At 37.8% G+C, this 234,845-nt stretch overlaps 1 protein-coding gene across 1 annotated transcript; it reads left to right on the top strand.

Annotated features, from left to right (window-relative positions):
• Positions 1-17,348: 17,348 nt before the first annotated feature.
• LOC308268826 (phospholipid-transporting ATPase ABCA3-like) lies at positions 17,349-214,197 on the top strand (the record flags this gene model as incomplete). Its single annotated transcript, XM_080703930.1, has 30 exons — positions 17,349-17,408; positions 17,754-18,006; positions 25,482-25,609; positions 28,130-28,271; positions 43,526-43,785; positions 46,204-46,320; positions 47,390-47,507; positions 55,357-55,530; positions 60,382-60,563; positions 69,016-69,156; positions 76,873-76,990; positions 91,350-91,504; positions 99,152-99,307; positions 99,632-99,842; positions 103,664-103,814; positions 113,096-113,194; positions 135,457-135,628; positions 136,551-136,848; positions 144,353-144,599; positions 144,727-144,931; positions 156,682-156,901; positions 170,409-170,570; positions 198,033-198,220; positions 201,592-201,717; positions 201,947-202,141; positions 208,280-208,467; positions 208,922-209,092; positions 209,479-209,669; positions 213,338-213,411; positions 214,078-214,197. The coding sequence occupies 30 exons, from the start codon at positions 17,349-17,351 to the stop codon at positions 214,195-214,197; spliced, it is 5,022 nt and encodes a 1,673-aa protein (XP_080560056.1).
• Positions 214,198-234,845: the final 20,648 nt, after the last annotated feature.

The raw sequence follows: 234,845 nt of genomic DNA, 5'->3' as shown, positions 1-234,845 counted from the left end.
AGTGTGTGGGTCCTCAGAGTCCGCCCTCCTCCTGCCTGGGCCTCTGCACACGAGAGCCACACCACACACCCTCCACCCTCCCCTCGTAAAAACAGAGCCACCTTTGGACCACACCCTCGTTTGGCTGTGGGTGAGGGAGCAAAGGCCTCGCCTGCGCAGCGGCTCCGCCTCTTTCGCCTGGAGGAGTCGACCTCTGTCTCTGCTGCGGATGGACATGGCCGGGCCCACCCCACCCCGCAGGGCGGCCAGCCCACGAACCACGTGTGCACTTGGGTGTGAGAGGGCTAGGACGGTGCGTGCCCAGTCTCAACTTCAAGGAATTTAATTAGCATGGGTTGGTTTGGGTCAGTTTTAGAAGATAGGAGGAAAAAGGAGGAAACCTCCATTTTAGTAGAAAAACAAGTTACTGTTTTCCCCATAACTAGGTATTTCTCAATAAATAACTCAGCCCTTAGACTTTTTCCACCAGGGAGCTGGAAAAATATAGCCATTCTCTGGACTTACACTCTTTTTTAAAATTGATTATCACTTATTTTTTGTGGTTCTGGAGTTTGAAACCAGGGGCATTCTACTTTGGGGCTACACCTCCAGCTCTATTTTATTTTTGAAACAAGATCTCACTAAGTTGCTGAGAGCCTTCCCAAAGAGTTGAGGCTGGCCTAGAACCTGCAATCCTCCTGTTTCAGCCTCCCAAATACTGGGATTATAAGCATATGCCACATTCCCAGCTTGGACTTGAACTTTTATGCCATCCTGCCTTCTCATTTTGTCTTCTCTGCCCATTGAAACCTTATCCTTGTGTTCTTGATTGGACACAGCCAGTTCTGATAAGGCTCACTAATATTTTTTGTGTACTTTAATCTATTTTCTTTCCCCACATTCCATTTGTGGCTTAGATATTTTAAGAACCAGGTGTGATTCTCGTTCAGTATTTCCTTATGTGTATATACCACTTTATCCATCAGTTGATGGCAACTTTGCTTTAATGGAAGAACTTGGAGAACATTATATTGAGATTAGCCAGTCACAGAAAGTGAAGGGTCATATGTTTTTTCTAATATGTGGAAGCTAGGGACTAATGGGGATACCAGAATGACTCCAGATAATGGAGGAGAGCCCTCAGTGGAGCTAGGGAGGTGGTCTAAGGAAGTGGAGGGTGAAGAGTGGGGATCAATGAAGACATTACTACCTACCTTGGCTTTGGTATATATGTGAAAATACCGATGTCATTCTCAGTACTCTATGGGGAAGGAAGAGACGGGAAGCCAGGGTGAGGCACCAGGTACTCTGTGCTTGTATGTCACTGTCAACCTGATTTACAATATGATGTGAGATTATACTGTACCAGTAAAGGCATGTAAAAATAAATTGATGATTATTAAGACTGGCAATATAATTAAAATAGTCACCTCTTAGAAAATTAAGCTTGTTGTTGGGGCAAACCTCGATACTTTTCTATCACCAAACTTCTTTGGCCTTTTTGGCCGCTACTGGGTAAGAGATGGCATGCTACTGGCAGAATTCTGTTCTTTGCCTTCTGAAACCACACACGGCTATTACAGTTATTGATTGAAAAAATTATGCTTTATTATTGCAAAGACATGTGATTTAAATAATAAAACAAGGAAATGATTACCATTAGAGTGTGAAAGAAGACATTTCTAAAAATTTGAAGCCATTTTTAAACTCCCTTTTAATCTGCAGGTATTTTGATATTTGAAATAATAATTTCCTTGTTTTGAGTGTACTTCCTATATTATATTCTTAATATATGCTGACATTTTGCTGATTTAACACTAGGTAAATTGGAACTTAATGAATGTGTTCTAGGACTTGCTTTTATTGGTCAGTATTATGTTAGGATATGAACTTCCATTGTGGGTAATTGCAGTTACTACTCATTGATTTGCAATATTCTGTTGTATTAATACACCAAAATTTCCTTTTTTATTTACTTTGAGATTGTTAGTTTTATTAAAATATTATGTAAATATATTCATGTCCATTTTTCTAGTTGCAGATGTATATGCATTCTACTTGGGTACATATGTCATTATGGAACCAGTATGAACATCATTCTGTGAAATAATGAGCATTAAATCCTAATGCCGGGAGGCATCCATAATATGTAATGGTTTAATGTCTCTCCTAAGCATCACTGGCAAACTTGAAAGAAATAACCACTCAGATAATTTTCCTTGTTTTGTGGTTCAGATGAGGAACTCTAGTTGAGACAGGTTCCTAGATAATATGTATTTTCAGTTTGGTGGATAATGCAGAACTCTTTTTCCAAGAGGTTGTGCCAATTTATACTTCCACAGCAGTGTTTGAGTTCCCTGTGCTCTACACACTTGTGAGCACTTAAAATATCTTTTAATGGCTCTTAGGTTTGATATCCCTATATATTCTTCTCAGCTTCTGTAGCATCTGTATTGATGACTCCTCTTATTTTGGTAGTCTATGCCTTTGTCTTTTTTCAGTGTTGTAGTCATCATGTTTTAAAATACCAACTTTTTGACTTTGTTGATTTACTGTGTTGTTTCACAGCCTGACATTTTGTTATGAAAAAATGTGCATAAGTTGAATACAGTAAACACCCATAAATTCCCACCTAAATTATTTTATATCTCAATTTCTCTGTCCTTTTATCTATCCAACAGTTTTTCTGAGCATTACACAATTGTGAAGTGTTATATAAACACTGTTCCAAACATATTATCAATTTAATTTATATTGTTCTTATAGATTTTTAAATTTATGCTTTTGTCTTTATTATTGCTGTATTTATTATTTGGCCTTCTCTGCTTTAAATTTTAGTCTTTTTCTAACTTTTTTTTTCTTGCAGTACTAGAGATGGAACCCAGGGGCAATCTACCTCTGAGCTACACACTCAGCCCTATTTTTTTATTCTTTATTTTTTATTTTATTTTATTTTATTTTTTGCATGTCTGGGGATGGAACCCAGGGGCATTTGACCTCTGAGCTATGCCCCTTGCCCTATTTCTATTTTTTATTGTGAAACAGGATCTCACAAAGTTGTGGAGGCCTCACTGAGGCTGTCCGTGAACCGTGATCCTCTGGTCTCAGCCTCCTGAATGCTTATTCTTTATTTTGAAACAGGGTCTCACTAAGTTGCGGAGGGCCTCACTAAGTAGCTGAGGCTGTCCAAGAACCTCGATCTTCCTGTCTCAGCCTCCCAAGTACTAGGATTACAAGGATGCGGCTTTTTCTAACTTCTTAAGATGAATACTTGCCTCACTGGTTTTCATTTTTTACTTTTGTCCTCTTTCCATTTAGAGTTATAAGTACCTGAAAAGTATAGTGTTGCCAGTATTATGTTGTTCAAAACAATTTCCAATTTCCATTATGATTTTTTGAATCTGTAGGTTATGTAGAACATATGAACAAATTAATTTTTCCAAATTGAATTTTAATTTATTTCTAGACTAATGGCTGGTAGACAAAGAGCATACTTTGTGCAATTTCAGTCCTTTGAAGCATGTTATTTGCTTTATGGTATAGTATTTTAGCAAAGATTTCATTGGTCCTTAAAAAAAGTTAGTATTCTATAGTTTTTATATAATATCCCATATTATATGCAGTAAGAAAGCTTTGGCAATCATAGTGTTCAGATATTCTATAGCTTAATTGATTATCAATTAATTTTGTTACATTAAAAGTAGGTTAAGAAAAAAATGAAAAAAAAAGTAGGTAAGAGCCAGGCCTGGTAGCACATGCCTTTAATCCCAGTACTTGAGGAAGATAACAGGTTTGAGGACAGCCTCAGTTAGTAGTGAGACTCTAATCAAACTAGCAAGACCCTGTTTTAAAATAAAAATAAAATATGTCTAGGGGTATAGCTCAGAGGTAGAGTTTCCCAGATTCAATCCCCAGAGGTAGAGTTCCCCAGATTCAATCCCCAGGAATACACACATTCAAAGAAAGTAAATTAGGATATCATTATTTAGAAAGTAAATTAGGATATCTTTATTTCTATCATTACACTTTTCTTCTTGTATATCTGCCAATATTTGCTTGATTTATTTTGAAAACATAATGTGATCTTTGTTTTAAGAGTTTATCTTACCAGAGAGCATATCATTAGGTTCTCTAGTCTGTTCAGATTTTTAATAATGTTCTCTGGCAATTTCTTCATATTAGCGCATTTAAACCATTCTGAATCTGTATATAATTTGTGACATAGGCAGTATTTGGATTTAAACTTTCCACCCTATGATGTATTTCTCATTTGTATTTTTCTCCTCTGTCATTTATTTTGACTAAGTCATCTTGATTATTTCTTTTACTATGTTTAGTATTTTGGTCTTTTTGCTTATAGTTGAGTAATTTCTCAAAAGAGTATAACATGTACTTCTACCAAAATTTATTTATTTATTTTTTGGTGGTACTGGGGTTCCTGGAAGCCCTTCTGCCTCTGGGCTACACTCCCAGATCTATTTTATACTTTTTTTTTGAAACAGGGTCTCTTAAGCCAGCACGGCTGACTTTGAACCTGTGCAGTCCTCCTGTCTCTGCCTCCCAATCCTCCTGTCTCCGCCTCCCAAGCGCGGGAATTACAAGCATGCGTCATCACACCCGGCCCAAAATTTAATATTAATTGGAACTTTTATAGGGATCATAGACAATGGAAAGTCCTTAGAATATATACTCCACTTATTCATATTCTAAGTTGTTTGCTAATATTGTATTATATTTTTAGACATAAAATTTACTCCATCTAGGCACTAATATTATTTTGTAATATAAGTGATCATTTAGATATGTACCTATTTTTTTTCTCTTAATTTTTAGGGGTTATCTCTTATACTTTTCTCCTGCATATACTCATCCTTTGGCTTTTGTTTAATTCTAATTTCCAATGAAAATTTCTCAATTTGTATGTTTTATTTTTGCCTTCATTTCACCTTACAAAATATACTTTGTTGGTATAAAATTGTAGGTTGTGGCCGGGCATGGTGGCGCACGCTTGTAATCCCCGCGCTTGGGAGGCAGAGACAGGAGGATCGCGCAGGTTCGAAGCCAGCCGTGCGTGCTGGCTTAAGAGACCCTGTTTCCAAATAAAAATGTAAAAATAGGTCTGGGAGTGTAGCCCCGAGGTAGAAGGGCTTCTTGTAGGTTGATAGTTTTTCTGCCCTTTGAATATAGCTGTCAAATCTTTGTTGATTTCCTTTTTTTCAAAGAAGACAAATCATTGTCTTATTGAAAATCATTTGTCTTCTTTGGTCACTTTTAAAGGTTTTTTTGTATAAGGGGGAGAGTGTTTTCAGCAGTTTTATTATCAAATGTTTAAGTGACTAATTTTTTAAATTTATCTTGCTGAGAGACCTCATATGGCTTCTTCAGTTTGTGATTTTACATCTTACATTAAAGAAATTTTCTATTTCCTCTTCATTTGTTACTTCTGATTCTTTCTATATTTTTCTTGGTATTCCAGTTATCTATTTGTTAAATTTTATGACTATGTCTTGCATGGTGGCCCAGATGTAAAAAAGTCCCTGGGTTTCACCCCCAGTACCACACAAAAAAATTTTTATGACTATCTCTATGTCACTAATTTCTGTTCAAATTTTCTATTTGCTTATATATGTAATTTCTTTTTATTTTTCTCAGTTTTTTTATAGTTTTATTGTTGCATTGCAATTATATATCATACTGAGGTATCAAGTGATAAGAATATACATGCACATAACAATGTGTTTCTCTCTGTATCCACCCCATTCCTCCCTTTCCCATACATATCATTGAAGTTGGTATTGATAATTTCATATATATATATATATATAATTATTTAATCTGTGCTTCCTAAGGTATTTTATTCTAAACAATATTCCACACTTTTTATTTCTTCTTTGGTGTATTCTTCAGTTATCCATTTAGGTGAAATTTATTCAATTATGATATTTTTCCATTTTAGAATTTCTGTTTGACTCTTCACATTTGTGATGCCATTGTCAAATTATTAATTCTCCCTTTTCTTTTAGAACATAGCACTTCTAATTTCTTGAAAGTTTCTTGGCTGATAATTTTAACTTATGCAGTATTGTAAATGCTTCCATTATTTGTTGCTTTTTTAGTTTTTACTCCATGTAATATCATTTCCTTGTGTCTGTTTATTTTGTGTTATGTGTACTGCATTTGAAAAATTATTTTTAGGAATAATTTTTACCTAGGATGATTTCTAATTCCTCAGGAATTTGTTTTATTTGTTTACTTGCATCACCTGGCATTCCAGTCCAGACTCAGGGATTAAGATGATTTGGAGCCTGTTACAGTCCCTGAAATGGCTCATCTATAGTAGTCTACTCTAACTCCTTGCAGTTCCAAATAAGAGGATTTGACTGTCTTCCCTCAATCCAGGTCTGTGGCTTTTAACTCAAGTTACATGAAGTTATTAAAAGGACTACATGGTCTTCTGGTCTGTCAGCTTTCTCTTCAGGAATTGGCAGTGCTCAATGGAAGAGAACTCTCCAAATGTTGGAATTGCCTCTTCATATTTTAATTATCTAGGTATACTCATCAGGGATATCAGTTTGAATAACTTATTCTTTCTAGAGATGGATATATCTTATTATATTTTTCTGGTTATGTTTGCCTTTGTATTTATAATATTTATTTACATTTATCCTTTTTTATTCTTTTTATTTTTTAAATTTTTTATTGGTGCATTATATTCATACATTATATTATTGGGGTAAAGAACTTGTGTGTACATACATGTACACATCACTGATTTAACCCCTACCCAATTCCTACCCCATTCCCTCCCCATCCCTCCTTCACTTGCTTGGCTTAGTGGTTGACTCCGATATGTTTAAATACCTTGTATGTTTTAGAGATTTTCCTCTTCATCCCTCCTTCCTCCCCCTTTAGGTTGCCCTGTTGGCTTCCCTATAGGATTTCCTTTCAAGAGTTCCTCCTATGACCCATTTCTCCCTAACTCTCACATATTAGGGAAAGCATTTGATTTCTTATTCTTGTGACTGACTAATCTCACTTAGCATAACGTCCTTGAGTCCCATCCATTTCCCTGAAAATGATGTCATTGAGTTCTTTTTTAATGGCTGAGTAAAATTCCATTCTGTACATATCCCACAGTTTTGTCATCCATTCATCTGTTGATGGACATCTTAGCTGGTTCCACATCTTAGCTGGTTCCATAGTTTGGCTATGGCAAATTGTGCAGCTATGAACATAGATACACATGCATTAGTTTGGTAGTTTGGTTTCCTATCTTTTCGGTAGATACCCAGAAGTGGTATTGCTGTATCAAATGGTAGATTTGTTCCCATTCTTCTGAGGATTCTCCATACTGTTTTCCAAAGTGGTTGCACTAATTTGCAATCCCACCAAAAATGTCTTAGAGTTCCCACTTCCCCACATCCTCACCAGCATCTGTTGTTGTTTGTGTTTTGAATGATTGCCATTTTAGTTGGAGTTGGGTGAAATCTCAGGGTAGTTTTGATTTGCATCTCTCTGATTGCCAGTGATGTTGAGCATTTTTTCATGCATTTATTGGCCTTTTGATTTTCTTCTTTTGTGAAGTGTCTATTTAGTTCATTTGCCCATTTTGTTATTGGATGCTTTGTTTTCTTAGTGTTGAGTTTCTTGAGTTCTCTGTATATTCTAGATATTAGTCCTCTCTCGGAGGGGTAGGTGGCAAAAATCTTTTCCCATTTTGTTGGCTCTCAGTTGAGGTTCTTGACACTTTCCTTTGCTGAACAGAAGCTCTTCAGTTTCATGCAATCCCATGTGTTGATTCGCCTTTTAATTTGTTGTGCCTTTGGGGTCTTGTTGAGAAAGTGTTTATCTGTGCCTATGTGTTGCAGTGTTGGACCTATGCCCTCTTCAAGGAGCTTCAAGGTCTCTGGTTTGATTTCCAAGTCTTTGATCCATCTTGAATTGACTTTTGTACAGGGTGAGAAAGTGGGATTAATTTCCAGTTTTCTGCATATGGTTAACCAGTTTTGCCAACACCATTTGTTGAAGAGGCTATCTTTTTTCCAGTGGCCCCTTTGTCAAAAATCAATTGACTGAAAGTGTGTGGACTTGTTTCTGGGTCTTCTATTCTGCTCCATTGGTCTATGTATCTTTTTTTTGCCAGTCCATTGCTGTTTTTATTACAATGGCTTTGTAGTATAGTTTAAAGTCAGGTATTGTGATTCCTCCTTCATGGTTTTTGTTGCTGAGAACTACCTTGGCTTTCCTGGGCTTTTTGTTATTCCAGATAAATTTAAGGACTGATTTTTCTATGTCTGTGAGGAATGATCTTGGTAGTTTAATGGGCATTGCATTAAATCTATAGATCACTTTTGGAAGGATGGCCATTTTAATGATATTTATTCTGCCAATCCATGAACATGGAAGATCCTTCCATCTTCTAAGATCTTCTTCGATTTCTTTTTTCAGTGTTTTATAATTTTCTTTGTAGAGATTTTTACCTGCTTGGTCAAGTTAATTCCTAAGATTTTATTTTTTGTGGGAGATCCTGAATGGAAGTGTCTTCTGAATTTCTTTTTCAGTGGATTTATGGTTGGTGTACAGGAAAGCTTCTAATTTTTTAAGATTGATTTTGTATCCAGATACTTTGCTGAATTTGTTGATCAGTTCTATAAGCCTTTTGGTTGAGTTTGTTGGGTTTTCTAAATATAGTATCATGTCATCTACAAATAGTGAAAGTTTGAGTTCTTCTTTTCCTATTTGTATGCCTTTGATTTCCTTTTCTTGCCTTATTGCTCTGGCTAGGGTCTCTAGTACTATACTGAAGAGAAGTGGTGATAATGGATATCCTTGTCTCGTTCCTGTTTTTAGGGGAAATCTTGAAGTTTTTCCCCATTTAATATGATGTTGGCAGTGGGCTTATTGTACTTTGCCTTAATAATGTTGAGATATTTTCCTTCTATTCCATTTCTCTGTAGTTTTTTTTTTTTTTACCATAAATGGATATTGAATTTTATCAAATGCTTTTTCAGCATTTTTTGAAATGATCATGTGGTTTTTGTCCTTCGTTCTGTTTATATGATGAATTACTTGGACTGATTTTTGTATGTTGAACCAGCCTTGCATCCCTGGGATGAACCCTACCTGGTCATGGTATATGATTTTCTTGATGTGGTTTTAAATGTGTGTTGCTAGTATTTTGTTTAATAGTTTTGCATCCAAGTTCATCAAAGATATAGGCCTGAAATTTTCCTTCCTTGAACTGTCTTTATTCAGTTTGGGTATTAGTGTGATGTTGGCTTCATAGAATGTATTTGGGAGATTCCCAGTTTTACCTATTTCGTGAAATAGTTTGAGGAGTATTGGGGTTAGCTCTTCTATAATGGTTTTATAGAATTCACTTGGGAAACCATCTGGTCCTGAGCTTTTCTTTGATGGTAAGCTCTTTATTGCTGTTTCAATCTCTTTGATTGTTATTGGTTGGTTTAAGTGTTCTATATCTTCTTGACTCAGTTTAGGAAGGTTGTATTTATCTAGGAAGTTGTCAATTTACTCCAGATTTTCCATTTTGTTGGAATATAGTTTTTCAAAGTAGTTTCTGATAATCCTCTGGATTTCTACACTGTCAGTAGTAATGTCTCCTTTTCCATCCCTTATCTTCATAATTTGGGTTGATTCTCTCTTTTTTTTTAGTTAGGTTGGCTAGTGGTTTATCTATCTTGTTAATTTTTTCAAGAAACCAGCTTTTGGTTTTGTTGATTTTCTGTACTGTTTTTTTTTTCTTCTCTGTTTTGTTAATTTCTGCTCTAATTTTAATAATTTCCCATCTTCTGCTGGCTTAGGGGTTCAATTGTTCCTGCTTTTCACAGGCTTTGAGGTGTGTTGTTAGGTTATTTATTTGAATATTTTCTGTTTTTCTTATGTGAGCACTCAGTGCTATAAATTTTCCTCTTAATACTGCCTTCAAAGTGTCCCAGAGATTTTGACATGTTTTTTCTTTATTTTCATTTGTTTCTAGAAATTTCTTTATTTCACCTCTTACATCATCTATGACCCATTCTTCATTCAGAAGTGTGGTGTTCAGTCTCCACATGTTTTTGTTGTTTTTCTGGGTCTTCTTATAGTTGATTTCTAGTTTCATTCCATTATGGTCTGAAATGACCCAGGGAAGTATGTAACATTTTTTCAATTTGCTAGTGTTCATTTTGTGTCCCAGGATGTGATCTATTTTGGAGAAGGTTCCGTGAGCAGCTGAGAAAAATGTAAAGTCCGCTGTAGTTGGGTGAAATATTCTATATGTGTCCAGGAGGTCCATTTGATTAATGGTGTTCTTTAGTTCTGAGGCATCTTTACTGACCTTTTGTCTGGAAGATTGGTCTAATGTTGTGAGAGGTGTGTTGGAGTTTCCCAGTATTATTGTATTGGGATTTATGTGTGACTTCATGTCACAAAGAGTTTGATTTATGAAAGTAGCTGCACCTATGTTTGGGTTATAGATGTTGATTATTGTTATTTCCTTTTGCTGGATTATTCCTTTTACCAGTAAAATATGACCTTCTTTGTCTCTTCTAATAAGTTTGGGTTTGAAGTCTAACTTGTCTGATATCTGAAAAAACTGTTGAATTCTGCCCAACTTTTCCACAGCTGCTCACCTCAGCTCGCTGTCCACCCCTCCTCTCTGGAGCCTGGTGCCTTGTTGAGTGCACTGACCTGGCGCTGTCTGGTGAACTCGCTGCTGCTGCCGGCAGTATGGCACCTCTGCCGCGTCGCCTTGGCGGTGAGGCCAGTGTATGTCCTCTCTGGTTTTGAGTTCAGTTCTGAGTCCTCCTCCTCTCTGGAGCCTGGTGCTGCGAGGGAAGATGGTGCCCGCACGGCTCCGGCCACACCGTGGCTCTGGTCACATCACTGTGGGCTGTTTTTTTTTTCTGGTGTCTGGTTGTTCTTCTAGCCCTCTTTTTCTCTGTCCCTTGTATTTACAGTTTTTATTTCTCTGCTGATGGTGTTTTTATTTCTCTGGCTATGAAAGGCACTGATTTTGTGGTAATAGAGATCGATTGTTAGCGGGACTCGTAAACACCACTTTTCTTCGTCGCCTTCTTCCCATTTATCCTTTTTTTGATGAAGTCACCAGAAGCTTGCCTGTTTTAGTGCTTTTTAAACAACTATAATTTATTACTCTATAATTTATTTCTATTTCATTTGTTTATGCATTTAGCTTTATTTTTAGTGATCTCTAACTCTGGTTTGGTTCATCCTATCATTCTTTTTCTAATGCTTTAAGATGAATATTAATGCCATTTAAACATCTTTTGCTTTTTCATATAAGTACTTAAAAATATTGTCCCATCTATAACTAATACAAGTTGTTTTCCTCCCAAGGTTGAGGGTCAAACCCAGGGCCTCATACATGCTAGACAGCTGCTCTACCACTGAGCTACACCCACATCACCATAGTGTTTTATGTAGTAATTTTTATTGTCAAATGGTTCTGAGTATTTTAAATTCCCTATAATTTTTCCTTTGACACATGAATTACAAGTGTTTCTTTTTAAATTTCAAAACCTATAAGAACCATAAGCTTATATTTATATACTACTAATACAATTATGATAAAATGTTCAATAACAGATATCTGGAACATACTCATCTTGTGTTAACTGTAACTTCACATCTCCCCATTGAATAATTTTTCATAGTACTCTCCCCTACACCCTGGAAATAACATCTATTCACTTGATTATTTTAGATTCCTATATAATAGGAACCATGCACTATTTGTCTTTCTATGACTGTTGATGTGTAGAAATATGACTGATTTTTCCAAGTTGATTTTGTATCTTTACTGCATTTCTTCATTAGTTCTAAGAGTATTTTTTCCAACATTTAGTATTTTCTACATATGGTAATATGACCTGAAAATTTTACTTCTTCCTCATGCTTTGGATGCTTATTTTTACTTTTTTTGTCTAATTTCTTTAGCTAGGAGTTCCAGTACTGTGTTGAATACAAGTAGCAAGAGTGTTCATCCTTGCCACTATAGGTTTTAGAGGAGAGACTTTTCAGTGTTTCACTAGTATATTAGCTATAGGCTTTTCAGATATTACCATTATTGTATTAAGGTTAATTTTTTTTACCTGATTTGTTGAGATTTTTTTATGAAATAGTATTGAATTTTTACATCTGTGAACGTGATTGTGTTATTTTTACCCTTGTTTTGTTAAAGTGGTGTATCACATTTATTGAATTACCTATGTTAAACTTTCTTTTTTGAGAAGGGATCAAGATGGTGGCAGTGGTGACAGCCAGTATTTGGGAGAGGCAGACAAATCCAATACAGTCCACCTTGAATTTAAAAAAAAATCTCCCAGAAAGTAGACTGTTTCTGTTGCACATGCTTAGGAATTCTGGACAACATACTATGTAAGAAAAATGTTTGGGGTGTGTCGGAGGGAGCCCCGCATGGCCGGACACTGAGTATCCCTGGGGAACTCAACGCTCATGGGCGCCGGACTCCTTTACACCACGCTGGGGGCTATGGTGAGCTTAAAGCAGCAGATCCCGCTCTCTGTGGTAAAGCTGTGGGCCTCCGCTTTCAGTGGGGAGATAAAATCCATTGCTGCTAGGTATTTGGGATCCCCGCTTCTGCAAAAGACATGTACTGTTTTCTTCCATTAAAAAAAAGAAAAAACATTGGAAAAAATTTGAAGAAAAAATAGGATCCACTGTAATCACCCTGCCCATGGCGATGGGGACTGGAGCCTGCCCCACATCGAGGCTGGGACTAGGGCCTGCCCCACAGCAAGACCGGGACCGCCCCACATCGAGGCTGGGACTAGGGCCTGCCCCACAGCAAGACCGGGACCAGGGCCTGCACCACAGTGAGTCCAGGACTGGGGCCTGACCCATAGCCAGGCTGGGACCACAACCAGCTCCACAGTGGGGCCAGGACTGGATTTTGCCCCACAGCGAGGCCAGGACCAGAGTCTGCTCCAGAACGTGGCAGGACCAGAGCCTGCTCCACAGTGAGGCTGAGACCGGAGCATGTTCTACAACGAGGCTGGGACCAAAGCCTGCTCCACAGCGAGACCAGGACCAGAGCCTGCCCCACAGTGAGACTGGGACCAGAGCCTGCTCCAGAGCAAGGCCAGGACTGGAGCCAGCTACACAGTGAGGCCGGGATCAGGGTCTGTTCCATAGCAAAGGGTCAGTGGGTCCCTGCAGCCATGTAGTCAGGAAGCACTTGAAGCTGCCGCTGCTTCACCTCATCTCACAGCAGATTCTCAGATCCAAATAAAAAAAGTTGGTTGTGAGTGGACCATCTCATCAAAGTTACTCACCTTCTGGCTTTCAGGATTTCAGTAAGTGGAAATCAGTGGGGAAAATAAAAGAAGGACTTCTAAAGAAGAAACTGTAATTGATCAGATGTGGAGAAGTAGAAACTCTAATACATTACTGATGGGCTTGAAAATTAGTGCAGCCATTTTGGAAAGCAGTATGGAAAAACCTCAGAAGAATGTAAGCAAACTTACTATATGATCCAGCAATACCACTTCTGAGTATCTACCCAAAAGAATGAAAACCAAACTACTACCAAACTAATGCATGAGTAGCTATGTTCATAGCTACAAAATTCACCATTGCCAAACTATGGAACCAGCCAAGATGTCCTTGAACAGATGAGTGGATTACAGAAAAAATGGGATATATACACAATGGAATTTTACACAGCCATAAATGAGAACAAAATTATGGCATTTACAGGGAAATGTCACAAAAAATAAGAAATTGGATGCTTTCCCTAATACGTGAAAGCTAGGGAGAATGGGTAACAGGAGGAACTCTAGATGGAGATCCTATAGAGGAGCAATTAAGGTGACCTATCTGAGGGGATGGGAGGGGTAAGAGGGAAATTCTTTAAAGCACATGATACACTTAAACATCAAAGTCAATCACTAAACCAAGTATGGGAAGGAGGGAAGGGGAGGGAATGGGACAGGGATCAGGTAAGGGCTAATTGGGTAATGTGTGCATGTATATCTCCACAAGTTTTTTTTTTTTTTTTTTTTTTGTGGTACTGGGGTTCCTGGAAGCTCTTCTACCTCTGGACTACACTCCCAGACCTTTTTTTATATTTTTATTTGGAAACAGGGTCTCTTAAGCCTTCACGGCTGGCTTTGAACCAGCGCGATCCTCTTGTCTCCACCTCCCAAAAGCGGGGATTACAAGCGGGCATCGCCCGGCTGCCTTAGCTTTTAATTTAGAGTTAAATTGATTTATATTCAATTGATTGGGGAGGGGGGATGGCCAGGTAAGGCTTATAGGTGGTAAGGGAGCCTTCTACAGTTTGGCAGGACTGGCCAGTCGAGGCTGCAGTTGGCAAGCCCAGTAGAGGGTCTCTGCCATGAGACAGTACCATCTGGTCTGGTTATGCAGTCAGGGAAGGCCACTGGTGGAGCTGCCATTAGGCAAGTCTGCTGAGGGATCTCTGTAGTCAGTGATACACTTAGAGGGCTCTGTGGTAAGGCAGTGCTGGAGCAAAGCCACTAATGGGATTATAGTCAAGAAAGGCCACTTATGCGTCTTTGCAGTTGGACAAGTCCACTGGTGGAGTGGTGAGGGAGGGGGCTCTGTGTTCTTTATTGTTAATCTGTATTTGTTGATACATCATTGTTTTATTGCCTTTATCTTCCTGAACATATTTTAAGACAGTTGATTTAAAGTCTTTTTTAAGTCTCTTATTGTGTATTAGTTTTCAAGGGCTGCTATATAATAATTCAGACTGGATGGCTTCAAAACAAAAGTCAATTTTCTAACAATCCTGAAGTTCAAGATGAAATTGTTGGTAGTTGGCCTGTTTGGTTTGCATGTGGCTACCTTTTGTGTCTTCACATCTTTAACTGAATGTGTGTCCCTGGTGGGGTTTTATTTTTTGTTTTGTTTTGTGGGACTAGAGATTGAATCCAAGGGCATTATACCTCAGAGCTGCAATCCCAGTCCTTTTATTTTTTTATTTTGAAACAGGATCTCTCTAGGTTGCTGAGAGTTTGGTTACATTGCTGAGGCTGGCCTTGAACCTGTGATTTTCCTATCTCAGCCTCCCTAGTTTTGAGATTACAGGTATGCATCAACATGTTCTGCTCCTGATGTCTTTTTTTTTTTGTGCATATCTAAATCTTCTGTTTTTAGAGCTGAGTGTGGTGGCACACACTTGTAATCCCAGTGCTTGGAAGATTGAGATAGGAGGATCGCACAGGTTCAAAGTCAGCCAAAGCTACTAAGTGAGGCTCTCAGCAACTTAGTGGGACCCTGTTTCCAAATAAAGTATAAAATAGAGCCAGGCGTGATGGTGCATGCTTGTAATCCCTGCACTTGGGAGGCTGAGATAGGAGGTTTGAAGCCAGCCTTAGCTACTTAGTGGGGCTCTCAGCAACTTAGTGAGACCCTATTTCCAAATAAAATATAAAATAGGTCTGGGAGTACAGCCCAGAGGTAGAAAGCCCCTGGGTTCCACCCCCAGTACCACCAAAAAATAAATAATAAAATTTTATGTTTTTATAAGGCCATCAATCAGACTGATTAATTTTTATCCTAATAACCTCATTTTAACTTAATCTCCTTTTTAAAGGCCCTATCTAAATAAAGTCACATTCTGAGCTACTAAGGAGGTTAAGGCTTAAATATATTAATCAATTTTATAGGTACACATTCAGCCCATAATACTTGTGATTATCCATAATTTTGATCCTGAACTATTTCCCATGGTTTGTTATAACAACCTTTGACTTTAACCCATAAGTCAAAGGTCATGCTCACGCCCAATTAGAGTTTTATCCTTTCTAATGTGACTTGGGGTGTTGTTACCACAATTTATGGAGTTTACTTCTTTTATTCTATATGCATTCTGGGCCTAGTATATTAAAAATCCCACTCATATATCTCCTGAAAGAGTCAAGCACTCAGTTTTCTAGATAACCAGGGCAGAGTAGCACATAGTATAGACTTTATGTGTGTGTGGTACCAGGGATTGAATCCAGGGGCATTCTACCTCAAAGCTACCCCCGGGGACTATTTTATTTTTTGAAACAGGGTCTCACTAAGTTGCAGAGAGCCTTGCTAAATTGTCGAGGTTGGCCTCAGACCTACAATCCTCATATTGCAGCCTCCTAAAGTACTGGGATTATAGGTGCATGCCACCACACCCAGCTCCTCAATCCTATTTTTTTTTTTTCATTTTGAAACATGGTCTTGATACATTGTTGGGGCTATCATAACACATGTGATTCTTCTGTCTCACCCTCCCCAAAACAGGTGTTTGCCACCATACCCAGCTGCATCATAGACCATATTTAGTAAGAGATTCTGCTTAAGCTCCATGAACCATTAAGGCTTTCCACCTTTTGCCTTTGTGATCGCTATCTGTGGTTTGGAGAATGATTTTACACCCCTCCAACCCTGTCTTGTTCTGATTGCTCTGTAGCATATACCACCAACTCTCTGGGCCACATAGGGAGTATATGATCACAGGAAGATTACTTTCCTTGCTTCTCTGGGGAGCGGGAGAGTGTTATTTGTTTGATTTTTGTTGGTCCTTTGCTGCTCACTCTTGCTATGAGGCGTCCACGAACCGCGATCCTCCAGTCTCAAGCCTCCCAACTGCTGGGATTACAAGTGTGCGCCACCATGCCTAGCTTTCTCCATTGGTTTTTGACAACTTATTTAGGTATTAATTTCTCTATGCTCAGTTCCAAATAAAATCTAGCCCTGCCAGGCAGAGCTGTAGCAATCTTTATCCTTATATCCTGCTTCTGCCTGTAGATAGAGCCTCAGTGCCAGTGCACTAGAGCTAGAGGTGAAGAGAACAGCACACTGCTCACAGAGTGACTATGCCTCCTCTGAAAAGAGACAATGGGACTCAGCATCCCCTTCTTCTTTTTGGCTTGCCCCTCAGTGTGTATCAGCCACTCTGCCTGCAAGACCCCACTATTCTTGGGCTATAGAATCTGAATTAGACTTCTTCTGTATGAATGGGGCAAGAGTGGAGTAAGGAATCCCCAGATTTCTCATCTTCATTTGTCTAAAATGCAGCTTTAGTGTTATGCTGTCATTACCTGGAGAAATGGAATGGTTCTTATTAACATTTCTCTATTTCCTGGCTTATACACATCAAAACTCCATTAGATATTAAGTAAGTTAATAGAAAAAAGGGAACAACACGGATTGATTTGTATCAAATACACGATCTTTCTTAACATCAATTTTAGGTTAATTAAGGAAAAAGTAGAATAAAGGTATAATCCTATTATTTGTCATTCACATTATTAGATAACTTAATATTTAAAAAAAGTTTTTCTCCATACTTAGAGTTGAATATATACACTCTTCATAGAAGAATGGATTTGTTGACATTCAATCAATTTACAGTACTCCTCTGGAAAAATTTTACATTAAAGGTAGGTGAAGGCATCTAAGGGAATGTCCATAAATGCCAGTTTGTTGAGTGTGTGTGTGTGTGTGTGTGTGTGTGTGTGTGTGTGTGTAAACAAGTACATGCATGTACTTTTGAAAAGCCAGCTCTAAAGTTGTGGGTAGCACTTCAAAATCTATAAAAGTAATGAATCGATAGTATAGTATAGCCTGTAAAGAAAGTGGAGGGAAGGGAAAGGACAGTAAGTGACAGTCTGGGAAGAACTGGCTCTATTCTAGAGTGAAACCAAAAGAAGTTTAATATAATAAAATTTTCATGTGAACTGAATGTGTATTCCTAATCTAATTAATATCTGTTTTTCTTCTTCTAGAGGAGAAATCCAATTAATTTATTATCAGAAGTCTTCGCATCTTTGGCATTTGCAGTATTGCTATTATTATTTCATGCAGCTACAGATACAGAGATTGTTGGGCCTTACAATTTCATTTCTCATCCCATCAGTACTCTGCCTTCTTTCCTCAAAAATGCCAGTGAGTGGGAATTGGTTTACATACCTTCTCATATTGATGTGGTAAAAGAAATCACTGAGAACGTGAAGAGGAATCTTAACATCAGTATAACAGGTTAGACATTAAGGTTCTGCAAGGCATTACTGTTTTTGGAGGAGCAAAAGAATGTTTAAAAATAATAAAATCTGAGGAGTTACATTTCTCAATTTAAGATTAGAATATGACTATAATAATGAAGGCAGTATGGTATTGTTGGAGGGACAGACAACACAGATCAATGAAAGAGAAAAGAGGACTCAGAAGTAAACCTACACTACATTAATATGTTAGAACACTTTCAAACTCTTATGTTAAAGATATACTTCAATGAAACTATAACCTTTTCAACAAATGATGCTGGAACAATTGGATACAAGTAGCTAAAACAATGAAGGCTCATACCTTATGCAAAAACTAACTCTAAATGGTTGATGTAAGCATAAATGGTAAAAACCCTTATAAAGGAGCGTAGGAGAAAATATAACTTAGCTGAAGAATCTTTAGACATGACACCAAAATCATGATCTATAAAAGAAAAATATGGGTACCTTGAATGGACTTCTGTTATATAATACTATTAGTGGTTGCTCTTGAGGTTAAAACATTCATACATAATTTTTTACAGTCTATTGAAAACTAATAGTTTATTAATTTGTTATAATGTCAAACACTTACCAGTCCATTGGTCCCTTTACATTTCCTCTCTTTATGTTGTGTAGCTGCCATTTATACATAAATCAAAAATTGCACCAGAAAATATTGTCTTTTACATATATATATTTGAAAGGCCTTAAGAGAAAAGATTTTACCCAGGTATTTACCAAAGCTTTTGCTCTGCCTTCATTCCTCAAATTCCAGGATTTCTTCTGGTGTAATTTTTCTTTTCTCTGAGAAATGTAACAATTTTTCTGAGCAAGTCTATTAACAATTAACTATCTTTGTTTGCTTATGTCTGAGAATATTTATTCAACTTCATTCTTGAAGAATACTTGACTAAGTGTAGTTATTACTACAACATTACTACAACATGTAACATGATAGTCATTTTTCTCAACATTTAAAAGATCCATTTTCTTATAACTTCTTTGGTTTCCAAAAATAAATATGCAATTATTCAAATCCTGTTTCTGTATAGGTAGTATGTCATTTTTTTCTGGCTTCTTTCAAGATTTTTTCTTTTTGTAGTTTCAGAAGTTTCATTATGATATATCTAAATCTGGATTTTTGTTCTGTTTGAGGTTCACTGAACATTTTGAATATTCAAGTTTTCGTCTTTAGTAAAGTTTGGGGAATTTTCGAAATTATTTTTTAAAATTGTTTTTCAGTATTGTCTCCTTTTTTCTCTTCTGGAACTATTATGATACAAATGCTTGACGTTTTGCTTTATTCCACAGGTCCTTGAAATGCTGTTCAACTTTGTGTATGTGTGTTCTCTCTTTTTTGTCTTCAATGAGTCCTCCTTCTGTTATCTTGATGCTGCTCTTGTGCCATCAAATGAGTTTTTCTTTTTTTTTCTAAAATACAGTTTTGAGCTTTCCACACCTTATATTTATTTTCCTTTGAAACAACTTTTTTGAGATACAGTATACATACCACATATATGAAATATTCATTTTAAGTATACAGTTATACAATTCAGTGGCTTTTAGTTTATTCAGAATTATACATGTACTACCACAATCAATTTAGAGCATTTTTACAATCCTCCATTATCCATGAATTCTCAATCTTCCATTTCTACTACCATTAGGAAACCATTAATATATTCTTAATAGAATTCTCTATTGTAAATGTTTATATAAATAGAATTATGCAATACTTGGGCTTTTTTTCATTTAACATGTTTTCAAGATTCATCCATGTTGTAGCATATATAATCCCTTATTTTTGGGGGGTGTGGTACTAAAGGTGGAACCCAGGGGCTTTCTACCTCCAGGCTATACTCCCAGGCCTATTTTTAAAATTTTTTTATTGGTGCATTATATTCATACATCATATTGGGGTAAAAAAAAAAAAACCTGTGTGTACATACATATACACATCACTGATTTAACCCCTACCCAATTCTCACCCCATTCCCTGCCCATTCCTCCCTCCCTTGCTTGATTTGTGGTTGACTTTGATATGTTTAAGTACATTGTGTGTTTTAGAGATTTTCCTTCTTCTCCCCTCTTTTCTCCTCCTTTAGGATGTCTTGTTTGCTCCTCTAAAGGATTTCCTTTTTCATCTAGAGTTCTTCCTATGACCCATTTCTCCTTAGCTTTCACATATTAGGGAAAGCATCTGATTTCTTATTCTTGTGACTGACTAATCTCACTTAGCATAATGTCCTCCAGTTCCATTCATTTCCCTGAAAATGATGTAATTGAGTTTTTTTTGATGGCTGAGTAAAATTTCATTGTATACATATCCCACAGTTTTGTAATCCATTCATCTGTTGATGGACATCTTGGCTGGTTCCATAGTTTGGCTATGGTGAATTGTGCAGCTATGAACATAGATACACATGCATTAGTTTGGTAGTTTGGTTTCCTATCTTTTGGGTAGATACCCAGAAGTGGTATTGCTGGATCAAATGGTAGATTTGTTCCCATTCTTCTGAGGATTCTCCATAATGTTTTCCAGAGTGGTTGCAATATTTGCAATCCCACCAAAAATGTCTTAGAGTTCCCACTTCCCCACATCCTCGCCAGCATCTGTTGTTGTTTGTGTTTTGAATGATTGCCATTCTAGTTGGAGTTAGGTGAAATCTCAGTGCGGTTTTGATTTGCATCTCTCTGATTGCCAGTGATGTTGAGCATTTTTTCATGCATTTATTGGCCATTTGAATTTCTTCTTTCGTGAAGTGTCTATTTTATTTGCTTGCCCATTTTTTGATTGGATGCTTTGTTTTCTTAGTGTTGAATTTCTTGAGTTCTCTGTATATTCTAGATATTAGTCTCTATCGGTGTTGTAGGTGGCAAAAAATCTTCTCCCATTCTGTTGGCTCTTGGTTGAGGTTCTTGACATTTTCTTTTGCTGAACAGAAGCTCTTCAGTTTCATGCAACCCCACATATTGATTAGCCTTTTAATTTGTTGTGCCTTTGGGGTCTTGTTGAGAAAGTGTTTATCTGTGCCTATGTGTTGCAGTGTTGGACCTATGCCCTCTTCAAGGAGCTTCAAGGTCTCTGGTTTGATTTCCAAGTCTTTGATCCATCTTGAATTGACTTTTGTACAGGGTGAAAGTAGGATTAATTTCCAATTTTCTGCATATGGTTAACCAGTTTTGCCAACACCATTTATTGAACAGGCTATCTTTTTTCTAGTGTATGTTTTTGTCCCCTTTGTCAAAAATCAATTGGCTGAAAAGTGTGTGGACTTGTTTCTGGGTGTTCTATTCTGCTCCATTGGTCTATGTATCTGTGTTTTTGTTTGTTTGTTTGTTTGTTTGTTTGTTTTTTGCCAGAACCATGCTTTTTTTTATTACAATGGCTTTGTAGTATAGTTTAAAGTCAGGTATTATGATTCCTCCTGCATGGTTTTTGTTGCTGAGAACTACTTTGGCTATTCTGGGCTTTTTGTTATTTCAAATAAATTTAAGGACTGAATTTTCTATGTCTGTGAGCAATGATCTTGGTAGTTTAATGGGCATTGTGTTAAATCTGTAGATCACTTTTGGAAGGATGGCCATTTTAATGATATTTATTCTGCCAATCCATGAACATGGAAGATCCTTCCATCTTCTAAGATCTTCTTTTATTTCTTTTTTCAGTGTTTTATAATTTTCTTTTTAGAGATCTTTTACCTCCTTGGTCAAGTTTATTCCCAAATATTTTGGTTTTTTTTTTGTGGAAGATCCTGAGTTAGAAGTCTTTTCTGAATTTCTTTTTCAGTGGATTTATGGTTGATGTACAGGAAAGCTTCTGATTTTTAAAGATTGATTTGTATCCAGATACTTTGTTGAATGAATTTGTTGATCAGTTCTATAAGCCTTTTGGTTGAGTTTGTTGGGTTTTCTAAATATAGTACCATGTCATCTGCAAATAGTGAAAGTTTGAGTTCTTCTTTTCCTATTTGTACTCCTTTGATTTCCTTTTCTTGCCTTATTGCTCTGGCTAGAGTCTCCAATACTATATTGAAGAGAAGTGGTGATAATGGACATTCTTGTCTCATTCTTGTTTTTAGGGGGAATTCTTGAATTTTTTCCCATTTAATATGATGTTGATTCTCTCTTTTTTTAGTTAGGTTGGCTAGTGGTTTATCTATCTTGTTAATTTATTTCAAGAAACCAGCTTTTGGTTTTGTTGATTTTCTGTACTCTTTTTTTATTCTCTATTTTGTTAATTTCTGCTCTAATTTTAGTAATTTCCTGCCTTCTACTGGCTTTGGGGTTAGATTGTTCCTGTTTTTCAAGGGCTTTGAGGTGTGTCATTAGGTTATTTATTTAAAGATTTTCTCTTTTCTTATGTGAGCACTCAGTACTATAAATATTTCTCTTAATACTACCTTCAAAGTATCCCAGAGGTTTGGATATGTTGTATCTTTATTTTTATTCATTTCTAGAAATTTCTTGATTTCATCTCTTACATCTTCTATAACCCATTCTTCATTCAGAATTGTGATGTTCAGTCTCCACATGTTTATGTTGTTTTTCTGGGTCTCCTTATAGTTAATTTCTAGTTTCATTCCATTATGGTCTGAAATGACCCAGGGAAGTATGTAACATTTTTAAATTTGTCAGTGGTCATTTTGTGTCCCAGGATGTGATCTATTTTGGAGAAGGTTCCATGAGCAGCTGAGAAAAATTTAAAGTCCGCTGTAGTTGGGTGAAATATTCTATATGTGTCCAATAGATCCATTTTATTAATGGTGTTCTTTAGTTCTGAGGCATCTTTACTGAACATTTGTCTGGAATATTGGTCTAATGTTGTGAGAGGTGTGTTGGAGTCTCCCAGTATTATTGTATTGGGATTTATGTGTGACTTCATGTCACAAAGAGTTTGATTTATGAAAGTAGCTGTACCTATGTTTGGGGTATAGATGTTGATTATTGTTATTTCCTTTTGCTAGATTATTCCTTTCACCAGTAAAATATGACCTTCTTTGTCTCTTCTATTAAGTTTAGGTTTGAATCTAACTTGTCTGATATCATAGTTGCTACTCCTGCTTGTCTTCGAGTTCCATTAGCATGGATTACCTTGATCCAACCCTTTACCTTGAGTTGTTCTTATCTTTATTGTAAGGTGTGTTTCTTGTAAGCAGCAGATGGATGGATTCTGATTTTTAATCCATTTTGCCACTTTATGTCTTTTTATTGGGGAGTTGGGGCCATTTACATTCAGTGTGATTATTGAGAGATCATTTTAATTCCTAACATGTTAAGATCTTATTTCTGTTAGCTCTCTTAAAATGGGCCCATATTTCTTCAATGTCAAATTCCTGCTGCTGGATTTTTTTTCTAAATTAGAGATGATGCGTTCATTTTTGGAGTGATCATCTTCCAGGAACAAGATTCTATTCTCCATGTGGTCTAATCTGTTGTTTATACTTTGAATTGAGGCCTTTACTTCAATGATTGTATCCTTTATCTTTTTTTTTTTAACTCTCTCTAAATTCTTTTCCAAAGTCCTCTATTATTTCTACAGTTATTTTCCTGATTTTATCTTCTAGAGATCTCTGAATTTCTGTGTTATCAGGTTCTGATGTTGTGGGGTTGTAGGCATTCATTGCTCCATTGTTATTCCTCTTTCCTATGATTTCAGAAGTTTGTGCCTTCTCTGGGTTCTTCCCTGGGTCACTACGACTTTACTTAGGGTGCTCTGGATTTTGAGTCTGTGGTAATTTCAGTCACCACTACTCCTTTACTGGGTTGTGTTGCAAAGTCTCAGACCCAGGGAGTTAATCAAGGCTGCGTGAGACAATGGGGGTGTCAGGTAGGGTGTTTTCCCATGGGGAGTTGCGACTAGGGTGGGTATCTCTGCCACCGCTACTCCTTCACTGGGTTGGACTGCAAAATCTTAGACCCAGGGAGATTATCAAAGCTGCTCAAGTCCCTGGGGGTGCAGTACTGTGATTTCTTCTATAGGGCCCGCAGTTCAACTTACGGTTGGTTGTTGAGTGCCCTGATCTGGAGTTGTCACAGACTCGGTGAACTCGCTGCTGCCGCTGCTGGCAAGTTCACGCCCTCGGTTGTGAGGCTGGCATACTTCTTTTTTGTTTTTGAGCTCCACTGTTGAATACCTAGAGGGTGTTCTGAGCCTAACCCCTGGGAGCTTTAGACGCTCCTTGTGCCAAAAAATCTGCTGAATTATACCCAGTTGTTCTGCAGCTGCTTATCTCAGCTCCCTGTCCACCCCTCCTCTCTGGAGCCTGGTGAGTTGTTGAGTGTGGTGGTCTGAAGCCTTCGTGGGCCTGGTGAACTTGCCGCTGCCGCCGGCAGTATGGCACTGGTGCTGCACCCTCAGCTGTGAGGCCGGCGTATCCCCTCTCTGGTTTTGACCTCCGTTCTGAGTCCCCTTTCTCTCTGGAGCCTGGTTCTGTGAGGGAAAATGATCCAGCACGGCTCTGCCACGGCAATGCGGGCTGGTTTCTTTTCTGGTGTCTGGTTGTTTTTCTAGCATTCTTTTTCTCTGTCCCTTGTATTTACAGTTTTTATTTCTCTGCTGATAGTGTTTTCTAGCTATGAAAAGTGCTGATTTTGTGGTAATAGAGATCAATTTTTAGCGGGACTCGTAAACGTCGCTTTTCTAGGTCGCCATCTTCCCAGAAGACCCTATTTTTTATATTTTATTTGGAAATGGAGTCTCACTAAGTTGCTGAGAGCCTCACTAAGTAGCTGAGGCTGGCTTTGAACCTGTGTGATTCTCCTGTCTCCATCTCCCAAGGGCAGGGGTTACAAGCATATACCACCATGTCTGGCATCCCTTATTTTTATTGCTAAGTATTATCATATTGTATGCATGTGCTGTATTGAATTGATATATTTATCATCTCATCAGTTGATGTCTACTGTGAGTTATTTCCACCTTTTGGCTGTTGTAAATAATACCCACTGTGAAAATTTGTTTACAAATTTTGTGTAGACATATGTTTTCATTTCTCTTGGGTGTAAGAGTGGAATAAGTAGGATACATGGTGACTGTTTAACTTTTTAAGTGACCATTGAACAGTTATTTAAAGTTTCTGTACCTTTTATACTTCTTTCAGCGTTGCTTAAAGATTCCAATTTCTCTGTATTTTCACCAATAATTGTTATCATCTGCCTTTTTTTTATTATAGGCATTTCTGTGGTTGTCTTGTGATTTTGATTTGCATTTCACTGATGACTAATGACTTACTTTATATATGTTTTATAATAATTACTTTAACTTATAGTAAAATTTTATAAGACCTAAAATTGTTTGCAATCTAAGTATCAATTTGGAAGTCTTGATGCCAATATTTGAGAAACAGTGCTTTGAAAATTATAATACTTTTCAAGGCTTTGTCTGTATTAAGTAGTATCCCACCTCTCAAATAGAAAGCATTATCAGATATTTTTATTTAAGTAGACAATTTTGTTTTTCTATAGTTAAAGGTTTTTCTTCAGAAACTGAGTTTGAGAAGTATGTTATGTATAACTCTGAGTCTCAAAAAGTGTTTGCTGCCATTGTTTTTGACTATGACTTCAAACACAGGAATGATGCTTTGCCACTTCAGGTAAGAAGATTTTATTTAAAGTTCTCCAAATAAATAATGTTCCCCTAATTGTATTCTTAGGATTTTAATGAATTGTGTATTATTATCCCTATTTTATAAATGAAGAAATTTATTTTGCCAATACATACTATTATATTCAATACAGCAAGAACACAAATTAAGAAATGAGTAACTTTAATACCTATGCTCTTAACCATCCATTATGACAGGAAAATATCTTTCACATATAAGATCTTAGATACATGGGAATCTCTGAATACTTAATGTAGTGCTTCTAGTTCTAAAAGGGAGGTAAAACAAATAAGCTTCAAAACATATGCCTCTTCACCAGCAGACAACTGATTCTAGTAAATCCTCTTTGATTGAATGAAAGGAAGAATTTAATTCCTTTTATAAATGTCTAGATAAAACTCTAAAGTTTGTCCACATGGATTCAGTATTAGGATATTAGGATTGAGGAGAATCTGATTAAAACCCATAGGATGGAAAGAAACAACCAATGTTCTGAACTTGGCGACTTGATAGCATATTTTATAGACATCCTATTCTATTAGAGATGGTAATAAATTGTCGATCTATAATATCGAGACATGGAGTAAAATACTATTTTATATTTTAATAGGAGACAAGATTAAGAAAAACTTAAGATAACACATTTTTTTTCTGTCTCATCCATTCATGACTCCATTCTTCTGTGCCAGCTTTCTTCCATTTACTAACTTAAAATTATCGAAATGCTGATGCAGATTTAGATATATTTTTAGTATATATTGGCTGAAAGTATCTTCAGTGCCAATTTTTATTATTATTCTGATTACTGGTAAACTGTGTTTATTTTTTTCAAATATTTGGACTATATTTCTGACATTAAAATTCCCCAGATTTCTTTTCCCTTAAGTGCTTAATCTGTTTTGATGGCATTATCTTCCAGATTTTTCTTTTTTTTTTCTTTTTTCTTTTGTTACTGGAGATTCAACCCAGGGATATTCTACCTCTAAGCTACATCCCAAGCCCATTTTAATTGTTATTTTATTTTGAAACAGTGTCTTGCTAAGAGCCTCACTAAGTTGCTAAGGCTCACTGAACCTATGATCCTCCAGTTTCATCCTGCCATGTACTAGGATTACTGATGTGCACCACCACACCTAAATCAGTAGATTTGTGGTTGGTGTATAGAAAAGGTATTGATTGTTGTAAGATTATTTTGCCAGAGGGTAAGTATCAGAAAAAAAAGAGACAATGGAATTGTTTGACATCTTCATTGTGATAATGGATACAGAAGACTACATATAAAATGTCTTATATAATTTTTATAAAGTTGTATAAAATCTAATACACAACTCTGAATAAGATTTTTGAATTGTATCAATATCATGCTGGTTGTGAAATTATGCTATAATTCTATAAAATGGTACTATTCAGGGAAGAATGGTCAGAGTTTACCCAGGATCTTTTTATGATTTCTCCTAATACATTTCAATCCATAATTATCTTAATGAAAATTTTTACTCAAAAATACACTTTAGAAATGACTTGTAATGCATATATCTGATAATGTAATGGTATCCATATTTTAAAGGTCTTATAACTGAATAAGAAGATAATCATTTTGATATTAGGCAGAAAATTAAATAGGATAGTTCTGCATAGCAGATGCATGAATGGCCAATAAAGACATGAAAACGTATGAAACACCATCAGACGTGGGGAAAATGCATATGAGGGGCACTGGAAATGAAACCCAGGGCATTTATACCTCTGAGCTACATCCCAGCCCTATTGTATTCTTTCATTTTGAAACAGGGTCTAAGAAAGTTGTGGAGGGCCTCACTAAGTTGCTGAGTCTGTCCACAAAACTGATCTTCCTGTCTCAGCCTCCCACATACTGGGATTATAAGTGTGTGCCATCATGCCTGGGCAAAATATGCAAGTTCTAACTACAGTGAAATACTACTACCCACCAAACAGAAGATCTAAATTTATAGTCTGACAAATACCAAATGTTGCTAAGGATGTGGAATTCATACATTGTTATTAGGAATATAAGATATTCCCATCAAGTGTTAAAAATGAATGATATTTAGACTGATTCTTCACTGGAGTTGTGCTATTTTTCATCCCACAAGAATCATATTAATGTGCCTATTGGTCTATATCTTTTCTAAGTTTGTATTGCTAAGCTTTTGAAGGTAAGAAGGATATTAAATATCTGCATTTTTAATTTACATTGTATGACATTGAGAATCTTTTTATATACATATATACATACATATATACATACACACACATATGAGCCATGTTTATAGCTCATGGATTATCATTTCGAGTTGGGTTCAAATGTAGATGTTATTGGAGATTATGTATTTTGCTGTTTCCAAGCATTCAGAATTACTTTGACATCGAATGAGTTTCATCCTTCAAATAACATGGCTTCCCATTTGACCTAAACTTTCCTTTGTTTTTAACATTTCATTTTTAGTTTTGTTTTAAACATAGCTTATTTTCCATTGCTACTTCTAGGTAAAATATCATCTGCGTTTCAGTAAAGTACAGAGAACCATCTGGTGGCCAGAAGGGATAGGCTGGAAAACAACTTTCCTTTTTCCTAATCATCCTCCTGTAGGACCCAGAAACCCAAAATATTCTGATGGAGGAAGTCCTGGTAGGCAGATTCCTTAAACATACATATTGATTATCATAGTGGCATACTAGTGTGTGTGTGTGTAGTGTGTGTGTGTGTGTGTGTGTGTGTGTGTGTGTGTAGTGTGCACAGTACACACACACACTTATACTTAAATATATATGTTTATTTGATGGAAGAGGAAAATGTTTATTCTTAATTTTTGGTAACTTTAAAACTGCCAAAAGTGTGTTTTTTGGTCTGTATATTTGGTAAACTCACATATAAATCTCATGCTTAAAATTCATACATATAGTATTATCATAGCTGCATACTAGTGTGTGTGCACACTTCACACACACAGACACACACTTATATTTAAATATATGTTTATTTAATGTAAGAGAGGGTTTATTATTAATTTGCAGTAATTTTAAAATTGTCAAAAGTATTTTTTTTAGTCTATATATTTGGTAAGCTAGTGCTACAGATCTTATACTTTGCCCACTTTCAATTCAATATCTTTTTTTTTTTTTTTTGGTACTGGATATGGAACCCAGAAGCCTTTTACCTCCGGGGTACACTCCCAGACCTATTTTATATTTTATTTGGAAACAGGGTCTCCCAAGCCAGCTGAGGCTGGCTTCGAACCTGTGTCACCACACTCAGCTCAATTCAATATCTTTTACAGCCAGGTATGGTGGTTTACACATTTTGCTGCAAGTGATGCTATTTCATTTTTTTGTGGATGATGAATATTCCATTGCACATTGCTATCACATTTTCTTTATTCATTCATGTCTATGATTACCAGGGTAGATTTTATATCTTAGCTATTGTAAATAGTGCCACAGCAAATATGGACATGCAGTTATCTCATTGGTATGCTTATTTCATTTCTTTTGACTACATAAAAAGAAGTGAAATAGCTGGATTTTATAATAACTAATTTTATCTTTTTGAGAAACTTTCACACTGTTCTCCATAATGGTTGTTCTAACTTAAATTTCTACCATAAGTGTGTAAGAGTTTCTTTTTCTTCACATCCTTGCCAGCATTTATTTTTTCTGTAATAGCCTTTTTTTTTTTTTTTTTTTTTTGGTATTACTAGGGTTTCTGGAAACGCTTTGACTTCCAGGCTACACTCCCAGACCTATTTTATATTCTTTTATTTTTAAAAACAGGGTCTCTTAAGCCAGCGTGTCTGGCTTCAAACCTGTGCTATCCTCCTGTCTCCGCCTCCCAAGCGTGGGGAACACAAGCATGTGCCACCATGCCCAGCTTGTAATAATAATGAAATGATACTGTATTTTTTACTTAAATTTCCCTAATAACTAATGATTTTGAACATATTTTCATATAATTTTATATATTTGTTAACCATTTGCATTTCTATTGAGAAATTGCTATTCAAATAATTTGCCCATTCTAAATTGGATTATTTTTGTTACAAAGTTTCCTTTAGTTCCAAATATATATAATTTTATATATATATATATATTTTTTTATGGTTAAATCAGAAGGGACTTCCTTACCATGCTAGCTCAGGTTAACTGGGCCTGTTTTGATAGGTTGCTGTGAATCTTCTGTTTTATTTTATTTTTATTATTTTATTATATTTTTTATTGGTGTACTTTATTCATACATCATAGTGGGATAAAAAAAATCTTTTGTAGACATACATGCACACATCGCCCAGTTAGCCCCTACCCAATCCCCACCCCGTTCCCTCCCCATCCCTCCTTCCCATGCTTGGTTTAGTGGTTGACATCTAGTATTTATCCAAAATTAAAAATGATAATCTCACATAACAGTTTCATTTGTCTGATACCAAGCTTTTGATGACTTAAAGATAACATTTCAATTTTTCTTTTTGCTTTCTTACCAGAGAATATTTTTTCTTTTTTTTTTTACGTGAAACTATCATATATTTATTTATTTATTTTTCAGAAAAAAATCTGTCCTAATATGGAATATGGACTCTAGATACCCAAAATGATCTCTAAAAAGAACAAAGCTAGAAGATGTGTATTTTCTGATTTCAAACCATATAAGGCTACAATAATTGAAACAGTGGCCAGGCGTGGTGGCGCACGCTTGTAATCCCAGCATTCGGGAGGCTGAGACCTGGAGGATCATGGTTTGCGGACAGCCTCAGCTACTTAGTGAGGCCCTCTGCAACTCAGTGAGACCCAGTTTCAAAATAAAGAATAAAAAATAGGGCAGGGGGTGCAGCTCGGAGGTCAAATGCCCCTGGGTTCCATCCAGAGACCTGCAAAAAATAAAAAATAAAAAAAGAAAGAAACAGTGTAGTACTTTTCTAAAAGCAGATATATAAACCATTGGAGTTAAATAAAAGCCTAGAGATAAATTCTTCCATATATTGTCAAGTTATTTTTGACAAGGTTTCCATGAACATTTGGTGGAAGAAATAATAATCTTTTAACTAAATATTGTTAAAAAAAATAATAATTACATGAAAAAGAATAAAACTGGACCCTTACCTAACCCCATATACAAATATTAACTCAAAATAGATAAAAGATCTAAATATAAATCTTAAGACTATAAACTTTTAGAAAAAAATCTGGGTCATAAAACCTCACAACATTGAAATTGGCAGTGATTTCTTGAATATGATTTCAATGGCACAGGCAACAGAAGGGGAAACAAACTCCCTAAAAAATAAAAAAAATGTATATCCAAAGACAATGTAAACAGAGTTAAAAGTTACTGATAGAATGGGATAAAATATTTCCAAATGCTATATCTGAAGGTATATTAATATTCCAACTAGAAATCCTAAAAATAGCAACAATAAAAGCAAACAATACAATTTAGAGATAGGTAAAAGACGAACATAAATAGTGAATCTCCACAGAAAACCAATCTTAGTTGCCTGTTGGATGGAAAATTTGTTTTTCTGGTTCTGGTGTGTGTTACCTATTTCTTCTTTGTAGTTAATCTCTTTGAGTATTTTTGACTATTTTCTCTAGTGCTGGTTTTGAAGACATAAATTCCTTCCGTTTCTGTTTGTCATGGAAGCTTCTTATTTCCCCATCTAATTTGATAGAAAGTTTTGCTGGGTAGGAAATTTTTGGCTGGAAGTTGTTTTCTTTCAGAGTTTGGAATATGTTACTCCAAGCCCTTCTGGCTCTCATGACTTGGTTTGGGAAGTCTGGAGTGATTCTAATTGGTTTGCCTCTGAATGTCACTTGGCCCTTTGTTTTTATTGCCTTTAAGATTCTCTGCTTGGCTTCCACATTGGTCATTTTGACAATTATGTGGCGTGGGGATCCTCTTCTCTGATCCTGTCTAAAGGGAGTTCTATACGTTTCCTGAACCTGTGTATCGACCTCTTGCTCTATGTTTGGAAATTTTTCTGCTATTACTTCCTTGAAGATATTGTTGATCCCTTTGGTTTCACCTTCTTTTCCCTCCTCTATTCCAATTATTCTTAAGTTAGCTCTCTTAAAATGAGCCCATATTTCTTCAATGATTCCTGCCGGCGGATTTTTTTTCAAATTTAGAAACTATGTGTTCATTTTTGGAATGATCATCTTCTAGGAGCGAGATTCTATTCTCCATGTGGTCTAATCAGTTATTTGTACTTTTAATTGAGGCCTTTACTTCATTAATTGCATCCTTTTTCTTTTTTTGGCTCTCTCTGAATTCTTTTCAAAACACCTCTATTATTTCTACAGTTATTTTCCTGATTTGATCTTCTAGAAATCTCTGAATTTCTGTTTTATCAGGTTCTGATGTTGTGGGGTTGTGGGCATTCACTGCTCCATTGTTATTCCTCTTTCCCATGATTTCGGAAGTTTGTACCTTCTCTGGGTTCTTCCCTTGGGTCACTATGATTTCACTTAAGGTGCTCTGGATCTCGAGTCTGTGGTATCTCAGTCCCCACTACTCCTTTACTGGGTTGTATCACAAAGTCTCAGACCCAGGGAGTCGATTGAGGCTGCTTTAGACCATGGGGGGGGTGCCAGGTTGGGCGTTCTCCTTGGTGTGATATCTCTGCCACTGCCTCTCCCCCACTGGGTCAAATCCCTGGGAATGCAGTACTCGGATTTCTCCTCTAGGGGCCACAATTTGACTCACTGTTTCTTGAGTGCTCTGATGGAGCTGTAGTGGACTCTGAATTCGCTGCTGCTGCCACCAGTGGCAATATGGAGCTGCTGCCACGCCCTCGGCTGTGAGATTGGTGTATTTCTTCTCTGGTTTTGAGCTCTGCTCTGAGTCCCTGCAGGGTGTGCTGAGCCCAGCCACTGGGAGCTTTAGATACTCCCTGCACCGAAAAATCTGCCGAATTTTGCCCAGCTGTTCCACAGCAGCTCACCTCGGCTCGCTGTCCACCACTCCTCTCTGGAGCGTGGTGGGCTGTTGAGTGCGTTGGTCTGGTGCCGTCCGGTGAGCTCTCTGCTGCCACCAGCAGTAAGGTGCTGCTGCCGCGTCCTCGGGCGTGAAGCCGGCGTATCTCCTCTGTGGCTCTGAGCTCCGTTCTGAGTACCCTTCTCTCTGTGGCCTGGTTCTGCAAGGGAAGATGGCGCCTGCGCCGTTCCGTGCCGCCGCATTGCGGTCTGGTTTCTTTCTGGTGTCTCGTTTTTCCAGCCCTCTTTTTCTCTGTCCCTTGTAATTACATTTTTTGTTTCTCTGCTGATGGTGTTTTCTGGCTATGAAAGGCGCTGATTTTGTGGTAATAGAGATTGGTTGTTAGCGGGGCTTGTAAGCTCTGCTTTTCTCTGTCGCCATCTTCCTGGAAGTCTATATTTGTTATATGAATAGTTAGTTAATATTTTCTCCCATTCAGTAGGTTGTATCATCAGTCTGTTGATTATTTCCTTTGCTATGTAGAAGCTTTTTAGCTTGATATTAACCCATTTGTCATCTTTTTGCTTTGTTTCCTGTGTCATTGGTATCATATTTTAAAAAATCACAAGCCAGGTGTGGTGGTGCACACTTGTAATCCCATTCTCCTGAGAGGCTGAGACAGGAGGATCACGGTTCTTGAACAGCCTCAGATACTTAGTGAGGTCCTTTGCAACTCAGTGAGACCCTGTTTCACTTAGGTAGTTCTGAGGTAGAATGCCCCTGGGTTCCATCCCCAATACCCCAAATAAAATATCACTATGTATACCAATGTCTTTTTTTATTTATATGTGGAACATATTGAAAATCGTATACATTTAGACTCTGCTTGGTGCCCTCCCCGCCCCCACCCCTGTTCCCCTTCCGCCCTCCCAATAATGAGTGTTCAGGTTAACTATGATATATTCATACTTTTATACATATTCAAATGTAGCTTCTCTATTAATCAAACTCAGCCTTCTTCCTCTACTCTCCTTCCATAATATCTTTGCTGAAATTTCCCCTCCATTACCTGGAGTCCCTCTGGTATCCCCAGTGCTCCCTAGTTTGGGCATATTAGAGAAAACATATGTCCCTTCTCTTTCTGTGCTTAACTGATGTCACTTAACATAATTTTCTCCAGATATTTCCATTTTCTTGCAAATGGCATGATTTTGTTCTTCTTTATAGCTGAGTAGAATTCCATTGTGTGTATTTCCCATAATTTTGTTATCCATTCTTCTGTTGATGGAGACCTAGATTGGTTTCATTATTGGGCTATTACAAATTGTGCTGCTATGGACATAGGTATGCATATGTTGCTGTAGTTCTCTGATTTCAACCCCTTTGGAAAAATATCCAGGAGTGGTAGAGCTGGATCATATGGTGGATCCATTCCCAGTTTTTTAAGGATTCTCCACACTGATCTCCATAGTGGATGAACTAGTTTCCACTCCCATCAACAGTGTAAAAGAGTTCCTCTTTCCCCATATCCTCACCAGCATTTGTTGTCATTGGATTTCTTTATGCTTGCCACTCTGATTGGGGTTAGATGGAATCTCAGTGTAGTTTTGATTTGCATCTCCCTGAGGACTAGTGATGTTGAACATCTTTTCATGTATCTATTGGCCATTTGTATCTTTTTTGTGTGTGTGAAGTGTCTAGTCAGTTCATTTGCCTATTTCTTGATTGGATTATTTGTTTTGCTAGTGTAGAGTCTTTTGAGCTCTTTGTATATTCTGGATATTATCCCTCTACCAGAGTGATGGCTGGTAAAGATCTTCTCCCATTCTGTAGGGTTCCTCTTTAGGATCTTTATGGTTTCCTTAGATGAGAAAAACTTTTTAGTTTGATGCCGTACCACTTCTTAATTCTTGCTTTACTTTCCTGTGCTTTGGAGGTCTAGTTCGGAAAGTTACTGCCTGTGCCTATAATTTGGAGTGTTGAGTGTATGCCCTCCTCTAATAACTTCACAGTCTGTAGTCTAATTTCTTGGTCTTTGATCCATCTTGAGTTGATTCCTGTGCAAGGTGAGAGGTAAGGATTTAGTTTCATCTTTCTACAAATGAATAGCCAGTTCTCTCAGCACCATTTGTTGAAAAGGCTGTCTTCTCTAGCATATGAGTTTGGCCACTTTGTCAAAGATCTATAGACTATAGGTGTATGTGTGTGTTTCTGTATCTTCTATTCTGTTTATCTGGTCAGTATACCTGTTCTGTGCCAATGCTATGCTGTTTTCACTACTATTGCTCTATAGTATAATTTGAAGTCTGGGATTGTGATGCTTCCTGCATGGTTCTTATTGCTGAGAATTGCTTTGGGTATTCTGGGTCGGTCTTTATTTCTCCATATAAAATTCATGACTGATTTTTCTAGGTCTAAGAAGAATGTCGTTTGTATTTTGATAGAAATTGCATTGAATCTATAGATAACTTTTGGCAGAATGGCTATTTTGAGGATATTTATTCTGCCTATACATGAGCATGAGAGATCTATTCATCTTCCAAGGTCTTCTGCAATTTCTTTCTAATGTTTTATAGTTTTCAATGTAGAGGTCTTTTATAACTTTGGTTAGGTTTATTTCTAGGTATTTTATTGGTTTTGAGGTTATAATGAATGGAATTGTTTTCTTTCTTTCATTGTGGATTCATTGTAGGCATAAAGAAAAGCAACTGATTTCTTTAGGTTGATTTTGTATCCTGCAGCTGGTTAATCAGCTCCAGTCATCTTTTGGTTGAGTTATTTGGGTCTTCTAGATAAAGGATCATGTCATCTGCAAATAAGGATAGTTTTAATTCCTCTCTTCCTATTTGAATTCCTTTGATTTCCTTCTCTTGTCTTATTGATGTGGCAAGAGCCTTGAGGACTATATTGAAAAGGAGTGGTGATAGTGGGCATCCTTTTCTTATTTCTGATTTTAGAGGAAATTCTTGCAGTTTTTCCCCATTCCATATGGTATTAGTTTTGTGTTTATTCTATATTGCCTTAATGATGTTGAAATATGTTCCTTCTTTTCCAGTTTTCTGCATTGTTTTTAACATAAATGAGTGTTGGATTTTATCGAATGATTTTTCATCATCTATTGATATGATCATTTGGTTTTTGTTTTCAGTTCTATTTATGTGGTGAATAACATATATTGATTTGCATATGTTGAACCAGCCTTGCTTTTCTGGGATGAAACCAACTTGGTCGTGGTATACAATTCTCTTGATAGGGTTTTGAATGTGTATAGCTAGTATTTTGTTTAGAATTTTTGCACCTATGTTCATTAAGGATATTGGTCTGTAATTTTCCTTTCTTGAGGTATCTTTATTTGGTTTGGGGATTAATGTGATATTGGCCTCGTAGAAGGTATTTGGGAGAATTCCATCTCTTTCAATTTCCCAAAACAAGTTGTGAAGTATTGGTATTAGTTCTTCACTGAAGGTTTTGTAGAATTCTGCAGTAAACCCATCAGGGCCTGGGCTTTTGTTTGATGGCAGAATTTTTATTGTTGTTTCTATTTCTTTGCTTGCTATTGTTTGGTTTAGGCTTGCTATGTCCTCTTGGTTCATATTAGGTTAAGTTATATGTGCTTAGAAATCTTCAATTTCTTCCTGGAGGATGGTGACTGAGAAAAGCAGCATTTACAAGTCCTGCTAACACTCGATCTCTATTGCCACAAAATTAGTGCATTTCATAGCCAGAAATCACTATCAGCAGAGAAATAAAAACTATAAATACCAGGGACAAAGGAAAAGAAGACTGGAAAAACAACCAGAGACCAGAAAAAAAAAAAAAACAGCCCACATTGTGGCGGCGGACATTGCACCGGCGACATCTTGCCTCACAGCACCAGGCTCCAAAGAGGAAAGGTAAACAAGGAGCTGAAGTGAGCAGCTGTGGATCATTCAGGTGTAATTCAGCAGTTCTTTCAGCACAAAGAATATCTAAAACTTCCAGTGGCCAAATTCATGATGCCCTCCAGGGATTCAAAACAGAGCTCAAACCCAGAAAAGAAATACTCCAGCCTCACGTCCGAGAGCATGGCAGCAGTGCCATATTGACAGCAGTAGCGGCAAGTTCACCACGTTTGCGACAGCTCCAAATCAGCATGCACAACCGTAAGTGAAATTGCAGCCCCTAAAGGAGAAATGACAGCGGTGCAACCCCAGGGACTTGCGCAGCTTTGATAATTTCCCTGGGTCTGAGATTTTGCAGTCCAACCCAGTGAAGGAGTAATGGTGGCTCAGATAACACACCCTAGTCGCAGGTCCCCATGGGAAAACGCCCAGCTCGGCACCTCCAGCGTCTCGCGTAGCCTCAATTAACTCCCTAGGTATGAGACTTTGTGATACAACCCAGTAAACAAGTAGTTGTGGATGAGATTACCACAAACTCTAGAGATCCAGAGGACCATAAGTGAAGTCATGGTGACCTAGAGAAGAACCCAGAGAAGGCACAAACTTCTGAAATCATGGGAAGGAGAAACAACAATGTAGCAATGAATACCCACAACCCCACAATATCAGAACCTGATCACACAGAAATGCAGAGATCTCCAAAAGATCAAATCAGGAAATACAGAAGTTTCTAAAAGAATTTAGAGAGGGTATAAAAGAAATAAAGGATGCAATCATTGAAGTAAAGGCATCAATTCAAACGATAAACAATCGATTAGACAATATGGATATGATGTTCACTCCCAAAGTGAACAAATAGTTTATAACTTAGAAAAAAACAATTCGACAGCAGGAATTAGACATTGAAGAAATATGGGCCCATTTTAAGAGAGCTAACCTAAGAATAATTGGAATAGTGGACAGAAAAGAAGGTGAAACCAAATGGATCAATAATCTCTTCAAGGAAGTAACAGCAGATTAATAGCAAATTTCCAAACATAGAGCAAGAGGTCAATACACAGGTCTGGGAAACTTAAAGAACTCCCTTAACACAAGATCAGAGAAAAGGTTCCCCACACCACATAGTAGTCAAAATGGCCAATGTAGAAGCCAACGAGAGAATCTTAAAGGCAACAAAAACAAAATGCCAAGTGACATTCAGAGGCAAACCAATTAGAATCACTCCAGACTTGCCAAATCAAGTAATGAAAGCCAGAAGGGTCTTCCGGGAAGATGGCGATGGAGAAAAGCGGGGCTTATGAGTCCTGCTAACAATCTCTAGTACCACAAAATCAGCACCTTTCATAGCCAGAAAACACCATCAGCAGAGAAAAACTATAAATATAAGGGACAGAGAAAAAGAGGGCTTGAAAAACAGGACACCAGAAAGAAACCAGCCCGCAGTGCTGCGGCTGGAGCCACGGTGTGGAGCTGCATGGATGCCATCTTCCCTCGCAGCACCAGGCTCCAGAGAGGAGGGGGACTCAGAATGGAGCTCAGTACCTGAGAGGAGATAACACCAGTCTCCCGGCCGAGGACGTGGCAGCAGCGCCTTACTGCCTGGTGGCAGCGGCGAGTTCACCAGATGGCTCCAGACCAACACATTCAACAACCCGCTAGGCTCCATAGAGGAGGGGAGGACAGCGAGCTGAGCACACCCTACAAGGACTCAGAGCAGAGCTCAAAACCAGAGAAGAAATACTCCAGCCTCACGGCCGAGGTCATGACAGTGGTGCCAATATTCACAGCAGCAGCAGCAGCGAATTCCCTGAGTCCACTACTGCTCCATCAGTGCACTCAACAAACGTGAGTCAAATTGCGGCCCCTAGAGGAGAAATCCCAGTACTGCATCCCCAAGGACTTGTACAGATAGTCTCCCTAGGTTTACATTTTTCTCAGCTGCTCACGGAACCTTCTCCAAAATAGATCACATCCTGGGACACAAAATGACCACTGGCAAATTTTAAAAATGTTACATACTTCCCTGTGTCATTTCAGATCAAATGGAATGAAACTAGAAATCAACTATAAGAAGACCAAGAGAAACAATAGAAACATGTGGAGACTGAACACCACACTTCTGAATGAAGAATGGGTATTAGAAGATGTAAGAGGTGAAATCAAGAAATTTCTAGAAACAAATGAAAATAAAGATACAACATATCAAAACCTCTGGGACACTTTGAAGGCAGTATTAAGAGGAAAAATTATAGCACTGACTGCTCACATAAGAAAAACAGAAAATCTTCAAATAAATAACCTAATGACACACCTCAAAGCCCTTGAAAAGCAGGAAAAATTGAACCCCAAAGCCAGCAGTAGACAGGAAATTATTAAAATTAGAGCAGAAATTAATGAAATAGAGAATAAAAAAAATACAGAATATCAACAAAACCAAAATCTGATTTCTTGAAAAAATTAATAAGATTGATAAACCACTAGCCAACCTAACTAAAAAAAAATCAACCCAAATTATGACAATAAGGGATGAAAAAGGAGAAATTACTACTGACAGTGTAGAAAACCAGAGGATTATCAGAAACTACTTTGAAAAACTATACTCCAACAAAATGGAAAATCTGGAGTAAATCGAAAACTTCTTAGATAAATACAACCTTCCTAACTGTGTCAAGAAGATATAGAATACTTCAACCAATAACAATCAAAGATTGAAACAGCCATAAAGAACTTATTATCAAAGAAAAGCCCAGGACCAAATGGTTTCCCAAGTGAATTGTATAAAACCTTTATAGAAGACCTAACCCCAATACTATTCAAACTATTTCATGAAATAGAAAAAACCAGGACTCTCCCAAATACATTCTATGAAGCCAACATCACACTAATACCCAAACCAAATAAAGACAGTTCAAGGAAAAAAAAACAGGCCTATATCTCTGATGAACTTGGATGCAAAACTATTAAACAAAATACTAGCAACACGCATTCAAAACCACATCAAGAAAATCATACACCATGACCAGGTAGGGTTCATCCCAGGGATACAAGGCTGGTTCAATATATGAAAATCAATTCATGTAATTCATCATCTAAACAGAATCAGAGACAAAAATTACAGATCATTTCAAAAAATGCTGAAAAAGCATTTGATAAAATTCAACATCTATTTATGATAAAAAAAAAACACTACAGAGAATTGGAATAGAAGGGACATATCTCAACATTATTAAGGCAATCCACAATAAGCCCACCGCCAACATCATATTAAATAGGGAAAAACTTCAAGAATTCCCCCTAAAAACAAGAATGAGACAAGGATGTCCACTATCACCACTTCTCTTCAATATAGTACTAGAGACTCTAGCCAGAGCAATAAGGCAAGAAAAAGAAATCAAAGGAGTACAAATAGGAAAAAAAGAACTCAAACTTTCTCTATTTGCAGATGACATGATACTATATTTAGAAAACCCAACAAACTCAACCAAAAGGCTTATAGAACTGATGAACAAATTCAGCAAAGTATCTGGATACAAAATCAATCTTAAAAATCAGAAGCTTTTCTGTACACCAACCATAAATCCACTGAAAAAGAAATTCTGAAAACACTTCCACTCACGATCTTCCACACAAAAAAAAAATAGTTAGAAATAAACTTGACCAAGGAGGTAAAAGATCTCTACAAAGAAAATTATAAAACACTGAAAAAAATCTAAGATCTTAGAAGATGAAAGGATCTTCCATTTTCATCGATTGGCAGAATAAATATCATTAAAATGGCCATCCTACCAAAAGTGATCTAGAGATTTAACACAATGCCCATTAAACTATCAAGATCATTCCTCAAAGACATAGAAAAATCAGTCCTTAAATTTATCTGGAATAACAAAAAGCCCAGAATAGCCAAGGTAGTTCTCAGTAACAAAAACCATGCAGGAGGAATCTCAATACCTGATTTTAAACTATACTACAAAGCCATTGTAATAAAAATAGCATGGTACTGGCAAAAAAACAGATACATAGACCAATGGAGCAGAAGACCCAGAAACATTCCACACACTTTCAGCCAATTGATTTTTGACAAAGGGGCCAAAAACATACACTGAAAAAAAGATAGCCTCTTCAACAAATGGTATTGACAAAACTGGTTAACCATATGCAGAAAATTGGAAATTAATCCCACTTTCTCACCCTGTACAAAAGTCAACTGGAGATGCATCAAAGACTTGGAAATCAAACCAGAGACCTTGAAGCTCCTTGAAGAGGGCATAGGTCCAACACTGCAACACATAGGCACAGATTTGAACCCAGGGACATTTTACCTCCAAGCTACATGTCCAGTCCTATTTTTTATTCTTTATTTTTGGAATAGGTTTTCACTAAGTTGTAGAGTATCTTACTAAGTAGCTGAGGCTGACCATCAACCTGTGATTCTCCTCAGTCTTCCAAGTACTGGGATTACAAGCATGCACCACCACACCTGGCTGAAACAAGTATTTAAACTGAATCTACAAGAATGCATATGGATTAGTTAGAGTTTGGAGTGGGAAGGATTATTCCATGTACTATGATGTTTCAGTGAGCATTCTCACTGATGTAATCCAAAACAGTTGACCACACAACTTACAAAAATGAAGTTTTATTTATCCATAGATATAGAGATTCTAGGGCTCAATTCATCAGGCTGTTTATAGCAGTGGAGCTCAGGGAACAGTACTGAGAGGCAGAGGGAGAAGAGAGCAAGGGCTCTGCTTTCACATCATTGAGACAAAACAAGAGAGCAAGCAAGAGGAGGGGCCATATATAAGGCCCAAAACCACACTCCCAGGAAACCCTGCTCACCAACCAAGCACCACGGCTAATCTGGCTGCCTTATTTCCTTGAGTCCTATGGGGACATTCTAAATCAAAACCATAACAAGGAACAAACTCATGGTTCAATGCAGAACAGAGTATAACATTCAGGAAACTTTTATTTATTATTTTTTCAAAGCTAGATAAAATGTACATATAGGAAGCTACTACACATGAGTTTGGAAGGTGAATAGATCATTAGAGGCATACTGTGCAAAACTACAAAATTTCTCTTGGAATTTATAAGATACAGAAGCATAGCCATATTTAGCATAAATAGTAAGAACTATGTATATGTATATGTATATACTTAAACATATAAAAATATATAGTAGTCATTATATGTATATAACACTCTTTTTAAGTTTACTTTTGGACTTTGGGCAGCATACTACTTGAGAAATTGTTATCACCCTTAGGTTCCCTTAATATAACACTAATTCGTGGGAGAAATGTTAGAGAAGAGCGGATGAAAGATCGAGTGCTAAGTAACATTGAAATTAAAGCCGGGTGTGGTGGCGCACACTTGTAATCCTCACACTTGGGAGGCAGAGACAGGAGGATCGCACTCGTTCGGAGCCAGCCTCTCTGGTTTAAGAGACCCTGTTTTCAAATAAAAATATATAAAATAGCTGGGAGTATAGCCCGGAGGTAGAAGGGCTTCCAGGAACCCCAGTACCACCACCAAAATAAAAGATATTAAAGATGAAATCAGGCATGGTGCACTTTTATTAATCCCAGTACTTGGGAGGCTGAGACATGAGGATCACAGGTTTGAGGACAGCCTCAGCAAGTAATGAGACTCTCATCAACCTGGTGAAACCCTGTTTTAAAATTAAAACAGATCTGGGGGTATAATTCAGAGGTTGAATGTCTCTGGGTTTCATCCTCAGTAACACGAAAGAATAATAATGATAGTCATTTTATTTTTATTAGAATAAAAATACGATAGTGTGGGAGAATAGAGTGCCCCTGAGTTCAATCTCAGAGAGAGAGGGATTAAAGAGGAGTAAGCAAAGAAGACAGGGTATTAAGACTGAAGTAGCCAAAAAGTAGGCAGAAAACATATTTTTAACAAATACCAAAAACTAGAAATCCATACTTTATCTTTAAAAATAAACCTTTTAAATATTTTAATACTCTAAACACCTTAAACCAGCAATCTGTCAATAGATCAGAGTTTCAAATAATATAGCATATACCTTGAAGATTCATATTAATTAAAGGCTTATATATTCTAGATATATTATTGGTACTATATATTAAAAGTATTTTTCCATCTTCTGATTTTTATCTATGCTGTACTTTATTGAACATAATTTTTTTCTATTTCTTTTTTTTGTTGTTTGTTTGTTTGTTTGTAATAGAGATTGACCCCAGGGCATTCTACCTCTGAACAATACCCACAGCCTTATTTTTTATTTTAAAACAGGGTCTCACTAAATTGCTGAAGATTGCCTCAAACCTGTGATCCTCCTATCTCATCCTACCAAGTACTAGGATTACAGGCATGTGCCACTGCTCCTGGTGCAAAATCTTTAGTTTCTGATAAGCTTTAGTTTTGCTATTTTATGGTCTCTGCTTCTGAGGTTTCATTTCTGTTGTTTTTTTTAAATCTCTTAGTTATCTCTCCAATATTTATTAAATCTTCATTTTGTAAAAAGAAATTGCATTTAGCATGCCCTATCCCTTTTATATATATATATATATGTGTGTGTGTGTGTGTGTGTGTGTGTGTGTGTGTATATGTATATATGTATACATATATATACATATATATACACATATATACATATATACATACACACACACACACACACACACACACACACACACATATATATATATATTGTTGTTTTGTTTTATGGAACCCAGGGGCATTCTACCGCTGAGCTACATACTAGCCCTAATTTTTACTCTTTTTATTTTTTGAAACAGTGTCTCACTGTTTTGCAAAGGGTTTCACTAAGTAGCTGAGGCTGTCCATGAACCGCGATCCTTCAGTCTCAGCCTCCCAAATGCTGGGATTACAAGCATGCGCCACCACGCCGGGCTTCATTTATATTTTAATTTGGGGATGATGTAAATCAGATTTGCTGAAGAAGTATTTCTTTTATACCAAATCTGTGATAGGTTATCAGAATAATTGAAATGGGAATAAATTTATCTTCTGAAGATGACAAGGTATGACTCATTTGAAACTGCTCCTTACTCTGTTTTACTTGACAGCGGTTGTTTTATCATGCAGGGTACATCAAGGAAGGCTTCCTCGCTGTACAGCATGCTCTGGATAAGGCCATCATGCTGTATCATCAGAGCAGTGCTGGAGAGAAGCTATTTGATGGGATTACCATCTTTGTACAGAGATTTCCATATCCAGCTTATCCTCACCATGGATTACTTTGGGTTGCCACTGGCTTCTTACCTTTGATATTCATACTCATGCTTTCTCCAACTGTGCTTTCCATCATGCAATTCATTGTATGGGAAAAGGAATACAGATTGAAGGTAATCCTGCTTATTTTCTGATAAGATTTCTATAAAAAAATTCAGCTTGTGAAGATCTTTTGTATGGAGAGTTGGATTGTATGTATTCAGCATTGGTGGATAGTTGTTACATCCCAGAAGCAGCAAATCCAAATACATAACAGAAGAGTAAATATTGATGATACTTACCAATTCTTTCTTCCTTCTTTCCTTCCATTCTTTCTTCTTTCTTTTTTTGTTTGTGGCACTGGGGTTGAACCCAGGAGCATTCTGCCTCCAGCCCTATCTATTTTATATCTTGAAAAAGTCTGAGTTTCACAGGGCCTGACCAAGTTGCTGAAGCTGGCCGTGAACCTGTGGTCTTCTTGTCTCAGCCCCCCAAATAGTGGATTTGTAAGTATGTGCCTCCATGCCCAACAACTTACCAGTTTTTTTAAAATGAAGAGTTTCTGAGACCAGCTGTCTCTGAGGTGCAATGCAAAGGAAAACCCCAGGTTACTAAGGAAGACAAAAAAGATCATTAAAGGAACTTGAAGTCTCTTATGCCTAGAGCAACAATATGCTTCAAATATAACCCATCTCCTAGCTAAATTAATATACATTCCCACACTATTGGCATGTGTATCTACTGCCCTACCTACACAATATGACTTGAGTTTCAACAAAAAGTTGTCAGGTACACCAATAAGCAAGAAAAAAATCACAGATCAAAGAGACAAATCAGTGATTGGAACTAGACTCAGTTAAGACATGGATATTGGAAATATGAGACAAAATTCAAAATAACCTTGATTAATATTTTAAAGACTATGAAGGGAAAGGCAGAAATCTTCAGAATCCCTAAGACGTGCCTTATTTTCTAATATTCACTAGAACAACTCATGTAGTTATACCCACAGCCAGGACTGTACACCCAGTATTGTTGTAAGGCTACATAGCTGGTCCCTATGGAGAAAACATACAAGCAAATCCTGGAGGAGTCCATTTGCAAGCTTCTTCGTGTAACTGTGCAAAAGGTCACACAGAGTGCACTCCTGCCAGAGCAGTGAAAATCCAGGTACCTGTTCATGATGTTCTGTCTATAAAAGTCCTGTAGAGATTTAGTACCTAAGATTTCAGCTGGGACTTGGCCAGGTTAATATCGTTTGTCTAACATGTACCAAAATTTTAAACTCCTAGAAAGTAGATATTGGGTGTAAACCATATCATTTGCACAAACAGTATAGGCATATCAGAAAATATATCACTGTACGGAACAGGTGAGTAGCTGAGTTCCTGGGTACCAGCCAAGGGCTATCCTTACAAACATGTCTTTCTGTTAATAGCAATCTCAGGCCTTGTATGTTAACTCTTGTCTGCCCAACAGATAACATGAACGATCAGAGGGGCTATGCAGAGAGAGCACTATAAGAATTGAATTGGTGGAAATAAAAACCACACTAACAGATAAATACTTTTTATAGGCTTATCAGTATACTTCACTCAGATTGAAGGAATTAAGGAATTGAATACAAGACATTTGAAATTACACAAATTGAAATGCAAAGAGAAAGTAAAATGTAACAGTCCAGAAGAAGGCATCAAAAGGGTCAACGTAAAATGGGATAACATACATAATTAAGATCTCAAAAAGGAAATGAGAAAATGTAGAAAAAATATTTAAAAATTAATGGCAGAGCCGGGCGTGGTGGCGCACGCTTGTAATCCCCGCGCTTGGGAGGCAGAGACAGGAGGATTGCACAGGTTCGAAGCCAGCCGTGCTGGCATAAGAGACCCTGTTTCAAAAATATAAAATAGGTCTGGGAGTGTAGCCCGGAGGAAGGAGGGCTTCCAGGAACCCCAGTACCACCAAAAAAAAAAAATTAATGGCAGAGAATTTTCTGAAATCAATTACATTTATCAAACCACTGTCTGGGAAGCTCAGATAATACAAAGCAGGATAAATACAACAAACACATGTGGGTGTACACACACTCTTACATCTATGACCTGGTCATGTTATATTCAAATGCTATAAAAACCAAAATAGAAAATCTTAAAGCAGCCAGATATGGGAGAAAAAGACATTATCATAGACATTTTTCTCTAATATTCTTGGAAGTAGAGTATAATAGAAAAGAGGTATTTCTCTCAGTGCTTTAAAGTTTCATTTTAAAAACAAAGTTTAATTTGCAATGTTTTTCATTTTGTTACAGTACCAATTTTAGAATTGAAAAAAAGATATTTGAACTTAGGAGAAATACATTTTAATGCCAGTTCTAACCTTACATTGCATAATTTTGATTAATGTACTTGAATGTATGATCTTTGATTTTTCTCATTCTTAAAATGTTAGCCATTTAAGTGACTTTTATGGGAACTAAATTAGTAAAAGGTATATAAAATGCTATAAATTGCAAGCACATATAATATTTGATATATGTCTTGACTTTCCTACAGGAATACCAGCTCATAATGGGACTTAGAAACTGGATCATCTGGGCTGCCTATTTTTTCACATTCTTCCCATTATATATCATTATTATAACTATGATATGTATATTATTCTTTGCCAAGGCAAGTATAGTTGCATGTTGTCTAATAGAAATATAATGAGTTACATGTATAATATTAAATTTCCAGTAGTTACTAAATTTTTTAAACAGAAACAGGTGGAACTATTTCAAAAATATATTTAATTCAATATTTATAAAATACTCTTTCAAAATATTACCATTTCTAAAATTAATGATCTATTTTATTTTTATGGCTTCTTATTTTCCCTTTACTAGCACAGACTAATTATGGAGAGTAGCAGGTTTCATTGTGGCATAGTCACACTTGTATAAAAATATAATTTGATCAGTATCCTTCTCCAATGCCTAGTGATATATTTTTCATTCTTTTCCCACTATGTCTTGAAAATTCAAGGTATGTTTTGTATATACTGCAAATATGAATTCTAACATTACATTTTTATTAGAAATAATCTATATTTGATATTACTTTTGTTTTTTAATTAAGTCTTATTTTGGGGGTGTGGAGGTTACTGGGGATTGAACTCTAGGGCTTTCTACCTCTGAACTATACCTCCAGCTCTATTTCATTTTTGTTTTGAAACAGGTCTTGCTAAATTACTGAGGGTCTCACTAAGTTTTTAAGGCTGACCTCAAACCTATAAACCTCATGTCTCAGCCTCCCAAGCACTGGGATTACAGGCATGCAGCACCAAGTTCAGCTTAAATTTAAATTAATTTTTTAAATTTTCATTCAAGTGCTTTGCAATTACACATGATCAATTGCTACTGTAATAGACAACTTAGATCCAGTTGATTGCAGTTTGCTGCACTATCCTATGAGAGGAAAGAGTAATCGTGCCCTGAAGTAATTGATCTCAGTTTTGTAGAAGTATAAAATAACATTTCTATTGATTATACTATGGAAACTCAGATGCTGCTGAGTCAGTATTTTCACCATTGTGCAAGAAATGGGTTATTTCACTTCCTATCTCATGGAGTTTCAATAATTGAGTGAGCTGATCTGTTTCATTAGGGGCGTAACTTTCTTCTCATTCCATATGTTTATGTGATAGTAGTTATCATGTACATAATCTTTTTAATTGTATTCCATAATTTTTTAATTGTAGATTTTGGATGAGCCAATACTGCGTTACAGTGACTGTAGTTTCCTCTTTGTCTTTCTTATGTGTTATGCCATCGCTTCAATATTTTTTGGTTTTATGGTTAGCACATTCTTCAGTAAAGGTAAGTCCTAAGCATCTCCCATAACACAGTTTATGTTTTAATCTGCCAAAATATATTTAGATTTTCTTCTAGCCATTTCATTTACATTCTAACATGAGATGATTGTGTATGAAGTGATTTGACTGGATATGGAGAGAACATTGGAAATTAATATGGCCTGTGCATATATGAATATATCACTATGAGTCTCTCTATCATGCACAGGGAGGGAGATGGGAAGGGATATACATGGAAGGAAACAGACCAAATAATAGTATACATGTATATGAATGTATCACTATGAACTCCTTATCATGTACAGTTACAACTTACCAGTAAAAATTATATATATATATATATATATATATATATATATATATATGATATACATTTCTGACAAGTTGAAAGTAAACAATGCTTCTTACATAAGTTGACAAATCACTTCTGGAAGCAAGTCAAGGTATATAATTCATTAATTTATTCAACATGTGGCAAGACTATATTGTATACATAAGGGAAAATTGAAATTAATTCCTTGTGAAAGCTCACACAAGAATAGTATGTGTAACACATAATCCCTAATTGGTCTACTTTATAGAACTGTTCAATAACTCACATAAAAGCAAGAAAATAAAATCCAGATAATTAAGAGAATATGTGTATAATGGCAGATTTTTTTTAATTTTTATTGGTGTATTGTAGTCATACATCTTAATGCAGTACAAAATGGTAGAGGCATACATGCGAACATCACTCATTTAGCCCTTACCCAGTTCCCACCCCACTCCCTCCCTCCACCCTTCTTCCCATGTTTGGCTTAGTAAATAACTTTGATATGTTTAATGTACACCATGTACATTAGGGAATTCCCCCCCCCCACCTTCAGGGCACCTTATTTGCTCATCTATAGTGTCTCCTTCTTCATCTAGAGTTCCTCCTATGACCTGTTTTCTCACTTGCTTCTGTATAATGGCATATTTAAGCTGAATATATCAGTAGTTACTCTAAGTGTAAATCATCTCACTAGACCATTAACATGACAGAAATCTACTTTTTTGTCTATCATTGTATCCAAAACATTAAAGATAAAATAGAAAATTATTTATCATACTAAGAATCAGTAAAATCTCAACAAAAATGAAAAATGGCATTCAACTAATTGAAGCAGATAATGTGATTACTTGACAAGGAATTATCAAGCAATCTTGCATTGTCTTAACACAACTGAAAAATCTCAGCAAAAAAAAAATAAGTTATTTTAAAAGAACCAAATATAAATTACAAGCCTGAAAAACACAAAAAAGAAAAAAATTAAGTGACTATAAAAGGTTAGAGTAGATAAAATTGAGGAAAGATCAGTAGAATTTATAGAATATAATACATTGAGAAAAAATGAATTTTAGCCGGGCGTGGTGGCGCACGCTTGTAATCCCCGTGCTTGGGAGGCAGAGACAGGAGGATCGCAAAGGTTTGAAGCCAGCTGTGCGAGCTGGCTTAGGAGACCCTGTTTCCAAATAAAAATGTAAAAATAGGTCTGGGAGTGTAGCCCGGAGGTAGAAGGGCTTCCAGGAACCCCAGTACCACCAAAAAAAAAAAAAAAAAAAAGAAAAAGAAAAAAAATGAATTTTGAGTCTTAAGGACCAGGGTCAATATATATAACATTTATACCTTTGGATTCCAAGAAAGATAGTAGAAAAAGTGAGACTTAAAAAATTTCAAAGAAGACTTCCGGGAGAATGGCGACCAAAGAAAGCAGCAGTTTACGAGCCCTGCTAAAATTCGATCTTTATTGCCACAAAAGCAGAGCTTTTCATAGCCAGAAAACACCATCAGCAGAGAAATAAAAAATGTAAACACAAGGGACAGAGAAGAAAAAGACTAGAAGAACAACAGAGACCAGAAATCAAGCTTGCAATGAAGCAGTGGGGCCCGCACCGTCACCATCTTCCCTCACAGCACCAGGATCCAGAGAGGAAAGGTAAACGAGCTGAAGTGAGCAGCTGCGGATCATTCGGGTGTAATTCAGCAGTTCTTTCTGCGCAAAGAATGTCTAAAACTCCCAGTGGTCAAGCTCATCACGCCTTCCAGGGACTCAGAACAGAGCTCAAAATGAGAAAAGAAATACGCCAATCTCACAGCCAAGGGTGTGGCAGCGGCACCATATTGCCAACAGTGCCAGCCTCACAGCCGAGGGCGTGGCAGCGATGCCATATTGCCAGCAGTGCCAGCCTCACCACTGAGGGCAAGGCAGTGGCACCATATTGCCAGTAGCTCTAGCCTCACAGCCAAGGGCATGGTAGCGGCACCATATTGCCAGCAGCAACAACGAGTTCACCTCGCCCTCGACAGCTCCTGATCAACACAAACAATAACCATGAGTGAAATTGTGGCCCCTAAAGGAGAAATCCCTGTACTGCACGCCCAGGGACATTGATAATCTCCCTGGGTCTGAGATTTTGCAGTCCAACCCAGTGAAGGAGTAGCGGTGGCAGAGATACCACATCTTAGTCACAGCTCCCTGTGGGAAAACGACCAGCCCGGCATCCCCCATGGTCTCGCAGAGCCTCAATCCAGCCCGGCACCCCCATGGTCTCACGGAGCCTCAATTAACTCCCTGGGTCTGAGACTTTGTGATACAACCCAGTAAAGGAGTAGTGGCAGCTGAGATTACCACAGACTCGAGATACAGAGCATCCTAAGTGAAGTCGTAGTGATCCAGGGAAGGCACAAACTTCTGAAATCATGGGAAAGAGGAACAACAATAGAGTAATGAATGCCCACAACCCCATATTATCAGAACCTGATAACACAGAGATTCAGAGATCTTCAGAAGATCAAATCAGGAAAATAACTGTAGAAATAATACAGGACCTTCGAAAAGAATTTAGAGAGAGTCTAAAAGACATAAAGGATGCAATTATTGAGGTAAAGGCCTCAATTCAAAGTATAAACAATCGATTAGACCACGTGGAGAATAGAATCTCGCTCCTAGAAGATGATCACTCCAAAAACGAATGCATAATTTATAACAGAAAAAAATCCGACAGTAGGAATCTGACATTGAAGAAATATAGGCCCATTTTAAGAGAGCTAACCTAAGAATAATCAGAATAGAGGAGGAAAAAGAAGGTGAAACCAAATGGATCAATAATCTCTACAAAGAAATAATAGAAAAATTTCCAAACATAGAGCAAGAGGTCGATACACAGGTCCAGGAAACTTATAGAACTCCTTTTAGACAGGATCAGAGAAGAGGTCCCTATGCCACATAATTGTCAAAATGACCAATGTGGAAGCCAAGGAGAGACTCTTAAAGGCAACAAAAACAAAAGGACAAGTGACATTCAGAGGCAAACCAATTAAAATCACTCCAGACTTCCCAAACCAAGTCATGAGAGCCAGAAGGGCTTGGAGTAACATATTCCAAATTCTGAAAGAAAACAACTTCCAGCCAAAAATTTCCTACCCAGCAAAACTTTCTATCAAATTAGATGGGGAAATAAGAAGCTTCCATGACAAACAGAAACGGAAGGAATTTATGTCTTCAAAACCAGCACTAGAGAAAATACTCAAAGAGATTAACTACAAAGAAGAAATAGGTAATACACACCAGAACCAGAAAAATAAGATTTTCCATCCAGCAGACAACTAAGCAAAAAAGAATATATTCATGTGTGTATTGGTTAAAATCTTTGGAGATTCAAGCCGGGCGTGGTGGCGCACGCTTGTAATCCCCACGCTTGGGAGGCGGAGACAGGAGGATCGCGCAGGTTCGAAGCCAGCCATGCTGGCTTAAGAGACCCTGTTTCAAAAATATAAGAAAAAATAGGTCTTGGAGTGTAGCCCGAAGGTAGAAGGGCTTCCAGGAACCCCAGTACCAAAAAAATAAAAATAAAAAAATAAAATAAAATCTTTGGAGATTCATTATTCATTTTAGTCTTTTACCTATTTCTATATTGTATTGTTTACTTTTATTGTTGCAAATTTTTTAGGATTTCTATTTGGAATATTAATATACCTTCAGATATAGCATTTGGAAATATTTTATCCCATTCTATCAGTAACTTTTAACTCTGTTTACATTGTCTTTGGATGTACAGTTTTTTTTATTTCTCAGGAAGTTTGTTTATTCTGTTGTTGCCTGTGCCTTTGAAATCATATCCAAGAAATCACTGCCAATTTCAATGTTGTGAAGTGTTATGACCCAGATTTTCTTCTAAAAGTTTATAATCTTAAGATTTACATTTAGGTCTTTTATCTATTTTGAGTTGATATTTGTATATGGTATTAGGTAAGGGTCCAACTTTATTCTTTTTCATGTAATTATTATTTTTCAACAATATTTAGTGAAAGGATCATTATTTTTTTCGCCAAATGTTCTTGGAAACCTTGTCAAAAATAACTTGACAATATATGGAAGAATTTATTCCTAGGCTTTTTATTTTACTCCACTGGTTTGTATATCTGCCTTTATAGCAGTACTACACTGTTTCAATTAATGTAGCTTTATAAGGTTTGAAATCAGAAAATGTACATCTTCTAGCTTTGTTCTTTTTCGAGATTGTTTTGGGTATTTAGAGTTCATATTTTATGTTAGGATAGATTTATACAACCCTTAACTTTCTGAGACTGGATGATCTCACTTTGCAGAATATTATCTAGTTCCATTTATTTTCCTGCAGAGGACATAATTTTGTTCTTTGGGACTGAGTATAATTCCATTGTCTGTCTTTATCATTTCATCTGTTGACAGGCACCTGAGTTGGTACCATAATTTGGATATTGAGAATTGTGCTGCTATAAACATGGATATACATATATTGCTAGTATTCTAACTCTAGTTCTTTTGCAAAACTACCACTGAGTGGTACAGATGGGTTACATGGTGTTCCATTCCTAGTTTTTTGAGGAACATCCAACTGATTTCATAGTGTTTGGACTTATTTAAAATTCCACCTAAAGTGTATAAGAGTTTGTATTTCCTCTCATCCTCGCCAGTATCTGTTGTGAGAGACCTTTTTAGTTAGCTACTTTTTCTTTACTATGCCCCAGGCTAAAGGTATATTTCAGAGTTTGAACACCCATTTGTGGATTGCAGTGCTATTACCAATTTCTAGCACTACTTTTATAGGAAATAATAATCACCAGAAACTGACCACTTCAAAGCAAATCATATAGTAATAAGCCATAAAAACTTAGTAAAAAAGAAAAAGTTCTCTACTATTCCAGTAGTCCAAGTGTAAAAGGAAATAATATTCTATTACAGGGTGAATAATTAGGTATTAGGCTGAAAATTAGGTATTAAGTTAAAATTGTTATTAAACTATATAAGGCATGGAAATAAGATTAGTCAAAGGAGACAGAAATAGATAATGCAATAAAAAATGGAGAGACAACATAGGAGAGAGTGTAAAAATGAACAAGAAGATAAATCCAGTTAACACATTAAAGCTTCATCTTTTTATGTGGTACTGGGGATGGAACCCAGGGACATTCTACCTCTGAGCTACACCCTCAGCCCTATTTTTTATTCTTTATTTTGAAAACGGTTTCACTGAGTTGCAAAGGGCCTCAATAAGTAGCTGAGGCTGTCTGCGAACCACGATCCCACTGACTCAGCCTCCCAGATTCTGGGATTACAAGCATGTGCCACCAATCCCAGATACATTAAAGCTTTTAAAATAGATATATGAAATTGTAGGCCGGGCGTGGTGGTGCATGTTTGTAGTCCCCATGCTTGAGAGGCGGAGACAGGAGGATGGCACAGGTTCGAAACCAGCCATGCTAGCTTAAGAGACCCTGTTTCCAAATTAAAAAAAAAAAACATATAAAATAGGTCTGGGAGTGTAGCCTGAAGATAGAAGGGTTTCCAGGGACCCCAGTACCACCAAAAATAAAAAGAAAAAAGAAATTGTATTAAGGTGTTCAGTATCAAATAATGGGGAAACACACAAATCAACAAAGATAATCTCAGTGAAATAAAAATAATTTAATTCTTTATGAGCTCTTTGAGATGGAGTGATTTTATTTATGTATTTATCTTCATTTGATGCATTATAATTTAATGTCATATTGGAGTACAGAGTGTCAGAAAAATACATGCGCACAACTCTTGGTGCCTTCCCCACTTGGTCCCTCCCCTCCCCCGGGAAGGTCTTTTATTGGAATTGGTAGTTTTGTATACATGCATAGCATTATTTCAACTATTACATTCTTTTTAACTTTGTCTCCCTTCCCTAATCCCCCTTAGTCAGTCCCCTGGAGTCTCTACTCGTCTATCTGATGTTGCCCTTATTTCTGATTATCTCTCTAGCTTCTACATATAAAACATATTGTCTACTTATTTTCTGAGGTTGGCTGTACTCTGTATGATATTCTCAAGTATGAGATGGAATGATTTATTAGGCCTCCAGACTTGGATTCCTTCAGGTCTGCATTGTAAATGCCCATGCCTCCATGGCTTGTCTTCTAAGTTTTTCTAGGTGTGAGGCAACTACATCTGCTGCCTCTCTGCTGTGTTGGAAGCTGTATATTTAGTTTTATCCCCATCTAGTTCCGCTTTCTGCTTCAAAACCTACATAGAACATAGGTCAAGGTATATATCTCTATAGCCTTTATTCCACCAACCTCTGGAGGCTCCAGCCATGCATTGGTAGGTCCAGGCAGAGGAAATGTCCCCTAATTGTCTGTGACCTAGTGGTCAAGTCTCTCCATGGTTGATATTGCGGCCTTATGTGCCCCACTGTAGAAATGCTTCACACACCCAAAGCAATCAAAGCAAGTAGGAGCTTACTCACATGGACTTTCGAGTCTATAGGACACAGTAGCCCACTGCAGTGGCAGAGTGGTGTCCCAGTGGGAAAGGTTGGAGGTGTCCCACAGTTTTGGGCAGGTGAAGCTGCAGCCCACCTCTGGTTCTTGGGCAGAGATGAACACTGTAAAGTATGTGCAGTGGTCAGCTGCTTCTGAGGGGTGTGGCATGCCCAGCTGACATGACAGGCCACATCTGGACTGTGTAGCAGCCACTGGCCACTGAGGTGACCATAGAGGTGTGCATTCTGACCGTGTCTCCTCTGTACTCCGCTGCACCCCACTTCCATGGCAGGATGGGGTGGAGAGGTGTCCACAGCCTTCAGCTTGCAGTGATCCCACTACACAGGTGACTCAGAGCCCTCTTCAAAGGAATTTTCTATGACAATATTTGCTGTTATCTCAAGGCAAGATGAAACTGTAGAGATAGAATTCTTTCCAGAGCTGCAGGCTTAGGCATGGTCTCTGTAAAGTGGCTTCCTGCTGCAGTTTTCCTCCAGCAAATTGATAGGCCAGGCACTTCTTGTTCACCAAAGTTTTGCAGCTTCTTTTCCAGCTTAACTCAGTTTGACTTTTTTTTCCCTTCAGCTGTTTGTGAAGTAAGCTTATCAGCTTTATCTCTTCTTTCTCCCTGTTACTCTACTTCTACCACCGATGCCACAGCCCACACCTGCCCTGGAGCCATGCTACCAGTTAGGGATGAACAAACTCCAGTTTCCTGTTCCAAATCTAGAATGTCAGAGCCCCTCTAAGTCGCTGGCTGTGCAGTGTTTGCCTCGGTGGATTCTCCCTGTCTTCCACCTCTCCAGTTAGCTATTCTCTCACTGCCTTGACTCCAGGCTGTGAAGAAAGTAAGATTTTTCTGCTTCCCTCCACTCTCCCAGCTTACTAATCTCAAAACATACTTACTGAGTACACACTATGGAGTATAGGCACTAGTGATACAAATTCCTTTCTCAGAGATTGCAGCTTAATATCTTATTGACATATAAAGTTAGTTGTAATTTGTTATTTTTCAGATTGTGTTAAACTGACTTGATAATGTCCTCTTTTCTTGCAGCCCATTTGGCTGCTTCTGCTGGAAACCTTGTGTTTTTTGCCAGTTTCTTTCCATTCAACTTCATTGCTCAACATTATGGGAGGATACCACTCACTAACAAGGTGGCTGCATGTCTCAGCTCAAATGTAGCTTTGGCTCTGGGGATTAATCTTCTGATCAAATTGGAACTAAAAGGTGAGTGTCAGAATTACAACTTTAAGCTTCCTGATTCTGTTCTTAGAAAGGTGACTTGGGGCAGTGTGTATGGGGGGGATGTAAAAGGTAAGAAAATGTTATGTTAATTTTTCCCAGCTTTATTTATTATAAATGCAATCATGTGAACTGTGAAAAAATCAGAAGTGTATAAAGTCAAAATATCCCCATCTCTCCACAATAAAACCTATGAAGACTCTCAGAATCATTTTAGAGCTGGGCATAGTGGAGCACATTTGTAATCCTAGGAGGAGGCTGAGACAAAAGGATTGCAGGTTCAAAGCCAGCCTCAGCAACTTAGTGAGACCCTATTTCCAAATAAGAAATAAAATCAGGCTGGGGGTGTGGCTCAGAGGTAGAATGCCCCTGGATTTAATCCCCACTCCTGAAAAAAAAAATCATTTTAGCAATTCTTTCTACACTTTGCTTTATTCCCTTAATAATATATCTTGGACCTCTTCTCATATAAAGATATGCTTCTTTTTTTTACAGAGTTGTTTTGAATATTTCACTAAAAGCGTATTAAAATAACAAATCAATGTAATTAATGAACTAGTTCACTGCCCATGTGTGTAGGTGTTTCCCAGTTTTTTTGTATTAACTATAAGAAAACCCATGCATGGATGTCCTGTTAGATACCATATAAATGTAGTTGTGTGCATATACTATTATCTGTATTAGTATATGAATTAGTTGGAAAATACTTAGTTATAAAAGTGTTAAGATAAGCTGGGTGCAGTGGCCCACACCTATAATCCCAGCTACTTGGGAGACTGAGGTGGGAGGATCACTCTAGCCTAGGAGTTTTAGACATACCTGGACAACATAGAAAGGCCCTGTCTCAAAAAAAAAAAAAAAAAAGAAAGAAAGAAAAGAAAAAAACGAAAAGAAGCTAAACTATCAAAATGCTCTTGTGCCAGGTGTGGTGTATCATGTCTCTAATATCACTACTTGGCAATTTATCAAGACCCTATCTCAAAATTTTAAAAAATGACTAGGGGTATATTTCAGAGGTAGAATGTCCCTGGGTTCAATCCTCAGTACAAAAAAAAAAAAGGTTGTCCCAGAAGTTATTTATGGCTTAATTTTTATTCATATTTACAGTGACTTAAAAAGAGTATGCCATTTTATTCTCTCACCAACAGTACATGAGTTATTCTATATCTTTTCAAATAATGCATTACTCTAATATCTCACAAAAAGCAAGTTTAGCTTCTTTTTTTCTACAAGGAATATTCCTCCAAACTATTTACTGTTGGGGTAAAGAAACTAAATGTAATATAAATTTGATCCAGTAGTTTATTTAGATTCTTTTGAATAAGTCAGTCTTTCAGACACCTCACTTCTTTTTTTTTTTTCAAGATTAAATGGGGGAGGTTGAGAATTTATGAGATCTCTTATGGCAGGAGGAAATGAGGCCTTAAATGTATATGGTATCCTCTGGATATTTTGCCTGTGTAGCAGAGTATCTAGCTATTGAGCTGCTATAATGGACCCTACTAACTGAAACGTGACCTGGTTATGTATGATCCAGTGACACAACATATTGATACCTCATCTTTTGGACACCATATTCATGATCACTTTCCAAAGCCTATTCTATCCATTACTCTGCTATCCACTGGCCTCTCTGTGCTTTTTTTGGCCTTCACAAACACTTGTAAATTTCTATAACTTCTAAACACCACTTTCAAAATACTTGAAGAAGGCATAGGTCTAACACTGCAACACACAGGCACAGATAAAAACTTTCCCAACAAGACCCCAAAGGCACAAGAAACTAAAAGGCAAATCAGAAAAGCTTCTGTTCAGCAAAGGAAACTATCAAGAACCTCAGTCAAGACGACTGCTCTACATTTAAATATCTAAATAAACTAATGTAAAATTTATTAAAGACAAAAAAAATCCAATTAAAAATGGGCAAGTATACTAAAAAATTTAATATTTGATCCAGCAATACCACTTCTGGGTATCTACCCAAAAGAAATGAAACCAAACTACCAAACCAATGCATGCGTATCTATGTTTATAGCTACACAATTCATCATTGCCAAACTATGGAACCAGCCAAAATGCCCATCAACAGATGAATGGATTACAAAACTGTGGGATATGTACACAATGGAATTTTACTCAGCCATAAAAATACAATTACATCATTCTCAGGGAAATGGATGGAACTGGAAGACATTATGCTAAGTGAGATTAGTCAGTCACACACAAAAAATAAGAAATCAGATACTTTCCCTAATATGTGAAAGTTAAGGAGAAATGGGTCATAGAAGGAACTCTAGATGAAAAGGATCCTATAGAGGAGCAAATAAGACAACCTAACTGAAGGTATGGGAGGGGGGAAAGAAGGAAACTCTCTAAAGCACAGGATGTACATAAACAAACATATAGATGTCAACTACTAAGCCAAGCAAGTGGAAGGAGGTATGAGGAGGGAATGGGATGGGGGTTGGGTAGGGGCTAACTGGGTGATGCGTGCATGTATGTCTACACAAGTTTTTTTTTATCCAAAGATGATGTATGAGTACAATGCAACAATAAAAAATAAAGTATATGTTTTCTTAAATTATATATATATATATATATATATATATATATATATATATATATATATATATATATATATATATGGAGCAAAGAGGAGTACTACTTGAGTTCTATTTATCCCACTTGATCAATACTAAGGCCACTACCATAGTGCCGGCTATTTCTAATTGATCCCACCTGAACCTTTCCCTAGAATATTCCGAAGACAGGGAAACCTAAGACCCATATGCTTGTTCTCTCCAATTTATTTTCCCTTTTTTTATTTGGGGAAGAGAGAAGTTTGTAAAACTCTATGAAAAATCTTATGGGGATTTAGTGGGAATTTTTGTCTGTTTATTAAGGGTATTTAATTTTTTATCTGTGAATAAAAATCTCCCAATGAGTACTGAAATAAATCTCACATTTGAGAGTTATTTATGAATATTTGTATAGGTCTTACTTTTTACATGAAGCATTAAAATCCACACTAATGTATCTAGATGTGACATTTCCATTGGTTTATTCTGGAACAGGTCATATACTATTTTCTAGTTAACTTATTTTTATCATGTTTGCTTTACATTATTTAGTTACTACTTGTTTTCTATATTACAAATTTTATCTTTCAGGAACTCCTGTTGTGTTTAGGGTGGAAGAACTTCTCAAGTTAGAAAAGACTTCCTGAAGTGTGTATTCTGCCCCTTTTTTCTTTTCCTAATTTACTGTTCATTGACTATCAAGATTTTTCATTTTGATTTTTTTTTTTTTTTTTTTTTGCGGGTCAGAGGATGAAACCCAGGGGCCTCCAAGCTACCCCCCCCCAGCCCTATTTTTTATTCTTTATTTTGAAACAGGGTCTCACTGAATTGCAAAGGGCCTCACTAAGTAGCTGAGGCTGTCCACAAACCCTGATCCTCCTATCTCAGCCTCCCAAATGCTGGGATTACAAGCATGTACCACCACACCCCAGTCTTGATAATCTTTTTAAATTGTGCTAAATACTTTTTTCTCAGATTATGATCTTTTAGCTTTGAGAGACCTTAGTGCTCATGAATGGTCTTCTCAAAGTGATTATCTATAGAAAAGAGACAAAATTGAAAGGTGGATGAGTTTCATGGGCCACTATCATTTTTATGTCTTGTCTCTTTGAACTAGGAGTTTACTGCAAGCCCTAATGCTTTTCCTGTTGTGCTACCCTCTGTAGATAGAAGAGGAAGAAAAGGCTTACTTATCTTCTTTTGTAACTTTCTTTTTTTTCTTTCCATCAGTGCTATAAAGCAAAATTATTTTTTCTCTTCTCAGCAGTCAGCATCCATCTCTAGTGCTTTTAATTTTTTTGTGTGTGTGGTACTGGGGATGCAACCCAGGGGCATTCTACTTCCGGGCTAAACCCCCCCCCCAACCCTATTTTTTAGTCTTTATTTTGAAACCGGGTCTCACTGAGTTGGAAAGGACCTCACTAAGTAGCTGGGGCTGTTCGCAAACTGCGATCCTCCTGTTTCAGCCCCCCAAATGCTATGATTACAATGTGTGCACCTGTTGGGGCCCAATCGGCTAGACTGGGATGGGGCGGTGGCTCAAGATGGCGCCTAGGCATGTTGCCAAGTCATGAGGCTCACGAGGCTGGTGGTGCCCTGAGCCTGCACAGTGAGCCCTATTAGGCGCCCTACGGATGATCAGTGATGCAGCGCCTCGTGCATCACCAGCCCGCCTATGAGAGGGTTAGAAATATGCATGCCCTAGCTGTGGGAAGCTTGGGGTTGGTGGACTGATGAGGGAGGGGTTATGAGACTGATATATATTTGCCTGCTGTGCGCATTAAAGGGGAAGCATTGAAGGGGAAGCATTAAAGAGGAAGCATCATCAACAGATTCGGCATTTGTGTCTTCTTTCCTGGGGCTCTGCAGGACGGAGCCTTAGGGACGCAACATGCACCACCACTCCTGGCTTAAATATTTTTCAAAATTTGTATATTCTCATGATTATTTCAATGGTAATTTAGTCTAAGAAGAGTAGAGAAATAGAATCTAATAGATCTTCATTTTCCCTCATCCTTTTTTTCTTATTTTTGTTTCATTTATTTGTTTTAATCATTTCTATTTAATTTTGGAAGTTTTGAAGGAAAGAAGGAATATTATTATTATATATTTTATTATTTTCCTAATGAACTAAATACTAAACATTATTAGCAGATAGAAAATTCACAATGGCAAAATTTAGAGTAGCAAACTTTCTTCTTTGTTATTTTCAAACGCAGAGCTTTTATCTATGAATAATATCTCCTTTTTATTTCAGAGATTGGGGCTAAGTGGCATAACATTTGGACACCAGCCACTCTTGAGGATAACCTCATCTTTGGCTACATGATGGAAATGCTTTTACTAGATGCTTTCTTATATGGCCTTGTTACCTGGTATATGGAAACTGTTTTTCCTGGACAGGATGGCGTGCCCCAACCATGGTTCTTTTTCCTTATGGTGAGTTTTGATGTTGCTGGGGTGTTGCAAAAGGCCATACTCCTTATGGACCTATTTAGTAATATCCATAATCAAATTACAAGGTCAAGTGCAGGATCATTCTCATCTAAATACCATCCATATTGAATTGCTAGCCATGTCTTGCATATGAAGATGCCCAATATTTAAAGATATGAATCCCTTACATTAGAATTGTGAGTACTGTAACCATCCTGCAGCCAATTGATACAAGTGGATTAGTAAACCTAAAAGTCTGCAAAAGGAGTTCACATCTAAATTCCTGTGTGATGGTATCTTAGAGCTTAGGGAGGAGAAGATTGAGTACTTTCCATATTTGAGATTTTACTACTTACTTCATTCCAATGGTTTTACCATTTTCCTAAGGGTAGGAAAGCACCTGTATCTTACCCTTCTCACTTCCTTACTATTACTAGGTAATTTATGGTACAAAGAAGATATAATGACTAAGTGTGATAAAAATAAATGGGTTGTGATTTTGTTTTTCAAGAATTTTTGTCCTTATATCTTGAACACTCCACTTTAAAATTGTAGATAATTTTGCTGCAAAATATAATTCTTGAAAATATACTTTTAACTTTCTCCATCTCACTAAGTAAACCAAGCCAAATATTTTCAAGTTCTTAGAAAACTCCCTTCATTTTTTTCACACTCAAAAATTTTTAGTTGGGAAGGAAGATGGTGACCGAGTAAAGCAGCTTCTATCAGCACTGCTGACACTCGATTTCCATAGTGGCAAAAATAACACCTTACAGAGTCAGAAAATACTATCAATAGAGAAATAAAAGCTATAAATACAAGAGACAGAAAAAAAAAGACTAGAACAACCAGAGAAGCATAAATGAAAGTAGCCCACTATGGCAGTGGCCTTTGTGCAAATGCCACAATGCCTCACAGAACCAAACTCCAGGGAGGATAAGAAAAGGAGCTGACGTGACCAGTTGCAGTCTGGGCAGATGTAATTCAGCAGTTATTTCAGCGCGAAGACAAGCTGAAAATTTCAGTGGCCAAGCCTATCATGGTCTCCAAGGATTCAGAGCAGAGCTCAAACCAGAGAGGAGATACACCAGCCTCACTGCTGAGGGCGTGGCAGTGACACAATATTGTCAGCAAGCCGGTGAGTTAACCAAGCCCATGAAAGCTTCAGTGGAAGCACCAGCCAAGTGCCACTACAATTGTAAGTGAAATGGGAGCCCCTATAGGAGAAATCCCAGCATTGTACCTTCAGGGACTCAACCAGCTTTGATAAACTCTCTGGGTCTGAGTTCTACCCATTCAATGCAGAGCAGGAATAGGGGTGGCAGAAATTACTACACCCTAATCGTAGTTCCCTGAAGGAACCCTCAAGCCCAGCAGCCTCAGAGTCTGGCACAGCTGCGACAAACTCCCTGGGTCTGAGACTTGGCAATACAATGCAAGGAAGGAGTGGTGGCAGCAGAGATTACCACACCCCCCATAGAGATCCAGAGCACAATAAATAAAGTCCTGAAAAACTGGAGAAGAATCCAGAGAAGGTGAGAGTGGGATCTGCTATTGATCATATCAGAAGCCCAGACAGACTCAGGCTCAGACCAGTGGAAAGTATCTGGGGAATCTTATGCTTAACTCTAAACCCAGTGAATAGGATTGCTGGAAACATCACAGGCATCCCAGTTGTGGGGAACAGGGAAAAGTTAGAATAGCCCAGCTCTAGCTGTGTAGAACTGAGACCCCTGTATTGAGTTTGGTCTCAGAGGCATATGCTGCCAACAGAGACAGGGAGAGACCTAGACTCTTAAGTCTGTGGAAAGTGTGGAGGGTGACCTTCACTCAATATTAATTCCAACCCCATTGATATTGTCCATCTGCATAGACTGAGAAGACTCAGAGAACCATACTCACAGAGGGAAAGGTCACTGTAGCTATCAGTATCTACATAGAGAGAGACTGCTGAATTTGTTTGTAGTTTTTCATCAATTCATTGGTGAGATTGTTTGGGTTTTTTTCATTTTGTGTGTGTGTGTGTTTATACATAATTGGTTTTTTGGGGTTTTTTTTGCTTTTTTTGAGAGGGATTTGAGGGTTTTTTATTTTGTTTTGTTTTTATGATTTTTATTTTGCTTTGTTTTTGTCATGTTTTAACCCTCATACCAAATCCTTTCCCAAGCTTCTTCCCTTGTACAAATCTACTCTCTCCTCTCTATCTTTCTTCTATCTTTTCTCTTCTTTTTATCCACTCCCTAATCTTGTATTGAATCCAATTCGTATCACTATACCAGAAACTATACATTGGTTACCAGAATTCTACATTGATACTATTTCTAATCTCTAGTATATACTACTTTAAAAAGCTCATATACTCATACTATTCGACCCTATCTGACCTTACCCTATTCTTCCATTTACTCCCATTCTTCCCTCCTTACTCAACCTTCACTTTTGATCACAACTTGCCCTTGAATATACCAGCTGACACCTAGAGACTGAAAGAAATCTACCATAAGCAACAGGTACAAACTTTGGAAATCATGGGAAAGAGTAACAACAGAGCAATGAGCTCCAACAACTTCACAATAACAGAACCTGATTACACAGAAATGCAGAAATTTCCAGAAGATCAAATCAGGAACGTAACTGTAGAAATAATTCAGAATTTTAGAAAAGAATTTAGAGAGAGTCTGAAAGAAATAAAGGATACATCATTGAAGTAAAGGCATCAATTGAAACTATAAACAGTTGATTAGACCATATGGAGAATAGAATCTTATTCCTTAGAATATGATCATTCCAAAAATGAACACATGGTTTATAACAGAGAAAAAAACAATTCATCAACAGTAATTGGATATTGAAGAAATATGGCCTTTCTTAAGAGAGCTAACCTAAGAATTATCGGCATAGAGGAGGGAAAAGAAGATGAAACCAAAGGGACAGCAATCTCTTCAAAGTAATAGCAAAAAATTTTCCAAACATAGTCAATACACAGGTTCAGGAAACATATAGAACTCCCTTTAGACAAGATCCAAGAAAAGGTTTCCCATGCCACATAATAAGGTTCCCATGCCACAAAATGACCAATGTAGAAGCCAAAGAGAGAATCTTAAAGGCAACAAAAATAAAAGGACAAGTGACATTCAGAGGCAAACCAATTAGAATCACTCCAGACTTCCCAAACCAAGTCATGAAAGCCAGAAGGGCATGGAGTAACATATTCCAAACTCTGAAATAAAACAACTTCCAGCCAAAAATTTCCTACCCAGCAAAACTATCTTTAAAATTAGATGGGGAAATAAGAAGCTTCCATGACAAACAGAAGCTGAAGGAATTTGTCTTTAAAACCAATTCTAGAGAAAATACTCAAAGAGATTAACTACAAAGAAGAAATAAGTAATACACACCAGAACCAGAGAAGCAAGAACTTCCATCCAGAAGATAACTAAGTAAAAAATAACAAACATTTCAAACAGAAAATCTTAACATGTTAGGAATTAAAAATCATCTCTCAATAATCACACTGAATATAAATGGCCTTAATTCTCCAATAAAAAGACATAAATTGGCAAAACGGATTAAAAAAAAACAGAACCCATCTATCTGCTGCTTGCAAGAAATACACCTTACAAGTAAAGATAGAAACAAACTTAAGGTAAAGGGCTGGAGCAAGGTCGTCCATGTCAATGGAACTCAAAGGCAAGCAGAAGTAGCAACTATGATATCAGACAAGTTAGTCTTCAAGCCCAAGCTTATTAGAAGAGACAAAATCATTTTTTACTGGTAAAAAGAACAATACAAGAGGAAATAACAATAATCAACATTTATGCTCCAAACATAGGTGCAACTAGAGAACTCAAGAAACTCAACACTAAAAAAATCATCCAATCAAAAAATGGGCAAGTGAACTAAATAGACACTTCATGAAAGAAGAAATTCAAATGGCCAATAAATGCATGAAAAAATGCTCAACATCACTGGCAACCAGAGAGATGCAAATCCAACCCACACTGAAATTTTACCTAACTCCAACTAGAATGGCAATCATTCAAAACACAAACAACAACAGATGCTGACGAGGATGTGGGGAAGTGGGAACTCTAAGATATTGTTGGTGGGATTGCAAATTATTGCAGCCACTCTGGAAAACAGTATGGAGAATCCTCAGAAGAATGGGAACAAATCAATCCATTCAATCCAGCAATAACATTTCTGGGTATCTACCCAAAAGAAAGGAAACCGAACTATCAAACTAATGCATGTGTATCTATGTTCATAGCTGCACAATTCACCATAGCCAAACGATGGAACCAGCCAAGTTGTCCATCAACAGATGAATGGATTACAAAACTGTGGGATATGTACACAATGGAATTTTACTCAGCCATTAAAAAGCATACAATTGCGGTATTTTCAGGGAAATGGATGGATCTTGAGGACATTATGCTAAGAGAGATTAGTCACAAAAAGTAAGGAATCAGATGCCATCCCTAATATGTGAAAGCTAGGGTGAATGTGGTCATAGGAGGAACTCGAGGTGAAAAAGGAGATCCTATAGAGGAGCAAATAAGGCAGCCTAACTGTGGGGATGGGAGACGGGGAGAGGGAAATGCTTTAAAGCGCATGATGTACTTATTCATATCTAAGTCAACCACTAAACCAAGCATGGGAGGGAGGGATGGGAAGGGAGGGAGGTGGGGACTGGGTAAGGCCTGGCTCAGTGATGTGTGCATGTATGTCTACACAAGTTTTTTACCCCATTATGATGTATAAATACAATGTACTAATAAATTTAAATTTAAAAAATTTTAGTTGGGGTGAAATTCAAACAACATAAAGCTAACCATTATAAAGTGAATGAAATCAATGGTAGTTAGTCCATTCAGTGTGCAGTATTCATCTCTAGTCCCATATATTTTCATTTCCCCAATATAAAACCCTGACCAATGAAACCTCCCCACCCCATTTTTTCTATTTCAAACCACTGGTAACAACTAATTTTCTTTCTTTCTTATGAACTTAACCTATTTAAGATATTTCATGTAAATACAATCATATAATAATTGACCATTTGTGTCTTCTTTTATTTGGTATCTTTTTAGGTTTATCCATAGTGTAGTTTGCACCAGTATTTTTTTCTCCATTGGAGGAGATTACATTTTTATCTTTTGTCTGTTGCAAATAGTGCTGTTATGAATATTTTTATACAAGTATTTGTCTGTTTTCAGTTCTTTTTATTAGATAGCAAGTTCTTATAGAAATTCTTCTAGTTCTTATGGAAATTCTGTGTTAAATCTTTTGAAGAATTCTCAGACTATATCATTTTGTCTTCCATATGAGGTGCCAGATTCCAGTTTTTTACATCTTCATTAGCACTTTTTCTTTTTTCTTCATTATAGTTATGTTTGTGGGTATAAAGTAGTATCTAGTTGTGGTATTTAATTGATATCCATTATAACTAATCATGTTGTAATCGTTTTATATGCTTTTGGCCATTCATATACCTTATTTAAAGAAACATCTTTTCAAATCCTAGGCCTATTAAGTTTATTTGATATATCCTGTATTCTAGGCTCCTAATAGATACACAATTTTCAAGTATTCTCCCTCATTCTATAGGTTATTTTTTCAACATTCATAGTATCTTTTAGCATATAAAATTCTTAATTTTTATGAAATCAGTTTATATATTTTTGTTGCATATATATGCAAATAGATATGCAGTATATATGTTGTATATATATTATATATATATATTATATATATTTTTGTTGCATATATATATACATATATATATATATGTATATATATATATATATATATATATATAAATCCAATATCATTTCTAAGAAACAGTTGTGAATTCCAGGGTCATGAAAATTAACTCTCCTGTGTTATTCTAAGAGTTTGATAATTTTAGCTCTTGTATTTAGATTATTGATTCATTTTGATATGTGGTATAAGGTCGCTGTTCACCTTTATTCTTTCATACATATATATGGATGATGTCCCAGCACCACTCTTTGAAAAGACTCTTCATTCTCCTATTGGATGATTTTGTCACCTTTGACAATCACCTGGGCAGATGTATGGGTTTATTTCTTAACCCTCAATTTTATTCCATTATCCTTATTCTGGTATGACACTATCTTGTTTGCTATAGTCATATATTAAGTTTTGATATCTGAGTCATCCAGCTTTGTTCTTTAGTTTCAAACTACTTTGGTTATAAAGGGATCTTTGTACTTTGATATAAGTTGAGGATCTGCTTTTCAATTTTTGTAAAAATGACCATTGAATATTGATAGGGATTTCACTGTGGTTACTGGCTTAAGTATTATTGTCATATTATATATATTAAATCTTCAAATCCATTAATTTTATTTATTTTGGTCTTTAAGTTCTTTTACAAAGGTTTTAAGGTTTAACTTTAATCTCAAGTATATTATTCTTATTGTATGTTATTTCAAAAATAGAATTGCTAATTTTTTTCTGGATAGTTCATTGCTGGCAAAAATAAACACAACTGATTTTTATATGTTGATCTTACATACTACATCTTTACTAAATGTATTAGCTCCAGTGGTGTGGTATATGGGTATGTGGGAGGGTAGATGGACTCTGGATTCTTTTTTGGTTTGTGTGTGTGTGTGTGTGTGTGTGTGTGTTACCAGGGAGTGAACACAGGGATATTTTACCTCTGAGCTACAACCCCAGCCCTTTTTTATTTTTGAAACAGGGTCTTGTTAAGTTGCTAAGGGTCTCCCTAAGTTGCCGAAGCTAGCCTCAAATCTGTTCTCCCCTTATCTCTGCCTCACAAGTACTGATATTTCAGGCATGTGCCACCATGCCTGGCTAGATTTTTTTTTCAATGGTAGGATCATATCAGCTTTAAATATAGATAGTTTTGCCTCCTTTTTTTCAGTTCACATGCCTTTCTTTTTATTTTTTCTTTACTCGTTACTCTGATTAAAACTTGTACAATGGTGAAAGCAGATATCCTTGTCTTTGTCCTGATTTGGGGGGGAAGTCTTTTATTCTCACATCATTTAGTATTATGTTAGCTAAGAATATTTTTTAATTTTTCATAAATGTCCTTGATCATTATTTTCTTCTCAACATTTGATATTGTTTGCTTTTTTTCATTCCCCATTATCTTTTATCTTTTATTTCTTGTGCTTTTATTGGTGCATTATAGTTTCACACTATAATGTAAATCATGTTGACAATGGCATACATGAACATGCTCTTGGTTGACCCCCATTCTCATTCCCCTCCATCCCAATACAGAGTACCCAGATTGATGCTGGTATATATTCACATGTATACACATAGTCTGTGGTAGTATTTCTATTAATGAACCTAAGTCTTCCTCCACCTCTGCCCTTAGATCTCCTCCTGGCTTCGCTGAGGCTTCTCCTCATCATTTGGAGTTTCTCTTGTATCCCAATTACTCCCTGTCCTGCACATATTAAAGAAAACATACGACACTTCACTCTCTGTGATTGGCTAATCTCACTTAACAGAATGTTCTCTAGGTTCTTTCATTTTTTTTGCAAATTGTTATATTATTTTTCTTTATTGCTGAGTAGAATTCCATTGTATTTCCCATGATTTTGTAATCTATTCATCTGTTAATGGGCACCTAGGTTGGGTCCATAGTTTGGCTATTGCAAATTGTGCTGCTATGAACATGGGTATGCATATATTGCTGTAGTTCTTTGGTGCCTTTAATCATTTAAGAAAGTTCTCTTGTATTTCTAATTTTCTGACTATATTTTATTATGAATCAATTGAAATAATCATATGTCATTTTTCCTTTTGTTCTGTTATTGTGGTTTATTACATTGATTCATTTATATAGTCTTGCATCCCTGGAACACATACAACTTTGTAATGAAGTATAATTGTTTTAATTATTTAGATTATTTAAAATATCCTACTGGATTCAGTTTGTAGTACTTGTTTGAAGATTTTTCTACATCTATATTCATTAGAGATCTTAAAAAATCTCTTTCTATAGTTTTCCTTCCCCCTGGTGTCTCTGTCTTGATTTGATGTTAGGATTATGCTGATCTCATCATAGAATGAAAATTGCTCACCAATAATTCACCAATAAAACCTCAAGTTGTGTGTTTTTGTGTGTGTGTGTGCGGTACTGGGGTTCCTGGAAACCCTTCTACCTCTGGGCTACACTTTCAGATCTATTTTTTAATATATATTTTTATTTGGAAACAGTCTCTTAAGCCAGCGAGGCTGGCTTGGAACCTGTGAGATCCTCCTGTCTCTGCCTCCCAAGGGCAGGGATTACAAGCGTGCGCCACCATGCCCAGCCAAGTCGTGTATTTTATAGGAAAGTTATTGATCATTGATTAAATCACTTTACCTGTTATAGGTCTGTTCAGATAGAGTGCTTTGTTTCTTAATGTTTATTTTGGTAATTACATCTTGGCTTTCTTTGTAGCGCTCATATTGGTTTGGCAAACCAAAAAATGGGAAGAAAAAGGAAGAAATCAAAGTCCAAGAGCAAACTCAAAACAGCGATTTTGACTCTGAAACTACTACTAATTTGGTGCCAGGTATCCAGATCAAACATTTGCATAAGGTAATGTTTCAAAAATCTCTTTTTTCCACAGGAATTGAAAGCCATATAGTGATCACTGGAATTGTTTATAACTGGTCATTCCAAGAAAACAAAAGAGATTCTTAATTTGAGCCCTAATTGATAATAGTTCTGATCTAAGAGAGAGAGCTTGGTTGGAACTGTGATTAATAAGCACATGTAAATATATAAGTTTATCATTATAAATACTGTCTTATTTGCATCACCATTATGCATTTATTTCTCTCTCTGATGGGCTTGGTAGCAAGTGATATTTTATTTTGTAATTTACATAAATAAAATAAATGATGCAATAGTGGCATTTAGGTGTGTGTGGGGAGTGTCACACTACTGACCTTCTGGTGGTTGACTCATCTTTTCTGTCCTAAGTAGACTCTATTTCCTCTTCATTTTCAAATATTTTCATTGGATATAGAATTTTAGGTTAAAGATGTTGCTCCACTGTCTTTTCATATACATTATTTCTGATGAAGAATCTTCTTTAGTCCTTATCTTTTTTCCCTACATATAATGTCATTTTTTCTGGCATCTTTCAAAATATTCATCACTGGTTCTTTTCAGTTTTATTATAATTTTTCCTTGGAGGAAGTTTGGACCTCTTAAATCTGTACTTTTAGGGATACTAGGATGTGGTGGGTTATTCTCTATTCCATTAAATATTCTTGGTCTTTAATTTTAGAAACAATTAGATTACTTGGAAATAGTTTAATTCTTTCATGTCAGCTTTACTTAATCTATGGCTAATTATTCCTTATATTTGAGGCAAGATCCTTCTTTATAATCTACCCAGTGCCCTATTAATCTTGAAATTTTCCAGCCTGATGAGCATAATAAGCACCTTTCCTAATCCACTGGCAGCATTAAGGACTATTCCCTCTAATCCTCCAGTGGTTCTTTCTCCAGCCTCTGGATGACTAGTTCTTACGTGAATGCTTTACAGGGAGACCTGATCTACATCTTCAGTGTTCATTTTCTATGTATACAATCTTGTTGTCTTCAGTATTGGGTCCTGTGATCTCTAGTTTCTTCAGCCTCACTGGAATCTCTGCTTCATCTCTTGAACTCAGACAGCTGATATATTCTGCCTGATTTGCTCCTGTGTCATGGCTTTGAAACTCTGTTTAGGTAGGATGCTAGGGAAATCGTGAGACTTTTTTTTTCATCTCTTTGGAATCACTATTCTTTGTTGCCTGGTGGCCATTAAAAAAAAATTGTTTTACATGTAACACCATCACATGTTTCATTTTAGGCCCTTCATTTCATTCATTATATCAATCATAATCTACAATCACTTTTATGTATTTTTATATTTTGTCTCATTTTCCTTTACAAAGACTTCAGTAAAGCAGGGACTATGTATGACCATTACTAGGTATAACATTATTAGATAGAAAAATGTCTGACATATAGTGAGCATTCAAAAAAATCTTATAGAACCACCACCTCTCCTGGCCCATGTTAATTAGTTCCATTGGTAACTTATTGCGATGGAAAGGTGTAGGATTATATTTGGGTTTCTGGTTTGTTTGCACATCTAGATAAATTTGTGAGTTAGTATAGATGAGGAGCATATTTTCAGAGGATAATTATGAGTTTAGATATATTGAAGAATAGTTTAATGTAGACATTTTAAATTTTTAAATATAATGAATTTGAGATGTTGTTAAGTGTTTAAATATAAGTATTTATAGATGGAGAACCTTAGCTTAAGAGAGAGAAACTGAAACAAATTATAACATGGCATTTGTATAGTATGTATGTTGAATATAGTATGGTATATAGTTGAGTTAATGGGAGAAAATTAGCTTGCCTAGGTCATTGGTTTTCAACTGTGATGATGTTCTCCCATAGGACATTTAACAAAATCTAGAGATATTTTGGTTGTCACAACAAGGGGGAGGAGCAAGGTGTGAAAAGGAATACTACTGTAATTTGGGAAGTAGAGACAAATACTGTAGAATATCCTACAAGGTGCAGGAGAGACCTCCACAACAACAAAAAATTCTTTAGTTCAAAATGTCAATAGAGGGACTTCTGGGAAGATGGCGACGGAGCAAAACGGGGCTGACGAGCCCCACTAACAACCAATCTCTATTACCACAAAATCAGCGCCTTTCATAGCCAGAAAACACCATCAGCAGAGAAACAAAAAATGTAATTTTAAAGGACAGAGAAAAGAGGGCTGGAAAAATGAGACATCAGAAACCAGATCGCAGTGCTGCAGCCAGAGCCATGGCATGAAGCGGCGGGCGCCATTTTGCCTTGCAGCACCAGGCTCCAGAGAGGAAGGGAACTCATAACGGAGCCCAGAAACCAGAGAGGAGATACGTCGGCCTCACGCTCAAGAACGCGGCAGCAGCACTTTACTGCTGGCGGCAGCGGCGAGTTCACCGGACGGCACCAGACCAACGCACTCAACAGCCCACCAAACTCCAGAGAGGAGCGGCGGACAGAGAGCCAAGGTGAGCCGCTGCAGAACAGCTGGGCGGGATTCGGCAGATTTCTCAGCACAGGGAACAGCTAAAGCTCACAGGGGCTGGGCTCAGCGCACCCTGCAGGGACTCAGAGTGGAGTTCAAAAACAGAAAAGAAATACGCCAGCCTCACGGCCGAGGGCGTGGCAGCGGCGCCATATTGCTACCGGCGGCAGCAGCAGCAAATTCACCGAGTCCATGACAGCTCCATCTGCGCACTCAACAGTGAGTCAAATTGCGGCCCCTAGAGGAGAAATCCCAGTACTGTACTCCCATGGACTTGACCCAGTGGGGGAGTGGTGGTGTCAGAGATATCACACCATAGGAGAACGCCCAACCTGGCACACCCCATGGTCTGAAGCAGCCTCGATTGACTCCCTGGGTCTGAGACTCTGCGATACAACCAAGTAAAGGAGTAGTGGGGACTGAGATACCACAGACTCGAGATCACAGCACCTTAAGTGAAGTCGTAGTGACCTAGGGAAGAACCCAGAGAAGGCACAAACTTCCGAAATCATGGGAAAGAGGAATAACAATGGAGCAATGAATGCCCACAACCCCACAACATCAGAACCCGATAAAACAGAAATTCAGAGATTTATAGAAGATCAAATCAGGAAAATAACTGTAGAAATAATAGAGGTGTTTTAAAAAGAATTCAGAGAGAGCCAAAAAGAGATAAAGGATGCAATTAATGAAGTAAAGGCCTCAATTCAAAGTACAAACAACAGATTAGACCACCTGGAGAATAGGATCTCGCTCCTAGAAGATGATCATTCAAAAAATGAACGCATAGTTTCTAATTTAGAAAAAAAAATCCGAGAGCAGGAATCTGACTTTGAAGAAATATGGGCCCATTTTAAGAGAGCTAACCTAAGAATAATTGGAATAGAGGAGAGAAAAGAAGGTGAAACCAAAGGGATTAACAATCTTTTCAAGGAAATAATAGCCGAAAATTTTCCAAACATAGAGCAAGAGCTCGATACACAGGTCCAGGAAACTTATAGAACTCCTGTTAGAGAGGATCAGAGAAGAGGATCCCCATGCCACATAATTGCCAAAATGACCACTGTGGAAGCCAAGCAGAGAATCCTAAAGGCAACAAAAACAAAGGGCCAAGTGACATTCAGAGGCAAACCAATTAGAATCACTCCAGACTTCCCAAACCAAGTCATGAGAGCCAGAAGGACTTGGAGTAACATATTCCAAACTCTGAAAGAAAACAACTTCCAGCCAAAAATTTCCTACCCAGCAAAACTTTCTATCAAATTAGATGGGGAAATAAGAAGCTTCCATGACAAACAGAAACTGAAGGAATTTATGTCTTCAAAACCAGTGCTAGAGAAAATACTCAAAGAGATTAACTACAAAGAAGAAATAGGTAACACACACCAGAACCCGAGAAATAAGATTTTCCATTCAACAGACAACTAATATTGGTTATCTTTGGAGATTCATTATTTATGTTAGCCTTTTACCTATCTCTAAATTGTATTGTTTGCTTTTATTGTTGCTATTTTTAGGATTTCTAGTTGGAATATTAATATACCTTCAGATATAGCATGTGGAAATATTTTATCCCATTCTATCAGTAACTCTTAACTCTGTTTACATTGTCTTTGGATATACAATTTTTTTTATTTTTTAGGGAGTTTGTATACTCTTCTGTTGCCTGTGCCATTGAAATCATATCCAAGAAATCACTGCCAATTTCAGTGTTGTGAGGTTTTATGACCCAGATTTTCTTCTAAAAGTTTATAGTCTTAAGATTTATATTTAGGTCTTTTATCTATTTTGAGTTAATATTTGTGTATGGTGTTAGGTAAGGGTCCAATTTTATTCTTTTTCATGTAATTATTATTTTTCAACAATATTTAGTTAAAAGATTATTATTTCCTCCACCAAATGTTTATGGAAACCTTGTCAAAAATAACTTGACAATATATGGAAGAATTTATCTCTAAGCTTTTATTTAACTCCAATGGTTTATATATCTGCCTTTATAACAGTACTACACTGTTTCAATTATTGTAGCTTTATATGGTTTGAAATCAGAAAATATACATCTTCTAGCTTTGTTCTTCTTCGAGATTGTTTTGGGTATCTAGAGTCCATATTCCATATCAGGATAGATTTTTTTCTGAAAAATAAATAAATAAATGTATGATAGCTTCACCTAAAAAAAAAGAAAAAAATATTCTCTGGTAAGAAAGCAAAAAGAAATATTGAACTGTTATCTTTTAGTCATCAAAAGCTTGGTATCAGACAAATGAAACTCTTTTGTGAGATTATCATCATTAATATTGGATAAATTGCTATAAAACTAGATGTCAACCACTAAGCCAAGCATGGGAAGGAGGGATGGGGAGGGAATGGGGTGGGGATCGGGTAGGGGCTAACTGGGCAATATGTGCATGTATGTCTACAAAAGTTTGTATCTCACTATGATGTATGAATACAGTGCACCAATAAAAAATAAATTAATTAATTAATTTAAAAAATGTTGGAGAGGATGTGGTGAAATAGGAACTCTTCTAGAAATCTCTGATTTTCTGTTTTATCAGGTTCTGATGTTGTGGGGTTGTGGGCATTCATTGCTCCAGTGTTATCCCTCTTTCCCATGATTTAGGAAGTTTGTGCCTTCTCTGGGTTCTTCCCTTGGGTCACTATGACTTCACTTAAGGTGCTCTGGATCTCAAGTCTGTAGTATCTCAGACCCCACTACTCCTTTACTGGGTTGTATCACAGAGTCTCCGACCCAGAGAGTCGATAGAGGCTGCTTTAGACTATAGGGGGTGCCAGGTTGCACGTTCTCCTATGGTGTGATATCTCTGCCACCGCCACTCCCCCACTGGGTCAAGTCCCAGGAAGTACAGTACTGGGATTTCTCCTCTGTGGCCTGCAATTTGACTCACTGTTCTTGAGTTCGCAGATGTAGCTGTACTGGACTCGGTGAATTCTCTGCTGCTGCCTCTGCTGCTGATGGCAATATGGCGCCGCTGCTACGCCCTCGGCCGTGAGGCTGGCTTATTTCTTCTTGGTTTTGAATTCCACTCTGAGTCCTTGCAGCGTGTGCTGAGATCAGCCACTGGGAGCTTTAGATGTTCCCGGTGCTGAAAAATCCCGCCTGGCTGTTCCACAGCAGCTCACCTCGGCTTGCTATAGCCATCTGATGAATTCGCCGCTGCCGCCAGCAGTATGGCGCTGCTGCCGCGTCCTCAGGCGTGAGGCTGGTGTATCTCCTCTGTGGCTCTGAGCCCTGTTCTCAGTCCGCTTTCTCTCTGGAGCCTGGTGATTTTTTTGTTTCTCTAGTGATGGTGTTTTCTGGCTATGAAAGGCGCTGATTTTGTGGTACTGGAGATTGGTTGTTAGTGGGGCTCTTAAGCCTCGCTTTTCTCGGTCGCCATCTTCCCGGAAGTCTCCTCTTCAACATTTATTGTTGTTTGACTTTATGATAATTGCCTGTCTGTTTGAGGTTAGATGTATTCTCACCATAGTTTTGATTTGCATCTCCCTGATTGCTATTGATGCTGAACATTTTTTCATGCATTTATTGGCCATTTGTATTTCTATTTTTGTGAAGAGTCTTATTTTAAAAATAAATCCCATTTTCATTGGTTTTTGTTAGTGTCTTTTAAGTTCTTTGTGTATTCTAGATATTAGTCCTCTATCATAGGGATGGCTTGCAAAGATCTTCTCCCATTCTGTAGTTTTCTCTTTAGATTCTTGATGGTTTCCTTTGATGAACAGAAACTTTTTAGTTTAATGCCATCCCATTTATTAATTTTTGATTTAATTCCCTGAGCCTTGGGGGGTCTTATTAAGAAAGTATCTACCAGTGTCTATATGTTGGAGTGTTGGACCTATGCCCTCCTCTAGGAACTTTAAAATCTCTAGTCTAATTTTCAGATCTTTGATCCATCTTGAGTTGACTCTTGTGCAGGGTGAGAGGGAGGGATCTAATTCCATTTTTCTACAAATTAATTTTCTCTATATCTTCTATATTTTTAACTTTTAAGAAACCTGAAAACTACTTTCCATAATGACTACACCACTATACATTCTGACTTCTAATTTCTCCACAATCTTGCCAACATTGGTTGGTTAGTTTTTGTTTTGTTGATATTAGCCATTCTAACAGTTATGAAGTTATATCTCCTCATGGCTTTGATTTGAACTGTTCTGGTGATTAGTGATTTTGACTAGGTTTTTAATATAACTGATTGCCATTTTGGTTTCTTCTTTAGAAAAACATCTATTTTGATCCTTTCCCCATGGACTGGTGTGCTCGCTCTCTCTCTTCTCTCTTCTCTCTTCTTTCTTCCCTCTTCCCTCTTCCCTCTTCCCTCTTCCCTCTTCTCTCTTCTCTCTTCTCTCTCTCTCTGTGTTTGTCTGTCTCTTGATGTCTCTTTCTGTGTGTGTGTGTGTGTGTGTGTGTGTGTGTGTGTGTGTGTGTGAGTGATATGAGTATAGAATGCCCAGGGGCATTCTACTCCAAGCTACACCACCACCCTTATTTATTTATTTATTTATTTATTTATTTATTTATTTATTTATTCATGGACTTACTGAAAGAGTTTTCCTGAGTCGCTGAGCATCTAAGTTGGGGAAGATGGTCTCAAACCTATGATCCTCCTGTTTTAGCCTCTCAAGTACTGGGAACCTGGGGATTGAACCTGGGACATTCTACCTTTGAGCTATATCCCATCCCTATTTTATTATTTTGAAACAGAGTCTCACTAAATTGCTGAGGGCCTTACCATGTACTGAAGCTGGCCTTGAGCCTATAATCCTCCTTTCTCAGCCTCTTAAGTACTAAGATTACAGTTGTGTGTGCCATCACACCTGGCTTGTACAAAAGTTTTTTAATTTGATGCAGTCCCCGTGCATCTGGTTTTGCTTTTGTCATCTATACTTTCAGAGTTACTAAAAAAAAATTCCTGATTTGAATCTCAAGGAAGCTTTCTCTTATGTTTTTCCCCTAGGATTTTATTGTTTCAGGACTTAAATTTAAATTTGAGGTGATTTCTGTATGTATTGTAAAGAAGGGTCTAATTTCACTCTTCTAAAATTAATGCACTTAAAAATATTGTTCCTTGTCTATAGCATCATTCCTTATTGGCTAAATGAGTTTAGTGATAAAATGTATTTACTTGAAGGATGGTGGTTGTGTTTAGCTTTTATAAGTGATTGTTATATTGCCACATTTTTGTTTCATCTAACAGGAATTCAGTGGCAAAGCAGCAGTAAACAATTTGTCTTTGGATATATATGAGGGACAGATCACTGTTCTTCTGGGACATAATGGGGCAGGAAAGACCACAACTTTGTCTATTCTTACAGGTTTGTATTCATCTCTATCCAGAGCAAAGGTTCAGTTCCTTCTAAGAATGAATAACATTAAGTTTGCTATTGAATTATTTCTCTTGATCCTACCAAGAAATATGAAAATAGACAAGCATAAAGATGAGAAAAGTTGTGCTAATACAGGCAGGAAGAGCAAGTGTGTTGTATTTTGGTTTTTTGGCAATACTGGGGATGGAACTCAGGGGCATTGTATCTCCAAGATACACCCACATCCCTATTTTTTTTTATTCTTTTTAGTTTTTTTAAACAGGGTCTTATTGAGTAGCAAAGGTCCTCACTAAGTAGCTAAGGCTTTCTGTGAACCGCGATCCTCCTGTCTCTGCCTCCCAAATGCTGGGATTACAAGTGTGCGCCACCACACCCAGCCTCAAGAAGAACAAGTTTAATTAGCCCATGTAAGCCTGTCTCACAAAGCAAGTTAGTTCACAACCTAGAGGCCTTTGACTTCTTCCTTGGGGAACAAGGAAGAAGCGAGTATGGGAAGAAGGGAGGAGAGAGTGCAGGGTATACCAGGCCAGCCAGCCTCCTGGACTTTGTGTTTCTCAAGACTGAAAGAATGGTAGAGCTGGGGTATCTGGGATAGGTAGGAACAAAAGATAAGGGGCAGGTGTCCTCCTACTCTGATATACTGAGAAAGGGCACAAAACCAAGGGTTTTTCTCTAGGAAGGAAGAAAAGAAAATGGAATGTTGTGAGAAATCGCTCAGTGCACCATCTGAAGGTGCATCTATCTTGACTGATACTGAGTGCTGAAAGGATAACTAAGTCCAGACACCTGGAACAGCTAGGAATAAAAGAGAAGGAGTAAGGATCCTCCTACAGTGACACTGCTCTGCAAGATAGAGGAAAAGTGAAGACCTTTTCACATTAGAGAAAGGGGATATTAGTGACGTGCACTTTATTCCCAAATTTTTAGTATGTCCCCCAAAGATCCAGTTTCTATCTCACCTCATGTTTCACACTGAAAGACTAATAGAGCCTGGTACAGCTAGGAACAAGGGAAAATCTGTAGGTATCTTTTTAACTGCCAAAACTATTCTGAAAGATTGAAAAAAGGTGCATAACTGAGACCCTTCCCCCACAAGGGAAGGAAAAAAGTGAATGGAGTTTTGTCCACAGCCTTACAACCAAGGGCCAGTTTTCATCTCTTCTCATAGAAAATGTTAAAGAACTGGCAAAGCCAAGGTGTCTGAGATAGCTAGGAACAGATCAAAAAGGGAAATCATCCTCCTATAGCCTGCATTGCTCCTTGAGATTCAGAAAATGTATGGTTTTATCAGATCTGTAGACAGTAATAAAACCATACACATGACAAGAAGAATCTGGGGCTGGAGGGAGGCAGGGTAGTTCAGTGATAAAGTGCTTGCCTAGTATGCATTTATCTAGGTTTGATCCCCAGCACAACCAAAAAATAAATAAAGGTGAAGAATCAAGGAAAAATGATGCAATCAAAGGAAGAAAATAAATTTTCAGTAACCAAATTAAAGTAAATGGAGATTTACTAATTGCTTGACTAAAACAATCAAATTAATTAAAGAAGCTGAGTGAGTTACAGGAGAACACTGATAGAGATAACTAAATGAAATCATATAAATAATATATGAACAAAGTGAGTATATCCACAAAGAGATATACATGGAACCAAAAATGTCTATACCAAGGCACATAATCAAACTGAAAAAAATCAAAGATAAAGAGAAAAATCTGAAAGCAACAGGAGAAAAATGACCACATTATAAAGGAACTGGAGGATATTATGCTAAGTGAGATTAGTCAATCACAAAAAATAAGAAATTGGATGCTTTCCCCAATATGTGAAAGCTAGGGAAATTGGTCATAGAAGGAACTCTAGATAAAGAAGGCAATCTATAGATGAGCAAATAAGGCGACCTGAGGGGATGGGAGGGGAGAAGAAGGAAATCCTTTAATGTACATGATCTAATTTAAGAAACATAGCAAAGTCAGTCACTAAGCCAAGCATGAGAAGGAGGAAGGGGAAGGAATGGGGTGGGAATTGGGTAAGGAATAATTGGGTGATGTGTGCATGTATGTCTCCACCATCTTGTATCTCATTAAGATGTATGACTATAGTGCACCAATAAAAATTTTTTAATAAAAGGATACCTCCCACATACCATAAGACTGCTAGCATATTTCTCAGTAGAAACCTTGCAGGCCAAGAGAGAGTATGATGGCTTAATCAAAGAAATGAAAGGAAAAATTTGCCAACCAATATTACTATAAGCAACAAACTTGTCCTGCAAAAATGAAAATGAAGATTTTCCTAGAACATATATGATGGAGTTTATTATTACTAAACTTGCCTTAAAAGCAATGCTAGAGAGAATTCTTTGTGTTTAAACAAAGGATACTAAATAGAAACATAAAAGCACACGGACATATAAAAATTACTGATTAAGGTAAATATATAAATAATTAGATTATTCTAAGCTTGTAATAATAGTACACAAGTACCTATTTTAACATAAAAAACATAAAGACAAAAGTATTACAAATAATTATAAATACAATCATTGCTTGAATGAGACAATATAAAAAAGATATAAAATGTGACATTAACAACATGAAGTATGAGAGGGGAGTACATGTATAAGGCTTGTTTTTTTTTAATTTGAGCAAGAATAGGCTGTTAGCTTAAAATAGAATAGCTATGGAATAATTAATGTAAGTCCTGTGGCAATCACAAAAAACATTTACACAAAAGATGAAGAATAAAGGAATAAAGAGTAAATAAATACTAAATAGAGAATAAAGGAAAAAAGTATAAAAAATAAAACAACATTATAATTATCACCAAATAACGATGGAATACAGCAAAAAAGGGACAATCTACAAAACATAAAACAGTTAATTAAATGACTATGTTAACTTCTTACCTATCAATACTTAATCTAATTGTAAATGGATATTTTTTATTTTTTTATTATTGTTATTATTTTGTAATCATACATCACTTTGGAATACAAGACTTGAGAGGATATACAAGCACATATCATCCAGTAAGCCCTCATCCAATCCCCATCCCATTCCCTCCCCCTCCCTCGATCCCATGCTTAATTAGTGATTATCTTTGACATATTTGTTTACGCACCTCATGAGTTTTAAAGAGATTCCATCCTCCCCCATTCCCTCCCCTCTGATTGGTCACCTTAATTGCTTCTCAATAGGGCCTTTTCTACTATTCAACCTCCTCCTGTTACCCCTTTCCTCCTAGTTCTTGCTAATTAGGGGAAGCATCTGCATTTTATTTTCTGCGATTTTTCTCTGTGCATGCCGCATTGCAAGTTCTGATCCCACTCTTGACGGCCCCAGTAGTGGCCTGGCCACCCATGGGACTCTAATCCCGACCTCGCTGGCTCCAGCACCGAACTAACCCCTCAGCTGGCTCTGCTCCTAGCCTCACTGACCCTGACACTGGCCTAACCCCTCGGCAGGCTCCTATCCTGGTCTCGCAAGTCCCAGCTCCATCTTGCCTCATGGCAGTTTCCAATCCCGGCCTCGCTGGCCCCGGCACCAGCCTTACCCCTCAGCAGAGTCAGATCCTGGCCTTGGAGGTCCCAGCATTGGTCTTGCCTCATGGCAGTCTTCGATCCCGACCTTGCTGGCCCCAGCACCGGCCTAACCCCTTGGCTGGCACCAATCCCTGCCTCAGAGGCCTCAGTAGTGGCCTTGCCTCACGGCAGGCTCTGTACCCGGCCTCGTTGGCCCCAGCACTGACCTCACCCCTTGGCAGGCTCTGATCCTGGCCTCAGAGGCCCCAGCACTGGCCATACTCAAGGCAGGCTCTGATCCCGGCCTTGCTGGCCCCGGCACTGACCTAACTCCTTGGCAGGCTCCTATCCAGGCCTCAGAGGCCCCAGCACCAGTCTTGCCCCACAGCAGGCTCTGATCCTGGCCTCGATGGTCCTGGCACTGGCCTAACCCCTCGGCAGGCTCAGATCCTGGCCTTGGAGGCCTCAGCACCGGCCTTGCCTCATGGCTGGCCCCGTTCCCAGTCTCATTGACCCTGGTACCAACCTAACCCCTTGGCAGGCTCTGATTCCAGCCTCGGAGGCCCCAGCATCGGCCTTGCCTCACAGCAGGCTCCAATCCTGACCTTGTTGGCCCCAGCACTGGCCCCACCAGCACTCGCCCACCCACCCGTTGTCGGGGCCATGCGGCCCGGACCTCGGGGTCCTTCCGGGTGTGGGAGTCGCCAAAGGGTGCCCTACCCGCGCCCGCCCACCTGCCTGGGGTCGGAGCCTTGCAGCCTGTACCTCCGAGTCCTTCCAGGTGGGGAGGGGGTCGTCTAAGGGTGCCCTGCCCATGGCTGGGGCCTTGCGGCCCAGACCTCAGGGTCCATCTGGGTGTGAGGGGGTCCCCTAAGGGTGCCCCGCCATCATCCACCCACCCGCCCAGGGTTGGGGCCTTGCAGCCCGGACCTCAGGGTCTTTCTGGGTGGGGAGGGGGTCGCCTCTGTAAATGGATATTTTAAAAGATACAATCATATGCCATCTACAAGAGACTTGTCCTAGATTTATGGACATGCATGGGCTAAAGGGAAGAAATAGAAACAGATATTCAATGCAAATGACAAAACAAGAATCTATACTTTTATCGCACAAAATAGAATTTATTCAAAAGTTATCACAAAAGATATAAAAGGATATTATATATTGATAAAGGTCATTTTATTAATATTCTACAATTACATGTGCATTCAACATATAAGAACACTAATTAAGTAAAGCAAATATTAGCAGAACTAAAGGGGCAAATACACACCAATATAAAAATAGTAGAAGACTTCAAAATTCCACTTTCAAAAGTGAAAGATTAAATAGAAATTCAATAATATCTTGTGTTAAACAATACCATAGACCATATGGATATAAAAGACATATTCAAAACATTTTGTTGAACAGCATTATGATATGCATTCTTCTTAAGCGCACACAGAACCTTCTCCGGGATAAGCAACATTGGGCCATAACAAAGTCTTAACATATTCAGGAAGACTGAAATGATTTCACATATTTTAACAACAGTGGTATGGAACTAAAAATCAAAGTCAACAAGAGGAAACTTCACAAAACTGACATACTCTTCAGCAATCAATGGGCCAAAGAGGAAATCAAAAGACAAAAAAAAAGTGAGAAAAAAATAAAACACATCACAAAATATGAGATACAGTAAAAATAGTAATAAGAGAAAAATTCTAGTGATGAATATGTACATTAAGAAATAAGAAATAAAGCTGGGCATAGTGCACATGCTTGTAATCCCAGCATTCAGAAGGCTGAGACAGGAGGATTGCGGTTCACAGACAGCCCCAGCTACTCAGTGAGGCCCTCCACAATTCAGACCCTGTTTCAAAATAGAGAATAAAAAAATAGGGCAGGGGGTGTAGCTCAGAGGTCAAATGTTCCTGGGTTCCATCCCCAGATCTGCAAAAAAATAAAAAGTAAGAAATATTTCAAACAACCTAACCTTACACCTCAAGAAAATTCCCTTTCAGAAAAGAACTAAGCCAAAGTAACCAGAAAGAAGAAAATGATGTGTATCAGAGCAGAAATAGAGAATGAAAAAACTATAGAAAATATTAATGAAACTAAAAGTTAAGGTTTTTTAGAAAATATAAACACATTGACAAGCCTTTAGCTAGACTTACTAAGAAGAATCAAGTAAAATTAGAAAAGAAGCAAGAAGCATTACAAACTGATGCCCCATCAATATGATTATAAAAGAATACCAAGTATCTATCTGCCACAATTGGATAGCGTAAAAGAGATGAATAAATTCCATCGACAGATGAGTAAGTAAAAATATGGTGTGGGTGTGAAATATTACTTAGCAATTAAAAAGGAGAAAATTCCACCATTTGTTACACAAATCAGCCCAGAAGACAGTATGCTCAGTGAATAACCCAGCCCCAGGACCACAGACCACCTGAACTAAGCCGCTTGTAGAGTGCAAATTAGAATGCCTGTTCCCCACAGACGGGATTGTCTTTCCATTTTCAGAGTATAAAGTTTTTGTTAGACAAGATGAAAGTTCTAGAGATGTGCTGTATAAAACATAGGACCATAAATTCATTCTATACTCTTGTGAATTTTTAAAAATGTTAAAAGGATATATCTCGTGTTAAGTGTCATTACAGAGTAACACATAAGCAAATTTAAATGTATTTTTACAAAAGTTTATTGGTGCATTGTAGTCCCGCATCATACTGTGGTTAGTTCAGTGTGATGGTGACACACATGTGCATAGCCCCGGGTGAGCTTACCCTGGCTCCCTCCCCATGTCCTCCCCTTCCCCGTACATAATACTGAGACTGGCTCTGGTATTCACGCATATGTACTCAGTGCCAGTGGAAGTGCTTCCTGTGTTCATTCTCCCTCCACTACCGCCGCTTGGACCACCTTTCCCCACTCCACTGCGTTTCCATTATCTAAAGGTCCTCTTGTATCCCGATTACTTCCTAGATTATTACATAGGAGAGAAAACACATACCCCTTTACTTTTTGTGACTTGCCAATCTCATTTAACAATGTTCTCCAGGTCCTTCCATTTTCCTGTAAATTTCATAATTTTGTTCTTCTTTATTGCTAAGTATAATTCCATTGTGTGGGTATTCCATAGTTTCTTTAATGCCTTTACCTGTGGATGGACACCTTGGTTAGCTCCATAATCTGGCTATTATGAGTTGTGGTGCTATAAACATGGGTAAACATGTATCAAAATTCAGTCCCTTTGAAAAAATACTCTGGAGTGGTATAACTGTATCATATGGTAGTCTGAGAACTCTCCACACTTATTTTCATAGCGTTGCACTCATTTGCAATCCCATCAACAGTGTAAAAGAATTCCTATTTCCCCACATGATTGTCAGCATTTATTGTTGTTTGACTTCTTGTTGATTTGCTAATGATGTTGAGCATTTTTTCATGTATCTATCGACCATTTGTATCTTTTCTTTAGTAAAGTGTCTTATTTAGTCCAATTACGCATTTCTTGAATTGGGTTATTTCAGGTTTTTTAGTGATAAATTTCTTAAGTTCTTTGTATAGTCTAGATATTAATCTTCCATCAGAGGAGTAGCTGGCAAAGATCTCCCATTCTGTCAGCTCTCTATTAAGGTTTCTTTTACTGCATAAAACCTCTTTAATGTAATCCCACATTTTAATTCCTTATGATCTGGGAGATTTGTTGAGGAAGTTTCTACCTATAATTATAAGTTGGAGTGTTGAACCTATGCCCCTCTCTAGTAATTTCAAAGTCTCTGGCGTAATGTTCAGGTCTTTTATCCATCTTGAGTTCACTCTTGTGCAGGGTGAGAGGATTGCATTTAATTTCATTTTTTTTTCTACAAATGGATAACCATTTTCCCTAACACCATTTGTTCAAAAGGCTATATTTTCTCCAACTTATGTTTTTTTGGCACTTTGGTTGAAAATCAATTGGCTATAAGTTTATGGATTTGTTTCTATATTTTCTATTCTATTCTGTTGTTCTATTTATCTCTTTTGTGCCAGTACCATGATGTTTTTATTATCATAGCTCTATAGTATAATTTGAAGTCAGGTATTGTGATACCTCCTGCATGATTCTTACTGCTTAGAATTGCTTTGGATATTTTGGGGTTTTTTTGTTTTTTATATGAAAATTAGGGATGAATTTTCTAGCTTTGTGAAGAATAACATTGGTGTTTTATTAGGGATTGCACAGAATCTATAGATCACTTTTAGTAAAGCAGCCAGTTTGATAATATTTGTTCTGCCTAAGAGTGTGGGAGATCTTACCACCTTCTAGGGTCCTCTTCAATTTCATTCTTTAGTGTTTTATAGTTTTATAGTTTTTATTGTAGAGGTCTTTATCTCCTTGGTAAGATTTATTCCCAAGTATTTTATTGTTTTTGAGGTTATTGTGAATGGATTGTTTTCCAGATTTCTTATTCAGTGGATTCATGGTTGACATATAGAAAGGCTACTGATTTTTGTAGATTGATTTTTGAATCCTGCTAGTTCTGCTACTTAGCTGAATTTTTTTTTTTTTTTTGCAGGTCTAGTAATAGAACCAAGGGGCATTCGACCTCTGAATTACACTCCCTGCCCTATTTTTTATTCTTTATTTTGAAACAGGATCTCACTAAGTTGTGGAGGACCTCACTAAGTAGCTGAGGCTATACATGAACCACAATCCTTCTGTCTCAGCTTCCCAAATGCTGGGATTACAAGCATGCACCACCATGCCTGGCTTATTGCTGAATTTCTTAATCAACTCTAGAAGCTTTTTGGCTGAGTATTTTTGAGTCTTCTAAATATCATATCATGTCATCTGAAAATAGAGAAAATTTCAGTTATTCTTGTTCTATTTGTATTTCTTTGGTTGCCTTATCACTCTGGCCAGAATCTCCATGAGATTCTCTGATAGTAGAGATTCTTGTCTTGTTCCTTGTTTTAAAGAAAATTCTGACAGTTTTTCTCTACTCAATATGATGCTGGCTATGGGTTTATTGTATATTGCCTTTATAATGTTTAAGTAAGTGCCTTCTGTTCTGGTTTTCTTCAGGGTTTTTTTTTTTTTCCTCACAGAATGGGTGTTCTGTCAAATGTGTTTTCAGCATCTAATGAGATGGTCATGTGATTTTGGTTCTTAGATTTATTTATGTGTTGAATTACATGTATTTATTTGTATATGTTGAACCAGTTTTGCATCCCCGGAATGAAAACAGCTTGGTCATGGTGTACAATATTCTTGATATGGTTTTGAATGCATATCACTAGTATTTTGTTTAGAATTTTTTAAATATATTTTTATTGGTGCATTGTAGTCAAACATCTCAATGGAATACAAGACTTGTGAGGATATACAAGCACACATCACCCAATTAGCCCTTATTCAATCCCCATCCCATCCCCTCCCTTTCCCTTGTTCCCATGCTTGATTTAGTGATTGACTTTGATCATTGTTTAAGTTTATCATGTGCTTTAACGAGATTCCATCTTCCCCCCTCCCATCCCCTCAGATAGGCCACCTTAATTGTTCCTCTATAGGGACCCTTCTTCACTAGAGTTCCTTGTATTACTCATTTCTCCCTATTTTTTGCATATTAGGGAAAGCATCTGATTTTTTATTTTTTGTGATATTTCTTTGTGGATGCCACACTGTAGGCTCTGGTCCCGGCCTCAAAGGCCCTGGCACCAGCCTTCCCGCACAGCAGGCTCCGATCCTGGCCTTGTAGGCCCTGGCACCAGCCTTGCCACCTGGCATGCTCTGATCCTGGCCTCAAAAGCCCCAGCACCAGCCTCGCCGCATGGCAGGCTCTGATCCAGGCCTCACTTTCCCCAACACCAGTCTCGCTGCATGGCAGGCTCCAATTTCAGCCTCACAGGCCCCAGCACTGGCTTCTCCTCATGGCAAGCTCCAATCCCAGCCTTGAAGGCCCCGGCACTGGCCTCGCCTCATGGCAGACTTTTATCCCGGCCTTGCAGGCCCCGGCACCGGCCTTGTTGAACAGCAGGCTCCAATCCCTGCCTGGCAGACCCTGGCATCGGCCTTGCCACAGAGCAGGCTCTGATCCCAGCCTCAGAGGTCCTGGCACCAGCCTCGCCTCATAGCAGGCACCAATCCTGGCCTCACAGGCCCCAGCATTGGCCTCACTGCCTGGCAGGCTTCGATCCTGACCTTGCAGGCCCCAGCACCAGCCTCGCCTCACAGCAGGCTCTGATCCCAGCCTTGCAGGCCCCAGCACCAGCCTCACCACCCAGTAGTCTCCTATCCCAGCCTTGCAGGCCCTGACACCAGCCTTGCTGTGCAGCAGGTTCTGGTCTCCGTCACTGTGAGCAGGTCATCTATAGATGTACCCATTTTTCTTTCATTTTTTTTAATAGGAGAAACCAGAACGTGTCATTTACAAAAGGTAGAAGCCCAAATACCTAATGGCAATGAATTTTGTCTCCCCTCTGAAGGCATAGCTTCACTATAGAGAGTGGGCTTTGCTGCTCCAAGTGCACCCCAGCCTCTAGCACTGCTCAGAGAAGTGTTGCAGCCATAAGGGCCGATCTCTTATGGAACACACTGTGTGGCAGCCCAACCTGGCTATGTGGGGTTCCCTTTAATATGCCCCAAACACTTTTCCCACTTAGCATGTTGTACAGAATTCCCAAGCATGTGAGGAGGAGCAGTTTACTTTCAGGGAGATTTCCTCAAAAGATCAACGTGGATTGGGCTGGATCTGTCTGCCCCTCCAAACACTGATCGCCGCCACCACTGCCACTGCTGCCACTGCCACCACCACCACCGCCATCTCGGTTCTCTCCTGAACAGCTTTCCCACACAGCATGTTGTCCAGAATTCCCAAGCATGTGCAGCAATAGCAGTCTACCTTTGGGGAGATTTCTTCAAAAGTTCAAGGTGGATTGGATCACATCTCTGCCCCTTCCAAATACTGGCCACCACTGCCACTGCCATCTCAGTTCTCTCCCAAACACCTTTCCCACACAGCATGTTGTCCAGAATTCCTGAGCATGTGTGGTAGTAGCAGTCTACTGTTGGGGAGATTTCTTCAAAAGTTCAAGGTGGATTGGGTAGGATTTGTCTGTATCTCCCAAATACTGGCTGCTGCTGCTGCCACTGCCGCCACCATCTTGGCCCTTCTTTAATATTTTTTAATAAAACAGTATGTGTCTTTTGCAGAGGTTGTGAGCTCAAGCACTCAGCAGCAATGGATTTTATCTCCTCTCCAAGAGTGGAGGCCCACAGCCTCACCACATAGAGTAGGATCTGCTGTTCTGAGTACACCATGGCCTCCAGCATGGCAAAGAGGAGCACAGAGGCCAGACGTACTATGTCGCTTGGGACACACAGCTGGACATCCCACCCAACACTGCTGGGCTCCCTCTAAAACGCCTGGAACATTTTTCTTACAGAGTATATTGTTAAGAATTCCCAAGCATGCGTGGCTGAAGTGGTCTATTCTCTAATCTCTTCTAAGATGTTCTTCCAAAAAATCGTTTTTCTTGCATGGTGGGTGCCTCACTGTCATCTTGCCTCTAATTTCGCCATTATCCACTCTCTTTCCCATATTCTAGATAGGAAGTCACAACTTGAAATGTCTCTGTCTGTTGTTCCAATCAGATATTAAACCAAAATCTGTTGTCCAGGGCTTCTCAGAGGAATGCATGTCCTATGCAGCTACCCCAGTAGCCACTGTGACCATGGCCGCCTCCATCTTAAACATTATTCTTGTTTAGAATTTTTCCATCTATGATCATCAAGAATATTAATCTGAGCCGGGCGTGGTGGCGCACGCTTGTAATCCCCGCGCTTGGGAGGCTGAGACAGGAGGATTGCACAGGTTTGAAGCCAGCCTTAGCAACTTAGTGAGGCTCTCAGCAACTTTGTGAGACCCTGTTTCCAAATAAAGTATAAAAAAATAGGTCTGGTAGTATAGCCCGGAGGTAGAAAGCCTCTGGGTTCCACCCCAGTACCACTAAAAAAAAAAAAAAAGAATATTAATCTGTAATTTTTGTTTAATTTTAATATTAAGGTAATATTCGCTTCACAGAAGAATGGAAGAATTCCATTTCTTTCTATTTCATGGAATAATTTTTGATGGAAGGGTTTTATTGCTGTTTCTATCTTTTACTTGCTATTGGTTCATGCTAACGCATCTCATGCATACCTTGAGCCAAAGTTTGGTCAGGGGGCCACAAGAGCCTAAGCCCCCCATGAAGCATGAATAGTATCTCCTTCAAAAAATGATTTTAAGATCATTTGGATTAATATGTATAATTGGAATTTTATGTATAAGCATTATAACTAAATTTGATGGGCAACGACATGTGAGAGACTGAGTCAGCAAGGATCTTTTTTCCCAAGGATAAAGTTTGAGCCAAAGATTTACTTCTAACTGACCTTAGTTTGGGCCAATTTATAAGATTAAGTTCAAGCTGGCCTTGTGATGAGACAAAGCATACTTTCTATGATTTATTAAATGTCTAGCACCCTGCCCTGAAGTCTGTTAAAGACTTTTTCTGTCCTTGAAGTTTTTGCCAACTCTGCCAAGAAAAGAAAGTATAAAGATTGTAACAAATCCTGAATAAAGTTGGAGAAGCTGCCATCTGGTCTCGTGTGTCAGAGTATTCTCTCACTAACACAGGACTCCCGACTCCTGCTAGGGCTGGACCCCGGCGGGTTCATTCAGGTTTTTTATATCCTCTTGATTAAATTTAAGTAGGTTGTATGTGCCTGGAAATCTGTCCATTTTTTCTATCCTTTTCTATTTATTGGAGTATATATTTTCAAAATGGTTTCTGATGATCCTCTTGATTTCCCCACTGTCTTCAACGATGTCTCATTTTTAATTTCTTATGTTAGTAATTTGGGCCAATTTATTTTGGTTAGATTGGCTAATGATTTATCAATCTTATTTATTTTTTCAAAAAAAGTTATTTGCTTCTCCACCTTCAGAGAATTCCAATTTAGGTGAAACAAAGAAAAGACTTTTATTCAGTCCTTCAGGAAACCTAGTCAGGTAAAAATAAATTAACACTAATTCCATAGAACAAGGACGACCATGCTCCTTCCAGAACCTGGGAATCATCATCAATAATAAAAACTGCTCTCTTCAAGACCACTACTAAGCCAGGGAGGTGGGTGAGACTAGAATGAATTTAAATGCCATTGAACACTTTCATAATATTTTAGTCACCATTTTCTTGATTCAGTGATTCAGTGTATATTTGGTTGCTCTAAATCTTTTATTTCCCAGAATTTTTTTTTTTTTCAGTACCGGGGATGGAATCCAGGGGCATTCTACCTCCAAGCTACACCCTCAGCCCTATTTTTATTCTGTATTTTGAAACAGGGTCTCACTGAGTTGCAAAGGTTCTCACTAAGTAGCTGAGGCTGTCCGCAAACCGTGATCCTCCTGTCTCAGCCTCCCAAATGCTGGGATTACAAGCGTACTCTACCAAGCCTAGCTCCCAGAATTCTTAACATAGCTTTATATGTATGAGGTTTAGATTTTTATTTTTATGTGGAGGAATAGGTGCTTAGACTTCCTCCAGCTGTAATTTTTACTCTTAAAAAAAGCAATAATTTGCATAATGATATGGGAATGAAAGAACCTAATAAAAACAAAATTCTAAATTCTGTTTATCTTTTATGCAGGATCATTATTGTTATGTTCTCTTATTGTTAATTAAGTTTTAATAAAATATTTTGTTAATGTTATTTCTGTATAACAAAACATTATGAACTCAGTTTTTTCAGATGATAATTTCATGCTAAAATTTCCTTATTTCATGTAGTCCATGTACTTATAGCCATGTGGTATTCTTAACATCTATTTAATATTACTTTTAACATTTGTTATATTAGTAGAACCAGCGCGATCCTCCTGTCTCTGCCTCCCAAGCGCAGGGATTACAAGCGTGCACCACCACACCACCCGGTTTGGATGTGCTTTTCAAATATATATATATATATATATATATATATAATTTTTTCTTGTGGTACTGGGGTTCCTGGAAACCCTTCTACTTCTGGGCTACACTCCCAGACCTATTTTTATACTTTTTTATTTGGAAACAGGGTCTCCTAAGCCAGCGCGTGCAGCTGGCTTCGAACCTGCGCCATCCTCCTGTCTCCGCCTCCCAAGCATGGGGATTACAAGCATGCGCCACCACATACGGCTTCAAATATATATTTTAAGAAAACTTTAAATATAATAATTGAGTAAAAGGACAGTCCTTCCTTCCCTCTCTCCCCCTCTTCCTTCCTTGCGATTGAACCCAAGGGCATTCCACCTCCAAGTTACATCCTCAACCCTTTTTACTTTCTGTTTTGAAACACAGTAATTTGCAGAGAGTCTTACTAAATTGCTGAGCTGGCCTCAACCTTGCAATCTTCCTGACTCAGCCTTCAAATACTGAAAATACAGGTGTTCTTCACCATGCTTGGCCACCTTTTTTTCTATAGAATCTACACAGCCTTTAATATGGTTCATAAATATAGTATCTATCTGATTACAGTGCTGATATATTGGAATGTAGCAACAGTTTTAATTTTTTTCTTACCAACTTCATACCCACTGTAGATATTAGTATATAGAAATAAGAAAGAAAAGGGAAACAGGGAAAATTAAAATAGATAATTTCATCACCTATTTATAACTTAATTTTTCTGAACTATTTGGCACCAGGAGATAGTACTAATTCTTTTGAGTAAATCACAAATAGGCTATGCATTTGGAAGCACTAATTTGAAATGTGTTGATCATATTCTCTCACCAAATCTTAGCTTCTTCCATGTGTTCTGCATAATTTCAGGTCGTTATGCTCCTACCAGAGGAGAGGCCCAAATTAATGGACTCGACATTTCAGATAACATGATTGAGATTCGAAAAAACTTGGGCTTCTGCCCACAACATGACTTGTTATTTAATGATTTGACACTATCAGAACACCTTTATTTTTACTCCATGGTGAGTCCAAGATATGTTTTATAAAATTATATAGTAAATTTGACTTTTCTTTTGATATACAGATCTGTTAATTTAATTAAATGTTACATAAAATATAAAAATTGCATATAATATTGTACTTTTTGGTGTTTTCATGCAAATGTTGTTTTTTGTTTTGGGTTTTTTTTGTTTTTTTTTTTGGTGGTGGTACTGGGATTCCTGGAAGCCCTTCTACCTCCGGGCTACACTCCCAGACTTATTTTATTTTTGGAAACAGGGTCTCTTAAGCCAACGTGGCTGGCTTTGAACCTGCGCTATCCTCCTGTCTCTGCCTCCCAAGCACGGGGATTACAAGCGTGTGCCACCACGCCCGACATTATAATAATCTTTAAATTAGGTTAAACAAATTATTTCTTTCTAGTGAAAACTTCCGTAATCTTTCTAGCTTTGTGTGTATATATATATATATATATATATATATATATATATATATATATATATTACATTGTCATTATCTATAGTCACTCTACTGTGCAATAGTATAACAGAACTTACTGTTTCTACCTAGCTATAACTTAGTACCTATTTATTAACCCTTCTCCACTCCTCCCAGATTCTGGTAGCCACTGTGTGTGTGTGTGTGTGTGTGTGTGTGTGTGTGTGTGTGTGTATCTTACTAAAGTATGAACACAGGAGCATTCTACTTTGAGCCATCCTTTTTTTTTTTTTTTTTTTTTGGTGGTACTGGGGTTCCTGGAAGCCTATCTATCTCCGGGCTACACTCCCAGACCTATTTTATTTTTGGAAACAGGGTCTCCTAAGCCAGTGCGGCTGGCTTCGAACCTGCGCGATCCTCCTGTCTCTGCCTCCCAAGCACAGGGATTACAAGCGTGCGCTACCACGCCCGGCCAGCAAATCAGAATTTTAACAGTAGAAATGATACTGGGTTTCCAAAAAGAATTTTGAGAGTCTGAAAGAAATAAAGGATAATTGAGTTATGCATGCATGTATGCCTGTACCATCTCATACTCCATTAAGATGCACAACTACAGTGCACCAATAATTTTTTTTGGTGGTACTGGAGTTCTTAGAAACCCTTCTACCTCCGGGCTACACTCCCAGGCCTATGTTATATTCTTATTTGGAAACAGGGTCTTTTAAGCCAGAGAGGCTGGCTTCGAACCTGCGCGATCCTTCTGTCTCTGCCTCCCAAGCGCGGGGATTACAAGCATGTGCCACCACGCCCGGCCTGAGCCATCCTTTTTTTTAAAACAGGGTCTAGCTCAGTTGCTGAGGCTGTCCTCAAACCTGTGATCCTCCTGTCTTAGTCTCCCAAATGCTGGGATTACAAGTTTGCTCCAATATACCTAGTACTTTTTACTCTTGACTTCTGTGAATAAACTCTTTTGATTCCACACAGAATATCACATAGTATTTGTCTTTCTATGTGTAGCTTACTTTACATAATGATATCTAGTTCCATCCATGTTGTTGCACATGAAATGATTCTATTTTTTGATGGTTGAATAGTATTCCATTGTGTATGTGTGCCACTTTTTATTCCTTCATTAGCTGATGGACACATTGTTATCATTTCTTGGTGGTTTAAAATAATGCTTCAATAATCCTGGGAGTGTATATGTCAAATATATTTTAACATATTTATGGGTTAGTATTTTACATTTGGGTCTACAAAAATGCATCAATTTAAAGACATTTGGGTTGTTTCTAGTTTGGGGTGATTATGAACAAAACTGCTCTGAATTTCACATATAGTTTTTTATGAGAAGTACAAGTGTTTTATTTTTTTCTCTCATGGTAGGTTTACTCAATAATACAATGTTATAGTTAGGTATAAAATGTCCCTGAAGAGTTCATTTATTAATATTCAAGGCTGATATAATTGATTGATGAAGGTTGTAATCCCAGAAGTGGATAAGTCCACTGTAGTGGATTTACTAGGGTGGTACCTACAAGGCAGGCTGGTGGGGCATGGCTGGAGGAGGTGGCCCCAGGTACAGCCTTAGAGACGATATAGCTCCTCCCCCTTCTTGCTCCCTTGCTTCTGGCCTCTGTGATGTGAAGAGCACAGCCCATGGGCTCTCACTGGCTCTAGTTCCCACTGCCATGCCCTGAGGTCTGCAGTCCTCGGCCTCACGTGGAGTTAACCCAAAACCATAAGAAAATCATATTTCCTCTAAGTTATATAATTAATCTTTAGATTATGGCTGCAACAATGCTTATGGATACATACAAAAAGTATTTTTTAACTTTGTAAGAAACTTCCAAACGCTTTTCCAGAATGGCTGTACAGTTTTCATACCCAACCCCCAGAAGTGTATGGGAATTCCAGTTTTTCTACATTCTTGACAGAATTTAGTATTGTCAGTAATTTAAAACAATAGATATGAGGTGGTATCTAATTATAAGTTTAATATGATTTACCAGGTCAAAAGTGAATGTACTTATTTGCCATTCATCTAGCCTCTATTATACAATGTTTATTCAAGCTCTTCATTTTTTTAATTTTGAAAATAGATTTATTCTACTATGATATCTGATTTATAATTTTAGTAAAGATTTTGTAGGAAACAATTAACCATTACAATTTCAAATTTATGATTTGTTATTTTTGAACTTTCAGTATTTCTCCAGAAGAAGGCCTATGTCATTCTGGTTCTTCATCCATTGAATAAATATGTCCACCTGAATATTTGAGAACATTTTCTTTGCAACCACTTTTCTGACATTTCATGATAATATACTCATATATGAGTTGTTTGTGTGAAAAATTTTTGTATGTAGAACTGGGGATAGAACCCCCAGAGGAATTCTACCTCTGGGTTACAAAGCATCCCTTTTTAATTTTTTCTTGGTAAATTGTAGTTATACATTATAGGTTCAAAGTGAGAAATACATATATGCATTCAGTATTCATTGTTACCCTTTGGTTCTTAACCCCACTTTTATTCCTCCCCACAGATTGTCTTTACATAAATTCAAGTAACCTCATGTATGAACAAAGGATTACTTGAGTAGTTAGAATCATCAGTTCTCCCATTTCTCTTCCCTCTTCCTCTCTCTTTCTCTGGCTTTCCCCACATTTCTCTAGTGTCTCCCCTCATTCATCTCAAGTTTTTTTATTCCCCAGTTTCTCTCTAGCTTCCACATATAAATGGAAACATTATGGCCTTTTCCTTTCTGTAACTAGCTAATCTCACATCATAATAGTCTCTAGATTCATCCATTTTCCTCCAAATGAGATAATTTTGTTCTTCTTTATGCCTAAGTAAAATTCACTAAGCATAATACTCTCCACTTCCATCCATTTTCCTGTAATGATATAATTTTTATGACTGAGTAGAATTTTATTATATGTATATACCATCATTTCATAATTCATTTGTCTGCTGATGGATACCTAGGCTGGTTTCATAGTTTGGCTACCATGAATTCAGCTGCTGTAAACATGGGAATGCATGTGTCTTTACAGTAATATGATTTCAGTGCTTTTAAAAAGATCCCAAAGAATAGTATGGCTGAGTCATAAGGTGGTTCCATTCCCAGTCTTTTAAGGAGCCTCTATACTGATATCCATAGTAGCTGTACTAATTTTCAATCCCAGCAGTGTTACACATTTTTTAATTGTGGGTTTTATTTATTTATTTATTTATTTATTTATTTATTTTTTGGTGGTACTGGGGATGGAACCCTTCTACCTCTGGGCTACACTTCCCATGATTTTGGAAGTTTGTGCCTTCTCTGGGTTGTTCCCTTGGGTCACTACGACTTCACTTAAGGTGCTCTGGATCTCGAGTCTGTGGTATCTCAGTCACCACTACTCCTTTGCTGGGTTGTATCGAAAAGTCTCAAACCCAGAGAGTCAATCGAGGCTGCTTTAGACCATGGGGGATGCCAGTTTGGGCGTTCTCCCATGGGGTGTTGTGATTATTGTGTGATATCTCTGTCACCGCCACTCTCCCACTTGGTTGGACTGCAAAAATCTCCGACCCAGTGAGACTATCAGCACAAATCCCTGGGAGTGCAGTACTGGGATTTCTCCTCTAGGGGCCGCAATTTAACTCACGGTTGTTGAATACACTGATGGAGCTGTTGTGGACTCGGTGAATTCGCTGCTGCCACCTCTGGCAATATAGTACTGCTGCCACGCCCTCAGCCATGAGGCTTGTGTATTTCTTCTCTGGTTTTGAGCTCTGCTCTGAGTCCCTGCAGGGTGTGCTGATCCCGGCCCCTGGGAGCTTTAGATGCTCCCTGCGCCGAAAGAACTGCCAAATTCTGCCCAGCTCTTCCTTAGCCACTCACCTTGGCTCACTGTCTGCCCCTCCTCTCTAGACCCTGGTGGGCTATTGAGTGCACTGCTCTGGAGCCGTCCGGTGAACTCGACTCTGCCACCGGCAGTAAGATGCTGCTGCCGCGTCCTCAGGCATGAGGCCGGAATATCTGCTCTCTGATTCTGAGCTCTGTTTTGAGTCTCCCTCCTTTCTGGAGCCTGGTGCTGTGAGGAAAGATGGCGCCCGCGCGTCTCCATGCCGCGGCTCTGGCCGCAGCACTGCGGGCTGGTTTCTTTCTGGTGTCTCGTTTTTCCAGCCCTCTTTTTCTTTGTTCCTTGTATTTACAGTTTTTGTTTCTCTGCTGATGGTGTTTTCTGGCTATGAAAGGTGCTGATTTTGAGGAAGTGGAGATCAATTGTTAGCGGGCTCGTAAGCGCCGCTTCTCTGTTGCCATCTTCCCGGAAGTCCAGCAATTTTTTTAAGATCACTACTTTCCTTATGAATTCTTTCAGGTTTTGTTACCCTGGAGGAAGTTTTAATTTGCCCTCAAGGATGTTTTTGTTTGACATATGTATACATCAGCATTCTTATAGCCTAAACACCTGACATAACCTAGAAGAAATTTTTTTTTTATAGTGTAAGGTTTAGACTCTGTGAGACTGGCAACTAGGGATCTCTGGACATGGTAGCTGTAGGCAGTGAGAGGGAGAGCACAGGGGCTGTGCTCCTCACATAATGGAGGCTGGAAACAAAAGAAAGGGAATGTGGGGAAGAGACACCATGTGTAGCCCCCAAGTCCAACTCCCCAGGGACACACTTCTTTAGTCATACTTTACAAACCTAGGCCACTACCCAAATAGATACATTGCAATGGATTTAACCATTGCTATTATTACAACTCTCATGATTCAACTATATCAACCCTGAATATTAATAAATTTTATGGGGCATTTTATATCTAGTTAAAACAGCATAAAAAATGTAGGTTGACTGTTGTCTTCCTCTGTGCTTGAAAATTATTATTTCACTGCTTTATGGGTATTACGGCTTCCAAAGCACTGTTTTCCAGTAGGTAATTTCTCATTTGTATCTTAATAATACCCAATTTTTTGTCTATTTTTCAGCACTTTATGATTTTTCTGAGTGTGAATTTATTTGGGTTCTTCTTGGAAGGGTTTTATTTAGGTTTTCGGGTCTTCAGGCTTATGTTTATAACATCCGAGTTTTCAGTCATTATTTCTTCGAACATTATTTCAGCAATTGTAATGGTTTGGAAATAGAATGTTCTTCTATCTCTCACAGAAATAAAGTTGGAATGGTGAAAGAGGGGCTTTGTTAAAATTTCATAAATCCATTGCCATGGGCCTATCTGGAGAGGTGCCTGGGTAGTCGGCTGTGGCTGGTGAAGGTGGGTCTCTGGGACTGTGGTTTCTCTCCCCTCACTTGCTCTCTTATTTATGGCCTCCATGATGTGAACGTGAACCCTCATTTTCTCCATCTCTCCACTTCGTACCACCATGCCCTGAGATCCATGGTCCCTGGCCTCACAAGGATGAAACCCTGAAATCCTCAACAAAATCTTCCTTCCTCTAAGCTACATGGTCAGATCTTTGAATTTGAGAAGTGAGAGTGCTAAGGCAGCCTTGCACTCACTCACTCATTCTTCTGTGTCCCAGAACTTTAATAACAAGAATGTTATGTTAGATTGTGTTGTCCTCAAAGCCCCCTGAGCTTCATCTATTTTTTAAAATAATTTTTCTCTGTTTTTCAGGTTAGTTTCTGTTGATGTATCTTCAAGTTTACTTATCCTTTTCTGTATCATTTCTATTTTATTATGGAATATATTAAATGGCCTCTTTATTTTGGTTATTGAATTTTTACTTTGAGTTTTTTGTTTTCAATTTCAAATATTGTTTCTTCATTATACATATGATATTTTGATAATATTTATATGTTAATATTTGTTTACAGATGCTTATTTGAGTGTTTTTGTAGTAATTCTATACTCAAGTCTTTGACAGATAATTCCAGTGTTTGTGCCATCTTTTCATTTTGTCTGTTGATTGTTTTTCCTATGTGAGTTGTGATTTTTATAATTATATCCAAGTAATTGTTGTTTTTATCCTAGATATTTTGAACAGTATATCATGAGAGTCCACAATCTTATTTATATTCTATCTGTGGGCTATAATTATAATGTAATTAAAAGCCAGAAATCCACTTTTATTATTTGCCTCATTCCATTTGCAAAAAATATAGGATGTAGTAAAAAGCAATGGAGTTTGGCCTTGCCCTCTTGGAGATACAGCTCCACTGAACTGACAGGAAGTTTCTCATTTAAGAGTTTGGCCCTTCAAGGTCTCCCTTCTTATCTGCTCTTGCTCCTATCCATGCCATAAGTCTCCCATGTGCCATGGTATAAATGGACAGAGAATAAAGACTGCCTCTTTACTCTTTCTCCTCTTATGAGGTTGTATTTTCTATTTCTCAAGCCAGAGTAGAGGGTTTCTCTTCCATTTCATTCTATTTGAACTTCAGTGCTCACTTAACAAGCTTTGGATTCCTTAGAGTTCAAGCTAAGTTATACACAAGGGGGAAAGTGGCAAACTCACCACTGATTCAGTGTTCTTTATGATCCAACTGATAAAATTTACTTTTCATTATTATCCAGGCTTAATCATTGAGTTCAGTTGGAGATTAAGATATATGTGTGTGTTTATTCCATTATATTTGGAATCCAAAGATGTTTCCTTTCCTACTTTTGTTGATGAGCTTTAACTTCAGATATCTTTATACGTTCATAATTGGGGGGCAGGGAATTGAACCAAGGGTCTCACACATACTAAGCACATGTTCTATAACTGAGCTACATCCCCTGAAATGTCTTGTTTTCCAAACTTTATTTTAGACATAAACATAGGCAAAGGGAAAGAAGACACTATTTTCTATTGATGTAAGAAAAAACTGGAGCCAGATATGGTGATACATTCATATAATCCCAGCTACACAGGAGGCTATGTCAGGAAAATTATGATTTCAGGATTAGCTCTGGCAGCATAGCAACTCTGCATTTTAAAAAATGAATGAATTGTTGGGAAGGGAGGAAGTAGAAGTGGGTTGGGAAGAGGGTACCAAGCACAGTCTGAATATATGCCATTTTCAGTATGCTCCACATAACAAATAAATAAATAAATAAATAAATAAATAAATATAAAAATGAATGAATGAAGAATTAATGAAAAATAAACTGGTGTAAAATGTTCCTAGTTGCAAGAAACTTCTATATCTATATAGGTTCCTAAGTAAAGTTAATGATCTGAGAATTTGCTGAAGATAAAATTGAATATACCATGTAAATTCTGGCTCTTTTTTCTAGATAAAAGGAATACCTCAAAAGACACATCCTTCGGAAACTGACCATATGCTGTCTATTTTTGACATGGTAGAAAATCGACATGCATTTATAAAGTCACTGAGTGAAGGAGTAAAACGCAAACTCTCCATTGTTACAGCACTTTTAGGGGGCTCCAAGGTATCAAGGAAGAGGAAAGGGAGGGGCCATGAGTGCACAGGATGGAAAGTGAAGGGGTCTAAATATGGTATCCTGCCAGCTGGAATAGAAAATTCAGCTGAGTAAAACCTAAGAGTTTATATGAATCTAAAAGGAAGTGATAATTGGAAGGGATTCATATCTTTGGCCTGTTATAACATGTTTCGAATTATTTTTACTTTGCTGGTTTTACCTGTATTTTATTCTAGATTTTGTATTTTAGCTTAAATATGCTTCCTTAAATAATTTCCTAAGTAACATAGCACCAATTACCAATGGTTACGGAATTGTTCTTCTGGCTTTTAGGTAGTAATACTTGATGAACCATCATCTGGCATGGACCCAGTCTCAAGGAGGACCACCTGGGATCTCCTTCAGCAGTATAAACACAGTCGTACCATCTTACTGACCACCCAGTACATGGATGAAGCTGACATCCTGGGTGACCACATTGCCATCATGGTCATGGGCACCTTGCAGTGCCATGGCTCTTCAGTCTTCCTGAAGCAGATATATGGTCTCTCTTTATTTGATCACTCTTAGAATATTGATGGCTTGATAATCTTTTATATATTTTATTATGTTTTGTCTGTATACCCAAAACTTCAATGACCTCTTTCTGTCCTATAGATTAGGACTCAACTATTTTTTGTTTTTTTTTATTGTTTATTGTTTTTGTTTTTATTTTTGGTACTAGGGATTGAATCTAGGGGTGTTCTAACTCTGAGCTACACCTCCGGGGCTGCCTGTTTGTTTGTTTGTTTGTTTGTTTGTTTGTTTGTTTGTTTTGAAATAGGGGCTCACTAAGTTGCTGAGGCTCGCTGTGAACCTACAGTCCTCCTGTCTCAGTGTCCCAAGTACAAGAATTACAAGGATGTAGCACCACACCTGGCCTATAATTGTTTTTTAATGTCCTTTGCAAACTGAGTATTATTTATATATACTTATCACTAGCTCTTTAACACATACCTTGAGACTCAGTATATATTTGTATCAACCTACAAGGATATGTTTAGTTCCATCTTGTACCTATTACTGATGGTTTTCTTTGTCTCTGGAAGAAAGGAGTACCTTCAAATAGATTTATTTGTTTATTTGATTGATTGAGGAGAGGAAGTAGGAAAACTAGATATTTATGTTTATAGTTTCTCAATTGCAAACTAGTATCAAATCCCCAATATGAGGAAATAAACTGTTGATTGTGGTAATTGACAGTAAGAATGTACCTGGGATAAAGTCATCCTTGACTTTGATAAGTATACAACTTTGATAGAAGATAAAATTGAAATTTAAGCAGTAAATTATTGAGGGCTACAGTTAGAGTAATAAGATTCCAAAAGTAGTGAGTATAAATATAAGTAGAGATAAGGATAAATTGTTTCAGTCATTTATTTGCTCATTATTCAAGGGTCATCCAACTCACAGTTATCTCTTTTATACTGCTTACCATGGATCTACTTTTAATATCCTATATAAAATTCAAAACAGCAATCCCACTTTTTTAGCATGCAAAACTGGGGCCCAGATATACCAAGAAACCTTTCTAAAGCCAATTTAGATACCCATTTGTTCAAAATTTATCATCACCTTACAGGTTTACACAACTGTCTTTTAGAGGTTCTATGTCCAAAACTGGAATTATACCATCTGAATTGGTATATGAATGGGTTGTGAGCCACATTATTTAATAGCTATGCAGCCAGGCGTGGTGGTGAATGCTTGTAATCCCAGCATTTGGGAGGCTGAGACTGGAGGATCATGTTTCGCAGACAGCCTCAGCTACTTAGTGAGGCCCTCTGCAACTTAGTGAGACCCTGTCTTAAAATAAAGAATAAAAAATAGGGCACAGGGTGTATCCCGGAGGTCAAATACCCCTGGGTTCCATCCCCAGACCCACAAAAACAAATAGTTATGCTATTTAAAAATAGATCATTTTTAGCCAGATATGGGAGTACACACCTTTAATTTCAGTACTTGAAAAGCTAAGACAGGAGGATTGCAGGTTTGTGCCCAGCCTCAGCAACTTAGCAAGGCCCTCTACAACTTAGTAAGACTCTGTTTCAAAGTAAAAAAAATAATCCCCAGTACCACACATACACACAAAAGAATCATTTATAGTAATTTCAAGTAGCTCTTACTAATCTTTCTAATTATTAGTAAAATGTTATATAGTATGTAACTACATATTTAAAGTGGTAACATACTTTGGGATATTTAGATTCCTTCTGATAAATGCTAAATTTGAAATCTACTTAAACTGGATTTCTTACGTTTTAATTAAAAGCCTAGGATTTAGATTTGCCTCTTCGATGGAATAGAAAATTATATGTTGGTAGCAACATTCAGGTCTCCCTAGCTACCTCACCTCCCTGGAAGAGGAGGCATTTCCTGTTGATTGGAGCTTTGGAGGGGAAAGGCAGTTGAGAAGCATATTATGTTGTGATTTCAGAAAAGTTAAAAATAATTAGTAGATCAATTTTTAAGTAAACCACAGTAGTTTGGGTTTCCATAGCTAATAAATAATATATCACTTCATTTTCTGATGTCATATGCCTCCTTTATAAAATTAAATGCTAGTATCTGCCATACTATATACTAAGTAGATAAAACAGATTATCAGCTGAGAGATCCACGCTTAAAACCTATTAACTGCTTTTTAAAAAATCTTAATAAAAAACATAAATCCAAACACAGTTATATTCACAATGCAGATGCATATATTTAAAAGCAATGATGGTCCTTCAACTCTAGAGGGGAAAAATTACTCCATATGCAAAGTACTAAGTATAATAGTTCTCTGACTTCTTTAAGATCTTTAATCAAAAATCATCTTCTCCTCCAGGCATAGTGGCGCACGTTTGTAATCCCTGCGCTTGGGAGGCGGAGACAGGAGGATCACGCAGGTTCAAAGCCAGCCACACTGGTTTAAGAGACCCTGATTCCAATTTTTTTTTTTAAGTATAAAATAGGCCTGAGAGTGTATCCCGGAGGTAGAAGGGTTTCCAGGAACCCCAGTACCACCAAAAACAAAACAAAACAAAATATCATCTTCTCAGTTGGGCACAGTGGTGCATGCCTGCAATCCCAGTATTTGAAAAGCCTAAGACAAAGAGGATCACAAGTTCAAGGCCAGAGTATGGGAACTCAGTGAGACACAGTTTCAAATTTAAAAAAATAAATAAAAATAAAAAAGGGATAGGGGTATAGCTCAGAGGTAGAGTGTCCTTGGTTCAATCCTCAGTACCACAAAAAAAAATTATTCTTGTCAAACATGCCATGGATCTCTGTCTAAAACTCAACAAGTCTTCTGCTTTATTTTTTCTGGCATACTATATGTTTTAACTTATTCCTTTTGATTATTACCTATCCTGCTTTAATTAGAAAGTGAGCTCTGATGAGGGCACAGATTTTTATCTGATGTGTTCACTACTCTATCCCCAGGGGCTAGATTAGTGCCTTATACATAGTGGATAAACCAATAATAAATGCAATTAAAAAATAAGGAGCCAGCCAAGCATAGTGGAGTATGCTTGTAATCCCAGTTTTTAGGAGGCTGACACTAGAGAATTTCCAGTTCAAGGTCAGCCTCAGCAATGTAGTGAGAATCTCAGAATGTAGTGAGACCCTGTTCAAAACAAAAGCATTAAAAGAGCTAAGTATGGTGTGCACGCTTGTAATTCCAGCATTCGGGAGGCTGACACCAGAGGATTGCAGTTCATAGACAGCCTCAGCTACTTAGTGACCGCCTCTGCAACTCACTGAGACCCTGTTTCAAAAATAAAAAGACAAAAAATAAAATAAAAAATAGGGCTGGGACTGTAGCTCAGAGGTACACTGCCCCTAGGTCCCATCCCCAGTACCAAAAATAAATAAATAAATTTTAAAAAGAGCTAAGGGTGTAGCTCAGAGGGAGAATACCCCTAGGCTCACTCAATCTCTCTTCCCTTCTCTTCTTTCTCTCTCTCTCTCTCTCTCTCTCTCACACACACACACACACACACACACACACACACACACACACAATAAAGTAGCCAGATAACAGGCCTTTCTTCATATATCACTTGTATCTGTTTAAAAATACTAAATCATTATGGTTCACTAAAAAAAATCATTGAAATTATAGAGGAAGCTATTATTTATTCAATATCTTATTTCTTAGAACAGCATTTGGAGGCTTTATATGTGGGCATCTTTATAGTCATTACCAAATGTCTTGTGACATACCATATCTTCTTTCTTGTAGACTTATATAACCTGATCCTGAAAGAAATTTGGTCATTCAAGTGTGTTAAAAATTACAGAACCTCTCCATTTGATCATGTAAATGGTTTATCTCAGGTGCCGGATATCACATAGTCATGGAGAGGAGCTCAAATTGTGATGTTGAAAAAGTCTTGGCAATGATTCAGTCTCACGTTCCAGGTGCCATGTTGGAGAATAATATTGGAGGTGAATTGTCATTTATCCTACCCAAAAAGTACACACAAAGGTATGGATCCAGACAGTTCTAGATGGATGGTTTTTGAGTGACCAGAAATCTATTTTAATTTTTTAGGCTTGGCAAGCTTAATGAGTAGTATTTTTCTAACAAATGAATCTCCAGTCATAGCTGCTATTTGCTAGGTGGTGTTAGGAAGATCATAGTTTAAGATTTCTCTCACTAAACAGAGTATCACCTCATAGATAGAATCTTCAAGGCTTATTTGATATTTTTTCTTGCTGTTTGCTTTTGAGGGGAGAGATTTGTAATCTAGCAGCTATAGCTTTCTGATATTAATAAGAATACTAATTATTAATAAGAATACTAATGGCAGGATGTTTCCAGTATATAAATTTTCTGCATGGAGAGTAGTATCTATGGAAATAAAAAGTAGCATGAATGACAACTATGAAAGCAGATATGATACAGATGGAATAGGTAAGGTAGTGTGACCACAAACAACCATAATTCTATGTGGGATTACCAACCTAGCTAAGAGAAATGAAAACTAAGAGTGTCATCATTGACTTTCTGAGAGTGTGCAATTTTGTGTTCTTACCTGAAATTATTACTACCTAGATATCCTATAGGTGTAAGGTGGCTTTCATACATAGGGATATTTTTAAGCTAATCATTGAAAAAAGGAGAAAAAACATAGCCAGAGTAAAATGGCCATAACCCATTTAGATCATAGAATAGTTCATTATGGTAGAAAAAGAATGAAATGACAAGAATTTCTTGGTCATTCCCAAGACTTTGATAGCTAAGATTAATTTCAAATTTACTTTGTGCCAGCACAATTGTGAATGCTTTACATGTGTGTATTTACAAAAAAAAAAAAAAAAAAAACAAAGTGGAAGGGACTTAAAAATAGCACACAGCTTCACATACCTGTATTCTTATCCACAAAATGTGGCTAACAAAAATGAACTTAAGGTATTTTTGCAGTTGTTTTGGTTTTTGTTTTGATTTTCTTTTTTCATAGTGGGAATTTAACCCAGGAACATCTATCTTACTTCTGAGATATACCTCCAGCCTTATTTATTTATTTACTTACTTATTTATTTATTTTTGTACTGTGGTCTGAACCCAGGGACATTCTACCTCTGAACTACATCCCCAGCCCTATTTTATTTTATTTTTTATTTTGAAAAAGAGTCTCACTAAGTTAATGAGAATATCATTAAGTTGCTGATGCTGGCCTCAAACATAGGATCCTCAGGTCTTAGACTACCAAGTACTGGGATTACAGGCATGCCACTATGACCATAAATTTAATATTTTTATTGGTACACTATAGTCAGTACATCTTATAGTACAAGATGATAGAGGCATACATGCACACATTATTCATCTAGCGCTTCTCCAATTCCCCCCATTCTCTCCCTCCTCCCTCCTTTTCATATTTTGCTTAGTAACTGACTGATATGTTTATGAATGCACATCAAATATATGTTAGGAAATTTCCCTCTTCCCCCTTCTTAGCACTCCCAGCTGGCTTCCTTCCTTGCTCATCTAGAGTTCCTACTATGACCCTTATTCTCCCTAGCTTCTGCATATTAGAGAGTATCCAATTTCTTACTTTTTGTGACTGACTAATCTCATTTAGCATAATGTTTTTAAACAATGTTGTTTCTGACTCTTTGAAAAAATTAATACATTCAAAAAACAAAAGACTGATCAGGGGGAAAAAAGACAAATTACTAAAACTAACTCAAAAAGAAATGCTTAACTTGGAAGTTCTTTCTTTTTTTAATTTTTATTGGTACATTATATTCATACATCATATTGGGGTAAAAAACTTGTGTGGACATGCATGCACACATCACCCATTTAGCCGCTACCCAATTGCCACCCCATTCCCTCCCTGTCCCTCCTTCCCTTGCTTGGCTTAGTAATTGACTTCAATATGTTTAAGTACATTGTGTGTGTGTGTTTTTTTTTGTTTGTTTGTTTGTTTTGGGTTTTTTTTGGTACTGGGGTTCCTAGAAGCCCTTCTACCTCTGGGCTACACTCCCAGACCTATTTTATATTTTTATTTGGAAACAGGGTCTCTTAAACCAGTGCAGCTGGCTTCGATCCTCCTGTCTCTGCCTCCCAAGCACGGAGATTACAGGCGTGTGCCACCAAGCCCTGCTCGTTGTTTGTGTTTTGAATGATTGCCATTCTAGTTTGAGTTAGGTGAAATCTCAGGGTAGTTTTTATTTGCATCTCTCTGATTGCCAATGATATTGAACACTTTTCATGCATTTATTTGCCATTTGAATTTCTTCTTTCATGAAGTTCGCTTGCCATTTTTTGATTGGATGATTTGATTTTTTAGTGTTGAGTTTCTTAAGTTCTCTGTATATTCTAGATATTAGTCCTCAATCGGTGGTGTAGGTGGCAAAAATCTTCTCCCATTCTGTTGACTCTCAGTTGAGGTTCTTGACACTTTCCTTTGCAGAACAGAAGCTCCTCAGTTTCATGCAATCCCATGTATTGATTGACCTTTTAATTTGTTGTGCCTTTGTGGTCTTGTTGAGAAAGTGATTATTTGTACCTATGTGTTGCAGTGTTGGACCTATGCCCTCTTCAAGGAGCTTCAATGTCTCTGGTTTGATTTCCAAATCTTTGATCCATCTTGAGTTGACTTTTGTGCAGACTGAGAAAGTGGGATTAATTTCCAGTTTTCTGCATATGGTTAACCAGTTTTGGCAACACCATTTGTTGAAGAGGCTATTTTTTTTCCAGTGTATGTTTTTGGCACCTTTGTCAAAAATCAATTGGCTGAAAGTGTGTGAACTTGTTTCTGGGTCTTCTATTCTGCTCCATTGGTCTATGTATCTGGTTTGGTTTTTTTGGTTTGTTTTTTTTTTTTTGCCAGTACCATACTGTTTTTATTACAATGGCTTTGTAGTATAGTTTAAAATCAGGTATTATGATTCCTTCTGCATGGTTTATGTTGCTGAGAACTACTTTGGCTATTCTGGGATTTTTGTTATTCCAGATAAATTTAAGGACTGATTTTTCTATGTCTGTGAAGAATAATCTTGGTAGTTTAATGGGCATTGTGTTAAAACTATAGATAACTTTTGGAAGGATAGCCATTTTAATGATATTTATTCTGCCTATCCATGAGCAGGGAAGATCTGTTTGTCATGGAAGCTTCTTATTTCTCCATCTAATTTGATAGAAAGTTTTCCTGGGTAGGAAATTTTTGGCTGGAAGTTGTTTTCTTTCAGAGTTTGGAATATGTTACTCCAAGCCCTTCTGGCTCTCATGACTTGGTTTGGGAAGTCTGGAGTGATTCTAGTTGGTTTGCCTCTGAATGTCACTTGGCCCTTTGTTTTTGTTGCCTTTAAGATTCTCTGCTTGGCTTCCACATTGGTCATTTTGACAATTATATGGCATGGGGATCCTCTTCTCAGATCCTGTCTAAAGGGAGTTCTATAAGTTTCCTGGACCTGTGTATCAAGCTCTTGCTCTATGTTTGGAAAATTTTCTGCTATTACTTCCTTGAAGAGATTGTTGATCCCTTTGGTTTCACTTTCTTTTCCCTCCTCTATTCCAATTATTCTTAGGTTAGCTCTCTTAAAATGGGCCCATATTTCTTCAATATCAGATTCCTGTTGTTGGATATTTTTTCCTAGATTAGAAACTATGCGTTCATTTTTGGAATGATCATCTTCTAAGAGCGAGATTCTGTTCTCCATGTGGTCTAATCAGTTGTTTGTGCTTTGAATTGAGGCCTTTACTTCATTAATTGCATCCTTTATCTCTTTTTGGCTCTCTCTGAGTTCTTTTCGAAGCACCTCTATTATTTCTACAGTTATTTTCCTGATTTGATCTTCTAGAAATCTCTGATTTTCTGTTTTATCGGGTTCTGATGTTGTGGGGTTGTGTGCATTCATTGCTCCAGTATTATTCCTCTTTTCCATGATTTCGGATGTTTGTGCCTTCTCTGGGTTCTTCCCTTGGGTCACTATGACTTCACTTAAGGTGTTCTGGATCTCGAGTCAGTAGTATCTCGGACCCCACTACTCCTTTACTGGGTTGTATCACAGAGTCTCCGACCCAGAGAGTCAATAGAGGCTGCTTTAGACTGTGGGGGGTGCCAGGTTGCAAGTTCTCCTATGGTGTGATATCTCTGCAACCGCCCCTCCCCCACTGGGTCAAGTCCCAGGGAGTACAGTACTGGGATTTCTCCTCTGTGGCCCGCAATTTGACTCACTGTTCTTGAGTACGCAGATGTAGCTGTACTGGATTCGGTGAATTCTCTGCTGCTGCCGCTGGTGGCAATATGGCGCCGCTGCTACGCCCTTGGCCGTCAGGCTGGCGTATTTCTTCTTGGTTTTGATTTCCACTCTGAATCCCTGCAGCGTGTGCTGAGCTCAGCCACTGGGAGCTTTAGATTTTACCTGAGGCGAGAAATCCCGCCTGGCTGTTCCGAAGGTGCTCACCTCGGCTTGCTGTAGCCGTCCGGTGAAGTTGCTGCTGCCGCCGGCAGTATGGCGCTGCTGCCGCGGCCTCGGGAGTGAGGCCGGTGTATCTTCTCTGTGGCTCTGAGCTCTGTTCTCAGTCCGCTTTCTCTCTGGAGCCTGGTGACTTTTTTGTTTCTCTGGTGATGGTGTTTTCTGGCTATGAAAGGCGCTGATTTTGTGGTAATGGAGATTAGTTGTTAGCGGGGCTCTTAAGCCCCGCTTTTCTCGGTCGCCATCTTCCCGGAAGTCCTCCTTTTCTTGCCTTATTGCTCTGGCTAGAGTCTCTAGTACTATATTGAAGAGAAGTGGTGATAATGGACATCCTTGTCTCGTTCCGGTTTTTAGGGGGAAATCTTGAAGTGTTTCATTATTTAAAATGATGTTGGAGGTGGGCTTATTGTAGATTGCCTTTATGATATTGAGATATGTTCCTTCTGTTTCTATTCTCTGCAGTGTTTTTATCATAAATGGATATTGGAATTTATCAAATGCTCTTTCAGCATTTATTGAAATGATCATGTGATCATGTGATTTTTATCTTTGATTCTGTTTATATGATGAATTACATGGATTGGTTTTCATAAGTTGAACCAGCCTTGCATCCCTGGGATGAACCCTACTGGTCATGGTGTATTATTTTCTTGATGTGGTTTTGAATGCATGTTGCTAGTATTTGTTTAATAGTTTTGCATCCAAGTTCATCAGAGATATAGGCCTGTAGTTTTCTTTCCTTGAACTGTCTTTATTTGGTTTGAGTATTAGTGTGATGTTGGCTTCATAAAATGTATTTGGCAGAGTCCCACTTTTTTCTATTTCATGAAATAGTTTGAGGAATATTGGGGTTAGCTCTTCTATAAAGGTTTTATAGAAGGCACTTGGAAAACCATCTGGTCATGGGCTTTTCTCTTCTTTTCTTTTTTGTTGTTGAAGATTTAAAGAAGTTTATTAAAAGGTAGAAATACAGAGGATAGGTACAGCTCCATACCAGACTGGCATGGAGGGGTGACTCGAATGAATACACCCCTGGGCTTTTTTTTGATGGTAAGCTCTTTATTGCTGTTTCAATATCTTTGATTGTTATTGGCTGGCTTAAGTGTTCTATATCTTCTTGACTCAGTTTAGGAAGGTTGTATTTATCTGGAAAGTTGTCAATTTCCTCCAGATTTTCCATTTTGTTGGAGTATAGTTTTTCAAAATAGTTTTTGATAATCCTTTGGATTTCTACACTGTCAATAGTAATGTCTCCTTTTTCATCTTTTATTTTCATGATTTGGGTTGATTCTCTTTTTTTTTTTAGTTAGATTGGCTAGTGGTTTATCTATCTTATTAATTTTTTGAGAAGCCAGCTTTTGGTTTTGTTGATTTTCTGTATTGTTTTTTTTTATTCTCTATTTTGTTAATTTCTGCTCTAATTTTAATAATTTCCTGTCTTCTACTGGCTTTGGGGTTAGATTGTTCCTGCTTTTCAAGGGCTTTGAGGTGCGTCATTAGGTTATTTATTTGAAGATTTTCTGTTTTTCTTATGTGAGCACTAAGTGCTATAAATTTTTCTCTTAATACTGCCTTCAAAGTGTTCCAGAGGTTTTGATATGTAGTATCTTTATTTTCATTTGTTTCTAGAAATTTCTTGATTTCACCTCTTACATCTTCTATGACCCATTCTTCATTCAGAAGTGTGGTGTTCAGTTTCCACATGTTTATGTTGTCAGTCTCCACATGTTTATGTTGTTTCTCTGGGTCTTCTTATAGTTGATTTCTAGTTTCATTCCATTATGGTTTGAAATGACACAGGGAAGTATGTAGCAATTTTTAAATTTGCTAGTGCTCATTTTGTGTCCTAGGATGTGATCAATTTTGAAGAAGGTTCCGTAAGCAGCTGAAAAAAATGAAAACTCTGCTGTAGTTGGTTTAAATACTCTATATGTGTCCAACATGTTCATTAGATTAGTGGTATGCTTTAGTTCTGAGGCATCTTTACTGACCTTTTGTCTGGAAGTTTGGTCTAATGTTGTGAGAGATGTGTTGAAGTCTCCCAGTATTATTGTATTGGGATTTATGTGTGACTTCATGTCACAAAGAGTTTGATTTATAAAAGTAGCTACACCTATGTTTGGGGCATAGATGTTGATTATTGTTATTTCCTCTTGCTGGATTATTCCTTTTACCAGTAAAATATGACCTTCTTTGTCTCTTCTAATAAGTTTGGGTTTGAAGTCTAACTTGTCTGATATCATAGTTTTGCTACTCTTTCTTGTCTTCGAGTTCCATTAGCATGGATTACCTTGCTCCAGCCCTTTACCTTGAATTTATTACTATCTTTACTTGTAAGGTGTGTTTCTTGTAAGCAGCAAATGGATGGATTCTAGTTTTTAATCCATTTTGCCACTTTATGTCTTTTTATTGGGGAGTTGAAGCCATTTACATTCAGTATGATTATTGAGAGACAACTTTTAATTCCTAAAATGTTACGATTTTATTTCTGTTTCAAATACTGTTTATTCTTCTTTGCTTAGTTGTCTGCTGAATGGAAAGTCTTGTTTTTCTGGTTCTTGCATATATTACCTACTTCTTCTTTGTAGTTAATCTCTTTGAGTATTTCCTCTAGCGCTGGTTTCGAAGTCATAAATTCCTTTAATTTCTCTTTGTCATGGAAGCTTTTTATTTCCCCCATGTAATTTGAAAGATAGTTTTGCTGGGTAGGAAATTTTTGGCTGGAAGTTGTTTTCTTTCAGAGTTTGGAATATGTTACTCCAAGCCCTCTGGCTTTCATGACGGTTTGGGAAGTCTGGAGTGATTCTAATTGGTTTGCCTCTGAATGTCACTTGGTCTTTTGTTTTTGTTGCCTTTAGGATTCTCTCCTTGGCTTCCACATTGGTCATTTTGACAATTATGTGGCATGGGGAACCTCTTCTCTTATCTTGTCTAAAAGGAGTTCTATAAGTTTCCTAGACCTGTGTATCAACCTCTTGCTCTGTTTGGAAAATTTTCTGCTATTACTTCCTTGAAGTGACTATTGATCTCTTTGGTTTCACCTTCTTTTCCCTTCTCTATTCTGTTAATTCTTAGGCTAGCTCTCTTAAGATAGGCCCATATTTCTTCAATGTCAAATTCCTACTGTCGGATTTTTTTCTAAGATACAGATTATGCTTTTGTTTTTGAAGTGATCATCTTCTAGGAGCGAAATTCTATTCTCCATGTGATAATTAATTATTTATACTTTGAATTGATGACTACTTCTGTAGAAGTCAACTAGTTAAACACATCTCCTACTTTGCAGTACTGGGGATGGAACCCAGGGGCATTCTACCTCTGAGTGACATCCCCAGACCTATTTTTTATTTCTTATTTTTGAAACGGATCTCACTGAATCGTGAAGGGCCTCACTAAGTAGCTGAGGCTGTCTGCGAAGCACGATCCTCCAGTCGCAGCCTCCCTAATGCTTGGATTATAAGCATGCACCACCATACCCATATAAATAAAATAACTTGTTGAGTAGCTATAGTTCGTAAAGTATATAGAAAATAAACATTTTATTAGAACAAAATAATTTTGTCAAATATCAAGTTATAGCAGGAATAAATTTGCAAAGGCAAATTCTTCTTTTTTCCATTTGTTTCATGATAAGCATTACACTAAAGAACAATCTACTAAATGTTTTCTCTACTGATGACTGAAAATTTTTGTAAAACAAAACTAAAATTCATCTAACAAAGCCAGTGATGGTGGTGCATACTTGTAATCCCAGTACTTGGGAGGCTGAGACAGGAGAATTGCAGGTTTGCAGCCAGCCTCAGCTACTTAGTGAGGTCCTCCACAACTTAGTGATACCTGGTTTGAAATAAAGAATAAAAAAATAGGGCTGAGGGTGTAGCTCATTGGATTTAATCCCCAGTACTGCAAAAAAATTCATCTAAAAAATAATTCAAAATTGATCAAAGAATTTTAGTAGAAATTTCTCCAGAGAAAATATTCAGATGGTCAGTAAGCACGTGGAAAGATGTTCAACATCATGAGTCATTAAGGAAATGCAAATTAAAGCACAAAATATTAGCACATTCTGGTGAGGATATAGAGAACCTGGAATCCTTGTACACTGCAAGAGAAAATGTAAAATGGGGCATTTGATGTGGAAAACTAGTACTGCAGTTCCTTAAACACAGAATTCCACTTCTAGGTACATACTAAAAAGAGTTGACAACAGAAACTTGAAAAGATAGTTGCACACAATTGTGCATTATTCACAATACCCTAAAAATAAAAATAACTCACATATCTACTGATGAATGAATGTATAAACAACATGTGATATATCTTATACAAGGAATATTATTCAATCTTAAAAAGAAAGGAAATCCTAAATCAGGCTACAACATGAAAAAACCTAGAAAAAGTATGCTAAGTGAAATAAGCTAGACACAAAATATAATATATTATGTTTGCATCAAATAGGCAAATACATAGAAACAGAAGTAAGGTTAGGATGGATGGAGGAATGGGAATTTATTTTTTAATGTGTATGGAGATTCAGTTTGAGATGATGTTATAAAGAAAAGTTCCAAAAATGATGATGGTGATAGTTGTACAACGCTGTGAATATACTTACTGGCTTTTGAATTGTATACTTAACATTATTTAAAATAAAAATTTTTGATGTTATATGTTGTACCACAATAAAAGTATTTTAAGAAAATAATAGGAAGATGATTGGGAATATTAAAAGGGAAAATGTAAATACTTTTTTTTAATTCTGTTTACTGGAAAAATTTTAAACTTAAAATAAAAATCATCTAGACTAGCACTAGCTCTCTTTTCCTTTTCTCCTTCCAGTTTTGAAGCTCTGTTTGATGAGTTGCAAAATAATCAGAAAGAGCTGGGCATTGCCAACTTTGGTGTTTCAATCACTACTATGGAAGAAGTGTTCATTAAGTAAGTAATATGACCATAATTATAAACTTCTATCCCTGAAATCCTATATCAATTTAAGAGCAAACCCACCCTATTTGCAGTTGTGGTGATCATGATGTTACTGAGTTTTCAAATACATTGTTTTATTCTAATATCCTTCTATATTTTCAACTGAGAAATAATATAAATATTTTAAACCTGAGCCTTGAAACATATGTCTTTCTGTGGTCAAGGGAAAAAAAGAGAATAGCTATGTCATTGTATAAAACATTTTATTCTAAAGAGAGTGTATACAAGCAATGACTTTAAATTTTTGATCTATGCAGGCAGCCCTGCCCACTCCCGGGAAGGCCTGGAGCCAGGGTGGGGGCAGCCTGGCCCACTCCCCGGAAGGCCAGGTGCCAGGCTGGGGGCGGGCAGCCTGGTCAGGTCCTGGGAAGGCTCGGTGCTGGGCAGGGGGGGGCAGGTGGCTCAACCCACTTCCTGGAAAGCCTGGTGCCAGGTAGGGGGCACAGCCACGCATACTGAGGAACTCAGCTCTGCTGTGCTGAACCAAGACATGGTGCGCTTAGAACAGCAGATCCTGCTCTGCGCGGTGAGGCTGTGGGATTCCGCTCTTGGAAGGGAGAAAAAATTAATTGCTACCAAGTGCCTGATCCTACAACCTCTTCAAACCACACATACCGTCTTCTCTTATTCAAAGAAAAAGAAAAGAAAAAACATTGGAGAGGGGTCAAGATGGCCACGATGGCATCCAGGATTCTGGAGATACAGACAGAACATATCCAACTGACCTGGAACTTTTGGAAAAATTCCCCGCGAAGGGGACTGCTTCTTCCGTACATGCTTAAGAATCATGGACATCATCTGTAAAGAGGGAGCTCAGCAGAGACCTAGGAAGAAGGCGGTGTTGGCAGCAGAGGATGCGGTGGCAGTGGAGGCTTGTATTTGGGAGAGACAGAGATCTGATTCAACCCACCCTGATCTTCTGAAGAAATTGCCCCAAAGGTGGAATGCTACCGTCGCGCATGCTCTGGAATACTGGACAACATGTAGTGTGGGAAAAGAGTTTGGGAAAGAATTGAGATGGTGGAGGCAGCAGCCAGTACTTAGGAGGGGCAGAGATCTGATGCAACACACCTGGATCTTTTGAAGAAGTAGCCCCAGAGGTAGAATGCTACCACCGTGCATGCCTGGGAACTTGGGACAACATGCTGTGTGAAGAGGGTGCTCGGATCGACACCTGCCAAGGGGTGAGGCAGGTGCCAGGGACAGTGAGGCCAGGATCAGGCCTACCGTGAGGCAAGGCCAGAGCTGGGGCCTCCAAGGTCGGGATCAGAACCTGCCAAGGGGTGAGGCCAGTGCCAGGGCCTCTGAGGCCAGGATTAGAGTCTGCCATGAGGCAAGGCTGGTGCTGGCGCCTCCAAGGCCAGGATCAGAGCCTGCCAAGGGGTGAGGCTGGTGCCAGGGCCTCCGAGGCCAGGATTGGAGTCTGCCATGATTCTAGGCCAGTACTGGGGCCTCTGAGGCCAGGATTGGAGCCTGCGGAGGGATTAGGCTGGAGCTGGAACCAGCGTGGCTGGGATTGGAGTCTGCCATGAGGCAAGCCAGTGTTGGGGCCTCCGAGGCCGGGATTGGAGCCTGCCAAAGGGTGAGGCCAGTGCTGGGGCCAGTGAGGCCAGGATCAGAACCCGCCATGAGGCAAGGCCAGTGTGGGGGCCTCCAAGGCTGGGGTTAGAGTTTGCCAAAAGGATAGGCTAGTGCCAGGGCCTCCAAGGTCAGGATAGGAGCCTGCTGTGAGGCAAGGCCATTGCTGGGGCCTCCGAGGCTGGAACTGGAGCCTGCTGAGGGGTTAGGCCGGTGGCAAGGCCAGCACGGTCGGGATCAGAGCCTGCTGTGAGCAAGGCCAGTGCTGGGGCCAGTGAGGCCAGGATCAGAGCCTGCTGTGAGGCAAGGTCAGTGCTGGGGCCTCTCAGGCTGGAATCGGAGCCTACCAAGGGGTTAGGCCTGTTCTGGGACCAGTGAGGCTGGGATCAAAGCTGCCATGAGTCTAGGCCGGTGCTGGGGCCTCCGAGGCCCGGATCAGAGCCTGCCGAGGGGTCAGGCCAGTGCTGGAACCAGCAAGACCCGGATCGGAGCCTGCCATGAGGCAAAGCTGGTGCTGGTCCCTCCAAGGCTGGAATCAAAGCCTGCTGAGTGGTTAGGCCGGTGCCGGGGCCAGCAAGGCCAGGATTGGAGCTGGAGCTTGGCATGAGGCAAGGCTGGGGCTGGAGCCTCTGAGGCCAGAATCGGAGGTGTTAGGCCTGTGCTGTGACCATCAAGGCAAGGATCGGAGCCTGCCATGAGGCAAGGCCAGTGTTGGGGCCTCTGAGGGCCAGGATCAGAGCCTGCCGAGGGGAGAGGCCGGTGCCGGGGCCAATGAGGCCAGGATCAGAGCCCGCCATGAGGCTACCACAAGATGGCCCTTGCCAGATGCTGTCCTCTCAATATTGTACTTTCCATCCTCTAAAAACTGATAAATAAGCCAGGCATGGTGGCACATGCTGTAATCCCAGCACTTGAGAGACTGAGACAGGAGGATCGCATAGGTTCAAAGCCAGCCTCAGCTACTTAGTGAGGCTCTCAGCAATTTAGAGACCCTATTTCCAAATAAAATATAAAATAGGTCTGGAAATATACCCTGGAGGTAGAAAGCCTCTGGGTTCCTCCCCAGTACCACCAAAAACAAAAAAATAGTAAAAACTGATAAATAAATTTCTGTTCATCACAAATTAGCCAGTCTCAAATATTTTGTCACAGCACAAAATTGACTAGGCCATTTGTAATAAGAAATGGTCTTTTGGGGCTAGGATGTAGCTTAGTGGCAAAGTGCTTGCTTTGCAAACACAACACCTTGAGTTCCATCCCCAGTGCCAAAAAGACCCAAAATTAGGCTCCTACTCTCCATGAACTGGAAGATAAGTAACTCTGTCACAGTGATGGGAACAAAATATCACTAGTTTAGATGACATGTTCTATAGCCCAAAACTTTGAGGTTCAAGGAAAGTAATGCTAAGGTGAACTTTTATAGCTATAAATTTTTACATTAAAAATAATAAAGTTCTAGCTGAGCATGGTGGTGCATGTTTGTAATCCTTGTGCTTGGGAGGCAGAGACAGGAGGATCGTGCAGGTTTGAAGCCAGCCTCACTGGCTTAAGAGACCCTGTTTCCAAATAAAAATATAAAATGTCTGGGAGTATAGCCCGGAGGTAGAAGGGTTTCTAAGAACTCCAGTACCACCAAAAATAAATTATTGGTGCACTGTAGTTGTGCATCTTAATGGAGTACGAGATGGTACAGGCATACATGCATGCATAACTCAATTATCTTTTCCCAAATACATTCCCATTTCTTCACCCCTCCTCCTTCTCATGTTTGGCTTAGTGACTGACTTGATATGTTTGTGAATGTATATCATGTATATTAGGGAATTTCCTTCTCCCCTCCCACGACTCTCAGTTAGGTCCCCTTATTTACTCATCTATAGTTTCTCCTTCCTCATCTAAGGTTCCTCCTATGATCTTTATTATCCCTAGCTTCTGCATATTAGGGGAAGCATCCAATTTTTTACTTTTTGTGACTGACTAATCTCACTTAGCATAATGTTCTCTTCCATCCATTTCCCTGCAAATTATGTAATTTTGTTTTTCTTTATGGCAGAGTAAAATCCCATTGTGTACATATCCCATAGTTTTGAAATCCATTCATCTGTTGATGGATATCTTGGATGGTTCCATAGCAAGGCTGGCTTTGAACTTGCGTGATCCTCCTGTCTCCGCCTTCCAAGTGCGGAGATTACAAGCGTGCGCCACCATGCTTGGCAATAAAAAATTTTTAAAGAGAAATGAAAGTGGGGATATTATTACAAATCTTACAGAAATCAAGAGGATTATAAAATATTAAACAAATTGGGTAACTCTAGATTAAATGGGCAAATTTTTGGAAACAAAACCTACCAAGACTAAATCAAGAAGAAAAAGAAAATTTTTTCAAACACCCAAAAAACCAGCAATAAAAGAAAACTATCTCAACATAACAAAAGTCATATGTCAAAATTTCAGCCGGGTGTTGTGGTACACACTAATAATCCCAGCATTTGGGAGGCCGAGACAGGAGGATCGTGATTCACGGACAGCCTCAGCTACTTAGTGAGACCCTTTGTAACTCAGTGAGACCCGGATTCAAAATAAAGAATAAAAGCCAGGCGTGGTGGCGCACGCTTGTAATCCTAGCATTCGGGAGGCTGAGACTGGAGGATCACGGTTCCTGGACAGCCTCAGCAACTTAGTGAGGCCCTCTGCAACTCAGTGAAACCCAGTTTCAAAATAAAGAAGAAAGAAAGAAAGAAAGAAAGAAAGAAAGAAAGAAAGAAAGAAAGAAAGAAAGAAAGAAAGAAAGAAAAATAGATTAAAATATAGGGCTGGGGGTGTAACTTGGAGGTAGAATGCCCCTGAGTCCCATCCCCAGTTCAAAGGTATTCGAACTCTAACCTAGTCCCCCAGTTCTTTTTATTTTTTGTATTGAAACAGGTTCTAGCTAGGTTTTTGAGAATCTGTCTGCATTGCTCAGGCTGTCCTCAAACCTGTGATCTTCCGGTCTCAGCTTCCCAAGTACTGGGATTATAGGTGTATACCATGATGCCTGGCAGTGAAAGACTTTTTGAAGATCCATAACAATGCAAGATGTCCACTTTCACCTCTTGTCCTCAACAAAATACTAAAATTTGTAGACAGAACATTTATGCAAGAAAAATTCTAAAATCCATATTGTAAAGGGAGAAATAAACTCTATTCACAGATGCTATGGTATTGTATGTAAAATCCCTACAGATTTTTACACCAAAAAGTAAAACCACAAATCTACTAATACTAATTAATGAACTTGATAAAGTAGCAAAATAGAGTCAATAGCAGTGAAAGTAAGCTGCATTTCTGTTTGCATGAATATTTGTATCACTTTGAACCTCACTGTGATAATTACAGTGCACCAATGAAAGTATATTATGTAGAAAACAACAAACCAAAAAGGAGGTTATAAAAACAATTTCACTTACAATAGCATCATAAAAAATAATATACTTAGGAATTATCCATAGCGGTGAAAGATTTATACAATAAAAACTATAAAACTTTGCTGAAAAAAAGTTTAAAAACTTAAATAAGTGGAAAGATATCCCATGTTATCCCATGTTCATGGATTGGAAAACCTAATATTCTTAAGATGCCAATAGTGCCCAAGACTAGCTATGAAATCAGTGAAATCCCTAACAAAATCCTAATGATCTTTTAGCAGAATTAGAAAAATTTATTCCAAAACTCATACAGAACCCAAAGGGCACCCAAATAGCCAAAGCAATCTTGTAAAAAGAATAAGAAAATCTGGAGGACTCACACATTGAGTTTGAAACTATAAGACCATAGCAATCAAAATAATATAAAGTCATTATAAAGACAGACATGTCTTTAGATCAATGGACTAAATAGATCTAAATGGATAAATAGAAAGCCTAGAAATTTCACATGTATGATCAAATTATTTAATGAGGAAAAGACACTGTTATCAACAAATAGCTCTGAAGAAACTGGATATCCACATGCCAAACAATGAAGTTGGACCATTACCTAGTACTATATACATATAAATTAATGTCACATGGATTGAGAAACCTAAGTGTAAACCTAAAAGCATCAAACTCTTAGGAGAAAAGATTGAACAAAAACTTTATAACATAGGATTGTAATTGTTTCTTTAATATGACACTCAAATCAAGTCAACAAAATAATAGACAAATTTGACTAAATTAAAATTAACACAATTTTACATCCAAGGACACTATGAACAAAGTGAAAGTCAACCCATAGATAGTAAAAGCTATTTTCAAGTTATATATTTTAGTAAATTTATGTTTAGAATATATAAACAATTCATAAAACTCAACAACAAAAAGCAACCTAGGAAAAATTGAACAAAACCCTTGAATGTGCATTACTTCAAAGAATATATAAGTAGCCAATAAACACATGGAAAAAATGCTTAACATCACTAATTGTTAGAGAAATGCAAATCAAAACCATAATATGATATTTCCTTACCTACTATTTTTTGTTTATTGACATAAAAAAGGGACAATCAAAACATGGTACATACATACAATATTACTCAGCATGTAAAATGGAGGAAATTTTGAAAGATGTTACAATAGGGATGAACCTTAAAGAAATTATGCTAAGTGAAATATGACACATAATAAATTCTAGGTGACTTAAGTTAATATGAATTACTTAGGGTAGCAAATTCATAGAAACATAAAGAATGGTGGTTACTAGGAGCTAGTAGAAGAGGGGGAATGGAGGTTATTGTTTAATGGCTACAGAATTTCAGTTTTTTAAGATGAAAATATTTCTAGAGAGCAATAGTAATGATCACTTCATGACAGTAGGAACGTACTTATACCACTGAACTGTATACCTAAATGGTTAATATGGTAAATTTGATATTATGTGTACTTTACCACAATTTTGAAAATTTAAAAATGTATGTAAAATTAAAATTTTAAAACAAAAGGAAGGCAAAACAGATATTAGAGGCATAGTATTGTAAGGCCTTTGTATTATCTTAGACTGAGGCAAATGATTCATTTATGTTAGGCTACAGCAAGCCAGGGATATATTATTTTTAGTGTCTTTATGTTCTTATTAACAAACATTTATTTTATGCTCAAGATACTAAGAATTTAGTACTTAGAAAAATGTAAGAGGACTTCGGGAAGATGGCAACCAAGGGAAGCAGCACATATCAGTCCTGCTGACACTTCAATCTTTGTTGCTGACAAACAGCTTTCTAGCAAAAGAAAGAAAGCACCATAATTTTAAAAAGAGTATAAGTGAAAGGCAGCAAGGAAATAAGCTAGAAAGCTGATCAGAGAGCAGAAAAGGACCCCGCTCACCTCCAATAAATGTGACCACTTGCATCACAGCTGTACCATCTTGCCTCACTGTGCCCAACTGCCAGCAACTCACAGGGAACAAAACAACTTGAAGTAAGCAGCTGCAGCTCATCAGAACTATAATCTCTCAATTCCTCCTGCACAAACACCAGCTACAACTTGCAGGCAGTGGAAGCTGAGCTCACCACACCTTCCAGAGATCCAACAAAGTACTCAACAACAACATAAGTGAACCTGCTGTTCCCACAAGAGGACTCCCAGCACTGTGCCCACAGAGACTCGTACAGCCAGGATAAACTTGCTATGTCTGAGACTTTGCGGTTCAGTCCAGTTAAGGAGGGGGTAGAGTCTGCTTTTGGACATAGCAGAGGCTCAGAGTGACTCAGGCTATGCATCAGTGGAAAGTGTGGGGGGAGAGCTACATTTAAAGCTAGATCCAACCAGTAGGATCTATGAGATTACCACAGATCAACCAATCATGAAGAACAGGGAGAAGTCGGACCAACCCAGCCCTAGCTGTGGAGAACAGAGACTCTTACATATACACTGGGTTTGGGCTCAGAGGCACCCACTGCCTATTCAGGCACAGAGAGAATGAGGTTCTACATCAGTGGAAAGTGTGGAGGGAGACTTACACTTAATACTAGATCCAGCCCCATTGATACTGGCCATCTGCATAGACTGAGAGAGACTCAGAGAAACAGACTAGCACCAGGAAAGGTGCCAGTGACACTCGGTGTGCACAGAGAGACTACAGAGACCAAGTCCGCTAAGTATTCACATATTTGTAGGGTTTCATTATTTTGTTGTTTTGTTTTTTGTTTTATTGTGTGTGTATGCTTGTTTGTTTGCTTTTTTTCTTACCCCTTTCACAAGCCTCTTTCCTTGTATATACCTACTCACTTCTCTCCCTCTCTTTTGTTTTCTCTCTTCTTCTTTGTCTTGTATTAAATCCACATCATATTACTATACTAAATATTCTACCTTGGTTACTAGAATCTTACTACATAGGCACTATCTATACTCTCTACTATATACTACATTACCAAATTTATACTCTCATACTATTCAATCCTATCTGTGGCTTTACCCTATCCTTTCATTTATGGTTTCACTTTCCTTCTCACTCAGCCTTCACCATTGAATACAACACAACTTTCCCTTGAATATACTAGGTGACACCTAGAGACTGAGAGAAATCTATCAAAAGCAACAGATACAAACTTATGAAATCAGGAGAAGGAGGAATAACAAGGAAGCAATGAGCTACCACAACCCCATAATAACAGAATCTAACGACATACAATTGCAGATATCTCCACAACAAATCATAATTTTTTTTTTTTTTGGTGGTACTGGGGTTCCTAGAAGCCCATCTATCTCCAGGCTACACTCCCAGACCTATTTTATTTTTGGAAACAGGGTCTCCTAAGCCAGTGCGGCTGGCTTCGAACCTGCGCGATCCTCCTGTCTCTGCCTCCCAAGCGCGGGGATTACAAGCGTGCGCCACCACGCCCGGCCAGCAAATCAGAATTTTAACAGTAGAAATGATACTGGGTTTCCAAAAAGAATTTTGAGAGTCTGAAAGAAATAAAGGATGCAATCGTTCAAGTGAAGGCTTTGATACAAATTTAAACAATAGATTAGATCATATGGAGAATAGAATCTCGCTCATAGAAGATGATCACTCCAAAAATGAGCACACCGTACAAGTCAAGATAGTTAACAAACTAAAGATAAAGATCTGGAGCAAGGTAGTCCATGCCAATGGAATTCTAAGACAAGCAGAACTAACAACTGTGATATCAGACAAGTTAGACTTCAAGCCCAAGCTTATCAGAAGAGACAAAGGTCATTTTTACTGGAAAAAGGAACAATCCAGCAAAAGGGAATGATAGTCAACCTTTATGCCCCAAACATAGGTGCAGCCAAGTTCATAAAACAAACTTTGTGACATTAAGTCAAACATAAATCCCAATACAATAATGCTGGGAGACTTCAACTCCCCTCTCACACTGCTAGACTGATCTTCTAGGAAAAAAAATCATAAAGATGCATCAGACCTAAAGAATACCATAAACCAAACTGACCTATTAGATACATATAGAATATTTCACCCAAATAAATACAGCAGAGTTTACATTTTTCTCATCTGCTCACAGAACCCTCTCCAAAATAAATCATATCCTGGGCCACAAAGTGAGCACTGGAAAATTCAAAAAATATAGTTGGGTGTGGTGGTACACGCTTGTAATCCCAGCATTTGGGAGGCTGAGACCTGGAGTATCGTGGTTCACAGACAGCCTTGACTACTTAGTGAGGCACTCTGCAACTCAGTAAGACCTGGTTTCAAAATAAAGAATAAAAAATAGTGCAGGGGTGTAGCTCGGAGGTCAAATACCCCTAGGTTCCATCCCCAGACCCACAAAAAAAAAATGACATACTTCCCTGTATCTCTTCAGAGCATAATGGAATGAAACTAGAAATCAACTATAAGAACACCCAGAGAAACCACATAAGCATGTGGAGAATGAATGCCACACTACTGAATGAAGAATGGGTCATAGAAGAAGTAAAGGGTGAAATCAAGAAATTTCTAGAAACAAATGAAAACAGAGATACAATACATCAAAACCTCTGGAACATCTTGAAGTCAGTATTAAGAGGAAAATTTGTAGCACTGAGTGCCTACATAAGAACAGAAAATCACCAAATGAATAACCTAATGACATACTTCAAAGCCCTTGAAAAATAGGAACAGTTTAACCATAAAGCAAAGAATACAGGGAGTTATTGAAATAAGAGCAGAAATCAAAGAAATAGAGAGTAAAACAATACAGTATATCAACAGAACAAACAATGCTTTCTCAAAAAAATTACCAAGATAGAGAAAACCCTAGCCAACTAAACCAAAAAAAGAATCAACCCAAATTACAAAGATAAGAGATGAAAAAGATATTACCACCATCAGCATAGAAATCCAGAAGATTATCAGAAATTGTTCTGAAAAACTGTACTCCAACAAAATGTAAAATCTGGAATAAATTGACAACTTTCTAGATAAATACAACCTTCCTAAACTGAGTCAAGAAGATATAGAAATTTTAAACCAAACAATAGCAGTAAAAGAATTTGAATAGCAATAAAGAGCCTGCTGTCAAAGAAAAGCCCAGAAGCAGATGGTTTCTCATGTGAATTTTATAAAACCCTTATAGAAGAGTTAATTCCAATACTCCTCTATCTATTTTGTGAAGTAAAAAGAAAGGGGACTTTCCCAAATATATTCTATGAAACCAACATCACATTAATACCAAAATCAAATAAAGACAGCTCTAGGAAAGAAAACTACAGGCCTACATTATTGATGAGCTTAGATGCAAAACTGATAAAAATACTAGCAACACCCATTCAAAACCACATCCAGAAAATCATAAACCATAACCAAGTAAGGTTCATCTCAGGAATGCAAGGCTAGTTCAACATACAAAAATCAATCCATGTAATTCATAAATGGAACCAAAGATTAAAATCACATGATCATTTCAATAGATGCTGAAAAAGCATTTGACAAAATCCAAAATTCACTCATGCTAAAAGCACTTCAGAAAATCAAAATAGAAGGAACATACCTCAACATCATAAAGGCAATGTACAATAGGGCCACAGCCAACATCATATTAAATGGGGAAAAACTGCAAGAATTCCCCCTAGAAACAGGAACAAGACAAGGATGTCCATGATCACCACCTCTTTTCAATATAGTACTTGAGACTCTAGCCAGAGCAATATGCAAGAAAAGAAAATCAAAGGAATACAAATAGGAAAAGAAGAACTCAAACTTTCACTATTTGACATGATACTAAGAAGACCCAACAAACTCAACCAAAAGACTTGTAGAGCTAATCAACAATTTTAGCAAAGTATCTGGATACAAAAATCAATCTTAAAAAATCTGAAGCTTGAGCCGGGCGTGGTGGTGCACGCTTGTAATCCCCGTGCTTGGGAGGCAGAGACAGGAGGATCACACAGGTTCAAAGCCAGCCATGCGCGCTGGCTTAGGAGACCCTGTTTCCAAATTTAAAAAATGTAAAAATAGGTCTGGGAGTGTAGCCAGGAGGTAGAAGGGCTTCCAGGAACCCCAGTACCACCAAAAAAAAAAAAATCTGAAGCTTTTCTGTATACCAACCATAAATTTACTGAAAAAGAAATCCAGAAAACACTTTCAATCAGGATATCCCACAAAAAAATAAAATACTTAGGAATAAACTTAACCAAAGAGGTAAAAGACCTCTACAAAGAAAATTATAAAGCATTGAAAAAACAGAAATCAAAGAAGACCTTAGAAGTGGAAAGATCTTCCATGTTCTTGCATAGGCACAATAAATATCATCAGAATGACAATGCTTCCAAAAGTGATCTACAGATTCAAAGCAATACCCATTAAATTTTATTTCTCACAGACATGGAAAAATCAGTTTAACTCATTTGGAACATAAAAAAAACAGAATAGTCAAAGTAGTTCTCAGCAACAAAAACCATGCAGGAGGAATCACAATACCTGACTTTATACTACAAATCCATTTTAATAAAAACAGCCTGGTATTGGCACAAAAACAAATAGGTAAACCAATGGAGCAGAATAGAAGACTCAGAAACAAATCTGCACATTTAAAGCCAATTGATTTTTATCCAAGGGGCCAAAAATATGCACTGGGAAAAAGATAGCCTATTCAAAAAATGGTGTTGACAAAACTGGTTAACCATATGCACAAAAATGGAAATAAACCCCACTTTCTCACCCTGCTCAGGAGTCAAATCAAGATGGATCAAAGACTTGGAAATTAGATCAGAAGCTCCTTGAAGAAAGCATAAGTCCAACAACACAACTCATAGGCACCAGTAAAAATCTTTCTCAACGGACCCCAAAGGCACAAGAAACTAAAAGGCAGATCAATACATAGGTTGCATTAAACTGAAGAGCTTCTGAAAAACAAAGGAAACTATCAAGAACCTCAATAGAGAGCCAACATAATGGGAGAAGATTTTTGCCTCTGATAGAGGACTAATGTGTAGAATATACTCAGAAACTCAGCACTAAGAAAACAACTCAATCAAAAAAAGAGGCAAGTGAACTAAATACCTCACAAAAGAAGAAATTTAAGTAACCAATAAATGTTTGGAAAAAATATTAACATTATTAACAATCAGGGAGATGCAAATTAAAACTACCCTGAAATTTCACCTAACTCCAACTAGAATGGCAGTCATTAAAAAAACAACAAATGCTGGCAAGGATGTGGGAAAGTCAGAACTCTGGAGAAGTCAGAACTCTAATACATTGTTGGTGCAATTGAAAATCAGTGTAACCACTCTGAAAAACAGTATGGAGGATCCTCAGAAAAAAATGGGAATGAACTTACCACATGACCCAGCAATACCACTTCTGTGAATCTACCCAAAAGAATGGAAACAAATTTACCAAACTAATGCATGTGTATCTGTTTTCATAGCTGCACAATTCACCATTACAAACCATGAAACCAGCCAAGATGTCCATCAACAGATGAATGGTATGTACACAATAGAATTATACTCAGCCATAAAGAACAAAATTATGTCATTTCCAGGAAAATGGGTGGAACTGTAGAACATTATGTTAAGTGAAATTAGTCACAAAATGTAAGAAATCAGATGCTCTTTCTAATATGCGGAAGCTAGGAGAAAATGGATCTTAGGAGAAATCTAGATGAAGGAGAGCCTATAGATGAGCAAATAAGGTGACCTAACTGAGGGAGATGTGAGGAAATTCACTAATGGACAAGATGTATATTCACAAACATATCAAAGTCCATCACTAAGCCAAATAGGAGGGAGGGGGATGAGACAGGGTATGCCTCTACCATCTTGTACTTCAAGATGTATGACTACATTACACCAATAAAAAAATAATAAATAATAAAATAGATACTTTTAAATAAAAAAGTAAAAAGTTAATTCTAATAATACAAGGGTTTGGGGTCACCTCAACTTGTGTATTATTGCTCACTAATGGAAAAATATATGCAGATGTTCATAAAAATCAGAGTAGTAACTTTATTTCTTCATTTTATTTCAGTGTTTATGTTTTAAATATAATCACATAAAAAACATTTGAAAAGTACAAAATATTAGAAAGTTAATCAGTTCTATTCTTTCCATACAAACAGTCATTTATTGAGATAAGCAATACTAATGTTGCAGCTAAGACTACAAATTATATTAGAGTTTAAAAATAGTCTTGGTCAAGAGATTTCACATGATACAATGAAGCAGTGCAAATATTGTATGACTAAAAAAGGATTTCAATCAAGTTTGTGTAATATACAGCCATGAAAAAAGCATTTCTGAACACAGTGATTTATCTAGCTCTCCAGGGTTATGCCATTCATTTTTGGTTACAAGGATTCACTCTTGGTTGCCCTTTGGTTAACTCTTAAATGTGGTTCACTCTTACCTATTTAATTTGAAGAGTAAAAATAAATTTGAAGACAGCAACTTGATAAAAGCCTATCCTTTAATATATAATGAACACTACCTGATTCTCAATAACTATTACTAACACTTTATAGAGAAAATAAAACATTTAATATATCTGAAACTTTTTAGTAAGTTATTTATTCAGCCTTAGTCCATAAGCAGATGACAAGGAAAGCCCAGGTTTGATCTACCCATACCTGCCTTTGCCCACATGACTTCCAGGGTAACAGGAAAGGATAACGACCACTTCTGGCCAAGAGATGGCTTCAGTGAGTACTAAATGCCAGTGCTTTGGATGCCAAGGTACATTTACCAAAAATATTATAAAAACATAAAAATAAAAGCTGTGATCAAATAAATCAAACTTCATCTATTGTCCCTAGAGCATGTCTTCACTATATAACTTACTTGCTTTATAGGGATGTACCTAATGTGAACTAAACTGTTTACTTTAGACTTATAGCAACTCAAATGTCTGTAAAAACAGTAAGTGGCATCAGTGATTCCTGGCAATCCGTCTGTCCATCAGTGGTAAGAAAGTAAACAATGCTCATATTAAGCTATATCCCATTCTACATCATACAGTACACATAGGAAAGAAATGCTGGCCCAAAAAATCACCCAACAGACCTTTCTACATCCACTTGAGACAGCCTTCAGGTGTAGAGAACACAAAGATCATTGTATTCCAAAATGTGTTCTACATATTAAGAATCTGATCCCCAATTAAAATATTTCCTAAAGGTAAGCGACAATTTCCTAGAAAAATGTTTAACAAACCCCAAATATACCATATACCATCTCAAGTAATAAGCAATAGAGTGTGGCATCTGTAAGCTGGGATCAAAGAACTAAAAGAAAGACCCAAACTACTATTAACCATGAGGAAAAAATGGCAAGTGCTTACATGAAGCCAATGGTAAAAAGTAAAAAGTAACTCACTTCCAAAATGGAAGATTATCTTCCAAGACCTCAATGCTGAGTAAGTGGCAGGCAACATGCAGGAAATGATGCAGGTGTGGAGAGAAAAACTGCATCAACAAACAGGTGGATTTTCTGGGAAAAGACTCACAATATCCATATTAAGTAGCTACAGATGAGTTATTTTTGCTGTAAAGGCTGATCAAGGAAGATACCCTGGGTTTGGCAAATCTCTTTTAGGACCAGTGATACTGTATCTTCACACTCCCAGTAGCATAGATGGCTTTTTAAAGCAAATAAATATTCAATAAAACTTTCAATGGGCTTCTTCTGTAGCACATAGTCAATGCGTTGGCCTCCATTCGGTATTCCTACATTGATAGGTGGGTCTTCTTCCTTAACTGCCACAAATATTTCTTCTGTGTTAATATCCCTGGACTTCTCTGAACTTGACCCAGGTTCTGCTTCTGTTTCTTCTGCAGTTTCTGAAGCTTGTAAGGCAGGATATGGCACTCTGGTGAAGGACTTCCAGGCCATCCACTGTGAACCTAGAAAGTTGTTCTTAAGGTCCATACTCATTTTGGTCAAGCCCTCTCTTAGCTCTAAATACATCTGCTTCCTGCCTTTATGATGTGGGATCAACATTGGTTCAAATTCCACTTCTGGGACTATCATTGGTTCAATCCTATAGACCACAGGATCAAAAGGATGATAAATATTGAAGAAACTTTTGCATGTTAGAAATTTGTAATTGGGATCAATTCTGTTTTAGTCCTCAGACAGTAAGGAACATTCCAATGGGAGATACAAAGGTAAAATATATTTCTGGTCTGGAGATAAGCCAGAAGTATTTTACAGAACTGTCTAATGCCAACATTTAGATGAGCATCATTACTTCAGAATTCAGATTCTTTGGGGATGTTCACTCTTGAAGCCGATGGTGTGGTTGGAATACCAATACCCACTAAATTTTTTTCTGATACTGCAGTAGTTTAATATCTTCTTTCTTGGTCCTAAGGGAATTCACATTTCCTGAAGACCTCTGTCTGTACACAAAGCCAGAGGTTTCTCATGTACTTTTTCCTTCTCAAAGACATTTAAGATTCAGTGAGTTGAAGTTTCTTCAAATATTTCTCTAGTGTTGGTTTATCTTCTTAATCCATAGCAGTATTTACTCATTTCACTGTCAATATCCCCCAAAGCGGCTTCCTGATTTGTTAGGATACCAAACAGTATAAGCAAACCTATGGCCAGCAATGGATATACCCTCTTTGAAATCAGAGTTCCTCTGCAGAAAAGTGTATATATTTGGTTCATTTCAGAAGCTACTATGCCCACAATAGTCTGACAGTAGGTGGGGCAATTGTAGAAGAAGACATCCACAATTATGCCATAGGTGAAGTGCCTGAGGCAGTTAATGCTGGGTAGTGTTATTCACTGTGCAGACCTACATCCATACCAGTAGAATGCAAAGGACTGTGCCAGTTGACTGGAAGAATTTCTACTCTCCCAATCTGTAATCTCAATTTTCTTAAGCTTTTTAAAAATGTGTCTGTAGCAAGTTCAAGAAAACACTACAAAAACCATTGACACTGTACAGTGCTTCTAAAATGAAGATCACAAGCTGATCCAATCCCATGGACTACAAAAACCAAGTGATCTAAATCCCATGGACTACAAAAATCAAATGATCTATTTGTAAGGGCTCCCTGCAGTTAATTTCAACAGAGATGTTCTCAACTCCTTTCTCCACTGTTCTTGGCCAACCTTGCTCTGTAGGTGTGGAACCCTTCATCAGACCCTGCTACTGACTGGTACTACACCATGAGCTTTGGATTGAGTATGTAATAATTTCTCTATTAGGAGACTCCAGTTTCTTTTTTAATTCATCCAGAGTTACAGCAAGCTTGTAAGTTTCGTCTAAAACTTGGCTGAAGCTCTCCAAGTAAGGAACATATTTATGGTCTTTGTCTCCCTTGTAAAACCAGGTACATCACAGTACTTCTGATGCTAGTTCATCCCAGTATACAGCATACCACATCCTCTCCCTCAAATGAACATCATACCTACCCCCATCAGTGGGGATGATTTTCCTATTACAATCTTTTCCAGCACCATACATCTCTTCCAGATGCTGTGAATCCTCAGAATTGAAAGGAATCTGTCTCCTTAGAATCTAATATTTTACAATAGAACCAATGTAGAGTAACTAGTTCATACAAACTGCCAGCATCCGTGTCTATTAGTTCAAAGGAACTGCATGAGTTTGGTGATGAAGATGAATCTGAGACTACTGCCCCTGGTGTGATTCCACTGATGAGATTTTGCTCTCTGCCTCCCTCCCCCGCACTGCACCGCCAGAGGAGCACACTTCTTATAGCAAGACCCTCTCAGCCTTGGGCAGGCAAAGCCTGCAGCCCGCGGGACTCCCAGAACCCAGGCTCCACTGTGTGCCCAGCTGGCGACTAGATGGCCAGGAGGCAGTGCATCGAGGCCAGGGGCAGCTAGAGTAGTAACTTTAGAGGAAAATTAACCAAAAAGTATATACTGAAAATTGTATCACTATTGGTAATTAAGTCCTTTTTCTATTATTTTTATGATATGGTTGATTTTGCCATGAAAATAGCAATAGTATTTTAAGTCAGAAATGGAAGAGTATCTTCACCTGCTAACATGGCAGAAAACAAAAAGTCAGAAATCTTAGAACTACAATTTGTAAGTGCTCTTAGAAATTCTATTTTCTCCAAAATGGATAATGTGAAGCAGTATTGGCTATAAGAAACTAAAATTCAAATATAAGGGTATGTGTTTTATCCTACTTATAGGGTAACCACTTGAATCTATAATTCACAAGCTAACAGAAAATTTTAATAAATTTTGTGATTAAAAACCAAGAAAAAATAAAAGGAGGTAGGAACAGAGAAAGAAAATGTAAAAATACATGAGTTGAAACTAAATAAGATGTTAGATTTAACCCAAATATGTTATTAATTGCACTAGTCATGTATTATTTTAGTTGATAAACTGTATATGTTATGATGGATATATACATAAACATATAATATTGCCTTACTGTTTTTTGTTTATTGACATAAAAATGGGCAATCAAATCATGGTACATACATACAATTTTATTCATCATGTAAAATGAAAGACATTTTGAAAGATGTTTCAATAGGCTTGTGTAAGTACATTTTATATTTGCATACTGACAAAATCACCTATTGGTGTATTTCTCAGAGTGCATACCTGTTAAGCAATGTATATGTACATGTAAATGTATATGTAAATGTACATGTGAGTGTATATATACATGTAATTACACTAAATACAATTCAAATGCCACATTTAAGACTGTGTATTTGTATATTTATGTCTGTATGTGTATGTTTGTGAAAAATACATCATGAAAGTTATCACTAGGGGCTGGGCGTGGTGACACATGCTTGTAATCCCAGCATTAAGGAGGTGGAGATCTGAGGATCCCCTTCGTGGACAGCCTCAGCTACTTAGCGAGGTTCTTTGCAACTCAGTGAGACCCTGTATCAAAATATAAAGAATAGCCGGGCGTGGTGGTGCATGTATATGTGTATGTATGTATATATATATATATATATCTCACTAGGTACTTGGGGTATTTTTTTCTTTAAACTTATATTTTCTAACATTTTCCTAATGAAACTTGTTACTAATAAATAAAATATAAAGAAAAATTTCTGAAATATGATAGAGAAAAACAATACCTGATAATTATGTTTAAAGCACAATAGTCCGGGCCCCAGGCCGAACTGCAAGTAGCATGCCAGACCCCTGGAGAAACCGGGCCCAGTAAGACGCTGGGTTCTGGGCGGGGGTCACGCGCGGGGCACGCCAGATGGGGCCCGGGTCGCGGGAATCTGGGCCCCAGGCCGAACTGTGCGTAGCATGCCAGACCCCTGGAGAAACCGGGCCCAGTAAGACGCTGGGTTCTGGGCGGGGGTCGCACGCAGGGCATGCCAGCTGGGACCCGGGTCACGGGACTCTGGGCCCTGGCCGAACTGCGAGTAGCACACCAGACCCCTGGAGAAACCGGGCCCAGAACAGAAAAAGATAAATATCGGAGAGGAGGTAAGAAAGCCGTTATGGATGCCAGGACACTGGAGATGCAGACAAAACTTATCTAAATGCACTGGAACTTATGGAAAAATTCGCCGTGAAAGAGGACTGCTATTTCTCTATATTGTTAAGAATCTCAGACATCACCTGTAAGGAGAGAGTTTAGCGGAGACCAAGGAGAAATGCGGTGTTGAAAGAGTTCTCTGCGATGGTGGTGGAGACTTGTATTCAGGAGAAGCAGAAACCGGATCTTACCAACTTTATTTTTTTGGAGAAATTACACCAAATGTCAAATGCTACCATCACGCATGCTTAGGAACACTGGACAACATTCAGAGTGGAAAAAGAGCCTGGGAAGGATTTGAAACGGTGGAGGCAGTGGCAATGCCAGTGGCCAATACTCAGGGGAGGCAGAGATCTGATACATTACACCTGGAACCTTTGAAATAATAACCACAGAGACAGTGATCGGAACCTGCTGAGGGGTTAGGCGGGCGCCGGGGCCAGTGGCCGACATCGGAGCTTGCTGTGAGGCAAGGCCACTTCTGAGGCCTCCGTGGCCGGGATTGGAACCTGCCGAGGGGTTAGACCGATGCTGGGGCCAGCGAGGCCAGCATCGGAGCCTGCCATGAGGCAAGGCCTGTGCTGGGGCCTCCGAGGTCGGGTCCGGAACCTGCTGAGGGGTTAGGCCAGTGCTGGGGCAAGTGAGGCCGGCATCGGAGCCTGCCATGAGGCAAGGCCGGTACTGGGGCCTCCGAGGCCAGGATAATAGCCTGCCGAGGGGTTAGGCCAGTGCTGGGGTCAGCGAGGCCAGCATCGAAGCCTGCCGTGAGGCAAGGCCGGTGCTGGGGCCTCCGAGGACGGGACCGGAGCCTGCTGAGGGGTTAGGCCGGTGCTGGGGCCAGCGAGGCCGGCATCGGAGCCTGCTGTGAGGCAAGGCCAATACTGGGGCCTCCTAGGCCAGGATAAGAGCCTGCTGAGGGGTTAGGCCGGTTCTGGAGCCAGCGAGGCCGGCATCGGAGCCTGCCATGAGGCAAGGCCGGTGCTGGGGCCTCCGAGGCCGGGATTGGAGCCTGCCGAGGGGTGAGGCCGATGCTGGGACCAGCGTGGCCGGCATCGGAGCCTGCCGTGAGGCAAGGCCGGTGCTGGGGCCTCCGAGGCCAGGATAAGAGCCTGCCGAGGGGTTAGGCCGGTGCTGGGGCCAGCGAGGCTGGCATCGGAGCCTGCCTTGAGGCAAGGCCGGTACTGGGGCCTCCGAGGCCAGGATAAGAGCCTGCCGAGGGGTTAGCCCGGTGCTGGGGCCAGCGAGGCCGGCATCGGGGCCTGCCATAAGGCAAGGTCGGTGCTGGGGCCTCCGAGGCCGGCATCAGCCTGCCTTGAGGCAAGGCTGGGGCATCCCAGTACTGGGGCCTCCGAGGCCAGGATAAGAGCCTGCCGAGGGGTTAGGCCGGTGCTGGGGCCAGTGAGGCCGGCATCAGAGCCTGCTGTGAGGCAAGGCCGATACTGGGGCCTCCTAGGCCAGGATAAGAGCCTGCTGAGGGGTTAGGCCGGTTCTGGAGCCAGCGAGGCCGGCACCGGAGCCTGCCATGAGGCAAGGCCAGTACTGGGACCTCCGAGGCCGGGATTGGAGCCTGCCAAGGGGTGAGGCCGATGCTGGGGCCAGCGAGGCCGGCATTGGAGCCTGCTGTGAGGCAAGGCCCGTGCTGAGGCCTCCGAGGCCAGGATAAGAGCCTGCCGAGGGGTTAGGCCGGTGCTGGGGCCAGCAAGGCTGGCACCGGAGCCTGCCATGAGGCAAGGCCGGTACTGGGGCCTCCAAGGCCGGGATTGGAGCCTGCCGAGGGGTGAGGCAGATGCTGAGGCCAGCGAGGCCGGCATTGGAGCCTGCCATGAGGCAAGGCCGGTACTGGGACCTCCGAGGCCGGGATAAGAGCCTGTCGAGGGGTTAGGCGGGTGCTGGGGCCAGCGAGGCCGGCATCGAAGCCTGCCGTGAGGCAAGGCCAGTACTGGGGCCTCCGAGGCCAGGATAACAACCTGCCAAAAGGCTAGACCGGTGCTGGGGCCAGCAAGGCCAGCATCAGAGCCTGCCGTGAGGCGAGGCCAGCATCGGAGCCTGCCATGAGACATGGCCAGTGCTGGGGCCTCCTAACCCGGGAACGGAACCTGCCGAGGGGTTAGGCCGGTGCTGGGGCCAACGAGGCCGGTATTGGAGCCTGCCGTGAGGCTAGACCAGTGCTGGGGCTTCCGAGGCCGGGATTGGAATCCTGCCAAGGGGTTAGGCCGGTGCAGGGGCCAATGGCCAGCATCGGAGCCTGGCGTGAGGCAAGTTCACTCCTGCGGCCTCCAAGGCCGGGACCAAAGCCAGCTTAGGGGTTAGACCGGTGCAGGGGCCAGCGAGACCAGAACTGGGGCCTCCCATGAGGCAAGGCTGCTGCTTGAGCCAGCGAGGTCTGGATCAGTCCACTGAGTAGCCAGGCCACTACTGGGACCATCAAGAGTGGGATCGGTACTTGCAACGCAGCATGCACAGAGAAATATTGCAGAAAATATAAATCAGACGCTTCTCTTAATCAGCAATAACTAGGAGGAAAGGGGCAACAGGAAGAGGTTGAGCTATAGAAAGGGCCCTATAGTGAAGCAACTAATGTGACCAATCAGAGGGTATGTAATACTGGAGGACGGAGCCTCTTTAAAACGCAGGAGGTACATAAACAAATGTATCAAAGTAAATCACCAAAGAAGCGTGGGATGGAGGGAGGGGGAGGGAATGGGATGGGGGCTGGAGGAGGGCTAATTGGATGATGTGTGCTTGTATACCTCTCAAGTCTTGTACTCCAATGTGATTGATATATGACTACAATGCACCAATTTAAAAAATAAATTAATTTTTAAAAAAAGCACAATAGTCCACAATCCTTTTCATTTCAAATGAGAACATACTGCATGGACATTTTGAATCAGGTTTTAAATCTGTATTTTTTTATTTTATTAGTCCATTGTAATTGTCAATCATGTGAAGTTCAGAGTGATAGAGGCATACATGCACACAGCACTCAGTGAGCCCTTCCTTAGTTCCTACCATACCCCTGTCCCCTCCACACCTCCCCATGCCCAACATTTTGGTTATATATATTTGTGTGTATCATATTCACTGATGTGTTTCTGTATTTGATATATGGTTTTAAAGGGTACCTAAGCCATTGATTGACTCATTATTTGTAAATATCAGAAGTCATAATTAATGTAGTTGTATTTCAAATACTAGGTACTGAAAAGATTTTAATAGCCAGATGGTTTCAAAAGCAGTAAACCTCTTCAAATAATATATTTTACACCCAATGGTATAATCTGTACTGTGTCTCAAATACTGTGGCATTTTTTTCTTCTATTATTCTATTTAGCATTTGCCTCTTTGGATTATAATTACTCATTTATATCTCTTCATTCTTCTCAAGTATTCACACCCAAAGCCCCAGCTTCAGACATAGATAGTACTGCAAAATATAAAGACTTTTTATTAATTTTTTCAAAATCCTTACTACCTAATGTATCATTTGTATAAACCAAAGAACATAGTGAGTCATGGAGAGACATTATCTTTGATTAAAGGTAAGTCATTTAACTTGAATAAGTTCAGCTTAATGAAACACACACAATATATTCTAATTAAATTTCATGTTGCCTCAGAATGTCAGAAATTTTGGCATCATTTGGCAGCAGTCCTCTGATTGGTTTGTGTTCTTTTTGTGTATGTGTATTTATACATAGGGTTAATAAGCTGGCATCTATCCAAAAAAGGATTCAAGCTTTCCATCCTTCTTACCTGAAGAGACAAGGCATAAGACAAGACAAGCAGAAGAATATGTTCATAAACAGAAAATATAATACACCAAGTTATTCCCATTTTAAGGAACTTGCTGCCATTAAATTTAATACTGGGGTAAGCATATTCACTAAAGACATAAATCTAGTATGTTTGGTTTGGGTATTTTCATATAGTTTACTATCTGAACTTTAAAAATGTTTGGTGTTTAACCAGTCCATACTATATCCTCATTAATTTCCTGATGTAAAAAAAAGATACAGCTACTACTCTTAATGTTAATTCTCAAAATCACTTTTGGAAGTTCTCATTACTGACTTTTCCTTTGTTCAATTCTGACAAGACCCAATAGTGATGATTACTATATTCTGAAGATATCTGTTCCTCTAATTAAGGTCATTTTTTGTCTATGAACTAGTATATACATACTGCAACTCGGAAAATATAATCATTTTATGGGGAATTTTTCTTATAAGATGGAAAAGATAGAAAACTTATGGTTTAATATTAAGTAAACGATAGCTACAACTTTGGTTTTCTGATCAGAAATATAATACCAGGTTCATAAAATTGTAGTAATATTTTCAGTATCATTAGATAAGAAATCAGGTTTTAATCATTTTTATTTAATACTTTTATACAAATAATCTTAGCCCGATGTGGTGGCACATGCTTGTAATCCCAGCACTTGGGAGGCTGAGACTGGAGGATCGTGGTTCGGGGACAGCCTCAGCTACTTAATGAGGCACTCTGCAACTTAGTGAGACCCTGTTTCAAAATAAAAAGAATAAAAAATAGAGCAGGGGGTGTAGCTCGGAGGTCAAATGCCCCTGGGTTTGATCCCCAGACCCGCAAAAAAAAAAAAAAAAAAAAAAAAAAATTTATTTTGTTCTCTTAAATGTAATTCAAAACATGCATTTGTGTTATATGCATATATTTACTATCATAAAATTTTGAGGCATTTAAATTAATGAATTTCAACATGAATATTCTACTTGGGACACTAATCATTGTAACACTCTTTTTCTCCTCTTTTTAGTTTTCACTTCACTGCCAGCAATTTTGTTCCATGTTTATAAAAAGGGCGCTATTCAGTTGGCGTAACTGGAAGTTGATATTGCTACAGATAATAGTAATTTTTGTTGTCACTACACATCTCTTAATAACTCTGAAAATTAGTGATGATGATATGCCTGCAAGAGAAATAGATTTGAGTCAGTATGGTCGAACCATTGTGCCTTACTCAATTTCAGGGTATTCTGATATGGCTCTCAATCTCATAAAGAACCTTGGGATTTTTCTAAAGCCTAAGAATCAAGAACTACGGGAAATAAAAGGTAAGACACATAAGAAAAGAGACTGCTGCTATATGAAGACCTATTTGTGCCACTTCAAAGAAAGGACTCAACTATAGTATTAAGCTACTTATTTTTTTCTTTTCTAACATATTACCTGTATCATAGAGGCAGCTAATTCAACAACAAAATGTACACTTCAGAACAACTAGGCACAAAAGTTAATTAATGAAAGCATTTTAGCTGTGGGTGATCTTTCAACTAATTGCATAACCTCTGAAAATGAAAATACCATATATTTGTGCAAGTTAGCATTCAAATTTTTATTCTGACCAGTATATAAATATATATATCTTGGATCTCTCACAGGATAGAATGTTGGTTCCAATATCTGAAAGGTCTCCTTTAGTTTATTGGCCATTCTGAAAACAGGTGTCTGAATATTTGATAGCTTGATTTTTTTGAAGGTAGTGTAGAGAACTGTATATATTTTTGTTGAATACATACTTTTAGTAAGAACCATCAGAATATGTTTTCAGCATTATATTTATTAATGCTGAAAACATTTTATATAGTTTATTAACTTTGTAGTGTCACAAATTATCCTGAAATCTACTGGAGAGAGGATGTAAGCTTTTCACAAGATGTAATTAACCTATTTTCTCATAAAAGCAACAAAAATATTTGCAAAATGATGTTTTGAGGCAGTTCCTCAAAGACTAGAATGGAACCACCATATGACCCTGATATACCACTCTTCAGGACCTTTCCAAAAGAAAGTCAGAATACTATAGAGGTGAATGTATATGTGTGTTTATAGCAGCACAATTCACAATAGCCAAATTATGGAACCACGGTGTCCGTCAACAGGTGACTGGAAAACAAAAAATGTATTTATACAGAATGGAATTTTACTCAGCCATAAAGAAGAACCAAATTGTTTAATCTGCAGAAAAATGAATGGCACTAGAAAATATTATGGTGTGAGATGATCCGGCTTCAGAAAGTCAAGGGTAATATGCTTTCTCTTACATATGGAAGCTAACGAGAAAGCAGGAAAGTAAAGGGACTTCAGATAAATAAGGAGGAAGACCAGTAGAATACTAGATGGAGTGTAGAGAAGGGAAAAAAGAGAATTGAGGATGGGAACAATCCAAATAATGTTATGTCCATATATGAAGATATCACTACCAGTCTCACAGGAGGGGGAGTAGGGTGGAATGCAGAAGAAAATAATACCAAGTGGTGTGTGCGCATATGTTTGTATCATTTAGAATCTCAGTATGCTGTATAATTACAATGTGCCAATGAAAGTATCAATTTTAAAATGAAATCCCTTATAAATCTGCATATTTTAATTAAAAATAAATCAATTTATAACACTGAACATTAACCAGATGTGCAAAACAAACTTAAATGTGTTGATTCAATTAAAAACTCTTGAGCCTCTATAAGGTTTGTAGCATCTCCCTCCTCCCCTGCTAAATGGTAGCCTTAAAAGTTAGCAAAAAAAAGTTAGCAGAAAGGATAGACCTCTTAAGAGCTCTGTTAAAAATCTTACTCCCTAGAGCACTGTCAAATATCAAGCTCCTGAAAAACACCATTCCTACTCCATTGTTATTATTGGGTTTAATCAGAGCTATGGTGGAAGAGGAGGAGCTACTGTATCCCCGGAGAACTACTAAAATTGGTAGCAGTGGGTAAAGCTTTTATTTCAGTTAGGCCAAATAAATGTCTGGCTAAAAGTAAATAGCTAGGGAACTAGATACCACAATGAACTTTGTAATGTTTTGACATAGTAGGAATTCTCTGAAGTTTTGAATAGTAGTGTACATTGCCAAAAAAAAAAAAGACCTAGGAAAGGAGAAAGTGCTAGTCACTTTCTAAAGTACTAAAGACCTGTACAAGCAAAAAGTGAAAGTTGAAGCTAACCTGTAAAGTTCCCAAAGTTTAAAGGTTTTTCCATCATACACAGATCTATTTGGCAAATAATGGTAGACTTAATAACTCCAGGCACTAAGGGAAATTATTTTACTGATCACTAGATTTTATATATCTAGGGTTGAGCCCTGGGATCCAGGTAAAAAAACAAAAACCAGAATATTTTTCTTAAGTCTACCAGAAAAATAAGCAACTACACACTGTAGAGAATATAATATCTATATAATGGATTCACATAAGTTATGAAAATAATAACTAGCAACATGTTTTAAAAGAATAGTAAACCTGAAGTGTAGAAGAATTAGTATGCCAGAATTGTTATAATACGTATCCTAAATGTCCAGTTTTCAACAACAACAAAAAGAGAAAGTAAGGAGTTATGGACTAAATTATGATATTTCATATATAAATTCATATATTAAAATACTCTCGGTATCTTAAAATGTGACAATTTGGAAATACATTTATTTTGAAAAGTAATTAAATTTAAAATGAGGTAATTAAGAGGTAGAGCCACCACCCTGAAGAGCCATCAGTAGGAGACTGGAGGACAGAGTATTGAGACAAAGAAAATTATTCTTGAACCTTAAAATCCAGTGGAAACCAGGTTCAATAATGCATGCCTGTAATCCAAATGCTTGGGAAGCTAATGCAGGAGAACTGTGTGTTCAAGACCAACATATGGCACCTCAGCTATACCCTGCTTCAAAATTTTACAAGGGATAGGAGATAGCTCAGTGGTAGAAAATTTTGAGTTCTAGCCCCAGTAACACACACACACACACACACACACACACACACACACTGGAATTTTGCATTAGATTTTAGACTTATTTGGGATGACACATCACCCCTTTCTTCTTTCAGACAATTTTCTATATAATTTGAAATGTCTATCTTATGCCAGAATATAGACTTCTCTTGCTTAAACCACTCAGTTTGTGGTACTTCCTCATAGCAGCCCTAGAAAACAAACAGTGAAATAGAACAATGTACCTTCTACATCAAGTCAGTTCATCAAGAAGTCAAACAATAAATGCTGGTGAGTTTGTAGAAAAATAGGAACTCTTCTTCACTGTCAGTGGGATTGTAAATTAGTGTAGCTGCTATGGAGATCAGTATGGAGATTCCTTAGAAAACTGAGATTGAATCCACCATATGATCCAGCTATACCACTCCTGGATATGTTTTGTTTTTTGGGGTTGTTTCTTTTTTTTTTTTTTTTTGGTGGTACTGGGGTGCCTGGAAGCCCTTCTACTTCCGGGTTACACTCCCAGACCTATTTTATATTTTTATTTGGAAACAAAGTCTCTGAAGCCAGCATGGCTGACTTCGAACCTGCGCAATCCTCCTGTCTCTGCCTCCCAAGTGCGGGGATTACAAGCGTGCACCACCACACCCGGCTCCTGGGTATGTTTTCAAATAAATTGAAATCAGAATATTATAGCAATACATGCGTATCCATGTTTATAGCAGCACAATTCACAATAGCCAAATTATAGAACCAACCCAGGTATACATCCACAAATATATGGATTACAAATTGTGGAATATACATATAATGTATTATACTCAGCAATAAAGAACAAAATTATGTCATTTGCACTAAAATGGATGGACCTAGACAACTTTATGTTGAGATTAGCTAGTCAAAGAAAGTAAAGGATGATAAGTTTTTTTTATATGCATAAGGTAGGAAGTAATTGGGATATAAGACGACTTTAGGTAGTGGACCTTAGATAGTATATCCTACTTGGAGTTAAACTCTTTGGATGTGACGATAAATGTTCTTCACCAAATTTGGGGGGTTTTCAGCCATTATTTCTTCAAATATTTTCTGCCCCTTTATCATTCTTTTCCAAGCATGCAGTAGGAGAAACACCAGTGGCACTCAGTGCCTGCACTGACACAGAGAGACACCAGCTCAGGGTCCTAATTACTGCAGAAGACCCAAAATTGGAGCTGCAAACTGACATCACTACTATAGGTTACTGAGCAAATAAGAATGCTTGGAACATGCTTGTGAACCTACTATAGTGAGTAGATATTAATTAAATGGCTGAAAGTAGCAGACCCAGTAGGACTGCAGAGGCTAAGTCTGCATTGTACTTGTATATTTGCAGGGTTATTTTTTTCCTTGGTTGGTTGTTTTCTTCTTTCTTTCTTTTTTTTTTTTTTTTTTTTTGGTGGTACTGGGGTTCCTGGAAACCCTTCTACCTCCGGGCTACACTCCCAGGCCTATGTTATATTCTTATTTGGAAACAGGGTCTCTTAAGCCAGAGAGGCTGGCTTCGAACCTGCGTGATCCTCCTGTCTCTGCCTCCCAAGCGTGGGGATTGCAAGTATGTGCCACCATGCCCAGCTGTTTTCTTATTTTCTATGTTTGTTTGCTTTTTCCCAATTTTATTTTATAAGTTTCCTCCCTCTTCCCTATATACTCTCTTCCTTCCAACCTTTTGTTTCTTTCTCTTTTACTAAATCTAGTTCATATCACTATGCCTAAATACACTGACTACCAGAATCCTCCTATATATTCACCACCTCTTATCTCTACCATATATTACCTTACTACATTTAAACTCCATTCTACTTGATTATATCTTCTACACTATTTCTGCACCCATCACTCTGGCTCTTCCCCCCTCACCCAACTTTCACCATTGAATACAACACAACTTCCTTGTATATACCAGCTGACACCTCTAAATCTCTACTGCTGAGATTGGACCAGAGTAGTGAACTGCCAGAAAATACTACCAGACACTAAGTAAAAACTAACCACAGCTGACAAAAGGAAACACCCAAAAGCTTGCACATTGAGATTTAAAAATACACAGGTCACAAACTGCTCTCCACACACCTCTGAATCAACTTCCTATAACATAGGTGACAGGACACCAGACCTTAACACTTGAAACCCATCAGTGCCAACATTGCAGTGGGCAGACAAACCCCAGAATAACAACAACCCACTATGGGTGATCTACAGGTAGAGCAGCAATGGAGTGATAGTAGGCACAGTTTTCAAGGTTAGTATCAAAGGGTGATAAGTGCACAACAGAGAACAGAGAATAACCATATAGTAGAGACTATTCAGTTGTAAGGCATACTTGGTAATAAGTATCTTCATAATAAGATACTATTAAGAAAGAGAAAATAGACACAAGAAACCTACAGACTGTGAGAAAGCTATTATCAGCAACAAAGATGTAAACTTAAGAAACCAGAAATCATGAGAAGGAAGAATAGCAAGGAAACAATAAGCTACCATAACTCCATAATAACAGAACCCGCCAACATAGAATTGCAGAGATTTCCTAAAGGCAATTCAGAACTTTAATAGTAGAAACTATATAGGACTTCTGAAAAAAAAATTCAGAGTCTGAAAGAAGTGAGGCACAAATAAAGAACCTGAGACCCTGAATAGGAACCAAAAAGAAGGCTTGAAGTAAGTGAAGGATACAATCATTGAGGTAAAAGACTCAATACAAACTATTAATAGTAGGCTAGACCACATAGAAAATAAAATCTCACACTAGGCATGGTGGTGTACACTTGTAATCCCCACGCTTGGGAGGTGGAGACAGGAGGATTGTGCAGGTTTGAAGCCAGTCTCTCTGGCTTAAGAGACCCTATTTCCAAATAAAATATAAAAATAGGTCTGGGAGTGTAGCCCAGAGGTAGAAGGGTTTCCAGGAACCCCAGTAACCACCAAAACAAAAAGAAAGAAAAGAAAGTCTTACTCTTAGAGGATGAGCACTCCAAAATATAATTTAGAAAAAATAATTTGACAGCATAAATTGGAAATTGAAGAGATCTGAGCCAACAATAAAAGAACCAACCTAAGAATAAGGAATGGAGGAGGAAATAGAAGTTGAAACCAAAGGGATCAACACTCTTCTCAAAGAAGTAATATCAGAAAAATTTCCAAACAAAAAGAGGTTGACACATAGGTACAGGAAACAGAACCCCTTTAGACAAAATCAAACAAAAGGTTCACCACACCACATAATAGTCAAACTGACTAAAGTAGAGACCAAGGAAAGAAAATTAAAGGCAATGAAAGTAAAAGAGCAAGTGACATTCAGAGGCAAAATAATTAGAAGTACTTCAAGCTTCCTAAAACAAGTCATGAAAACTAGGAGGGCCTGGAGCAACATACTCTAAACTCTAAAAGAAGACTACTTGTAGCCAAAAATGTCCTACCCAACAAAAATATATCCCAAATTTGACAGGGAATTAAAAATCTTTCACAACAAACAGAACCTGAAAGAATTTATGTCTCCTAAACCAGTGCTAGAGAAAACATCCAAAGAGATAAATTACAAAGAAGAAATAACTAATAAATGCCAGAATCAGAGAAAATCCCATCAAAAAACAGCTAAACCAAGAAAAGTAAAAACTACTTCAACAAATCAAATAAGAATTAAATATTTAAGATAAATTTAAGAAGAGAAGAAAAAGACTTGCATACTGAGAAACATTGCTAAGAGAAATTAAAATTATTCTGTTATGGAAAGTATCCCATATCATGTATTATGAAGACTATTGTTAAGATAGCAGTTCTGTATTTGAATGTACAAATTCATCTGTATGTTCAATACAGTTTTTTCCAAAATTGCACCAGGCTCTTTTCAGAAATTAACAGGCTAATTTTAAAATTTGTATAGAAGCCGGGCGTGGTGGTGCACGTGCACGCTTGTAATCCCCTCACTTGGGAGGTGGAGACAGGAGGATCACGCAGGTTCAAAGCCAGCCATGCTGGCTTAAGAGACCCTGTTTTTAAATTTTAAAAAGTACAAAAATAGGTCTGGGAGTGTAGCCCAGTGGTAAAAGGGTTTCCAGGAACCCCAGTACCACCAATATTAAATAAATAAATAAAATTTGTATAGAAAATGCAAATTACATATAATGCTCAGGATAATTTTTTAAATAACATGTTTATTTTAGACAAGAAAAATAACATATTCTTAATTTACTAATTGGGATACTATAGTCAGATTATTTTAAGAATTAATAAATTATTTTTTTCTGTGTGTGTGTGTGTGTGTGTGTGTGTGTGTGTGTGTGTGTGTGTGTTACTGGGGATGAAACCCTTCTACCTCTGGGCTACACTCCCAGACCTATTTTATATTTTTATTTGGAAACAGAGTCTCTGAAGCCAGCAAGGCTGGCTTCGAACCTGCACGATCTTCCTGTCTCCACCTCCCAAGTGTGGGAATTACAAGTGTGCGCCACCACGCCCGGCTCTTTTTGGATTTTTTTAATTTTTTATTGTAGTCATATATCTTAATGGGGTGCAAGATGGTGAAGGCATACTTGCACACATCACCCAATTAGTCCTTACCCAATTTCCTCCCCATTGCCATTCTCTAATGTACATGATGTACATTAACAGACATATCAATGTCAATCACTAAGCCAATCATGAGAAGTAGAATTAGTAATTCTTGAGGAGAAAGGTTAAGATTTGAAACAGACATTGTAAGAAAGTGGGAAGGGAAATGATAAGTGGCAAGAAAATTTGTATTTGATCCTTCCTTCCCAATATAAATACTAGGTAATATATCACATGTTGACTTATTAATGAATTTCTTTCTTCTAGGTAATTTGACAAACTATATATTCGAAAATAAAGAGTGTCGTGACTTCTGCATTATTGCACTTTCAATTAAGGTTGAGAAAAACAAAACAATATTTACTATTCTGTTCAACAATGAGGCATATCATTCGGCTGCAGCAACCCTGGCAGTGTTAGACAATATTCTTTTTATGTCACTCTCTGGCCCCAGTGCTTCCATTATAGTCTCCAACAAGCCGCAACCTTTACCTGTTTATGGTTCTAACACAGTGTATGTATGATTTTTCTTTTACTCAAATTGAGCTTTAATATATCCCCTTACTATCTGGCCATATACATTTGAAAAGATCTTTAATCAACATTTTCTACATTTATATCATCTGTTATTTATTCCCTAGGCCTACAAATGGATTGCAAATAGTACAATGTTTGGCTTTTGGAATTTCTATTGTTGTCAGCAACTTTTGTCTCCAGACAGTGTCTGAAAGAATCACTAAGGCAAAGCGTATCCAGTTTCTAAGTGGGGTCTATATACTTACTTACTGGCTTTCTGCTTTACTGTGGGATCTCATCTTCTTCTCCATTTCCTGCTGCTTACTACTGGTGAGTGTTTGCTGATACTGCATGAAGAGTCATTTTCATTCCATATAAATTTCTTCTCAAATAATTGCATCCAAAACTAAAACTTGTCAAGTAATTTGATATATTAGATCACCATGCCAAAAAAAAGATACTGTAGAAAATTCATTAGAGAAATGTTCTCTTTCTTTCTTTCTTTCTTTCTTTCTTTCTTTCTTTCTTGTGGATTTGGGGATAGAAACCAGGGGCATTCAACCTCTGAGCTACACCCCCTGCCCTATTTTTTATTCTTTATTTTGAAACCGGGTCTCACTGAGTTGCAGAGGGCCTCACTAAGTAGCTGAGGCTGTCCACAAACCTCAATCCTCCAGTCTCCGCCTGCTGAATGCTGGGATTACAAGCGTGCGTCACCACGCCCAGCTTCCATATTCTTTCAACTGGAGAAAAGATTTTTTTCCTTGAAAGGACTTTCTTGAATTGGCTTTCCATGCATTTGCTCACCATTATGCCCTGGCTAAAGTCAGCCCTAAAAGTAAAAAGGCTACCTGTAACTTCTCCTTCACCGATTACATAGCTAGTCCACTAATGCTGAGCCATCTGGTAACATGGGACTGTAGTGCGCAATTTATGCTCAAGACCTAAGTATGGTTTCCTGATGATGCTCACCCCCCCACACACTTTCACACCTCACATACAAGACGGCCAAGAAATCAAAGCAGTAATAGTTTTGACTCCTCAATCATGTTTGGACACTAAGTTCTAGAGAGAGTAGCTATATAAGAATGTATAGCATCTTTGAGTGTAATTATTTTTATTAATAAATTGTAGCAATTTTTTTCTTTTAAATTTTTTTATTGGTGCATTATATTCAAACATCATATTGGGGTAAAAAAAAAAAACTTGTGTGTACAAACATGTACTCATCGCTGATTTCACCCCTACCCAATTCCCATCCCATTCCCTCCCTGTCCCTCCCTCTGTTGCTTGGCTTAGTGATTGACTTTGATATGTTTAAGTACATTGTGTGTTTTAGAGATTTTCCTCTTTCCCCCTTCTTTCTCCTCCTTTAGGTTGTCTTGTTTGCTCCTCTATAGGATTTCCTCTTACAAGAGTTCCTCCTATGACCCATTTCTCCCTAACTCTCACATATTAGGGAAAGCATCTGATTTCTTATTTTTTGTGACTGACTAATCTCACTTAGCATAATGTCCTCCAGTTCCATCCATTTCCCTGAAAATGATGTAATTGAGTCTTTTTTTTTTTTTGATGGCTGAGTAAAATTCCATTGTGTACATATCCTACACTTTTGTAATCCATTCATTTGTTGATGGACATCTTGGCTGGTTCCATAGTTTGGCTATGGTGAATTGTGCAGCTATGAACATAGATACACATGCATTAGTTTGGTAGTTTGGCTTCCTATCTTTTGGGTAGATACCCAACAGTGGTATTGCTGGATCAAATGGTAGATTTGTTCCCATTCTTCTGAGGATTCTCCATACTGTTTTCCAAAGTGGTTGCACTAATTTGCAATCCCACCAACAATGTCTTAGAGTTCCCACTTCACATCCTCACCAGCATCTGTTGTTTGTGTTTTGAATGATTGCCGTTCTAGTTGGAGTTAGGTGAAATCTCAGGGTAGTTTTCATTTGCATCTCTCTGATTGCCAGTGATGTTGAGCATTTTTTCATGCATTTATTGGCCATTTGAATTTCTTCTTTTGTGAAGTATCTATTTAGTTCATTTGCCCATTTTGTTATTGGATGCTTTGTTTTCTTAGTGTTGAATTTCTTGAGTTCTCCGTATATTCTGGATATTAGTCCTCTATCAGTGGTGTAGGTGGCAAAAATCTTCTCCCATTCTGTTGGCTCTAAACTGAGGTTCTTGATAGCTTCCTTTGCTGAACAGAAGCTCTTCAGTTTCATGCAATCCCATGTATTGATTCGCCTTTTAATTTGTTGTGCCTTTGGGGTCTTGTTGAGAAATGTTTATCTGTGCCTATGTGTTGTAGTGTTGGACCTGTGCCCTCTTCAAGGAGCTTCAAGGTCTCTGGTTTAATTTTCAAGTCTTTGATCCATTGTGAGTTGACTTTTGTACAGGGTGAAAAAGTGGGATTAATTTCCAATTTTCTGCATATGGTTAACCAGTTTTGCCATTTTTTGAAGAGGCTATCTTTTTTCCAGTGTATGTTTTTGGCCCCTTTGTCAAAAATCAACTGGCTGAAAGTGTGTGGACTTGTTCCTGGGTTTTCTATTCTGCTCCATTGGTCTATATATCTGTTCTTTTGCCAGTATCATGCTGTTTTTATTACAATGGCTTTGTAGTATAGTTTAAAGTCAGGTATTGTGATTCCTCCTGCATGGTTTTTGTTGCTGAGAACTACCTTGGCTATTCTGGACGTTTTGTTATTCCAGATAAATTTAAGGACTGATTTTTCTATGTCTGTGAGGAATGATGTTGGTAGTGTAATGGGCATTGCATTAAATCTGTAGATCACTTTTGGTAGGATGGCCATTTTAATGATATTTATTCTGCCAATTCATGAACATGGAAGATCTTTCTATCTTCTAAGATCTTCTTTGATTTCTTTTTCAGTGTTTTATAATTTTCTTTGTAGAGATCTTTTACCTCCCTGGTCAAGTTTATTCCTAGGTATTTTAGTTTCTTGTGGGAGATCGTGAGTGGAAGTGTTTTCTGAATTTCTTTTTCATTGGATTTATGGTTGGTGTACAGGAAAGCTTCTGATTTTTTAAGATTGATTTTGTATCCAGATACTTTGCTGAATTTGTTCATCAGTTCTATAAGCCTTTTGGTTGAGTTTGTTGAGTTTTCTAAATATAGTATCATGTCATCTACAAATAGTGAAACTTGAGTTCTTCTTTGCCTTTTGTACTCCTTTGATTTCCTTTTCTTGCCTTATTGCTCTGGCTAGAGTCTCCAGTACTATATTGAAGAGAAGTGGTGATAGTAGACATCCTTGTCTCATTCCAGTTTTTAGAGGGAATTCTTGAAGTTTTTCCCCATTTAATATGATGTTGGCAGTGGGCTTATTGTAGATTGCCTTAATAATGTTGAGATATGTTCCTTGTATTCCAATTCTCTGCAGTATTTTTATCATAAATTGATGTTGAATTTTATCAAATGCTTTTTCAGCATCTATTGAGATGATCATGTGGTTTTTGTCTTTGATTCTGTTTATATGATGAATTATATGGATTGAATTTTGTATATTGAACCAGGCTTGCATCCCTGGGATGAACCCTGCCTGGTCATGGTGTATGGTTTTCTTGATGTGGTTTTGAATGCGTGTTGCTAGTATTTTGTTTAATAGTTTTGCATCCAAGTTCATCAGAGATATAAGCCTGAAGTTTTCCTTCCTTGAACTGTCTTTATTGGGTTTGGGTATTAGTGTGATGTTGGCTTCATAGAATGTATTTGGGAGAGTCCCGATTTTTTCTATTTCCCAAAATAGTTTGAGTAGTATTGGGGTTAGCTCTTCTATAAAGGTTTTATAGAATCCACTTGGGAAACCATCTGGTCCTGGGCTTTTCTTTGATGGCAATCTCTTTATTGCTGTTTCAATCTCTTTGATTGTTATTGTTTGCTTTAAGTGTTCTATATCTTCTTGATTCAGTTTAGGAAGGTTGTATTTATCTAGGAAGTTGTCAATTTACTCCAGATTTTCCATTTTGTTGGAGTATAGTTTTTCAAAGTAGTTTCTGATAATCCTCTGGATTTCTATGCTGTCGGTAGTAATGTCTCCTTTTTCATCCCTTATCTTCATAATTTGGGTTGATTCTCTCTTTTTTTAAGTTAGGTTGGCTAGTGGTTTATCAATCTTGTTAATTTTTTCAAGAAACCAGCTTTTGGTTTTGTTGATTTTCTGTATTGTTTTTTTATTCTCTATTTTGTTAATTTCTGCTCTAATTTTAATAATTTCCCATCTTCTACTGGCTTTGGGTTTCAATTGTTCCTGCTTTTCAATGGCTTTGAGGTGTGTCGTTAGGCTATTTATTTGAACATTTTCTGTTATTTTTATGTGGGCACTCAGTACTATAAATTTTCCTCTTAATACTGCCTTCAAAGTGTCCCAGAGGTTTTGATATGTTGTATCTTTATTTTCATTTGTTTCTAGCAATTTCTAGTTTCACCTCTTACATCTTCTATGACCCATTCTTCATTCAGAAGTGTGGTGTTCAGTCTCCACATGTTTATGTTGTTTCTCTGGGTCTTCTTATAGTTGACTTCTAGTTTCATTCAATTATGGTCTGAAATGACACAGGGAAGTATGTAACATTTTTTAAATTTGCTAGTGCTCATTTTGTGTCCCAGGATGTGATCTATTTTGGAGAAGGTTCCGTGAGCAGCTGAGAAAAATGTAAACTCTGCTGTAGTTGGGTGATATATTCTATATGTGTCCAACAGGTCCATTTGGTTAATGGTGTTCTTTAGTTCTGAGGCATGTTTACTGACCCTTTGTCTGGAAGATCAGTCTAGTATTGTGAGAGGTGTGTTGAAGTCTCCCAGTATCATTGTGTTGGGATTTATGTGTGACTTCATGTTACAAAGAGTTTGATTTATGAAAGTAGCTGTCCCTATGTTTGGGGCATAGATGTTGATTATTGTTATTTCCTCTTGCTGGACTATTCCTTTTACCAGTAAAATGTGACCTTCTTTGTCTTTTCTAATAAGTTTGGGTTTGAAGTCTAACTTGTCTGATATCATAGTTGCTACTCCTGCTTGTCTTCGAGTACCATTAGCATGGATTACCTTGCTCCAGCCCTTTACCTTGAGTTTGTTCCTATCTTTACTTGTAACGTGTGTTTCTTGTAAGCAGCAGATGGATGGATTCTGGCTTTTAATCCATTTTGCCACTTTATGTCTTTTTATTGGGGAGTTGAGGCCATTTACATTCAGTGTGATTATAGAGAGATAATTTTTAATTCCCAACATGTTAAGATCTTATTTCTGTGGGAGATACTGTTTATTTTTCTTTGCTTAGTTGTCTGCTGGATGGGAATTCTTGTTTCTTTGGTTCTGGCATGTATTACTCATTTCCTCTTTGCAGTTAATCTCCTTGAATATTTTCTCTAGCGCTGGTTTTGAAGACATAAATTTCTTCAGTTTCTGTTTGTCATGGAAGCTTCTTATTTCCCCATCTAATTTGATGGATAGTTTTGCTGGGTAGGAAATTTTCTTTCAGAGTTTGGAATATGTTACTCCATGCCCTTCTGGCTTTCATGACTTGGTTTGGGAAGTCTGGAGTGATTCTAATTGGTTTGCCTCTGAATGTCACGTGGCCTTTTGTTTTTGTTGCCTTTAAGATTCTCTCCTTGGCTTCCACGTTGGTCATTTTGACAATTATGTGGCGTGGAGATCCTCTTCTCTGATCCTGTCTAAAGGGAGTTCTATAAGTTTCCTGGACCTGTGTATCGACCTCTTGCTCTATGTTTGGAAAATTTTCTGCTATTACTTCCTTGAAGAGATTATTGATCTCTTTGGTTTCACCTTCTTTTCCCTCCTCTATTCCAATTATTCTTAGGTTAGCTCTCTTAAAATGGGCCCATATTTCTTCAATGTCAGATTCCTGCTGGCGGATTTTTTATTCTAAATTAGAAACTATGCGTTCATTTTTGGAGTGATCATCTTCAAGAAGTGAGATTCTATTCTCCATGTGGACTAATCTGTTGTTTATACTTTGAATTGAGGCCTTTATTTCAATGATTGCATCCTTCATCTCTTTTTGACTCTCTGAATTCTTTTCGAAAGTCCTCTATTATTTCTAAAGTTATTGTCCTGATTTGATCTTCTAGAGATCTCTGGATTTCTGTGTTATCAGATTCTGATGTTGTGGGGTTGTGGGCATTCATTGCTCCATTGTTATTTCTCTTTCCCATGATTTTGGAAGTTTGTGCCTTCTCTGGGTTCTTCCCTGGGTCACTATGAGTTCACTTAAGATGCTCTGGATCTCGAGTCTGTGGTATCTCAGTCACCACTACTCCTTTACTGGGTTGTATCACAAAGTCTCAGACCCAGGGAGTCAATCAAGGCTGCTTAGACCATGGGGAGTGCCAAGTTGTGCATTCTCCAACAGGGAGTTTTGACTATGGTGTGATATCTCTGCCACCGCCACTCCCCCACTGGGTTGCACTGCTAAAATCTCTGACCCAGGGAGACTATCTGCGCAAGTCCCTGGGAGTGCAGTACTGGGATTTCTCCCCTAGGGGCCACAATTTGACTCACAGTTGTTGAGTGCCTTGATGGAGCTGTAGTGAATTTGGTGAATTTGCAGCTGCCGCCACTGGCAATATGACACCACTGTCATGCCCTCGGCCGTAATGTTGGCGTATTTCTTCTCTGGTTTTGAGCTCCGCTCTGAGTCCCTGCCAGGTGTGCTGTGCCCGGCCCTTGAGAGCTTTAGATTCCCTGTGCTGAAAAAAATGCTGACGGCTGCCTGGCTGTTCAGACCTGCTCACCTCAGCTCGCTGTCTACCCCTCCTCTCTGGCGCCTGGTGGCTGGTTGAGTGCGTTGGTCTAGAGTCGTCTGGTGAACTCGCTGCTGCCGCCAGCAGTAAGGCACTGCTGCTGTGTCCTAGGCCGCGAGGCCGGCATACCTCCTCTCTGGATTTGAGCTCCATTCTGAGTCTCCCTCCTCTCTGGAGCCTGTTGCTGTGTAGCAATTTTTTTATGGTACTGGGGTTCTTGGAAGCCCTTCTACCTCCGGGCCACACTCCCAGACCTATTTTATACTTTTTATTTAGAAACAGGGTCTCTAAGCCAGCGCGGCTGGCTTTGAACCTGCGCGATCCTCCTGTCTCTGCCTCCCAAGTGCCGGGATTATAAGCGTGTGCCCCACACCCGGCTTGTAGCAATTTTTAAAAATTTGCATGCACCTTGAAAGTGAGAAAAATTCAAAATACATATAGTTTAGAAGGGTAAATGCTTGAGTAGAAGAGGTACAATGCCTTTACACAGGAAATATAGAGGATATAAATAAATAAATAATAGTTTACTATTGCAGTGGACAAAAAATGGAATAGCATATGGATTGCCTTTCTAAAAAGATACTATCGATTTTAAATTATATTATGAAACAATAAACTTAATTTTAAAATAAAAAAGGTAAGCTTTTAGTTAGTTTGGCACTCAAAACCATAAGCAAACTTGTGAAAACTGCCCAGGAATCCTAGAACTGGTTCTAAGGAGCAGTCTGGATCCCACCAGCTAGAGACTAGCATCTGGGAATAAATGTGTGTATGGAAAATGAGGAACAAATGTATGTATAGAGGTCCCAATGTAGGGAAAACAGAGAAGCACTTCCTTAATCTTACAGTGTATAAGACCAGCTGGCATTTTCAATTTCAATCTCTGTTGCACAGCTCACCAGTAAACCACCATAACATTAGAAGACTACTATCCTTTGTGAGGGGCACTATTAACATATTTCACTGTAGGAAGTGAGAAGGCGAATTCAGGCATGGTCCCTAGCTTTACTCTGTGCCCTCTGTGAAGTGCAGTATTAGAATCAATTTGAAAACACCTTAATCTTTTCATCTTCATGCTAAGGTTTCATTCTGCCTATGCATTTTTAAACATTGCTGATACATCTAGCTGTCATTTCCTAGTTAGCAGACTAAAAAGCAAGATGGACATAGGTTGGTCCTATAATTTGATTATTGTGAATCATGCTGCTATTAACATGAATATGTATTCACCACTATAATATTCTACCTTTAGTCCCTTTGGAAAGATACCCAGGAGTAGTATGGCTTGATCAAATGGTAGATACATTCTTAGTTTTCTGAGGAATCTTCATACCAAGCTCCACAGTGGCTATTCTAATTTGCAGTTCCACCACTTGTGTAGAAGAGTTTCTATTTTCCCACATCCTTGCCAGCATTTATTGTTGTTTGACTTCTTGATGATTACTCTTCTAATTGGTGTTAGATGGAATCTCAATGAAGTTTTGATTTGGAGCTCCCTGATTGCTAATGACATTGAACATTTTTAATGTATTTTTTGCCATTTGTAGTTCTTTTGTGAAGTGTCTATTTAGTTCAATTGCCCACTTCTTGACTGGCTTATTTTTTTAGTGTTACATCTTTTAATTTTTTGAACATTTTATATATTAGTCATCTATCAGAGGAGCAGCTAGCAAAGACCTTCTATTCTGTGAGCTTTCTTTTTAGACTCTTGATGGTTTCCTTTTATTTTAATGTCATTTTTATTTATTATTTTACAGAAACCTTTATTTTAATGTCATTTTATTTATTATTTTTTAATTTCCTAAGCTTTAGAAATCTTATTAAGGAAGTATCTACCCATGCCTATATGTTGGAATTTTGGACCTATGCCCCTCTCTAGTAATTTCAAAGTTGCTATTCTAATTTCCATGTCTTTGATCCATCTTGAGTTCACTCTTGTGTAGAGTAAGAGGTTGATATTTAATTGCATTTTTTCTACAAATGGATAACCACATTTTTCAACACCATTTGTTGAAAAAAACTGTCTTTTCTCCAACGTATGTATTTAACATTTTTGTTGAAAGCCAATTGGATATAAATGTATGGATTTCTTTCTGTATCTTCTATTCCGTTCCATTTGTCTATATCTTTTTTTGTGTCAATACCCTAGCTCCATAGTATAATTTAAAGTCAGGAATTATAATACCTTCTGCATTGTTTTTATTGTCAAGAATCATTTTGGCCAGCCAGGTGTGATGGTGCATGCTTGTAATTTCAGTACTTGGGAGGCTGAGAAAGGAGGATCACACAAGTTTGAAGCCAGCCTTAGCTACTTAGGCCCTCAGCAACTTAGTGAGACCCTGTTTCCAAATAAAATGCAAAATAGGTATATCCTGAAGGTAGAAACCCTCTAGGTTCCATCTCTAACACCACAAAAAGAAAAAGAAAAAAAAGAATCATTTTGACTATTCTGGGTCTTTTTTCCACATGAATTTTCTAGCCCTGTGAAGAATGACATTGTTATTTTTATAAGGATTGTATTGGTTCTGTAGGTCACTTTTGATAGAATGGCCATTTTGATATACTTATCTATCCAAAGCATGGTAGATCTTTCCATCTTCTAATATTTTCAGTTTCTTTCTTTAGTATTTTATAATTTTCATTGTAGAAGTCTTATACCTCCTTGGTTAGATTTATTCCTAGTTATTTTATTGGTTTGTTATTGGGAATGTAATTATTTTCTGGATTTATTTTTCAATGGATTTATGGTTGGTCTATAGAAAAACTACTGGTTTTTGTAGATTGATTTGGTTTCACACTACTTTGCTGAATTTTTAATCAAAACTTGAAATCTTTGGTTGAGTTTTCGTGGCTTCTAAGTCTAGGATCATTTATGGAATATAAATGCAATAGAATTCTACTTAGCAATTAAGAACAAACTTATGTTGTTGGCAAGAAAATGAATGGACCTGGAGAATATTATAGTATTGAGTCACAGAAAAAAGTTCATGTTTTCTCTCACATGCAGAAGCTAGGGAGAAATTGGAATACAAGAGGAAGCTTAGGCAATGGAGGGGAAATCCCAGTGGAGTGAGGGAAGGTGTAGGAAAAGAATAGGTGGGAGGGGGACAGATAATGACTGGATAAAACAATTCCATTGATGTTATATACATTACATAAAATTACCAATGCCAATCGCAATATCACATATGGTAAAGGGAAGTGGGGGGGGGGATCCAGGGGTAAGTTCACCAAGTGCTAGTGCATGTATGTCCCTATCACTCTGAACTATATTAGGATGTAATTCCATAAGCACCAATAAAAATATGTAAAAAAATCAAGAAGCAAGATAGATAAGAGCCTGCATTATTAAGAATTATACCATATTGCCACTTATGGCTAATGAGAAAAGTTACCTGATCTTTATTTTATGTTACAACATTCAAATAAATGAAGTGATTTTATCATATTTATAAACAAGGAAACTAAGGCTAAGAGATGTAACTTACTTACCCAAGTTCACCCAGAGTCAGAACCTGATTGGAGTTACTCCAAAACCCATTGTCATTTATAAAAAGTCATCCTTGACATGTACTTTCAACTTATTTCTGCTCTCATACTTGTATTTTCCTCTAAAAATCTTACCCTGACTTTCACATCAACCTCTCCATCCTTTTGGTGTAATCATGTTCTTGTTCTTTCTCTTCCAGTCACTCCCTCATTTCTTCCCACTTCCCACTTTATTTTCCCCTTAATGATTTTCCAACTGGAGTTCTACATATGGGTTCTTGGATTTCTTAATTATCTGACTTTGCTATCCTCTTGTTTAGATAAGACACTCCCTCCCCCCAATATAGCTCTATCAAATGCCACTATTTGGACTTATTCTTGGATCTCAAAGAGAAAGCAAGAGTCCATCATTTTGCCAAGCAACCAGGTTTCCTTTTTACCCTTTCTTTAGGTGTCAAATTCACAAAGGATGTAATTTTAGGTTCATGTATCAGAAACAAGGATTAAGCTAAGTATACTGCTAGCTCCAACCCCTGATAAACTTACCTACCCCAATACTTTTTTTTCCTGCCACTCCAAAATATTTTAGCAGGAATTGGTCAATCATCTGCCTCTATAAGTGAGTCTATAAATAAAGACTTGGGAAAATGAAACAAGTAACTTTTCTCATAAAAAATGATCCCAGTATGATGAGTGACAAGGTTTCTCCCTTGTTCAGTCTATATACTTATCTTCATGATTCCTGGATATTCTATAAAACACATCTGAAAGATCCATCTAGAATTAATTTATTTATTCAGTAAACATTGAATTCTTGCTATTCTGTATTTTAGCCATTATGATTATACCTTGAGGAGAATGGACAAGGTCTTCATTTTCTATAAGTTTAAATTCTAGAGAATGTTAAAATTACTGGCCTCACCTACGGGTTAGATAACTAAATATTGATTTGAAGATATGCCTCAAAATAACCTATTTTCATCATTGTACAGTTCTAAAAAGTCTTTAGAAAACTTCTTCAGGCATATTATGCTCAGTTACAACTTACTTCATTAGACTCACTGCTATTTTCTCATTTATGAACTTACTTTGAGTAAAGAAAAAAGTAATGATTCTATTTTTCCTTAATAGTTAATCCATTGTTCTAATATCTTTTTAAAATAATGAGTATTTCCAGATTTGAAACACTACTTACTTGTATATTAACAATATACATTAAACATATTTTATATTGCTTATTCAGCCTTATTGATATATTTTCAATATGCCAGTTTATGCCAATCTGTTTTAATAATCATAATTTTATTATGTATTTGTTTTTAATAGGTTGACATCCTCCACTCTTTCATTAATATTCTGGAGAATTTTCCATTTATCATAATATTTTTCAATTGTTTACATACAAACTTTTAGGACAGTTTATTTTCTTTCAAAATATCAAGGTGATGCATCAACCATAGGGAAATTCTTTAGAGAAATGGTGTACTCTCAAAGTCATTTTTTTGTTCTAGAGTTTGGCTTAATCACTGAGGAAAAATTCTAAAAGTAAAATTTTTCCAAAGAAAAAATATAGAAAGGGAAAATATACTCATTATGCTCATAGGAATATTCTCTCTTGAAGTAGTCAGTTCAGATTCATATTCTAATGCTTTTCAAAACTGGGGAAAATGAATAGTATTGAATAGTCCTATGGTCTAATAAAGGCAGTAAAATGTAAAATGTCTGTTTTCTAAATGTTCTTCCCTGACTTACTGCACTATATTATTTACCTTGCTTTTTCCTCTATACTCTGTGACCCAGGGAGTATTCAAATACTGTGAAGTGGATGCCTTTGTTGTGAATTACAACTCTCTGGATACAATGTTGATCTTTATGCTGTATGGCTGGTGTGTTGTTCCTCTCATGTATCTTGGAAGCTTCCTGTTTTCTAGTAAGACTAATGCCTATATCAAGCTCACTTTATTTAACTACTTTTCAACTATTTGCAGTATCATCATTTACACCATACTACAATATTTTGGTAAGGACTTTATGAAACTTTACCCTTCCCCAGGAAATATATTAAATAAATGAAGATAAAATAACTTGAGAATAAAATACTAATTGCTTATTACTTAATTTCTAGGAATATAAAAACCTATGCTTTGTGTAATTCAGCAAATATTTATTGAATTTGTAGGTCAGAGATAGAGGGAGAAAGGAAAAAGTACAAGGAAATAGTGAGAGAGAGGGAGAGCAAGAGGAGAAGAATGGAGGGAGTAAGAGAGAGATGAAAGAAATAAAGCAACAGAAAGAAAGGAAAGAAAGGAAGGAAGGAAGGAAGGAAGGAAGGAAGGAAGGCCTGCATATAAAAAGGGAGGAAAATTCACGTTCAAAACCACATCACGAGCCAGGCGTGGTGGCGCATGCTTGTAATCCCAGCACTTGGGAGGCTGAGACAGGAGGATCACACAGTTTCAAAGTCAGCCTCAGCTACTTAGTGAGGCTTTCAGCAACTTATTGAGACCCTGTTTCCAAATAAAGTATAAAATAGGTCTGGGAGTACAGCCCAGAGGTAGAAAAGTTCCTGGATTCCACCCCTAGTACCACACACAAAACCCACAAAAATCATATACCATGACCAGGTAAGGTTTATCCCAGGGATGCAAGGCTGGTTCAACATACAAAAATCAGTTCAGGATAATTCATCACATAAACAGAACCAAACACAAAAATTGCATGATTATTTCAATAGATCTTGATAAAAGCATTTGATAAAATTTAGCATCTATTCATGCAAAAAGCACTGCAGAGAATCAAGATAGAAGAAACATACCACAACATCATAAAGGAAATATGCAATAGGCCCATAGCCAACATCATATTAAATGGGGAAAAACTGCAAGAATTTCCCCTAAAAACAGGAACAAACAAGGGTATCCATCACTACTTCTTTTCAATACTACTTGAGACCCTAGCCAGAGGAATAAGGCAAGAGAAGACTCTAGCCAATAGAATAAGGCAAGAGAAGATCAAAGAAGTACAAATGGGAAAAGAAGAACCAAAACTATTCCTTTTTGCAGATAACATATTATACTTAGAAGACCCAAAAAATTTAACCAAAAGGCTTATAGAACTTATCAAAAATTTCAGAAAAGTGTCTGAATGCAAAACCAATTTTAATAATCAGAAGCATTCCTGTATGCCAACCTTAAATTCACTGGAAAAAATCCAGAAAACATTTCCATGGAGGGTATTTTACAAAAATAATAAAACACTTAAGAATAAATCTAACCTAGGAGATAAAAGACTTCTACAAGAAAAATTATAACACACTGAAAAAAATGGAAGACTTTAGGAAATGGGAAGATCTTGCATATTCTTGGATAGGTAGAATAAATATCAAAAGGGCCATTCTTGCAAAAGTTATCTACAGATTCAATATAATACCCATTAAATTACCAAGATCATCACACATATACATAGAAAAATTAGTTTTTATATTTATTTGGAAAAAGATATCCAGAATAGCCAAAGTAGTTCTCAGCAAGAAGAACCATGCAAGAGGCATCACAATGCCTGACTTCAATCTATACTACAAAATCATAGTAATAAAAACATGATATTGGCACAAAAACAGACACATATACCAATGGAACAAAATAGACTCAGGAAAAAAATACACACAGCCAATTGACTTTTTCAAAGAAGCCAAAAAATACTGGAAAAAAAGACACTCTTCAACAAATGGTATTGTCAAAACTAGTTAACCATATGCAGAAAAAAAATGAACATATACCCCATTTTCTCACCCTGCACAAGAGTCAATTCAGGATGCACCTAAAAAAAATCAGAACAGAGATCTTGAAGCTCCTTGAGGAGAACATAGGTCCAACACTTCAACACATAAGCACAGGTTAAAAAAAATTCTCAGCAAGACCCCAACAGTACAGGAAATTTAAAGGTGGATTCATACATGGGATTGCGCTTCTGTACAACAAAGGAAATTAAAAAAACATCAATGGAGAGCCAACAGAATGAAAGAAAATTTTTGCCAACTACTCCTCTGATAGAGGTCTAATATCTAGAATATACAGAAAGCTCAAGAAACTCACCACTAAGAAAACAAATAACCCATTCAAAAAAAAGGGTAAGTGAACTAAATAGACATTTCATTTAAAAAAAAAAGATTCAAGAGACCAGTAAATGTATAAAAAAAAAAAAGTTCAACATCATTAGCAATCAGATGCAAATTAAAACTACCCTGATAGAGAGATTCACGATGGCGACTATGGGACACAGCACTTCTCAGTGGCTAAAATAAATAAAGTTCAACTAAGAAGAAGGCAGCAGTTTAACCAACAAAATAAATATATCTCAGGAACCAAAACAGATCCAGGAACCTCTGCAGAAGGAATCTAGAAACCCTGAACTGCAAGATCCACTGCAAAAAATTAAAATAATTAAAAAAAAAAAGTTCGAGCATCAGATCTGCTGCAGACACAGCTGCAGCCGGCACCAGCATGGGTTGCTGGCCCAAACCGCAATCCCTGGACCTGACTGACACCACCGTGGCAAAATAACCCAAGAGTTTGAAAACAGACATAGAGCTCCAACATCTTAAGCAGCAAGCAGCGCCCAAGCCAGAAGCCTGTGTGCTCACCAACAACAGGACCACAGCGGCACAGCGAGTCCTCCAGACACCTGAATCAAGGAAGCCAGGTATCTGAGTGTGTCCAGAGAAGCTGCAGGTCTTAGCGTGCACCCCAGGTCTGGCACTAACCCTGGGCGCCTGTCCTCCACTCCAGGACCCAACACTATCCTCGTGTGCCCTGCCCATGCCCCAGGACCTGCGCTAGTTGTCTGAGCCGATGGCATCCCTAGCCTGGGAGCTAACCTTGTGGGCCCTGCCCACTCCCCAGAATGGTGATAGCTGTGTGTGCCCCACCTGTGCCCTGAGACTGAGAGGTAGCCTTGGACCCAGGTCCAGCACAAGCTGTGTATGCCTGCCCCACACCCTGGGACCTAGCGATACCCTTGTGCACTCTGCCTGAGCCAGAGACCAGTGCTAGACTCTGCGCTCTGCCTGCACCACCGGACCCAGCGTTAGCTGTCTGCACTCACCTCCTGCCCCAAGACCCACCGCTGGCTATCTTCACCCGCCCCGCACCCCAAGACTCAGTGCTAGCCTAGAGTGCCCAGCCCGTGCCCTGGGTCTGGCTCTAGCCCTGTACACCCTGCCCAAGCCCTGGACCAGGCACTAGGCCTCTGTGCCCACCCGCGCCCAGATCCAGTGATAGCTGTGCATCCAGCCAGTGCCCTGGGATCTGGCAGAGCTCTGGTGGTAATTGTGTGCACCCTGGGACCCTACAGCAACCTTTTGCCCAGGGTGCATCTTGGGACCCCACAGGCTAACCCAGTTAGAATTTCCAGAGACACCGGGCATGGTAGCGCATGCTTGTAATCCCGGCACTTGGGAGGCTGAGAGGCTGAGACAGGAAGATCGCGCAGGTTCGAAGCCAGCCTCAGCTACTTAGTGAGGCTCTCGGCAACTTAGTGAGACCCTGTTTCCAAATAAAATATAAAATGGGTCTGGGAGTATATCCTGGAAGTAGAAAGCCTCTGGGTTCCACCCCCAGTACCACCAAAAGAAGAAGAAGAAGGAGAAGGAGAAGGAGAAGGAGAAGGAGAAGAAGAAGAAGAAGAAGAAGAAGAAGAAGAAGAAGAAGAAGAAGAAGAAGAATTTCCAGAGATACAGGAAAAGTCCTCAAATTGTAATACTTGCACAGGGCCTCGGGGAAATTCCAAGACTACTTTGGACATCCTCCACCCCTGCTGTAGGGAAGCACAGGCCTGAGTCTAGGGTGGAGAGTGAAGAGGCGCTGACTACAGGATGGAAATACACAGAACCCGGGAATTGTACAGAATTTAACAGTGACACCAGATGCCCAGACACCTAAACCCAAAGCTATCAAAGGCAAGAAAGTTGTCCAAACACCCAGAGAGTGGTGTTTAAGAAGCTTACAATAGAGTACAGAACAAATTAAGAGACATTGGATTATACTCTGAAAGCTACCACAGCAATCAGACATTCAAATATTATATGGACCCGACCCCATATTTGTAAATTAGTAGGACTGGTTTTTGTTGTTGGTGGTGGTGGTGGTGTGGTTGTTTTGCTTTTTTTTCCCCTTCTTTTACTTTGGAGATATATATATATATATACACACACACACATATATGTTTGATGGTTTGCTTTGTTTTCTGGTCTCATACAGTCACTAGTTCTTTTTATTTTATTTTATTCTTGTCCTTTTTTCTCTTTCTTACTTGTTTTTTTTTCTTCTTTTGGTTGTTTTTCCCCTTTGATTATATAATAGTTAGCTTTTGTATATTGTGTGGATACTTTATTTGTGTTTATTTGCTCCTCCCCCAACACCTCTTACAAACTTCCCTACTCTAACCTATCTATTCTCTTCCCTCAAAACTTTTTCCCATACTATATCTCCTTATTTAATATTCAAAGTATTTCATATCTCCATACTTATACTCTACTAACTACAAGAGTCCTTATCTTTAACTCTTTCTCATTCTCAACAAGATATTACCATATCATACTTAAATTCTTACTCAACCTAAACACATCCTCTACCTAACCTGACTCCTGTACCCATCACCCTGGCTCCTCCCCCATCACCCAACCCTCAATATTGGAAAAAGCACTGCTGACCTGCTGATACCCCTAATACTAAGATTGGATTAGACATAATACTCACCAACGATGGGTAGACATCAGAAAAACAGGACTGAGAATGTTGAAAATACGAGAACCAGGAATAAGGAAGAGACAACAGAAATCACAAATACTGACCTACAAGAAATGCAAGAAGGGGAGTTCAGAATCTTGATCTACAATATGATGAAAGGCTTTAAAACAAGTCTACAGGAAATAAAAGAGGAAATAGAAACACTAAGAAAATCAGAAAGAGGTCTGGAATAAAATGAGTCAATAAATGAAATGAAGACAGCAATAGAAAGAAATTCTGGAAGAGTAGATGAAATGGAAAGTAGTATATCACTGTTAGAAGACAGTTCATTCAAAACCAAAAATATAGTCAAGAGCATACAGAAGTCATTACAGCAACAAAACCTAAAAATTCAACAACTATGGGATAATATGAAGTGTCCCAGCTTACGGATAAAAGGCATTGAAGAAGGGACAGAGGTACAGACCAAGAGCATCCATAATTTCAGAGAATTTTCCAAACATGGAAAGAGACTTGGATCTTCACGTTCAGAAGACATATAGAACACCACTAAGACAAGATCAAAGAAGAACATCCTCACACCCTATAATAATCAAAATGATCAACATAGATGTCAATGAAAGAATATTAAAAGCAGTGAGAACAAAAGGACAGGTGACATATAGATACAAAACAATAAGAATCATCCCAGACTATACATCTCAAGTCATGAATGCCAGGAGAGACTGGTATAATGTGATCCAGACCTGGAATAAAACAACTTCCAACTAAAATTACTATATCCAGAAAAACTATTATTCAAAATTGATGGATAAACAAAAGTGTTTAAAGATAAGCAGAGCTTCAAAAAAATCATGAATTCTAAGCCAACACTAAAGAAAATACTTAAAGAAATAAACCATAAAGAAGAAAAAAGAAGCAGACTCCAGAACCAAAGAACAGATGAAGTTGATCAGCAGGGCATCTAAGTAAAGAAGAAATAATATTCTATCCAACAGAAGACAGAATACAAAATGACAGGAAACAAACACCATATTTCAATAATAACACTGAACATCAAAGGACTTAACTCTCCAATCAAAAGACACAGACTGGCAATGTGGATTAAAAAATATAATCCAAATATATGCTGTTTGCAAGAAACTCACAGCAAAAGATATTCACAGACTGAAAGTGAAAGGATGGAAAAAGATATATCATGCCAATAAGAAGGCAGGAGTAGCAACACTGATATCCAAAAAACACACTTTACACTAAAACTCATCAAAAGAGACAAATAAGGGCACTTCCTTTTATTAAAAGGATCAATCCACCAAGAAGAAATAATGATAGTAAATGTTTATGCCCCAAATGTGGGTGCAGGCACACTTGTAAAACAAACCCTCTTGGACATCAGATCTCAAATAGACCCAAATACAATAATAGTGAGAGACTTCAATACACCTCTCACACCACTGGATAGACCTTCAAGGCAAAAGATAAAGACTCTTAGAACTATACACCAAATGGACTTAATAGACATATACAGAATATTTCAACCAGGAACAGCAGAAAACACATTTTTCTCAGCACCCCATGGAACCTGCTCAAAAAAAAAGATCACATCCTGGGCCACAAAGTAAGCACCAGCAAATTTAAAAGATGTAATATAATTCCCTTCATCTTTTCAGACCATAATGGAATGAAAGTAGAAATCAACAACAGGAAACCCAAAATAAACTATTTAAATACGTGGAGATTGAATGATACACTATTGAACGACAAGTGGGAAAGATCAGAAATTAATGGAGAAATAAATTTCTGGAATTAAATGAAAATAGAGACACAACTTACCAAAATCTATGGGACACTTTGAAGGCAGTGTTGAGAGGAAAGTTCATAGCATTGAGTGCCCACATAAGAACAGAAAGTCACCAAGCAAACAACCTAATGACACAACTCAAAGACCTAGAAAGACTGCAACAGTCTAATAATCCCAAAGCCAGAAGAAGGCAGGAAACTCTTAAAATCAGAGCGGAAATAAATGAAATAGAGAACAAAAAATTCAAAGAATCAACAAAACAACAAGCTGGTTCTCTGAGAAAATTAATAGGATTGACAAACCTCAGGCCAACCTAATCAAAAGAAAGAATCAACTCGAATTATTAAAATCAGGAATGAAAAAGGAGACATCACCACAGATGGAGGGGAAATTCAAAAGATTATCAGAAACTATTTTGATAATTTATACTCCAACAGACTGGAAAAAATGGAAGAAATTGGTAGATTTCTAAACACAAATAACCTACCTAAACTGAACCAAGAGGACATAGCAAGCCTAAACCAACCAATAGCAAACAAAGAAATAGAAACAGCAATCAAAATTCTGCCATTAAAAGAAAAGCCCAGACCCTGATGGGTTTCCAGCTGAACTCTACAAACTTTCAGGGAAGAACTAATACCAATACTTCACAACTTGTTTCGGGAAATTGAAAGAGATGGAATTCTCCCTAATTCCTTCTATGAGGTCAGTATCACATTAATCCCCAAACCAAATAAAGATACTTCAGGAAAGGAAAATTACAGGCCAATATCCTTAATGAACATAGATGCAAAAGTTCTAAACAAAATACTAGCTATACACATTCAAATCATATCAAGAGAATTGTACACCATGACCAAATTGGTTTCATCCCAGAAAATCAAGGCTGGTTCAACATATGCAAATCAATACATGTTATTCACCACATAAATAGGACTAGGAACAAAAACCACATCATCATATCAATAGATGCTGAAAAAGCATTCAATAAAATCCAATGTCCATTTATGTTAAAAACACTGCAGAAATTGGAATAAAAGAAATATATTTCAACATCATTAAGGCTATATACAATAAACCCAAAGCCAGCATCATATTGAATGGAAAAAAACTGCAAGAATTCCCTTTAAAATCAGGAACAAGGCAAAGATGCCCATTATCACCACTCCTTTTCAATATAGTCCTTGAGACTTTTACCACAGCAATAAGACAAGAGAAGAAAATTAAAGGAATTCAAATAGGAAGAGAGGAATTAAAACTATCCTTATTTGCAGATGATATGATTCTTTAGAGGATCCAATGAACTCAACCAAAAGACTTCTGGAGCTTATTAACCAATTCAGCAAAGTTGCAAGATACAAAATCAACCTAAAGAAATCAGTTGCTTTTCTTTTTTTTAGCAATTTTTTAATTGAACATAAATAGTATACATTTAAACTATATTTGGTGCCCTTTCCCCCCGCCCCCATTTTCCCTTCCCCCCTCCCACCAATGGTTGTCTAGGTTAACCATGTCTTATTCATAATTTTACACATGTTCAGATGTAGACCCTCATTAATCAAGATCAGCCTTCCTCCTCTCTTATCTTTCCATTCAAACTTTGCTGGTATTTCCCCTCCATTATCTGGAGTCCCACTGGTATCCTTTGTGTTTCCTAGTTTGGGCTTATTAGAGGAAACATATGTACCTTCTTCTTTTGTGCTTGGCTGATCTCACTTAACATAATGTTCTCCAGGGCTTTCCATCTTCTTGCAAATGATATAATTTTGTTCTTCTTTATGGCTGAATAGAATTCCATTGTGTGTATTTCCCACAGTTTTGCTATCCATTCATCTGTTGATGGTGATCTGGGTTGGTTCCATATTTTGGCTATTACAAATTGTGCTGCTATGAACATAGGTATGCATATGTTGCTGTATTTCTCTGAATTCAACCCCTTTGGAAAGATACCCAGGAGTGGTATAGCTGGATCATATGGTGGATCTATTCCCACCTTTCTTAGGAATCTCCACACCGATCTCCATAGTGGCTGAACTAGTTTGCATTCCCACCAACAGTGTAAAAGAGTTCCTCTTTCCCCACATCCTCGCCAGCATTTGTTGTTGTTTGATTTCTTTATGCTTGCCACTCTGACTGGGGTTAGATGGAATCTCAGTGTAGTTTTGATTTGCATCTCCCTGATGGCCAATGATGAAGAACATCTTTTCATGGATCTATTGGCCCTTTGTATCTCTTCTTTTGTGAAGTGTCTATTTAGTTCATTTGCCCATTTCTTGATTGGGTTGTTTGTTTTGCTAGTGTAGAGTCTTTTGAGCTCTTTGTATATTCTGGATATTAGCCCCCTATCTGAATGGTGGCTGGTAAAGATCCTTTCCCATTCTGTTGGCTTCCTCTTTAGGTTATTGATAGTTTCCTTTGATGAGAAGAAACTTTTTAGTTTGATATTATCCCACTTGTTTATTCTTGCTTTAATTTCCTGAGCTTTGGGGGTTTTGTTGAGAAAGTTACTGCCTGTGCCAATATGTTGTAGTGTTGAACCTATGCTCTCCTCTACTAACTTCACAGTCTCAGGTCTAATTTCTAAGTCTTTGATCCATCTTGAGTTGATTCCTGTGTTTGGTGAGATATAGGGGTTTAGATTCATCTTTTTACAAATGGTTAGCCAGTTCTCCCAGCACCACTTGTTGAAAAGGCTGTCTTTTCTCCAGCATATGTGTTTGGCCCCTTTGTCAAAGATTAATTGACTAAAGATGTGTGGGTTTGTTTCTGTATCTTCTATTCTAATTCACTGGTCAGTATATCTGTTATTGTGCCAGTACCATGCTGTTTTTACTACTATTGCTCTATAGTATAGTATGAAGTCTGGGATTGTAATGCCTCCTGCATGTTTCGTATTGTTGAGAATTGCTTTGGCTATTCTAGGTCTTTTCTTTCTCCATATGAAGTTCATGATTGATTTTTCTAGGTCTCTGAAGAATGTCACTGGTATTTTAATGGGAATTGCATTGAACCTATAGATCAGTTTTGGCAGAATGGCCATTTTGATGATATTTATTCTGCCTATCCATGCGCACAGGAGATCTTTCCATCTTCCAAGGTCTTCTTCAATTTCTTTCTTTAATGTTTTATAGTTTTTGTTGTAGAGGTCTTTTACATCTTAGGTTAGGTTTATTACTAGGTATTTTATTGGTTTTGAGGTTATAGTGAATGGAATTTTTGTTTGTTTGTTTGTTTGTTTCTTTCTTTCTTTCTTTCTTTCTTTCATTGTGGATTCGTTGTTGGCATAAAGAAAAGCCACTGAAGAAATCAGTTGCTTTTCTTTATGCCAGCAATGAATCCACAATGAAATAAATAAAGAAAACTATTCCATTTACTATAACCTCTAAACCAGTAAAATACCTAGGAATAAACCTAACCAGAAATGGAAAAGACCTCTAAAGAGAAAACTACAAAACATTAAAGAAAGAAATTGAAGAAGACCTTGGAAGATGGAAAGATCTCCCTTGCTCCTGGATAGGCAGAATAAATATCATCAAAATGGCCATTCTGCCAAAAGTGATCTATAGATTCAATGCAATTCCTATTAAAATATTAATAGCATTTCTCACAGAACTGGAAAAATCAGTTTTGAATTTTGTGTGGAGAAATAAAAGACCCAGAATAGCCAAAGCAACTCTCAGCAACAAGAACCAGGCAGGAGACATCAAAATACCAGACTTCAAATTATACTATAAAGCAATAGTAATAAAGACAGCATGGTATTGGCACAACAATAGGCAGACTGACCAGTGGAACAGAATAGAAGATACAAAAACAAACCCACACATCTATAGTCAACTGATCTTTGACAAAGGGGCCAAACTTATATGCTGGAGAAAAGACAGCCTTTTCAACAAATGATGCTGGGAGAACTGGCTATCCATTTGTAGAAAGTTGGATCTGAATCCTTACTTCTCATCATGCACAGGAATCAACTCAAGATGAATCAAAGACTTAGAAATTAGACCAGAGACTGTGAAGTTATTATAGAAAGGCATAGGGGCAACACTCCAACTTATAGTCATAGGCAGTAACTTTGTCAATAAGACTTCCAAAGCACAGGAAATTAAAGCAAGAGTTAAGTGGGATTTCATCAAACTAAAAAGTTTCTTCTCATCAAAGGAAACCATTAAGAAGCTAAAGAGGAAGCCTACAGAATGGAAGAAGATCTTTACCAACCACCACTCTGATAGAGGGCTAATATCCAGAATATACAAAGAGCTCAAAAGACTCTATACTAGCAAAACAAACAACTCAATCAAGAAATGGGCAACTGAACTAAATAGACACTTCACAAAAGAAGAGATACAAATGACCAATATATACATGAAAAGATGTTCGACATCACTAGCCATCAGGGAGATGCAAATCAAAACTATGCTGAGCCGGGCGTGGTGGCGCACGCTTGTAATCCCCACGCTTGGGAGGCGGAGACAGGAGGATCATGCAGGTTCAAAGCCAGCCACGCGCGCTGGCTTAGGAGACCCTGTTTCCAAAATGAAAATGTAAAAATAGGTCTGGGAGTGTAGCCCAGAGGTAGAAGGTCTTCCAGGAACCCCAGTACCACCAAAAAAAAAAAAAAAACTATACTGAGATTCCATCTAACTCCAATCAGAGTGGCAAGCATAAAGAAATCAAACAACAAATGCTGGTGAGGATGTAGGGAAAGAGGAACTCTTTTACATTGCTGGTGGGAGTGCAAAGTAATTCAGATGTTCTGGAGATGAGTGTAGATATTCCTTAGAAAACTGGGAATAGATCCACCATTTGATCCAGCTATACTACTCCTGGGTATCTTTCCAAAGGCCTTGAAATCAGAGAACTGCATTAACATATGCATATCCATGTTTATAGCAGCACAGTTTGTAATAGCCAAAATATGGAATCAACCTAGGTGTCCATCAACAGATGAATGGATTGCAAAATTATGGGAAATACACACAATGTAATTCTATTCAGTTATAAGGAAGAATAAAATAATAGCATTTGCAAGAAAATGGAAGGAACTGGAAAATATTATGTTAAGTGAGATTAGTTAAGCACAGAAAGAGAAGGGACATATGTTTTCTCTAATATGCCCAAACTAGGGAGTAGTGGTAATACCAGAGGGACTCCAGATGATGATGAAGGGGAAATCTCAGCAAAGCTAGAATGGAAGGATAGGAGAGGAAGAAAGCTGAGGTTGTTCAATGGAGGGTCTACATCTGAATATGTGTAATAGTATAAATATAACATGGTTAACCTGGACACTCTTTATTGGGAGGTGGAAAGGGAAATGGGGAGGGAAGAGGGCACGAAGCACAGTCTAAATGTACACCATTTTCAATATGTTACACTTATAAATAAAATAAAATATGGGAAAAAATCAAGTTATACAGTTTTTAAAAACCACAAAATGGAATTATCAGAAATAAGCCAAATCTCATTTGTATCTTTGTGCAAAGATAATCATAATGCAATTAGGAACATATAAAAACCTGGAAAGGCTATCACTATTTTTTGTTTAGATATCATTAGTTTAGTAATATTACATTTTGTAATTTAGAAGTCCTATGAATTTTGAGAATACAAATAACTAAAATATTATTGTCAATGTACAGCAGGAAACACAAGAAATTATCATGTTTACATTTTTACAAGATGTAAAGTTTTCCTCTTTAGTTTTGTTTTTGTAAAATTTTGCCAAAGGCAGATCAGTATCTTAAGAAAACCAAATTGTTTCAAACATAGAATTGATGCATTTAATAAAAAAAATAACCCATTAAACATGTAGTTTTACAGCCCTGGGTATGTGTGCATAGATACATACATACATACATACATACATACATACATACATCAGATTCTGGGGACCTTGTTTTAATCCTGGCTTTTGTCATAATATACAATTAAAGGGCATTTTAAAAAGCAAAATTTTAAAAAAACTACCCTGAGATTTCACCTAATCCCAGTTAGAATAACAATCATTAAAAACACAACAACAAATACTGGCAAGTGTGTAGAGAAGTAGGAATTCTAATACATTATTGGCAGAATTAAAAATTAGTGCAACCACTTTGGAAAACAGTATGGAGAATCCTCAGAAGAATGAAAATGAGCCTATCATATGATCCAGCAATACCATTTCTGGGTATCTACCCAAAAGAATAGAAAATAAACTACCAAACTAATACATGCATATCTATGTTTATAGACACACAATTCACCATTGCCAAACTATGGAACCAGCCAAGATATCCATCAACAGATGAATGGATTACAAAACTATGGGATATGTACACAATAGAATTTTACTTAGCCATAAGGAAGAAAATTATGTCATTTCCAGGGAAATGGATGGAACTGGAGAACATTGTATTAAATGAGATTATTCAGTCACAAGAAGTAAAAAATTGGATGCTCTCCTTAATATGTGGAAATGAGGAAGAAAATGGGTCAAAGGAGTAGCTCTAGACAAATAAGGAGAAACCTTAGATGAGCAAATAAGGCAACTTAACTAGGAGTGATGGAAGGGGAAAGAAGGAAATTTCTTAATGTATAATCAATGTGTAAGCCAAACATGAGAAGGAGAGAAGGAGGAGGGAATGGGGTGGGAACTGGGGAAGGATTAAGTGAGTGATATGTGCACTTATACCTCTACCATCTTGTGCCCCATTAAGATGTATAACTACAAAACACCAATAAAAATAAATAAATAAATAAATAAATGTTAAAAAGAGGGAGGAAAATACATTCCAGAAAAGCACCATTACCAAAAGTCTTCTCTTAATTCTATACCCTAAAATATCAGGAGGGCAAAATTAACAACTAATAATTAGTACTTTCTCAAAAAATCATCTCTTGTTTGATAAATAAAATGATTTAATCATGTTGGGGGAATTTTATTATTAGAAAATTTATTACTTATGATTGAAGCTAATCTATCATACTTTTCATTACAGAGAAAGAACTGATTCCCTTCAAAAACCTGATATATAATGTGTTAATGATACTTCCTAGTTACAACTTTGCAATGAGTATCAGCAGATATTTTGATGACTATGAGGTGAAAAAACTTTGTGCCAAGCAATTTCAAAGCATCTACCTGGATTGCAGTAAACCATGTGAGTTATCTGAGGCATCTCAGGTCTCTAAAAACACCCTATTTCTTTTCAGCCTTCTACACTTAAACTCAGATATGGAAGATAAGCAAAACCTGTGCTTACTCGCATGAGATTGTCAGGTTTGCTTTTTGAGATTTTTTTTAATTTTTATTGGTACACTGTATTCATACATCATAATGGTATAAAATACTTGTGTAGACATACATGCACACATTGCCCAGTTAGCCCCTACCCCACACCATTCCCTCCCCCTCCCTCCTTCCCATGCTTGGCTTAGTGGTTGACATCTAATATTATAGCAATTTATCCAAAATTAACAATGATAATCTCACATACAGATTCATGTGTCTTGATATCAAGCTTTTGATCACTTAGAGATAACATTTCAATATTTCTTTTTGCCTTCTTTCTTACCAGAGGATATTTTTTTCTTTTATTTTAAGGTGAAACTATCATACATTTTTTTCCAGAAAAAATCTATCCTAACATGAAATATGAACTATAAATACCCAAAACAATCTCGAAAAAGAACAATGCTAGAAGATGTACATTTTCTGACTTCAAACCTTATAAAGCTACATTAATTGAAACAGTGTAGTACTGCTGTAAAGGCAGATATATAAACCAGTGGAGTAAAATAAAAGCCTGGAAATAAATTCTTTCATGTATGGTCAAGTTATTTTTGACAAAGTTTCCAAGAACATTTAGTGAAGGAAATAATGATCCTTTCACTAAATGTTGTTGAAAAATAATAATTACATGAAAAAGAATAAAGTTGGACCCTTACCTAACACCATATACAAATATTAACTCAAAATAGATAAAAGACCTAATTGTAAATCTTAAGACTACAAACTTTTAGAAGAAAATCTGGGTCATAACACTTCACAACATTGAAATTGGCAGTGATTTCTTGGATATGATTTCAAAGGCACAGGCAACAATGGAATAAACAAACTTTCTAAAAAATAAAAAAAAATTGTACATCCAAACACAATGTAAACAGAGTTAAAAGTTACTGATAGAATGGGGTAAAATATTTCCAAATGCTATATCTGAAGGTATATTAATATTCCAAATAGAAATCCTAAAATTTTGCAACAATAAAAGCAAACAATACAATTTAGAAATAGGTAAAAGACTAAATAATCTCCAAAGATTTTAACCAATACACACATGAATATATTTTTCTTTGCTTGGTTGTCTGCCGTATGGAAAATCTTGTTTCTCTGGTATTACCTATTTCTTCTTTGTAGTTAATCTCTTTGAGTATTTTCTCTAACGCTGGTTTTGAAGACAAATTCCTTCAGTTTCTGTTTGTCACAGAAACTTATTTCCCCATCTAATTTGATAGATAGTTGTGCTGGGTAGGATTGTTTTGGCTGGAATTGTTTTCTTTCAGAGCTTGGAATATGTTACTCCAAGCCCTTCTGGCTCTCATGACTTGGTTTGGGAAGTCTGGAGTGATTCTAATTGGTTTGCCTCTGAATGTCACTTGTCCTTTTGTTTTTGTTGCCTTTAAGATTCTCTGCTTGGCCTCCACATTGGTCATTTTTACAATTATGGTGGCGTGGGGAACCTCTTCTCTGATCCTGTCTAAAGGGAGTTCTATAAGTTTCCTGGACCTGTGTATCGACCTCTGGCCCTGTTTGGAAAATTTTCTGCTATTACTTCCTTGAAGAGATTGTTGATCCCTTTGGTTTCACCTTCTTTTCCCTCCTCTATTCCAATTATTCTTAGGTTAGGTCTCTTAAAATGGGCCCATATTTCTTCAATGTCAGATTTCTGCTGTCTGATTTTTTTTCTAAGTTATAAATTATGCATTCGTTTTGGAGTGATCCTCTTCTAGGAGCGAGATTCTATTCTCTATGTGGTATAAATGATTGTTTTTACTTTGAATTGAGACCTTTACCTCAATGATTGCATCCTTTATGTCTTTTAGATTCTCTCTAAATTCTTTTAGAAAGTCCTGTGTTATTTCTACAGTTATATTCCTGATTTGATCTTCTGGAGATCTCTGAATGTCTGTGTTATCAAGATCTGATAATATAGGGATGTGGGCATTCATTGCTCTATTGTTGTTCCTCTTTCCCATGATTTCAGAAGTTTCTGCCTTCCCTGGATCACTATGACTTCACTTAGGGTGCTCTGTATCTTGAGTCTGTGGTAATCTCAGCTGCCACTACTCCTTTACTGGGTTGTATCGCAAAGTCTCAGACCCAGGGAGTAAATCAAGGCTGTGTGAGACCATGGGGGATGCCGGGCTGGGCATTTTCCCATAGGCAGCTGTGACTAAGGTGTGTTATCTCTGCCACCACTACTACTTCACTGGGTTGGACTGCAAAATCTCAGACCCAGGGAGATTATCAAAGTCCCTGGGTGTGCAGTACAGGGATTTCTCCTTTAGGAGCCGCAATTTCACTCACAGTTATTTGCGTATTGATCAGGAGCTGTCGAGGGTGCAGTGAACTTGCTGTCGCTGCTGGCAATATGGTGCCACTGCCATGCCCTCGGCTGTGAGGCTGGCGTATTTCTTTTCTGGTTTTGAGCTCTGTTCTGAGTCCCTGGAAGGTGTTATGAGCTTGACCACTGGGAGTTTTAGATGATCTTTGCGCTGAAAGAACTGCTGTATTACACCCGAATGATCCGCAGCTGCTCACTTCAGCTCCTTGTTTACCTTTCCTCTCTGGATCCTGGTGCTGTGAGGGAAGATGGTGCTGGCGTGCCCCTGCTGCTGCATTGTAGGCTTGATTTCTTCTCTCTGGTTGTTCTTCTAGTCTTTTTTTTTTCTGTCCCTTATGTTTACATTTTTTATTTCTCTGCTGATGGCGTTTTCTGCCTAGGAAAAGCGCTAATTTTGTGGCAATAGAGATCGAGTTTTAGCAGGGCTTGTAAACACTGCTTTTCTTGGTCGCCATCTTCCCGGAAGTTGCTTTTTAAGAATTTTTAACCAAAATTATTTTCATAGACCAGGGATGGAAATGATGCCTCAAAAGAAATATCAAGAAGAATTTCATGATGGTACCACAAGATTTGCAATGATTTTCTACTCTTCAGTCACCTACTATGTGGAACTACTTTACACAAATTATTTTGAATCCTTAGAGCACCTCTACAAGTTAGTTATTACTATTATTATATTATAAATATTGAAACTGAACTCCTTACTTAAAAGAAAAATTAAGTAAGTTCCCTGAGTTGATAAGACTCAAGTGCCTCACAAAGATAATCACAGCCAAATCAAAGGGGAAATAAATGCATTCTACTAAACTTTTTTATAATTTTAGTCTGATTTTATATTTTGAATTGATTCTAAATATTGAGAAAAACATACTGAGGTTATTGTTTTTGCATGAGTAAGAATGCATGTGTCTTTCTTTCTGGAAGCAAATGATGTATGTGGAACCACATAGAATAAAATGAAATTGTATTTCATTATATGAGTGAGGGTTGAAATAGTTACAAAGGATTATATTTTATAATAATCCCTGCATTTAAAAAATTACATCACATTTTAGTTTACCTATTTGAAGCATATATTTCTTTCTACTTTTAAAAATATCTGAGTTATTATTTGCATATCAGTTACCAGTTTTTAATTCTATTTAGTATTTTTATTTTATTGGTGCATTGTAATCATACACAGAGGTATACATGCACACAGCACTCATCTAGCCCTCCCCCAGGTCCTGTCCTGTTCCCTCCTTCTTCCTTCTTTCCTCCCTGCCTTCCTTCCCATGCTTAGTATATTGATTGACTTTGATAAGTTTGTATGTACATCATATTCATTGAGGTGTTTCCCTCTCCCCACATCACCCTCACTTATGTCACCTTCTTCACTCATCTGAGGTTTCTCTGCCTTCGTCTGTAGACCCTTCAAAGTCCTGTTAGCTTCTGCATATTAGGGAGAACATATAATTTTTAGTTTTTTGTGACTGACTAATCTCACTTAGCACAATGTTCTCCAATTCCATCCATTTCCCTAAAATGGCATAACTTTGTTCTTCTTTATGGCTGAGTAAAATTTCATTGTGTACATATGCCATAGTTTTATAATCTATTCATCTCTTGATGAACATCTTGGTTGGTATAATTTGGTAATTGTGAATTTTGCCTCTATAAATATAGATATGCATTCATTACTCTGATAGTTTGGTTCCCAATTCAGAAGATATATAGCTGGGTCATATGATAGGTTTGTTTCCATTCTTCTAAGAATCATCTACATGGTTTCCAAAGTAGTTGCACTAATTTGCAATCCCACCAATAATGTATTCGAGTTTCCACTTCTCCACACCCTTGCCAGAATTTGTTGTTATTTGTGTTTTTAATGATTGCCACTCTAATTGGAGTTAAGTGAAATTCCAGGGTAATTTTGATTTACATTTCTCTGGTTACTAATGATGATGAACATTTTTTCATACATTTATTGGCCATTTGTAATTCTTTTTTTTTAAGGAGGAAGATGTGTGTAATTGTTTCCTCTACTACCTAATTTCTTTTGTTTTGTTTTGTTTTTTAATTTTTTATTGGTGCACTGTATTCATACATCATAGTGGGATACAAAAAAACTTTTGTAGACATACATGCACACATCGCTGAGTCAGCCCCCACCCGATCCCCACCCTATTCCCTCCCCATCCCTCCTTCCCATGCTTGCCTTAGTGGTTGACATCTAGTATTATAACAATTTATCCAAAATTAAAAATGATAATCTCACATAACAGTTTCATTTGTCTGATACCAAACTTTTGAAAACTTAAAGATAACATTTCAATATTCCTTTTTGCTTTCTTTCTTACCAGAGAATATTTTTTTTCTTTTTTTAGGTGAAACTATCATATATTTATATATTTATTTTTCAGAAAAAAAATCTATCCTAATTTGGAATATGGACTCTAGATACCCAAAACGATCTCGAAAAAGAACAAAGCTAGAAGATATATATTTTTTTATTTCAAACCATATGAAGCTGCAATAATTGAAACAGTGTAGTACTGTTATAAAGGCAGATATATAAACCATTGGAGTTAAATAAAAGCCTAGAGCTAAATTCTTCCCTATATTGTCAAGTTATTTTTGACAAGGTTTCCACAAACATTTGGTGGAAGAAATAATAATCTTTTAACTAAATATTGTTGAAAAATAATAATTACATGAAAAAGAATAAAATTGGACCCTTACCTAATCCCATATACAAATATAAACTCAAAATAGATAAAAGACCTAAATATAAATCTTAGACTATAAACTTTTAGAAGAAAATCTGGGTCATTAAACCTCACAACACTGAATTTGGCAGTGATTTCTTGGATATGATTTCAATGGCACAGGCAACAGAAGGGTATACAAACTCCCTAAAAAATAAAAAAAAATTATATATCCAAAGACAATGTGAACAGAGTTAAAAGTTACTGATAGAATGGGATAAAATATTTCCAAATGCTATATCTGAAGGTATATTAATATTCCAACTAGAAATTCTAAAAATTAACAATAAAAGCAAACAATACAATTTAGAGATAGGTAAAAGACTAACATAAATAATCTCCACAGATAACTAATCTTAGTTGTCTGTTGGATGGAAAATCTTGTTTCTCTGGTTCTGGTGTGTGTTACCTATTTCTTCTTTGTAGTTAATCTCTTTGAGTATTTTCTCTAGCGCTGGATTTGAAGACATACATTCCTTCAGTTTCTGTTTGTTGTGGAAGCTTCTTATTTCTCCATCTAATTTGATAGAAAGTTTTGCTGGGTAGGAAATTTTTGGCTGGAAGTTGTTTTCTTTCAGAGTTTGGAATATGTTACTCCAAGCCCTTCTGGCTCTCATGACTTGGTTTGGGAAGTCTGGAGTGATTCTAATTGGTTTGCCTCTGAATGTCACGTGGCCTTTTGTTTTTGTTGCCTTTAGGATTCTCTCCTTGGCTTCCACATTGGTCATTTTGACAATTATGTGGCATGGGGATCCTCTTCTCAGATCCTGTCTAAAGGGAGTTCTATAAGTTTCCTGGACCTTTGTATCGACTTCTTGCTCTATGTTTGGAAAATTTTCTGCTATTACTTCCTTGAAGAGATTGTTGATCCCTTTGGTTTCACCTTCTTTTTCCCTCCTCTATTCCAATTATTCTTAGGTTAGGTCTCTTAAAATGGGCCCATATTTCTTCAATGTCAGATTCCTGCTATAGGATATTTTTTTCTAGATTAGAATCTATGTGTTCATTTTTGGATTGATCATCTTCTAAGAGTGAGATTCTATTCTCCATGTGGTCTAATCTGTTGTTTGTACTTTGAATTGAGGCCTTTACTTCATTAATTGCATCCTTTATCTCTTTTTGGCTCTCTCTGAATTCTTTTCAAAACACCTCTATTATTTCTACAGTTATTTTCCTGATTTGATCTTCTAGAAATCTCTGAATTTCTGTTTTATCGGATTCTGATGTTGTGGGGTTGTGGGCATTCATTGCTCCATTGTTATTCCTCTTTCCCATGATTTCAGAAGTTTGTGCCTTCTCTGGGTTCTTCCCTTGGGTCACTATGATTTCACTTAAGGTGCTCTGGATCTCGAGTCTGTGGTATCTCAGACCCCACTACTCCTTTACTGGGTTGTATCGCAGAGTCTCAGACCCAGGGAGTTGATAGAGGCTGCTTTAGACTATGGGGAGTGCCAGGTTGGGCGTTCTCCTATGGTGTGATATCTCTGCCACCACCACTCCACCACTGGGTCAAGTCCCTGGGAGTCAATACTGGGATTTCTCCTCTGGGGCCCACAATTTGACTCACTGTTGTTGAGTATGCAGATGGAGCTGTAGTGGACTCGGTGAATTTACTGCTGCTGCTGCCGGTGGCAATATGGCGCCGCTGCCACACCCTCGGCTGTGAGGCTGGCGTATTTGTTCTCTGGTTTTGAGCTCCACTCTGAGTCCCTACAGTGTGTGCTGAGCCCAGCCACTGGGAGCTTTAGATGCTCCCTGCGCTGAAAAATCTGCCGAATCCCGCCCTGCTGTTCCGCAATGGCTCACCTCGGCTCGCTGTCCGCCACTCCTCTCTGGAGCCTGGTGGGCTGTTGAGTGCATTGGTCTGGTGCCATCCGGTGAGCTTGCCACTGCCGCCGGCAGTAATGCACTGCTGCCGTGTCCTCGGGCGTGAGGCCAGCGTATCTCCTCTGTGGCTCTGAGCTCCGTTCTGAGTCCCCCTCCTCTCTGGGGCTGGTGCTGCAAGGAAAGATGGCACCCGCCACTCCATACCGCAGCTTCGGCCACAGCACTGCAGTCTGGTTTCTTTCTCGTGTCCCGTTTTGCCAGCCCTCTTTTTCTCTGTTCCTTGTAGTTACATTTTTTTGTTTCTCTGGTGATGGTGTTTTCTGGCTATGAAAGGCGCTGATTTTGTGGTAATAAGTGGTTTTTAGCAGGGCTCTTAAGCCCCGCTTTTCCCAGTCGCCATCTTCCCGGAAGTCCACTTGTAATTCTTCTTTTGTGAAGTGTCTATTTAGTTTGCATACCCATTTTTATTGGGTTATTTGTTTTCTTTTTTTTCAAGAGCTTAGGTAATTTCTTTTTTTGTATTTTAATTTTTTATTGGTGCATTATATTCATACATCATATTGTGGTAAAAAAAAAAAAAAAACTTGTGTGTGCATAAATGTACACATCACTGATTTAACCCCTACCCAATTCCCACCCCATTCCCTCGCCGTCCCTCCCTCCCTTGCTTGGCTTAGTGGTTGACTTCGATATGTTTAAGTACATTGTGTGTTTTAGAGATTTTCCTCTCCCCTCCCCCTTTCTCCTCCTTTAGGTTGTCTTGTTTGCTCCTCTATAGGATTTCCTTTTTCATCTAGAGTTCCTCCTATGACCCATTTCTCCCTAGCTCTCACATATTAGGGAAAGCATCTGATTTCTTATTTTTTGTGACTGACTAATCTCACTTAGCATAATGTCCTCCAGTTCCATCCATTTCCCTGAAAATGATATAATTGATTTTTTTAATGTCTGAATAAGATTCCATCGTGTACATATCCCACAGTTTTGTAATCCATTCACCTATTGATGGACATCTTGGCTGGTTCCATAGTTTGGCGGGTTATTTGTTTTCTTAGCAGTGAGTTTCTTGGGTTTTCTGTATACTCTAGATATTAGTCCTCTATCAGAGAAGTCGTTGGCAAAAAAATTCTTCCATTTTTTTTTACTCTCTTTTGAGTTTTTTATAGTTTCCTTTGCTGCACAGAAGTTCCTCAGTTTAATGTGATCCCATGTATTGCTCCTCCTTTTAATTTCTTGTGCCTTTGGCGTTTTGTTGAAGAAGTTTTTACCCATGCCAATGTGTTGGAGTGTTGGTTTTATGCCTCTTCAAGTAGCATTTCTAGGTCTTTGATCCACCTTGAATTGATTCTTGTGCAAGGTGAAAGGTGGTGCTTATTTACATAGTTAACCAGTTTTGCCAACATCATTTGTTGAAGCTACCTTTTTTCAGTGTATGTTTTTGGCCCCTCTGTTAAAAACCAGTTGGCTGTAAATGTGTGGATTTTTTTTTCTGAGTTTTCTATTCTGCTCCATTGGTCTGTGTGTCTGCTTTTGTGATAATACCATGCTGTTTTTATTACTATGGCTTTGTAGTATAGTTTGAAATCAGGTATTATTATGCCTTCTGTATGGTTCTTGTTGTTGATAACTACTTTGGCTATTCTGGATGTTGTTGTAGTTGTTGTTGTTGTTGTTGTTGTTGTTGTTGTTGTTTCAAATAAATTTAAGAACTAATTTTTCTATGTCTGCCAAAAATGGCCTTGGTATTTTAGTGAATATGACATTGAATCTGTAGATCATTTTTAGAAGAATAGCCATTTTGACTATATTTATTCTGCCTATCCAAGAACAGAGGAAAGGAGGTCATTCCATCTTCTAAGATCTTCAATTTTTTTTTTGAGGTACTGGGGTTACAATCCAGAGGCTTTCTACCTCCAGGTTATACTCCCAGACCTATTTTATACTTTATTTGAAAACAGGGTCTCACTAAGTTGCTGAGAGCCTCATTAAGTAGCTGAGGCAGGCTTTGAACCTGTCTCAGCCTCCCACATGCAGGGATTACAAGCGAGCTCCACCACATCCAGCTCAATTTCTTTTTTCAACATTTTATAATTTTCCTTGTAGAGTTCTTTTACCTCCCTGATTAGGTTTATTACTAAGTATTTTATTGTTTGGGGGAATATTGTGAATAAAAATGTTTTCTGTATTTCTTTCTGTGGATTTATAGGCATACAGGAAAGCTTCTGAGTTTTTAAGGTTGATTTTTGTCCAGACACTTTGCTGAATTTGATCAGTTCTAAAAGCCTTTTGGCTGAGTTTATTGGGTCTTCGAATTGTATGTCATCTGCAAATAGAGATAGTTTCAATTCTATTTTTTTCTATTTGTATTTCTTTGGTTTTCTTCTCTTGCCTTATTCCTCTGGCTAGAGTCTCAAGTACTATATTGAAAAGGAGTAGTGATAGTGGACATCCTTATCTTGTTCCTTTTTTTAAGAGGAACTCTCATAGTTTTCCCTTTCACTATGATGTTGGCTGTGGGCCTGTTGTATATTGTCTTTATGATGTTGAGGTATGTTTCTTTTATTCCATTTCTCAGCAGTGTTCTTAGCATGAATAGGCATTGGATTTTGTCAAATACTTTTTCAGCAGAATTGAAGTGATCATGTGATTTTTTTTTTTTTTTTTTTTTTTGCAGTTCTGGGTATGGAACCCAGGGGCATTCTACCTCTGAGCTCCACCTCCAGCCCTATTTTTTATTCTTTATTTTGTTTTTTTTTTCTTTTTCTTTTTTTTTTATTGGTGCACTGTATTTATATATCATAGTAGGATACATACTTTTGTAGACATACATGCACACTTTCCCCAGTCAGCCCCCACCCAATCCCCACCCCATTCTCTCCCTATCCCTCCCTCCCATGCTTGGCTTAGTAGTTGACATCTAGTATTATGGCAATTTATCTAAAATTAAAAATGATAATCTCACATAATAGTTTCATTTGTCTGATACCAAGCTTTTGATGACTTAAAGATAACATTTCAATATTTCTTTTTGCTTTCTTTCTTACCAGAGAATATTTTTTTCTATTTTTTAGGTGAAACTATCATATATTTATATATTTATTTTTCAGAAAAAAATCTATCCTAATATGGAATATGGAGTCTAGGTACCCAAAACGATCTTGAAAAAGAACAAAGCTAGAAGATATATATTTTCTGATTTCAACCCATATAAAGCTACAATAATTGAAACAGTGTAGTACTATTCTAAAGGCAGATATATAAACCATTGGAGTTAAATAAAAGCCTAGAGCTAAATTCTTCCCTATATTGTCAAGTTATTTTTGACAAGGTTTCCACGAACATTTGGTGGTGGAAATGATAATCTTTTAACTAAATATTGTTAAAAAATAATAATTACATGGAAAAGAATAAAATTGGACCCTTACCTAATCCCATATACAAATATTAACTCAAAATAGATAATGGACCTAAATATAAATCTTAAGACTATAAACTTTTAGGAGAAAATCTGGGTCATTAAACCTCACAACATTGAAATTGGCAGTGATTTCTTGGTTATGATTTCAATGGCACAGGCAACAGAGGAGTATACAGACTCCCTAAAAAATAAAAAAAAATTGTATATCCAAAGACAATGTAAACAGAGTTAACAGTTACTAATAGAATGGGATAAAATATTTCCAATTGCTATATCTGAAAGTATATTAATATTCCAACTAGAAATCCTAAAAATTAACAACAATAAAGGCAAACAATACCATTTAGAGATAGGTAAAAGACTAACATAAATAATGAATCTCCAAAGATAACCAATCTTAATTGTCTGTTGGATGGAAACTCTTGTTTCTCTGGTTCTGGTGTGTGTTACCTATTTCTTCTTTGTAGTTAATCTCTTTGAGTATTTTCTCTAGTGCTGGTTTTGAAGACATAAATTCCTTCAGTTTCTGTTTGTCATGGAAGCTTCTTATTTTTCCATCTAATTTGATAGAAAGTTTTGCCGGGTAGGAAATTTTTGGCTGAACGTTGTTTTCTTTCAGAGTTTGGAATATGTTACTCCAAGCCCTTCTGGCTCTCATGACTTGGTTTGGGAAGTCTGGAGTGATTCTAATTGGCTTGCCTCTGAATGTCACTTGGCCCTTTGTTTTTGTTGCCTTTAAGATTCTCTGCTTGGCTTCCACATTGGTCATTTTGACAATTATGTGGCGTGGGGATCATCTTCTCCGATCCTGTCTAAAGGGAGTTCTATAAGTTTCCTGGACCTTTGTATCAACCTCTTGCTCTATGTTTGGAAAATTTTCTGCTATTACTTCTTTGAAGAGATTGTTGATCCCTTTGGTTTCACTTTCTTTTCCCTCCTCTATTCCAATTATTCTTAGGTTAGCTCTCCTAAAATGGGCCCATATTTCTTCAATATCAGATTCCTGTTGTCGGATATTTTTTTCTAGATTAGAAACTATGTGTTCATTTTTGGATTGCTCATCTTCTAAGAGCGAGATTCTGTTCTCTATGTGTTCTAATCGGTTGTTTGTGCTTTGAATTGAGGCCTTTACTTCATTAATTGCATCCTTTATCTCTTTTTGGCTCTCTCTGAGTTCTTTTCGAAGCACCTCTATTATTTCTACAGTTATTTTCCTGATTTGATCTTCTAGAAATCTCTGATTTTCTGTTTTATCGGGTTCTGATGTTGTGGGGTTGTGGGCATTAATTGCTCCAGTATTATTCCTCTTTCCCATGATTTCGGATGTTTGTGCCTTCTCTGGGTTCTTCCCTTGGGTCACTATGACTTCCCTTAAGGTGTTCTGGATCTCAAGTCAGTAGTATCTCGGACCCCACTACTCCTTTACTGGGTTGTATCACAGAGTCTCCGACCCAGAGAGTCGATAGAGGCTGCTTTAGACTGTGGGGGGTGCCAGGTTGCACGCTATCCTATGGTGTGATATCTCTGCCACCGCCCCTCCCACACTGGGTCAAGTCCCAGGGAGTACAGTACTGGGATTTCTCCTCTGTGGCCCGCAATTTGACTCACTGTTCTTGAGTACGCAGATGTAGCTGTACTGGCCTCGCTGAATTCGCTGCTGCCGCCGCCGGTGACAATATGACGCCGCTGCTACGCCCTCGGCTATGGGGCTGGCGTTTTTCTTCTTGTTTTTGATTTCTACTCTGAATCCCTGCAGCGTGTGCTGAGCTCGGCCACTGGGAGCTTTAGATGCTCTCTGCGCGGAGAAATCTCGCCTAGCTGTTCCGCAGTGGCTCACCTCGGCTTGCTGTAGCCGTCCCGTGAATTCGCCGGTGCCGCCGGCAGTATGGCGCTGCTGCCGCATCTGCCGCGTCCTCGGGCGCAAGGCCGGTTATCTCTTCTGTGGCTCTGTTCTCAGTCCGCTTTCTCTCTGGAGCCTGGTGATTTTTTGTTTCACTGGTGATGGTGTTTTCTGGCTATGAAAGGCGCTGATTTTGTGGTAATGGAGATTTGTTGTTAGCGGGGCTCTTAAGCCCCACTTTTCTCGGTCGCCATCTTTATTCTTTTCTGATCATGTGATTTTTGTCTTTGATTCTGTTTATGTGGTGAATTGCATGTTTCTCATATGTTGAGCCAGGATTTTGCATTCCTTGGATGATCCTGACTTGCTCATGGTGTATAATTTTCTTGATGCAGTTTGAATGCATGTTGCTAGCATTTTGTACCTAAGTTCATCAATGATATTGACCTGTAATTTTTTTCTTGGTCTGTTTTTATTTGGTTTTGGTATTAATGTGATGTTTGCTTTATAGAATGTATTTAGGAGAGTCTTGTTTCTTTCTATTTCATGGAATCAATTGAGAAGTATTAGGATTATCTCTTCTATAAAGGTTGTGTACAATTTGCCTGGGAAACCATCTGTGCTTGGGATTTTCTTTGATGGAAGGGTTTTTTTTTTATTATTGCTGCTTTAGTCTTTGATTGATATTCATTGTTTTAAATTTTCTATATCTTCTTGATTCAATTTAGGAAGGTTGATTTGTCTAGAAATTTCTCTATTTCTTCAAGGCTTTCCATTTTGTTCGAGTATAGTTTTTCAAAGTACTTTCTGAAAGCTGGGTGTGGTGGCACACGTTTGTAATCTTAGCATTTGGGAGGCAGAGACCAGAGGATCGCGGTTTGCAAACAGCCTCAGCTACTTACTCAGGCCCTCTGCAACTCAGTGAGACCCGGTTTCAAAACAAAGAATAAAAACATAGGGCTGGGGGTGTAGCTCGGAGGTTGAATACCCCTGTGTTCCATCCCCAGACCCGCAAAAAAAAAAAAAGTACTTTCTGAAAATATTCTTAATTTTCACATTGTCTATGGTAATATACTTTTTTATTTTTATTTTAGTAATTTTGATTGATTCTTTCTTTTGATTAGGTTGGCTAGTGGTTTATTGATCCTGTTTATTTTTTCAATGAACCAGCTTTGGATTTTGTTGATTTTTTTACTTGTTTTAATTCTCTATTTCATTGATTTCTCTTATTTTAATGATTTCCTGTATTCTACTGGCTTTGAGGCTAAACTATTTCTATTTTTAAGGGCTTTGAGGTGTGACATTAAGTTATTTTTTCTTTTTTAATTTTTATTGGCACAGTATAGTCATAAATCTTAAGGGGACACAAGATGGTAGAGTCACACATGCATGCATCACTTATTTAGCCCCTCCGCATTTTTCACCTCATTTCCTTCCCCCTCCCTCCTTCTCATGTTTGGCTTAGTGATTGACTTTGATATGTTTATTAATGTACTTCATATACATCTAGGGCATAATGTTATTTACTGGTGATTTTCTGTTCTTCTTATGTGACCACTCAGTGCTATGAACTTTTACCTTAATATGTCATCAAAGTTTCCCAGAGATTTTGATATGTTGTATCTCTACTTTTGTTTGTTTCCAGGAATTTCTTAATTTCTCCCTTTACATTTTTATGGCTCATTCTTCATTCAGCAGTGTGGTGTTCAGTTTCCATGTCTTTATGTGGTTATTCTTGGTCTTCTTATGGTTGATTTCTAGTTACATTTTATTATGATCCAAAAAGAGGCAGAGGGGTTATGTTGCATTTTTTGTGTGTGTGGTACTGGGGTTCCTGGAAGCCCTTCTACCTCCAGGATACACTCCCAGACCTATTTTATATTTTTGAAACAGGGTCTCTTACACCAGCGCGGCTAGCTTCGAACCTGTGTGATGCTCCTGTCTCTGCCTCCCAAGCATGGGAATTACAAGTGTGCTCCACCACGCCCGGCTAGGTTGCATATTTTAAACTTGCTAATGCTTTCTTTGTGGCCCAGGATATGGTTTGTATTGGTAAAGGTTCTGTGAGAAGCTGAAAAGAATGTGAACTCAGCTGTAGTTGGATCAAATATTCTGTATGTGTTTAGTAGGCCCATTTGGTTTATGGTATTCCTTAGGTCTGAGACATCTTTACTGACCTTTTGTCTAAAAGAATAATCTAATGGTGTGAGATAAGTGTTGACTCTCCCAATATGATCATATTGGGATCTATGTGTAACTTAATGTCACTAAGAGGTGTTGTTGTTGTTGTTGTTGTTGTTGTTGTTGTTGTTGTTGTTTTTATGAAAAGTGGCTGCACCTATGTTTGGGGATAAATTTTTACTACCATTATATCCTCTGGTTGAATTTTCCTTTTACAAGTAAGAAATGACCTTCTTTGTCTCTTCTGATAAATTTAGGCTTGAAATCTATTTCATGTGATATCAGAGTTGCTACTCATGCTTGTCTTCAAGTTCCATTAGTGTGAATTACCTTGCTCCAGCCTGTCACCTTTAGTTTTTATTTTAACTTGTAAAGTGTGTTTCTAGCAGACAGCATATAGATAGATTATGATTTTAAATCTATTTTTCACCTTATGGCTTCTTATTTGGGAACTGAGACCACTGATATTTAGTATGATTATTGACAGATAATTTTTAATTCCTAAATTTTGAGTTTTAACTTCTGTTTGAGGTATTTTTTTCTTTGCTTAGTTTGTTTGATAGAAATTATTATTTCTCTGGTTCTGACATTTATTCATTATTTCTTCTTTGTAATTTATCTCTTTGGATGTTTTCCCCAGTGCTGGTTTGGAAGACACAAATTCTTTCAAGTTCTATTTTCCATGGAATATTTTTATTTCCCTGTCAAATTTGAAAGATATCTTTGCTGGGTAGAGTAGTCTTGACTGGAAGTTGTTTTCTTTCAGAGTTTGGAATATTTTGCTCCAGGTCCTCCTGGCTTTAATGATTTTATTTAAGAAGTCTGAAGTAATTTTTATTGCTTTGACTCTGAATATCACTTGGTCTTTTGCTATCATTGCCTTTAAAATTCTCCCATTGGCCTCTACTTTAGTCAACTTGATTATGTGCATGGTGAACCTTTTTTCTGACCTTGTATAATGGGAGTTCTATGTTTCCTGTACCTGTGTGTTGACCTTGTTTTCTATGTTTGGAAATTTTTCTGATATTATTTCTCTGAAAGATTTTGGCTTGGTTTGGGCTTCTATTCCCATTATTATGCCTATTATTCTTGGGCTTTCTCTTATTATATAATGACCACCAAAGAAGAACACTTCTAATAGAAAATCTTTATTAGCCAGCCGGCAACTACACTGCAAGATGTTTAGTCCTGTGTGCAGCCCTGAGTCATTTCTCAGGGCTCCTTTTATACCAAAAAACCACAAGATCAAGAGTGAAGAGTTTAGGTTTTCAAAAATGTAAAGAATCTCCAAAAGTTTCTTTCAGCAGGTGTTCAAGTCAAGCGGAAATTACAGAAGCAAGGAACATTGTACAGTTAGCTCAGCAACCCATGTTGATCCCTTCTGTTACTCACCTCTTGATTATTTTAAGGATATAAAATCCCTAATGGCCTTTGTTTTTCTGCAGGTGCAAGCTAAGCAGGAGTTACAAAAGCCAAACTGGTACTTGGTGACACTTTTCTCAGACTGATGAACATTAGCTGGTTGTCTTGAGGTCATTTAGGGTAACATCATGGCATTACTGAAGCTGAGACCTAGACTCACTTTATCACATTCTTTTAATGTTGGCCCAGAAATCTTCAGTGTCCAACTCATGCTGTTGAATTGTTTTTTTCTAAATTATATATATACTATGTGTTCACTTTTGGAGTGGCCATCTTATAAGTGTGATATTCTATTTTCCATGTGGTCTAGTCTACTGTTGATGGGTTGTATTGATGTATTCACTTCATTTATTGTATCCTTCACTTATTTACTAGCTTCTTTTTTACTCCTGTTCAGAGTATCAGATTCTTTGTTAATTTGCTCCTTTATTTCTTTGAGGTTCTCTCTGAACTTTTTTTGGAAAGCCTGTATAATTCTAATATTAAAATTCTGACTTACCATTCTGAAATTTCTGCAATTCTGTGTTGGCAAGTTCTGTTATTGTGGATTGGTGAGGACTCATTGTTTCCTTGTTGTTTTTCTTTCTAATGATTTCAGGTTTGTTAAGTTTATATCTTTTTTTCCTTTTGATAGCTCTCTCTGTTCTATAGATTTCTTATGTTCAATTTCCTGTTATAGTATCTTATTCTAGAGGTAGATATTATTTTCCGTATGCCTTAAAAGTGAACAGCTTCTACTGTATGGGTATTCTCAACTTTCTATTGTATATTAATCACCCTTTAATACTTATTTTAAAGTCTGTATCCCTCCAGGGTCACTTTAATTTTGTTCTGCCTATAGGTAGTCAGTACTGGGTTGCAGTTACTCCAGGCTTCTTAATTTCACTCTCTGTTCCTTGTTGTTTGCATATAGAAATACAAATAAATTTTGAATTTTGCAATGTTTTATATCTTGTGAATTTATTTAACTAATTTATTATTTTAAGTAGGTTTTTTGTGATCCTTTAAGATTTTATACTATGTTTTTTCCTAATGCAGTTTTACTTCTTCCTTTCAAAACCAAAATTCCTTCCTTTTTTCCTTATTTCTTTTCTTTTTTCCCTTCATTTTACTTACTAGAACTCTAGTTTTTTGTACAATAGTGAAGAGAGCAAACATCTTTGCCTTATGCCCAGTCTGAGTAGTAAGTCAATCCAGTCATTGTCCAATAAATATGATTTTTAGCTGTTGTGTTTCCATGAATGAGAAAGTCTTGTATTTTTAGTTTGTTAAGGGCTTTTATCATGAATTAAATAAGATGGTTTTTTGAGTCTTTGAGAAGATCTTGGGGGTTTTATTTGTCTTTTGTTCTCTTAATACTGTATTAAGCACAACTGGTTTCTTGGTGCTAAATCACACTGCTTAAGAGAATCTGATGTTAATCTGAATATTACTCCTTTGCAGGTACCTATATATTTCTCTGAAAAACTTTTTAAAAAATTATTTTTCTCAGTATTTTAAAATTTAACCATAAGTTACTCAGTCATAAATTGTTGCCTTAATTCTGGTTAGCATTTGATAACAATTTCAACCCAAAGACTCCTGTTCTCTCTTGGATCTAATTTCACTTACTATCACTTCCCCTCAATCTTTTCTGTTCTCTCTCACTGCTTAGCTGCTTTACTGATAAAATATTGAGGAAGACAAACAAGTTCTTCTTTTCATTAAAATAATATTCCAAGGGTTAAAGTAACAAATGTAATTATTATAGATAGCAATAAGACAATAAAGAAAACAAGGGTAAATAAAAGAATAATTTAGGCCACATGAGATATGATAATTAAGGAAAGCATTTCTATCTGGACATGGTGATACATATCTGTAATCCTAGTAGCTGGGAAGCTGAGACAGGAGAATCACAGGTTTGAGATTAGCCTCAGCAACTTAGTGAAGCCCTCAGAAACTTAGTGATACCACATTTCAAAAAAATAAAAATAAAAAGGGCTGGAAGAGTAGTTTGAAGGTAGAATGCGACTAGGTTCTATCCTTTTTGTATGTGGGAGTATCCTCAATACCCCCACATACAAAAAAAAAGGAAAGAATTTCTGCAGGGTTAATTGAATCTGGTGACTAAAAGAATTAGGTTGAAGTAGCCAGTGTAGGAGCTGAAGAAATAAATTTTTCTATGTTAATAAAGGAAGTATTATAGAATTATAGTAATTCTTTATTCACTGATCTTTTCTTCAACCCACAGAATATTATAATAGTTTATTTTTGCTTTAAAAATTATTTATTCTAATTTACTAGTTGATATAAAGCTGTGTTTTTCTTGTTCTCTTATATAGCCATAAATTATATCAGCTTTCTCATTCCAAATATAATATATTGGGGGGAGGGGTTCTCCTTTTTTACATTTGCTTACTAGACACTTACCTAAATAGTTGTCCTTTCACATGGGTTCACCCAACCATGGGTTCTATATGAGATCAACTAAACATGGATGGAAAGTATTCAGAAAAAAAGTTTTATCTGTACTGAACATATACATATAGATTTTTTCTTGTCATTCTTTAAACAATGCAGGATAACTATTTAATAATATTTACATCATATTAGGTATTATAAGTAATCTGGACAGGGGAGGATTATGTAAATTACATGCAAATAGCATAGCATTTTTTATATAGAAGTTGAGCATCCACAAGATCCTGGGGCCAACTGCCCATAGATTATGAGGGTCAGCTGTACGTTTCAAGGAATCAGCCTTTAGTTTTATGCTCCTTTTTAATCTCAGAATTTTTTTCAATCTAAGCTATTATTTAACCAAAACAAAGTTTAACCAACTTTTCCCTTAGAATAAAATCTTACAACAATAACTAATTCAGTTTTAAGTTTATATATAATCTAATATTTTAATTTTAAATTTAAGTTTTAAATTTCTTATTTTGCTAATTTCATACTCATAAAATTTCTTTCCTTTTTTTGCTTTATTTAATCTTATTGCACTATGGCCATTGTTTTAGTCAGCATTCTCACTGGCATGCCTCAAATTCCCTGACACATACACAAACATAGAGGAAGGACATTTTATTTGCTTAGGATTCTAACGTTTTCAGTTTATTCATATTCCAATTGCCAAGCAGGAGTCAGAGCTCTCAGTCTTTAGGGCATGGTGATGGGAGCATACAGAGAGCAAAAGGCCTAAGAGAAAAGGTCAGAGCCAGAAGCTGTAGCTCAGTGGGAACAGTACACACAGACAAACACCCCCCCCCCCACACACACACACACACACACACACTCTTATAATGTACCCAGCCACACCCCCAGGGACCCATCTCCCACAGTGGCTGCCTCCAGAGCATGAGGTCCAGGGTTATTTTACTTTCAACACGTAGCCATGGTATTTGCAATTAAAAACTATGCATAAGCAAATGGCTAAGTTTCTCCTTATGGCTATAAATGTGGTTCTCTCTTACTGTTTTAATGTGTACTTTTACAGAAAGACAGTACAGTAAGAATACATGGGCGGGTATGGAGGGAAACACACCAGGTGCTGTGTGCATGTATTAATGTGTCACTTTGAATCTCATTGGGATGTATAATTACAATGCACCAATAAAAGTATATTGAAAAAATGAAGGCTAGCCGGGCGTGGTGGCACACACTTGTAATCCCAGCATTTGGGAGGCTGAGACCGGAGGATAGTGGTTTGTGGACAGCCTCAGCTACTTAGTGAGGCCCTTCGCAACTCAGTGAGACCCGGTTTCAAAGAAATAAAGTATAAAAAGAATAGGGCAGGGGGTGTAACTCGGATGGAACCCTGGGTTCCATTCCCAGACAGAAGGAGAAGGAGAAGGAGAAGGAGAAGGAGAAGAAGAAGAAGAAGAAGAAGAAGAAGAAGAAGAAGAAGAAGAAGAAGAAGAAGAAGAAGAAGAAGACTTGGAATTTAAATCTTAACTCTAAAATTAGTTTCACAATTTAGTAATCCCCTTATTTGTAGTGCTTGATGTGTTTTTTGTAGTTTTAGTTTATGAAATATTGCTTTGTGTAGTTTGGTTTTGTTTTTATCTAAATACAAGTTGAGTGTCCCTTATTTGAAATGCTTGGGACCAGAAGTGTTTCATATTTTGAATTTTCTTCAGCTTTTGGAATATTTGCATATACATAATGAGATATCTTGAGGATGAATCCCAAGTCTAAACACAAAATTGGTTTTACATAAACCTCATGATGATAGCCTGAAGGTAATTTTTTACAGTACCTTTTTACATCTCTGTTTGACTACAGCCCATCACATGAAGTCACTTTGGCATCATGTTACCATTCTAAAGGTTCTGGATTTTAAAGAATTTTTTATTTTGAATTTTTGAATTAGGGAAGCTCAACCTATACTTTTCATGAACATATTGAGATTATCATGTGGCTTCCCCATTAATATATCAATGAAGTTAAATTACATTAGTATTTTAAGTACTAAAATATCTTTACATTCCTGGCATAAGCCCATCTGGCTATCTGTATATCTATGTATTTGATTTGTTAATATTTTAATGAGATTTTTAGGTCCATATTTATAATATTGTACTGTTATTTCCTGTCTCATAGTCCCCATATTTTGCATTATATATTATGTGTATACTAGCAACAAAGAATATACTGTGGTGTGCTCTCTCATTTTTTATTCAGTGAAATACTTAATATATATCCATTTGCTGAATATTTAGCAGAATTTACATTTAAAGGGACCTAATGCTTCCTGGGTTTATGCTTTCTAAAATATTGATTTAATTCCTTAATATTTGAAAATATATCCCTTTAATTTCCTTCTCTGGCTTATTGTTTTCTTTCATAATTTAGAAACCAGAGAGAAAATAGGAAACATAAGGGTTTTTAAATATGTGAAAGAAATATGAGTAGAATAGCGAAAGAAAATTTAGGAAAGGAGTTAAGGAGGACAAAAGAGTACTGAAGAAAGAAACAGTTCAAATAACACGATGGCAATATATGATGGTATTACTACCAATTTCACTAATAGGTACAGGGAGTGAGGAGGGGAGAAGGATGAAGGTAGGATGCAGAAGGAAATACACCAAGAGCTGTGTGCATGAATGTTTTATGACATTAAAACTCACTCTGATGTATAATTGCAATGCAGTAATGAAAATATTGAAAGATAAAATATTTGAAAATATATTTATAGAGGTCGAGATTTATAAGATATTGTGGTCCTTGTAGAGAAGTAGAAATAAATGGACAGTGAGGCAGAATGAAGAGCCTAGAAACATGCCAAAGCTTGTATGAAACTTTCAAATAGAAAGGAGATAACATTGTGTATCATTGGGTAAAGAATACACTGTTCAATAAATGTAAATAACAGGTTTCCATAAAAAGAAATAAAGTACCAAACACAAGAAATTCCACGAGTTGATAAATAAGGGCAATAGAATGAAAATTAAATCGTAGAAAAGAGAAGAGAAGAAAATAAATTAGACTAATTTTCTAACCACTAGATACAAAGTATTTCTTAAACACAACACTGAACCTTGAAAAAAATATAAATAATTTGACTACATTAAAATTTAAACTGTTTATTAAAAGACACCCTAAAGAAAGCAAAGTTTAACCTGGCAGCAGATATTTAACAATATACATAAGTTCATATGTGTGACAAACATTACTATGTAGAACATGAAGAATTATGAAAAATCAATCATGCAATTAAAAAAAATAAAGGGGAAAAGACATGAGGGGAAATATCTTTTTTTATTTTTTATTGGCACATTATATTCATACATCATATTGGGGTAAAAAAAACTTGTGTGTACAGACATGCACACATCACTGATTTAACCCCTACCCAATTCCCACCTCATTCCCTCCCTTCCTTGCTCGGCTTACTGGTTGACTTTGATATGTTTAAGTACATTGTGTGTTTTAGAGATTTACCTCTTCCCCCCTCCTTTCTCCCCCTTTAGGTTGCCCTGTTGGCTCCTCCATAGGATTTTCTTTTTCATCTAGGTTCCTCCTATGACCCAGTTCTCTCTAACTCTCACATATTAGGGAAAGCATCTGATTTCTTATTTTTTGTGACTGACTAATCTCACTTAGCATAATGTCCTCCAGTTCCATCCATTTCCCTGAAAATGATGTAATTGATTTTTTTTTAATGGCTGAGTAAAATTCCATTGTGTACATATCCCACAGTTTTGTAATCCATTCATCTGTTGATGGACATCTTGGCTATGGTGAATTGTGCAGCTATGAACATAGACACACATGCATTACTTTGGTAGTTTGGTTTCTTTTCTTTTGGGTAGATACCCAGAAGTGGTGTTGCTGGATCAAATGGTAGATTTGTTCCCATTCTTCTGAGGATTCTCCTTACTGTTTTCCAAAGTGGTTGCACTAATTTGCAATCCCACCAACAATGTCTTAGAGTTCCCACTTCTCCACATCCTTGCCAGCATCTATTGTTGTTTGTATTTTGAATGATTGCCATTCTAGTTGGAGTTAGGTGAAATCTCAGGGTAGTTTTCATTTGCATCTCTCTGATTGCCAGTGATGTTGAGCATTTTTCATGCATTTATTGGCCATTTGAATTTCTTCTTTTGTGAAGTGTCTATTAAGTTCACTTGCCCATTTTGTTATTGGATGCTTTGTTTTCTTAGTGTTGAGTTTCTTGAGTTCTCTGTATATTCTGGAAATTAGTCCTCTATCGGAGGGGTAGGTGGCAAAAATCTTCTCCCATTCTGTTGGCTCTCGATTGAGGTTCTTGACAGTTTCCTTTGCTGAACAGAAGCTCTTCAGTTTCATGCAATCCCATGTATTGATTCACCTTTTAATTTGTTGTGCCCTTGGGGTCTTGTTGAGAAAGTATTTATCTGTGCCTATGTGTTGCAGTGTTGGACCTATGCCCTCTTCAAGGAGCTTCAAGGTCTCTGGTTTGATTTCCAAGTCTTTGATCCATCTTGAGTTGACTTTTGTACAGGGTGAAAAAGTGGGATTAATTTCCAATTTTCTGCATATGGTTAACCAGTTTTGCCAACACCATTTGCTGAAGAGGCTATCTTTTTTCCAGTGTATGTTTTTGGCCCCTTTGTCAAAAATCAATTGGCTGAAAGTGTGTGGACTTGTTTCTAGGTCTTCTATTCTATTCCATTGGTCTATGTTTCTTTCTTTTTTTTTTTTTTGCCAGTACCATGCTGTTTTTATTACAATGGCTTTGTATTATAGTTTAAAGTCAGGTATTGTGCCGGGCGTGGTGGTGCACGCTTGTAATCCCCGCACTTGGGAGGCGGAGACAGGAGGATCGCGCAGGTTCGAAGCCAGCCGAGCTGGCGTAAGAGACCCTGTTTCAAAAATATAAAAAATAGGTCTGGGAGTGTAGCCCGGAGGTAGAAGGGCTTCCAGGAACCCCAGTACCACCAAAAAATAAAAAATAAAAAAATAAAAAATAAATAAAAAAATAAAGTCAGGTATTGTGATTCCTCCAGCATGGTTTTTGTTACTGAGAACTACTGTGGCTATTCTGGGCTTTTTGTTATTCCAGATAAATTTAAGGACTGATTTTTCTATGTCTGTGAGGAATGATCTTGGTAGTTTAATGGGCATTGTGTTGAAACTATAGATCACTTTTGGAAGAATGGCCATTTTAATATTTATTCTGCCAATCCATGAACATGGAAGATCCTTCCATTTTCTAAGATCTTCTTCGATTTCTTTTTTTCAGTGTTTTATAATTTTCTTTTTTTTTTAATTTTTATTGGTGCATTGTAGTCATACAATTTAATGGTGTACAAGATGGTAGAGGCATACATTTAACCTTCCCCAATTCCCACTCCATTCCCTCCCCCTCCCTTCTTCTCATGTTTGGCTTATTGATTGACTTTGATATATTTTTTTTCTATTTTCTTTTTTTTTATTGGTGCACTGTATTCATACATCATAGTAGGATACATACTTTTGTAGACATACATGCACACTTTTCCCAGTCAGCCCCCACCCAATCCCCACCACATTCTCTCCCTATCCCTCCCTCCCATGCTTGGCGTGGGGATCCTCTTCTCAGATCCTGTCTAAAGGGAGTTCTATAAGTTTCCTGGACCTGTGTATCGACCTCTTGCTCTATGTCTGGAAAATTTTCTGCTATTACTTCCTTGAAGAGATTGTTGATCCCTTTGGTTTCACTTTCTTTTCCCTCCTCTATTCCAATTATTCTTAGGTTAGCTCTCTTAAAATGGGCCCATATTTCTTCCATATCAGATTCCTGCTGTCGGATATTTTTTCCTAGATTAGAAACTATGCGTTCATTTTTGGAATGATCATTTTCTAAGAGCGAGATTCTGTTCTGCATGTGGTCTAATCGGTTGTTTGTGCTTTGAATTGAGGCCTTTACTTCATTAATTGCATCCTTTATCTCTTTTTGGCTCTCTCTGAGTTCTTTTTGAAGCACCTCTATTATTTCTACAGTTATTTTCCTGATTTGATCTTCTAGAAATCTCTGATTTTCAGTTTTATCGGGTTCTGATGTTGTGGGGTTGTGGGCATTTATTGCTCCAGTATTATTCCTCTTTCCCATGATTTCGGATGTTTGTGCCTTCTCTGGGTTCTTCCCTTGGGTCACTATGACTTCACTTAAGGTGTTCTGGATCTCGAGTCAGTAGTATCTCAGACCCCACTACTCCTTTACTGGGTTTTATCATAGAGTCTCCGACCCAGAGAGTCGATAGAGGCTGCTTTAGACTGTGGGGGGTGCCAGGTTGCACATTCTCCTATGGTGTGATATCTCTGCCACTGCCCCTCCTCCACTGGGTCAAGTCCCAGGGAGTACAGTACTGGGATTTCTCCTCTGTGGCCCGCAATTTGACTCACTGTTCTTGAGTATGCAGATGTAGCTGTACTGGCCTCGCTGAATTCAGTGCTGCTGCTGCCGGTGGCAATATGGCACCGCTGCTACGCCCTCGGCTGTGGGGCTGGTGTTTTTCTTCTTGGTTTTGAATTCCACTCTGAGTCCTTGCAGCGTGTGCTGAGCTCGGCCACTGGGAGCTTTAGATGCTCTCTGCGCGGAGAAATCCCGCCTGGCTGTTCCGCAGTGGCTCACCTCGGCTTGCTGTAGCTGTCCCGTGAATTCGCCGGTGCCGCCGGCAGTATGGCGCTGCTGCTGCATCTGCCGCTTCCTCGGGCGTGAGGCCGGTTATCTCTTCTGTGGCTCTGTTCTCAGTCCGCTTTCTCTCTGGAGCCTGGTGATTTTTTGTTTCACTGGTGATGGTGTTTTCTGGCTATGAAAGGCGCTTATTTTGTGGTAATGGAGATTTGTTAGCGGGGCTCTTAAGCCCCGCTTTTCTCGGTTGCCATCTTCCCGGAAGTCTCATAATTTTCTTTGTAGAGATCTTTTACCTCCTTGGTCAAATTTATTCCTAAGTATTTTATTTTTTGTGGGAGATCCTGAGTGGAAGCATTTTCTGAATTTCTTTTTCAGTGGATTTATAGTTGGTGTACAGGAAAGCTTCTGAATTTTTAAGGTTGATTTTGTATCCAGATACTTTGCTGAATTTGTTGATCAGTTCTGTAAGCCTTTTGGTTGAGTTTGTTGGGTTTTCTAAATATAGTATCATGTCATCTGCAAATAGTGAAAGTTTGAGTTCTTCTTTTCCTATATGTACTTCTTTGATTTCCTTTTCTTGCCTTATTGTTCTGGCTAGAGTCTCTAGTACTATATTGAAGAGAAGTGGTGATAGTGGACATCCTTGTCTCGTTCCTGTTTTTAGGGGGAATTCTTGAAGTTTTTCCCCATTTTATATGATGTTGGCAGTGGGCTTATTGTAGATTGTCTTAATAACATTGAGATATGTTCCTTCTATTCCAATTCTCTGCAGTATTTTTATCATAAATGGATGTTGAATTTTATAAATGCTTTTTCAGCATCTATTGAAATGATCATATGATTTTTGTCTTTGATTCTGTTTATATGATGAATTACATGAATTGATTTTCATATATTGAACCAGCCTTGTATCCCTGAGATGAACCCTACCTGGTCATGGTGTATGATTTTCTTGATGTGGATTTGAATGCGTGTTGCTAGTATTTTGTTTAATAGTTTTGCATCCAAGTTCATCAAAGATATAGGCCTGTAGTTTTCCTTCCTTGAACTGTCTTTATTCGGTTTGGGTATTAGTGTGATGTTGGCTTCATAGAATGTATTTGGGAGAGTCCCAGTTTTACCTATTTTGCGAAATAGTTTGAGGAGTATTGGGGTTAGCTCTTCTATAATGGTTTTATAGAATTCACTTGGGAAACCATCTGGTCCTGAGCTTTTCTTTGATGGTAAGCTCTTTATTGCTGTTTCAATCTCTTTGATTGTTATTGGTTGGTTTAAGTGTTCTATATCTTCTTGATTCAGTTTAGGAAGGTTGTATTTATCTAGGAAGTTGTCAATTTACTCCAGATTTTCCATTTTGTTGGAGTATAGTTTTTCAAAGTAGTTTCTGATAATCCTCTGGATTTCTACACTGTCAGTAGTAATTTCTCCTTTTCCATCCCTTATCCTCATAATTTCTTAGGAGAGGGAGGAAGATATTTCAATCATCTAATTTAGGTAAATACAAAAAAAGACAAATGCCTATGACCTGTATGGAGATTTGATAAACTTCATAATTATTCAAGGAAATACTCATTCAGACAATGTAATATTATTTAATATGCATATATAATTATGGGAATAGCAAGTGTTAAGACATAGAAAAATGTAAATACTCATACCCTGGGAATGGATGTCATTTACTAATTCCACTCTGGAAAATAATTTGGCATTAACAAAGTTTGACATGCACATACATCATAATGAGATCCACACTGATAGTCCTGTATACACATAACATCATCTGGTCTCTTCCTTTTCCAAGCCTCCTTTTTCCTTCCCCTCCTCCTCCTCCAGGTGCTGTCCACTACTCTACTTGTCTCATTTCTTCCAGGTCCCTTTTCTTTCCTATTTCCCTCTAGCTACCACAAATGAGAGGAAACATGTGGCCCTTGATTTTCTGAAGCTGGCTGATCTCTGGTTGGTTTCGTTTATTTTTCTGCAAATGACATAATTTTTTTATGGCTCAATAAAATTCCATTGTGTGCATATACCACATTTTCTTTATCCATTCATCTGTTGATAGACATCTAGGTTGGTTCTGTAATTTGGCTATTTTGAATTGTGGATATGCATATATCCATGTAAACATTTTAAAATATTCATCCTGAAAGTCTTCAAGAATATTCTGCATGGCCTACAGTAGTGGTTATACATACCATGAATTATCTTTATTTTGTATGCTTTATTTACTACATACTCAAAGGCTCAGCCTTTGAAATTTGTTTAAAATGTGGTAAGATTTTGTCCAATCAAAAGCTGGCTAAAATAACTACAGGGAAAATAAATGAAGAACTTTTATAGAAACCAAATGTCAGAGAACTGCTGTGTTCTATACTTTTCCAAATCTCACTTATAATTTATTTTGATTCTGTATTTCTTCCACCTGTCATATTTAGACTTTTGTCAGTTTTTAAAGTAAGTCTATCTTTTTTATCATCCTCAGTTATTCAGAACAATGTTTATAGTTTCGGAGAACGAGGGATTGCAAAATTTTTGATTGCACTGGCTGCCATGGGCTTAATTTTTCTCCTCTTGCTTTTGTTTCTGGAGACTACATTCTGGAGCCTGAAAAACTTTGTCTTTCATAACATTGTTTTTAATTTCTACAATAAATTTATAAAAGGCAAAACGGTAAGTAATGTGGACTATTAATACAATTTAAAGATTATCTCACATTAGGCTAAGAATGTGTGAATATATGTATGCCTACCTACATTACTTGATAAAGAAAACATCTTTCAATTTTAATCAGATACATGTGGGCTGAGTGTAATAGCACAGACCTGTAATATCAGTACTTGGGAAGCTGAGACAGGAGGATTACAAATTCAAGGATGGCCTCAGCAATGTAGGGAGGTTTTCATCAACATATACATATATACATATATTGGATTAAGTGTTTATAATACATGGGGCCCATTTGAAGTATAAACCTTTTATCTTAATTTGAGCTTTAAATTACTAAACTTTAGATCCTTGATTTCAAGGAAATAAGCCACTCATCATGGATTAAGTATGATAGAAATCATTGTCTTGTTCATGCACTGTCTCTCATATGTATTTGGCTGAAATTATGGACCTTATTTATTTAAAAATATATAAGATTGTTGGGCTTTATGATCTTTACCGGTCAAATTGTTATTACTTTAGATAGTACTCTTAATTTCATATAATCTCAGGGTCTTGACTAGGATTTTTAAATTGTGTTACTGACCCATTCATTCAGTAATTAAATCTCCACTGGCCTATGCTTACACACCTCTTGAGGCATTACTATTCAGTACATCTGTCTCTTTGTAACTTCTCATTCATCCCAGTTCTATCTCTAGATGATATACCAGGATGGTTCTTGATCTTAGCTATAACTTCCGTTAGTGTGAATGGCCCTAATATTTCAGAAGTTAGCATTCTTGAAACCATAATGACCACCCCCTCTGCCACATGGAATTCTAGTTAATATGAATAGCATTTATCCAGAGTTTTAGTTGTCTGTTATGTGCTATTTAATTATGCCTAGAATTACAAAACTGCCCAAAAGTCCTCTAATTTTATGAAAGTCTATACAGAATTAATACAATTAGAAATGTCTAGTCCAAACCATGCAAACAAAAAGAAATACAATTTTTTACACAACACAGAAAAGATTTTTCCTAGTGTTTAAGACTGAAAGGGGGAATTATCTTCAGAATTTCTACCCTAAATTTTCTTAGGTCATAGGATAATAACCCCTGAACCAAGTCACAGTTCTTCCAGGATGAAAAAAGGAGTATAATGAGTATACAAAAGGATTTTGTGATTTTATTATGAGAATATTGGGCTTATAAATTCTTCCTGTGTTTGTCACTGCTCCTTTATTCTTAAAGAACAGGGCCATACCAAAGAATACTGTGTGTGTGTGTGTGTGTGTGTGTGTGTGTGTGTGTGAGAGAGAGAGAGAGAGAGAGAGAGAGAGAGAGAGAGAGAGAGAGTGTTTGAGATTGAGATTAGGTCAAGACCTCAAGTTTTATGTAGTATTCTAATGAAATTAGAATAACCTTGATATCCTAATAAATTTGAAATATTTCCTAGGATCTTTAGGCCCAAACTTCAGTCTCAGGTTTTTTTTATTTTGTTTTGTTTTCATTTTTTGTGGTACCAGGGATGGAACCCAAGGGCATTCTACCTCTGAGCTACACCTTCAGCCCTATTTTTTATTCTTTATTTTAAAACAGGGTCTAACTGAGTTGCAAAGGGCCTCACTAAGTAGCTGAGGCTGGCTACAAACAGGGATCCTCCTGTCTCAGCCTCCCAAATGCTGGGATTACAAGTATGCGGCACCACACCTGGCTTAGTTCCAGCTTTTATGAGGAAAACTGCAAAATGAAAAATATGCCACACTCATCAATGAAAAGGATAATTGATGAACACAAAAGTTAAATATATTGAGGACCTTTACTCCAATTTAAAAAATCTATAAAAATAGATGAATTTCTAGACACATATGACCTAATCAAATTAAACCAAGAGGGTATAGAACATCTAAATAGACCAATAACAAGTTATGAGATAGGATCAGTAATAAAAAGCCTTTCAACACAAAAAAGCCCAGTACCAGGTGGATTTTCACCTGAGTTCCACCAGATCTCTAAAGAAGAACTAATATAATTACTCCTCAAATTATTTCATAAAACAGAAAAGAGTGGAACATTTCCAAATTCATTCTGAAGGCAGTATCACACTGATACCAAAATCTAATAAGGACACATCAGGAATACTAAGACTAATCTCACTGATACACGGATACAAAAATGCTTAATATTAGAAACTCATATTGAGTAACACAGTAAAAATTTTATACATCATGATCAAGTTGGCTTTATTTCAAGAATGCGAGCCTGTATCAATCAATATACACAAATCAATAAATGTCATTCACCACATAAATAGAATTAAGGACAAATAGCACATGATCTCAAAAGATGCAGAAAAAGCCTTCAATAAAACATAGCACCCATTCATTATAAAAATCTTGAAGAAATTAAAAATAGAAGGAATATGCCTCCATAAAATAAAGACTAAATACAACAAGCCCCAAATGAACATCTTAATTGGATGAGGGAAAGCTCAAAAGCATTTATTGTCAAATCAGAAAGAAAATGAGGATGCATCACCACTTCCTATTTAATATAATACTTGAAATTTTAGCTGGATCAATTAGTCAATAGAAGGAAAACAATGTGATACATAGAGAAAAGGAAGAAATCTAATTATCACTGTTTGCATATAATGTGGTTCTGTAATTAGATGATCCAAAAATCTTCACCAGAAGACTTCTAGAGCTAATAAACAAATTCAGCAAAGTAACAGGATACAAAATCAACATACAAAAATAAATAGCTCCAGTCCTCCACCAATATTGTTAAAAGAATACTTAATGCAAAAAATTGGCAATTCAAACCACTACATTTTGCTCAAACAGTACAAATTACTGTTCACGGAATATGGCATATTGTATCATTCTTATATGTCTTTCACTGAATTCCCACTGGTTATTGTTTATGATTTATATGTGGCTTTTCTACACACTTCCCCTACCTTCATTTTCTCAATAAACCTCTGTTTATTCTTCAAACTCAGACCAAACTTCACCTAGAGATAAGCATTTCTTTGAAAAAGAATTTAATCTCTCCTCAGAATCTTCATTGTCTCTTGAATATATATTTGTTACAAATCACACTAGCCACTCAATGTGGATTCTGTTTTCCATGAACTGTTCATTGAAAGAACATACCATTTACTCATAGCTGTAGAAACTCCTTGATGACAGACATTTCCAAAATAAAATAAGCCAAGTATATATTTGTGAACAAGACATCAGAAAATTGGTAGGAAGACTCTTCAAAAGTACTTATTTTCTGACACCTTTGAGATAGTACTGTCAAATTAGCTTTCCAGAAGATGCTCAGTTTAAACCAGTTATCTAAAGAGTATCCACATATGTGATCCTTGTCTTGAAAATATAGGCTACAGTATCCAACCAAGTAATCAAGGAACATGAGGATGAAGACATAAAAGCTGAAAAAAGGAGAGTCCAGACACTGCTTCACAAGTTACACAATAACCCAGTGCTTCTGAGTGAAGTTACAAAGGTAAACTCATTTGATGGCCAGCACCATCCTGAGATTTTACACATTTTCCCTGCCAAGAATTTGCCAGTTGTAGTTATTTGGGATCTATGTATACTCTTGTAAAATAGAGGGCTTAAAGGGACAGATCTCTTATGAAACTGTCCACAGATAGCAATCTGTAGGAGCCTGAGGTTATGGTTGTGTTTGCCCCTTAATAAGTGCCACAGTACATTGTGGGTTTTTTCCTCAGATTTATTATGGGTGTCCAGCTGTACAGGCTGTACGAAATATCTCCCTTGTGGTCAAAAGGTCAGAGTGCTTTGGATTGCTTGGATTGAATGGAGCTGGAAAGACAACTACATTCAAAATGTTGACCGGAGAAGAGCACATCACTTCTGGAGCTGTGTTAGTTGATGGCAATAGCATCATTGAAAATATCAGAAAGGTATTTCTCATCTTGGTCACTGATTGGTACCCCAAGAGAGGGAGGAAAATAGGCAAGTAGTTAGGAAACACTGAAGGGAAGCAGAGGGAAGGGAAACTGAAAGGGAATATAAATTTACTTTTCTCAAAAGTAACAGACTCCAGTGACACTGAAGGATTGAGTTTGAGGAAAGGCAAGTAGTCTTTCCACTGGAATCAAAGTAAAAGTGTCTGTAACTAGGTCAAACAAAAGAAGAACAGTAATTGCATTTAACCTGCTGACACCAAGTTTGAAATAAAACTGTGATTAGATAAAGTAGTTATCAAACATAGTAGAAAAGCATAATTGACAGTATCAGCCTTCATGTAGATGTGGGTTATTAAGAAAACTAAAAATACAAAGACATAACCTAGGTTTTTATCTTGATTTGGTGAGTGAGTGATAAATAGTAATAGATAATGAGAATGTTTCGAGGAGGATTGAGTTTAAGGTGTCTGTGAAATATCCAAATGTGACAATATCCAACAGACAGCTAGTTGGAACATGTGATAGCAAATTAATATGAATTTCAAATTCATTAAAGTACATGTATAATTTAAACTATAAAAGCAGATTAGATTATACTAAGAGATGTTATGGGCATAGATGAATATATCACTTTGAACCTCATTACAGCATATAATTACATTGTACCAATAAAATTATTTCTAAAAAGAAATCAATAAAAAATGTAGATGAGATTACCAGTCAGGGTTCTGTATAATGTTTTGAACAAAGATAGGGACATAATGCTAGAATTACCAACATTTCTAAGGTATAGACAGGAAGAATGGCTGGGGAAGAATAGTGAGTTAGGAGGAAAATCTGTATAAAGTGTAATCTCTCAAGCTAGGTGAGGTAAGAAATTTCAAGAAAAAAAATAATCAAAGGTCCTAGGCATATAAGCCTCAAAAGTGTCCACTAGATGTTGCTGAAACCTGGATGCAGTGAAACAACAAATGAGGGTGGGAAAATAATAAACATGCATCAAATTTGAAGAAAGGCAGTTATAAAACAAAAGGGAGAATAAAAAATTATACTTAAAGGTAAATAAGAAAAGTGTAAGAAAATAACAAAGATGGAGTTGTAATTTTATTAACTAGACATATTTACATAAATGGAAAAGGACAGTAAAAATAATTAAAAACATACACAACATGAGACATCTGAAAAAGAAGGTTTTCATTCACTTGAGGCATAAATCAAAACAATAAGAAAGTGTATACAAGTAACAAGTCTTAGTCCTCTCTACCTGTCTTTGCCTGATTCTTTCCTAAGCTTATACGCACAAAAAAAGGTAACCACTTCATCATTCTAAAATTTTTATGTATATACTGTAAAGATTTATTTTTTCACCTTGTTATATACAAGATAGTATACTATATATAATCTTCTTTATAGTTTATGAGAATTATATATATTCTACCTAGAATAAAATATGTGTCCAACATTTTCTTGTTAAAAAAATCATGTTGAGACATTAGACATTTATTTTTTATTTTTGAGTATTTTAAAGAAAAATGATTACTAAATTTTTTTCAAAGGCTTTTTTTTACTACCTGTGGGAAATATACTATTTTCTTCTTGTATCAACTAATATGATGAATTTATATAATTATCATTTATGTAATGATAATTACATTTATGTAATTACATAAATTATGATTTATGTAATATGATGAATTTATGTAATTCATGAATTAGGGTACAGTATTAACCCATCTGTACATCTGGAATAAACTCTACTTATGCATAGGCACTCTATTTTCAGAAGGCTGCTGTACTTCTATACAGTTGTTGTTTTTTTTGTTTTGTTTTGTTTTTGTTGTTTGTTTGGTGGAACTGGGGTTCCTGGAAGCCCTTCTACCTCCGGGCTACACTCCCAGACCTATTTTTTATATTTTTATTTGGAAACAGGGTCTCTTAAGCCAGCGCAGCTGGCTTCGAACCTGCGCAATCCTCCTGTCTCCGCCTCCCAAGCGTGAGGATTACAAGCGTGCGCCACCACGCCCGGCATATGCAGTTGTTGCTTTAACATCCAGAATTTTATTTTGTTGTTTTCTATCAGCTCACTTTTCATGTTTTTCCTTTAAACACAAACATTAAAATAGCAATAAATCTTGGCCAAAATAAATGAGAATTCCCATTTCCCAAGTTTCCAATGTCCATATCCAAGCATATGATCATATATTACCTGCTCTAAAATTTTAACCTTGACAAAAAGAAAGATGAGCTGTGTCTGTTCTTTTCTCTTTTGGGGAAATCATTGCTGTTAAGTCCAGAAATGTAGAATGTTATGAATTGCTGCAGATTGTTTAAGACCTCATTAGGCCAGTTCCTCAAAAATATTTAACAATAATAAATATTTATTATTTTTATACCTTTGTGGGTACATTGCAAGTATGCATCATTAGTGAGGATCAAAGTGATATCAACATATCACACGGCACTCGGTGTGTTTCCCTCCAGATCCCACCTCACTGCCCATTCCTCTCTGCCCACATTAATGAGTTGGTACTGATACCTTCATAGATGGATAGAGCATTATGTGAACTGTTTCCTTCATCCGTTCTTTTTTTTTTCCTCCCGACCTCCCTCTCCCTATCTTGCTCATTATTCTACTGATCTCTCCCTTCAATTTAGATAATTTTGTTTCCCATTTTTCCCTCTAGCTTCCACATATGAGAAAAAACATTAGACCCTCAACTTTCTGAGACTGGCTGATCTTACTTAGCATAATATTCTCTAGTTCCATCCATTTTTCTGCAAATGACACAATTTTGTTGTCTATGGCTGGATAAAATTCCATTGAGTATGTATACTGCATTTTCGTATGGAGGAACACTGAAATTGATTCCATAATTTGGCTATTGTAAATTGTGCTGCTATAAACATGTATATGCATTTATCACTATAGTATTCTAACTAATTCTTTTGGAACAATGCCAAGGAGTGGTATAACTGGATATGGTGGTTCCATTCCTTCTTAATGTTTTACAAATCTTCATTCTTATCTCCAAAGTGACTATACTAATTTCCAGTCCCACCGAGTGTATAAGAGTTCCTCTTTACTTACATCCTTGCCAGCATTTATAACTGTTTGTATTCTTAATGGTTGCCATTTTAACTGAAGTTAGATGGAATCTCAGTGTAGTTTTGTTTTGCATTTCTCTCATTGCTAATGCTGTTATATATAACATTTTTATATATTTATTGGCCATTTGTATGTCTTATTTTGATGTCTCTATTCCATTCAGTTGCCCATTTTTATTGAGTTATTTGCATTTTTGTTAACTTTTTGAGTTCTTCATATATTCTAGACAGTAGTACTCTATCAAAGGAGTAGCTGGAAATTTTTTTCTCATTTTCTTAGTGTTATATATCCTAGATATTAGTCCTGTATCAGAGGAGAGCTGGCAAAGATTTTCTCCCATTTTGTAGATTTTCTCTTCAGACACTTGATGATTTCCTTTGTAATCCCTTCTCCCTGCTTCTCCTCACCCTCTCTTCATCAAGCAACCATTGATGTATTTTCTGCCACTATGCATTAATTTGTATTTTACAGAGTTTTATATAAATATAATCACTTAACACACACTTCTTATATGGCTTCCTTCACTCATAATAATTATTTCAAGATTCATCAGCTTGTTACATGTATTCAGTTTTTCATATTGCTGAGTTATGTTGCACTGTATGGATATATTAAAATTTGTTTCCAGCTTGGATGATATTACAAAGAAAACTGTCCTCATTCCTAGTGGTATATCTGGTAGAAATTAGTCTCTACACTTTAAAGATGTTACTATATTTTCTGGTCTTCAAAGTTAGAAGTTAGCAGAAATTTGAAATTTTTGTCTCCATACATGTAGTAGTTTTTTGGTCTTTAGATGCAAAGATTTTTCTCTTTTTTTGGTTTGCAGAAGTATGATCATAAAGTTTGTTGGTTTTGTTTGTTTTTGTGTTTGTTTTTGCAAGACTGGGGATGGAATTCAGGGGCATTTTATCTCTGAGCTACACAACCAGCCCTATTTTTTTAACTCTCTCTTTTTTTTTGTGGTGGTGGTACTGGGGTTCCTGGAAACCCTTCTACCTCTGGGCTACACTCTCAGACCTATTTTATATTTTTATTTGTAAACAGGGTCTTTTAAGCCAGCACGACTGGCTTTGAACCTGCGCGATCCTCCTGTCTCCGCCTCCCAAACGCAGGGATTACAAGCATGTGCCACTACACCCGGCTAACTCGTAACAGGGTCTCACTGAGTTGCAAAGAACCTCACTAAGTAGCTGTGGTTGTCCACAAACCATGATCTTCCTGTCTCAGCCTCCCAAATGCTGGAATTACAAGCATGTGCCACCATGCCCAGCTACCATGAAGTTTTTAAGTGTGATTTTCTTATTTATTATCCTTATTGGGATTCACTGAACTTTTAAATCTATACATCTGTTTTACACCAAATGAGGAAAATATTAAGCAAACATGTTTACATTTTTCAATTTTTTCTTTGCTCTCTTTCTGGGAGTCCATTTTTATATATGTTAATTTTTAGACTCACAGAGAGGAACTATGGCCCCTTCGTTTCTCTGTATATTTTAATGTGTGTGTGTCTGAACACCTACACATTCACTGCTTTTTTTTCCTTCAAGTTTATATTCTCATTCTTTGACCTCCAATATGATGTTAATACTATCTGTGAATTTTTCATTTCAGATATTATCATTTTTAGTTCAGGAATTTCCATTTGGTTCTTTTTGTTTGTTTTATGGTCCTAGGGATCAAACCCAAGGCTTAGTGGGTGCTAGGCAACAAGAATTCTACCACAGAGCTACACCCCAGCCACTCTATTTGTTTTTTTATTATAGTTTCTATTTCTGTAGTGTTTCCTATTTTTCATAACAAGCATCTTATCTATTTCTCTTCTTTTTTTAAAGTTTTTTATCGGTGCATTGTAGTCATACATCTTAATGAAGTACAAGATGGTGAAGGCATACATGCACACATCACTCAATTAGCCCTTCCCCAATTCCCACCTCATTCCCTCCCCATTCCTCCTTCTCATGTTTGGCCTAGTGATTGGCTTTGGTCATGTTTGTGAATGTACATCATGTACATTAAGGAATTTTCCTTTTCCCCTTCATATCCTCCTCAGGTCACCTTATTTGCTCATCTATGGTTTCTCCTTCTACGTCTAGAGTTCCTCCTACGACCCTTTTCCTCCCTAGCTTCCACGTATCAGGTAGAGCACCCAATTTCTCATTTTTTGTCTCTGACTATTCTCACTTAGCATAATGTTCTCCAGTTCCATCCATTTCCCTGTAGATGACATAATTTTGTTATTTTTTATGGCTGAGTAAAATTAGATAGTGTACATATCTCATAATTTGAGCATAATTTTAAGAGTTTCTTTAAATTCACATCTGCTTATTTTAACCTGGTCATTTCAAGATTAGTTTCCATTATTGTGTTTTATCTGAAGCATAGGCAGTGTTTGCCTATTTTATTGGGCAATTATTTTTAATTGTATCCTGAACACAGTGAATAATGTATTATAGAGTTTTGATTCTGATGTAGTCCTTCAAAGAGTTTTTCAGTGTTTCAGTAGGCATTTAAGATGGCTGAACTCACACTATAAAGTATTCCATGTTAGTAATGAGCTGATATCTCAACTTAATTCTTTCAGCATTAACTTGCCTAAATATATATAAACAATATAGCTCTCTATATATATACTTTCCACGTAATATGTATATGTATATATGACATAATTAGTATCTTGAGTTAGTCTGATAGAAGTTACTTGCCCATTATTAGAAGTAGAATTCTATGTAACCTATATATAACTTTATTGTATAGGAATAGCTGTTTCCTAATAATATTTAAAAGGGCAGCTTCCTCAAACAAACATCTATTGGAGGCACATAATAGTGTTAAAATTTCAGTTAGAGATGTTAATATTACATTTTACTTCACTAGGTTTCAACTGTAAAGATTCTCTAGATTGGGAAGTAAGTTATTCTTGGTCAGAGCTCTGTGAGTTAGAAAATCTCACATCTTGTAATTCACCCATGTGAACTATGTGTGCAGTGGAATAGTTGACATAGTTCTATTGCTTGATTCAGGTCAGGTCAAGAATTGGCTATTGTCCTCAATCTGAATCCGTGCTGAACCACATGACAGGTCGAGAATTGCTCATCATGTATGCCAGGCTGTGGGGGGTCCCAGAGCCAGATATTTACAAGTATGTGGAAGTATTTTTATGTTCAGTGCATCTGGAACCCCTTGCTGATCAGTTTGTTTCCACATACAGGTGAGATATTATGCAACTGTATTAAGCTACCTATCCTATGTTTCTACTTTGTAGAATAAATGCCTTCAAAGTCAACTTAAGTCCCTCTGGTATACATAGATAATGCCTGAAAAATAATCTAATGTTCTGTTGGGACTCATATATCAGGAATACAACAGATCCCACTTGTATGAGGTTAATCCTTTTGCACATATGAACTATATTTTTAAAGAAGGGGAAGAGCTCCTTTATTCCTATCTCTCTAAAACAAAAATACTTCCAACAATGATGCTGAAACAAATTACAACAAGTATAATTCCATTCAAATGATAACTACACTTGAACTTGAACCTGCTACTTCAATAGTCATACTTAATCAGCATTCTGAATGTATGAGCTGTCCTATGAATTAATGGCATGTATACTGTTCTTTTTCTTCATTCTCCATATTATGTCTCATTCTCTTGCCCTGAAGTGAAGGAAACAAACATAGGCTGAGTACTGCTATTGCCCTAATGGGAAAGCCCTCAGTTATTTTATTGGATGAGCCATCCACTGGCATGGACCCAGTAACCCGACGTCGGCTCTGGAACACGGTTACATCGATTTGTAAGACTGGTAAAGCTATCATCATAACTTCCCACAGGTATGAACCAATGAAAGGATTGTTTGCAATTTAGAAGGGTTTACAGTGGGTATAAAATAAAATTAGTTTGAGCCAGGGCTGTGGGTCACTGAATTTATTGAAGCATCTGAGCTGCACAGGAGGGATTGTCTGAAGCTACTAAGGAGTCAGCTAAGAATTCTGAGTTGATTTCTGAAATAAAGAATTAGGAGAAGATAAAAATTAGGAAACTATTTCTGTTGTGGATTTAAGCACTACCTAATTTCAATTTTATAATGTCCTCTTCTCAAATATGTCCTACTTGTGATCATCTGCAATACTAACCCTTCTAATCCTGGCTCTATTTGAAATACATCATTTGTCTTCTGAAGGGGGTCTCTTCAACAATATCCCCTTTGTCATCCTAGCATGGAAGAATGTGAGGCCCTCTGTACTAGGCTGGCCATCATGGTAAAGGGGAAATTTACATGCTTAGGCAGCCCTCAGCACATCAGGAACAAGTTTGGGAATGTACACACTCTGACAGCAAAGATTAATATTGCTAAAAATGAAGATAAAGTGGAAAGGTTTAAGAAATTCATTAAAACAACTTTTCCAGGTAACTTAGATAGGTCTGACTCATAATAATTGTGTTAAGTTACATTTGTTGTTCTGATTCGTGTCCTCAATAATTGTTTACATTGAATTATTTAACATTTATATTAAACTCCTTTAAATTGATTTTTATGAACTTATTTCTTTTTTTGTTTTTTTGTTGGTCTGGGGATGGAACCCAGGGGCATTCTACCTCCAAGCTACACCCCCTGCCCTATTTTTTACTTATTTTTATTTTTTATTTTTTATTTTGGTGGTACTGGGGTTCCTGGAAGCCCTTCTATCTCCGGGCTAAACTCCCAGACCTATTTTTACATTTTTTTTAATTTGGAAACAGGGTCTCCTAAGCCAGCGCGGCTGGCTTCGAACCTGCGCGATCCTCCTGTCTCTGCCTCCCAAGCGGGGGGATTACAAGCGTGCGCCACCACGCCTGGCCCTTATTTTTATTTTGAAACAAGCTCTTACTAAGTTGTGGAGGGCCTCACTTAGTAGCTGAGGCTGTCCACAAACCGTGATCCTCCGGTCTCAGCCTCCAAAATGCTGGGATTACAAGCGTGCACCACCGCACCTAATCATATTAAGAAGTTTTCACAGCTGGGTGTGATGGCACACACTTGTAACCCCAGTACTTGGAAGGCTAAGACAGGAGGATTGCAGCTTCATGGCCAACCTCAGCTACTTAGGCCCTCCACAACTTAGTGAGACCCTGATTCAGAATAAAGAATAAAAAATAGGGCTGTGGGTATAGCTCAGAGGTAGAGTGCTCTTGGGTTCAGTCCCCAGTGCCACACACACACAAAAAAAGTTTTCACAAGATATCAGAGGTTCTCACCAGTTCCTTAAAGGAACCAACCATTATTGATCTAGAGTCACTGAAAGTAAGTCTCTAGTATGTATCCATGATCATTCACTCAGATTCCCCTCTGTGTTAGTAAGCTCTCAGTTACTGTGACAAAATACCTGAGATAAACAACTTATGAAGAGGAATGATGTACTTAGCTCATGGCTCATGGTTTCAGAGGTCCTGATCACTTGGTCCTGTTGCCTTTGAGTCTATGCCAAGGCAGTATATATTGTGGTGAGGAGTGTGTGTCAAATGAAGTGAATTGATCACATTAAGAAGTTTTCACAGCCAGGAATGATAGCACACACGTGTAACCTTAATAGTAGTTCACTTTATAGTGGCAAGGAAACAGAGAAAGAGAGGGGAGCTTGGATTCTAATATCCCCTCTAAAGGTTTTTTGCCCCCAATAACCTAATTTTCATCCACTAGGCCCCACCTCCTAAATGTTCCACCATCGCTCAACAGTAGTACAGACTAGAGGCCATGACTTTAGTATATAGGCCTTTGGGAGACACTTCCAAACAACAGAACCCTCATTTTGAGCATATATATTTTGCCTCTTTCTGATCTATACATAAGGAAAGTCTTATTCAATGCAAACAAAAAAATGTAAGCTATTCTTATTTCAATGAAATAATCTGGATATGGGGCACATCAAAAGTCAACCATTCTGGGTTTGTGTGCTAACTTTATTTAGTCCCTCTTTGTGTACATGGTACAATAGAAAGATTCTATTTCTTTAAATTTCCACTACTTTATTTTAAATATTAAACAGATATAGTAAGCCTTTTAATAACTTTGGCTTGATTAGTATCTTAGTCCATTTTGGGTTACTAAAACAACATACCTGACACTAGGTAATTTATCAGGGAAAGAAGTTGATTTTGGCTCATTCGTCAGGAGGCTAAGATGTTCAAGAACATAATGCTGGTATCTCTTCAGCATTTAGCCCTCCTTCCTGCATCATACATGAAAGAAGTCATCATTTGTTGAAATAGAGGAAGCCTTAGCATTCAGATCTCTTTCCCTCTCTTATAAAGCCATTGATGCCATCATGGAAGCCTTAATTACCTCATCTAATGCTTTCCCCCTGAATTCTCTTTCACCTCAAGGCCCAGAGCAGTGGACTGAATGAAACCATAAGCCAAAATTAATCTTCCCTCCTTTGAGTTATTGTTCTTGTCTAGTGTTTAGGTCACAGTGACAGAAAGCTAACACACTATTTTATCACACAAACCTCTCCATAGGACTGCTTAAGGGTCCTCACAGTATGGTGATGAGCTTTCCTCACATCAAATTATCCTAAAAGATAGAAAGATGGAAAACACTTATCTTTTATGAACTAACTTAAGAAATCACACACAATTAATTCTTCAGCAACCTGTTTCTGACATAGATCAATCCCATTAATTGTAACAGAAAGCTAGACAGTGGCATGACTATCCAGAGCCAAGAGGTCGTTTGGGGCTATCTGGGAGGCTGGATATCATACCACATGAACACCAAAAGTAAAAATGTAATCATCTACTGGAAAATTGAGTAATTAAAATAAAGTACAGCTATAGATGACTATATAGACATATGGGATGAGCCAGGAGAAGAAAATACATGCTGTATGATTGCATTTATGTAAAGTACAGAGATTCTAAATCAAACTGTTCCACACTTAAGAATAATACTAAACAGTAGCAGAGAGATGCTTACCATAAAAGCCAGGAGAGTGGTTGTCTTTAAAGAGGAGAAAATAAGTCTGGTAGCAATTCCGAGGTCACATCCACAGTGTTGTGTGGAACTGACGTTCCGTTTAACTTTATTATTATATCACTAAGTTATATGTGTGTTTGATATATTTTACAAAAAAGTATACATTTCAAAATTATTCAGAGAGCTATGTATGGACTCATTGCAAAAACATGACTATTACTGACATACAGTTCATTTCTTTAAAGTATTTTAAGCTTTATTAATTCCATTTGTAGTAAACTCCAAGTGTGTGATAATAAATGTGACTATTACTACTCTATTTTCCCAATCTGTAATATTTAATTTCTTCAGAAAATGTTTTCTCATTTATATTATATATACACAAATTTTATCTTTCCTACTGAGTAGAAAATTTGCCTACTCATGATAATATTAGAGATTCTACCCTACACACACACACACACACACACACACACACACACACACACACCTAGAAGAAGAAACCACATCTAAACTTTATTTCATTTTGTATTTCGTGCTGGAGATTCGGCTCAGGAGCATTCTACCACTTAGCTATAACCCCGGCCCTAGTTTATTTTTTATTTTGAAGCAGAGTCTCACTGATGTACCATATACTGGTCTTAAAATCTGGAATCCAACTATCTTAGCTTCCTAAGTACTGGGATTACAGGCATGTGCCACCACATCTGGTTCACATCTAAATTTAGTAAGCATAGTTTAAACGTTATGTTTAAGAACATAAACATTGAACATTTGGGTTCATATAAATCTCAGGTTTTGCAAAGTGTCCATGTAAGCTATCAATTTTTTCATGCCTAAAAGTGATTCTACTACCCTTTGACCTTTTTACAAGATATGGTCAATATCTTGTAAATATGGTTAGTAAGGCTATGTTTCATATTTCATAATGAATTTAATTTATTGAGATAGTAAGCAAGGTTATGTTTACGAATTATACTGAGTTCTGGTATTATAAAGTTTTTTTAATTTACTGCATATATTCTTGCTTCCATCAGTATGAGAATTACTTATGAATTTTTCAAAACAACCAGATACTGGGCTCTTCTCCATTACTCACCTCTCAAAATCCTTTCCTTCTTAGGTAACATCCAAAACCAGGAGTATGAAGGAATTATTGGCTACTACATTCCGAGCAAGGAAATTTTCTGGGGAAAGGTGATTATAGAAATCAAATCCTTCTCACATTATGTGGTAATAAAGGAATAATAGAAAGAACTGGGATTTAAGCATGTGGAATGGGAGCCTGACATTGGCAGAGGAGCAAAAACTTTAAGTTACTTTCCAAAGGTCACTGCAGATACTTCTGACCCTAAATTCTAAATTATTATATTAATAATAAGTTACTATTATTCCTAAATTATGATTTAGGGATATTAAATATTATTATTCCCAAATTATTATTCCATGTCAATCAAGAAAATGGGGATAAGAACTGCCTCAATGACCCTCAGCTCTTTTTGGGGAGAGTGTTTTTATTTTTGGTACTAGTGATTGAACCCAGGGGCTTTCTACCTCTGAATCACACCCCTCAACCCTATTTTTTATTTTTTTTTTAATTTTGAAACAGGGTCTCAGTAAGTTGCTGAGGCTGGCCGCCAATCTGTGATCCTCCTGCCTCAGGCTCCTAAGTACTGAGATTACAAGCATGCACCACTGCACTGTTTGTCCTCAGTTTTTCAATCAGCTTTTTCTTCTACATTCTAACTTCTCCCTTCTTTATTTTAAGCATAAACAAACATGGCAGGAGTTGGGGAAGGTGGGATAAGGAAAAGGTTCATCTGAGGATATTACTATGGTAATGCCAATTTTTTTTTATTAAAGGTGTTTAGTATTTTGGAGAAAGCTAAAGTGCTGTTCAATTTAGAAGACTATTCTATCAGTCAGGTAACACTGGAACAAATATTTCTGACATTTGCTAATACTGGTAAAATGGAAAATTAATAAGTCAATAAAAGTACTGTGAGATCCTATTCCAACCAATGACCCTTTCTTATAACCACTGCCTGCAGCTTAACACAAAGAAGCGTCCTCTCTCTCTCTCCCCCTCTCTCTTCTCTCTCTCTTTCTCTCTCTGTCTCTCTCTCTCTGTCTCTTTCTCTCTTTCTCTCTTCTCTCTCTTTCTCTCTTTCTTTCTCCCTCTCTCTTCTCTCTCTCTCTCCCTCTTTCTTCTCTCTCTTTCTCTCTCTTTTCTCTCTTTCTCTCTCTCCTCCCTCTCTCTCTCTCTCTCATATTTAGAAGAATGGTAAATTGTGGTCATAGCAATCTGATAAAAGAGGGAAAACTCAATAGTCAAATTTAAAATGTAAATTTGGGGATTTTATATCAATTATAATGCCTCAAGAGCATTTTTTTCATTGTGTCATCCCATGCACTCTTGATACAGAGTCTGGCACAGATTTAGACATGTATCTCTTAAAATGTGCAGGGTTTGTATGCAGGAAACTAAATGTTAAACTACATGGAGAAATATACCATGCTCATTGATTGGACAAATCAGTATTCTAAGATGTCACTTCTCTCCCCAAATGAACCTACAGAAGCAACAGAACCCCAGTCAAAATCCCAACATGATTGTAAAACTCGGTAATTATTTGTATATACTTTTATTAGTGTATTGTTACACATCATGGGTTCAAAGTGATACATACATGAATGCTTCTAAAAAGCAAAGAAACTAAATAGCCAAATCAACTATGAAATGAAAAGCAAACAGCATTTATGCTACTGACTTCAAGACTTACCCATAAAGCTACAGTAATGACAATGTGGTAATGACAAAGGTCTAGGCAAATAGACCAATAAAATAGAATAGAAATAGAAATAGTCCAGAAAGAGACCAACTACACAAATATGTTCAGTTTATTTTTTAGTTTTTATTTTTTTATTAATTGTGTAGTACTGGGAATGGAACCCAGGGGCATTCTACCTTCAAGCTACACCTCCAGCCCTATTTTTTTTAGTCTTTTTATTTTTGAAACAGGGTCTTACTGAGTTGCAAAGGGTCTCACTAAGTAGCTGAGGCTGGCCACGAACCGTGATCCTCAGTCTCCACCTCCCGATTACAAGCGTGTGCCACCACACCTGGCTCTGTTCAGTTTATTTTTGACAAATGTGAAATGATAGTCTTTTCAGCAAATGACACACGCTGGTACAACAACATCCATATGCACATACCATACCACTGATAAAGATGTCACATCTTATAAAACACTAACTCAGGATGGACCATAAGAAAATAAATCCCCACCTTATTAAGGACCAGATTATTTTATTTTTATTTTTTTGGTGGTTCCTGGAAGCCCAGTGTTTAAGAAAATAATCCACACCTAGGTGTGGATTATTCATAGTAATATCTTCCAAAGAATACAGTCTGGAAGGGGGGGAAAGAATCACTTTACATTGGAGAAACTAATCTAGGTGATCAAGGCTAGCATCAACAATAATGTCATGTCGATAATATATAAATTGTATATGTAATGAGAATAACATATTACTTCTGTTCCCTTCCTCCTAAAACCTACAAAAACCTGTTTATGAGAAAAAACATCTGACAGATCCTAGTTAAGGGACATTCTGTAAAATGTTTAATCAGATCACCCCTAGATAGTCAAACCATCAAAACCAAGGAAATTCTAAGAAACCATAACAGGAAGCCTGCAACATGTAGATTAAATCTAATGTGATATCCTGAATGGGATCCTGGAACAGAAAAAAGACATTAGGTACAAACCTTAGAAAGTCAGAACAACATGTGGATTTTAATCATTCTGTATTAATATTAGTTTATTCTGACAATAGTACTAATGTAGGATGTTAGTGATAGTGTCATGGAAAAACACAACTTCTGTGAGTTCTTGGCTTCTGTGGTGTGGGGATTCCTCCCCGGGACTTGGGAGGGAGAGACCTGAAATGAAGACATGGACAGTAGTCTCTTGGACCACTGACAATTTTATTCTCTAGAACTAAGTTTTTATACTTTTTTCCCCTGCACCAAAACCACAACTTCAACAGAAAGAAAAACATCAAAGTACAATCTCAAACACAATGCAGAATGGTTGATGTAGAATATACGTCATATGCTTGCAGAATACAATCATGGAGGGAAAATTAAAAAACAAGAAGAAACAAAGAAGCCTGGTTAAAGATTATTAAGAGCATGATTGCAGCCAGTTCCCGCTCTCACCGGTGGGTTGGGGGTGAGAAATTCCGGAAAGACCAGAAGTCACCCAGAGTCTCGGAAAGCTTGACCTTTCGCCAAACTGCCTTAACTCTTTCGGAACCTTTCGTTCCTCAGGTTTCTTCCATGTCCTCCATCACTGTGGTAAGAATTTCAACACACATCAGTCAGAGATAAAGGCAGAGGTTTTACTTAGGAAAAATGAGAGATTTGAGGGGGAGGGCAGGCCACCTGAAGATGTAGAGAGCATCTGAGCAAGAGTAAGAGAGTCTTTGCAGTTTTCTCAGTTCTTTTATAGAACTTTCTGTAGAAAAGAACACTAGAAGAGACAAAGTGAGTAGAGAACTAACCCTCATATCTAAAGAAAGTTGATATCTTTACCTGTCATGTCAAGAGTCACCCAGGCTTCTCTGTTTCAATATCTAGCCTGTTAGAGGACTGATCAGAGGAGGTCTTGCCAAGCCTTGGGCATCCTCAATCTTTGAGGGCAGCCATGATGAAAGCAGATGGCCTCACTTCCCTTCAGAGGCAAGAGCAACACACTTCCCAATATTTTCCTCTTTACGGAAGGGGCACATCCCAGGTGCAGATGGACTCCACTCAGGGGCAGTCCTTGACCCAATGCCCAGGCTCTTTTCAATAATGGCAGGTGCCAAGCCTCGAGCTCCTTTCTTTCTCTGGAAGGAGCCTTTGGGTATCTCTGAGGGGGCAGGGACTTATTACCTGATGCCAGGGAAATTGAGTGGAGTTGTCTCTGTGGCTGCATTTGTCTCCTCTGGTCCTTAATTTTATCTACTTTGTCTCTGTTGTTGAAAACTCCAACAGCCAAATTTAAAAACTGATTAATGGGAATCTGAGGTTCCAGAAACACAGCAGAATTTATATCTCCTCATTTTTGTTAGATCAAACATAATAACCAGGTTTTGGAACCCATTAATATATCCATCAGGGTCCTCTAAAATTTGACCCTTGTTTGTTTGTCACCCCCCCCCCACTGGACTAGCTCAGTAAGGTAACTATAGCTACAAATCTATGTGGGGTAACAGTATTTACAAGAATCAAATACCTCTAGATTTTTATGATCTTAGAGAACACCATTAATACTCAGAAATAAACTTGTAACTTGACAATTTTATCTCTATTATACAATAAGACATTTACTCAGTCAAGGCAAACAGATGTAAATAAGGTCTTAGTGATGAATCTTTGAACAGTACTAAACATAGATGACAAAAGTTTCAGTGACAGAAGATACAGATACAATGCATATTGCATAAAGAAATTACTTATTGGTTAGCTCACACACAAATATAAAACCCATACACCTTTAACTTACAAGCTCGTATAAAATAGTTAGATGAACCTAGATACACAGCACATTTCGCTCTCAAATATACACATCTGAGATCATAGATACATACTTTTTATTTGGCAGCTGATATTTAGCTTTTGACTTGACACAATTTATTTACTTATATTTACCTAATTTTCCCATTTTAATAGCTAATTATTACCTAAAGCCATATTTTAACAAAATAAATTCTAAAAAAAATAAACATTGTTGCTGGGCATGGTGGAGCACGCTTGTAATCCCCGCGCTTGGGAGGCAGAGACAGGAGGATCGCCCAGGTTCGAAGCCAGTCGCGCTGGCTTAAGAGACCCTGTTTCCAAATAAAAAAAAAATGTAAAAATAGGTCTGGGAGTGTAGCCCGGAGGTAGGAGGGCTTCCAGGAACCCCAGTACCACCAAAAAAATAAAAATAAAATAAAATAAATAAATAAACGTTTCAATTTAAACATCTACCAGGAAGACAATATAATAGTAATTGGCTTAACCTGAGGAAAACAAAATCTGTTAATCTTTTAATCCCATTTCTTGTTTTGATTTTACCAACAAACTAAAACTTATTAAAAACTCAAGTCACATGAACTAAGAAGTACTCTTCTTTTTGCTTTTTACTTATTTAGTATATACTCAAGGGGAGAGTTCTTAGGGATAGAAGCAGAATTACCCATGATCTTTTTTGTTTAAATGAGAATGTACAATTTTTTATTCAAATCATGAATTCCCAGGAATTTATTGTATTTTAATTTTTAGAATTTCAATATATTTCATATATACTCTTTTATATCTCTGCAGCATTTTTTAAATTGGCAGTGATTTCTTGGATATGATTCCAAAGGCACAGGCAACAAAAGAATAAACTTCATAAAAAATAGAAAAATATTGTACATCCAAAGACAATGTAAACAGAATTAAAAGTTACTGATAAATGGGATAAAATATTTCCAAATGCTACATCTGAAGGTAAATTAATATTCCAAATATAAATCCTAAAAATTAGCAACAATAAAAGAGACAATACAATTTAGAAATAGGTAAAAGACTAAAATAAGCTGGGTGTTGTGGCGCACGCTTGTAATCCCCGCACTTGGGAGGCAGAGACAGGAGGATAGCGCTGGTTTGGAGCCAGCCTTGCTGGCTTAAGAGACCCTGTTTCCACCTAAAACGTAAAAAATAGGTCTGGGAGTGTAGCCCGTGGAGTGTAGCCCGGAGGTAGAAGGCCTTCCAGGAACCCCAGTACCACCAAAAAAAAAAAAAAAGACTAAAATAGATCATGAATCTCCAAAGATTTTTATATGACCAATAGACACATGAATATCACTCATCATTATCATAATATAACTAATCATTAAGAAAATACAAATAAAAACTATAGTGAAATACTACTTCACAATTTGTTAGGATGGCTACTTAACATGAATTACCTTGTTCCAGCCCTTTACCTTGAGTTTGTTACTATCTTTACTTGTAAAGTGTGTTTCTTGTAAGCAGGAGATGGATGGATTCTGGTTTTTAATACGTTTTGCCACTTTATGTCTTTTTATTGGAGAGTTGAGGCCATTTACATTCAGTGTGATTATTGAGAGATAATTTTTAATTCCTAACATGTAAAGATTTTATTTTGTTTGAGATACTGTTTATTCTTCTTTGTTTAATTGTCTGCTGGATGGGAAATCTTGTTTCTTTGGTTCTGGAGTGTATTACCTGTTTCTTCTTTGTAGTTAATCTCCTTGAGTATTTTCTCTAGCGCTGTTTTTTTTTTTTGTTTGTTTGTTTGTTTGTTTTTGTTTTGTTTTGTTTTGGTGGTACTGGGGTTCCTGGAAGCCCTTCTACTTCCAGGCTACACTCCCAGACCTATTTTATTTTTGGAAACAGGGTCTCTTAAGCCAGCGCGGCTGGCTTTGAACCTGTGTGACCCTCCTGTCTCCACCTCCCCAGCGTGTGCCACCACGCCTGGCTTCTAGCACTGGTTTTGAAGACATAAATTCCTTCAGTTTCTGTTTGTCGTGGAAGCTTCTTATTTCCCCATCTAATTTGAAAAGTAGTTTTTCTGGGTAGGAAATTTTTGGCTGGAAGTTGTTACAAGCGTGGCAGCACACGCTTGTAATCCCTGCACTTGGGAGGTGGAGACAGGAGGATTGCACTGGTTCAAAGCCAGCCGCGCTGGATTAAGAGACCCTGTTTCCAAATAAAAAGTATAAAACAGGTCTAAGAGTGTAGCCTGGAATTTGAAGGGCTTCCAGGAACCTCAGTACCACCAAAAATAAAAAATAAAAAATCAGGCTGGGGTGTAAAATTGTGGATAAGGCAAGAAATCACCTCCATTCATTCTTTCAATATTCCTGGTGCAAGTAACTAATCAAGTTTTTCAGGAAACTGGAATGAGTTTTGAAAAATGATTTTATGGGAAACACTTAAGCTTCTAAAATGCAAAGAAACTAAATAGCCAAATCAACTATGAAATGAAAAGCAAACAGCATTTATGCTATTGACTTCAAGACTTACCCATAAAGCTATAGTAATGACAATGTGGTAATGACAAAGGTCTAGGCAAATAGACCAATAAAATAGAATAGAAATAGAAATAGTCCAGAAAGAGACCAACTACGCAAATATGTTCAGTTTATTTTTTAGTTTTTATTTTTTTATTAATTGTGTAGTACTGGGAATGGAACCCAGGGGCATTCTACCTTCAAGCTACACCCCCAGCCCTATTTTTTTTAGTCTTTTTATTTTTGAAACAGGGTCTTACTGAGTTGCAAAGGGTCTCACTAAGTAGCTGAGGCTGGCCACGAACCGTGATCCCCAGTCTCCACCTCCCGATTACAAGCGTGTGCCACCACACCTGGCTCTGTTCAGCTTATTTTTGACAAATGTGAAATGATAGTCTTTTCAGCAAATGACACACACTGGTACAACAACATCCATATGCACATACCATACCACTGACAAAGATGTCACATCTTATAAAACACTAACTCAGGATGGACCATAAGAAAATAAATCAACCAAAAAAGGAGATTGGCTAACCTGCTATCTTGAGAGTTACCCTGGGCTCGGCAAGGGTGATTGGAGTTGACAAGTCCAGGAGCTGTCAGTCTTCTGCCAAGCCAAGTAGGGCCAGTGGCAGGGCCTGGTCTGGAAGGGTGGTGCCCCTGTGTTGAGGCACCTAGGACTCACCACTTTTCCAAGGGCACTTTTCCAGTGGGCCTCCTGTCCGCATGCCGGGCACTGTATGGTTGGTGGGTGTGGATGAGGGCAGTGCTTAGCCCAGTGTCCTTCCTTGCCACACTTGAAGCAGACTCCTGGAGGTACTTGTAATTGCTGTGCTCCACCCCTAGGTGGTGCTCATTATCCAGAGGGTTGAGCTGCCACCGCTGGCCACAGGGCTGCTACCAAGGTGTAGGCTTGCAGATCTGCCTTTTAGCAGAGCCAGATTGTGCACTTCACCTCAGCCTGTTCCTCTCAGGAATTAAAGACTGCCAGTATTGGGAAAGGGCTTCAAAATGTAAAAGACCTGCAGAGTTCAAGACTTTAAATGCTATGTTTGCCAAATCTCAGACAGGGGTCTAAGGGCTCTCCTCGGCCTTTTAAAACTTTTTTCTAAATGTCAGGGGCTTGAAAGCCCAATAAAATGGGTTGCCAACACCACAGATCCACTTCAGTAGATGGATCTAAGCAAGTATAGAGGGTGAAAGCCTCCTGAAGCCAATTAAGAAAAATGGCTGAGTTTTTACTTGAACCTTGAGTAGTTTTCTTAAGTTTTTCATAGTTAACTGACTTATGGGAGGCCTTGGGTATGGTGACTTATGGGGGAAGTTGAGGGGGAGGTAAGGGTTGGTCCCTTAAGGGAGGATGGCAAGAGAAAAAGGAGTGGGTTTGGGTGAGAGGCCATTTGAAGGAGCTCTGATAGTAGGTTGAGATTGGAGAGAGAGGGGGGTAGATAAGGGGATCTGGGGATGCGGAGGTGGACTCTGGTGGTGAAGAGAGATTAGCTGTAGGGTAGGGTGGTGGCTGGGCGGTGAGCAGAGATCCTGGGATCAGGGGTGGAATCAGAAGGTGGTGACTGATGGGGGAGTGAGGGTTGGGTAGAATAGGTATAATGGGTAAGAGTTTCATGGGTAGAATGAGTGGGAGTTTCCCAAGTCAGCAGGACCCGGGCGGTGGAACAGAGGAACAAAGGGAGGGATGGGAGTGCAAGAAAAAGAAGGCCTGGATATAAGGGACTTCAGACCATTTACCAGACTGTTTACAAAGTCACTGAGATCGGTCAAGATACTGAAATGAAGACTTCCATTTTGAGGCCACCAAGACCCATTATCCAATTCGTACTGAGGCCATGCCATGTTACAATAGAAACAGAGTAGTTTAGGGTATAAATCCTCTGATAGTCCCTTGGTTCAGAGATTAGCAAGGAGACAACCCAGTGGGGACTGGGGATCCATTTTGGAATTTTGGTTTCCTATGTCTGGTCTATGGCTGAGAACGAAGAACAGGAGACAGGCATCCCCATTATCCTGATCAACATCTGGGAACAGAGCCAAGAGGATGGGAGGGATGCCTCCACTCCCTTCTCAAGGCTGAAGGAGCCAAGAGGATGAGACAGACATTTCCACTCCCTTCTCAAGGCTGGAGGAGGACAACCTGGTTGTCTGGGGGCAACTCTGGCATGGCTGTGCATTTGGACAAAGAAGCTAGAGACAAGAATCTAGAGGCGATGACCCACTGACCAGAGGAAGGGAAGGGAACTTACCCTTCCCTTACCCTGTCTGAGAGTGGTCAGTCCAATCAAGGATCGGAGAGTCCGGATTCCAGGAAGTAGAAAGGAGGGCTCCCCTCAGGGGCCCAGCAGTGATGATCTGTGAGGGAGCCACAGATCTGTTAGGGAGAGAAAGACCCTCCCAAACCCAGGTTTAATAACTGGGCAGAAACACCAGATGTACATTGAAAGTGAGTCAGGGTTGCAAGGGAGGCAAAATCCAGCAAAGGAGTGTTAAGACCAGGCACATTTAATTAATTGGCATCTTCAGGCGAGGTCTGCTGACCAATATGGGATTTGGGGGTATTGTTCAGCAGAGTTGCTCCCAAGAGGATGTGAGGGTATTTAGGTAGCCAGGGTCTTGGGGGTGGAGGCTAGAGAGACAGAAGAATGCCAGTCCACTCGTCAGAGAACCCGGATCCTCGTAGTCTCAACCTCGGAATGCTGGGATTACAAGCATGCGCCACCACTATGGGCTGCCTTTGTTGTTATAAGTAACTTTATTCGTTTTATGGAAAGGAGGCACCATCATAATAACAAAAGTAACCCATTCTGTAACTAAACAACCATATTATTGTTCTGTATCCACCCCCCCCCCAGTTTTGTAACTAGGTTGAAACTAACCCCCAGTTTGTTTTGGTATAACAGACAAGCCACCTGTGGGTTTTCCCTTTTATAAACCTCTACTCATAGCTGGTAGGCCGCTCCTCCAGTCAGACTTCTGGCTGAGGGTACCATCGCTGGCCAGCTAATAAAGGCTTCCGTTGGCACTTATCCCTGGACTCTCGAGTCTCTCATTTCTCGCCGAATCTGCATACAACACCATGTTCTCCTGAATCCAAAGACTAAAGATTTAAGCTCAGGGAGCATAAAACTTCCAAAGTATATGAAGACTGGAAGAAGAAGAAAAAACACCAATGTTAACTGGTATGGAAAGATGACCAGGGCACCCTGGAAGACCACAAGTTGAGGCGTCAAGGGCTTCTAGAGAGAGCTACAAGAAGCACAGCTGGGCAACTGCGCTAGTACGTAAGGAGACTGTGCAGTGACAGAGGTAGGGGCAGCCTCTCCAGGGGTGTGGGAGTGCTGAGGGGTAGGGCGCACAAGGTGAGACAAGAGGTGGGGAAGAAGGGTGCGGGCCTACGTGAGGGGCTGAGGGCTCAGCAAGTGCATGAGGGAGGGCTGAAGGACTGGACTTACAGGGTGAGGCTCCCGTGGAGGAGGAGAGGGAGAGGCGGGGGCTGAGGGGAGTCCTGCGTAGGAAGAACTGCAGAGTGAGGCACACATAAACGGGCTGACAGGCCCAAAAGACTGCACCCTAAGCATGGCCGTTAGCCAGGCAAAAGGGAGGGCTGGGGCTGGGCTTGTGTGGGAGGGGGCAAGAGGCGGGGCTTGCAGAGAAGGGATGAGGGGCGGGGCGCACGAAAGAGGGGCTCGAGGGGCAGATATGGGGCGTTGGCAGGGCCTGCGAGGCAGGGTACACGAAAAAAGGTCTGGGGAAACCTGGGGACTGGGCATGAGTGAGAGAGGGACTGAGGGCGTGGCGCGCCCGGAGCGGCTGGTGGGCGGAGCTTGAATGAGAGGGCCTAGGTGCACCAGGGAGCAGCTAAGGGGCGGGGCTTGTGTGGGCGGGCCGGGGGGGCGGGACGCGCTGGGGGCGGGGCTTTCGTGGGGCCTGTGGGGCAGGGCTTGTGTGAGAGCGGCTGAGGGGCGTGGAGGCCTGTGGGGAGGGGCGCAGTAGGTGAGCCTGGGGCGGGGCGCGACTGAGGGGCGTGGCTTGCGTGAGGCCTTCGGGGTAGGGCGCACAAGGTAAGCATGGGGCGGGGCGCAGCTGAGGGGCGTGGCTAGAGTGGAGGCCCGCGGGGCGGGGCGCACGAGGTGAGCCTGGGGCGGGGCGCGGCTGAGGAGAGAATGAGGTAAGCCTGGGGGCGGGGCGAGCCGAGGGGCGTGGCTTGCGTGGGGGCCTGCGGAGCGCTTAAAGCCGGTAGCAGTCAGGGGCGAGTCCCGGCTGTGGCGGTTGTGAGGCGGTTGTGTGGCGGCGGGAGGCCTGAGCGGCTTTGCCTAGGTCTGCGGCTCCACCCCGTCCTGTGCTTCCCACGCTCCCGTCTGGCTGAAGGCCTGTAGTCCAAAGTGGCCGGCACGTTTTTCCTTCAGCTTTGGAAAAACTGGAAATTTCAGGTCAATTTCTGAAATGCGGAGAAAAGTTTGAAGTGAGCTTTTCCCTCATTACCCGATAAAGGTTTGAAGTAACTTAAGAATATGGTATGATTTGCGCATAAATTCATTCATCCTTTTGGTTATTCTAAATTATAGTTGGTGTGGTAATTAAAAATTAAGTCATTTTACTTATGCTCAAAGAGGAATTATGAAGTTCCTGAAGATTAAGAAATATGACAGTTTTCCATTTCTTCCCGTTTATTAGACATTTTGAAAATCATTTCTACTAACAAACACAAATTATAATTTTGAGCCATAATTTTTGAGTTTTCTAAAATGTGAGAGAATAAAATGTTTGTTTGGGAGCCCTTACTCTCTTTGTATCCCCAGGATCTAGCATTACGCCTGATACGTTGCATTAATTTAATAGATGTTTGCCAAATTATGGAATGCTTTTAAAATGATCATGCTTGTAGTCAGAAAGTTGAAATCCATTCTGCCTTTTATTTTTTAATTTATTTTTTGGTGGCACTGCAGTTTGGACCCTGGGGAGAGCTACCTCTGAACTACACCCCCAGCCCTCATTTATTTTGAAACAAGGTCTCACCAGGTTACTGAAAATCTGGATAAATAGTGTAACCTCTTGCTGGTCAGATTTGCCCAGAGGGCTATCCAAATCCCACCTAAGAGCTGCTCTTTCCTGAAGTCTGCAGAGGGACTCTAGAGTATTTTAAACAGCCCTATATATTTTTACTCCCCCCCACCCTTATACTGGGGATGAACCTTGCCCATTCTAAGCAGTCTCCTAATATTGAGCTTCATCTCTAATCCCTTTTTTAAAAAATCTTTTTTTATTGGTGCATTGTGTTCATCTTAATGGGATGCAAGATAGTAGAGACATACATGGCACACATTACCCAATTAGCCTTTATCCAGTTCCCACTCCATTCCCTCCCCTCCCTCCTCATGTTTGGCTTAGTGATTGACAATATGTTTGTTAAAGTATATCATATCTTGAGACAGGGTCTTGGTAAGTAGTTCAGGATAGCCTTGAACTTAAGATCTTCCTGCTTCAGCCTCCAGAGTAGATAATAAGTATAGCTGGGATTATCTGCATCTGGTGACCCATGTGATTGTGTGTGTGTGTGTGTGTGAGAGAGAGAGAGAGAGAGAGAGAGAGAGAGAGAGAAACAGACAGACAGACAGACACTGACTGTGGGTGGAACCCAGAGGCTTTCTACCTCCAGGCTATACTCCCAGACCTATTTTTTACTTTATTTGAAAATGGCCTCACTAAGTTACTGAGAGCCTCACTAAGTAGCTGAGGCTGGCTTCAAACCTGTGAGATTCTCCTATCTCGGCCTTCCAAGCGCTGGGATTACAAGCCTGCACCACCATGCCTAGCTCTACCCATGTGATTTTTTTTTTTTTTATGCACAGTCACTACCTCCACCCCCCCCCAAAAAAAAAAGATTTCTCTCAAGAAACTGATTTGTGGGAAGGGCAGAATACTGTTGGTTTTTAAGGTTATTTTTCTACTTTATTAAAGACTCATTTAGGTTACTTTTTGGAGAAACAACTTTGAAAGGGCTAAGCCATTTACAAGTTAGTTCAAGTCACAGTTCTCCCAGCATTTAAAGAAAAAGATATAAAATGGTGAAGTATGGTATCAAAAGCAGCACACATCTCAGAAACTTTCACGGGGGAAAAATGATGAAATTTGTGAAAATTAAAACATTGCTTGGAAGAACCTATCTGGTACAGCTTATTATATATCTGATGCCACAATTGCAGGAATGGTTTCAGGGCAGTATTAGCATAAATGGAGGTGAAGTAGCAATAGTTGAGAAGCATAAATATATGAAACTTTCTAAAAAAGAAAATGGCAACACTGAGTGGCAGTTAATGAAGAATGACTAACACTAATTAATACACTAATGTGAATTTTGTGGAAGCCATTCACAGAATTGAAGTTTAGAAAGGGCATTTGGAAGGATTTCGTTAGAGTGTGTCTATCTTAACAGATTTCTCTTGGCTCATAGTCTTATTAGTAAGCCTCTAAATGTCACTCAAGCTGACATTGTTAAATGTCAGAACAAAAGCTGCAAACCAGGACTATCCTGGGAAGTCCAGGATTCAGTGGTTACGGTATGTGTGAAGGTTCAATATTCCCACCATAATCACCACCACCACCTCCAGACTGAATGGTAGGTATATTCAGATCTTTGCCTGAGCAACTCAATAAAATAAGGAGTATTCTCTCTTCAGGTACTGTGCTTGATGCTGAAGATAATGAGATTCCCTCTCTAACCAGGGATTCACAGTCTGCTGCCCATAATTGAGAAAACATACAAATCTTTAAAAGACATCATGTTTCAAGACATTTTCTGTCTCTAAGACACTAACACTACAGAACTGTATACTTAGAAATGATTAAGATAGTAAATTTCATATCATGTATTTTTACCACAATAAAAACAACATACTTCCATTTCTAATACAATGTTTTTTTATACACAATACATGTCAAAACTGAGTTTTAAATGTCAATGGGCTCCTTGAATTTTAAAAATATCAATAATTCATTCTGCATTGAAAACATGCACATAGCTCAGTTTTGACTCACAAGGGTGATAATTACAAGGGTTCCGATGGCACCACTCATTGTATTCATTATATTTTGAGATTTATTATATTTTTAAATGCTTAAACAAAAACACTAGATCCCTTTGAACAGAGAAATGGCTTGAGCCAGGCGTGGTGGCACACACTTGTAATCCCCGCGCTTGGGAGGCTGAGACAGGAGGATCGCACAGGTTCGAAGCCAGCCTCAGCTACTTAGTGAGGCTCTCAGCAACTTAGTGAGACCCTGTTTCCAAATAAAATATAAAAAAGGTCTGGGAGTATATCCCGGAGGTAGAAAGCCTCTGGGTTCAACCCCCAGTACCACCAAAACAAACAACAAAAGAAAGAAATGGCTTGAGAGAGTGGCCAATATTTACTATTTAATTTAAACTTGAATTTTATCATACCCTCAAAAAATGGGAAACTAGAGGGAAATGCAGAGGCCTGTGTGTGTGTGTGTGTGTGTGTGTGTGTGTGTGTAGAGCAGAATAAAACAAGGCAATGTAATGGCAAAAGGGACTTTTCTTTTGGAAGACAATAAAGATGGATAATACTTGGAAACAGGATGAAATAACTGAAGGTAGGAGAAAGCTGTCTGAAAGGTTTCTGACTAATTGTGAAAGAGGGAGGCACAGAACATTCTCTTTATCTGCTAGAAGATTTAAGAGCCAAAGAGAAATGGTTTTATTGTGAAAGAGAGCAATGAAAGATTGTTGAGAACATTTCAAAATGGATACTGAGATTAGAATTTAGAGGAAGAAGTATAATTGCCCTATTGAAATTATTAAAATATTATTATAAATACTAAAAACTTTCCACTTATAGACCTGACATAACCATTAGGCTACAAACTTCATGAAGTCAGGGATCCTGTCTTATTTACCTTTACAGCCTCAGCATCTAGCACAGTGCCTGGCAAATAGTATTGTCTTAAAATAATGTTTGCTAATGAAAATCAAACCAGTCCCCTAGAAATGGCCTCATTAAAAATGTCCAGATAAATCCCACTACCTCAATGAAAGAACTTCAGGATGCTTTAGCCCCACTTCTCTCTCCTGAATTTCTATACCACCTTTATCTATGTCACATAAGTAAGCACACTGTCCTGTACCTAAACCATGTCTACACTGTCCTATACCCAAGTAGTATAATGATGAAGACAACTTTAAAACACTATTGTATTTTTGTCTCATTTTTATAGGAAAAATAACTGGGAGTAAATAGAATACTCCATAATTATTATGTCTTAGATAGGCATGGCAGTGATGTAGGTGGCCATCTAGCTTGACAGAATTATGCTTACAGCGTCACTGAGCTAGATAATGTCTAGACAAGCTTTTATTTGGAAACTGTAGACAGAACAGTGCATCAAGGACTGGGCCTAGAATTGGAAGAAGGAAGCATGACAGACAGATGGAAGAAGCTTCAGTAAAAGAAGTCTGCAGACAATGGGAAAGCTTCAGATTGAAGATTTTCATTTTGGCCAGCTTGCAGTTGTCCAGCTGGTCTGACCTTTGGGCTAGGGTAAGCACTATCTCTTTTAGTTTACTCATGGGGAAAAATAACCTTATCAGCAGAGAGAGGGAAGGCAGTAGGATATTAATAATTCCACCACAATTTTAAAACATTTGGGGTTCATTCAAATATTTTGATAATTTTGAAATAACTGTTTCACCAGGAGCTTCTCCTCAGGGATACAAGTAAGAACTAACATCTGAACTCTTTCTTTTTCCTCATCTTTGTAGCCTAATTTGTTTGCCTAAGTCCTAAGGTATAAGAATAGAAGTACATAAGAATTTTTCATACTGAGCGAGACTCCAATTTTTTTCTAAAGGAAAAGGCAAGGAATGGTCCCTGCCTTAATGGAATGTGTATATGAGAAGGATAACCAATTGGAGTAGAAATGAAGAGTAGTATGACAAGTTGTAAGGCAAGTATGGAAAAAGCTCATCACCAGTCTGAACTCTGAAGTCAAACTGATATTTGTGAATGAAATCCGATTGTGCCACACTCCTGCTTTCAGGAAAATTTATTGAATACTTACTATGTGCCAGGGTCTGTGCTAGCCATGGTAAAATTACCCATAGGAGACAGACATGTAATTACAGGTACAAAGAGTAGTAGAAAGAATGCTATGCAAGCACATGACATAGTTGAAGTGGAGAATTGCCACAGACTGCTCAATCAGAATGGCCGTGAGTCCACTCAGGATCGATTTATCTCAGAAAATATGGGCAAGGATTTGGGTGCCGTTCTGCAGCCGCTTATCTGCAGTGATTCTTTCCCCTCTATAAATTTCTTTAAGTTCCTATTTATGGCACTTCGGGAAAGAATCTGACATGGACAAAAGCTTCTTGAGCTATTGACACTTTATTACAAGAACCCAGAAAATTTATACCCTTCATCAGTGAGATTAATAGTAAGAAAAAAGAGGGGAGTTCAATCACTGCAAAACAATAGTGAATAACATGTAAACAAAGGTTAAAAAAAAACTAGTCCGGCATTCAAGAGATTAGCTCTGGATCTTTCCCGGATCTTGCAGACAGGGGTTCCAAAGGGCAAATTCCAGAAGACACGGCATGCCCAGGGCTTGGAGGCCTCTCATGGAATCTTCTTTAACTTTTTTGGAACTTTCCATCTTTAGGGCTTAGTCCATATGGCAGGCATGGGGAGATGTGGCGATCCAGGTGGATGTGATGGAGTTCTCCCAGGTGTCGTCCGCCTTGCCTTCTAAAATCTGAAAGCTTAAGCAAACTCACAACACAGTTTGGCAGATAAACACCAAAAAATACCATGAAGTTTTTAGATTTAGTTGTCAGATATACTTCCTTAGCTGCAGAACACTTTTCCTCAAGCGATAGGCTTATTAGAAACCTATTCATTTTATAAATAATCCATATTCCTGTCCCAGACCCTTTGCAATATCCTTTTCTTAGCCATGTGGCGCCTCCCTGTCTCTGGCAGGGCTCATACTGGGTGTAAAGGTCAAGAATCCTCCTAGCCTTCAGCTCTATTGTATTGGGCAGTATTAGCTGCTCATAAACTAGGTTGCTTTGATGTCACACCCAACGTTTGTCTTCCTGTATCTAGGCAGGATCACAAAGAGAGGGGTAAATAGAGGCACCAGGTTGCCTCCCCTCTAGGGCTTTTGTTGTAAGTTAGTGATTAGGATGAAGGTCAGAGATAGAGGGGAAATCTGTGTTTGTAATTATTGACTGGAATGCTGCCACTGCATCTGAATTCTAACTAGATTTTATTACCATTTGAACAAAGCCGAGGACGTTTAGAGGCTTAGACAAATTACCAGAAAGTTTATTTTCCATGGACTCAGTTTCTCTCACAGTCATGATCTTACACCACTGGAGCAATTCGTGTGGAAAGTTAGAAGAATCATTACCAAAAGAATAATAGTTATGAAAGAATATCTAAAAGTGGGGGAGTACTTTAGCCAGAGACAACACCCTCTCTTGGGGCTTTGCTCACATTGAGAACCTGCCGATTAGCTGTGTGGGAGGCCATCACGCAGATGCCGAGAGGAAGCAGGTGGTCTTGGCACAGAATAGATAAAAGTCCTCCATAAGGAAGTAACAACATGCAAGCTGAAATGTGAAGAATGATTGGGTAGGAGTTGGTTGTGTGTTGGGGGTAAAGATGGGGGCCAGAGAATAGAGGAAGAGCTTCCCGTTGCTCTTAAGATAAAGTCTAAACTCTTTGACATGGTATGAAAGATACTTATGTCATGACTCTTTTCACCTCTTCACTATGATGGGTATATAGAATAGATTGAAGATGGCACAGGACTAAATCTAGGGAGATATAGTTTCAGTAACTGGAGAGATAGATGATAGTTTTCCTATACCCAGGTAGCATTCATGACATATGGATGCATAGTTTCAGGAAATTCATCAGAAACTAGATTGAGTTGTTTTACTTTTTCCCACTTATAAAGGCTAGCATAACTTATTTGGCAGTGAGGCATCAGTTCTTGGCTGCCAGACTTGGGCCAGGGGCTCTCCCTTGTACTCGAATGTTTTCCACTGTGTGACATGGAAAGTGCTTCAGCAACCAAATGTGACATAGGAAGAAAAGAAAACCCCAGGCCACTCTGCTTTAACCCCAGAAAGAAGATATAGTCTATCCTTTATATGGGTAGACATTTGCACTGTGTAGACATTGTGTGGTTTATGTGCCAAATTCAAGCAAAAAAGTGAGATGAGGTTTGTTCTGGTTCGATTCCATGAGCATATTTTGGCGAAGGCAGCAGGGAGAAATCTTAAAGACTGAAGTGAATAATCAGTATGTGGGTAATTTTGTGGTTATGAGGAATTATCCTGTAAAATGTAATTTCATTAGAGTCACAAAGAGAAGAATGATTTCTTAATGACAAATGACAGGGGCTGTTGAGGGTCTTGCTAGCTCTTATTTCTGTATCATTGCAGTGGAAAGCTTGGGATCACTGTGTCCCAACAGAAGCTTCACTGGAAGGGTTGTGCCTGAGCTTCAGTACCTGGAAAGGTTGTTTCAAAGAATGTCTTGATCTCTTTCATTTCTGTCTGCTTACTCTTCTTGACTTTGGCCAGGAGACTATATCCATTTCTATACTTGTTCTTCAGATCCTGTGGACTGCCTAGGCAAGTGAACTTCCCATTTACCATAATGGCCAATCTTGAACACACTGACTCACATTCTTCTACACTGGGAAAAAAAGGATCCAGAGGGAGGTGGGGCTGGAGAAGCCCATCATGGTAGAGTAAAGGCTGGGATTCTCAAGGACTTGGGAAAGTCCTGGTATTAGTGGTATTCAGGACCCAAGTAAGTGAGGTTTGGGGAACAGAGATATTCTCTTGCACACAAAATGAAAATAGGTGGTGTATCCAGGAAGATGTCAGGCCTTCCCAGCAGGGCAGTACCTATACTTAGCTTATTCTTGGTGCTATCACTTCATGGGCAAGAGTTTAAGAAGAAGAGGAATCAAAGAAGAGAAGAGATTATAAATCGCACCTATATCCAAGATGCTGAGAAGCAACACTAAGTACTGTGAAATGTGCCTTATACTTGTCTCTAGGGTCCCTAATGTGTGCATTCACTTAAGTGTGCACACACATATGTATACATTTAAAATAATTAGCTATAATGTATAAACATAGCTATAAAACATGTTAACATATACAGAAGCAAACCCATGTGTCTATTTTTTGGCAAGTGACTAAATGAGTCCTAGAAATATTTTACTTTGATACTTTTATTTTTGGTGTTACTGGAGGTGGAACCCAGGGGCTTTTCTACCTCCAGGCTATACTCCCAAACCTATTTTATACTTTATTTGGAAACAGGGTCTCATTAAATTGCTGAGAGCCTCACTAAGTAGCTGAAACTGGCTTTGAACCTGTGTAATCCTCCTGTCTCAGCATCGCAAGTGCTGGGATTACAAGCGTGTGCCACAACACCCAGCTCTACTTTGATACTTTTTTTTATCCACTGTGCATGAAAATTTACTTAAACACCCTAAGTGTATTCTGTTGGTAACCAGCTAAAGACATTAATAAATTATAGCTGTACAGGAAGAACTATAAACACTTGACAAAGATTCCATATTTTGGGATTCTAGAAGTGTAGCAACCATCATTTATATTTGGGCCTGTCTCTTGTGGGAACTCTATAAGCTATGTCTATGGAATAGTGTTATAAGAGATATGGGATCCTTTGAGAAAAATGAGGCTTCTAAGCCAAGAAGGCTCCCACACCTTTGTAATATGGATTTTATCTTCTTGCATGTGAATTGTGCTACGAAGACTCACAGAAGGGCAGCATCTGGTGCTGCCCTCCTGCATTTCTTTATCCTTTTGAGTAAAATGGCACCAAGTATGGACTACATAGGTGAGTATTAGTTAAACCTAAGAGTATTCCTGGGGGCTTTTCAGGGGATCTCAGAGCCACAGAAAAAGATGTTCTGTGAGTGAAGGTTATAAAAGGAACTGATCAGGTTGAAGTAGTTCTTCTGGATGAGAATCTGGGTTGAGTGGATAGCCAAAGTTTCTTTTGTTGAGAAACTCTCACCTTGTCTAAATCAAGCTCTTCCAGTTAGAATGGGTGATGGAAAAGCCATGCAGGCAAGGCATAGTCTTACCTCTAGTATTTGATGAGTTCATCTGCAAAGTCATCCAGGAGAAGAGCTTTTAATATATTTTAACATAAGCAGGAATCTATTCCTTGGGAACTCCCCAAAGATGGGCATGCAAAGCCAGCATCTTATACCCTGATAAGTATTCCAATAAGGGGTAACATGGGGGGCAGTAGCTGATTCGTTGGCAAATCTGGAACAAGAGAACATATGGAAGTAATGGATTTGAGGCAAGAGATTATGCTGAAAGAGAAAATACTATCCACTGTTTATCTGGTCTTGGATGAACTCTCTTCATTATATCAAGATTTTTCTCCCCATTGCTCTTTTAAATTAAAAAAAATTATTTGTGCACTGTATTCATACATCATTTTGGGGTAAAAATCTTGCGTGGACATATATGTAAACATCGCCCATTTAGCCCCTACCCAATTCCCTCCCCATCCCTCCTTCCCATGCTTGGCTTAGTGGTTGACTTCAATATGTTTAAGTACATTGTGTGCTTTAGAGAATTTCCTCCCCCCCCCATCCCATAATTTAGGTTGTCTTGTTTGCTCCTCTATAGTATTTCCTTTTTCATCTAGAGTTCCTCCTGCAACCCATTTCTCCTTAGCTTTCACACACACAGGGAAAGCGTCTGATTTCTTATTTTTTGTGACTGACTAATCTCGCTTAGCATAATGTCCTCCAGTTCCATCCATTTCCACCATGCCCAGCTTGCCTCCTCATTTTCTCCATCTCTTTTTTCCTCTCCTCTCCTTTTTTTATTTTCTCTTCCTTTCCCTTCTTATTTTTTGGGAACTAGGGATTGAAACAGAATTCTACCTCTGATCTATACCTCCAGCCCCTCCTTTTTTTCTGGAAATAGGGCCTCACTAGTTTTTTAGTCTGGCCTCAAACCTGAGATTCTCTTAGCCTCCCTAGTACAGGGATTGCAGGTGTGCATCAATGCACCTGGCTCTGAATGTCCTTTTCTATGCCCTATGTTGTCCTAGGTCCTGTGACTGCCATTGTGACTAAAATAGATGCAGTACTTCACATCAAGAAGTTCATAATCTTCTGGGAAAGAAAGAATGCTCTATAATGAATCTTGCCTACAGCGTTCCTCACTGGGATTCTGTGGAGCAATTAAATTTTACAGAAAATAATCAGAGTGATTACTTTGTAAATTATTTCAAGGACAAGTACATATTTAGTAGTACCATTATAGAAATATAAGAGATAAGGTAAATTTTTATATATGATTGATACCTCAGGGCATTACAAACTCTACTGAAACTCTAGGTAAAAAGAGAGGGAGCATATACTTTGAATTCTCATTAATGCATAACCACTTACTGCTGTCATCTTTGTGCTGATATTTCTGCCATCAATTAGGACTTTTCCAGAGGTGATGGTCTCATCTC

The sequence above is a fragment of the Muscardinus avellanarius genome (genome assembly GCF_963383645.1).
Source record: "Muscardinus avellanarius genome assembly, chromosome: 10".
Classification (NCBI taxonomy): Eukaryota; Metazoa; Chordata; class Mammalia; order Rodentia; family Gliridae; genus Muscardinus; species Muscardinus avellanarius.
This window is presented reverse-complemented; position numbering and strand designations above follow the sequence as displayed.